Source organism: Pseudophryne corroboree, chromosome 4 (genome assembly GCF_028390025.1).
Source record: "Pseudophryne corroboree isolate aPseCor3 chromosome 4, aPseCor3.hap2, whole genome shotgun sequence".
Classification (NCBI taxonomy): domain Eukaryota; kingdom Metazoa; phylum Chordata; class Amphibia; order Anura; family Myobatrachidae; genus Pseudophryne; species Pseudophryne corroboree.
Genome location: NC_086447.1, coordinates 87154617 through 87365344, shown reverse-complemented (window position 1 = coordinate 87365344; position 210728 = coordinate 87154617). Strand labels below are relative to the sequence as shown.

Below are 210728 nucleotides of genomic sequence, written 5' to 3'. Positions count from 1 at the left end.
TATTTTTCTATCACTCTTTAACTTATTTATTTGATGTATGTATATATAAAAAAAAAATGAATGGCAGTTTTTTAAAGCCCCATATAATATAATTTATCATGTCTAATAAAATAAAGGACGTACAGTATGTAATATCGGAGGACAATCCAAGAACTATCGAGACAAGCTAGTCTAACATATCTTCTAGCACAAACCCGTCTCTCTAACACACATGTTCACAACTCAACACCAACAGGAGGTGTCCGGTATTTCATAACATAGTGTAGGGTTTGTTGTAACCCATAGCAACCATTTATATGATAGGTTAAAAATCAGTCTAAAACGATGTTGTGCTTCAGGCACTAAAACACACATTTACTAACAAAGATTTTTTACTGTATATTATTTTTTTAAATGTTAGCAAATATATTTTTCAGCCCCTGAAACACATCATTAATTTAGATTGATTTTAAATTGACCTAATGCCCCCCCCCACCCACCCCAATATGCAATGTTGATGGGCATGAACAACAAAAGGTCCAAAAACTATTGACTTTAGTCAAAGTTTTCTGTATGACAGTTATACATTTATTTTCATGGTCATAGATTGTATCTCTTGAAATGTCCTGAAATTCAATTAGGATTATGTGATCACCAAGAAAATATAAAATAAGTTTATTTTGTATGAACTATTTCTGTCCTAAAGTGTTTTAATTAATTAGTGAACATTTTGCCAGGCTCTTGCTGTAGGTTTTTTATTTTTTGTGGTATTTAATTATTTTGAAACCAAAAATGTGTTGCACTTAGGGGCTAATTCAGACCCGATCACTCGGTAGGAATTTTTTTGAGTCCTGCATTCACATAGTCGCCGCCCACAGGGGAGTGTATTTTATTTGTGCAAGTGTGCAAACGCATTTGTGTACCAGAGTTGCACAAAAGGACTTACAGAGTTGCAAACCCAGGACTTACTCGGCCGCTGCAAACACTTCAGCCTGTCCAGGACCGGAATTGCCGTCGGATACCAGCCCTGCAAACGTTTGGGAACGCCTGCGTTTTTCCAACCACTCCCTGAAAACAGTCAGTTGCCACCCACAAACGGCTTCTTTCTATCAATCACCTTGCGAACGCCCATGCGAATGTTTCCTTTGCACAAACCCATCGCTGAGCGTTGATCCGCTTTGTACCTGTGCGCCGCGCCTGCGCATTGCGGTGCATACGCATGCGCAGTTTAGACCTGATCGGCCGCTGTACGAAAACGCAGCCTAGCGATCAGGTCTGAATTACACCCTTAGAGTAAGAATCTGTTCACTCGCAGGCGTGTTATCATTAAAGCTATTTAAACTTGGTGCACTGTTATTACCTGTGTTGTAACCAATAGCAACTGATTGAAGCCCAGCTCTCATTAGTGTTTTTTAAGTGCAGTTAGTAACTGACAGCAAAGAGCGTATTAGTTGCTACGGTTTCCAATGTTTAGATGTTTTAGATATGTTCTGTTGCTCATCCGCTGTTACAATAGTGAATTTACGCTCTATGCAAAGACAGTACATACAGAGAGAACAGATTGTGACGGAATATAGGGGGTTATTCATGCCGCATTACTAAGTGATGCGACCGCAATTTCCCCATTGGCGGCGCCACTGGTCCCGTCGTGCGCGGCCCGGCCAATGCGATAGCATTGCATTGACTTCAAACACTTCTACCTGATTGACAGGTAGAGGTGTTCGCAGGGCAGGCAGGCGCAGCGACGGACCGTTGTGGGGGTGGCGCAGGGAAAACGGGCGGGTCAGCAGCGTTTATGGGACGGCTGCGTGTTATATAACACGCAACTGTTACGATTGAAAAAATGGCGGCAGGCCGCCTGCCTTCGCAGCCGGGCTGCAGAGGCTGGGGGTCGTCCACAGTTGCTGCTACCACTGGGTGGCTTGGTCAGCATGCTGGGTGGCCTTGCCCTGCAATGGGCGGCCCCCAGCATGCGAAATGAAGGATTGCAGATTCTGTAATAACCCCCATAGTACGTAACTTTGGGGGTAATTCAGACTGCATAGCGGCAGCGATCGCAGTCTGAATTACTATGCGCAGCGTGCACATGCGGTAGGCGCACTGCGCATGTGCAGCCAGTGAGATGACAGGCAGAGGCGGTCACGGGGCGGGAGGGGGCGTGCCAGCGGTGTTAGAACCCTGCTGGCAGGGCACGGTGCGGACAATGGAGGCGTGTCTGGACCATTGGGGGGGGCGGGCCGCGGCAGCTGCATGATGTAACACGCAGCCGCTGCGACCAGGGACGCAGCGGGTAGCCCCCTGCCAGTGTGCAGGTGCTGCGCTGGCAGGGAGCTACTTGTCAGGTACAAAAGCATTGCCGCCGTGCAACGCTTTTGTACCTATGTGGGGGAGAAGGGGGGCTGACATGTGGGCGTCCCCCCGCATGTTTAGCACATCTACAATCAACTCTGAATTACCCCCTTTATTCAGCAATTGCCAAATCTAGTAGGACACACCAAAACACACCATAGAATCCATGAATACATGTTATACATTTTTAAACAGAAGATTTGGACATGCCCAGTCTACAAAGACTGGCTTGGCGAAGTGGTAAATTAACCCTTACAGCTCCAGAACTTTTTTTCCGCAACGGCTGAGTGCCGCCAAACAATGTATTTTTAGTATCACAAACTGACCTCTGTTGTTCAATGGGCCCCGTAACCCTTTATATACTCTATGAACAGTCCACAATTCTGCAAGTCCTTAATGTATATAAAGTTTAAAAATTTAAATAGTCTTGAAGGGCATTGATGAGAATTAAAATATGTATATGTGCTGTATAAACGTATTGTATTTAACTATAAACCACATATTCAACTACTGTGATACACATATTTTTATCATTTACACTAATGTGTCCAATGTTTTGTATAATAAATGTGCAATATGCATTTAAAATATTTATTTCCGTGTCATTTTTGATAAATGCCATTAAAATTGCAAAGCCTATTTGTGTTATTTCACAGAATGTTTGAGTCTGCAAGCCATTATCATGTCAGCCTTGAAATGACAGCCACAGTCGTATTTGTCAGACAAATCTCTTATCACAGACGCAAATAGCAAGTTCTAGTAATCAACACAGAAACAAAATCATTTTTGTGCATCTCCAGTTGATTCTGACGGATCTTAACTGGATCTATCTTGCATTAAATTGGTGTTTTGGAGGCGGGATCTGGACAGTGACCATGGAAATGCAGGTTCATGGCAAGTGGTGTGTGACACGAGCCTCCCTCCCCTACACTACCTGTCCTAGTCCCCAATGTCTTCACCAGGACATTGGGGGTCATTCCGAGTGGTTCGCTAGCAGATTTCCGTTGCAGCGCAGCGATCAGGCAAAAATCGGCACTTCTGCGTATGCAGCGCAATGCGCACGCGCGTCATACTATTACAAAGAACGATGTAGTTTCACATCTAGCAAAGCTTTTCAGTCGCACTGCTGGCCGCAGAGTGATTGACAGGAAGAGGGCATTTCTGGGTGTCAATTGACCGTTTTCAGGGAGTGTGCGGAAAAACGCAGGCGTGCCAGATAAAACCGCAGGTGTGGCTGGCCGAATGCAGGGTGTGATCGTGACGTCAAAACAGGAACTGATTAGTCTGAAGTAATCGCAAGCTAGGAGTAGGTCTGGAGCTACTTTGAAACTGCACAAAATTTTTTTGTAGCCGCTCTGCGATCCTTTCGTTCGCACTTCTGCTAAGCTAAAATACACTCCCAGTGGGTGGCGGCTTAGCATTTGCACGGCTGCTAAAAGCAGCTAGCGAGCGAACAACTCGGAATGAGGGCCATAGACTAACCTTACCCATCCTCGATGGAACGTAGACTACACTACCTGCTAGGGTTGGACTGGCCCACAAGGAAACCCCTGGTGGGCCCCACTTCTAGGGATCAGGTTCCAGTCTCTGCACTGCATCTTACCAAGGAGCTCAACTGGGCGGTGGTCACTGCTGTTGTCTCCCCCCTGCATCTTAGCCAGCTCCCAGGGAGGAGACAAACCCATTTTGTAGCCAAGATAGCCAATGTAAAATTACTATTTTCAGACACAGCAGTTTCAAATCGGCCATCTTGGATTCAAAAAGAGGCAGCCTCCTCCCAGCTAAGATGCAGGGAGGAAACACTTTAGTAAAAAGAGGTTTAGGTATGCACGCCTATGTTTGCAGTGAAGAGCCTACTCTCTGTGGATCCTGGCTTTTCTGTGCTGATCCCAGCATTTTGTTCCAACACTCTACCAGTTAACTTGAAAGTCTGATCCTAAGTAACTGGTCAGGAAGAACCAGGAGTACTCACCAGCAGCAGCTTAAGGAAACATCCAGAATTTAGCAGTTACAAGTACCAGTACCTCCTTACTCTCTCTCTTTCTCTCTCCCCCATCTCATGTTTTCCTCCTCTCTCTAACCTCCTCCTCTCTCTTTCTCTCATCGCCTCCTATTCCTCCTCGCTCTCTCATCCCCTTTCTTCCTCTCTCTCATCTTCTATTCCGACTTTCTTATCCTCTGATTCCTCCTCTCCCTCCCTCTCTCATCTCCTTCTATACCTCCTATGGGAGGCGGTCAAGATCCCACCGGACAGGATCCCGGCGGTCGAAATACCGCCACAATCCTGACATATTCTCCCTCCGTGAGTGTCCACGACACCCATAGAGGGAGAATATAATAGTGTGCCGAGCGTAGCGAGGCACAGTGCCTGCAGCGTGGCGAGCGAAGCAAACCCGCAAGGGGCTGCGTTCCACTCGCCAACCCTGTTGGGATTGTGTGGTCAGGATTCCGGCGTCGGTACTTCGGCCGCCGGGATCCTGTCCAGCGGGATTTAGTACTGATCCCCCTCCTATCTCTCATGTTTTCCTATTCCTCCTCTCACATCTCCTATTCCTTATCTCTCTCTCTCTCTCTCTCTCTCTCTGTCTTTCTCATCTCCCCCTATTCCTCCTCTCTCTCATCTCCTTCTATTACTCGTCTCTCTCATCTCCTACTATTCCTCCTCTCTCTCATATCTCCTCTCTCCTCATGTTTCTCCTCTCTCTCTCTCTGTCTTTCTCATCTCCCCCTATTCCTCCTCTCTCTCATCTCCTTCTATTACTCGTCTCTCTCATCTCCTTCTATTACTCGTCTCTCTCATCTCCTTCTATTACTCGTCTCTCTCATCTCCCCCTATTCCTCCTCTCTCTCATCTCCTTCTATTACTCGTCTCTCTCATCTCCTACTATTCCTCCTCTCTCTCATATCTCCTCTCTCCTCATGTTTCTCCTCTCTCTCTCTCTCTCTCTCTCTGTCTTTCTCATCTCCCCCTATTCCTCCTCTCTCTCATCTCCTTCTATTCCTCCTCTCTCTCATCTCCTTCTATTACTCGTCTCTCTCATCTCCTTCTATTACTCGTCTCTCTCATCTCCTACTATTCCTTCTCTCTCTCATATCTCCTCTCTCCTCATGTTTCTCCTCTCTCTCTCTCTCTCTCTCATATTTCCTCCTATTCCTCCTCTCTCATCTCCTACTCCTCCTTTCTCTCTTCTCCTATCCCCTCTCTCTCTCTCTCTCTCTCTCTCTCTCTCATCTCCTCATATTCCTCCTCTCTCTCGTCTCCTCATATTCCTCCTCTCTCTCATCTCCTCCTATCCCCCCTCTCTCTCTCTCTCTCTCTCTCTCTCTCTCTCTCTCTCTCTCTCTCATCTCCTCCTATTTCTCCCCTCTCTCTCATCTCTCCCTATTCCTCCTCTCTAATCTCCCTGCCTATTTTGTCAATCCCAGGCCCCACTATTTCTGATGGCAGCCCTGGGCATGACCTTTGGCTTTCAGTTAGCCTCTACCTGTGGTCAATAACTTTCTGTCATTTCAAAGAATGTGCTAGATAAAAGACAGACGTTGAATGAATTATGTTATGAATACCTCAAAACACTCACTGTATTGATTTCTGAAGATCGGCTACATTCTAGAGTATTTCTTGTGTAACTAGTGCACAAGCCGGTATAAGCCACGGGGTAAATATTTCTATTGGTGTAAAGAATCAGGAAACACGCTCTGAATATTCTCACTGTATTCAGTGTTTATTACTTCTAAGCCGGAGCTGTACAAACAGTGTCGCACTGGACAAATATTGGTGTGACACCGAGAAAGAGACATCAGAGGGTGACAAAAAGTGAGTATTGTCTTCATCTTTAAACAGGTGTACAATATATTTGTTTTAATTACTCAGTAAACATTTTGCAAGTTACATAGATACCAATGTGACGACACATGATCAAGGGCCTATTATCACATCACTCATTCATATACTATTACACTGTGTAGTACCGCCAAATGTATATTAAATAGCTATAAACAATTTATATACTGATGTGTTAACAATAAATTAAAAGCTAGATTTCAACTCTGAGCACATTATTACTTCTCAATTTTAAATTGCTAATTAAAGAATCCCTGGAGGAGGGAAGTATCTCCAAATTGCAAAGAAAAAGCTAAGAGTCATCAGTGGTATTTTCATATTCCTGGATTATATATTTTCTGTTTCTAAAATGTGTAAATCCAGGCCTATACAATCAGCTATCTCATTCTGGGGCAGATGTATTAACCTGAAGAAGGCATAAAGAAGCGATAAACCAGTGATAAGTGCAAGGTGATAAACACACCAGCCAATCAGCTCCAATATGCAAATTGACAGGAGCTGACTGGCTGATGCGTTTATCACCTTGCACTTATCACTGGTTTATCACTTCCTTATGCCTTCTCCAGGTTAATACATCTGCCCCACTGTGTGATATACTAACACTTACTAAATAAATTATGTGCAAGCGTATGAGTAAAGATGATACTGGAAGGGAGGACATGTAGATATAATATCCTAGCAAACATTTTTATTCTATACAGCCATACTCAAATCATTACAAACTTGTGATGAAACCATGCCATGGCGTCAAGAGCTGGACATTTAAATGCACATTACACATAAAGGCCAAAATGTATTAAGCCTTAACAAGAGATAAAGTGGAGACGGATTAAGGAGGACATTTATTAAGCAGTGATAAGAGTGGAGAAGTGAGCCAGTGGAGAAGTTGCCCCATCAACCAATCAGCAGCTCTGTATAATTTTATAGTATGCAAATTGTAGATGTTACTTCAGTGCTGATTGGTTGCCATGGGCACTTCTCCACTGGCTCACTTATCCGCTCTTATCACTGCTTAGTAAATGTCCCCCAAAGAGAGATAAATGATCACTCTTTTCCACTTTTTCTCTTCTGAAGGCTTTATATCAGTGATTTTCAACCTTATTTTACTCGCGACACACCAAAATATATTTTAAAATTGCCAAGGCACACCATCGGTTCCACACAGAAAAAAACAAAAAACACACATTGGCCCTCATAGTAAAAAAAAAAATCCACACATACATTGGCCTACACAGAAAAAACAATCACATTGCGCCCCACATAAATCATATTGCTCCCTACATAAATCCTGTTGCTCCCCACATGACTTATTCACATTGTTCCCCCCATAAATCCTTATTCTCCTCAAATAAATCCTATTGCTCCCCACAGGAGAAATAACATAACAAATATTAGCCCATACCGGTCAGCTGTCCTCCTCCCTGTCTCTCAGTGGTGCGGGTTGTTCATAGTGGAGTGCTGCGCATACTGAGCAGTGGGCGGTTGGCAGTGGTGCAAGTAGAAAAAATGTCTTACGGGTACTGTGTGCGCGCGCCGAAGGCGCGCGCGCAAAAAAATGGGTGTGGCCAAATGCCACATGGGGCGTGGCCAATGAAAATGGGGGCGTGATACACATATGGGGGAGGGGCAGATACACGTATGACCCCAATAGTGTCAGATACACGTTGCACCACAGTGCTAGATATACATTGCCCCACAGTGCCAGATACATATAACCCCACAGTGCCAGATACACATTGCCCCACAGTGCCAGATACACAAATGTCCCCAGAGTGCCAGATACACAAATGTCCCCAGAGTGTCAGATACACATTGCCTCACAGTGCCAGATACACATTGCCCCACAGTGCCAGATGCACATTGCCCCACAGTGCCAGATACACAAATGTCCCCAGAGTGCCAGATACACATTGCCCCACAGTGCCAGATACACATTGCCCCACAGTGCCAGATACACAAATGTCCCCAGAGTGCCAGATACACATTGCCCCACAGTGCCAGATGCACATTGCCCCACAGTGCCAGATGCACATTGCCCCACAGTGCCAGATACACATTGCCCCACAGTGCCAGATACAGAAATGCCCCCAGAGTGCCATACATTGCCTCACAGTGTCAGATACACATTGCCCCACAGTGCTAGATACACAAATGCCCCCACTGTGTCAGATATACATTGCCCCCCGTGCCAGATACAGAAATGCCCCTACAGTGCCAGATATGCCCCCAGTGCCAGATATCCTCCAGTGCCAGGTATACATGCCCCCCTGTGCCAGATATCCCCCAGTGCCAGGTATATATGCCCCCCTGTGCTAGATATGCCCCCAGTGCCAGATATCCCCCAGTGCCAGGTATACATGCCCCCCCAGTGCCAGATATCCCCCAGTGCCAGGTATACATGCCCCCCCAGTGCCAGATATCCCCCAGTGCCAGGTATACATGCCCCCCCAGTGCCAGATATCCCCCAGTGCCAGGTATAACATGCCCCCCCAGTGCCAGATATCCCCCAGTGCCAGGTATAACATGCCCCCCCAGTGCCAGATATCCCCCAGTGCCAGGTATACATGCCCCCCTGTGCCAGATATCCCCCAGTGCCAGGTATATATGCCTCCCTGTGCCAGATATGCCCCCAGTGCCAGGTATACATGCCCCCCTGTGCCAGATATCCCCCAGTGCCAGGTATATATGCCCCCCTGTGCCAGATATGCCCCCAGTGCCAGGTATATATGCCCCCCTGTGCCAGATATGCCCCCAGTGCCAGGTATACATGCCCCCCTGTGCCAGATATCCCCCAGTGCCAGGTATATATGCCCCCCTGTGCCAGATATGCCCCCAGTGCCAGGTATATATGCCCCCCTGTGCCAGATATGCCCCCAGTGCCAGGTATACATGCCCCCCCAGTGCCAGGTATAACATGCCCCCCTCCCCTACTCACCGCTGCCGTCGCTGTCCTCCTGTCTGTCATGTGAGGGAAGGAGAGTGCAGCCTGCGCCTCTCGTTCCCCTCAGTCTTCGGCGGCTGTCTCAGTTTAATTCAGCGCCGATCCGTGAGCCAATCAGAGCTCGCGGGTGCGAGCTCTGATTGGCTCACGGATCGGCGCTGAAGTAAACTGAAACACCCACCGGAGACTGAGGGGAACGAGAGGCGCAGGCTGCACTCTCCTGCCCTCACATCAGAGGCGTGTGCGGCGGTGCGGCGTGGGGGAGGGAGGGAAGGAAGAGGAGCGGCGGCCCATCGGTGTGGGTACGGCGTACCCACGGCTAAATTCTTACGGGTACGCCGTACCCACCCGTACCCGCCCACTTGCACCACTGGCGGTTGGGCAGGTGTGGATGTGGGTGGGCAAAGAAAGCTGTTTATGCAGTCACGAACTGGAAGATGTGTATGCAGACAGCTGGGCTGGCTGGGTGGTGAGACGCGGCGGCCGTGACCTATGATATCACACCGCAGCGTCTTCAAGGCATACGTCACGGCAGGAGCACGACTGATCCTTTAAGAAGAGCCCGGGCCAACAGTTCACTCTGAAGGAGCAGGAAGCTGCTGGTTCCGCGGCACACCTTGCAACTGGTCGCGGCACAGTAGTGTGCCACGGCACATTGGTTGAAAAAGCCTGCTGTATACATTTGGGCCAAAGTGGGGTATCACACAGTTTCTAGATCTATCAAGCCTTGGAGAGTGATAAATTGCATGGTGATAAAGTACCAACTAATCAGCTCCTAGGACCAACTGCCATGTTACAGGCTGGCTTTGAAAAATGACAGTTAGGAGCTGATTGTTTGGCACTTTAGCACTGTGCAATTTATTACTCTCCAAGGCTTGATATATCTGGCCAAGTAACTGCTAACCAGCTTGTACTCTCATCACTATTACTACATGTGATATGCTGCATATGACCTTTCAGCCGCTGGCAGTTGGACAAGGGCAGATGTGGCACGACTGTGTCAACAATACACAAATTGCGCACACAATTGGACACAATTCATGTTCATTAGTGTACACTGTTCTGTGTCGACATACAGTTTTGTGCCTCTAATGTACTTTATTATATAGTTTGACTGCAAGTAGTTATAGTTCTATTTGACATATACAGTATATATATATATATATATATATATATATACAGGTTGAGTATCCCATATTCAAATATCTGAAATACGGAATATTCCGAAATACGGACTTTTTGAGTGAGAGTGAGATAGTGAAACTTTAGTTTTTTGATGGGTCAATGTACACAAACTGTTTGATATACCCAGTTATTAAAAATATTGTATTAAATGACCTTCGGCCTGTGTGTATAAGGAGTATATGAAACATAAATGAATTGTGTGAATGTAGACACACTTTGTTTAATGCACAAATTTATAAAAAAATATTGGCTAAAATTACCTTCAGGCTGTGTGTATAAGGTGTATATAAAACATAAATGCATTCTGTGCTTAGATATATCATTATGGCATGCAATTATTCCAAAATACGGAAAAATCCGATATCCAAAATACCTCTGGTCCCAAGCATTTTGGATAAGGGATACTCAACCTGTATATATATATATATATATATAAAAGTTTGCATATATTCTTGTAATAATCTTACACATAATATTAAAGTGTAGCACAGATGGCAGAATACATTGTTAAGATTTCTTTACTCCTGTGATGAGATGAGGGAGTACCATCATTTGTTTATTACTGCACCTCGTCCCACACACTTTGGAGAATGAAGACTGGCTACTTTTATAGCCCTCACACCAGTCCGCAAATCCCCAAGGACAATGTGTGTATCAGGACTTTAAGACTGTGTGTAGTTAACCTATGTTTCTACTGATGCACCATAAACTATCTATCCAACATGCACCTCATAGACATACAACATACTTCACAGTACCTCCCGCTACATCCCAAAGTCTGACAATCCCGACAGTTGGCATGCCAACAAAAAAGGGGCTATTCCCATTCGTGGGTGTCCACGACACCCATAGACTGGGAATAGAACCTGTGGCGAGAGTTGTCCCTGAGCCCGCAGCACGGTGAGCGCAGCGGGCCTGCAAAGTGCTTCGTTACGCTCGCCCAACCCCAACCGGGATCCCGCCCGACTGTAAAACATACCCAACCCTTCAGAAGTAATACTGTTACAGTTATGGGGTAATAGGTAGCAGCAGCGTAACAGAGCTTCGGAGCAACTGTGAGACGTCTGGAAAAAAACATAAAGCACCCAACACAACCACAGCATATAGTGTCCCATTCTAGCTGCAGCTCCAATTAGCCCTGTACTTCAGGGAATAACGAACAGTCTATTTGTTAAATACAGACACACTATCTGTCATCCATACATAGGGCCAAATTCAGACCTGATCGTAGATGCTGATCGTAGATGTGCTAAATTTAGCACATCTTTGATCAGTCACACAGACATGCGGGGGGGTGCCCTGCACAGAGCTAGCCCGTCCCGCATGTCAGTACCTGCCCCGTCGCACAAGTACAAAAGCATCGCACAGCGAAAATGCTTTTGTACTGGAAGAGAAGCTCCCAGCCAGCGAAGCTCCCAGCTAGGCACGGAGCTACTCGTCACTGCTCAGGTCGCAGCGGCCCACCCCCCCAAAGGTCCGGGCACACCTGCATTGCCCGGACCGTGCCCCCTAAACGGCGGCCAAACGCTACCAGACCGCTCCCTCCCATCCAGCGACCGCCTCTGCCTGTCAATCAGGGCTAAGACAGCCGTCGGCAGTCTGGCATGAGCTGACGCACTGCGGCGCCGGTACATGCGCAGTTCAGACCTGATCGCTGCTGTGCAAAAACGCACAGCACCGATCAGGTCTGAATTAGCCCCATAGACTCCTGCAAAAAATACCTGTCAAATTGTAACGCAGGTGCCCTAAGGTGAGCTCAGGGAGGACAGAAACCTCCTGGGGAGCAGAAGGCCTAAAGCTTGGCTCGAGGAACGACTTTCAAGAATTCACAGAAAGGGAGGTGCTCTGCTTTTCGTGAAACCCATTGAATTAAAATGGTTGCATTCCAAATGGATTATGCATATACTGTATAGAGTATAGGGAATGTTATCTACAGTATATATTATTACATACATTTTTTTATTATATTTTTATGATTGAGATTTTTATATGAAGTTTAATACTATATATTTTAATTAAATTGATCATACAGTATGTATTTATTTCACATCAGTGGCCGCTTTGTGTTCCAAGGTGAAATGCAAGAACAAACTTTGCTGTCCTATCTCTATTATTTTGATAGGAAATATGAGAGTGGAATGCAGGCAGAACTGAAACTCATGAAACTTCGATTCCAGATGCTGAGGACACCTAGAAGATTTTGTGTTCCAGTGTGGAATTCAGGGGAAACTGAAAGTGACTATACTTCAAGCCTGGGCGCGTGATAACAGTGCTGAGATTTAAAAATAAGCTGTTGGACTATACTGTTGATCATACAATGGGAATAGTGTAGACCAGGGTTGTCAAACTCATGGCCCGTGGGCCGTATGCGGCTTCTACCGCTTCCTTTTGCGGCCCTTGCCCAGAGGTCCTTATGCAGCCTGATGGCAGGGAATTGGGCCAGAATGCTGACCAGGTTAGCCACCACCCCAACAGCCCCAGCGGCGGCAGCAGCACCACATGCAAGAACGGGCTCGCTAGGAAGCTTTCAGCACTGGCCAGCAGCACACATAGCACGGATAGCAAGAGCAGAGAGCGGGGGAGCTATTCCATAACTTCCCTACCCGGCTTCTCACTTGCAGCTGGGTGCGGCTCGGCCTCTTGTACCATCCGACCCCGCTCCTGGCACCCACCGTTGTCCCTGGCAACTTCAGAGGCAGTACGTGACCCTGATTGCTGATAGCAGGGGGTAGGTGAATGGGGGAGGGTGGCAGGGGGTAGATGATTGGGTGAGGATGGCAGGGGCACTATACAGGGGGCATTACTTTTATCTGGCATTATAGTATGGGGGGGGAAAAATATCCAAAAATACAGAATAGTCCGTTATCTAAAATGCTTCTGGTCCCAAGCATTTTGGATAAGGGATACTCGACCTAAATAAATAAATAAATAACTCTTATCTCTTTATTGCGGCCCACACAAGACTTGGACTTTGATGGTTCGGCCCAGTTGTGATTTTGAGTTTGACATTCCTGGTGTAGACAATGACACACGCTAGCATCAATGTTCTCAACACATGGGTATACCATCCACAAAACAAAACCCGTCAGATTATGTTGTCAAAGATTCAGTTCTGATATATCCACCTCGATCCACATATGAAACAAAAAAATTCAAAACACAATAGTGTATTACAGTCTCAAAATATATCACGTTAGAAGAAGTAGGCGTGATTCTTCTTAAAGCCCAAGGTTCAAAATCGAAATGGCAGGAGTGCTCCCTTCTGAGTCTGGAATGCAACCCCACGTGACATCATAGACTACCCTATATATGTTCTGACCACACAGCATGCGATGGTTCTCTGATTTATCGGTAGCCAATGTTTAACATACACACAACTGGCACCACCAACCGCCACCACCACCGCTCTGACACCCATGACATTAGTGATAATTTGCACAAAGAACGTCTTGTCAAGTTAGTTCATTTTTTAATACCAAATGCCCAGAAGTAACTATGGGCCTACAAGGGTAAGTTAGACCCCAATGTTTTTGAAAAATAGTCCTTCAGGCAAGAGTGCCATTTAGGGACTATCAGTCATCTAGATTTGCTGCGTACAAAACAGTGAAAGCACCAGAGTGCTTCCAGACTGCACAAGGCAAACACTCGAGCGGGATCCCAGCAGTCTGGATTAAGGTGCCGGTATTGTGTCCCTTGTCGAGATTCACCGGCATTCCAAGCAATATCGGGATTCCGGCGTTGGTATTTTCGACTGCCGGGATCCCAACCAACGAGATCCTGACCGGAACCCGATTGTGAGGGGCCCACGAGAACCACCTGTCTCTTTTGACCCTGGAGGCGGTGACAAGTGTAGGCGGGGACTGGTGCCATGTTGATTGGCAGGACTGACAAATATGTGTGTTTTACAAGTGAGATGCTTGAGGACACCTAAAACTAATGGATTTAGTGTTATGAAGGGGAAGGGGGGGGGGGGGGGATGGGATTATATGTTACTTTTTTATGGTTTTACTGCCATAATGAGGGGATCTTAATTCAACGCAATGGGCACAATGTTCCATTCAGGAACACTGCACCCTCCAACATTGTAAATTTTCCAAAACTTGTGATGTCGGGCGCAACATATAAGGCTGATATTTGTGCTGCGGCATCTCACGTTGAGTTATATTCGTCACAGTGTAATAATGTACTGTTACTGGATAATGTCATTTATCGATGTGCGTTTGAAAGTTGTTACTGCCTAGATCTTTCACGTTATGTGTGATGTTGACTTGCTCTCAGGCCTGTGTGCATCAGGGACCACAGCTCTGTGTGATTTTTCCTAACAGAGGTAGAAGGGCAGAGTGATACAGTTCTGTGTGATTTGTCCTGTTAGGAGAAAAGAGGCGGAGTGATACATCTCTGTGTGATTTGTCCTGTCAGGTGAAGAGAGGCGGAGTGATACTGTACATACTCTCTTAGAAGGACTCTCAAGATCCACTTCTTCACCAATCCCAGCCAACTTTCCATCAGTGTCACCCCTGTCTGTGTGCCCCTCCCCTTTAGTTAGTAAGCTCTCATGAGCAGTGCCCTCCTCCATCATGTGCTTTTCCCATTTTTACTTAAACCATCTTCTACTCCATACTCCCTTTGACAGCACCAGATCCCTAGCAGTATTTATAGATTTGTCAAGGGGCCCAGCCCATGCACTCACTAATGGTTAGGCAATCCAATATAGCGGCTGGCCGCACCCCCTCTGGAGACCTGCCACGACCCTAAACATAGGCCCCTCCCACTGCATTCCCCGGTGGGCCCTTCATGCCCCAGTCCGACACTGTTCCAGTGGTACTGCCGTATAAATCCAGTGATACTGCCGTATAATTCCAGTGGTACTGGCGTATAATTCCAGCGGTACTGGCGTACAATAGACTGAAATAAAAAAACAACCACTAAAAATATGACACACTTCAAAACAACACCACAACAATAATCACAAGACAACTTACAAACCAAATACACCAATCAGCAATCACTTAAACTCACCTAACCAACTTTCCACAACTCCTACCACAAACACACTACCTCTCTCCTCTCCACTAGCTAAACCCACGAGGTCCGTCCGGTTTGGGGCGTATTTATACTATGCTGCACAGACACTCCTCCATCACAAACCCAACCAATCACGGACGAGTGACAAAAACGAAAGTCAGAAAAAAACGCGTCCGGGAAGGGAGTGAAATCTCGGCCGTGAAAAAAAATATGAAACCGTAAAAAAATTCAAATAATACGGCCGCAAAACAGAATTCGGCCGTATTAGGAACTTAACAAATACGAATAACTTCGACATAGGAAAATACGAATAACAAAAATATGACAGCATAGTAAATGAGACGTAAAAAAAAAAAAAAAGTTGCAAATTATCACTCCCGATGTCATTCGTGTTTAATCTTCAAACAAATTTAGAAAAATACGAATCTTAGTAAATATACCCCCTGGTCTGGACTGAAGGGCCTGCCAACGATTACTGACATGTCTACTGTCACTGCATATGATTCTGTCACCATTGAAAGAATGGTGGAGGATTATATGAGTGACAGCATCCAAGTAGGCATGTCAGACAGTCCGTACGTATACTGGCAGGAAAAATAGGCAATTTGGAATGGATGCCCTTGCACAAACTGGCTTTATTTTACCTAAGTTGCCCCCCCCCCCCCCCCCCCCCCCCCTCCAGTGTGTACTCCGAAAGAGTGTTTAGTGCAGCCGCTCACCTTGTCAGCAATCGGCGTAGGAGGTTACTTGCACAAAATGTGGAGAAGATGATGTTCATCAAAATTAATTATAATCAATTCCTACATGGAGACATTCACCAGCAATTGCCTCCTGAAAGTGCCCAGGGACCTGAGATGGTGGATTCCAGTGGGGACGAATTAATAATCTGTGAGGAGGAGCATGTACACACTGAAAGGGATGAGGAATCTGAGGATGAGGTGGACATCTTGCCTCTGTAGAGCCAGTTTGTGCAAGGAGAGATTGATTGCTTCTTTTTTGGTGGGGGCCGAAGCAAACCAGTCATTTCATCCACAGTCGTGTGGCAGACCCTGTCGCTGAAATTATGGGTTTGTTAAAGTGTGCATGTCCTGTTTATACAACATAAGGATGGGTGGGAGGGCCCAAGGACAATTCCATCTTGCACCTCTTTTTCTTCTTTGCATCATGTGCTGTTTGGGGTCTAGTTTTTTAAAGTGCCATCCTGCCTGACACTGCCGTACAACTGCAGGGGTACTGCCGTTTAAGTCCAGTGGTGGTGTCCTGTGCTGTATATTATTTACTCCAAATAAAAGTGTTATATACATTACTTATATTAATATCCAAATAATATTTACAGGGTTTGCCCCGTGTGATGTAGGGGTATGTTCGCCTGTGCTGCATATTATTATAATAGCTCCAAATAAAAGGGTTATTATTATACAAATTAATTTTACAGGCTTTGCTGTGTGTGTGTGTGTGTGTGTGTGTGTGTGTGTGTGTGTGTGTGTGTGTGTGTGTGTGTGTGTGTGTGTATGTGTATGTGGTTTAGGTGTACGCTCTCCTGTGCCACCAATATTGTGCGTGTATTACCTCTGGGCAAATTCCTGCACGTCCCATGTTTTTTGTGCCGCACACTTGTGTCGCTTAGCTTAGTCATACAGCTACCTCATTGCACCTCTTTTTCTTCTTTGCATCATGTGCTGTTTGGGGAATAGTTTTTTTAAGTGCCATCCTGTCTGCAACTGCAGTGCCACTCCTAGATGGGCCAGGTGCTTGTGCCGCACACTTGTGTCGCTTAGCTTAGTCATATACCACCAGAACCATCCCTTACATTCTTTACATTTGAGGTCCATACTATACGCCTCTTCCAACCAGTACATCTAAGAGTAGCTGTCATTTACCGCCCCCCTGGCACTGCTTCCAAATTCATCGACAACTTTGCTTCCTGGCTTCCTCGCTTCCTCTCTTCTGACTTTCCCTCCATTATCCTAGGCGATTTCAACATCCCTATTGACATCCCCACACAATCCCCTGCCTCTAAACTCCTTAGCCTCACCTCTTCACTTGGTCTCTCCCAGTGGATCTTCTCACCCTCCCATGTGAATGGGAGCTCACTGGATCTGGTCTTCACTCACCGCTGTGATATTTCTGATTTTTCCAACTCCCCATTTCCCCTCCCTGACCACCACCTGCTCTCCTTTAACCTATCTCTCTCGACTTCCCCATCTCTACCTCCTAAGGCTACCATCACTAAGCGTAACATTGAAGCTATTGACACCACATTTCTATCCTCCTTGTTTGACTCACTTCTCTCTCCAATTCTCTCTCTCTCATGCCCTGAACAAGCCACTTCCACATACAATGCATCCCTTACTTCTGCTCTTGACTCTGTTGCTCCACCAACCACTATTCACCCTCGCAAATTAACACCTCAACCCTGGCACACCAAATGCACCAGATATCTGCAAAAATGCTCACGTACTGCTGAGCGACACTGGAGAAAATCACGCTCTAAGGCAGACTTCCTCCATTTCAAACTTATGCTCTCGTCCTTCAGTGCTCCCCTTTCTCTTGCTAAACAGTCATACTTCAAGAACCTCATCTCCTCCCAGTCTTCCAAGCCCCGTCGCCTCTTTACCACTCTCAACTCACTCCTCTGCCCACCTCCACTTCGTCTCCCTTCCTCACTCTCTGCTCTTGACTTTGCCACTTACTTCACATCCAAAATTGACTCCATACCTCAGGACATCACATCACACCAGACCATCAGTAACCAGCCTTCTCTTATCCCTTACCAACCCTCCCCATCCCTCGCACCAACTCTGACATCTGGAGAGGAAGTCATGGCCCTCATTCGTTACTGTCGACTCACCACCTCCCCACTTGACCCTATCCAAACATTCTCTCCAACTACCGACCCATCTCTCTCCTCCCTTTTGCCTCCAAACTCCTTGCGCATATTGTCTACAACCGCCTTACTTCCTTTCTTTCCTCACACTCACTGCTTGACACATTCCAGTCTGGCTTCCGTCCTTTCCACTCCACTGAAACTGCCATTACAAAAGTATGCAATGACCTCCATGCTGCTAAATCTAAGGGACAGTACTCTCTACTTATTCTACTGGATCTCTTTACTGCTTTTGACACTGTGGACCATCCTCTCCTACTGCAAATCCTTCACTCCATTGGTCTGCGTGACACTGCCCTTTCTTGGCTGTCCTCCTACCTTTCTGACCGTTCATTCTCTGTCTCCTCTAATGACTCCACCGCCCCCTCACTTCCACTAACTGTAGGGGTACCCCAAGATTCTGTCCTTCGTCCTCCTCTCTTCTCTCTCTATACGTTCTCACTAGGTAAGCTCATTAGTTCTTTTGGTTTCCAATATCATCTCTATGCTGATGACACTCAAATCTATCTTTCCTCTCCAGACCTCTCCCCTGCTCTCCTCACTCGTATCTCCAACTGTCTCTCTGCTACCTCTTCGTGGATGTCCCAGCGCTTTCTTAAACTTAACATGGCTAACACCGAGCTGATCATCTTCCCTCCCTCCCGCATAACCTCACCTCCTACAATCTCATTATCTATTGATGGCACTATTATCTCCTCTAGACCCCAAGTGTGCTGTCTTGGAGTAATCCTTGACTCCTCCCTCTCCTTCAAACCACACATTCAGCACCTCTCACAAACCTGCCATTTTCATCTAAAAAATATTTCCAGGATCAGACCCTTTCTGACCCAGGGTACTACTAAGACTCTTATCCACTCACTGGTCATCTCCAGACTGGACTACTGCAATCTCCTCCTGACTGGCATTCCTGACAAATACCTCTCTCCACTCCAATCTATCCTCAATGCTGCTTCTTCCTCACCAAACGCACTACCTCCACCTCTCCTCTCTTACTAGACCTTCACTGGCTCCCCTTCCCTTTCAGAATCCATTTCAAGCTTCTCACACTTGCTTACAAAATCCTCACCCACTCTTCTCCCATCTACATCTCTGACCTTATCTCCCTTTACACTCCCACCCGTCCTTTTCGCTCTGTTAATGCACGCCGACTCTCCTGCCAACGGATTACTTCCTCCCACTCCTACCTCCAAGATTTTTCACGTGCTGCACCACTTCTCTGGAATTCCCTACCTCTCCACCTCAGACTCTCCACCTCTCTACAAAACTTCAAACGCGCTCTCAAGACCCACTTCTTCACCAAACCCAGCCAAATCTCATCCTAAACCTCTGTTCCACGCTCTCTATGTACCCCATCTGTCTCACCCCTGTCTGTCTACCCCTCCACATTAGAATGTAAGCTCTCACGAGCAGGGCTCCCTCATGTGCTTATCCTTTTCTTACTTTAATAATATTCAACTGCACCAAATCCAGCAGTCTTCTGCCACCTGATACTTATTCCAGTGTCATCTGCTGATGTAGCTATGTTTATTTACCCTGTACTTGTCCTATATTGTCATCAACTGTAAGTTGCTGTTTTCCTGCTTGATTATTTATTTATGTACTCTGTAATTGGGCGCTGCAGAACCCTTGTGGCGCCATATAAATAAAGGATAATAATAATAATAATAATAATAATATAGCTACCTCATTGCACCTCTTTTACTTCTTTGCATGATGTGCTGTTTGGGGACTATTTTTTTAATCTGCCATCCTTTCTGACTCTGCAGTGCCACTCCTAGATGGGCCAGGTGTTTGTGCCGCACACGTGTTTCGCTTAGCTTAGTCATACATCCACCTCGGTGCAACCTTTTGGCCTAAAAACAATATTGTGAGGTGTGAGGTGTTCAAAATAGACTAGAAATGAGTGGAAATGAATGTTATTGAGGTTAATAATACCATAGGATCAAAATTACCCCCACATTCTGTGATTTTAGCTGTTATTATGGGGGGGGTTTTCTTCAAAAATCATTTACATCCAAAACCAAAACACGAAAGGGTGGTTTTGGCAAAACCAATCCAGATCCAAAACACGAGTGTTAAGTTCGATTAACTTACAGGAAAAAGCAATACCTTAATACACAAGTGTTCGGGCCGCTGAGACTGCTAAGTGTGTGCGATAAACCTCTATAAATGCGTACACGTTGCGTAAGCACGTCAACACGCTGTGAGCACAGTGTAGCTACATGTGCGGCTGAATACACTTTAAACCCCTAACAGGAAATGGACTGCGACACCAATTGTATATGTTATGTTGTGGTCCAACGCAGCAACAAATATTTACTTAAAAGGCGGTACAACAGAAATACAATAACACAAGAGAAAAAGTTACAACCAATGGATACATACGTTTGTTCGCCTGCGCCACCCGGATCCGGTCCTCAGTCAATCTGGCAAGATGACCTTCAGAGAATTAGACTAGGACCGGCCAGGAGGCTTGGCTTTTATACATTTGTCCAAAACATAGTACAACGGAAACTGTAAGCTCTTCTTTCATACAACAAACGGCTGGTCATTTACAGTACATGAGGGGTCATAGGTCGGTTTGAATAGGTGGGCGATGCCTGGTCCAGGTGTACTTGCAGATGTCCTCCACTGGGTTCCCGCTGAATATCAGAAGTACAGTGAATACAGTGAGATATTGATATTGTATTCCTGCGCATATCGATGCGCAGGAGCATGCTACATTCTGCAAACTGCAATCGGAATATTGCCCTTGAAATACTGTACATCCTCATACCAAAAACCATGTCCTAACCTAATTCTGTCCACTCACATCCTGTAAAGTTGAATATCTCTATTGTTCCATTTCTGAAACAAATGTAAGTCGCTGGTGCGGTGCGTGTAGACTATGTGTAAATTATGCACTAAGTGGATTAAATATCAGTTATGTCTTTGTGGCTTTTCCATGCGAATGCGTAGGCTACCGTATTTACTCATACCATGCGCTAATACGCAGGGCTTCTTGAACCAATGTACGCAGCGTGCGGGTATGCGCACGCACGGCAGAACAAGCACACGCACGGTGGCCACTCTGTGTGGTGTTTGCACGTGATGCATGTGGGTATAATATTTTCGACTTCGACACGAGCATGGAACCAAACCCAAACCACAAAACACGAAAAGTGCCCACCGCACATCTCTACATATACATAAAGGATAATAATAATAATAATAATAATAATAATAATAATAATAATAATAACAATAAAGCTCTGTATGATTTGGCCTGATAGAATAAGTGGGGAAGTTTGATACAGCTCTGTGTGATTTGTCCTGTCAGGGGCAGAGGGGCGGAGTGATACAGCCCTGTATGATTTGTCCTGTCAGAGGAAGAGGGGAGGAGAGATACAGCTCTGTGAGATTTGTCCTGCCAGAGGAAGAGTGGTGGAGAGATACAGCTCTATGTGATTTGTCCTGACAGAAAAAAATGGGGGCGGAGTGATACAGCTCTGTGTGATTAGTCCTGATAGAGGAAGAGGGGTGGAATGATACAGCTTTGTGTGCTTTATCCTGACAGCGAAAGAGGGGCGGAGCAATACAGCTCTGTGTGATTAGTCCTGACAGAGGAAGAGAGGCGGAGTGATACAGGTCTGTGTGATTAGTCCTGACAGAGAAAGAGGGGCAAAGTGAAACAGCCCTGTGTGGTTTGTCCTGACATAGGAAGAGAGGCAGAGTGAAACAGGTCTATGTGATTTGTCCTGACAGAGAAAGAGGGGCAAAATGATACAGCTGTGTGTGATTTGTCCTGTAAGAAAAAAGAAAGGGCAGAGTGATACATCTCTGTGTGATTAGTACTGACAGAGGAAGTGGGGCAGAGTGTAAGAGAAAGAATGGTGGTGTGATATAGTTCTGTGTGATTTGTCCTGACAAAGAGGGGCAGAGTGAAGTATATAGCTGTGGTGATTCCTGTCTGTGTGAACAGATGGGGCCCCATGGAGAAGGGAAGGACTTTCTGGGGTGCCCCTGCACTCTAATTAATTGTAGAGATGGTATCACAATTATGTTGTGAGCGCTAAATACCACATAAATCAGGGGCAAAGAGCCCATATACAGTATGAGGAGCGGGGAGTTGCCTGATTCAGACCTGATAGCTGTGCTGCAAATTTGTAGAGGTCTGCGATCAGATAGTCACAGCCCAGGGAGAGTGAAAACCCGCCCCCTGCAAGTGTGCAAATGCATCTGTACTCCGTGCAAAAATTTCCCCCTACTTCAGACAGCTGCAAATCCGTTCGCTTCTCACTCACCATTGAATGGTTTTTCTAGAGATGACTGGGTTCGGATGTAACGCCAGAATTAACACCAGTTCAGTTTTATCCGGATTTTTCTTATTGGCTATCTAAAACACGTGACATCCGTGAGCCAATAAGATGCTGTTTTGAGAACTGAGTAAATCCGAGTAAAACCGAACCCGCTCATCTCTAGTTTTTTACAATCTTTGCAGTGTGTGCGTAGCCCAGGACTTACTCCTACAGTGCGATACAAACAGGCTGATCGGGGCCGGCGCTAACGTCACACACACTCCCTGAAAATGCTTGGGAACGCCTGCGTATATCCTGACACTCCCAGAAAACGGGCAGTTATAACCCTCAAACGCCCGCTTCCTGTCAATCAACCTGGCGTATGCCGTGCAATCTAAATTTTTAGACCAACCTGTCGCTGTTTGGGCTTGCGCTTGTGCATTGCAGTGCATGGGCGTGCGCAGTCATTCGATAATCGGTCGCTGTGCAAATTCGCACAACAGTGATCTCGTCTGAATCGGGCCCATGAACCCAAGTATGCAGAGAAGCAGAGCCGCACCTTATGAATAAAGAGGGGGAAAGTGCCTACATATAAAAGCCCCAAACAGCCAGTAAAAGGGGAAGGGGGTCATTGTAGAGGTAGCACTGCTAATAAAAATAGGAAGCTTATTATTTTTTTTCTGTTTTATTTCAGCGCTACAGAACACGATGGCGACATTATCACCAATTCCTCACCTATTGCTCTTTCTTCTTTTATTTGAAACTTTTATGGCGGAAAATGTGGACGCTGATTTCTATCCATCTGCGCATGAACAACACAACTTCAGTTACACAGTAAGTATTTTAAACACACAGGGTAAAATGTACCAGCCTGTGAGAAGCTGGAGGTGCCGGACTTCATGCCAAGCTGCCCGGATTTGTAGCGCAGCAATTATTTGCACAGCAAAGCCAGGTTAATTTTGTCGTGTTCATGGTTGCCGCTTTAAAAATCCAGGCACACTCGCACTAAGTCCTGCAGCTCCTGCTTGTCTCAGGCTGTTACATTTTACCCAGAGTATGGTGTTCGGTTTAGCACTATGGGGGTCATCCCGAGTTGATCGTAGCTGTGCTACGATCATTTACACTGACACGCGGGGGGACGCCCTGCACTTCAAGAGTAGCTCCCGACCAGCGCAGCTTTAGCGTGCTGGCCGGGAGCTACTCCTCGCTCCCCGTCCCGCAGCGGCTGCGTGTGACGTCACGCAGCCGCTGCGGCCCGCCCCCCATTCGGTCCGGTCATGCCTGCGTTGGCTGGACCGTGCCTACGAAACGGCTGCTAAACTCTGCCGTTTCGCCCCCTCCTGCCCAGCGACCGCCTCTGGAGGCGATCGCAGCCCTGCCACAGCACCGGCACATGCGCAGTAGAGACCTGTTCGCTCAGCTGCGATAAACAAGCGCGAGCGAACGGGTCAGAATGACCCCCAATGTAACTAAACACAAGTGTGTTCATACACTATAACACCCAGAATTGTTTTGTCATTTTGGCATTCATACAGTGGGGCAGATGTACTAAGCCTTGATAAAGTGGAGAGATATAAAGGGGTCTATTTACTAAGCCTCGGATGGAGATATAATGGACGGAGATAAAGTAGCAGCCAATCAGCTCATGCTGGGATTGAAAAATGACAGTTAGGAGCTGATTCATTGGCTGGTACTTTATCTCCATCCAAAGCTTAGTAAATAGACCCCAGTGTATTAACAAACCAGCTCCTAACTGTCATTTTTCAAACTAAAATGACGGTAGCTGATTGGCTGGTACTCTGTTGGAGATGTATGAAGAAGTGAAAAGAGTGGAGAAGTGTGCTATCATTTTTGAAAATAGGTCGACCCCACATGGTCAACATGAAAGAGGTCAACAGGGTCAACATATTAACAGGGTCATTAGGTCAACAGGTAAAAGGTATACACTGGAAAAGCTCAACGTGAAAAATGGTCAACACCACATTTTAAAGTTTTCTCCATCAATACACATGGAACTCCACTCACGTGGCTCGCTTTGTTCACCATGCCTCACTCCGCTACCACACGTTTAAAAGTTAAAAGTTGTGTCTCCCCCCAGGGCTGAAACTAGGCTCTCCAGCACCCGGGGCAAGGCAGTAATTGAGTAATTGCCTCAAACCCCCAGCCCCCCCCCCCCCCCCCCAGTAAAATAAATAAATAATAGTTGACATGACAGTGAGTGTACATTTATCTGGCAACACAAAACAGACTCCCCCCTCCTCCATCATTGCAGTGTGCAGTCAGGCTTACCATGTTGCCCTAGTGCTACCAGCAAGCCGTGCACCTTCTTTTGGATGCACGTGGACAGGGTTGGACTGACCCACAGGGGTACAGGGGAAACCACCGGTGGGCCCCACTGCCTGAGGGCCCACTCCTTCCTCTAGGGTTCAGGTTCCAGACTGTGCACTTGTATTATACATGGTAAATATGTTGCATTACACTGCACAAGACAATTGTGTATTTCAACCCTTTTGTAGGGTGGCCACACCCCTATGTATGGGCCCCTACCACTGAATTACCCCGGGGGCCCTTCATGTCCCAGTCCGACACTGCACGTGGATTACTGCTGGCGCCGGACTCCCGCCTCTATTCTCCCCAGTCTGCAGCCTCTAATGTGTGCGTGTGACGCCACATGCACGTGCGACATCACACGCAGGAAGTGCATCCGCAACCCGGAAGCGCCGGGAGTCACTAGTGCTACTGGCACCCGACAGCAGGTCACTGGCTGTCAGGGGGAGCCGGAAGCCAGTGGGAGCCAGCAGGGCCAGGAGCATCGCCAGTGCTGCAGCCAGCACCAGAACTGGCCTCCTTAGCGCCCCCTACAGCCCAGCACCCGGGGCACGTGACCCCCTTAAGTACATGAACATACAGTAGGGACTTTGGGGCAGATGTATTAAGCCTGGAGAAGTGATAAAGCAGTGATAAGTGGAAGATGATAGCGAACCAGCCAATCAGCTCCAACCTGCCAATTTACATATTGGAGCTGATTGGCTGGTGCGTTATCACCTTGCACTTATCACCGCTTTATCACTTCTCTAGGCCTAATACATCTGCCCCATTATAACCATAGCGCTGTTACACTTACAGAAATAACTGTAACAATATAGTGAATAAATGAATGACCTGTTCCATATGTTTCATATTTTTAAGATGGACGATCACATGTCTCTGATCCGACGCCCGCGTGCAGGTAAATGATATAATCATTCCAGTTATAATGAAAGTCTACATGTGTATATAATGCAATGTGCTGCCTGTGTGCCTAAGGCCGGGTACACCGCTGTCCCGATAGGATAAACACCCCTCATCCTGGACCATCCGGCATTGAGCGTACACACTGTGTGATGTAATGAACGATGGAACGATACTGTTTCGCGTTCCGTCCTTCAATAAACTGCCCCACCCTTTAATCTACATCTTCTGATTGGCCGTGCAGCAGGAATCCCGATTCCGATATCTTGTGTGCTCCAGAGGACGGAAAGAGATCCCCGGCCGTCAGACAGCACAGTCCGTGGTACAGCCCCACCCCTAATCCCGCGACCTGCCCCTCATCCTGATCTCTGGGAGAGCTCCGCTCCTCATCCTTATTGAGTGACTGCCATAAGCATCTGAAACGGATGGTGCAGCCACGCCCCTCTTGAAAAACCGAGAGCTGCTGCAGCTTTGGGCGGGTCTGCGTGGAGAACTGAACTCTTTCAGCACACTCTGTCACCAGCAGTATATGCACTGCTCCACCAGGACAGTCTCCAGGAGGAAAGGGCTGTTTGGGCTGCTAGGTCCGGGGATGCTGCTGTCGGGAGCTGCCAGAAGTATGTTCCTGTTTGGCCCCCATGCTGCTACACACAGAGACTACTTGCTCCTGGCTGAAGCCAAACCGAGAGAGAATAGACATAGTTGACATAGTAATTGAGGTTGAAAGAGGCAAATTGCCCATCTTGTTCAACCTGTATTAAGTTGTGATGATTCTACATACCCGCTGAATAATGTTTTATGACTAGTTAACTACTATAACTCATGTTACCCCCGGATTAACCATGTTGATATTTTAAATATTATAACCTTGGATATCATTTTCATTCAGAAATGTATCCATTCCTTTTTTAAATCCAATTACAGAGTCCGCCATTACCACCTTCCCTGGCAGGGAATTCCACATCCTGATTGCCCTAACAGTGAAGAACCCTTTCCTCTGTTGCGTTCGGAACTTTCTCTCCTCCAGTCGCACCGAGTGCCCACATGTCCTAAACTGTGTTCTTTTAATAAATAATTCCTCTGATAACTCTTTGTAATGCCCCTTTACATAGTTGAAGATATTAATGATATCTCCTCTTAGACGCCTCTTTTTTAGTGTATACATATTCAGCCTAGTAAGTCTTTCCTTATAGTCCAGTCCTTCTAGGCCTTTAATAAATTTAGTAGCTCGCCTTTGAACACTTTCGAGTTCACTGAAGTCTTTTTTATACAATGGTGCCCAAAACTGAACACAATATTCCAGGTGCGGACGTACCAATGCTTTATACAGCGGCAAGATTACATCCGAGTCCCTTGTCTCAAGTCCCCTTTTTATGCACGCTAGCACCTTACTTGCCTTCTTTACTGCGCTTTGACATTGTGTATGGTTATTAAGCCTATAATCAATGAGTACCCCCAAATCTTTTTCCAACTCTGTTTCCCCTAGGCATTACCCATTTAATATTTAGGCTGCAAGTTTTTTAGTCCCGAAATGCATAACCTTAAGTTTGTCTGTATTGAACCTCATTTTCCATTTAGACGCCCAGAGTTCAAGTTTAGATAGATCATTCTGCAAGGACTCCACATCCAATTCTGAATTAATTACCTTACACCAGTGGTTCCCAAACTGTGTGCCGTGGCACCCTGGGGTGCCGCGGGACACTTGCAGGGGTGCCTTGGGTTGGTAGTCCAGAACCAATTCAAAATATTTATTATCCATGTAATAGGAAAAACTAGTACTTGTGGCTGCTAGTCATAAAATATGTGTACAAACAGAAGCAAATCTTGTCCCTCACCACATAACTGAACCTAAGTATGACATATAAACATAATTTACTTAATTTCATATTTTTTATAAATTTCCCAATTAGAAACTTTTGGACTAGGGGTGCCGTGATAAAAATTCTGATACTCTAGGGCGCCGTGATTCAAAAAAGTTTGGGAACCACTGCCTTACACAGTTTAGTATCATCTGCAAAGATTGACACTGTGCTTTCCAGGCCTATTTCTAGGTCATTGATAAATATGTTGAACAGTAGTGGTCCGAGTACAGACCCTTGGGGTATTCCGCTGACTACTGTGATATATCTTTAGATATATCTTTAGATATATTGTGATATATCTTTAGATATATCATTTGATATATCTGAAGGCCCATACACATTAGATGAGAAAATGAAAGATCTAGCTCAGAAGCGCAGTGTACACTAAATGTCGTTAACGATGGGGCACCCTCCCTTGTCTGAACATGTACAGATGAGGGAGGTCTTCGTCTCATTAACGACAGCCATGCTGCAGATGCAGCATGATAGAATGTCGTTCCTCCCGCAACCCCCTGGCCGTAGCTGCCTGTCCTGGTCGCATCGGCAAGTGTGTATGCACTTGCCGATGCCGAGAGACCCCCACCCCGGTCCCCACCACTGCGAATATCGGCGTCAGCGGGGATCGGGTAATGTGTATGCGACTTTAAGTGCAAAATGTACACTTTGCACAAACTCGTTTGTCCAGGGCTGCCGGGAAGTTCAAAATAAATCGCTAATGAAAAATCATCATTAACAGGTCGTCTAGTCTATGGGCACCACACCTGACCCACACACAGCCTGCAGCCCCTCACCTGGCCACTCTAATGCCTGCCCTCTGCTCAGTTCTGCATCCCCCACCCCCACACTCTGTCCTGCCCGGATACTTACTGTGTTCCTGGTGGCACATTCCTCCTTCTCTCCTTGCTCCTGCTAGGCCAGACTTAATACGATAGGACCACAATGCTGTTAAATTGATTAAATTCTTGAATCTATAATACATTAAACCTTGTAATGTTTTCTAGAACTTATGAAATATTTTACCACTAATTTCATGGCTTATTAATAATGTTAGAATTGCAAATTACATTTCAGTGCATAATATAATTTGGGATACATGTCCTAATGTGCCGGTATATAGAAGTGGCGATGTTGCCCAAGGCAATTAATTTGATTCTAGTTATTATCTTCTAGAAGCTGCTAGATAAATGATCAGTAGACCATACTTGCCTACTCTCCCGGAAGCTGCGGGAGGCTCCCGTTTTTTGGGGTAGCCCCCCGCACCTCTGGAAAAGTAGGCAGGTCTCCCACATCCTTCTCGCACCCTAGTGATACGGGCAGGATGAAAAGATAAACTCCCGTATACGCAAGTCCGTGTGGTGGGGAAGGGGTTAAAATGATGCAAATGGCGTCATTTTAGCCCCGCCCCCTCATGTGGACCCGCAAATCGCGGCGTTTCCCGATGTGGGGCAGGGCTTAATGATGTCATAGCCCGGCCCTGCCCCCCAAAGTCTCCTGCAGCGTCTCCTCTCCCGGCTTCTCCCTGGGAGGAGACATTTAAAGTCGGCAAATATGAAGTAGACTCTGATTGGAAGCTACTGTATGGATGTTTCTCCACTTACAAAAAAAACCCCTGTACTTTAGTAAATACTGTATACCCCTTGCATCGCATCAAGTATCACAGCTGAGGGCTATAAAATCCCTATTTACAAGCTGCTCTTAAAGTGTAAACTGTTATAACCCAACAATTTGGTTGTTTCAAGCCAATACCTATATTCAAACGGAGAATACGAATTGGTTGTTTCATTCAGTTCTAAAACTACCTTCATTTGGTCTGCTCAGTGGACTTCATTCAGATCCTGAAGGATCTACAGAACATGCCGCAAAGTACCGATGTTCAGTACGCATGTGCAGTACAGGTCTGCGACAGCGGACGCAGGATGGCATCAGACTGTCAGTGATTGATAGTCTAATGCTGTTTGGGGAAAGGGAAGGGGACAGCGACAGCCCCCGTTTCTTAAAACAGAGGCATGTCGCCGGTGTTGCGGGGCAGGGAAGAGGCCAGGATCTCCATTAGAGGATGGGGGTTTCCTGGCCTCTGTGTATCATATTTGGCGACCCCATGGGCCATGCAGCCGGTCGATGATGTTGGAAATTATCCGATACTGCGTCCTAGGATGCATCTCCATATTAGTGCTATCCCTCCTGCTTCCATGTAACCGCAGCTATAGCTGCTCCAGCCACAACTGAATGAGGGTCAGTGATCACAGGAGTGGACAGAAATGACCCCATGACCTAAAGCTTAATCACTGAGGGTTCCTGTTGAGTTGGACACTACTTGCACATAATTGTGATTGTAAAATGCATCCCGAATAACGGCACAATAGTAAACGTGCCTTCAGTGGTACTAGTAGTAGATGCTAAAACTACAGTATAGAAATTATATACAATATAATACATTTCCAGTGTTATTATTAACTAATAAAATCGCATTTATCACGAAAAGAAAATTAGACCAAGATGTAAGTACAAAATAAAAATCCACATCAAATACACAAGTGTCACCTTAACCTTTAATAGATGCCTGTCAATAAATAATAAATACCGTACGTTGCAAATATTCATAATTGCTTCCGAATGGTTATAAATATCACTTTAATTATGCAACTAGACTGCGGCATCAACATTACCATTATATTAGTCAAAATGGGTGGGATTCAGATGCATTCAGCCAATCAGAAGACAGGCGCCGATTGTCATCGTCGTTAGTTCGCATTGTGCACCGGGCGATCGCACATCAGCAAGTGATCCTCCTCCAAGCTCGCACATCTGCCTTGCAGGAACCCTTACTGTACTTTGACCGTGCTTACACGCTCCCTTCAGCTTCTATTCCGTCCAGTGTCCAGAAGTTTATGTCCAACACAACATGAATAAATGTAAATATTGTAGGTAGAGCCAGGGATGGTCAATGGTTGCAATTCGTCCCCTCCGTGCACGAGTCATCCTTCTGCATTTCGGCCAGCAGAGCGCCAAGAGGTGGAGCTATTTGGTCAGGCTTGTGGACAGGACTGGCCCTGGTACCAGATGGCCAGTTCAGCCCAGGGTAGAGCTATACGTTTATTCTTGATAAATGTGCGGAGTCCTCTTACAACCCTCCCTTGCTCATCTCTTATCAGCCATGTAACTAGATAGAAGAGAGCTACAAAATGGTAGTGTCCAAAAGACTGTGGAGAACCAATCAGTGCACCAACAGCATGGGAGGAGTGAGTTGGAGAGCTCTTCCTACACCGACCCAGCTATCTCTTTCTACATGTTCAGCTGGTTCAGTTCTGCAGAGCTTCACAGCTCAATTTACTGAGAAAGAAAAAGTAAAAGAAAAATAGGTGGGGGGTTATATGAAAGCTTGGAGAGAGCTAAAGTGGAGATAGGCCATGTTTAAAAATGACTGGAGCTGATTGGTTGGTACTTTATCTTTCTCCAAACTTTGATACATATTTCTCTCAAAATAACATTTCAGATATACCCCCTTATGAATTTTCTCCCATCACTTTCTCCCGATCTCTTCTTCTCCCTCCTCCACTGTCTCTTTATCACCACCCCCTCATGCGTGCTGATCTGTGCAGCCGTGGCATTGGTGGGAGGAGTCAAGAGTTCATGCCAACTATTATTACATGACAATGTGATTACCTGTTTCTCTGTCGTCCTAAGTGGATGCTGGGACTCCGTAAGGACCATGGGGAATAGCGGCTCCGCAGGAGACTGGGCACAACTAAAGAAAGCTTTAGGACTACCTGCTGTGCACTGGCTCCTCCTTCTATGACCCTCCTCCAGACCTCAGTTGGAATCTTGTGCCCGGCCGAGCTGGATGCACACTAGGAGGCTCTCCTGAGCTCCTAGAAGAAAGTAATAGTTTAGGTTTTTTATTTTCAGTGAGATCTGCTGGCAACAGACTCATTGCTACGAGGGACTAAGGGGAGAAGAAGCGAACCTACCTGCTTGCAGCTAGCTTGGGCTTCTTAGGCTACTGGACACCATTAGCTCCAGAGGGATCGAACACAGGACCCGACTTCGATCGCCAGGTCCCGAAGCCGCGCCGCCGTCCCCCTTACAGAGCCAGAAGCAAGAAGTTGGTCCGGAAAATTGGCGGCAGAAGACTTCGGTCTTCAACAAGGTAGAGCACAGCACTGCAGCTGTGCGCCATTGCTCCTCATGCACACCTCACACTCCGGTCACTGATGGGTGCAGGGTGCTGGGGGGGCGCCCTGAGCAGCAATATAATATACCTTGGCTGGCAAATCTACACCATATATAGTCAGGAAGGCTATATAGATGTAAAAATACCCCTGCCAGAGATCCAGTAAAAGCGGGAGAAAGTCAGTTGAAATAGGGGCGGGGCTATCTCCCTCAGCACACTGGCGCCATTTTCTCTTCACAGTGCAGCTGGAAGACAGCTCCCCAGGCTCTCCCCTGTGGTTTCAGGCTCAAATGGTTAAAAGGAGAGGGGGGGCACTAAATTTAGGCGCAGTATTACATATATATAAGCAGCTATAGGGGAAAAATCACTCAGTTATAGTGTTAATCCCTGTGTTATATAGCGCTCTGGTGTGTGCTGGCATACTCTCCCTCTGTCTCCCCAAAGGGCTTTTGTGGGGTCCTGTCCTCAGTCAGAGCATTTCCTGTGTGTGTGCGGTGTGTCGGTACGGCTGTGTCGACATGTTTGATGAGGAGGCTTATGTGGAGGAGGAGCAGGTACCGATAAATGTGATGTCACCCCCTGCGGGGCCGACACCTGAATGGATGGTAATGTGGAAGGAATTACGTGACAGTGTCGACTCTTTACATAAGAGATTTGACGACATAACAGATGTGGGACAGCCGGCTTCTCAGCTCGTGCCTGCCCATGCGTCTCAAAAGCCATCAGGGGCTCTAAAACGCCCGCTACCTCAGATGGCAGACACAGACGTCGACACGAATACCGACTCCAGTGTCGACGAGGAGGAGACTACTGTACATTCCAATAGAGCCACCCGTTATATGATTGCGGCAATGAAAAATGTCTTGCACATTTCTGATGTTACCCCAGGTACCACAAAAAAGGGTATAATGTTTGGGGAGAAAAAACTACCATTGGTTTTTCCCCCATCTGATGAATTAAATGAAGTGTGTGAAGAAGCGTGGGCTTCCCCCGATAAGAAACTGGTAATTTCTAAAAAGTTACTAATGGCGTACCCTTTCCGGCCAGAGGACAGGTTACGCTGGGAGACACCCCCTAGGGTGGATAAAGCGCTCACACGACTATCAAAGAAGGTGGCACTGCCGTCTCCGGACACGGCCGCCGTCAAGGAACCTGCCGATAGAAAGCAGGAGGCTATCCTGAAGTCTGTTTATACACACTCAGGCATTATACTGCGACCAGCTATTGCTTCAGCATGGATGTGCAGTGCTGCAGCTGCGTGGTCAGATTCCCTGTCAGAAAATATTGATACCTTAGACAGGGACACTATATTGCTAACCATAGAGCATATAAAAGACGCGGTTCTGTATATGAGAGATGCACAGAGGGATATTTGCCGGCTGGCATCTAGAATAAATGCACTGTCCATTTCTGCCAGAAGGGGTTTATGGACCCGGAAGTGGACAGGGGATGCAGATTCTAAAAGGCACATGGAAGTTTTGCCTTACAAGGGTGAGAAGTTATTTGGGGATGGTCTCTCGGACCTAGGTTCCACAGCGACAGCTGGAAAATCAGCATTTTTACCCCATGTCCCCTCACAGCAAAAGAAAGCACCGTATTATCAGGTACAGTCCTTTCGGCCCCAGAAAGGCAAGCGGGTTAAAGGCGCGTCCTTTCTGCCCAGAGGCAGAGGTAGAGGGAAAAAGCTGCAAAATACAGCCAGTTCCCAGGAACAAAAGTCCTCCCCCGCTTCCGCTAAGTTCACAGCATGACGCTGGGGCTCCACTGGCGGAGCCATGTGCGGTGGGGGCCCGTCTCAAGTGCTTCAGCGATCAGTGGGCTTGCTCACAGGTGGATCCCTGGATTCTACAAGTAGTGTCTCAGGGATACAAGCTGGAATTCGAGACGTCTCCCCCTCGCCGTTTCCTAAAATCTGCCTTGCCAACGTCTCCCTTGGACTGGGAGGCTGTGATAGAGGCAATTCACAAGCTGTATTCGCAGCAGGTGATAGTCAATGTACCCCTCCTTCAACAAGGAAGGGGTTACTATTCCACAATGTTTGTGGTACCGAAACCGGACGGTTCGGTGAGACCCATTTTAAATTTAAAATCTTTGAACAGGTATATAAAACGGTTCAAGTTCAAGATGGAATCGCTCAGGGCGGTTATCTCAAGCCTGGAGGAAGGGGATTACATGGTATCACTGGACATCAAGGATGCTTACCTGCATGTCCCCATTTACTCTCCTCACCAGGAGTACCTCAGATTTGTGGTACAGGACTGTCATTACCAATTCCAGACGCTGCTGTTTGGTCTGTCCACGGCACCGAGGGTGTTTACCAAGGTAATGGCCGAGATGATGATACTCCTGCGAAAAAAGGGAGTTATAATTATCCCGTACTTGGACGATCTCCTGATAAAGGCGAGGTCCAAGGAACAGTTGTTGATCGGAGTAGCACTTGCTCGGCAGGTGCTACAACAGCACGGCTGGATCATGAATATTCCAAAGTCGCAGCTGGTTCCTGCAACACGTCTATTGTTCCTGGGGATGGTTCTGGACACAGAACAGAAAAGGGTGTTTCTCCCGGAGGAGAAGGCCAAGGAGTTGTCATCGCTAGTCAGAGACCTCCTAAGACCAAAACAGGTGTTGGTGCACCACTGCACGCGAGTCCTGGGAAAGATGGTAGCTTCTTACGAAGCAATTCCGTTCAGAAGGTTCCATGCACGGATCTTTCAGTGGGATCTGTTGGACAAGTGGTCCGGATCGCATCTTCAGATGCATCAGAGGATAACCCTGTCTGCAAGGACAAGGGTGTCTCTCCTGTGGTGGTTGCAGAGTGCTCATCTTCTGGAGGGCCGCAGATTCGGCATACAGGACTGGGTCCTGGTAACCATGGACGCCAGCCTTCGAGGCTGGGGAGCAGTCACACAGGGAAGAAATTTCCAGGGACTATAGTCAAGCCAGGAAATGTCCCTACACATAAATAGTCTGGAACTAAGAGCCATTTACAATGCCCTAAGTCAGGCAAGACCCCTGCTTCAAAGTCAGCCAGTACTGATTCAGTCAGACAACATCACGGCGGTCGCCCATGTAAACCGACAGGGCGGCACAAGAAGCAGGATGGCGATGGCAGAAGCCACGAGGATTCTCCGATGGGCGGAAAATCACGTGTTAGCACTGTCGGCAGTGTTTATTCCGGGAGTGGACAACTGGGAAGCAGACTTCCTCAGCAGACAGGACCTCCACCCGGGAGAGTGGGGACTTCATCCAGAAGTCTTCCGGTTGATTACAAACCGGGGGACCCTCAGGCGATAGCGGTGGATGCTGTAGTGACACCGTGGGTGTACCGGTCGGTTTATGTGTTTCCTCCTCTTCCTCTCATACCAAGGGTGCTGAGGATAATAATAAGAAGAGTAAGAACTATACTCATTGTTCCGGATTGGCCAAGAAGAGCTTGGTACCCAGAACTTCAAGAAATGATCTCAGAGGACCCATGGCCTCTACCGCTCAGACAAGACCTGCTGCAGCAGGGGCCTTGTCTGTTCCAAGACTTACCGCGGCTGCATTTGACGGCATGGCGGTTGAACACCGGATCCTGAAGGAAAAGGGCATTCCGGAGGAAGTCATTCCTACCCTGATCAAAGCCAGGAAGGACGTGACCGCAAAACATTATCACTGCATATGGCGAAAATATGTTGCTTGGTGTGAGGCCAGGAAGGCCCCAACGGAGGAATTTCAACTGGGTCGATTCCTGCACTTCCTACAGTCAGGGGTGACTATGGGCCTCAAATTGGGGTCCATTAAGGTCCAGATTTCGGCTCTGTCGATTTTCTTCCAAAAAGAACTGGCTTCCCTGCCGGAAGTTCAGACTTTTGTTAAAGGAGTGCTGCATATTCAGCCTCCTTTTGTGCCTCCAGTGGCACCTTGGGATCTCAACGTGGTGTTGGATTTCCTTAAATCACATTGGTTTGAGCCACTTAAAACCGTGGAGTTAAAATATCTCACGTGGAAAGTGGTCATACTATTGGTCCTGGCTTCGGCCAGGCGTGTGTCAGAGTTAGCGGCTTTGTCATGTAAAAGCCCTTATCTGATTTTCCATATGGATAGGGCGGAATTGAGGACTCGTCCCCGATTTCTGCCTAAGGTGGTTTCAGCGTTTCATTTGAACCAACCTATTGTGGTGCCTGCGGCTACTCGGAACTTGGAGGATTCCAAGTTGCTGGATGTAGTCAGGGCCCTGAAAATTTATGTTTCCAGAACGGCTGGAGTCAGGAAAACTGACTCGCTGTTTATCCTCTACGCACCAAACAAGATGGGTGCTCCTGCTTCAAAGCAGAATATTGCTCGCTGGATATGTAGCACAATTCAGCTTGCACATTCTGCTGCGGGACTGCCGCATCCTAGATCAGTAAAAGCCCATTCCACGAGGAATGTGGGCTCTTCTTGGGCGGCTGCCCGAGGGGTCTCGGCTTTACAACTTTGCCGAGCAGCTACTTGGTCGGGGTCAAACACATTTGCAAGATTTTACAAGTTTGACACCCTAGCTGAGGAGGACCTGGAGTTCGCTCATTCGGTGCTGCAGAGTCATCCGCACTCTCCCGCCCGTTTGGGAGCTTTGGTATAATCCCCATGGTCCTTACGGAGTCCCAGCATCCACTTAGGACGTCAGAGAAAATAAGATTTTACTCACCGGTAAATCTATTTCTCGTAGTCCGTAGTGGATGCTGGGCGCCCATCCCAAGTGCGGATTGTCTGCAATACTTGTACATAGTTATTGTTAACAAAAGGGTTATTGTTGAGAGCCATCTGTGCAGAGGCTCCGTTGCTGTCATACTGTTAACTGGGTATAATATCACGAGTTGTACGGTGTGATTGGTGTGGCTGGTATGAGTCTTACCCGGGATTCAAAATTCTTCCTTATTGTGTCAGCTCTTCCGGGCACAGTATCCTAACTGAGGTCTGGAGGAGGGTCATAGGGGGAGGAGCCAGTGCACACCAGGTAGTCCTAAAGCTTTCTTTAGTTGTGCCCAGTCTCCTGCGGAGCCGCTATTCCCCATGGTCCTTACGGAGTCCCAGCATCCACTACGGACTACGAGAAATAGATTTACCGGTGAGTAAAATCTTATTTTTTTTATCATCAATCAACTTTATATTATATATACAGGTTGAGTATCCCATATCCAAATATTCCGAAATACGGAATATTCTGAAATACGGACTTTTTTGAGTGAGAGTGAGATAGTGAAACCTTTGTTTTATGATGGCTCAATGTACACAAACTTTGTTTAATACACAAAGTTATTAAAAATATTGTATTAAATGACCTTCAGGCTATGTGTATAAGGTGTATATGAAACATAAATGAATTGTGTGAATGTACACACACTTTGTTTAATGCACAAAGTTATAAAATATATTGGCTAAAATGACCTTCAGGCTGTGTGTATAAGGTATATATGATAAATAAATGCATTCTGTGCTTAGATTTAGGTCCCATCTCCATGATATCTCATTATGCTATGCAATTATTCCAAAATACAGAAAAATCCCATATCCAAAATACCTCTGGTCCCAAGCATTTTGGATAAGGGAGACTCAACCTGTATAATATATATATCTATATATATCTATATATATATATATATATATATATATATATACTGTATATATATATATATATACTGTATATAGATATATATAGATATATATATATATATATATATATAAATATTATTGCCAATGTCACAATTTAGTCACGAGTTACGAGCGGTTATGCGCGTTCATATGCCAATAACCCGTGATCATAGCTGGCAGGCTGAAAGGGGTATACTGTAAGTCTCCAGGACTGATGTCAGCTACAGTTTCTGCCATAGAGCGGTCAGGCAGGTTTGTGAAGGTTGCTGACGCCTAAACTATGTGGCTATAGGCTGATTTTGCAGAGGTCTTGCAATTTTTGCATGCAAAACCAGGAACCAAAACAGTTTAATTCAATGACTGGAGGCATCAGTGAGAGTTTCCTTGTACAACAGGAATTCAGGGGTTTCCATTGCACATTTTCCAGGAATACTTGTTGCTATGGACACTTCATCTGTTTAACCTGCCATACCACCAATAATTTTTCTTGGATTTGATATTCCAAGAACTGTGACAGATTTCTCCATGGGTGTGTGCACAGCAATTTATTTTATTTATTGTACATGGTTTTAGCTTTTATTTTATATGTGCACTAAATAAATATTTACCAATTGTATCTGTGCTCTCGTCTCCCGTGCTACATTGCTTACAATAGTGTAGACTCTCATTGCTCACCTCCAGGTTCCCATGGTTACTAAGCAGGGATTAAAGTGGTCCTATTGAGGTGGTGGAACTCTTGGAGGAGGACCATGGAGGCACCAGGACCTGAGGAAGGAGTAGGTGGCTGCAGCTCATCAGCAACACTAGTGCCGTCTGTATCATCGATTGACGCAGATGATCGGGTGGGCTTTTCCGTTGGAATTACTGTGCAGGGCAATGGAGGAGGTGGAACTAGTTCCCCCTATCATTACAGGTGGGGGAACTCAGTTCCACCTCATTCCCCCCTTTAATCCCTGTTACTAAGATGCCTTTAGGGGTCTATTCATGAAGCAGTGAAAAGAGTGGAGAAGTGAGCATGTGGAGAAGTTGCCCATGGCAACCAATCAGCTGCTCCGTACAACTGTATAGTATTAGTATGCAAATTATAAATGTTACTTCGATGCTGATTGGTTGCCATGGGCAACTTCTCCACTGGCTCACATCTCCACCCTTTTTACTGCTTCATGAATAGACCCCTTAGAAACTACTGGCGCACCACTGTCACCTCTGAACTTGTGACCCAGGAAATGATACCACTAATATTAGAGGCTCATTCTGAAAAATTGAACAAATAACCCTTTATTCTGGTTTCTGCAGAGCACGTTGCCACCTGCTACCATTTGAACCACTGATAAAACCATGTAGAAAAAAGCCAGACCTATGGCTAAACTAGGCTACATGTATGTGTTTAGTTAAAAGAAAGAAGTCATTCAAAATTCTCCAACTGCGCTATCCAAGCGCTTGCACTCTAGTTTTTATTCCTGGAGCCTCTCTCCTGTTTGTCTGCATCTAGTCCCTCTCTGAGATGGCCATTCTTAAGGACCAAAGACCAATTAACTCATAGGTTTATCGTGATAGCTCCAGCAACTGCTCCAATATTCTTTGTTGGTAATTATAGTTGTTCTATGTGTATATAATTGTTCTATGTTGTACAATGTCTAAGATCTATTTTATGCAAAATAGGAAAAATGCATTTTTTGTGGTACCCTCACAGGATCTCAGCATAGAGCCTAACAAGACGGGTTCTCTATCAGAATGTTTTCAGAACTTGTTCAGCCAGTGACTTGTAGGCAACAGCCAATTTGTTGGTCCAAATGTTCTCAGGAAGCTTTTCATTATCTGTTCTTTTCAAACAGCAACAATTTTAGACCACTGGGACCAAATTTAGCCATTCACCTCAAGCTGGGTACACACTGGACGATATATTGGGCAATTTGTCATTTTGACAAAAAATTGCATCAACATACAGTATCGTCCACATCGTCAATTGTGTATACGCACAATTGCGTGCTCCTGTGCATCATTCATCACATCTTCTGATCTGCCTGGAGTGCAGATAGAGCTGAAGAACTCTTTAATGACCGCATACTCCTGGATGTGGCCATTGAAAGATATATTGTGGGGTTGTCTGTGTATCATTCAGTGTGTACGGCCGACCGGCATATCGTTCTGTTGGTCATGCCGTCAGCTATGATCCAGGTGTGTACCCTGCTTCAGCTGTGGATTCTCCAGGAACTGCAATGGGGGCAATAGTGTCACAGAGGGAGGGTTTGCAGTACATTTTTGCATTTATCTTTCTCCCCCCAAAAAACAGAAGTCTTCCGCTGAACAAATCTATAATGTTGGTGCTCATGAATTATTAACCATTCATTTAGAAATGACAGAATGGTGGCATCTTCTTGAGGGTGCTAACACCCCCAATAACTATCTCCACAGGTCACAGAACTCTTGAATATTTATAATCAGCTAAACAACTCAATTTTTGCAAGCCAGACGGCCTTTTCTCCCAGTTCCATTGTATTAATAAAATGGGAAAAATAAACTTTTGTTGATACTGTAGATCTAAGTCAGGCTGCTGCTGTTATAAGGTCTTGCATACCCTTAATGTAAAGGATAACAACAACATAGAATTATGCAGTGCAGGAAAAAAAATAATATGTATGATCCATTTCGGTATGGCAGTTGTGGGGAATTGATTTCCAAAACAACATCTAAAAAAATTCTTATAGTTAATTTCTTTTAAATATAAAGTTTTATTTTCAAAATAAAAGAAAAAATATCTATAATATTAATATATATAATAACATGCCCTCACTAAACTTGGGTTCTGTATAAATGCCCTGTTACCAGCCGTTTCTGGCCATTTAGCTGACATGACGGAGATGCCTGTGAATCATCTGTAGATGTGTACGTTGGGCTCCGGAGCAGGCGTAGCGCTTAGAATCGCAACATCCATCTGCAAAATGGACTCACGTGTAACTCCCTCCCATAAGAAGTCTTTCTCCTAGCCTCCAACCCTTCAGGTGTTCTCTGAAAACTCAGCTCTTCAGGAAAACTAGGCCCTCATTCCGAGTTGTTCGCTCGCAAGCTGCTTTTAGCAGCATTGCACACGCTAAGCCGCCGCCTACTGGGAGTGAATCTTAGCTTATCAAAATTGCGAACGAAAGATTCTCAAAATTGCGAATAGACACTTCTTAGCAGTTTCTGAGTAGCTCCACACTTACTCGGCATCTGCGATCAGTTCAGTTCTTGTCGTTCCTGGTTTGACGTCACAAACACATCCAGCGTTTGCCCAGACATTCCCCCGTTTCTCCAGCCACTCACGCGTTTTTCCCGGAAACGGTAGCGTTTTTTCGCACACTCCCATAAAACGGCCAGTTTCCGCCCAGAAACACCCACTTCCTGTCAATCACATTACAATCGCCAGAACGAAGAAAAAACGTGAGTAAAATACCTAACGGCATAGCAAATTTACTTGGCGCAGTCGCACTGCGGACATTGCGCATGCGCATTAGCGACTAATCGCTCCGTTGCGAGAAAAAAATAACGAGCGAACAACTCGGAATGACCCCCCTAATGACATTCCTGAGCCACTAACATACATTAACCTTCATAAATGCTTATACCCACTCACCTTCCCCCTTCACATAATTATTACTTATGTTCTCTTTCTACACTCACACAACTCACTGACCATGGGCCAGCGTTCCTGTGTAAGAGGATCATATAGCCAACTGAGAAGGTTGTGTCTATTTCCTAGTGGGCTAAAGGACATTTGACCCACGTGACACGCAAGAGAAGGGGAGGAGCAAGTTCGGCTAAGGGTCCAGAAATTGACCCTCGCGGACTCGCTTGCGTTATCACGGCAAGGTGACGCACAGGCCAATCAGCTCCAATATGCAAATTGACAGTTAGGAGCTGACTGGCTGGTGCGTTTATCACCTTGCATTTATCACTGGTTTATCACTTCCTTATGTATTTTCCGGGTTAATACAGCTGCCCCATTATTGTACCCTCACCCATAGAGGGAAAAAGCCTATGGCTCCGGTATTCCAGCTGCAGCATTTTACCGGCTGTCGCAATTCCGGCGGCGGCATTGTGACTGCCGGGAACCCGACAGGCGGTCTCGTGATCGCGTCCCGTTAAGTCTGCACAGCAGGATCAACGTTTGCACTGAACCGTAGGCCCGGAACATCCGGTGATGTCACAGTAACATTTGATGCTCTGACCAAGTGCCGCACTATCCTCCACTTCATGTAAGGCTAGCATCGGGGGAAGTAATTCACATTTACCTGTGCTGTTCTGGTTTCTTGCAGTTGCAGCCAGTGGTCTCCCATCATCCTATCAGGCCACTTTTGAAATAAGCTTTCCAGATCCCAGCTTTGAAGCGGAAATCAGAAGTTATCTGCTGGACATGAGCATTTACCAGCCGCTGACATATGACTCAATCGCGATATCTAGTGTTGACCTTTCACCAGGTAAGTCTATCGGTGGGTGGATGCTGGTGTCCCTCACTTCTGTTTATGATTTTATTGGGCGGGTTAATTCTTCAATCTAGATTATTATTGAAAGACACAAACACTTTGTGGTAGTGGTAGGCATCATGGCCATGATTAGAAGACATTGGGGTCTTTCTTCTACAGACAGGTGGGCAGAGGTGAAAGCCATACCAAGGCTAATGATGCATTTCAGTTTAGAGTCCAGTGCTGGGTAGAACGTAATTGGGTAATTAGTAGCTATGTAGGATCAGACTGCAGTAGAGGTAGGTGGGTATGTATGTTGGGGGTTTGTGTGCACAAGTGGGGGCACTGGACTTTATAATCATTTTATTGTATACAGAAACTAATAACACTTTGTCGCTTGCTCTTTTTAGCGTGCAGTATAAGCGGCTCCACCGCTACATGCAGTTGTGGGAAGGACTATGAGTGTATTGGAACGTCAGGACTGTGCGATGATACTAACTGCATATGCGTCACTACAATACCGCTGCAAGAATTCTGCATACGTAAGCCATGCACAGTGCTTCCATACACTTCTACTTTTGGTTGAAATCAATTATATAACAAATGTGCATTTCTATGTTTGCGTTACTTAATCACTGTCATTGCTGTTTACTGTCTGTGGTGTCCTTTATATTATTGTGGGTCAGTTGAATGCATACAAAAGGAGTGAGAAATATAATGTATTTAACGTGTAGAGTTGGTGACTTTTGGTATGACAGTGGATGCGTTATAGTCATGCTCGGAATATGGATTGACAATGCTTGGGGGGGTTATTCAGACTTGATCACTGTTGTGCGAATTTGCAAGCCGGCCAAACAGCGAAAAAATCCAGCAACTTTTTTGATTGCTAGCCGTACGCAAGTTGATTGACAGGAAGCCAGCATTTGGGGGTGGTAACTGCCCATTTTGTGGGAGTGTCAGGAAAAACGCAGGCATGGCCAAGTGTTTTCAGGGAGGGTGTGTGACGTCAGCTCCGCCCCCGATCAGACTGATTCTATATCACTGTAGGAGTAAGTCATGGGCTACGCACACACTGCACACACTGGAAAAAAACATTAGATGGTGAGTGAGTTGCGATTGGATTTGCAGCTGACCGGCGTTCGCAGAGATATTTGAAAGGCATACGCAGACTTGCATGGGGCGGGTCTTCAATCTGTCTGGGCGGCGGCTATCTGATTGTAGACCTCTGCAAATTTGCAGTGGAGCGATCAGGTCTGCATAACCGCCTGGGTCAGTTTAGGTTATATGTGTTGCCAATTATGTGCATCTTTTGCACCCAGTGCAGGTTTAGGCATTATAGGGAAGGTTAGGGTCACGTTGCGGAGAGGGAGGGTTAGGGTTAGGCAGAGCCGGCCTTAGGCATAGGCAAACTAGGCAAATGCCTAGGGCATTTGGTATGCTTAGGGGCACCAGCAGCTTCTGCTGATTAAAATGATATGCGGCATGCCTATATTCTGTGTGTGACTGCGGCTGTATCTGCATACGAAATGCTACATTGCAGTGTATTCCTGGAAATCACTGTAATGTAGCATTTCATATGCAGATACAGCCGCAGTTGCACACAGAATATAGTCATGCTGCATATCATTTTAATCAGCATAAGCTGCTTGTGCATCCTAGCCACATAGTAATGCAAATAAGATGCATTTTCATAAACAAAAGGCACCCGACATTAGCAGAGCTGCCAGCTGACACATGCCAGGCATCTCCTGCAGAACTAACGGCGGTGCTAGGGGGCACCAGCCAAAATCTTGCCCAGGGCATCATATTGGTTAGGACCAGCTCTGGGGTTAAGAGCTAAGTGGCGAGGGTTAGGGATAGGCTGCAGGGGAGGGTTAGGGTTAGGATGTGGGGGAGGAGGTTGGGAATAGGGTTAGGGTCTGGCTGTGGGGAGGGAGGGCTAGGGGGTAGGCTGTTACGGTTGAAATACTCACATAGCAGATGTCGGTATACTGACCCCTAGCATCCCAATCAGCGGGATCCCAATATCATCCTCTGTTAGTATATATTTGTTTGTACATACAATGACAATCCTCCAACTTGTCTTGAATACATTGCTTTGTCCTTGCTGAGATTTTCTTCACACTTGCCATGGTTGGAAATATTTCTTTGTTTTTATTCGGTGGTGTAAGCCACGCTGGAGCTGGAGCTTTAAGTGTTTAATATTTTTTATTCTAATATGACCAATGTCATCCATACAGTATTTATTTTGGTGTGTATCTGGTGTCTTATATGTTCGGACAGCTTTGCTCGGCCTTATAACGTTACGGTTCCTCACCATCAGCCTCATTTCTTGCGTTTCTAGCATACAGTAGTATGACTCCAGGCACAAGTGACTCGCTTGTTGGTCTGCTCCACCCTTAAGAACTATGATGTGTTACAGCATTGTTGAACTGTTTACTTCTGGAGAGCGTGCCGGCAAGTAGGGAAGATTATTAGATCAAGGGGCGTCTTTGTCATTATTCACGTCTCAGAAAATGTTATAAAAAAAATGTCCCAAATATTTAGGTCTTTGGAACCTACAATCAACTATGCATATACTATACTGCGCCCTATGTTCATGCATCCTTAAAAGCTCAACCAATAGGACTGTTGCACATATATGTAGCCCGTGGCTCAGTCTCATAACATACATACTGTAGAGCTTTCGAGCCATTAGGAATGCCCTACTGTACTTGTCTCTATGGAGGTTCTAGCATGCCCGCATGCTCACAAGTGTTAAGAAGCTGCTGCAGCCATGCTTACTCATTGGACTTGTTCTTCTACCTCCCCCTACTTCCATCTGTATTAATTGCAGCTCTGCTCCTCAGCTCTTCAGCTCCTCCCAGGCGTTCCTCCAATCTCTGCATCCTAACGCTCCTTCCATTGTGCTGGGTACTTTATAGACCACCTGTTGACACAGCCATACCCAAGCAGTATTTGTGCTGCAGAGAGGCATTTGTGATGACCACAAAGGACTCTTTAGCTGAGCAACATAAATGAGGCACAGCTATTAAAACATTGTCTAGATGGTCCATACTTGCCTACTTCCAGGGAAAATTTGGGAGTTTCTCAAATTTCAGTGAGTTCCCTCAGACTTCCGGAAAAGTAGCCCACCTTCCCGGATCTCACCTACTTCCCCAACTTAAGTGATCTGTACTGGGGTGTTATGATGTAAGTTTCAGCAAATTGTGTCAATATAGTCCAATTTCTGCTGCTTGGTGCCACGAATCAACACAGGTGGGCTGCGATGACACCAAGCATGTGGCCTGGCACCTACACCTGCCTCTGGACCTCCCAGAAACCTCCATAGAGCTATATAAACTGTTAGATACTGGTTGGAAGTTTTATGCTGAAATGAACGAATTGCTGAATTTGTGAAAAATAAACCAAGAAATGTTTAATGGACCAACTTAAAGCAAAATAATAGTTAAAATGTTTAAAAAAATTTGCTTTCTTTCTGTTTTCCCTACAGCAAAGCTTACCATTGCAATGTACCCGGAGACACTATTTCATGGAGATACATTAACTATTGTTTGTAACTTCACTGAAGTAACAACCATTTCCTGGTACCTCAATTCCAATGATATTACCAATAATCCAAGCTATAACACTTCCTACTCTCTACAAGGTACCAGGGTTAGCTACATGCTGAACAAAAAGAATGTCAGTGCCTCTGATGCAGGTGGGTACTATAGACATTTACTCTGAGTACAACACATTAGTATAGAGTCTTGTTAATCAGCCCGTGTAGAAAATACTATGGGGCTTACTTAATTAACAAAAGGGCTTACCACAGGAGGGAATGCGGTTATATTACCGGCAGTTAGGATACCGATGCTGGAATCCCGACTGCTTAAAATGTCGACACACGGTATCCCGCAACGTGGTGAGCGCAGCAGGCCAGCAAAGGGCTCTGTTGCGCTTGCCACCTTCTCGGCATTCGGCCGCCGGGATCCCGGCATCGGAATGCTGACCGCCGGAACCACTCTGCCGGTCATGCATACCCAACCCACAGGAAGATATCCTCAAGCTTTAATGCATAATTGCCGACTCTCCCGAAATTGGCAGGAGGATCCTGAAAATTGGGTGGCACTCCTGGCCGCCCGGAAGTCTCCCGGAATCAGCCGCCATCTGCCCTCCAGTCTCCAGACTTCCCATAGCTGCCAGAATTGCGTCATCATCCTAGCTACACCCCCAGCTATACAATGCTGGTAATCGTGGCATTGTATAGCGGGGGTGTTGCTACAATGAGGCAAACATGCCATCACGCCACCCCCCACATAGACTCCAAAGCTTTGCCATACCCTCAAACCGCTCCATGTGTCACACCACGAATTACAGTGCTGCGGTCAATATTTGATCGATAGTGCATCTTTGTGTGCACTGCGGTGGACCAATACTGCAGTCAATATTTGATCGATGGTGCATCTTTGTGCGCACTGCGGCGGATTAGAGCTGCAGCCGGTTGGCGTCTCAATAGACGGCCCATCGGCTACAGCATTTGCAGAATATCAAAGTAGTGGCTGTGACAAAATAGTGTTCATTCTAGCACCCCGCACCTTTCAAACCCCATGCAGTTCCTCTTTCCTTCTAGCACAGTCTGGTCTGCGTCTCAGTGCTGAGATACTGTACTCTCCAGGCAGTAAAGAGTAACTGCACAGGTTTTGAAAGGTGCAGGGTGCTAGAATGAACGCTAACAAAAGTCGCAGCTGCTGCTGCTCTTCGTTCACCACTGAATCAGAACCTATGTGAGACACAGAGTGATAAACCGGTTAGCACATTAGATATTGGAAGCAGCAAGTTTTAAAAAGCTCACTTTGTTTCTCTGCAATATCATTGGTCGCTAGGGAATGAATTGACCACATCCTCAAATACTGGTTCAGTTCTGAGTTCCTCAAAATAGGAATGCAAACCCTGAAATTGGCATGGAAATATTGTTACAATGTTATATCTATACCATAATAGAAAATGGCATGTCTGGTGAAATATTTATACACATTTTTAAGATGAACATAAATATATAGCATTATATCCTTTGCCTTACCATATAATATCATATAATCGTAATGGGTCGGAGAAAAATTGGTAGCTTAAAGGAGCCCCAGGCAAGATTTCAAAAGTGGCCTTATACAGGTGGGACAAAGTTATTTACATCAGTGGTAGGCAAGTGAATGCAACATGCAGAGGTAGGGTAAGTCACAAGAAAGGCATGTAGTAACACACAAGCTGGCACAGCACTGGTTGCCAGAGTAAGTACAAGTAAGAAAAGCCAACGTACCAGGGCTTTAATACGCACTGTGCTGGCCCGCCCCCTCTTTGTGCATGATATCACAGTGTCACACATAGTGGGCGGTGCCAACCAGCACCTAGGATCCAGTGACCAGCACTGCAAGTATGACGGTATGGCGTACCGGTAAGAAATTCCCATCCGGTATACCGTAGCGCCGGGCTGCCACCTTGCAGACACCGGGTGTGGAGAGAGGAGAGCGCAGCATGCGTCTCTCCTCTCCTGCCCTTCTGTTGGGGGCATATATGGCACTACTGTGGGCATTTGTGCATCTGGCACCATGGGGCATTTGTACATCTGGCACCGTGTGGCATTTGTGTATCTGGCACTGTAGGAGTATATCTGGCACAGTGGGGGCGTATCTGGCACTGTGGGGGCATATGTGTAACTGGCACTATTGGGGTCATATGTGTATCTGGCTCCCCCATATGTGTATCATGCCCCCATTTTCATTGGCCACGCCCCATGTGGAATTTGGCCATACCCATTTTTTTGCGCGCTATAAGACATTTTTTCTACTTGCACCATTGCCAGTGACCATCAAGCAGTATGGTTCAGAATAAAGACAGAGACTGACTCATCCCATACAAAAACAAAGGTGTTAGATTTTAGGAAAGGGAAGATGTGTAAGTGATTCTTTGGAGGAGTGGAGGAACTTGAAAGGAGTGCAGGAGAGGTGGGAAAAATTAAAAAGTGGTATACTAAAGGCAATAGAACTTTGGGTGTAATTAAGATTTGATCGCTGCTGTGCATTTTTGCACAGCGGGCAAACAGATCTTAACTGTGCATTCATATGCACAGCAATGCGCCGGCGCATTGCACAACAGCACCGGGCATTGGTGCCTAGCGACGTGATGGTGTGAAAAATCCAAACGCATGGGTGTTCGCAAGGTGATTGACAGGAAGAGGCAGTTTGTGGGGGGCAACTGATAGTTTTATAGGACCCGTGAACAAGCCCAGCGGTGAAACGTACGTCGGGACTGACGTCATCAAAGGACGTCGTGTGGCCACGCCCCCCCTCTTGGTCCGGGCGGCCGCAGCACCTCAGCGGGGACGGCGCGCGGCAGCAGTGAATGAGGGAAGCTGGAAGCCGGCCGGAGTAGTGGAGGAGACCGATACACGCCGGCATCCAAAGTAGCTTGGAGAGGCGCCTGGTAACATACTGTCTCTCACATTAACTACTCACCCACGGCGGCATGTGCCTCGCTTCCCCCTCCTCCTTCTCTCCACAGCGCACCTCAAACTCTGAGGACATTAGGGATTCTCTACATATATCCCTCTGCAGGATTAATGTATCAATGTATATATCTAACAATCTTACTAGCTTACATTATCCGCCTGCTGTCCCTATATAGAATTATTAAAGAGGTGCATTTTTATAAATGATTGATTTGTAGGTTGCATTTCCTTCTTCTGCAGAAAAGTACCAGTCTTTATTTTATCTATATCAGCAAATGAATGCTTTAGACCTTTATAGATTCAATTTCTAGCAGTGGCAGCACATAATGATGTTTGACAATGTAGCCCCTGCAGTATTGTGCTATTTAATGAAGGTTCATTTCACTGTCTGTTTGGATTTATTCTGCAGACCTTGTGCTTGAAGCAACATTGTTTCATTTTATTTCTATGTTGCACTTTCTTCTTCTGCAGAAAGCACTATTCTGTGATTGATTATAGAAACAAATGAATGTGTCAGAAATTTTCATAGATTTAACTTTTCGGCTATGCCAGCAGAGGACAACGATTCTTTGAATTAATTACTCAGCACAATAATGCTTGACTAATATAGCATTTGCAACATTGTGCTATTTTCCCTTGCAGAAAGCACTAATCTAAAATTGTTTATGCTATTAAATAAAGGTATCAGAATTCTATAGATTTAACTGAGGATAATGATCCCTTGAATGGATTAATTAGCATAACTATGCTTGATGATATAACTTCTGTAGCACTGTGTCATCTAATGAAGGTTAAATGAATTTCTGACCTTACCCTGCAGATTTTTGTTTGAAGACTTTTTGCAATACTGTTTCAAATTGGACTAATTAGCATAACCATGCTTGATGATATAACATCTGCAGCACTGTGCTATCTAATGAAGGTTAAATGAATCTCTGACCTTACTCTGCAGATTTTTGTTTGAAGACCTTTTGCAACATTGTTTCATTTTATTTATTTTTGGGTGAGAGTCCAGTGTTCCCATGTTTGTTGGTTTTTTTTTTTGTTTTTTTGTTATTCAACGATCCACCTTTTCAATTGCTTTCTAGGTAAATATGATCTTATTCATCTCCACAGACTTTGCTAATGCAATCTGATTACCTCCAATTGGAATTACCACTATATGCAGATTGATTAATGCCTATGAGATATAATAAATGTGTACTCTAGTTGATCTAAAAATATCAGCCCAATTACCGTTATCACTGTGTATATCCATACATTAAATCTAGGGGTGATCAGCCATAGATATGAAATTGGGATGGTTTTTGAATGAATTATTCTAACCAAGCTATACAGTATTGACTCCTCCCATACTTCAATTTGAGCTGTACCTCTCTTCCATCACTCTCTCATCTGGCTGACAGCAGTGTTGACAAGGGCCTTGCCCTTTTCAGCGTACAATTTGCCGTCACAACAGAAAGCAGAAGTGGTTCTTTCTTTCTTCTTCCTCTGTCTTATATTCAAAGGAAATGGCCATTTATTCCACAATAAGACAGGTGATGGCTCTCTTTTCCAACACTCTCTCATCTGGAAAAGCCTGGGGCCAATTGATTCAGTAACGAGTAGCAGGCAGAGTACAGACAGCAGAAGTGGGTTCTCTCTTCCTTCACATATCATCTTTTACTATTCAAGGTCGTACTATCCTGAAAGTAGCCCGATCTTCTATCTCGGAAGCTGATAGGATAGACCTGGTTAGTACTTTGAAGGGGGACCACTTAGGAATACCAGGCACTGTGGATATCACCAAGATGATCACCTAGTTTTCAATCTGAATAACACTGGTGGAGCAGTTCTTAGCTGCTCACTCTCACCACATTTCATATTTCACCCTTCTATTTCTTACTTTATAAATTAAGAAAAAGATTATAATTACATTGGACCGCACTGGTCGATATTTTAATGGAAACAGAATAAATGTTACGTTTTAGATTATTCACTATCACATTATCTCACTGTATACTGTACTAATCGATTAATATTAATTACAAATAAGAGTGCTCCCAAAAAGGATTTCTTTTGTCTTTCTTTTTTCATATATGTAGTTTTATAGGAGTGTCAGGAAAAACAGGCGGGATCAAGCGTTTTGAGGGAGGTTGTCTGATGCCAGCTCCTACCCTGAGCTCTGCTACAAAAGCGACCACACACTGGCACAGACCTTATACCCTCCCCCTGTAGGCGGCGACTATCTGATCTCAGGGCAGAAAAAAAACGCAGCCCAGCAATCAGATATGAATTACCCTCTTTGTATCAAAATGGTGAAGAAAAACACAAAAAAATGGAAGGTAGTGTGGTTTTCGAAAGAAGTAGCAAGTATTTTGAAAGCAAAAAAGATGGCCTTTAGGAAATACAGTATAAACAGATGCAGAATAGAAGCTGGAATAGAGCTAATGTAGTCCCACTGCACAAAAGTGGAAATAAGAAAGAGACAAGAAACTACCGACCAGTGTTCCTTACGTCAATTGTAGGAAAACGGATGGAAAAATTCTTAAATAAAAGAGTTGTGGAATATCTCAAATCCAGCAATTTACAGGATCCTAAAAAGCAAAGATTTGCTGGGGAGAGATCATGTCAAACAAATATTATTGACTTTTTTGATTGGGAAACCAAATTACTAGATCAAGAGACAGCCATAGATGTAGCCTATGTGCAGCCGTAGCCAAACGTTTTGAGAATGACACAAATATACATTTTCACAAAGTCTGCTGCCTTAGTTTTCTGATGGCAATTTGCACATACTCCAGAATGTCATGAAGAGTGATCAGATGAATTGCAATTATTTGCAAAGTCCTTCTTTGCCATGACAATGAACTTAATCCTAAAAACAAAATTTCCACTGTATTTCAGCCCTGTCACAAAAGGACCAGCTGGCATCATGTCAGTGATTCTCTCGTTAACACAGGTGAGAGTGTTGACGAGGATAAGGCTGGAGATCACTCTGTCATGCTGATTGAGTTAGAATAACAGATTGAAAGCTTTAAAGGGAGGGTGGTGCTTGAAATCATTGTTCTTCCACTGTTAACCATGATTACCTGCAACAGAACACATGTAGTCATCATTGCTTTGCACAAAAAGGTCTTCACAGTCAAGGATATTGCCGCTAGTAAGATTGCACCTAAATCAACCATTTATGGGCTCATGAAGAACTTCAAGGAAAGAGTTTCAATAGTTCTGAAGAAGGCTTCAGGGCACCCAAGAACGTCCAGCAAGCACCAGGACTGTCTCCTAAAGTTGATTCAGCTGCAGGATCGGGGCACCAGTGCAGAGCTTGCTCAGGAATGGCAGCAGGCAGGTGTGAATGCATCTGCATGTACAGTGAGGCAAAGAGTTTTGGAGGATGGCCTAGTGTCAAGAAGTGAAGCAAAGAAGCCATTTCTCTCCAGGAAAAACAGGCACAGACTGATATTCTGCAAAAGGTACAGGCATTGGACTGCTGAGGACTGGGGTAAAGTCATTTTCTCTGATGAATACCCTTTCAAAACGCTTGTCCGGAGAAGGAAAGGTGAGTGCTACCATCAGTCCTGTGTCATACCAACAGTAAAGCATCCTGAGAACATTCATGTGTGGGGTTGCTTCTCAGCCAAGGGAGTGGGCTCACTCACAATTTTGCCTAAGAACACAAGCATGAATAAAGAATGGTACCAAAACATCCTCCAACAGCAACTTCTCCCAACCATCCAAGAACAGTTTGGTGATGAGCAATGCCTTTTCCAGCATGATGGAGCACCTTGCCATAAGGCAATAGTTATAACTAAGTGGCTCGGGAAACAAAACATCTAAATTTTGGGTCCATTGGCAGGAAACTCCCCAGACCTTAATATCATTGAGAATTTGTCGTCAATTCTCAATAGGCAGGTGGACAAACAAAAACCCACAAATTATCACAAACGCCAATCATTGATAAGTCAAGAATGGGCGGCCATCAGTCAATATGTGTCCGAAAAGTTGATTGACAGCATGCCAGGGCAAATTGCAGAGGTCTTGAAAAAGAAGGGTGAGCACTGCAATATTTGCATAAACCTAATGTAATTGTCAATAAAAGCCTTGGACACTTATGAAATGCTTGTAATTTTACTTCAGTATACCATAGTAACATCTGACAAAAAGGTCTAAAAACACTAAAGCTGCAAACTTTGTGAAAACCAATACTCGTGTAATTTTTTAAAACTTTTAGCCATGGCTGTAGACCTTAGTAAGGCTTTTGCAGACTGCTAAATAATCATGCATGTTTGGGATTGGGTTCTAAAATGGTTAAATGGATAAAACCTGGTTGCAGGATAGGAAATTAGAGCGTTGTAGTAAATGGAGTGCATTCACAGGAGGGAAATGCTACCAGTGGAGTACCTCATGGATTTGTACTTGTACCAGTGCTTTTTAATATCTTTATTGGGGACATTGCAAATGGTATTGAAAGTAACAGATGCCTTTTTTGCAGATGACACAAAGTTATGCAGCAGGGTAGACACACCAGGAGGGGTAAAACAAATGATTGATATTCTAGGAAGACTAGAGGAATAGTCAAAAGCTTGGCAACAACAGTTTAATGTTAAAAAATTCAAAATCATGCACTTGGTTGATATTGATGTACCTTCAATTTTCTCCACAGCCACGGAGTGCAATAAAATATTTTAGAGCACTCTGTGGCTTCTGTGGCTGTGGAGAATATTGGAGATCTAAAAGCTAGATAACGGATCAGAGATCCTGGAAAAATATCTGTGCGACATTAGCAAATCCATGGTGGATTGAACAGGCACTTTTTGAATTAAAGGATTATGTCCTTTGTTTCAACACCCTGAAGTACTGTGGGGATTATAAAATAGATAGAAGTGAACAGAGTGAGTATGCAAAATTGAAGAAAAACAAATGAATTGTGTTTGGAACTACTGTTACAGACAGCTATTCTGTAATCAGTGCCAGACTTTAATATATGTTGTTGTTTTTGTTTTGTTTTGTTTTGTTTTTTAAGGCAAGGGTGGGCCTTAGTTTGTTGAAGCGGGCTGCAGGTGAGATCCAAGCGCCAATTAGGGTTTCTCTTTTTTACATAACGTAAGATATCTACATATGGACTACTACTCATGCCTTGCACTCTGTGAGGGGCAGACTGAGTAAGGGAACTACCAATGAGCTACAGCTTGACCACTCCACTCATATCACTGCAGTGAGCTTCAGACTGGTAGTGGATCTATCCATGGGCTACTGCCCAACCACTCCACTCATATCTCTACAGTGAGCTTCAGACTGGTAGAGGATCTGTCCATGGGCTACTGCCAAACCACTCCACTCATATCACTAAAGTGAGCTTCAGACTGGTAGATGATCTATCCACGGGCTACTGCCAAACCACTCCACTGATATCACTACAGTGAGCTTCAGACTGGTAGAGGATCTATCCATGGGCTACTGCCCAACCACTCCACTCATATCTCTACACTGAGCTTCAGACTGGTAGAGGATCTGTCCATGGGCTACTGCCAAACCACTCCACTCATATCACTAAAGTGAGATTCAGACTGGTAGATGATCTATCCACAGGCTACTGCCAAACCACTCCACTGATATCACTACAGTGAGCTTCAGACTGGTAGAGGATCTATCCATGGGCTAATGCCAAACCACTCCACTTATATCACTACAGTGAGCTTCAGACTGGTAGATGATCTATCCACTGGCTACTGCCAAACCACTCCACTTATATCACTACAGCGAGCTTCAGACTGGTAGATGATATATCCAAGGGCTATTGTCCAACCACTCCACTCATATCTTTACAGTGAGCTTCAGACTGGTAGAGGATCTATCCATGGGTTACTGCCCAACCACTCCACTCATATCACTGCAGTGAGCTTCAGACTGGTAGAGGATCTATCCATGGGTTACTGCCCAACCACTCCACTCATATCACTGCAGTGAGCTTCAGAATGGTAGAGGATCTATCCATGGGCTACTGCCAAACCACTCCACTCATATCACTATGGTGAGCTTCAGACTGGTAGATGATCTGTCCATAAGCTACTGCCAAACCACTACACTCATATCTCTACAGTGAGCTTCAAACTGGTAGATGATAAGCTACTGCCAAACCACTCCACCACAGTGAGGTTCAGGGTAAGAGTTATACCACTGTGTTACTGAACAAATGCTCCTCTCAGATTACTGCACTTTTTTGATGGCTTTTATATAGAAGATAAGTAGAACAGAGATACTCCAAAATATCTAAGCGGCAGTTAATGAATAGTGCTTTGTCTTGTCATTTGCCACTGACGTATAAGAACATAGTAACACTAGTTACACTGAAATGTATTTCACACCAGATTCCAAAATGCCACAATAGCCTTTACAATTGTCTTCTTTGCCGAATGGTCAATTATCTTCTCCATATTTTCATTGCTTCCTAACAGAGTTTACACCATTGTATCTTTTATTTTCTATAGGTACTTACACCTGCGCTGTCACTGTCAACGGAAATAATCAAGCACAAAGCACAACCATTAGTAAAATTACTGAGCTAGCGATTGATCTGTCAGGTAATAATGAGACTTTCTGCGATGGGGCTACATTTAATTTGACTTGCTGTACGAAAGGCATTCCACTTTTATCTGGGACATGGACTGTAAACGGGAAATCCGGTAAGTTAAATATACTTTATTTCTTCTTAATGGGCCCCATAACTCAAATGACAGTTGTTATTATTATTGGAGCACTATGGAAGGACTTGAAATGTAATCACAACAATCACAATATTTTATGATTGTAGAGCACATTTGCTGTGTATAACAGTGCAGTTATTTCTTTCACAAAGAGAATAATCTATAGGACTACCTGATTCATAGGTGGATGCAAGGTGCAAGTACCCAATGTTTTAAATCTGTGCATGCATCCGAGATACACTGCACATGTGTCCTGATGGGGATCCATGCATTTCCAGTAGACAATCCTGGGCAGTGACTAGGGGATGGCTTTCATCGGCGGGCGTTTCAGAAGACACAGTTCCACTGGCATCGGCAGCCATATACCATCGGACAATCTTAGCAACCATAAGGTTGTTTTAATGTCTGATAGTGCAGCTCATGTCTGCTCAGTGGTGCAAGTATTTGCTCACCTCAGCAGATTAGAGTGGAAGCTAGTGGACCTCTCAGTAGACAACCCATGGACTGAGGCATTGACATAATTTCACAGTAGTGTCTTTACTATCTCTAATCAGGCCCAATATCAGGGTACAACAAACATAGATATGAGATGCTGCTGGATTAGGCAGTCGAGCCGTGCTAAGAACATCAACTCAGTGGCACTGCCTGAGGAAACTACCGTGGTGGACAATTCTCGTATCCTTGTGTGCACAGCTAACGTAAAGTAAGTAAATAGGAAGCTTGTCCATTAGACAGCCAAAGTTCTGGTCATACAGAGTACCATTTAGCCACATATTTAAAGTGTTTTTGCAAAGTCACATTTATAGACACTGAAGTATTTTTTATGTATCTTTGGAAGCCTTTGGGAAGCTTCTGATATCTTCTTGGCTGCAGTCTTTAGGTGCTAGGGCGCCAGCCATTTCTACTTAGACGGTGATAAAGCTAAATATTTATCTTATTTAAAACCCTTTAAGAGGTCTAAGAACACTGTACGCTATTGACGTATGGAGTACCGTAAGGGTACGCACGTTGCGTAACAATCGCTTAGCCGTGGTCGAGACGCTCAAGCGTCACGTTCGCTCACGGCCAAGAGATCACAGGCAGGCACGCTATTGGCTGCCGACTAACGTAATGATTCGCTATAGCGTAGCGGACGCTCGGGATCACGAGGAGATCACCAGCGACGCAGACGCTTACAGTGTTAAACCTTTATATCTAAACCATAAACAATGTAATATGCAGTAAAACCTTAGTGTAGTGATTGAGTGTAAATGCAACACAGTGTAACCTTATTAACTTAAAAGCTGTTCGAGCATCACCGACGCTCTGAGAATACTTAACACTATAAGAAATACACAGATACCGGGCTTAGGGTCTAACGCCTTATTTGAATGTTATACTTGCAAAAAGAATAATACAGTACAAGTCATACACTACAATACAACACAGACTAACTAACCAGATAACTACACAGGAAATACAATACAATACGATTATGTTTAAGGGAATACGAGAGAGAAAGAGGAGAAGAGAGAGAGAGAGAGAGAGAGAGTGAGAGAGAGAGAGATGACTCACAATAACAATAAAGACAATATGATTGCGGAGAAAACTTACGCACAAACGGAACGATCGCATGCGCCTTTCTGAATATCCAGCTCCCGATTATCAGTGATGAGAATCGTTGAAGAGAGTGAGCTGGATCAGGTCGGCTTGTCTATTTATGCCCCACACACAATACAATACAATGGTCCCTACAATCTCATTGTTCATTGGACACAGGAATTCGTCTTCGCATTATAACAAAAGGTCATAGGTTGATTCATACAGGTGGGCTGTGACCATTTCCAACTGCTCAGGTGGGTGGGAAACTAGGTTTCCCGCCGCATGGATAAGTAAGTGCAAATAATAGTAAATGGACATAAACTTCTGTTATGCACACCAGTGCCAGCAGGAAAGTACTGGTGTCAGAACTGTTATGCACTCCAGTGTCTGCAGGAATGTACTGGTGTTTGAACTGTTATGCAAAACAGATGGACTCACAGACAAACTGGGGGATATGACATAACGTACACAGAAGGTGATAGGGTAACAAAATACACACAAAGTGAACAGAGAAGCCCAGAGGCTAAGGAACTGGGTATCTCCCTTGTATTAGAACTGCTAAGATGGAAAAAGCAAGATGTTGTGTTTTAATACGTAGAGTACCCGAAATGCTGTTGCTAAGGGCAACAGCAAAACCCTAAAGGGTTACCAACGGGTGTGGCAGTAAACTCCTTGGTCAGAGATGGAATGATAGACACAAGGAGAATCTCCACAATCCAAATTCTCACTTGCAGTGCACAGGTTTTAGCTTACTGCCACTAAACTGACCCCTGACACCTAGCACAGTGAGACAGGATTAGACAGGCAAGTCTTAGAATACAGCCGCAAACTTGCTAAGTTCACAGGGTAGTAACAGAACCCCAGCAAGCTAAACGACTGACTCCAGTCTTACTGCTAGGTCTGGATTGGCAGAGTGTAATACCAAATTCCCAGGCCTATTTGCAGTAAGCAACAAACAAATACAAAGCTACACAGTACTGGCTAACGTTCATGAACTGACTAACCAACAAAGATTCAGCAGCATCTGCTTACCCTGAAAAGAGGCCTTATAAAGCAGGTGCTGTCCACGCCCCACTCAGACCTCACAGACTGTGAGCACAAAAACCAGCACCGGATCCCCTGCCGTGCACAGAGCCTATAACCACTGCACAGCAAAAGACCCGAACCGGAGTATCAGCTGCGCTCAGGTTACACCACTAGCACTTGTCTCCCGGTTGCCATGACGACGTGGCAGCACAGGGCAGGAGACCCTAACAGTACCCCCCCTCTGACGAGGGGTCAAAGAACCCCTACCACCGGGTTTATCGGGGAACTGCGAGAAGAAAGAGCGTATCAGTCTGGGGGCATGAAGATCACAACTGCGCACCCACGACCGCTCCTCCGGGCCATACCCCTTCCAGTGCACCAAAAATGACAGCCGACCCCGAACCACCTTGGAGTCAAGAATCCTTTCAACAACAAACTCCCTCTGGCCACGTATCAGAAGAGGGGAAGGTCTTCCACTGGTAGAAGGATTACTAATCGCCCGTTTTAAAAGGGAACAATGAAATGTTTTATTGATACCCAAAGAACGGGGCAGATCTAACTGAAATGCCACCGGATTGATAACCCTGGTGATCTTATAAGGGCTGATGAACCGGGGCCCTAACTTATGAGATGGCTGTCTCAACTTCAAATTCTTGGTAGACAACCAGACGAAGTCTCCTAATTTGAAGCTGCAGGGTCTTTTCCGCTTATCAAAAACCCTTTTGGTCACTAATGACACAGACACAAGGGCTTTCTTCACTTTCCGCCAAATACCTCTAAGGACCGAAACCACAGAGGAACCACCAGGCGTGGAGTCCACGGGGTCAAAAGAATTGGCCTTAGGATGATGCCCATACACACAAAGGAAGGGAGAGATCCCTGTAGCAGAGTGAGCCGCGTTGTTATAGGCAAACTCCGCCATGGACAGATGAGCAACCCAGTCAGTCTGACACTTGGAGACATAACACCTGAGGAACTGCTCCAAGGACTGGTTCACCCTTTCAGTCTGCCCATTAGACTGCGGATGGTAGCCTGACGACAAGCTAACAGAAATCTGGAGATCGGAACAAAATGCCCTCCAGAATTTGGCCACAAACTGGGATCCGCGGTCAGAGACCACATCAAGTGGCAACCCGTGGAGACGCACAACATGCAGCATAAATAATTCAGACAGGCGTCTGGCTGATGGCAGCCCAACCAGTGGAACGAAGTGCACCATCTTCGAAAACCTGTCAACGACAACCCAGATGGCTGTCATCCCCGAGGATTTGGGCAAGTCCACCACAAAATCCATTGAAATGTGGGTCCATGGCTTAGATGGGATAGAGAGTGGATGTAATGGGCCAACAGGAACCCCTCTAGGAGTCTTATTTCGGGCACAGATGTCACATGCCCGAACCCACTGATCCACATCCTTAGCCACCGAGGGCCACCACACCGCCCTAGATAGCAACTCCCGAGTTCTGGCAATACCCGGGTGACCTGCCGACTTCTTGGCATGGAATTCCAGGAACACTCGCTGTCTTAACCTAGGAGGCACAAACAAAAGACCTACCGGAAGGTCTGGAGGAGCCTGCTCCTGTGCTCTAAGGACTAATGATAAGAGGTCCTGGGTAATGCCCACTTTAATACATGATGGGGAAACAATGGGCAACGGCTCCTCGGTGGTCTCCTGGATTGGAGCAAAACTCTGCGAGAGCGCATCAGCCTTGATGTTTTTTGATCCAGGGCGATATGTTATCAAAACATTAAAGCGAGCAAAAAACAAAGCCCATCGTGCCTGCCTGGCATTGAGACGCTTCGCTGACTCTAAATATGCCAGATTCTTATGGTCAGTGAGAATTGAGACCACAAACTTAGCCCCCTCAAGCCAGTGTCTCCACTCCTCGAGTGCATCCTTAATAGCCAACAATTCCCGGTTACCCACGTCATAATTCATCTCGGCAGGCGAAAATTTACGGGAAAAGTAAGCACAGGGATGAAGGCGATTATCAGACACTCCCATCTGAGAAAGCACTGCCCCAATACCCATCTCAGAGGCATCCACCTCCACCACAAAAGGACGCTCTGGATCTGGGTGTCGCAGCACCTTGGCCGAAACAAATGCCCTTTTGAGACGGGCAAAAGCCGCTTTAGCCTCACAAGACCAGTGAGCAACATCCGCCCCTTTCTTAGTGAGTGCCACCAAGGGCGCCACTATAGACGAAAATCCAGCGATAAATCGTCTATAAAAATTTGCAAAGCCCAGGAAACGCTGAAGCGCCTTCAAACTAGTGGGCTGCACCCAATCCAGGACTGCCTGTACCTTGGAACCCTCCATTTGGAAACCTTCTGGGGAGATAATATATCCTAGAAATGCGATTTGCTGAACTTCAAATTCGCACTTCTCCAGCTTTGCCCCAAGCCGGTGGTCTCTGAGTTTCTGGAGGACTAAGCGTACATGCTTCCGATGTTCCTCCAGGGAATGGGAGAAGATTAGGATGTCATCTAAGTATACAACTAAGAATCTATCCAAATATTCCCTGAGCACATCATTCATGAAATCCTGGAAGACTGCCGGGGCATTACAGAGCCCAAAAGGCATCACCAAATATTCATAATGCCCTGAGTGGGTATTAAAGGCAGTCTTCCATTCATCCCCCTCTCTTATTCGGATTAGATTGTACGCACCGCGTAGGTCAATCTTAGAAAAAATGGTGGCAGTACGAAGCTGGTCAAACAAGACCGAAATGAGAGGCAGTGGGTATGAGTTTTTAATCGTGATACGGTTCAATTCCCTGAAGTCGATGCAGGGTCGCAACGAACCGTCCTTTTTACCCACGAAGAAGAACCCCGACCCAACTGGAGACTGTGAAGGTCTGATAAATCCCTTAGCCAAGTTCTCCTGAATGTACTCTGCCATAGCCTGAGTCTCAGGACGTGACAGGGAGTACAACCTGCTCTTGGGAAGCTTAGCATTTGGCAACAAATCAATGGCACAGTCATAGGGGCGATGGGGAGGTAGTACCTCTGCAACTTTTTTGGAGAACACGTCCGCAAAATCTGCATAACACCCTGGCAATCCTGGCAAACTTAGCTGCGAGAGCCTGACTGGAAGGCTCAAGCAACTCCTGAAACAATCAGTACCCCAACTAAGAATCTCCCCAGAGACCCAGTCAAATTGAGGATTGTGGGCCCTTAACCAGGGTAACCCCAACACCAACGGGCAAAAGTACAGACAGTCACATAAAAGGACAATTTTTCAGAGTGTGTGGCTCCAATAAACAAAGAAATCTGGCTAGTGCAAGAGGTAATTTTACCTTGGAATAATGGTTCCCCGTTTAACCCACAAATCTCAATTTCCGATGCCAAGGGTACTAAGGGAACAGAGTGTTTCAGGGCGAATTGGCGGTCCATAAAAACCCCGTCGGCCCCACTGTCCACAAAGGCCTCAGTCTTGACAGTTTGACCGAGGATCTTCAAGGTCACCGGAATGATAAAAGTCTTCTTGGGAAATTCTGACTTCTGGCCTGACAGGATATTTCCCATCACCCTCAGGCCCTGAAGTTTTCCGGCTTTTCTGGGCATGATACTACCACATGACCTTTATTCCCACAGTACAAACACAACCCCTGCTGTCTCCTCCGCGTCTTCTCACGCGAGGAGAGGCGGGTAGCCCCAATCTGCATAGGCTCCTCAGAAAATTCCTCAGAGTCTGAGGTTCCCTTGGGAAGGAAGGAAATCTCAGTCTCCCTTTCAAGCCTACGCTCTCTCAGCCGTCTATCCACCCGGATGGATAACTGCATGAGCTGATCCAAGCTATCAGGCAAGGGATATTGTACCAGTTGGTCCTTTATCTGGTTAGAAAGACCTCTTCGGTACTGGTGTCTCAGGGCTGGGTCATTCCACTGGGTATCATGGGCCAACCTCCGAAACTCCGTACAGTAAACCTCAACTGGCCTGCGCCCTTGCTTAAGGATCGAAATCTGAGCCTCGGCTGAGGCCGTCTTGTCAGGGTCATCATACAACATGCCCAGTGCCGTAAAAAAAGCATCAACACTTTTAAGCGACGGACAGTCAGGCTGCAACCCATATGCCCAGACCTGTGGGTCTCCTTGTAGCAAGGAAATCACTATGCCCACCCGCTGAATCTCCGACCCAGAAGACTGAGGCCTAAGCCGGAAGTATAGCTTGCAGCTCTCCTTGAAACAAAAGAACTGCGAGCGATCTCCAGAAAAACGATCCGGGAGATTTACTTTCGGCTCCTTAACCCCTGCAGGTGCTGCTGCTGCGGGAGCTCCGCCAGCAGCCTGGGAGGTGTGCATTTTAATGGACAAATCATTAAATTGTCGAGTCAGGACCTGCACCTGATCGACCACCTGTTGCAACGTATTTTGAGGGGTATGCTCCATATTCCCACAAAATTTCAACAGGAGTATTAGGCTGCTGAATATGTTATGCACACCAGTGCCAGCAGGAAAGTACTGGTGTCAGAACTGTTATGCACTCCAGTGTCTGCAGGAATGTACTGGTGTTTGAACTGTTATGCAAAACAGATGGACTCACAGACAAACTGGGGGATATGACATAACGTACACAGAAGGTGATAGGGTAACAAAATACACACAAAGTGAACAGAGAAGCCCAGAGGCTAAGGAACTGGGTATCTCCCTTGTATTAGAACTGCTAAGATGGAAAAAGCAAGATGTTGTGTTTTAATACGTAGAGTACCCGAAATGCTGTTGCTAAGGGCAACAGCAAAACCCTATAGGGTTACCAACGGGTGTGGCAGTAAACTCCTTGGTCAGAGATGGAATGATAGACACAAGGAGAATCTCCACAATCCAAATTCTCACTTGCAGTGCACAGGTTTTAGCTTACTGCCACTAAACTGACCCCTGACACCTAGCACAGTGAGACAGGATTAGACAGGCAAGTCTTAGAATACAGCCGCAAACTTGCTAAGTTCACAGGGTAGTAACAGAACCCCAGCAAGCTAAACGACTGACTCCAGTCTTACTGCTAGGTCTGGATTGGCAGAGTGTAATACCAAATTCCCAGGCCTATTTGCAGTAAGCAACAAACAAATACAAAGCTACACAGTACTGGCTAACGTTCATGAACTGACTAACCAACAAAGATTCAGCAGCATCTGCTTACCCTGAAAAGAGGCCTTATAAAGCAGGTGCTGTCCACGCCCCACTCAGACCTCACAGACTGTGAGCACAAAAACCAGCACCGGATCCCCTGCCGTGCACAGAGCCTATAACCACTGCACAGCAAAAGACCCGAACCGGAGTATCAGCTGCGCTCAGGTTACACCACTAGCACTTGTCTCCCGGTTGCCATGACGACGTGGCAGCACAGGGCAGGAGACCCTAACAACTTCTTATGTCCATAACTATTAGCACGAGCGATTAATCCGCTTCAAACCAACACCGGAATATTGCTAATTAAATACCCTTCCGATGGATACTAAACACCACTGTATGATCCATGTCGGACCCTTCGTATCAAACAAAGAGGGATCTCTTTGTACAGGAACATGCTACATTAACTAAACTTTCAGAATCTATCAAAGGGACCATAATCTACAAAATACATTATATAGTTAAAATGTGTAACGATTGAGTCGCACGCTACGAACACATAAACTCTACCGTAAATGCGCATACCGTGCGCCTGCGGGTGCACGTAACAGCGGGTATGCGCACGCACTGGAGAGTGTACGCATGCGCAGAGCGGACATGTATGAGGTGCAAATATGGCAGTGTGCATAGTGATATTTTTCTGACTTTGACAGTCCACCCTTTGGCAGTCAACAATAACTGCCACCTTCTAAAACATTTCAAAAAGAGAAAAATATATGTCAAGTGTAAATACATTTCCATGGTTGGGTAAGGGAGGAGAAAGGAAGGTGAGAAAAGGGTATGACCTAGTAAGATAGCAGAAGCATGTGTGTATGAATCCATGTTTGGGGGGTCATGTATCATCGTGCCGTACGTGTTGTACATCAAGCTTCGAGGTATTGCGAAGTATACATTTGAATTCCTTCTTATCCCGTATTAAGGGTCTGTGGATGGGCTGTCAAACTCTACCGAGCTCTTTTCGGCTGTGGTTGTAACAAAATGGGGGAGCACATTTTAGTTGATGATACATGAATGGGGGAGGTATGTGATTGCTGATATCTGTGCCTGTATTCCCTATCGACTATGTGTGTCATTACCTGAGGGTTGTAGAAATGAAGATAAAAGAACACTTATGGTAAATGCGGTGGTATTCTATGTCAGGTTAATGAACATTTGTCGGTTGAAGTCTTGTTCGGTGTCTGTTGAATGCAGTCTTCTTTGTGCTTTTGCCCAAAAGGTGCGAGCAAAAGCTTTGTCAATGTCCATAGACTTACAAAAGTGTTGGGCTAGCGTAAATTTAAAATTTCTAGGGAAACTGGGGGTCTATGGCATAGTTCATCAAATATCTGTGTATAAGGTTGTCAAAACTTCTTCTTTAATCCATCAGTTGTCTGTATACAGGATCATCAAATTCCTCGTCCAAGTGGGTCTTTTTACCTTGGAGAAAAACGGAAAAACAGGTGAAAGAAACGGACCGTATAATCGCATTTTCATCACATCATTGTCTCTACCGTTGGGTCATAGATCAAATCCATTGGAATTACAATTTCCTCACTCCTTAGACTCATTACCCTAGTACTACGTTTGCACTTCATTAAAGCCTGACCGCATCTAAATATCAAACCAATCGATATGACAACACCTAAGATACATAGAAGAAACTTCCCAACATCCATTATGACTCCTTGAGCCCATTCTCCTAAACCAGAGAACCAATTTCGCGGGTTCAACCATGACACCCAACCAGTCAGCTCATTACCCACAGCAGCAAGAGTGAGATTGTGTCTCCTGCGAAATTCCCACTTTAATTGGAGAATATCGTCCATCTTTTGGTCTATGACCTCGACCGGGTCCTCGGTACTATTTGTAATATATGTGCAACATTTCACGCCGTACTGCGTTGCCAGTGTGACACAATATCCACCTGTCACTGCTGTGAGATAATTAAGAACCATTCTATGCTGAACCAGTTCTGTTTTATAAGCTTGAAGTTCTCTTCCAGTATACCTAAACGTGTCATCATACATTTCAGTGATATTGTCTAACAAATTTGCAAGCGCAGATATGTATCTATAGTTCATCACTCCTCGAGCGGTGCGAGTGAAATCTAGCGCAAGTAGAACCTGAATCCCGGTGGATTCATGGATCATGTCAGAGGCCAAATGCTCTGTCCTTTCTGTCAGTTGCCTTTTAACTACGTGCTCGTAATGAGTATGAGTATAAGGAGCTTGGGCACCACGGTGTATATCTTTCATTTTGGCATGTGATACAGTCATTACCTCAGGCAGTACTTTTCCAATATAACACAATCCTTCAGAGTTTGGGGCAAGCCACTTATACGCCTTCCTCCCGCATATGAAATATGCATCATCGGGGAGAACATATGGGACGGAGTAGGACATAACCATATTACACATCTTCCATGTGAAATCTCCTAACCCTAATTCTCCCATCTGTTTAGTACACGTATCAGTTTGTACGATATGTGCACAGTATCCTGGTGATACCTCTCCAACTCTCGTAATCCTACTTCCTAGGGTATACCTATATCGGAAAGATTTTCCTCTACTGGCTATGTGGCGTATAAGTTCTGTATCTGTAGGCATTTTTATCTGCTCTATATGAAAAGGTCATGGTTTGGTTACTCCATGACACTTCCCAATTTCCCGGCTTTCGGGGATTGGTAATGTTAAAACATATTAGGGACTTATCCACATGATATTGGTGGAGCTTCAAACTAGGAGGACTGGAGATATTAAACCTCCTGTCCACCGGTCTCCCACCCTTTAGCTCAAGTACCTCCCCTACCGTTAAAGGAAATGGTACTAGCCCTGATTTGCTATGACCTTGAGGTACTTGAGAGCATACCCAACAATCTGTCTTATTTAACACACTACCCACTAAGGAGTGATAGTCACTCAATGGATGCCGGTCCATGTGGATATTAAAACTGGATTGGCATTTCTTAATGCACCCATCCTCAACTACGTTGTCACAGAGCCTACAGATACAGTTTTCTTCAGCTAACAATCCTTCACAATTCCTTCTATTGTCAATGCTATCGGATCGTTTTCTGATACTCGCCTTTACTTGTTGGTTAAGTTGTTCTTGGAAAACTACGCCTCCATCTTTGTCATCAGAACCCATTCCAGAACCTCTCTCGACCTCCATGGTACTCTCGCCGGAACAGACTGCTCTGGTCAACATCATGGTCAACAGGAAAATCCGGATCACAGTCTCTTGGGGCAAGTCCATCTTATAGGAGGAAACGGAGAAGAATGAGAAGGGGGAAAGAAATAATTGAGGGAGATGGGATGGGAAGTTGGAGAAAAACAATAAAAGGGAACAGGGGATCGACAACTGCTTTCGATCTTGTGATTTTCAATGCTCGGGTGCCGCCTCAGTCCTCTTGGAACAGACACTCCGGTGATACAACTTCCTCTACCGTCTGTTCCTTATCACGGGACTTCTCTGGATCAGCAACCTTCTTACAGTGGGACGAATGAACCCAAGTCTCTCTCTCAGCAACCTTCAATGCTGTAGTGCTAGTCAATAAGACTTGGTATGGTCCTTCCCATCTGTCAATAAGGCAACCTGAGCGTAGAAAATTCCGTATCATTACATAATCCCCAGGTTCAATGTCATGACAATTACTATCTGGTAAATCAGGAATCACTAACTTCAAATTATCATTTTGATTCCTTAGCTGTTTACTCATGTTAATCAAGTATTTTACAGTCACTTCATTGTTACACTTCAAATCATCCTGAGGGTTAATCATAACATGCGGTTGTCGACCAAACAAGATTTCAAAGGGAGACAGATTAAGAGGGGACCTGGGAGTGGTTCTGATACTGTACAGTACAATGGGTAAAGCTTCTGGCCATGTCAATCCTGTCTCTGCCATAACTTTGCTCAATTTATTTTTAATAGTGCTGTTCACTCTTTCCACCTTCGCACTCGCCTGTGGACGGTATGGAGTGTGCAGCTTGCTATCAATTCCCATCAACTTACACATTCCTTGAAAGACATCACCTGTAAAATGGGTACCCCTATCGCTTTCAATTATTCTAGGGATACCATATCTACATACAAATTCCTGCACAATTTTCTTAGCAGTAAACATAGCGGTATTTGTGGCCGCAGGAAATGCTTCGACCTAATTTGAGAATACATCTATACAAACAAGTACATATTTCAAATTTCGACAAGGGGGTAATTGTATAAAGTCAATCTGTATTACCTGAAAAGGACCGCCTGTAGGTGGGATATGAGATGGTTCTGTTGGTATTGCCTTTCCGATATTCTTTCTCAAGCAGGTAAGGCATGACATTGCTCTCTTACCTGCATGAGATGAAAATCCTGGGGCGCACCAATATGCTCTTACCAACTTGCACATTCCCTCCTTGCCCAGATGAGTCAGCCCGTGAGCTGCTTCAGCTAAACATGGAAGATATGCTCTGGGGGCCACCGGTTTACCTTGTCCATCCGTCCAGAGTCCTGAGGACTCCTGGCCATATCCCTTTGCCTTCCAGACTGCCTTTTCCTGTGTGGAACACAAATTTTGCATTTCACACAGCTTCTGTGTGTTGATGGTATTAAATACCATCAGTTGTGTGGTGTCTGTTTGTCTGGGGGTACCAGCTGCTAACTTAGCAGCTTCGTCTGCTCGGCTGTTACCAAGTGATACTGGGTCCTGGCTATATGTGTGTGCTTTACACTTGATAACAGCCACTCTGTCGGGTTCCTGTATCGCTGTTAGAAGCCTTTTGATGTGAGCTGCATGCGCTACCGGTGTACCAGCTGCCGTCATGAAATTTCTGAGGCGCCATAGGGCTCCGAAATCATGGACTACCCCGAATGCGTATCTAGAATCGGTGTAGATATTGGCTGACTTGCCCTTAGCCAATTCACATGCTCTGGTTAGGGCGACCAGTTCAGCAACCTGGGCTGAGTGAGGTGGGCCTAGCGGTTCAGCTTCTATGGTGCCTTGGTCATCTACGACTGCGTATCCAGTACACAAGTCTCCCGAGTCTGACTGTCTGTGACAACTACCGTCCGTGTAGAAAGTAAGATCTACCTCTTCCAGTGGGTTGTCACTGAAGTCAGGCCTTGCGGTAAAATTTTGGGTCAAATATTCCATACAATCATGTGTGTCCTCCTTTGTATTAAATCCTCCTTCCCCACCACTCTCATCTTCCACCCTTTGTGCCTGTCCAGGCACACCTGGGAGATATGTTGCAGGATTTAATGCACTGCATCTCCTTATGGTGATGTTTACGGGGGCCATTAGTGCCAATTCCCATCTTGTAAACCGCGCTGATGAGACGTGCCTGGTTTGGGCAGAATTTAGCAAGGCTGACACTGCATGTGGTGTATGAATTGTGAGGTTGTGACCTAGCACTGCATCTTCGCTTTTCGTTACTAGCAATGCTATCGCAGCAACGCTTCGCAAGCATGTGGGGAGGGATCGCGCTACCGTGTCTAGCTGAGCGCTATAATATGCTACTGGCCTGCTGGCATCACCGTGCTTTTGGGTTAGGACGCCTGCCGCGCAACCAGCACTTTCTGTTCCGTACAGCTCAAAGGGTTTCCCATAGTCTGGCATACCTAATGCTGGTGCCTGCGTTAGGCACTGTTTAAGTCTCTCAAATGCCATTTCGGACTCGTCTGTATGCGAAATCCGATCAGGCTTGTTTGAGGAAACCATCTCCTGCAAAGGTAATGCTAGAATGGAAAATCCTGGGATCCAGTTACGGCAATACCCACACATTCCTAAAAATGTTCTGATCTGTTGCTGAGTTTGTGGCAGAGTCATGTCTCTAATTGCTTGAATTCTATCAGCGGTCAGGTGTCTCAGTCCTTGTGTTAGACAGTGTCCCAAATATTTTACTTTAGTTTGGCATAATTGTAACTTGTCTTTGGAAACCTTGTGTCCTGTGTCTGAAAGATGAAACAGGAGCTGTTTCGTATCCTTCAGGGATGCTTCCAATGAATCTGAACACAGCAGTAAATCATCCACATACTGTATCAATATTGATCCACACTCTGGTTGGAAAGACTGTAAACAATCATGCAAAGCCTGGGAAAATATACTTGGACTATCTATGAAACCTTGTGGTAATCGAGTCCATGTGTATTGGACTCCTCTGTATGTAAATGCGAACAAATATTGGCTGTCAGGGTGCAGAGGTACCGAAAAGAAAGCGGAGCAGAGGTCAATAACAGTGAAAAATTTCGCAGTGGGAGGGATTTGCATAAGGATGACAGCTGGATTTGGCACTACGGGGAACTGACTCTCAACTATTTTGTTAATCCCCCTTAGATCCTGCACTAGCCGGTAACCCCTCCCCCCACTCTTTTTAACAGGGAAGATGGGACTGTTGGCAGTGCTGGATGTTCTTACCAGAATGCCCTGTTGTAGCAAGCGCTCTATTACGGGATACACTCCTAACTCCACCTCTGGCTTCAGAGGGTACTGTGGGATTTTTGGGGCTATCCTACCATCTTTTACTTGTACAACTACCGGAGCTATGTATGCCATTAATCCAGTGTCCTGTCCATCTTTAGTCCAAAGTGACTCTGGTATCTGAGATGTCATTTCTTCTACTTGGGATGGAGTCCTATTTGTCATAATGGTATGTGACATTAATTTTGATGGGGAGTCTAACATGTCTCGCACTTCCTGAGCGTGATTCTCAGGTATGTCCAAGAATACACCTTCAGGAGTACAATAAATGACGCACCCCATTTTACACAATAAGTCTCTTCCCAGGAGATTAGTCGGTGCCGATGCAGCCAGCAAAAAGGAATGCTTGGTATGTAAAGGCCCTATTGTAATCTCTGCTGGTTTGCTAACAGGGTAATGCTGGACTACTCCTGTTACTCCCATGGCTGGAATTGTCTTACCAGTGGTTCTCATGCCCACTGTCGAATTTATCACTGATTTGGCCACCCCTGTATCTACAAGAAAGTTTAATGATTTACCAGCTACCTTAATTGCAATTTCGGGTTCACTTCCAAGACTTGCAATCAATTTTACTGGCTGCAGATTACAGGTGTGGCCACACCCCTATTGGGTATGGTGACCCCCCTGAATCCCGCTGGCAGCAACTATTTGTGAAGGGGTTAACTGGGAACTGTCAGAAGCTTGCCAGCCTCCTTTTGGGGGATATCTTTTTGTTTCCCCTGTATGTGGCTCATAACTCCGTCTCTGTGGACCCTGATCCCAATGTCGTGTGTCGTGTCGTTGTCTAGGGGGTTGGTATGAGTTTTGTGAATTTTTCACTCTACAGTCTCGTGCCATGTGTCCCTGTCTATGACAAGAATAACAAGTTACCACATTTGACTTACCCACAGGGTTTGGTGATTTATACAAAGGCTGCCTTGTGGTCAGGGCCTGTATACTTACGGCCATTAATTTATCACCTTGAAGTTCCCTGTGTCTGGTGATATTCCGGTCGTGATCAATAGCAGCCTCTCTCAAAGTAGCCACCGACAGACCTCGCCAACATTGACAATGCTAAATTCCTTGTCGTATAAACAACCCTTTATGAAGCTAAGAACACTGTACGCTGTTTGCTCAAGAAGTACCGTAATGGTACGCTATCTGCGTAGCGATCGCTCAGCCGTAGGCGAGACGCTCAAGCGTCACGTTCGCTCACGGCCCAGTGATCACAGGACACGTTATTGGTTATGTCTAGGGGAATGATTCGCTGTAGCGTAGCATACGCTCGAGACCACGAGGAGGTCACCAGCGATGCAGACGCTTACAACACTATACCTTTATGTTAAAACCTTATACCAATGAAATACACTGAATACCTTAATGTGAGTACAGGGTGTAAGTGCAACCTTGTGTAACCTGACTATCTACAAAGCTGCATGAGCGTCACCGACGCTCAAATGAACACTTATCACTATAGAAAATACACAGATGCTGGTTTAGGTTCCAAGGCCTATTAACTGTATTATATCTAATATACTTGTAAAAGGGGATAACAGTACAAATGATACACTACAATATAACAAAGACTTCCTAACCAGATAACTACACAAGAAATACAATACAATACAATTACTATTTATGGGAAAATGGAAGGGGAAGAGAAGAAGAGAGAGATAGAGAGAAATGGCTCATGATAACATTAAATAAGAGACAACATGGTTGCAGATAAAACTACACATGTGAGAGACAATCGCTGCGCAGTTAGTCAATGCTGAATACAGCATGGGATGGAAGCTAGACTCCATTTTGAGAAACCTCCACTTGATTCCAAAGACCACACCACATGGCTGAAAGGGGGAGGGGAAGACATCCAGCAGCAGCCATTTTAGATTTGCAGGTCCAAACACATGGCACTCTATACTAAACCACAATCACATAGCAGAAAACACAAGACTCCATTTTCTTCCAAAATGTCCAAGCCTCAAAACAATGCATATGTTCTGATTTTACAATTCCAAACCATCTAAAACACCTTTCACAATGTAATCCAACTTCCTAGAACCATCTCATAATTTCACATCCCAAACAACTTCAGTATCTCAATAACCAGAGCATATTCATCACAAGACCAGATCACAATGTAATTAACACAAACGTAACTGCATGGTGGTATTTATGATTAACAGGATATATATTATAACTAACCAGCACAATCTATTTTAAATCTCCATTGGCAAACAAATACCACAAATATTATGCTACAGATTGTATACTGTTCCAATTTATCACAGACTTCACAGAGTATCCACAAACACCCAACAATCACACAACCAAGTTACAATATCCTATTTAAACCAGAAAGCAATCCGTCTGTTTCCTTATCTAGCCATGTGAAGTTCAATACTTAGCCTTTAGTTTGGAAGATGTCCTGGGGATTCAGCCGCCATGCTGCTTGGTGCCAGGTAGCTGTGTGTGTGTCTGTGAGTGTAGCTACATTACATCTGTTCTCTGAGGCCACACCTGACCACTACCTTCCTGTTTGACCAGTACCTGGGGGAGGGGTCTTTCTTTCTCCTTTGTATTGAGTCACCATTCTCTTTGTATACAAATCCAGCCCCATTTGTAAACACAGGTGTTGACCCTCCTCATTGAGTCTCAAAAGCTCAGTGTAATTAAAGACTATTGTACTCCGTCTGCGGGAAAGATACTGATTTGGAGTACAATTGATCTTCAATTACTATTCCTGTGTTTACCTTATGCATGTGTAGAGATGAGGCCCTCTTAACATGCAAACTATTGTTTGGGGGATCTCTGAGGTCAAAGAGACATTTGAGACCTACTGATGCCTGTCTCCAACTGTTCAGATGCATGACTAAGTAAGGACAAATAATAATGAATAAATGGACATAACTTCTTATGTCCATAACTATTCGCACGAGCAACTAATCTGCTCCAAACCAACACCGGAATATTGCTATTTAAATACTCTTCCGATAGGTACCAAACACCACTGTCTGACTCCTGTTAGACCCTTCGCACAATACAAAGAGGGATTCCTCCGTTCAGGGACATTCTATATTAACCAAACTTTCAGAATCTATCAAAGGGACCATAATCTATAAACTACATTAATTGTGAAAATATGTAACGAATGAGTCGCACGCTACGACTACGTAAACTCTACCGTAAATACGCATACCGCGCCTGTGAGTGCACGCTATTGCGGGTATGCGCCTCCACGGGAGAGCGCACGCACGCGCAGCGCGGACCAGTGTGCGGTGCAAATATGGCAACGTGCATAGAGACATTTTTCTGACTTCGACAGTCCACCCTTTGGCAGTCAATAATAACTGCCACAAAACATTTAAGGAGAAAAATGTAAGTCAGGGGTTAATTGATTTCCATGGTGGGGTAAGGAAGAAGAGAGGAGTAGGTGTGAAAAGGGTATGACCTAGTGAGATAGCAGAAGCATGTGTGTATGAATCCATGTTTGGGGGGTCATGTATCATCGTGCCGTACGTGTGGTAAATCAAGCTTCGAGGTATTGCGAAGTATACATTTGAATTCCTTCTTATCCTGTGGTACAGGTCTGTGGATGGGCTGTCAAACTCTACCGAGCTCATTTCGGCTGTGGTTGTAACAAAATGGGGATGCACATTTTAGTTGATGATACATGAATGGGGGAGGTATGTGGTTGCTGATATCTGTGCCTGTATTCCCTATCGTCTATGTGTGTCGTTACCTGAGGGTTGTAGAGATGAAGATAAAGAACACTTACGAAAAATGCAATGATATTCTATGTCAGGGAAATGTACATCTGTCGTCGAAGTTGTTTTCGGTATCTGTTGAGAGTCGTCTTCTTTGCGCTGTATTGCTCCTTAGGCATGAGCAAATAGCTTTGTCTGAGCCATCAGATTTACAAAAATGTTGGGCTAGCGTGAGTTTAAAGATACTAGGGAAACTGGGGATCCATGGCAAAGTTCATCAAGTGTCCATATTTAAAGTTGTCAAATCTTCTTCTTTGGTGCTTGTCTGTTGTCTGTATACATCTCGTCTCGTCAGCTTCCTCGTCCAAGGGGGTCTTTGTGTCTTGGAGAAAAAGCAGAAAAACAGGTGAAAGAAACGGACCGTATAATCGCATTTTCATCACATTCTGGTTTCTATCATTGGGTCATAAATCAAATCCAGGTTAATTACAGTTTCCTCACTCCTCAAGCTCATCACTTTTGTACTTTGTTTGCACCTCATTAAAGCCTGCCCGCATCTAAATATCAATCCAATCGATATAACGACACCTAAGATACATAGTAGAAACTTTCCAACATCCATTATGACTCCTTGAGCCCACTCTCCTAAACCGGAGAACCAATTTCGCGGGTTCAACCATGACACCCAACCAGTCAGCTCATTACCTACAGCAGCAAGGGTGAGATTGTGTTTTCGACGAAATTCCCACTTCAATTGGAGAATATCGTCCATCTTTTGGTCTATGACCTCTACCGGATCCTCGGTGCTATTTGTGATATACGTGCAACACTTTATGCCGTACTGTGTTGCCAATGTAACACAATATCCGCCTGTTACTGCTGTAAGATAATTAAGAACCATCCTATGCTGAACTAGTTCTGTTTTATAAGCTTGAAGTTCTCTTCCAGTGTATCTAAACGTGTCATCATACATTTCAGTGATATTATCTAACAAATTGGCGAGTGCGGAAATGTATCTATAATTCATCACTCCCCGAGCGGTACGAGTGAAATCTAACGCTACCAGAACCTGAATCCCGGTGGATTCATGGATAAGATCAGAGGCCGGATGCTCTAACCTTTCTGACAGTTGTCTTTTAACTCGGTGCTCGTAATGAGTGTGAGTATAAGGAGCTTGGGCACCACGGTGTATGTCCTTCATTTTGTCATGTGTAACAGTCATCACTTCAGGCAATACTTTTCCAATATAACACAATCCTTCAGAGTTTGGGGCAAGCCATTTGTACGCCTTTCTCCCGCATATGAAATATGCATCATCGGGGAGAACATAAGGGACGGAGAAGGACATGACCATGTTACAAACCTTCCAGGTGAAATCTCCTGACCCTAATTCTTCCAACTGCTTAATGCACGTATCGGTTTGTACGATATGTGCACAGTATCCTGGTGATACCTCTCCAACTCTAGTAATCCTATTCCCTAAGGTATATCGATACCGGAAAGATTTTCCTCTACTGGCTATGTGGCGTACGAGCTCTGTATCTGTAGGCATTCTATCTGCTCTGTGTGAAAAGGTCATGGTAAGGTTGCTCCATGACACTTCCCAATTTCCCGGTTTTCTGGGATTGGAGATGTTAAAACATAAGAGGGACCTATCCACATGGTATTGGTGGAGCTTCAAACTAGGAGGGCTGGAGATGTTAAACCTCCGGTCCACCGGTCTCCCACCACTTAGCTCAAGTACCTCCCCTAACGTTAAAGGAAATGGTACTAGCCCTGATTTGCTGTGTCCCTGAGGTACTTGAGAGCATACCCAACAATCGGTCTTATTTAACACATTACCCACTAAGGAGTGATAGTCACTCAATGGATGCCGGTCCATATGGATATTAAAACTGGATTGGCATTACTTTGTTACAGAGCCTACAGATACAACTTTCTTTTTGAACTAACATTCCTTCACAGTTGTTTACAAATAACATGGTTGTTAGATCGTGCCCGGTACTCGCCTTTGCTTGGTGATTGGGTTGCTATTGGAAATTTACACCTCCGTCTCAGTCATCAGGACCTTTCTGGATCCTTTCTCGACCTCACTGGTACTCTCACCGAAACAGACTGCTCTGGTCAACATCATGGTTAACGGGAAAATCCATATCACAGTCTCTTGGGGCAAGTCCATCTTACAGGAGGAGAAAAGAAGAAATTTGTAAAGGGGGTATAAGAAAACAGTTTGAGGGGGAGAGAACTTGTTACGATAATAAGTTCTCTCGTCTTGTTGTTCTTCTTGTTCTGCTGTCCTCTCAAAGGTGCTGTCTCTCAGTCTTCCAAACGAACATTCTGGTGATGCAATATTCCTTCCTAACCGGCGATCTTTCTGTAAGGAGAAAAAATCTGGCATTACCATTGGTCCAACTGAGGGATGACATACCATCTTTAAACCTTGGAAACATGAGTGGGAAGAGAGAGACAACAAAAAAACAAAAGAGATAGAGAACAATTCATGTGCATATATACATTACATAACTCGACAATAACCACCAATGAGAAAAGAGAAACAAAACATTTTTAAACATTGTCAACATTAAGAAAACATTGTTAGCATTAGAAAAACATTGTCAGACTTATTAGGCTGTCATATCTATGTGTCTAATGGTCTCCTTGAGCAGTCCCTCCCCACCAGCACCTGCATTACTCCACTGTCTGTATCTGGCCAGAAATACATTGTGGCGGAGGTCATGCTGGGGTTTGGTAGACTTCTGCAAGGACCAAGCGAATATGCAATGTTTGAATTCTTACCAATAATCGTCAGAGATGGGGATAGAGAGAGAAAGAAAAAACATTTTTCACAAATACATTTACAACGTTTAACCTGGTCATTCCTGTGTCTTCAGTGAATGACCTCCCAATTTATTAACCGTTACCTCAGGCTTGCCTCCATTCCTAATAATCACCTTTCCTGCCTATGTGATCCTTGATTATAATGGTGTGTCATAACTTTTGAAGTTCCTCCATGTGCCAATGGCCTGGGGTTTTGGTTGATTTGATGCCTCCTCAAACGCTTGGATGCTCATCACCATCAACCGCTTTCCCTGTACCTACCTGATTCCTTGGATACCATGATTATGTCGTTGTCTAGGGAGTTGATATACCTTCTGTGAATCTTTGATCATACAGTTAGATCTTTCCTAGGATCTGGGTAATCAGACATGATTGATCTCAATTCTGTTCGGGACCAGGGATGGCGCATTGCACTGTCCTTGACGGGAATGGTTCCCTGATCGTCAGTCTTCCCATTGGGGACTGTGATCACCCTGACAGGACTAAACTCAATTACATCACCTTGTTTTGGTCTTATAATATGGGGTACATTTGTTTGTGCGTGATATAAAACATTGTACGTACCTGTGGACACGACCTCACCTGACCCTCCGTTAGGGGGTTTGATTATTGCCTTTACCAATTTGGTCGCGTCCACCTGGATGTCTTGTAGGATGGCTTCTTTAAGAGGTGCCGACATCGTTCTGGGCTCACTTTCTTGTTGGTAATCCTGAGGGAAGTTTAACATGGGGTGCGACTTGCACAGGTTAACATTTGTAATTTTTACACTTTCATTTTCATAAACATTATTACATTTAACACTTTCATTCTTAATACAGTTACTAAGTGCATTTTTATCGTACAACATTGTGCCATTTCTCTGCAACCATAATCCTCTTCAATGCCATGTCTCTCCTCTCAAGATGAAAGTTAGATATGTAAGTTACATTTCTTTGCATTTCACTTTCCTGTTGCCATAACTGCAAACAATCATCATGTTTAACTCGTTGTTTCCAGGATTTTATGAGACTGATCCTTTGCCTTAAATTATGCAACACCTCTAAGTCAAAACTACCTATCCCGGGAAATGGTGCCTTATCCCCCGCAGTCATTCGTGTCCATTCATCACAAAAGGTCTCAGTGTGGGGACCATATTTCCCCCACATTACTAACCGAGCAGACCCTCGGGGTCTGCAAGCCTCTGGAGTCTGAATCCTGACCTCCGACCGTCTCTGTGTTGTGCACTTGGCTGCCATTGTGGACCTTTTTAACACAGAAAAACTTCCTAAAATGCACCAAACACAGAACTTCGTTGGAAATCCTTAAAGCTCTTCCACTGAACTTCTTCTGCTCCGGGTATCTCCGGTCCGCCTTCTAGCAGACACGTGTAGCCGTTGCAGGCCCTATCTCTAGAGATTTTCCTGAGAAAATTCCCTTCCTTTTTCTTTACACAAATCACGCTTGCATGTGCTCCCTACAACACGTATGAGGGCATGATTTACGCATGGATATACGACCTCATATCACGTTGCGTTATTGGTCACACATACAACCGTGCGGTCCAATCGTACCACTTATAGACACTTGTTGCCCATAAATGGTAGGATCATTGGAGTCTCCCTACTGTGCTCCAAAACAGCCAGAGCGTAATACAACGAAAACTTTATCACACTCTGTTGCACGTTTTCACTCAGATCGTGCTCATCACGTTCCACATAGATCACACAAATCACAAAGTCCACAAAGCGGAATTCAATACCGTTTTATCACATAGATCACAAAGTCCACAAAGCGGGATTCAATACACTCATACCGTTTTCAACCCACTATCATTCTTATAGTTTTCTGATCAGAAAAATCATTTCCCGTAGTCTGATAGCTCTCCCCAGAGGCGTTACAGTAAAGTAAGGTATTTAAACTAAATTTTGGAAACTGAACAAATGTGTGCTATTGTCTTGTGGCTTCTGTATCGCCTTACTATAAGCGATATTTCACTATATAAACGCTTACCAAACACCACACAGTATCTTCTATGCTGTGTGCTTGTTTTTTTTCTCAGCACGTTATCAATGCAAATGGCAAACAGGAAGGTGAGATGTGAAACTTACACAGATGAAAATGCAATTCTAAATTTAATCTAATAACATACATTGATGTAAGCACACGCATATAGATATTACATATAAGTACCAATCACTATTACTTATGATTGACTATGATATAGATTAAATAAATGCATTAAAAAAAAACTCATTAAATGATGATTTCTTTTTGACAGTGGATGGCTGATTGTTTCCTGAGTCAACTGAAAACCAGCCGCTCAGAAAAAAAAAAAAAAATTTTTTTTTTTGACCTTCCCAAAATGGCCGCTGCTCCTCCCCCTTCCACCTCCATGAGGGTCACACAAAATGGTGGACAGACCATGCGGTCTCTTGTCACAAAGAAAGTCATCATTCAAAACTCCTAAAGTTATTCTAGGCCTGAGTGTGTAGTTGGCACCAAATTGAAATAAAAACCAGATTTTCAAAGACAATAGTGTACTGTTCTTACCTCCAGTTACCGGGTTCCTTCAGCACTCTTTATCTAAGCGAAGCAGACGCTTATCCCGTCAGCACTGTGAGACAACCTCCCACCCTTTGCTGGAGGGATAATGTCTGCTGATCTACCTAGTGCAGATATGAGAAGTATAGGACGAGCCCGCAATTGACAATGCTAAATTCCTTGTCGTATAAACAACCCTTTATGAAGCTAAGAACACTGTACGCTGTTTGCTCAAGAAGTACCGTAATGGTACGCTATCTGCGTAGCGATCGCTCAGCCGTAGGCGAGACGCTCAAGCGTCACGTTCGCTCACGGCCCAGTGATCACAGGACACGTTATTGGTTATGTCTAGGGGAATGATTCGCTGTAGCGTAGCATACGCTCGAGACCACGAGGAGGTCACCAGCGATGCAGACGCTTACAACACTATACCTTTATGTTAAAACCTTATACCAATGAAATACACTGAATACCTTAATGTGAGTACAGGGTGTAAGTGCAACCTTGTGTAACCTGACTATCTACAAAGCTGCATGAGCGTCACCGACGCTCAAATGAACACTTATCACTATAGAAAATACACAGATGCTGGTTTAGGTTCCAAGGCCTATTAACTGTATTATATCTAATATACTTGTAAAAGGGGATAACAGTACAAATGATACACTACAATATAACAAAGACTTCCTAACCAGATAACTACACAAGAAATACAATACAATACAATTACTATTTATGGGAAAATGGAAGGGGAAGAGAAGAAGAGAGAGATAGAGAGAAATGGCTCATGATAACATTAAATAAGAGACAACATGGTTGCAGATAAAACTACACATGTGAGAGACAATCGCTGCGCAGTTAGTCAATGCTGAATACAGCATGGGATGGAAGCTAGACTCCATTTTGAGAAACCTCCACTTGATTCCAAAGACCACACCACATGGCTGAAAGGGGGAGGGGAAGACATCCAGCAGCAGCCATTTTAGATTTGCAGGTCCAAACACATGGCACTCTATACTAAACCACAATCACATAGCAGAAAACACAAGACTCCATTTTCTTCCAAAATGTCCAAGCCTCAAAACAATGCATATGTTCTGATTTTACAATTCCAAACCATCTAAAACACCTTTCACAATGTAATCCAACTTCCTAGAACCATCTCATAATTTCACATCCCAAACAACTTCAGTATCTCAATAACCAGAGCATATTCATCACAAGACCAGATCACAATGTAATTAACACAAACGTAACTGCATGGTGGTATTTATGATTAACAGGATATATATTATAACTAACCAGCACAATCTATTTTAAATCTCCATTGGCAAACAAATACCACAAATATTATGCTACAGATTGTATACTGTTCCAATTTATCACAGACTTCACAGAGTATCCACAAACACCCAACAATCACACAACCAAGTTACAATATCCTATTTAAACCAGAAAGCAATCCGTCTGTTTCCTTATCTAGCCATGTGAAGTTCAATACTTAGCCTTTAGTTTGGAAGATGTCCTGGGGATTCAGCCGCCATGCTGCTTGGTGCCAGGTAGCTGTGTGTGTGTCTGTGAGTGTAGCTACATTACATCTGTTCTCTGAGGCCACACCTGACCACTACCTTCCTGTTTGACCAGTACCTGGGGGAGGGGTCTTTCTTTCTCCTTTGTATTGAGTCACCATTCTCTTTGTATACAAATCCAGCCCCATTTGTAAACACAGGTGTTGACCCTCCTCATTGAGTCTCAAAAGCTCAGTGTAATTAAAGACTATTGTACTCCGTCTGCGGGAAAGATACTGATTTGGAGTACAATTGATCTTCAATTACTATTCCTGTGTTTACCTTATGCATGTGTAGAGATGAGGCCCTCTTAACATGCAAACTATTGTTTGGGGGATCTCTGAGGTCAAAGAGACATTTGAGACCTACTGATGCCTGTCTCCAACTGTTCAGATGCATGACTAAGTAAGGACAAATAATAATGAATAAATGGACATAACTTCTTATGTCCATAACTATTCGCACGAGCAACTAATCTGCTCCAAACCAACACCGGAATATTGCTATTTAAATACTCTTCCGATAGGTACCAAACACCACTGTCTGACTCCTGTTAGACCCTTCGCACAATACAAAGAGGGATTCCTCCGTTCAGGGACATTCTATATTAACCAAACTTTCAGAATCTATCAAAGGGACCATAATCTATAAACTACATTAATTGTGAAAATATGTAACGAATGAGTCGCACGCTACGACTACGTAAACTCTACCGTAAATACGCATACCGCGCCTGTGAGTGCACGCTATTGCGGGTATGCGCCTCCACGGGAGAGCGCACGCACGCGCAGCGCGGACCAGTGTGCGGTGCAAATATGGCAACGTGCATAGAGACATTTTTCTGACTTCGACAACATGGTTGCGTGGTCTGTACCCTGGTCTTTAATGCCTCTTTTAAACCATCCATTAGTACAGATACTGCTACTTCCCGATGGTTTATGTTTGTTTTAATGTCCTCTATGCCTGTGTATTTTGCCATCTCTAATAATGCACTGTGAAAATACTCTGCAGCTGTTTCTGACTCCTTTTGTTTAATGGAGAATATCTTGTTCCATTTAACTACAGCTGGAAAATACTCCTTTAACTGTAAACTTATTCTTTTTACATTATCTTTGTTGTACACATCTGTAAGAGGTACATCCTGATCCAATCCACAGTCAGCTAAAAATTGAGCTGCGTCGACATTGGAGGGTAAACAAGCCCTCAGCAATATCTGCCAATCTTTGTTATTGGGCTCTAAAGTGTTACCTAGGTCTCTGATGTATTTTTGGCTAGCAACTAAATCTTTCCTAGGGTCAGGGAATTCAGACACTATGGTTCTTAATTCCATTCGGGAAAACGGGCTGTACATGGCAATGTTCCTTATAGGAGTGGCTCCTGAAGTGTCCGTTTTCCCATTTGGCACTGCTATTACCCTAACAGGATTAAGTCTAGCAACATCATTCTGTGTAGATTCTACAGCCTGTGGTGAAATAGTTTCAGCATAGTGTATGGTGCCGTACTTACCCGTTGATACGACCTCACCTGTCCCTCCGCTAGGGGCTTTTGTTACTAATCTCGGGGGTGGAGCCCTGCCTACTGTTGTTTCTGATATGGTGGCTGCTAGAGAGAGCGCTGATATTGTTGCCGATTCGTCCTCTTGATCACACTCCTGGGGAAAGTTCAAAACAGGGTACAACTTGCACGGGTTAATACTTGCATTGGTTAACTTATTAACATTTACACAGTTGCTAAGTGTTTGTTTGTTACACCCTAGTGCGTCATTCTCCGCAACCAATTTCTCTCCTGATATGTATGGTGGCGGTGGGGCCGTGGCTATCAGTTTCCTGATAGGGTTAGATCCCGCCGCCTGAGCCAATCCTCTCTGTATTTCACCCTCCTGTTGCCATAACTGCAAATAATCATAATGTTTGATTCGTCTCTTTGCTGATTTAATGAGACATATCCTCCTCCTTAAATTTTGTAACACTTCTGGGCTAAAGCTGCCTACTCTTGGGAATTTCTCCCCGTCATGTACAGTCATTCTCTCCCATTCATCACATAAAACTTCTGTGTGTGAACCGTATTTTTCACACATTACGTACCTTGCCGACCCGACTGGTCGGTTCACTGAATCAACCCGAACCGAGGTTGATCGCCCCCTACCTGAACAATTGGCCCCCATAGTTCGAAGGTGTTGCTTTCTTCAGCCAACCCTTACACAAACCAAAATGTTCAAAATAGGCTGACGGTGGCGGTTTACCGAGTACCCCACTCACTCGCCCACGCCGACCAATACGACCTACACACTGCTCTAGTGCTGGCGTACTCGACCCAGGGCCCCTGCGACCTGAACCTCTATTTACTGGAACATGCGAGGGTTATCCGCAGAACACTTACTCTTTCCAGTAACTATTGGTTGTTGGATAGTTCCTTAGTGACCAGCGAACTTCCCTTAAAATAAAAAATTTTACACAAATCACGTCAGAATGTACAAATAGTGTTTATGACCAGTTTTGTACACAAATGGTACTGGTCAGATACTAACTAATGCACACAATTACGTGCGGTACAATCGTTCAGTACATAAGCAACTAATCTTATGTACGGAGCGACCAACGGAATCGAAAATTTCGGCTGCGAATTCCTTCAGCCAGAGCTTTATGGCCTATATGGGTTCCGCACCAACCCTTCCTGGTGTTGTGCTACTTGTCTCTATAGCGGACTTCTTAGTCTGCTGTAACTGGACCTCCTGGTCTTGTTATAAGACCTCCTGGTCTGCTGCTACAGTGGGACCTCCTGGTCTGCTACACTCTAATGCTCAAATTTTATGTTTAACCAAGGGATGCCTCCCTAGCCACCATGTACGTCACTTACATGCATGTACCTCACGAGAACTCGACTTCTTTGTGGTTCAACCTCAAAAATTGTATAAACTTATATATGTAAAACACTCACTCACCACATCTACACTTTTGTTTCTATTTCTATTTCTGCGCAGAAATTTTTCTTTAGACCAGATGTGTTGTAAATTTGGAGAAGGATCTGTTAGTCTAAATTTCGGACACTAAAAATAGACTTGCGCTATTTATCGCGTTGCCACCTCTTCGCCTACTAAAATAACACTTATCGTTTGATCTGAGTTACGTGGGCGTACCCAGACGCTCCGTTGCGTAATTTACGCTGTGTGCGTCGGCCTTTGCGTACGCGAGTCTCACCCTTTGTTAGAGACACGTGTACACAAAGCAAATATCCACCGTAACACAACTAACACGTTTATCAATGTAGATGATCCTCGATCATCTACCGAGCACCACACCAATCTCTCCTTGTACCTTTAGGTAGAGCTGCGTGTGAGCTTTGCAATTTATCCCTTAATATATTACTTTTACACTTTAACTATTAAATAGCGACAAATCTCTCTTAGCACGTTTATCAATTATACAATGGCAAACAGGAGAGTGATATATGAAAATACACGAGAAAAAAAAAGAAATGCAGATATGCGTGTGTGCGTACGCAAGACAGAAATAAACAGTTTTAAAAGACACTAGCGTGTTGTTCTTACCTCCGGTTCCGGATTCCCTCAGCACCCCTTACTAAGCGAAGCAGACGCTTATCCAGACAGCACTACGAGGAATATGATCTCCCACCCTTTGCTGATGGATAATGTCTGCTGGAATTACCTAGCAGAGATATGTGAAGGACTGGACGAGCCGCCAATTGATAAAGCTAAATATTTATCTTATTTAAAACCCTTTAAGAGGTCTAAGAACACTGTACGCTATTGACGTATGGAGTACCGTAAGGGTACGCACGTTGCGTAACAATCGCTTAGCCGTGGTCGAGACGCTCAAGCGTCACGTTCGCTCACGGCCAAGAGATCACAGGCAGGCACTCTATTGGCTGCCGACTAACGTAATGATTCGCTATAGCGTAGCGGACGCTCGGGACCACGAGGAGATCACCAGCGACGCAGACGCTTACAGTGTTAAACTTTTATATCTAAACCATAAACAATGTAATATGCAGTAAAACCTTAGTGTAGTGATTGAGTGTAAATGCAACATAGTGTAACCTTATTAACTTAAAAGCTGTTCGAGCGTCACCGACGCTCTGAGAATACTTAACACTATAAGAAATACACAGATACCGGGCTTAGGGTCTAACGCCTTATTTGAATGTTATACTTGCAAAAAGAATAATACAGTACAAGTCATACACTACAATATAACACAGACTAACTAACCAGATAACTACACAGGAAATACAATACAATACGATTATGTTTAAGGGAATACGAGAGAGAAAGAGGAGAAGAGAGAGAGAGAGAGATGGCTCACAATAACAATAAAGACAATATGATTGCGGAGAAAACTTACGCACAAAGGGAACGATCGCATGCGCCTTTCTGAATATCCAGCTCCCGATTATCAGTGATGAGAATCGTTGAAGAGAGTGAGCTGGATCAGGTCGGCTTGTCTATTTATGCCCCACACACAATACAATACAATGGTCCCTACAATCTCATTGTTCATTGGACACAGGAATTCGTCTTCGCATTATAACAAAAGGTCATAGGTTGATTCATACAGGTGGGCTGTGACCATTTCCAACTGCTCAGGTGGGTGGGAAACTAGGTTTCCCGCCGCATGGATAAGTAAGTGCAAATAATAGTAAATGGACATAAACTTCTTATGTCCATAACTATTCGCACGAGCGATTAATCCGCTTCAAACCAACACCGGAATATTGCTAATTAAATACCCTTCCAATGGATACTAAACACCACTGTATGACCCATGTCGGACCCTTCGTATCAAACAAAGAGGGATCTCTTTGTCCAGGAACATGCTACATTAACTAAACTTTCAGAATCTATCAAAGGGACCATAATCTACAAAATACATTATATAGTTAAAATGTGTAACGATTGAGTCGCACGCTACGAACACATAAACTCTACCGTAAATGCGCATACCGTGCGCCTGCGGGTGCACGTAACAGCGGGTATGCGCACGCACGGGAGAGTGTACGCATGCGCAGAGCGGACATGTATGAGGTGCAAATATGGCAGTGTGCATAGTGATATTTTTCTGACTTTGACAACGGATATACAGTACTTACAACATTGTACAACTGCGCCCATTTCGGCATAATGTGCGACTCCGAATCAGACCCTGTGTGTCACAGATATGACATCACAAAAGAGTGTCCTGCGACTTGCTAAGTATGCTGTGTGCAACGCCTGTTAGCCTGTGTCACAGGGAACGAAGGGTAATCTGGTACTGGAGCCAATAAAAAATTAGTGAATTTTGGTATAAACATTTTTTGTGGGTGAGGCAGCATCAAAACTACTCCATCAATTAAGAAGTCATTGGGTATTGAATGCAGAAAATCAATAAGACAGATAGTTGTAATATCGAAACCATCCCTAGGTCTTACTGAACAATGCATTGCACTACAAAAAAATTGCACTTACAATATCACACAAGTGAGTTTGCACCAATGTAACAGTATTCCCACACCCAATAGATCCTAAATATAACTGTAGGTCACAAAGCCATGCAGCAGTTACTTTATGTCCACCAATGGTGTGGGGCTCCACTCATGATAGGTTCTCTCTTATTTTAATTAGAGATGAGCGGAGAACCGGACCCACCTGAATTTCCCATTCCGAGCTGGAATCTGAGTCCGGCTCTGGACTTCCCGCCTTACTCAGCTCCCAGAGTGAGGCTAAACGTCATCTTCCTGCTGTCGGATCCTCGCGGGTTTTGGATTCTATGAAGGTCCCCGGTGATCGGTGCTATCTTCACTCCGGCTGTGGAGAGTGTACTGGACGGACGTGTCCGTCTCAGTACTGTGTTGTCTGGCGTGACATGGGGCGGGTGCTGTCTGCTGTATCAGTCCAGGGGTGACCTGTCTGCTGTATCAGTCCAGGGGTGCTAAGTCTGCTGTATCAGTCCAGCGGTGCTCTGTCTGCTGTATCAGTCCAGGGGTGCTAAGTCTGCTGTATCAGTCCAGGGGTGCTCTGCTTGCTGTATCTGAAAAAGGGATGCTCTGTCTGCTGTATATTAAAGAGTGGCGCTCTGCTGTATTAGTCCAGGCGGGGTGCTCTGTCTGCTGTATTTGAAAGGGGGCTCTGCTATATTAGTCCAGACAGAGTGCTCTGTCTGCTGTATTTGAAAGGGGGCTCTGCTGTAACAGTCCAGGCGGGGTGCTCTGTCTGCTGTATTTGAAATGGGTGCTCTGCTGTATTAGTCCATGCAGGCTGGCGTGCTCCGTCTGCTGTATCTGAAAGGGGTGCTCTGTCTACTGTAACTGAAAAAAAGGGTGCACTGTCTGCTGTATCTGAAAGGGGTGATCTGTCCATCCATCCAGGGGCTCTGTATCATTGTAAAAAAAAAGCTAAAAACAAAAAGCCTAAAATTATAGTTATAAAAAAAATATATATATATTTTTTGTTTGTGCTATACCCCAGTGTACTATACAATTTTTATTTTCATACTGTGACACTGCCGGTCAGACTGCAGTATACTATTTCCTACTCATACACTGTTGGTGAAGGTCAACCGCAGTGTTCGACTACCATTTCTGACGCATACATGTATTGTGCTACGCTGTTGGTGAAGCTAAACTGCAGTGTGTAATAATATATATTTCTGACTCATTTGTACGACACTGTAACTGCAGTGTGTGATATAAAAACTAATATATATATATATATATATATATATATATATATATATTGATGTAATTTAAAATTTTGTGCTGTAACATCCCAGTATTCATCCAGGGACTGCAGCTGCTCCGTCCATTTAGGGGTGTTCTGTTAGTCCACCCAAAATAAAAGATCTTTATTTTTTAATATTTTGCGCTGTATTCTCCCAGTATACATCCAGGCATGCTCCATCCATTTCAGGGTGCTGTGTCTGTAGCTCATATTCTTATGTTATAACTTATTGTCCTATTTTCATAATTCTTCTTATCACAATATTATGATTAATTCAAATTAATAATATTATTATTATTAATAATAATAATAATAAGAAGAAGAATGATAATAATTATAACTTAACTAAATTTAAATTTTATTAATATAACTAAATTCTCCACACTTGAATAGAAAACCTTCTGCATTTCAAAGATTTCCTTCAGCAACAGAAGAACTTGATCCAAAATAAATTAAAATCATGATTACAGCATCTAAAATATTGTCTTTTTTTATTCTTTTTTGCCTAATTATCTTTTGTGAACTGAAATCTTTAGCCTTGCCCAATGTATCATTTTTTTTAAATACATTCTTTTTTTTTACATATTTTGTGCTGTGTCATCCCAGTATACATCCATGGACTGCAGCTGCTCCGTCCATCTAGGGGTGTTCTGTCAGTCCACCCAAAATAAAAGACATCTTTTTTATTTTTTAAATATTTTGTGCTGTATCCTACCAGTATACATCCAGTCATGCTCCATCCATTTCAGGGTGCTGTGTCCGTAGCTCATATTCTAATGTTATAACTTATTGTCCTATTTTCATAATTCTTCTTAGCACAACATTGTGATTCATTCATATTAATATTATTAATAATTATAAATTAACTAAATTTAAAGTTAATTAATATAACTAAACTCTCCACATTTGAATAGCGAACCTTCTGCATGTCGAATATATCTTTAAGGAACAGAAGAATTTAGGGGATAATTCAGACCTGATCGCTGCTGTGCATTTTTCGCACAGCGTGCGATCAGATCCAAACTGCGCATGTGTATGCACTGCAATGCGCAAGCGTGATAGACAATTGCAAGGGGGATCGCCGGTCAGCGACGGCTTTGTGTGAAGGATCCATTCGCATGGGCATTCGCAAGGAGATTGACAGGAAGAAAGTGTTTGTGGGTGTCAACTGAACGTTTTCAGGGAGTGTATGGAAAAACGCAGGCGTGTCTAAGCGTTTGAAGGGAGGGTGTCTGACGTCAAATCCGGCCCTGAACAAGCTGTTGTGATCGCAGCGGCTGAGTAAGTCCAGGGCTGCGCAGAGACTGCACAAAATCAGTTTGTGCAGCTCTGCTACACATGCGTTCGTACACTTGCACAGCGAGAATACAGTCTCCCTGTAGGTGGTGACTATCTGATCGCAGGGCTGCAAAAATTGCTGCCTAGTGATCAGGTCTGAATTACCCCCTTAATCCTAATTTGAAAATAATTTTTAACGGATGATTAACGAATCTTCTCCATGTTGAAGATATTTTTGAGGAACAGAAGAACTTGATCCCAATTTAAAAATATTTTTAAAAGAAGGTTACAGCACTTAAAAATATATTGTTAACTGCAACGTGTTTGCTGTCCACCACTGTCGCTTAGCTTAGTCATCTAGCTACCTCATTGCAACCTTTTGGCCTAAACTGGATAAAAACAATATTGTGAGGTGTTCAGAATAGACTGGGAATTAATGTTATTGAGGTAAATAAAACTGTAGGAACATAAAACACCCCAATATTCTGTTATTTTAGCTGTTTTTATGATTTAAAAAAAATGCAGATCCAAAACCTGCAAGGGCGGTTTTGGCAAAACCAATACAGATCCAAAACACAAAACCCGAAAAATGGGCGTCGCACAGACACCTTATTTTAATAAAGTGTAAAGGAATGATTGTAAAATAAATTGCATCATTGTACTCTCAATGTGAATTACAGGAACATCAATAAGCAACGCAACCTGCACAACCTACATTATAACCCCCAGTGTGGCCGAATGCACGCCTGCTCCGTCTAGCTCAATGTACACTTGCAAATTGCAGAGACGGGAAGGAGCGACAGCTTTAAAGACAATAACTGTGACATACTGGCCAAGAGGTAAGCCTTGTTAGCGAGTGATACAACAATCGGTGTACATCAGTATTAAACAAAATAAAAACTTGAAATCATAGGAACTGATAAACATAAACATGACACACATACATAAACCCGGCCAATGTTAAAATTACCTCAAATTTAGGCTCTTAAAAAACCATCAACCCATATAAATTTCCTAACTCACAGAATGACCTCTAATTCATTCATGACCTATCAATGATGCATCACTGGTATATTGATCAATTAATAGCATGCGTGTAATTAACTAAGGGGCCCCCTGATGACTAGAACTTATCCATCAGTAACTTTGCAGCGCAAAAGCAATTGAGCTATAATTGTCCACAGCATATGGCATCCAATATTCAGTCACAGTTGTGTCCATATAGGCAAATAGAAAGCTAGGCACATGTGCATCCAGATATTAAGTTAGTATGTTAATATAGCCTGCAATGTCCATAACCTAGATTTTATAGGCTTTGGGTTAGTAAGTCACTTTGGTCCACTCAAAATTAACATGGGCATACAACCATATTATTATACTGCCCTCTAACTGGGGCTCTCATAATCTGTCCTGGACACTGGTTACTGAGCGGGCTTGATTGCTAAGGGTTTTCACCGACCAGCTGGTTGTTTACTGTGTCGGGGTCTCCGCAGCCTCGTTTCTCCGCTTGTACAATCAGTGGCTTCCTCAGGAGAAATATTTAGTTGAGAGGTCTAAAGCACACGGACCTGGCATTACGTCTATCTCGGACACTTACATGCAAACGGATCTGAGGTGTGGCGGGACTTAAGGGAGGAGTCGGCTGCGGAGACCCTGACACAGTAAACAACCAGCTGGTCGGTGAGAACCCTTAGCAATCAAGCCCGCTCAGTAACCAGTGTCCAGGACAGATTATGAGAGCCCCAGTTAGAGGGCAGTATAATAATATGGTTGTATGCCCATGTTAATTTTGAGTGGACCTAAGTGATTTACTAACCCAAAGACTATATAATCTAGGTTATGGACATTGCAGGCTATATTAACAAACTAAACTAAATATCTGGATGCACATGTGCCTAGCTTTCTATCTGCCTATATGGACACAACTGTGACTGAATATTGGATGCCATATGCTGTGGACAATTATAGCTCAATTGCTTTTGTGCTGCAAAGTTACTGATGGATAAGTTCTAATCATCAGGGGCCCCTTAGTTAATTACACGCATGCTATTAATTGATCAATATACCAGTGATGCATCATTGATAGGTCATGAATTAATTAGAGGTCATTCTGTGAGTTATGAAATTTATATGGGTTGATGGTTTTTTAAGAGCCTAAACTCGAGGTCATTTTAACATTGGCCGAGTCTGTGTGTGTGTGTCATGTTTATGTTGTTTGTCAATATATTGTGTGATTAAACAATATGAAATGATTCCGGCTATGCAGCGCTTTATTTAATATTTTTCTTGCAGTTTTTTACTTTTTTGGAGATTCAGTGATCTCCTTGATAGAGCTGCAGCATATCCGGAACACTAGTGTTTTTATACAGGAGATCCCTTGCTAAGTCAGCGCAGAGTGATTCTTTTTTATTCATAGGAACTGATACTGCCAGGAGATGCATCATTCTAATGGGCCCTACACATTTACCGATTACACTGAGAGATATGAACGATCTTGTTCATTAATGAACGAGATATATCATTCATCTCTTCTGCCCTGCGCTCGGTCATCGTTGGTGCCGGGTGGCTTATACATGCAGGCTAATATGGACAATATTGTCCCTATAAGCATGCAGGGCTATGGGGCCGGGTGGGGGGGGGAGTGAAGTAAATAAAATAGCAAGCTGCGCTAGTGATTTAGAGATGAGCGCCTGAAATTTTTCGGGTTTTGTGTTTTGGTTTTGGGTTCGGTTCCGCGGCCGTGTTTTGGGTTCGACCGCGTTTTGGCAAAACCTCACCGAATTTTTTTTGTCGGATTCGGGTGTGTTTTGGATTCGGGTGTTTTTTTCAAAAAACACTAAAAAACAGCTTAAATCATAGAATTTGGGGGTCATTTTGATCCCAAAGTATTATTAACCTCAAAAACCATAATTTACACTCATTTTCAGTCTATTCTGAATACCTCACACCTCACAATATTATTTTTAGTCCTAAAATTTGCACCGAGGTCGCTGTGTGAGTAAGATAAGCGACCCTAGTGGCCGACACAAACACCGGGCCCATCTAGGAGTGGCACTGCAGTGTCACGCAGGATGTCCCTTCCAAAAAACCCTCCCCAAACAGCACATGACGCAAAGAAAAAAAGAGGCGCAATGAGGTAGCTGTGTGAGTAAGATTAGCGACCCTAGTGGCCGACACAAACACCGGGCCCATCTAGGAGTGGCACTGCAGTGTCACGCAGGATGGCCCTTCCAAAAAACCCTCCCCAAACAGCACATGACGCAAAGAAAAAAAGAGGCGCAATGAGGTAGCTGTGTGAGTAAGATTAGCGACCCTAGTGGCCGACACAAACACCGGGCCCATCTAGGAGTGGCACTGCAGTGTCACGCAGGATGGCCCTTCCAAAAAACCCTCCCCAAACAGCACATGACGCAAAGAAAAAAAGAGGCGCAATGAGGTAGCTGTGTGAGTAAGATTAGCGACCCTAGTGGCCGACACAAACACCGGGCCCATCTAGGAGTGGCACTGCAGTGTCACGCAGGATGTCCCTTCCAAAAAACCCTCCCCAAACAGCACATGACGCAAAGAAAAAAAGAGGCGCAATGAGGTAGCTGTGTGAGTAAGATTAGCGACCCTAGTGGCCGACACAAACACCGGGCCCATCTAGGAGTGGCACTGCAGTGTCACGCAGGATGTCCCTTCCAAAAAACCCTCCCCAAACAGCACATGACGCAAAGAAAAAAAGAGGCGCAATGAGGTAGCTGTGTGAGTAAGATTAGCGACCCTAGTGGCCGACACAAACACCGGGCCCATCTAGGAGTGGCACTGCAGTGTCACGCAGGATGTCCCTTCCAAAAAACCCTCCCCAAACAGCACATGACGCAAAGAAAAAAAGAGGCGCAATGAGGTAGCTGACTGTGTGAGTAAGATTAGCGACCCTAGTGGCCGACACAAACACCGGGCCCATCTAGGAGTGGCACTGCAGTGTCACGCAGGATGTCCCTTCCAAAAAACCCTCCCCAAACAGCACATGACGCAAAGAAAAAGAAAAGAAAAAAGAGGTGCAAGATGGAATTGTCCTTGGGCCCTCCCACCCACCCTTATGTTGTATAAACAAAACAGGACATGCACACTTTAACCAACCCATCATTTCAGTGACAGGGTCTGCCACACGACTGTGACTGATATGACGGGTTGGTTTGGACCCCCCCCAAAAAAGAAGCAATTAATCTCTCCTTGCACAAACTGGCTCTACAGAGGCAAGATGTCCACCTCATCTTCACCCTCCGATATATCACCGTGTACATCCCCCTCCTCACAGATTATCAATTCGTCCCCACTGGAATCCACCATCTCAGCTCCCTGTGTACTTTGTGGAGGCAATTGCTGCTGGTCAATGTCTCCGCGGAGGAATTGATTATAATTCATTTTAATGAACATCATCTCCACATTTTCTGGATGTAACCTCGTACGCCGATTGCTGACAAGGTGAGCGGCGGCACTAAACACTCTTTCGGAGTACACACTTGTGGGAGGGCAACTTAGGTAGAATAAAGCCAGTTTGTGCAAGGGCCTCCAAATTGCCTCTTTTTCCTGCCAGTATAAGTACGGACTGTGTGACGTGCCTACTTGGATGCGGTCACTCATATAATCCTCCACCATTCTATCAATGTTGAGAGAATCATATGCAGTGACAGTAGACGACATGTCCGTAATCGTTGTCAGGTCCTTCAGTCCGGACCAGATGTCAGCATCAGCAGTCGCTCCAGACTGCCCTGCATCACCGCCAGCGGGTGGGCTCGGAATTCTGAGCCTTTTCCTCGCACCCCCAGTTGCGGGAGAATGTGAAGGAGGAGATGTTGACAGGTCCCGTTCCGCTTGACTTGACAATTTTGTCACCAGCAGGTCTTTCAACCCCAGCAGACCTGTGTCTGCCGGAAAGAGAGATCCAAGGTAGGCTTTAAATCTAGGATCGAGCACGGTGGCCAAAATGTAGTGCTCTGATTTCAACAGATTGACCACCCGTGAATCCTTGTTAAGCGAATTAAGGGCTGCATCCACAAGTCCCACATGCCTAGCGGAATCGCTCCCTTTTAGCTCCTTCTTCAATGCCTCCAGCTTCTTCTGCAAAAGCCTGATGAGGGGAATGACCTGACTCAGGCTGGCAGTGTCTGAACTGACTTCACGTGTGGCAAGTTCAAAGGGCATCAGAACCTTGCACAACGTTGAAATCATTCTCCACTGCACTTGAGACAGGTGCATTCCATCTCCTATATCGTGCTCAATTGTATAGGCTTGAATGGCCTTTTGCTGCTCCTCCAACCTCTGAAGCATATAGAGGGTTGAATTCCACCTCGTTACCACTTCTTGCTTCAGATGATGGCAGGGCAGGTTCAGTAGTTTTTGGTGGTGCTCCAGTCTTCTGTACGTGGTGCCTGTACGCCGAAAGTGTCCCGCAATTTTTCTGGCCACCGACAGCATCTCTTGCACGCCCCTGTCGTTTTTAAAAAAATTCTGCACCACCAAATTCAAGGTATGTGCAAAACATGGGACGTGCTGGAATTTGCCCATATTTAATGCACACACAATATTGCTGGCGTTGTCCGATGCCACAAATCCACAGGAGAGTCCAATTGGGGTAAGCCATTCCGCGATGATCTTCCTCAGTTGCCGTAAGAGGTTTTCAGCTGTGTGCGTATTCTGGAAAGCGGTGATACAAAGCGTAGCCTGCCTAGGAAAGAGTTGGCGTTTGCGAGATGCTGCTACTGGTGCCGCCGCTGCTGTTCTTGCGGCGGGAGTCCATACATCTACCCAGTGGGCTGTCACAGTCATATAGTCCTGACCCTGCCCTGCTCCACTTGTCCACATGTCCGTGGTTAAGTGGACATTGGGTACAACTGCTTTTTTTAGGACACTGGTGAGTCTTTTTCTGACGTCCGTGTACATTCTCGGTATCGCCTGCCTAGAGAAGTGGAACCTAGATGGTATTTGGTAACGGGGGCACACTGCCTCAATAAATTGTCTAGTTCCCTGTGAACTAACGGCGGATACCGGACGCACGTCTAACACCAACATAGTTGTCAAGGACTCAGTTATCCGCTTTGCAGTAGGATGACTGCTGTGATATTTCATCTTCCTCGCAAAGGACTGTTGAACAGTCAATTGCTTACTGGAAGTAGTACAAGTGGGCTTACGACTTCCCCTCTGGGATGACCATCGACTCCCAGCGGCAACAACAGCAGCGCCAGCAGCAGTAGGCGTTACACGCAAGGATGCATCGGAGGAATCCCAGGCAGGAGAGGACTCGTCAGAATTGCCAGTGACATGGCCTGCAGGACTATTGGCATTCCTGGGGAAGGAGGAAATTGACACTGAGGGAGTTGGTGGGGTGGTTTGCGTGAGCTTGGTTACAAGAGGAAGGGATTTACTGGTCAGTGGACTGCTTCCGCTGTCACCCAAAGTTTTTGAACTTGTCACTGACTTATTATGAATGCGCTGCAGGTGACGTATAAGGGAGGATGTTCCGAGGTGGTTAACGTCCTTACCCCTACTTATTACAGCTTGACAAAGGGAACACACGGCTTGACACCTGTTGTCCGCATTTCTGGTGAAATACCTCCACACCGAAGAGCTGATTTTTTTGGTATTTTCACCTGGCATGTCAACGGCCATATTCCTCCCACGGACAACAGGTGTCTCCCCGGGTGCCTGACTTAAACAAACCACCTCACCATCAGAATCCTCCTGGTCAATTTCCTCCCCAGCGCCAGCAACACCCATATCCTCCTCATCCTGGTGTACTTCAACACTGACATCTTCAATCTGACTATCAGGAACTGGACTGCGGGTGCTCCTTCCAGCACTTGCAGGGGGCGTGCAAATGGTGGAAGGCGCATGCTCTTCACGTCCAGTGTTGGGAAGGTCAGGCATCGCAACCGACACAATTGGACTCTCCTTGTGGATTTGGGATTTCAAAGAACGCACAGTTCTTTGCGGTGCTTTTGCCAGCTTGAGTCTTTTCAGTTTTCTAGCGAGAGGCTGAGTGCTTCCATCCTCATGTGAAGCTGAACCACTAGCCATGAACATAGGCCAGGGCCTCAGCCGTTCCTTGCCACTCCGTGTGGTAAATGGCATATTGGCAAGTTTACGCTTCTCCTCCGACAATTTTATTTTAGGTTTTGGAGTCCTTTTTTTACTGATATTTGGTGTTTTGGTTTTGACATGCTCTGTACTATGCCATTGGGCATCGGCCTTGGCAGACGACGTTGCTGGCATTTCATCGTCTCGGCCATGACTAGTGGCAGCAGCTTCAGCACGAGGTGGAAGTGGATCTTGATCTTTCCCTAATTTTGGAACCTCAACATTTTTGTTCTCCATATTTTAATAGGCACAACTAAAAGGCACCTCAGGTAAACAATGGAGATGGATGGATTGGATACTAGTATACAATTATGGACGGGCTGCCGAGTGCCGACACAGAGGTAGCCACAGCCGTGAACTACCGCACTGTACTGTGTCTGCTGCTAATATATAGACTGGTTGATAAAGAGATAGTATACTCGTAACTAGTATGTATGTATAAAGAAAGAAAAAAAAACCACGGTTAGGTGGTATATACAATTATGGACGGGCTGCCGAGTGCCGACACAGAGGTAGCCACAGCCGTGAACTACCGCACTGTACTGTGTCTGCTGCTAATATATAGACTGGTTGATAAAGAGATAGTATACTCGTAACTAGTATGTATGTATAAAGAAAGAAAAAAAAACCACGGTTAGGTGGTATATACAATTATGGACGGGCTGCCGAGTGCCGACACAGAGGTAGCCACAGCCGTGAACTACCGCACTGTACTGTGTCTGCTGCTAATATAGACTGGTTGATAAAGAGATAGTATACTCGTAACTAGTATGTATGTATAAAGAAAGAAAAAAAAACCACGGTTAGGTGGTATATACAATAATGGACGGGCTGCCGAGTGCCGACACAGAGGTAGCCACAGCCGTGAACTACCGCACTGTACTGTGTCTGCTGCTAATATATAGACTGGTTGATAAAGAGATAGTATACTCGTAACTAGTATGTATGTATAAAGAAAGAAAAAAAAACCACGGTTAGGTGGTATATACAATTATGGACGGGCTGCCGAGTGCCGACACAGAGGTAGCCACAGCCGTGAACTACCGCACTGTACTGTGTCTGCTGCTAATATATAGACTGGTTGATAAAGAGATAGTATACTCGTAACTAGTATGTATGTATAAAGAAAGAAAAAAAAACCACGGTTAGGTGGTATATACAATTATGGACGGGCTGCCGAGTGCCGACACAGAGGTAGCCACAGCCGTGAACTACCGCACTGTACTGTGTCTGCTGCTAATATATAGACTGGTTGATAAAGAGATAGTATACTCGTAACTAGTATGTATGTATAAAGAAAGAAAAAAAAACCACGGTTAGGTGGTATATACAATTATGGACGGGCTGCCGAGTGCCGACACAGAGGTAGCCACAGCCGTGAACTACCGCACTGTACTGTGTCTGCTGCTAATATATAGACTGGTTGATAAAGAGATAGTATACTCGTAACTAGTATGTATGTATAAAGAAAGAAAAAAAAACCACGGTTAGGTGGTATATACAATTATGGACGGGCTGCCGAGTGCCGACACAGAGGTAGCCACAGCCGTGAACTACCGCACTGTACTGTGTCTGCTGCTAATATATAGACTGGTTGATAAAGAGATAGTATACTCGTAACTAGTATGTATGTATAAAGAAAGAAAAAAAAAACCACGGTTAGGTGGTATATACAATTATGGACGGGCTGCCGAGTGCCGACACAGAGGTAGCCACAGCCGTGAACTACCGCACTGTACTGTGTCTGCTGCTAATATATAGACTGGTTGATAAAGAGATAGTATACTCGTAACTAGTATGTATGTATAAAGAAAGAAAAAAAAACCACGGTTAGGTGGTATATACAATTATGGACGGGCTGCCGAGTGCCGACACAGAGGTAGCCACAGCCGTGAACTACCGCACTGTACTGTGTCTGCTGCTAATATATAGACTGGTTGATAAAGAGATAGTATACTCGTAACTAGTATGTATGTATAAAGAAAGAAAAAAAAACCACGGTTAGGTGGTATATACAATTATGGACGGGCTGCCGAGTGCCGACACAGAGGTAGCCACAGCCGTGAACTACCGCACTGTACTGTGTCTGCTGCTAATATAGACTGGTTGATAAAGAGATAGTATACTCGTAACTAGTATGTATGTATAAAGAAAGAAAAAAAAACCACGGTTAGGTGGTATATACAATTATGGACGGGCTGCCGAGTGCCGACACAGAGGTAGCCACAGCCGTGAACTACCGCACTGTACTGTGTCTGCTGCTAATATATAGACTGGTTGATAAAGAGATAGTATACTCGTAACTAGTATGTATGTATAAAGAAAGAAAAAAAAACCACGGTTAGGTGGTATATACAATTATGGACGGGCTGCCGAGTGCCGACACAGAGGTAGCCACAGCCGTGAACTACCGCACTGTACTGTGTCTGCTGCTAATATAGACTGGTTGATAAAGAGATAGTATACTACTAATATTATATACTGGTGGTCAGGTCACTGGTCACTAGTCACACTGGCAGTGGCACTCCTGCAGCAAAAGTGTGCACTGTTTAATTTTAATATAATATTATGTACTCCTGGCTCCTGCTATAACCTATAACTGGCACTGCAGTAGTGCTCCCCAGTCTCCCCCACAATTATAAGCTGTGTGAGCTGAGCAGTCAGACAGATATATAATATATATATAGATGATGCAGCACACTGGCCTGAGCCTGAGCAGTGCACACAGATATGGTATGTGACTGACTGAGTCACTGTGTGTATCGCTTTTTTCAGGCAGAGAACGGATATATTAAATAAACTGCACTGTGTGTCTGGTGGTCACTCACTATATAATATATTATGTACTCCTGGCTCCTGCTATAACCTATAACTGGCACTGCAGTAGTGCTCCCCAGTCTCCCCCACAATTATAAGCTGTGTGAGCTGAGCAGTCAGACAGATATATATAATATTATATATAGATAATAGATGATGCAGCACACTGGCCTGAGCCTGAGCAGTGCACACAGATATGGTATGTGACTGAGTCACTGTGTGCTGTGTATCGCTTTTTTCAGGCAGAGAACGGATTATAAATAAAAGTGGTGGTCACTGGTCACTATCAGCAAAACTCTGCACTGTACACTACTGAGTACTCCTAATGCTCCCCAAAATTAGTAAATCAAGTGTCTCTCTAATCTATTCTAATTCTAAACGGAGAGGACGCCAGCCACGTCCTCTCCCTATCAATCTCAATGCACGTGTGAAAATGGCGGCGACGCGCGGCTCCTTATATAGAATCCGAGTCTCGCGATAGAATCCGAGTCTCGCGATAGAATCCGAGCCTCGCGAGAATCCGACAGCGTCATGATGACGTTCGGGCGCGCTCGGGTTAACCGAGCAAGGCGGGAAGATCCGAGTCGCTCGGACCCGTGAAAAAAAACATGAAGTTCTGGCAGGTTCGGATTCAGAGAAACCGAACCCGCTCATCTCTAAGTGATATGTGATATGTAAAAAAGTGATACTGTTTGTACCAAAAAGCTGCTCAGTTTGATAAAATGATGTATGAAAAAAAGAAATTTCTTCTGCACTACTTCATGGCAGCCATTACTCTGGGGATTGCATCCTCTCCACCTAGTTCTAGACAGGAAGTTTTTTCACACTTCAGGGACCGCCCACTTAGGGTATATAGAGCTACTCCTCCTCAGTCTTTTGAGTGTCTCCTAGTCAGGACAGTGTAGTTGTTTGTTATTTTGTTTCAAGGGCTTACCTCATTATCTATACCCAGTAAATGCGCCTCTGTGTAGCCGCGATCTGGATGGGGTGGCACCCTGGGGAGAGGCTGGTGCACGGCAGTTTTTAAGGCCAGTCAAGTAAGTGCCTGTCTGTATGTTTCACAAAGCCGGATCGCTGCTGGCTTTCCTCTCTCCATTTGCAGCCACATGTGTTTTTATGCTCCCTGGCCCTGCAGAGCAGCCGGCAGAGGTGCTTGTGATGAGTGATGGCTGGTGGCTGTCCCAGGAAGATGGTCCAAACATATGCCCGCCCTAAGCTAGGGGTCAGAGGCAGAGTGGCGTCGTGCACCGAGAAATAATGGAGCTGCTGGTCCCTCCAATTTATGCTACAAGCCTATGACAATATGAAGGAGAGCCTTCTCCCCAAAAGCCTGTATGTGCCCAAAAAGGAGAGGTAAGTCCTCATAGAGGGCACTTTATTAATATAGTGTTAGTTAGAATATACTCTGGTTACAGTCCTATGCTGCATTGTGTCTCCTGCGTTGGAACAAAGAAGAAAACTTATAAGAAACCCCATTTATTTGTGATGTCAGGATGCAAGAAGCTGTACCTGTATTGAAGTGGTTAAAGGTCACTCTCCTGATAGGGCATTCAGCACACCTCATATTCTGTGTGTTGTCTAATTGCCAATTAAGGAATTGTGGGCTACACCCTGGACTTATTAAATTTATCTGCACCAGTATGTGTTCGGCCCATCAAGTAAAATATGCCAAACTGGATATCCTTAATCTGTCTGATCTTGGAAGCTAAGCAGTGTATATTATAAAAAGTCTGAACCTACATTGCTAGTGTGGACTTTGATTATGATGGCAGAATGTTGGGTGATGCCAAGAGAATTTATCATGTGTATCTGTTTATGATGAGCAGTTCCTAAACTGATGAATAATTCCTAGAGCTGATACTGCAGCAGCAGAGGCTGTTTCATAAGCTACCACTGGGAGAGCCGATCCCGGCAACTGGTCCTCGCAGTCCCCCACAGAGAGCAGGACTGTATTGTAGCATTGAAATAAATCAATCAATAGCATAAAATATATGTATGTATATTAGTGTGTGGATATATGTAATATGCATATACTGTATACAGCAAGTTTTCTTTCTAAAACTGATGTTACTAAAGCTTCATTGTCACAGTTTCAATACACTGCACATCCCCAATCTCTTCAGTTCCTGGCAGTTAAGTAGCTTTGGGCATGGTTAGTATTTGGATGAGAGACCATCTGGGAATTACAAGGTGCTGTAGGTTTAGTGCATTGTGGCTTGGACTATGATGAACAGTCTTGGAAGAGAAATTTTCAGGACTTTATATATACAGATATATAATAGCTGTGTTTTCTCATAGAATATGTTGGAATTACAGCGCTGTGGTGCATTTATGGGCAGATCTACATGGAAGGGAAAGTCTGCTTTCTTAGCTTATAAAGTTCCCTGCTGTTTGGTAGCAGGCTGAAAGTGACCTCAGAATAGAAGTAGGTCTCCTATGCCATCTTCTATGCAGCAATTGTTCTAGAAGCCAGATGTTTTGTGCCAGCATGGTACTACTGTGGTAGATATTCTACAGGAATGCTGAGGCAGTCCTATTGCCAAACCTTTAGAATAAGCAGTCGATAACTACTATGGGTCTCCTGCATCTATGCCAATAGGGGGCAGTCTTCTGAAATTTGTCAGGCATTGGCAGGAATCTGTGCAGAACAGATGAGTTCAGGATGTAGTATCTCAAAGGTATCGGATGGAATTGCTGGGGTTCTAAGAAGGAATAATTTTGTGAAAAATGAGGTTACAGTTGTGAATTTGAAAGTCATGGTGCTATGACAGTATACATTATATACATATAAATTAGCTCAAAGGCTGTGGAGATTTTGTCAAGTCATCCAAGATAAATTAGAGTTTTTACTCTCGTATATTTCTTTTAGAAAAGTAAACAGGGGGTTCAGAACTAATCTGGATCTCAATACAGCTTGGTGAAGATAAGGTTTCCTGTGGAAACACTGAAATCTATTTTGACTGTTTTAAGACGTTTTTACTGAAGATGTCAAATCTAAATTAAAGTACCAATTCGCTTTACTATTGTTTGTTATAAACGTGGTAAAAGTCACTTTGTGTGCAATAAAAATTATATATACTTGGGATAATTTATGATGGGGTGGATATTACCCATCAAGTAATTTATCAAGAGGAGCATTCTATAGTATCAATACATATGAAAGATGCCTGTTCTCATGTGCTGGTATGCAGGGAATATATTAAAAATATCTCAGATTCTGCATCCAAGGCAAAACATCTTCGGTTCACATGTCTTCCCTTCAAAGTTGACAACATCCCGAAGAACATTTACAAAGCTCTTTTGTGTCACTTAATGCTTAGAAGAACAAAAGGAATAGAAGTTTGACAGTATTTGAACAACTTACTATGTTGCTGAAAAGTCCAAAATAATCAATGAATTATGCTATGTACAGAACTCTACAGATCCCTCAGTATTACAGAAGGATAATAAACTGGGAGAGAATTCAGTTAAATCCAGTTCGACAAATACAGTTCTTGGATGTACAAGTGGATACTACAGTAAGTAGTCCCTCTGTAACGAGATGTGGAAAGATTCAAGAACTGGCCGTATTGGTACAAGCATGTGACATTACATACTGGACTACGTTTGCTGGGAATAATATCCTCAAACAGAGACCTATCCTTTGAGCACGATGGAGAATGAGAAAGTTATAATAGAACTTGCTGAAGTACAGCCAAGAAGGAACTTTCCTGAATTACCAGTTAAAGCTATGTCAGGCTACAAGAGACTTTGTCTTGACAAACAGGTCCGGATCTAATTCTAGAACTTCCTTGGCAGAACACCACTGCTTGGTATTTACAATCGATGCAAGTGCAACAGGTTTGGTAGTGCGTCTATTGCAATAAGGTTGTCAAGGTTTCTGGACTTGTCAGGAGAAGAGGAGTACCTCAAACCAGCGAGACATAAGGGCAATTTGGAACACATAAAGCTGTCTAAAATTATTCTCAGACAACGAGGCGGCACCAAGAGTCGAATGCTTTAGAAGTGACGAGAATTTTTAAACTGGGCAGAGTGTCATCTCTGTTCTCTGTGGGCTCTGTATGTACCAGGGAAAGACAACTTCGTTGCAGACTTTCTCAGCAGACACAAGGTGTTGCCAGGAGAATAGGAAGTGGACGCAAAGATATTTCAAGAGATTGTAATAAGGTTTGGATGGTCACAGGTGGATCTAATGGACACATCCCCCCCCCAAAAAAAAACAAAAAAAAAAAAACCCTCTTCTTTTCTAGGTACCACCTGCTGTGAACAAGCGGGTTAGACATGTTTCTCCCTAACATGGAATTTCACACTGGAATATATGTTCCCTCCTTTATTCCTACTATTGCTTGTGTCATTAAAAAAAAAAAAAAAAAAAAAAGCAAGTAATTCTTCCTTACCGGCCAAGGAGAGTGGTTACCAACAATGGTGAGTATGGCAGCAGAGAGTCTATGGATGTTACCACTCTCACCAGGTCTATTATGCCTGGGTCCAATATTCTATCTAAACTTGAACATTTTCATTTGATGATATGGAAATTTAATGAATTATTAAGAAAAAGAATTGTCTGAACAAGTTGTTCAGTTTCAAGCAAGAAAGAAGTTGTCCTCTAATTTATTATAGGATCTGGAATACCTTTTATCTCATGGGCCGAATCTGAATTTGATGTCATGAGAGTTGAAACACTCCAAATATTACAGTTTCTATATGATGGGTTGAGAAGGGTCTGACTGTATCAACCATTAAGATACAGATAGCAGCCATAAGCATGTTGCTGGATAGGAAACGGTCTGAAGACAATTTTGTCAAAGGTTTCTGTCAAGCTATGAAAAGGTCCTAGCCCTATGGGATCTGAATCTGATACTGAACTTTAGTCCGAAGGGTCAGTGAATTACAAGTGTTATGGACCTTTCTGCCCATATCTTAATATTTGCAGATAAGGATGTTCAAAGAACAAATACAGCTTCTTTACCAAAGATGGTGCAGCGTTTCATTAAACCTAAAGTGAGAAGAGAACTCGTGACAAGCACTTTTTGTCTATTTGGATAGGAGTTAAAAACTTTTGGTAAACAAAGTATTTGTTTTACATGTAGGCAGTGTCGGACTGGGCCATGTAGGGCCCACCGGGGGAATGCAGTGGTAGGGGCCCATGTTTAGAGTTGTGTGGCCAGTATCTAGAAGGGGTGTGCCCAGCTACCACATTGGTTTGCATAACCATTTTGCAAGCGTTGGTCCCCTAGATAAATATATACAGTAAATACTGTGCAAGATAATGTACTAGATTAGTAACAGCACAGTCTGGAACCTGATCCCTAGAGGAGGGGGTGGGCCCCCAGGTAGTAGGGCCCACCGGTGGTTTCCCCTGTACCCCTGAGGGCCTGTCCAACCCTGCATGTAGGCATAATGAAAGGTGGAGCACCCATGAAGCAACCTTTTGCCAGGTGGATCAAGGAGTTAATTATTTTTGTGCATGAAGAAATTAGTCATAAAATCTGAAGGCACACTCAACCAGTGTTGCAATTTCCTGGGTTAAGGATGTACAGTAGCCAACTGGCCATCTGTTCACACTTTCTCTAGTCACTATGCTCTGGATTTGGCTGGCGCCCACTTTGACAGTGATGTCCTTTGAAGGGGCATTACGATGAATGAATAAAATTGGGTAATTAAGCATGAATTTCTACTTGCTGGACTATTTGTTACCCTCCCTATATTATGCTTTGGTATATCCCAGAGTAATGGCTGCCATGAAGTAGTGCAGAAGAAAACAGCAAATTATATTTACCGATAATTTCATTTCTTCAAGATACTTCATGGCAGCCTATAATATCCCTCCCTTTTATTTTTTAGTGTGTTTTTTCACAGGAACCGAATGTGAGGAGACACTCAAAAGACTGAGGAGGAAGAGGAGGAGTAGCTCTATATACCCTAAGTGGGCGGTCCCTGAAGTGTGAAAAAACTTCCTGTCTAGAACTAGGTGGAGAGGATGCAATCCCCAGAGTAATGGCTGCCATGAAGTATCTTGAAGAAATGAAATTATCGGTAAATATAATTTGCTGTTATTATTGAGAGCTGAAAAGAAAAAAAACATTTAAAGCACAAAAACAACATTTATATAAAAGAGATAATGTTTTAAGCTCTTTCCTGAATTTGTTTAAAATAGAACGGGTGTCTTTTTCAAGCAGGTGACACGATTTTCCAATGCCTCTAGCCCTAACTCTTACCCTAACCAGTGGTGTCCACGGTGTTCCGATTCCTCTGTATAGGAGTGTCCTGGCTCTGTGGCACCTGGTCACTGTAAGCATAAGTGCCGATTTATGTTTTTGCTGGTGGGTGCTCGGCGGGAGGCGGCAGCGGGAAAGAACGGACGGCCGCGGCAGTGACTAATGCCCATTATACATAATGCAACACACCGTAATGCCCATTACACATTGTGCAACACACCGTAATGCCCATTACACATTATGCCACACACCGTAATGCCCATTACACATTATGCAACACACCGTAATGCCCATTACACATTATGCCACACACGGTAATGCCCATTACACATTATGCAACACACCGTAATGCCCATTACACATTTTGCCACACACCGTAATGCCCATTACACATTTTGCCACACACCATAAAGCCCATTACACAATATGCCAAACACCGTAATGCCCATTACGCAATATGCCACACACCGTAATGTCTATTATACATTATGCCACACATCGTAACACTTATTATGCGTTATGCCACACATTAACGCCAATTACATATTATACCACACACAGTTATGACCCTGACACCATTTTATGCCCCACACACAATAATGCCACTTACAAATTATGCCACACAGTAAAGCTTCAAATTACTTTTAAATTACCTGCCTGTTGTCAGGGATCTCATGCTGGTTGCCAAGGGTTTCATGCACATTGTCAGGGGTTTCATGCTCTGGGTTCCATCCTCGCAGGGATCTCCTGTGCATTGGCAGGGGTTTTATGTGCATTGCCAGGGGTCTCCTGCACGTTGCCAGGCGTTTCATGCGTGTTGCCTGGCATTTCATTTGCTTTGCCAGGCGTTTCCTGTTCGTCGCCAGGGGTCACCTGTGTGTTTCCAGGGGTTTCCTGCATGTTGCCAGGGGTCTCCTCTGTGTTGCCAGGGGTTTCCTGCGTGTTGCCCCAATAAAGTTAGGAAGGGTGGGTGAAGGCATCAGTAAGGTTACTGCTAGCCCCTGCAGTAGATTGAGATGCGCTGGGGGCTGCGTAGGCGCTTCCGTACCATAGCAGTGTAAAAAAAACACCCTCTTGAAATGCCTGCTGCTGAGGAGACAGGCGCTAGAGGTCAAATGGGACCTTTAGCGTCTGTCTCCTCCTCGGCGGTGGCCATTTTTGGTTATTTTTTTACACTGCTATGGTACGGAATCGCTTCCGCAGCACCCAGCGCGTCTCAATCTACTGCGGGAACTGCAGCGGCTAGCTTTACTGGGGCAGCAACTCTGTGGGTGCTCCTTGTTTTTTTTGTGGGTGCTCGGGCCCAGGAGCACCCACGGAATCGGCGCCTATGACTGTAAGACGGGCGCAGCAGCTGGGATCAGCCATGGCTGAATTGCGGCTGGATTCCTTAGTGCGGCAACGGCTGCCTGTGATGTCAGACGCCGATGACAGGAGCGAACTCAGTTCATGTAAAGCTGCTGTGTAGGAGACCACAAATAGGTTGAATTCGATGGACAATTGTCTTTTTTCAACCTTAGTTACTATGTTACTATGCTTATGGCGGACCCGTACTGGCCTCAACGCGTTTCGTAGCTAAGTGCTACTTTATACCAGTTCCCACTTCCCACCAGTACTTAAGGACTTCCTGTCTCTGGACTTTATGTTTTTAGTGTGGATCTAAATAAAGTTAAATTTGAATATGATCCTTAAATAAGGATTGGGAACACCAAGCATCTATCCTTGATAAAGTAGCACTTAGCTACGAAACGCGTTTTAGCCAGTACGGGTCCGCCACAAGCAGCTTTGCACTAACTGAGTCAGCTCCCGTCAGCGGTGTCTGACATTACCGGCGGCTGTTGCCACACTGAGGAATCCAGCCGCGATTCAGCCACGGCCGATCTCAGCTGCCGCGGATGTCTTGCAGTGACCAGGTGCCACACAGACGGGACCCTCCTATACAGTGGAATCGGAACACCAAGGACACCACTGGTTAGGGTAAGAGTTAGGTCCAGAGGTAATCATGTTACCTGTTAGAAAAAGACACCCGTCCTATTTTAAACAAATTCAGGACAGGGGGGTAAATAAACTTTTTTTTACCCCCCCCCCCCCCCCCCCCCCCCCCGTCACACACACACCAGCCCCGCACCGCCCGTATCGGCCAGTATGTAGGGCCCTTAACTGTGCTATATGTTCCAATATAGGTGACATAGAAAGAAATGAGGACACCAGTGACTTTGAGATAGTTTTGGAATACAGTAGATCCTAGTGATTTTTCTGGGTGGCAGCTTGAAACGTGATTAATTAGGAAGAGGTGCCAAGTGGGGAGGACCAAGCACCTGGAGTGGAAAGAGATAAAAGGACTATTCATGAAGCAGTGAAAAGAGTGGAGAAGTGAGCCATTGGAGAAGTGCATTCTATAAAATTATACTTGGGGGGGCGTAGCAAATCCACCCCTGCCTCTGTCTACGGAAAGGTAGAGGGGGTGATTCAGACCTGATCGTAGATGTGCTAACTAGTCCGTCCCGCATGTCTTGAAGAGTAGCTCCCAGCCAGCGCAGCTCCTGCGCACTGGCAGGATCTACTCGTCGCTGTAGGGGTCGCAGCGGCTGCGTGTGACATCATGCAGCCACCGTGACCCACACCCACAATGGTCCGGGCACACCTGCATTGCCCGGACCGCACCCCCCCCCCCGCCCAGTGACCGCCTCTGCCTGTCAGTCAGGCAGAGGCGATCGCAGGGCTAACACAGCCGTCGGCGGTCTGGCATGTGCCAGTGCAATGCAGCGCCGGCGCATGCGCAGTTCAGACCTGATCGTTGCTGTGCGAAAACGCACAGCAGCAATCAGGTTTGAATTAGCCCCATAGTTAGCTGATATTATACTACAACACGTCTGTACTGAATGCATATAGGAAACATTTCATAGTATTTTATTGCACTGAAATATAATAAATTGGAAGCAGTGTTGTCATAGCTTTTAGCCGCCATTTTTGGTGTTTGTACTAAATAGACCTCTAAATACTGTAAGCCCCTAAGCCCTACTCAGTATGAGAAAACAAAATTTGCCCTGTGCGGGATAGCAGGATTGCAGCTGCGGTAACCACGCTTGACCTCCTGTACAGGAAAGGTGTTTTTTTATTTAGAAATATTACACTGAACACATAGGGGGGAATTCAATTGTTTGAAAAGTCAGTTGGGTGTCTGTTTTTTTCCTATCTAATAGACAGGGAAAAACAGACACCCAACCGACTTTTCAAACAATTGAATATCCCCCAAATTGAATTTCAGTCCTATTCTCAGCATGTCCAGCTGACTATTTCTGGTTTTCATTTTACAGCAACCTTTACAGCATCACCAAACCGGGCAGTTTCAGCAGGCAAAGTCCTAAGTATCCGCTGCCAAACTTCTTTCACAGCAAACAGCATAGACTTGCAAATACTAATAGATACCACTAGTACGGTTCTAAACAGTACATCCAATACAAACAGCAACACTTTCACAATTAGTAAAACGTCTGCCGCATGGTCCGGTGAGTACAAATAGATATGTTTATATATGGTTCTGTCTAGATCAGAAAGTAATCACTTGTTTAGTTTGATTTCTATTTTCATTTGAATTTGGTGAGGTTTCCCTGTAATAGCAGCAATCTTCCTGACTACCTGTAGATCCTAGCAATCTCCCCGATTGGACCTTACCCGCAATATGTAGCTGTTATATACTTGGAACACCCATACACACTTCCTCATACACTACAACACCCAGTCACCTCCCACCTACACTACACTACACCACATCAACCAGAAATCTCCCCTTATACACTACACCACCCAAACTCCCCCTTGTTACTAAAACACCCATAAACCCCCTCATACACTACAACACAGTCATCCCCCATGCACTACACCACGCAGAAACCCCCTCATACATTACAACACCCAGTCACCCCCTCCTCATGCACTACACCACCTAGACTCCTCCCCATACACTACACCACCCAGACACCTCCCCTCATACACTACAACACCCAGACACCTCCCCACATAACCTACAACATCCAGTCACCCCCCCCCATACACTACAACACCCAGTCACCCCCCCCATGCACTACAACACCCAGTCACAAACCCCCAATGCACTACAACACCCAGTCACCCCTCTCATGCACTACACCACCCAGACAGCCTCTCATACATTACAACACACAGTCACCCCCCCATGCACTACACCACCTAGACTCCTCCCCACACACTACACTACCCAGACACCCTCTCATATACTACAACACCCAGTCCCGTCCCCCCCATACACTACACCACCCAGAAATCCCCTCATATACTGCTACACCCAGTCACTCCCACCTCATGCACTACACCGCCCAGACACCCCCTCATATACTACAACACCCAGACACTTCCCCATACACTACACCACCCAGACACCCCCTCATATACTACAACACCCAGACACCTCCCCCATACACTACACCACCCAGACACCCCCTCATATACTACAACACACAGTCACCCCCCCCCCCACACCTCATGCACTACACCGCCCAGACACCCCCTCAAATAATACAACACCCAGACACCTCCCCCATACACTACACCACCCAGACATCTCCCCATACCCTACACCACCCAGACACCTCCCCATACCCTACACCACCATGCAGAGCTCCCCTCCACCATACCCTGTATACATTGGCATAACCATAATGGGTGCAGGATGTGCCATGCACATGAGTAAATGGTGGTGCAGTGCCTTACATCCTGCACCCAGAACAGACATACTGGGGTAAATTTACTAAGGTGGCAGTTTTTAGAACTGGTGTTGTTGCCCATAGAATCTGATTGGTTGCTATCTATTATCTTCTAGAAGCAGCTAGATAAATGTTAAGTAGAATCTGATTGGTTGCTATGAGCAACATCACCAGTTCTAAAAAAAACTCCCACCTCAGTAAATTGACCCCACTGCATGTGTGTGTGTGCGTGGGGCCTAATTCAGACCTGATTGGTGCTGTGCGTTTTCACACAACAACCAATCAGGTCTGAACTGCGCATGTGCAGGCGCCACAGTGTGCCGGCGCATGCCAGACAGCTGACAGCTGTCTCAGCCCTGCGATCACCTGATTGACAGGCAGAGGGCGCTCGCTCGGCGGGTTTGGCCGCTGTTTAGGGGGTGCCCAGACCATTGGGGGGGCGGGCTGCGACGGCTGCGTGATGTCACACGCAGCCGCTGTGACCCTCACAGCAACAAGTAGCTCCTGCCAGCGTGCAGGAACTACGCTTTCAGGTAGCTACTTCTAAAGTACAAAAGCAGTGTCGCTGTGTGATGCTTTTGTACTTGTGCGTGGGGGGGGGAGGGGTTGAACCTAGTCCCCCCGCATGTCTCTGTGACTGATCGTAGATGTGCTAAATTCAGCACATCTACGATCAGGTCTGAATTAGGCCCTTGGATACGTACGCATACCTCCCAACATGACCCTCTCCAGGAGGGACAGAATGCTCTGCTCCTGGACTTCCCTCTTACTGTATGATTGCCATCACCTGTGCTGAAACACCTTTCTTATCCATTACCTGTTCAACACAGGTGTTGGCAATCATAAATTAAGATAAAAGTCCAGAAGCAGAGCATGGTGTCCCTCCTGGAGAGGGTCATGTTGGGAGGTATGCGTACGTATAGTTACACATATAACACGCATGATGAAATAAGCTTATATGTGACAGTGACTGTGTCCCATGTGTAATTTTCACACCTACATGTGTCATTTTTTTCCAAAGGCATCTTCATATGTATCATCCGTAAGAGCAGTCTGACCAGCTCTGCCAATATAACTGTGGAGATTGTACCATTGCCGAGCAGTGCATCAATACAAGTCTACCCCCTGCAGTCATATGTAGGCACTTCTGGAATAAACCAGCAGCTGAATTGCTGTGTACGTGACGCTAACTATACCATATATTTCACAAATGGCATTACCAACACACCCGGTAAGAGATAATTATATATTCCTCACCCCTCTCCCCATACTTTATGTTATTTCATGGTCACTCCTTAACTCTCTCCGATAGTGAAAGTGCTTTCTGCTTTAGTCCTGCATGTTTTAAACTCCCTAGTGGCTCCTGTCGCTCAGGGACACCCACTCATAGGGCCTGAAGGATGCATTATCGATTGCAGATGTTTTGTTACTGGGCGTGTGCCAAAGCCTCACTGCGCACGCACGGCGATGGATTAATGACAGTGAGCGCACAGTGAATTTGGGGCCGCCTAATTCAGCAAGGATCGCTAAATTGCAAAAACGCATATCGGTTATTGGCAGGGTGCGCATGCGCGAAGACCAAAGTGCGATCACTCTGCAGTTGCAGGCCTAGTGAGCTGCCACCACAAAGTGATTGACAGGAAGTGACTGTTTGTGGAAGGCAACATGGTGTTTGTGGGGAGTGGTTGGGAAAATGCAGGCGTGTCATGGCCGCTTTCGGGGCGTGCATCTGACGTCAGCTGCAATTGCGGCGATGTGAAATATGGTGCCCGGAGCAACTGCAATTGCATTCTTTTGAGTAGGGATGGGTCAGCTCCAACTGTGGACGGTACTTGGTTTCTGCGTATGGATCGCAATTCTGCTAATGCATACAGAGTTGCGATCGCATTGGTGGGCGTCTTTTACTGTTTCTGGTGGTCATTCCGAGTTGTTCGCTCGCTAGCAGTTTTTAGCAGCCATGCAAACGCTATGCCGCCTCCCACTGGGAGTGTAATTTAGCTTAGCAGAAAGTGCGAACGAAAGGATCGCAGAGCGGCGGCAACGTTTTTTTGTGCAGTTTTAGAGTAGCTACAGACCTACTCCTAGCTTGCAATCACTTAGGACTGTTCAGTTCCTGTTTTGACGTCACGAACACGCCCTGCTTTCGCCCAGCCACACCTGCGTTTTTCCGAACACTCCCTGAAAACGGTCAGTTGACACCCAGAAACGCCCACTTCCAGTCGATCACTCTGCGGCCAGCAGTGTGACTGAAAAGTTTCGGTAGACCCTGTGTGAAACTTCTCTGGCCGTTGTAAAATTACGACGCGCGTGCGCATTGCGCCGCATGCGCAGGAGTGCAGTTTTTTTGCCTGATCGCTACACAGCAAACGAATACAGCAAGCGATCAACTCGGAATGACCCCCTCTGTGCGGCTTTTCACATGCGATTTTCAGTAGTAGCAGTTTTGAGAAAATTGCAGTTTCAGTCTCAATAGCGATCCTTATGGAGGGCCTAATTCACTATGGATTGCAGGGTGTGGTTCATAGGGTCGACCCCAATTAGGTCGACAGTGTCTAGGTTAACCACTATTGGTCGACAGTAACTAATTCGACACCCAAAATAGGTCGACACAAGCATTAGGTCGACATGGGAAAAGGTTGACATGGCAAAAGGTTGACATGAGGGTTTTTTTGTGGGGGGTTTTTGTGTTGTTTTCTTCGTAGAGTGACTGGGAAACCCAATTAGTGCACCGTGTTCCCTCGCTCCGCTACCGCTGCGCTCAGCACAGGTTACCGTTCCCCACTGTAGTCCATGTGGATCGTAAAGTGTGAAAAAGTTTTAAAAAAGTAATTTTTTTTTTAAAAACTCAGGTCGACATTTTGTCATGTCGACCTAGTGACCACGTCGACCTAGAAACCCTGTCGACCTAATGCATGTCGACCAACAGTGGTTGACCTAGTGACTGTTGACCGAAGTGTGGTCGACCTAGAGACCGGATACCGGATTGCAAATGCAAAGCTGTTCGCAGCAGCTCTGCAATTGCAGTCTTTAGCAAAGCAAATGCATTTGTTATGCCATCGAATCCCAGGTCGCGATGGTCATCACCGACGGGAGGCTGAGTAAGCTTAATCTTTCTCAGCCTTGCCGTTGCAGTGCGACTTCTGAGGCCAAGTATGACTGCGTCTCGCAATGCTGTCCTTGTCCTCGCTACTCCCGGAAAACGGGAGCGTCACGCGCCCATTTTCCCCAACGCTGGCCGCACCTGTCCCTTCATGCGAACGCCTCTGCTTGTCAATCAAAGTCGTTCGAAATATCTGCATTGCGATTGCAGGATCCATTCTGCACGTGCGTAGGACTCAAACATCAGGGAAATGCAGTAAGGATTGCATCAGCATTCCTTACTGAATTAGCCCATTAGTCATAAAGTGAGTGACCGGTAGTCAGCAGTTGTGGTAAGTAACAGGGGGTAGCTAGAAATAAGCAGAAGTCAGCACCGTTTTCTGGGTGTGCCGTTGTCAGCCGCTGCCAATGCAGCTGGAGTTGCCCAAGTGTATTAGGTGAGACGCTCAGTCTGAGACAGCGTAGGGTAGCTAATAGGTCTGGTAAGGCGAAGGATGTGCCAAATTTGTCCGCTTTTGTAGGTACTGTATGTAAGTGCTTGATGTGTGATGCCGGCAGTGGGTGTTTCTGTGCACAAGACAGCGGCTGGCTCATTAGCATATATATTTCGGGAGTACACTGCATCCTCTGAATCAGACCCTTAGTGACCAGTGTAGAGAGCACTATGGCATATGTGAACTGGGGGCACTAAGTATGTTTTACACATTTGTGATGCCTGGCATCAGCCCCCAGGTAGCAGGACCATAGGGGTGGTCTTCAGTTTGCCAACTGTCGGGATCCCGGCGCACAGTTTACCGGCGCCAGAATCCCGACAGCCGGCATACTGACACTTTTTCTCCCTCTTGGGGGTCCACGACCCCCCTGGAGGGAGAATAGATAGCATGGCGCGTCACCGTGCCCGCAGCGTGGCGGGCGCAGCGAGCCCGCAAAGGGCTCACTTGCGCTCACCCAGCTGTCTGTATGCCGGCGGTTGGGATTCCGGCGCCGGTATGCTGGCCGCCAGGAGCCCGGCCGCCGGCATTCCCTACTACACCCGGGCCATAGACTTCAACAACACATAAGAATGCCCCACCACTCATATGTGCAAAACATCAAAGCAACAGGTTAGTAATTATACAGCCAAAAGTCACCACCCATAAAGAAGAGGGGGGTGGGGTCCTGGCTCAAGGTAAAGGGTGTGCGGATGATAGGTCGGTAGTCAAAATGTCGACACGATATGGTCAAAAAGGTTGACAGGTTCAAATGGTTGACATGGCAGTGATCGACACAACATGTGGTCAACACAAGTTTTTTCAAATTTTGATTTTTTTTTTTACTTTTTCATACGTGGACTACGACTGGGAACGGTAACTCGCCTGAAACATGGCAAGCGAAGTGTTAAACTAATTGGGGTTTTATATGTTGAAACCTACAATCTCACACCTAAAAAATATAAAAAAAACTCATGCCTTTTCATGTATCGACTTTTTCACATCAACCTTGTGCATGTCGACCTTTTATGGTCGACCTAGTCGACACTGAAGAGCTTTTGAGCTATAACCAAGGTAAAGACCAAAAAAAATAAAAAAAATATGGAGGTGCCGATAGATAACCAGGTCTTGCTAATAGGAGAAAAACTAAAATCTCCTGAGGTGCCGCACAGTGGTGCAATGAGCAGTTACAGCCCCTGCCCATCTCTCCAGAGGGGGCACAAGTCCGTGAGTTATCGGTCTGAATATATCTCTTATAACTAATTTTACAGAGAACCAACTCCCCACTTACCAGCACATCCCGTAACCATAGTGCCCATTATTTCAAGCAGAAGATTCCTGTTCAAACCATTCCTAACACACTCCGAAGGGCAAGATGCAATGCACCAAGAACCATTCTTGTAGGAGCCAAAGTCGTGAAGAAGGCCACATCCATAAAAAGTTGCAGTTGGGCATTGCTATGAGGGCGATCCGGCCAAAACAAGATCCCATTAAACTGTGACGAATACCAGCGGCAGTGATCCCTCATAAGTTCTGTGGACATCCTGCAAAGGACTCTTCCCATGCGGGCAAAATAATTAAAAAGCCAACAAAGACTGTCGCTGCAACTTACACGCAGCCAAAGCCTAAACTATGGCTGACAGGAGCTTAACTACAGACGTGTCCACATACACCTATCTTCAAATTTAAAATGATCACATTTGGCGCACCACGAAAAATGCAACAAAACCTGATCGTGAGTCTGTTTCGTTCAATAATTTGCACACTGCTAATGTGACAAAATAACAAACACCTACCCTATTTACTACCAGTGTACTTGCGTTCTATAGCTGGGCGAAAAAGATGGTAACATGAGGAAATAGGTAAGAGAACATCCATGTCCCTATATACATGAATGAAATGACACCAAGCTGATATCAATAGTCAACGACTGTAATGCCAGACCGGAACAGAGATGAGGCTTTTTGGTTCTATGTTGCATTGCCAGGGAGGCATCAGCTGTGTGTCATATCAATCATATGTACTAGAACATGGACTTTACCTGGGACTATACACCATAGTTACCTACTTTCTGGCAGCCCTCTCCGGGAGAGAGCTGCCAGGTTGGCTCAGTGGAGGGGCTGTCCGGGACGATGATGAGAGGAGGGGGCGGGGAGGAGGCGGAATGGGGCATGGTGGAGGCAGATCGGAGGCGGTACGAGGGCGGGGGTTACAGCGATAACACGTTTAAGCCACGCCCCCGCTCTGTAATGCCGCTATAACTGGCATTTTCCAGCAGGGGGCGTGACTACGATGACGCGATTCTTGTTGAATCGCGTCATCGAGTGCCTGGACCGCCCACTTTACTCTCAAAGTGGGCGGACGGGCAGGAGGGCAGTGAAAAGTCGGGAGACTTGTCTGCTCTTCCGTGGGGCCGGGAGGGTCACCCGATTTTCGGGAGCCTCCCGGCCATTCCGGGGGAGTAGGCAAGTATGCTATACACCCTGAGATAGGCCGTAGTAAAGCAGGTGAAACGCGTTGGTAATGTCAAAAGGGGAGGAAAAGAAGACTCTTGTGTGGGTGCACTCTTGTAATAGATCAGAGAAGATGGATAGGTAAGTAGAGATGAGCGCCTGAAATTTTTCGGGTTTTGTGTTTTGGTTTTGGGTTCGGTTCCGCGGCCGTGTTTTGGGTTCGAACGCGTTTTGGCAAAACCTCACCGAATTATTTTTGTCGGATTCGGGTGTGTTTTGGATTCGGGTGTTTTTTTCCAAAAACACTAAAAAACAGCTTAAATCATAGAATTTGGGGGTCATTTTGATCCCAAAGTATTATTAACCTCAAAAACCATAATTTACACTCATTTTCAGTCTATTCTGAATACCTCACACCTCACAATATTATTTTTAGTCCTAAAATTTGCACCGAGGTCGCTGTGTGAGTAAGATAAGCGACCCTAGTGGCCGACACAAACACCGGGCCCATCTAGGAGTGGCACTGCAGTGTCACGCAGGATGTCCCTTCCAAAAAACCCTCCCCAAACAGCACATGACGCAAAGAAAAAAAGAGGCGCAATGAGGTAGCTGTGTGAGTAAGATTAGCGACCCTAGTGGCCGACACAAACACCGGGCCCATCTAGGAGTGGCACTGCAGTGTCACGCAGGATGTCCCTTCCAAAAAACCCTCCCCAATCAGCACATGATGCAAAGAAAAAGAAAAGAAAAAAGAGGTGCAAGATGGAATTATCCTTGGGCCCTCCCACCCACCCTTATGTTGTATAAACAAAACAGGACATGCACACTTTAACCAACCCATCATTTCAGTGACAGGGTCTGCCACACGACTGTGACTGATATGACGGGTTGGTTTGGACCCCCCCCAAAAAAGAAGCAATTAATCTCTCCTTGCACAAACTGGCTCTACAGAGGCAAGATGTCCACCTCATCTTCACCCTCCGATATATCACCGTGTACATCCCCCTCCTCACAGATTATCAATTCGTCCCCACTGGAATCCACCATCTCAGCTCCCTGTGTACTTTGTGGAGGCAATTGCTGCTGGTCAATGTCTCCGCGGAGGAATTGATTATAATTCATTTTAATGAACATCATCTTCTCCACATTTTCTGGATGTAACCTCGTACGCCGATTGCTGACAAGGTGAGCGGCGGCACTAAACACTCTTTCGGAGTACACACTTGTGGGAGGGCAACTTAGGTAGAATAAAGCCAGTTTGTGCAAGGGCCTCCAAATTGCCTCTTTTTCCTGCCAGTATAAGTACGGACTGTGTGACGTGCCTACTTGGATGCGGTCACTCATATAATCCTCCACCATTCTATCAATGTTGAGAGAATCATATGCAGTGACAGTAGACGACATGTCCGTAATCGTTGTCAGGTCCTTCAGTCCGGACCAGATGTCAGCATCAGCAGTCGCTCCAGACTGCCCTGCATCACCGCCAGCGGGTGGGCTCGGAATTCTGAGCCTTTTCCTCGCACCCCCAGTTGCGGGAGAATGTGAAGGAGGAGATGTTGACAGGTCGCGTTCCGCTTGACTTGACAATTTTGTCACCAGCAGGTCTTTCAACCCCAGCAGACCTGTGTCTGCCGGAAAGAGAGATCCAAGGTAGGCTTTAAATCTAGGATCGAGCACGGTGGCCAAAATGTAGTGCTCTGATTTCAACAGATTGACCACCCGTGAATCCTTGTTAAGCGAATTAAGGGCTGCATCCACAAGTCCCACATGCCTAGCGGAATCGCTCCGTGTTAGCTCCTTCTTCAATGCCTCCAGCTTCTTCTGCAAAAGCCTGATGAGGGGAATGACCTGACTCAGGCTGGCAGTGTCTGAACTGACTTCACGTGTGGCAAGTTCAAAGGGCATCAGAACCTTGCACAACGTTGAAATCATTCTCCACTGCACTTGAGACAGGTGCATTCCATCTCCTATATCGTGCTCAATTGTATAGGCTTGAATGGCCTTTTGCTGCTCCTCCAACCTCTGAAGCATATAGAGGGTTGAATTCCACCTCGTTACCACTTCTTGCTTCAGATGATGGCAGGGCAGGTTCAGTAGTTTTTGGTGGTGCTCCAGTCTTCTGTACGTGGTGCCTGTACGCCGAAAGTGTCCCGCAATTTTTCTGGCCACCGACAGCATCTCTTGCACGCCCCTGTCGTTTTTAAAAAAATTCTGCACCACCAAATTCAAGGTATGTGCAAAACATGGGACGTGCTGGAATTTGCCCATATTTAATGCACACACAATATTGCTGGCGTTGTCCGATGCCACAAATCCACAGGAGAGTCCAATTGGGGTAAGCCATTCCGCGATGATCTTCCTCAGTTGCCGTAAGAGGTTTTCAGCTGTGTGCGTATTCTGGAAAGCGGTGATACAAAGCGTAGCCTGCCTAGGAAAGAGTTGGCGTTTGCGAGATGCTGCTACTGGTGCCGCCGCTGCTGTTCTTGCGGCGGGAGTCCATACATCTACCCAGTGGGCTGTCACAGTCATATAGTCCTGACCCTGCCCTGCTCCACTTGTCCACATGTCCGTGGTTAAGTGGACATTGGGTACAACTGCATTTTTTAGGGCACTGGTGAGTCTTTTTCTGACGTCCGTGTACATTCTCGGTATCGCCTGCCTAGAGAAGTGGAACCTAGATGGTATTTGGTAACGGGGGCACACTGCCTCAATAAATTGTCTAGTTCCCTGTGAACTAACGGCGGATACCGGACGCACGTCTAACACCAACATAGTTGTCAAGGACTCAGTTATCCGCTTTGCAGTAGGATGACTGCTGTGATATTTCATCTTCCTCGCAAAGGACTGTTGAACAGTCAATTGCTTACTGGAAGTAGTACAAGTGGGCTTACGACTTCCCCTCTGGGATGACCATCGACTCCCAGCGGCAACAACAGCAGCGCCAGCAGCAGTAGGCGTTACACGCAAGGATGCATCGGAGGAATCCCAGGCAGGAGAGGACTCGTCAGACTTGCCAGTGACATGGCCTGCAGGACTATTGGCATTCCTGGGGAAGGAGGAAATTGACACTGAGGGAGTTGGTGGGGTGGTTTGCGTGAGCTTGGTTACAAGAGGAAGGGATTTACTGGTCAGTGGACTGCTTCCGCTGTCACCCAAAGTTTTTGAACTTGTCACTGACTTATTATGAATGCGCTGCAGGTGACGTATAAGGGAGGATGTTCCGAGGTGGTTAACGTCCTTACCCCTACTTATTACAGCTTGACAAAGGGAACACACGGCTTGACACCTGTTGTCCGCATTTCTGGTGAAATACCTCCACACCGAAGAGCTGATTTTTTTGGTATTTTCACCTGGCATGTCAACGGCCATATTCCTCCCACGGACAACAGGTGTCTCCCCGGGTGCCTGACTTAAACAAACCACCTCACCATCAGAATCCTCCTGGTCAATTTCCTCCCCAGCGCCAGCAACACCCATATCCTCCTCATCCTGGTGTACTTCAACACTGACATCTTCAATCTGACTATCAGGAACTGGACTGCGGGTGCTCCTTCCAGCACTTGCAGGGGGCGTGCAAATGGTGGAAGGCGCATGCTCTTCACGTCCAGTGTTGGGAAGGTCAGGCATCGCAACCGACACAATTGGACTCTCCTTGTGGATTTGGGATTTCAAAGAATGCACAGTTCTTTGCGGTGCTTTTGCCAGCTTGAGTCTTTTCAGTTTTCTAGCGAGAGGCTGAGTGCTTCCATCCTCATGTGAAGCTGAACCACTAGCCATGAACATAGGCCAGGGCCTCAGCCGTTCCTTGCCACTCCGTGTGGTAAATGGCATATTGGCAAGTTTACGCTTCTCCTCCGACAATTTTATTTTAGGTTTTGGAGTCCTTTTTTTTCTGATATTTGGTGTTTTGGATTTGACATGCTCTGTACTATGACATTGGGCATCGGCCTTGGCAGACGACGTTGCTGGCATTTCATCGTCTCGGCCATGACTAGTGGCAGCAGCTTCAGCACGAGGTGGAAGTGGATCTTGATCTTTCCCTAATTTTGGAACCTCAACATTTTTGTTCTCCATATTTTATAGGCAGAACTAAAAGGCACCTCAGGTAAACAATGGAGATGGATGGATTGGATACTAGTATACAATTATGGACGGACTGCCACGGTTAGGTGGTATAAAAAAACCACGGTTAGGTGGTATATAATACAATTATGGATGGACGGACTGCCTGCCGAGTGCCGACACAGAGGTAGCCACAGCCGTGAACTACCGCACTGTACACTGGTTGATAAAGAGATAGTAGTATACTCGTAACAACTAGTATGACGACGGTATAAAGAATGAAAAAAAAACCACGGTTAGGTGGTATATATTATAATACAATTATGGTTGGACGGACTGCCTGCCGAGTGCCGACACAGAGGTAGCCACAGCCGTGAACTACCGCACTGTACACTGGTTGATAAAGAGATAGTAGTATACTCGTAACAACTAGTATGACGACGGTATAAAGAATGAAAAAAAAACCACGGTTAGGTGGTATATATTATAATACAATTATGGTTGGACGGACTGCCTGCCGAGTGCCGACACAGAGGTAGCCACAGCCGTGAACTACCGCACTGTACACTGGTTGATAAAGAGATAGTAGTATACTCGTAACAACTAGTATGACGACGGTATAAAGAATGAAAAAAAAACCACGGTTAGGTGGTATATAATACAATTATGGATGGACGGACTGCCTGCCGAGTGCCGACACAGAGGTAGCCACAGCCGTGAACTACCGCACTGTACACTGGTTGATAAAGAGATAGTAGTATACTCGTAACAACTAGTATGACGACGGTATAAAGAATGAAAAAAAAACCACGGTTAGGTGGTATATATTATAATACAATTATGGATGGACGGACTGCCTGCCGAGTGCCGACACAGAGGTAGCCACAGCCGTGAACTACCGCACTGTACTGTGTCTGCTGCTAATATAGACTGGTTGATAAAGAGATAGTATACAATACTACTAATATACTGGTGGTCAGGCACTGGTCACCACTAGTCACACTGGCAGTGGCACTCCTGCAGCAAAAGTGTGCACTGTTTAATTTTAATATAATATTATTTATCATGTACTCCTGGCTCCTGCTATAACAACCTGCAGTGCTCCCCAGTCTCCCCCACAATTATAAGCTTTATATACAATACATTGATGTGCAGCACACTGGGCTGATCAGTGCACACAGACTGAGTCACTGTGTGACTGTGTATCGTTTTTTTCAGGCAGAGAACGGATATATTAAATAAAACAAACAACTGCACTGTCTCTGGTGGTCACTGGTCACTGTGGTCGTCAGTCACTAAACTCTGTCTGCACTCTCTTCTAATCTACAGTATCACAGCAATCTCTCTCTCTCTCTCTCTCTTCTAAATCTAATCTAAATGGAGAGGACGCCAGCCACGTCCTCTCCCTATCAATCTCAATGCACGTGTGAAAATGGCGGCGACGCGCGGCTCCTTATATAGAATCCGAGTCTCGCGAGAATCCGACAGCGTCATGATGACGTTCGGGCGCGCTCGGGTTAACCGAGCAAGGCGGGAAGATCCGAGTCGCTCGGACCCGTGAAAAAAAAAGTGAAGTTCGTGCGGGTTCGGATTCAAAGAAACCGAACCCGCTCATCTCTATAGGTAAGTAGATAAAAATATGGTTTTATTAGGTATATTAAAAATGGATAAGTGTATCCAACGAAACAAACAATACTGAAGACAAATAATAAACAGTATAAGGTTCAAAAAATTCAAGAGATTCCAAAAATTGTGGTCCAATACACGTGACAGTTCTGTCAATTTATTCGTGATTTTTTTTTATCATATTTTTATCCACTTAATCTATTATCTTGTGTCCAAAAAAATCACGAATAAATTTACAGACCTGTCACCAGAAGGTGGAGGCAGTTTGTGATCTAGGCCACAATTCATGACAATATAACCATGAAATTCACTTTATCACCAGAAATGTAATCATAGAGCACAAAATAATAAATATAGTCTTACTGTGTATATTTTATTACAGCTACAAATTCTGCAAAACTTGTAGATCAGACTTGTTATATGTATAACCTGTACATCAGCGGTGGAGCTACAGGAAACACAACTATAAACTGCGTGGTCGTCAACTTGCTGGGTGACAGAGCCACTAGTGCGAATATGATCATAAGTCCTGTCGGTAAGAAAAAGTTTCTTATATCCATTCATACAGTAATCTAAGCATAAATATCATACATAATATAAGTATAATTTGCATTCCATTGCTCAATGCTCTATACCATACTGATGTAGAATATTATGAATAGGGTAATGTTGAGCACTCAGGCGTATTTACATCAAATAGGCGAGTGCTGGCTGGACCGTGACACTTCCATATAACAAACACAGCTAAATTATGAGGCAGAAGCATAAAATGAAAAAAAAAAAATGTCTCTGTATTTTCAGAATATTAAATGTGATGTCATGATGTGTCAGGAGAGGAAGCCGTAAGTCGGGGGCAGTGGCATAAAGGGGGGGCAGTGCACGAGGGAACTCGTTTCCTCAGTGACTAAACTACTGTCGCGTCCTTCAGTTGATACAGTATACAGTAGGTGGCATGGTGTGTAATAGGTATCCAGATGGTACATAGGCAGTAAATAGATAATAGGTAGATACCCGCTGGTCGATAGGTTCAAAAGATCAACAGAGTCAAAAAGTCGATAGTTAAATGGTCAACATGAACTTAGATCAACAGAGTCAACAGGTCAACATGGAAACCAGAGCAGGACACTCTCCCCTAACATAAACATCCCTTTTTGCAACCCATACCTCCTTCCTATAGGAAGGAGTGGACATCTATGAACAAACGACATCTGAAGATGGCAAAGGTTCCCACTGTCAAATTCCAAAAATGTAGTATTTTTGGAGCATGGTCAATTTTGGTCCTCATGCAGTAGTATGAGGGCTGAAAGGTAAGCAGCAGGTATCCGTGATATTTCCTGTATTACCTTTATGATGATTGGCCCCAGTATTTAATTTCTAGAAAATTTTAATTTTTACCTACTTTTGTAGTAATGAAGGGATAATAAATAGACCCCAATATGTTAAGGCACCCATTAATCCCATGAATTGAGGCATTTTCCCTGATTCCCCATTGCCAGGAATATTCACCAGGTTTATAGATCACAATTCCTTGATCCTGACCCAAAATGGTCAGGATTGGCAAATCAGTGATTTTAACATGAAGAATTTTACAAATTCCTGATAGATCAACGATCATCGATGGCCACTGATCGACGGCTCTGATTGGTGGTTCTGGTTGGGTCAGGGAAATTGCAGCTAAATGTATGAGGGCCTTTACTTGTACCTTTAAAGTATTACAGTACTATTTTCTTTTAACTGGATTGTGTTCAAAATGTTATCTTTGCTGCGATGTGAAAGCTTGTCAGCTTCACAGAATTCATAAGCAATATGTAAATGTAAGATTATTTCAAGTATGGTTGACTGTAGGTAAGTTAACACTAACTAAATGCTATCCCTAACTGCAGCCTACCCCTAACTTTAACGTCAGCCTATGCCTAACCCTAACTGCTACCTACCCCTAACCCTAATCCTAACTGCAGCCTACACCTAACCGAAGCCTATGCCTAAACCTAACTGCTGCCTACCCCTAACTCTATCTGCAGCCTACCCCTAACCCTAACAGCAGCCTACCCCTAACTGCAGCCTACCCCTAACAGCAGCCTGACCCTAATCCTAACTGCAGCCTACCCCTAACCCAATCTGCAACCTAACCCTAAGAGCAGCCTACCCCTAACTCTAATCCTAACTGCAGCCTAACCCTAACTGCTGCCTACCCTAACCCTAATCGTAACTGCAGCCTATGCCAAACTCTAACTGCTGCCTACCCCTAACCCTAAAAGCAGCCTACCCCTAACCTTAACTACAGCCTACCCCTAACTGTAGCCTACCCCTGACCCTAACAGCAGCCTACCCCTAACCCTAACAGCAGCCTACCCCTAACCCTAACTGCAGCCTATGCCTAACCGTAACTGCAGCCTAGCCCTAACCCTAAAAGCAGCCTACCCCTAACCTTAACTACAGCCTACCCCTAACTGTAACCTACCCCTAACCCTAACAGCAGCCTACCCCTAACCCTAACAGCAGCCTACCCCTAACCCTAACTGCAGCCTATGCCTAACCGTGACTGCAGCCTACCCCTAACGCTAACTGCAGCCTATCCCTGACCCTAACAGCAGCCTACTCCTAACCCTAATCCTAACTGCTGCCTACCCCTAACCCTAACTGCTGCCTACCCCAACCCTAACAGCAGCCTAACCCTAACCCTAACGGATGCCTACCCCTAACCCTAACAGCAGCCTACCTCTAACCTTAACTACAGCCTACCCCTAACTGCAGCCTACCCCTAACCCTATTTGCAGCCTACCCCTAACCCTAACAGCAGCCTACCTCTAACCCTAATTACAGCCTATGCCTAACTGCAGCCTACCCCTAACCCTAACAGCAGCCTATGCCTAACTTTACCTGCTGCCTACCCCATACCCTATCTGCAGCCTACCCAGTGTCGGACTGGGGCATGAAGGGCCCACCGGGGGAACACAGTGGTAGGGGCCCATATTTAGGGGTGTGACCAGTCTCCAGAGGGGGTGTGGCCAGCTGGCATGTTTGTTATCCTAACCATTAGAGAATGCATGGTCTGGGCCCTTTGATAAATACTGTAAATACTGTTAGTGCATGCATGATAATGTAGCGGATTAATAACAGCAATGCACTATAGAGAATACACTATAGTTCAAGAACATAGGGGGACATGTACTAAGCAGTGATAAAAGTGGAGAAGTGAGCCAGTGGAGAAGTTGCCCATGGCCACCAATCAGCACTGACGTAACATTTATAATTTGCATACTTTAAACGTATACAGAGCAGCTGATTGGTTGGTATGGGCAGCTTCTCCACTGGCTCACTTCTCCACTTTTATCACTGCTTAGTACATGTCCCCTACAGTCTGGAACCTGATCCCTAGAGGAGGAGGTGGGCCCTCAGGCAGTAGGGCTTACCGAGGGTTTCCCCTATACCCCTGTGGGCCAGTCCAACCCTGAGCCTACCCCTAATCCTAACTGCAGTCTACCCCTAACTGCAGCCTATGTCTAACCCTAACTGCAGCTTACCCCTAACCCTAACTGCAGCCTATGCCTAACCCTAACTGCAGCTTACCCCTAACCCTAACTGCAGCCTATGCCTATCCCTAACTGCTGCCTACCACTAACCATATCTGCAGCCTTCCCCTAACCCTAACTGCAGCCTACACCTAATCATAACATCTTTAAAAAATATAGGGGCGTGGCTTTGTGGGGACGGGGCATGTCCATAGAATAGTACCAATTCACATTACATAGCACAGTAGTGTCCTATTACAACAAACAGTAGTACTCGTTATACACATTATACCAGGTAGAGCCCCTTATTCAACACAGTAAAAACAAACACAGGAAAAAAACTGATTTATGCCCTTTACATTATTTGTCATGCCCATTCCGCATTATTCCACACACTGTAATGCCCATTCCACATTATGCCACACATTACACCATACACTGTAATGCCCATTACACATTATGTCGTGTACAGTTATGCCGCTGACACCATTTTATGCTCCACACACAATAATGTCCCTTACAAAGTATGCCCACAGTAAGGCCTCTAATTATTTTTCTCTGACGTCCTAAGTGGATACTGGGGACTCCGTCAGGACCATGGGGAATAGCGGCTCCGCAGGAGACAGGGCACAAAAGTAAAAGCTTTAGGATCAGGTGGTGTGCACTGGCTCCTCCCCCTATGACCCTCCTCCAAGCCTCAGTTAGGTTTTTGTGCCCGGCCGAGAAGGGTGCAATCTAGGTGGCTCTCCTAAAGAGCTGCTTAGAGTAAAAGTTTTTATTTTTTATTTTCAGTGAGTCCTGCTGGCAACAGGCTCACTGCAACGAGGGACTTAGGGGAGAAGAAGTGAACTCACCTGCGTGCAGGATGGATTGGCTTCTTAGGCTACTGGACACTAGCTCCAGAGGGACGATCACAGGTACAGCCTGGATGGGTCACCGGAGCCGCGCCGCCGACCCCCTTGCAGATGCTGAAGAGAGAAGAGGTCCAGAAATCGGCGGCTGAAGACTTCCCAGTCTTCATGAGGTAGCGCACAGCACTGCAGCTGTGCGCCATTGCTCTCAGCACACTTCACACCAACGGTCACTGAGGGTGCAGGGCGCTGGGGGGGGGCGCCCTGGGCAGCAATGAAAGTACCTATGCTGGCTAAAAATACATCACATATAGCCCCTGGGGCTATATGGATGTATTTAACCCCTGCCAGGTTGTCAGAAAAACGGGAGAAGAAGCCCGCCGAAAAGGGGGCGGGGCCTATTCTCCTCAGCACACAGCGCCATTTTCCTACACAGCTCCGCTGCTAGGAAGGCTCCCAGGCTCTCCCCTGCACTGCACTACAGAAACAGGGTTAAAACAGAGAGGGGGGGCACTTATTTGGTGATATTATTATATATTAAGATGCTATAAGGGAAAACACTTATATAAGGTTGTCCCTGTATAATTATAGCGTTTTGGTGTGTGCTGGCAAACTCTCCCTCTGTCTCCCCAAAGGGCTAGTGGGGTCCTGTCCTCTATCAGAGCATTCCCTGTGTGTGTGCTGTGTGTCGGTACGTGTGTGTCGACATGTATGAGGACGATGTTGGTGAGGAGGCGGAGCAATTGCCTGTAATGGTGATGTCACTCTCTAGGGAGTCGACACCGGAATGGATGGCTTATTTAGGGAATTACGTGATAATGTCAACGCGCTGCAAGGTCGGTTGACGACATGAGACGGCCGGCAAACCAATTAGTACCTGTCCAGGCGTCTCAAACACCGTCAGGGGCTTTAAAACGCCCATTTACCTCAGTCGGTCGACACAGACACAGACACGGACACTGACTCCAGTGTCGACGGTGAAGAAACAAACGTATTTTCCATTAGGGCCACACGTTACATGTTAAGGGCAATGAAGGAGGTGTTACATATTTCTGATACTACAAGTACCACAAAAGAGGGTATTATGTGGGGTGTGAAAAAACTACCTGTAGTTTTTCCTGAATCAGATAAATTAAATGAAGTGTGTGATGATGCGTGGGTTTCCCCCGATAGAAAATTATTGGCGTTATACCCTTTCCCGCCAGAAGTTAGGGCGCGTTGGGAAACACCCCTTAGGGTGGATAAGGCGCTCACACGCTTATCAAAACAAGTGGCGTTACCGTCTCCAGATACGGCCGCCCTCAAGGAGCCAGCTGATAGGTGGCTGGAAAATATCCTAAAAAGTATATACACACATACTGGTGTTATACTGCGACCAGCGATCGCCTCAGCCTGGATGTGCAGCGCTGGGGTGGCTTGGTCGGATTCCCTGACTGAAAATATTGATACCCTTGACAGGGACAGTATTTTATTGACTATAGAGCATTTAAAGGATGCATTTCTATATATGCGAGATGCACAGAGGGATATTTGCACCCTGGCATCAAGAGTAAGTGCGATGTCCATATCTGCCAGAAGATGTTTATGGACACGACAGTGGTCAGGTGATGCAGATTCCAAACGGCACATGGAAGTATTGCCGTATAAAGGGGAGGAGTTATTTGGGGTCGGTCCATCGGACCTGGTGGCCACGGCAACAGCTGGAAAATCCACCTTGTTTACCCCAAGTCACATCTCAGCAGAAAAAGACACCGTCTTTTCAGCCTCAGTCCTTTCGTCCCCATAAGGGCAAGCAGGCAAAAGGCCAGTCATATCTGCCCAGGGATAGAGGAAAGGGAAGAAGACTGCAGCAGGCAGCCCATTCCCAGGAACAGAAGCCCTCCACCGCTTTTGCCAAGTCCTCAGCATGACGCTGGGGCCGTACAAGCGGACTCAGGTGCGGTGGGGGGTCGTCTCAAGAGTTTCAGCGCGCAGTGGGCTCACTCGCAAGTGGACCCCTGGATCCTACAAGTAGTATCCCAGGGGTACAGATTGGAAATTCGAGACGTCTCCCCCTCGCAGGTTCCTGAAGTCTGCTTTACCAACGTCTCCCTCCGACAGGGAGGCAGTATTGGAAACAATTCACAAGCTGTATTCCCAGCAGGTGATAATCAAAGTACCCCTCCTACAACAAGGAAAGGGGTATTATTCCACACTATATTGTGGTACTGAAGCCAGACGGCTCGGTGAGACCTATTCTAAATCTGAAATATTTGAACACTTACATACAAAGGTTCAATTCAAGATGGAGTCACTCAGAGCAGTGATAGCGAACCAGGAAGAAGGGGACTATATGGTGTCCCTGGACATCAAGGATGCTTACCTCCATGTCCCAATTTGCCCTTCTCACCAAGGGTACCTCAGGTTCGTGGTACAGAACTGTCACTATCAGTTTCAGACGCTGCCGTTTGGATTGTCCACGGCACCCCGAGTCTTTACCAAGGTAATGGCCGAAATGATGATTCTTCTTCAAAGAAAAGGCGTCTTAATTATCCCTTACTTGGACGATCTCCTGATAAGGGCAAGGTCCAGAGAACAGTTGGAGGTCGGAGTAGCACTATCTCAAGTAGTTCTACGACAGCACGGGTGGATTCTAAATATTCCAAAATCGCAGCTGTCTCCGACGACACGTCTGCTGTTCCTAGGGATGATTCTGGACACAGTCCAGAAAAAGGGTGTTTCTCCCGGAGGAGAAAGCCAGGGAGTTATCCGAGCTAGTCAGGAACCTCCTAAAACCAGGAAAAGTGTCAGTGCATCATTGCACAAGGGTCCTGGGAAAAATGGTGGCTTCTTACGAAGCGATTCCATTCGGCAGATTTCACGCAAGAACTTTTCAGTGGGATCTGCTGGAAAAATGGTCCGGATCGCATCTTCAGATGCATCAGCGGATAACCCTGTCTCCAAGGACAAGGGTGTCTTTTCTGTGGTGGCTGCAGAGTGCTCATCTACTAAAGGGCCGCAGATTCGGCATTCAGGACTGGGTCCTGGTGACCACGGATGCCAGCCTGAAAGGCTGGGGAGCAGTCACACAAGGAAAAAATTTCCAGGGAGTGTGATCAAGTCTGGAGACTTCTCTCCACATAAATATACTGGAGCTAAGGGCAATTTACAATGCTCTAAGCTTAGCAAGACCTCTGCTTCAAGGTCAGCCGGTATTGATCCAGTGGGACAACATCACGGCAGTCGCCCACGTAAACAGACAGGGCGGCACAAGAAGCAGGAGGGCAATGGCAGAAACTGCAAGGATTCTTCGCTGGGCGGAAAATCATGTGATAGCACTGTCAGCAGTGTTCATTCCGGGAGTGGACAACTGGGAAGCAGACTTCCTCAGCAGGCACGACCTCCACCCGGGAGAGTGGGGACTTCATCGGGAAGTCTTCCACATGATTGTGAACCGTTGGGAAAGACCAAAGGTGGACATGATGGCGTCCCGCCTGAACAAAAAACTGGACAGGTATTGCGCCAGGTCAAGAGACCCTCAGGCAATAGCTGTGGACGTTCTGGTAACACCGTGGGTGTACCAGTCGGTGTAGGTGTTCCCTCCTCTGCTTCTCATACCTAAGGTACTGAGAATTATAAGACGTAGAGGAGTAAGAACTATACTCGTGGCTCCGGATTGGCCAAGAAGGACTTGGTAACCGGAACTTCAAGAGATGCTCACAGAGGACTCATGGCCTCTGCCGCTAAGAAGGGACTTGCTTCAGCAAGTACCATGGCTGTTCCAAGACTTACCGCGGCTGCGTTTGACGGCATGGCGGTTGAACGCCGGATCCTAAGGGAAAAAGGCATTCCGGTAGAGGTCATTCCTACCCTGGTCAAAGCCAGGAAGGAGGTGACCGCACAACATTATCACCACATGTGGCGAAAATATGTTGCGTGGTGTGAGGCCAGGAAGGCCCCACGAAGAAATTTCAACTCGGTCGATTCCTGCATTTCCTGCAAACAGGAGTGTCTATGGGCCTCAAATTGGGGTCCATTAAGGTTCAAATTTCGACCCTGTCGATTTTCTTCCAGAAAGAATTGGCTTCAGTTCCTGAAGTCCAGAAGTTTGTCAAGGGAGTACTGCATATACAACCCCCTTTTGTGCCTCCAGTGGCACTGTGGGATCTCAACGTAGTTCTGGGATTCCTCAAATCACATTGGTTTAAACCGCTCAAATCTGTGGATTTGAAATATCTCACATGGAAAGTGACCATGATGTTGGCCCTGGCCTCGGCCAGGCGAGTGTCAGAATTGGCGGCTTTGTCTCACAAAAGCCCATATCTGATTGTCCATTCGGACAGGGCAGAGCTGCGGACTCGTCCCCAGTTTCTCCCTAAGGTGGTGTCAGCGTTTCACCTGAACCAGCTTATTGTGGTACCTGCGGCTACTAGGGACTTGGAGGACTCCAAGTTGCTAGATGTTGTCAGGGCCCTGAAAATATAGGTTTCCAGGACGGCTGGAGTCAGGAAAACTGACTTGCTGTTATCCTGTATGCACCCAACAAACTGGGTGCTCTTGCTTCTAAGCAGACGATTGCTAGTTGGATGTGTAGTACAATTCAGCTTGCACATTCTGTGGCTGGCCTGCCACAGCCAAAATATGTAAATGCCCATTCCACAAGGAAGGTGGGCTCATCTTGGGCGGCTGCCCGAGGGGTCTCGGCTTTACAACTTTGCCGAGCTGCTACTTGGTCAGGGGCACACCCTGGCTGAGGAGGACCTGGAGTTCTCTCACTCGGTGCTGCAGAGTCATCCGCACTCTCCCGCCCGTTTGGGAGCTTTGGTATAATCCCCATGGTCCTGACGGAGTCCCCAGCATCCACTTAGGACGTCAGAGAAAATAAGAATTTACTTACCGATAATTCTATTTCTCGTAGTCCGTAGTGGATGCTGGGCGCCCATCCCAAGTGCGGATTGTCTGCAATACTTGTACATAGTTATTGTTACAAAAATCGGGTTATTATTGTTGTGAGCCATCTTTTCAGAGGCTCCGCTGTTATCATGCTGTTAACTGGGTTCAGATCACAGGTTGTACAGTGTGATTGGTGTGGCTGGTATGAGTCTTACCCGGGATTCAAAATCCTTCCTTATTGTGTACGCTCGTCCGGGCACAGTATCCTAACTGAGGCTTGGAGGAGGGTCATAGGGGGAGGAGCCAGTGCACACCACCTGATCCTAAAGCTTTTACTTTTGTGCCCTGTCTCCTGCGGAGCCGCTATTCCCCATGTTCCTGACGGAGTCCCCAGCATCCACTACGGACTACGAGAAATAGAATTATCGGTAAGTAAATTCTTATTTTAAATTACCTGCTCATTACCAGGGGTCTCATGCTCGTTGCCAGTGGTTTCATGCCATGGGTTCCATGTTCGTTGCCAGCGGTTTCATGCTTGTTGCCAGGGGTATCGTGCTTGTTGCCAATGGTTTCATGCCCTGTGTTCCGTTCTCGTTGCCAGCCCTAGTGACAGCCCAGCACTAACCACAGCCTGCCCCTAATCACGGCCTAACACTAACTTCAACCTACCCTTAATCACAACCTAACACTAACCACAGCCTAACACTAACTCTAACCCCAGCCTACCCTAACACTAACCACAGCCTAACACTAAATCTAACTGCATCCTAACCCTAACCACAGCCTAACACTAACTCTAACCACAGCTTAACCCTAACCACAGCCTAACACTAACCACATCCTATCTCTAACTGCAGCCTAACCCTAACCACAGCCTAACACTAACCACATCCTATCTCTAACTGCAGCCTAACCCTAACCACAGCCTAACCCTAACCACATCCTTTCTCTAACTGCAGTCTAACCCTAACCACAGCCTAACACTAACCACATCCTATCTCTAACTGCAGCCTAACCCTAACCACAGCCTAACACTAACCACATCCTATCTCTAACTGCAGCCTAACCCTAACCACAGCCTAACCCTAACCACATCCTATCTCTAACTGCAGCCTAACCCTAACCACAGCCTAACCCTAACCACATCCTTTCTCTAACTGCAGTCTAACCCTAACCACAGCCTAACACTAACCACATCCTATTTTTAACTGCAGCCTAACTCTAACCACAGCCTAACACTAACCACAACCTAACACTAACTCTAACTGCAGCCTACCCCTAACCCTAACCACAGCCTAACTCTATCTCATACTTACCTACTCTCCCGGAAGCTGCGGGAGGCTCCCGTTTTTTGGGGTAGCCCCCCGCACCCCCGGAAGAGTGGGCAGGTCTCCCGCATCCTGCTCGCACCCTAGTGATGCGAGCAGGATGGAGAGATAATCTCCCGCATTCGCGGGTCCGTAGGGTGGAGAAGGGGTTAATCAAACCAAAAAAACGGGGAGTACACTTAACTAGCGCTATCCGTATTTCTTTCTTTGTTCTTTTCACTTCAGTCCAATGATACTCCTTATCCCAGGACGTGATAATACGTAAACATGTGAAGAAAATTTCATATAGTGTAATACCGTTTAATATACATATACAATTTACAACAAAATAGTCCAATTGGATCAGTTATTTGACACAATCCTTTAGGGAGCGAAATGGAATGAGTAATTACCGGAATCGGTGGGAACTATAATTAAACAGTCCCAAACAGCACTTTTGTCCCAATATGGGTGCTCCGGATCAGTCCATATGAGTACAGATGGTGAATGCTGGATCCAGGTCACTTTACTGCACACACTCTCGCCCCTTCAGGAACACCAACACGTTTCCACCCCTGGCTAGGGGTCTTTTTCAAGGTAAGTCAGAATACTGATCACTCCAAACAATCCCTTATTTAAATGCCTATCCACCAATCGCTTCACAGATAACACACATGAACCCAATGTTCTGATTACATTTTTCGGAATTGGTCCACTTGTGTTGCCGTCTCCAATACGGAGTTCTACTTCCGCATTCACGGGTTTCCATGGTAACCGGCCTCCCGAGTTCCATACGTCGCGTCATTTCCTCTGACGCGATTTGAGGTCCTGGCTCTCATTACAAAGAACAAAGAAAGAAATACGGATAGCGCTAGTTAAGTGTAATCCCCGTTTTTTTGGTTTGATGCACTTGTGGTGAGGGTCAAAGGAAACCTCCTGGGAGAGTAACATTTTACAGCTGCTGTCTTTGCGCACGAAGTAGTTCTATATTATCTGCATATTGGAGAAGGGGTTAAAATGACGCAAATCGCATCATTTTAACCCCGCCCCCTTCCCGCGGACCCGCGAATCGCGTCATTTCCCGATGTGGGGGCGGGGCTTAGTGATGTCACAGTCCAGCCCCTCCCCCCGAAGATACCTGCAGCGTCTCCTCTCTGGGCTTCTCCCGGAGAGGAGAAATAAAATGTAGGTAAGTATGCTCTATCTTTAAAATCATCTGTTTACATTCTGTCTAACATTCGCAATGTCGACATTCTACCATGTAGACATTCTGATGCTGATTCTGGTGGGAGTACTGCATCAACATAATCAATGCATAAATTTCGGGCATTGGAGAGTGTGTTTATTTTTTTTTTACATAAGCACACTCTAAATAAAGGTCACGTTACAAATATATATTATAATAGAAGCATGCCTCCTCAGGATCCCGGCGTTATATCTGCGCCTGTTAGGGTCTCCTGCCCTGTGCTGCCACGTCGTCATGGCAACCGGGAGACAAGTGCTAGTGGAGTAACCTGAGCGCAGCTGATACTCCGGTTCGGGTCTTTTGCTGTGCAGTGGTTATAGGCTCTGTGCATGGCAGGGGATCCGGTGCTGGTTTTTGTGCTCACAGTCTGTGAGGTCTGAGTGGGGCGTGGACAGCACCTGCTTTATAAGGCCTCTTCTCAGGGTAAGCAGATGCTGCTGAATCTTTGTTGGTTAGTCAGTTTCTGAAAGTTAGCCAGTACTGTGTAGCTTTGTATTTGTTTGTTGCTTACTGCAAATAGGCCTGGGGATTTGGTATTACACTCTGCCAATCCAGACCTAGCAGTAAGACCGGAGTCAGTCGTTTAGCTTGCTGGGGTTCTGTTACTACTCTGTGAACTTAGCAAGTTTGCGGCTGTATTCTAAGACTTGCCTGTCTAATCCTGTCTCACTGTGCTAGGTGTCAGGGGTCAGTTTAGTGGCAGTAAGCTGAACCTGTGCACTGCAAGTGAGAATTAGGATTGTGGAGACTCTCCTTGTGTCTATCATTCCATCTCTGACCAAGGAGTTTACTGCCACACCCGTTGGTAACCCTTTAGGGTTTTGCTGTTGCCCTTAGCAACAGCATTTCGGGTTCTCTACGTATTAAAACACAACATCTTGCTTTTCCCATCTGAGCAGTTCTAATACAAGGGAGATACCCAGTTCCTTAGCCTCTGGGCTTCTCTGTTCACTTTGTGTGTATTTTGTTACCCTATCACCTTCTGTGTACGTTATGTCATATTCCCCAGTCTGTCTGTGAGTCCATTTGTTTTGCATAACAGTTCAAACACCAGTACATTCCTGCAGGCACTGGAGTGCATAACAGTTCTGACACCAGTACTTTCCTGCAGGCACTGGTGTGCATAACATATTCAGCAGCCTAATACTCCTGTTGAAATTTTGTGGGAATATGGAGCATACCCCTCAAAATACGTTGCAACAGGTGGTCGATCAGGTGCAGGTCCTGACTCGACAATTTAATGATTTGTCCATTAAAATGCACACCTCCCAGGCTGCTGGCGGAGCTCCCGCAGCAGCAGCACCTGCAGGGGTTAAGGAGCCGAAAGTAAATCTCCCGGATCGTTTTTCTGGAGATCGCTCGCAGTTCTTTTGTTTCAAGGAGAGCTGCAAGCTATACTTACGGCTTAGGCCTCAGTCTTCTGGGTCGGAGATTCAGCGGGTGGGCATAGTGATTTCCTTGCTACAAGGAGACCCACAGGTCTGGGCATATGGGTTGCAGCCTGACTGTCCGTCGCTTAAAAGTGTTGATGTTTTTTTTACGGCACTGGGCATGTTGTATGATGACCCTGACAAGACGGCCTCAGCCGAGGCTCAGATTTCGATCCTTAAGCACAGTTGAGGTTTACTGTACGGAGTTTCGGAGGTTGGCCCATGATACCCAGTGGAATGACCCAGCCCTGAGACACCAGTACCGAAGAGGTCTTTCTAACCAGATAAAGGACCAACTGGTACAATATCCCTTGCCTGATAGCTTGGATCAGCTCATGCAGTTATCCATCCGGGTGGATAGACGGCTGAGAGAGCGTAGGCTTGAAAGGGAGACTGAGATTTCCTTCCTTCCCAAGGGAACCTCAGACTCTGAGGAATTTTCCGAGGAGCCTATGCAGATTGGGGCTACCCGCCTCTCCTCGCGTGAGAAGACGCGGAGGAGACAGCAGGGGTTGTGTTTGTACTGTGGGAATAAAGGTCATGTGGTAGTATCATGCCCAGAAAAGCCGGAAAACTTCAGGGCCTGAGGGTGATGGGAAATATCCTGTCAGGCCAGAAGTCAGAATTTCCCAAGAAGACTTTTATCATTCCGGTGACCTTGAAGATCCTCGGTCAAACTGTCAAGACTGAGGCCTTTGTGGACAGTGGGGCCGACGGAGTTTTTATGGACCGCCAATTCGCCCTGAAACACTCTGTTCCCTTAGTACCCTTGGCATCGGAAATTGAGATTTGTGGGTTAAACGGGGAACCATTATCCCAAGGTAAAATTACCTCTTGCACTAGCCAGATTTCTTTGTTTATTGGAGCCACACACTCTGAAAAATTGTCCTTTTATGTGACTGTCTGTACTTTTGCCCCATTGGTGTTGGGGTTACCCTGGTTAAGGGCCCACAATCCTCAATTTGACTGGGTCTCTGGGGAGATTCTTAGTTGGGGTACTGATTGTTTCAGGAGTTGCTTGAGCCTTCCAGTCAGGCTCTCGCAGCTAAGTTTGCCAGGATTGCCAGGGTGTTATGAAGATTTTGCGGACGTGTTCTCCAAAAAAGTTGCAGAGGTACTACCTCCCCATCGCCCCTATGACTGTGCCATTGATTTGTTGCCAAATGCTAAGCTTCCCAAGAGCAGGTTGTACTCCCTGTCACGTCCTGAGACTCAGGCTATGTCAGAGTACATTCAGGAGAACTTGGCTAAGGGATTTATCAGACCTTCACAGTCTCCAGTTGGGTCGGGGTTCTTCTTCGTGGGTAAAAAGGACGGTTCGTTGCGACCCTGCATCGACTTCAGGGAATTGAACCGTATCACGATTAAAAACTCATACCCACTGCCTCTCATTTCGGTCTTGTTTGACCAGCTTCGTACTGCCACCATTTTTTCTAAGATTGACCTACGCGGTGCGTACAATCTAATCCGAATAAGGGAGGGGGATGAATGGAAGACTGCCTTTAATACCCACTCAGGGCATTATGAATATTTGGTGATGCCTTTTGGGCTCTGTAATGCCCCGGCAGTCTTCCAGGATTTCATGAATGATGTGCTCAGGGAATATTTGGATAGATTCTTAGTTGTATACTTAGATGACATCCTAATCTTCTCCCATTCCCTGGAGGAACATCGGAAGCATGTACGCTTAGTCCTCCAGAAACTCAGAGACCACCGACTTGGGGCGAAGCTGGAGAAGTGCGAATTTGAAGTTCAGCAAATTGCATTTCTAGGATATATTATCTCCCCAGAAGGTTTCCAAATGGAGGGTTCCAAGGTACAGGCAGTCCTGGATTGGGTGCAGCCCACTAGTTTGAAGGCGCTTCAGCGTTTCCTGGGCTTTGCGAATTTTTATAGACGATTTATCGCTGGATTTTCGTCTATAGTGGCGCCCTTGGTGGCACTCACTAAGAAAGGGGCGGATGTTGCTCACTGGTCTTGTGAGGCTAAAGCGGCTTTTGCCCGTCTCAAAAGGGCATTTGTTTCGGCCAAGGTGCTGCGACACCCAGATCCAGAGCGTCCTTTTGTGGTGGAGGTGGATGCCTCTGAGATGGGTATTGGGGCAGTGCTTTCTCAGATGGGAGTGTCTGATAATCGCCTTCATCCCTGTGCTTACTTTTCCCGTAAATTTTCGCCTGCCGAGATGAATTATGACGTGGGTAACCGGGAATTGTTGGCTATTAAGGATGCACTCGAGGAGTGGAGACACTGGCTTGAGGGGGCTAAGTTTGTGGTCTCAATTCTCACTGACCATAAGAATCTGGCATATTTAGAGTCAGCGAAGCGTCTCAATGCCAGGCAGGCACGATGGGCTTTGTTTTTTGCTCGCTTTAATTTTTTGATAACATATCACCCTGGGTCAAAAAACATCAAGGCTGATGCGCTCTCGCGGAGTTTTGCTCCAATCCAAGAGACCACCGAGGAGCCGTTGCCCATTGTTTCCCCATCATGTATTAAAGTGGGCATTACCCAGGACCTCTTATCATTAGTCCTTAGAGCACAGGAGCAGGCTCCTCCAGACCTTCCGGTAGGTCTTTTGTTTGTGCCTCCTAGGTTAAGACAGCGAGTGTTCCTGGAATTCCATGCCAAGAAGTCTGCAGGTCACCCGGGTATTGCCAGAACTCGGGAGTTGCTATCTAGGGCGGTGTGGTGGCCCTCGGTGGCTAAGGATGTGGATCAGTGGGTTCGGGCATGTGACATCTGTGCCCGAAATAAGACTCCTAGAGGCGTTCCTGTTGGCCCATTACATCCACTCTCTATCCCATCTAAGCCATGGACCCACATTTCAATGGATTTTGTGGTGGACTTGCCCAAATCCTCGGGGATGACAGCCATCTGGGTTGTCGTTGACAGGTTTTTGAAGATGGCGCACTTCGTTCCACTGGTTGGGCTGCCATTGGCCAGACGCCTGTCTGAATTATTTATGCTGCATGTTGTGCGTCTCCACGGGTTGCAACTTGATGTGGTCTCTGACCGCGGATCCCAGTTTGTGGCCAAATTCTGGAGGGCATTTTGTTCCGATCTCCAGATTTCTGTCAGCTTGTCGTCGGGCTACCATCCGCAGTCTAATGGGCAGACTGAAAGGGTGAACCAGTCCTTGGAGCAGTTCCTCAGGTGTTATGTCTCCAAGTGTCAGACTGACTGGGTTGCTCATCTGTCCATGGCGGAGTTTGCCTATAACAACGCGGCTCACTCTGCTACAGGGATCTCTCCCTTCCTTTGTGTGTATGGGCATCATCCTAAGGCCAATTCTTTTGACCCCCTGGACTCCACGCTTGGTGGTTCCTCTGTGGTTTCGGTCCTTAGAGGTATTTGGCGGAAAGTGAAGAAAGCCCTTGTGTCTGTGTCATTAGTGACCAAAAGGGTTTTTGATAAGCGGAAAAGACCCTGCAGCTTCAAATTAGGAGACTTTGTCTGGTTGTCTACCAAGAATTTGAAGTTGAGACAGCCATCTCATAAGTTAGGCCCCCGGTTCATCGGCCCTTATAAGATCACCAGGGTTATCAATCCGGTGGCATTTCAGTTAGATCTGCCCCGTTCTTTGGGTATCAATAAAACATTTCATTGTTCCCTTTTAAAACGGGCGATTAGTAATCCTTCTTCCAGTGGAAGACCTTCCCCTCTTCTGATACGTGGCCAGAGGGAGTTTGTTCTTGAAAGGATTCTTGACTCAAAGGTGGTTCGGGGTTGGCTGTCATTTTTGGTGCACTGGAAGGGGTATGGCCCGGAGGAGCGGTCGTGGGTGCGCAGTTGTGATCTTCATGCCCCCAGACTGATACGCTCTTTCTTCTCGCAGTTCCCCGATAAACCCGGTGGTAGGGGTTCTTTGACCCCTCGTCAGAGGGGGGGTACTGTTAGGGTCTCCTGCCCTGTGCTGCCACGTCGTCATGGCAACCGGGAGACAAGTGCTAGTGGAGTAACCTGAGCGCAGCTGATACTCCGGTTCGGGTCTTTTGCTGTGCAGTGGTTATAGGCTCTGTGCATGGCAGGGGATCCGGTGCTGGTTTTTGTGCTCACAGTCTGTGAGGTCTGAGTGGGGCGTGGACAGCACCTGCTTTATAAGGCCTCTTCTCGGGGAAAGCAGATGCTGCTGAATCTTTGTTGGTTAGTCAGTTTCTGAAAGTTAGCCAGTACTGTGTAGCTTTGTATTTGTTTGTTGCTTACTGCAAATAGGCCTGGGGATTTGGTATTACACTCTGCCAATCCAGACCTAGCAGTAAGACCGGAGTCAGTCGTTTAGCTTGCTGGGGTTCTGTTACTACTCTGTGAACTTAGCAAGTTTGCGGCTGTATTCTAAGACTTGCCTGTCTAATCCTGTCTCACTGTGCTAGGTGTCAGGGGTCAGTTTAGTGGCAGTAAGCTGAACCTGTGCACTGCAAGTGAGAATTAGGATTGTGGAGACTCTCCTTGTGTCTATCATTCCATCTCTGACCAAGGAGTTTACTGCCACACCCGTTGGTAACCCTTTAGGGTTTTGCTGTTGCCCTTAGCAACAGCATTTCGGGTTCTCTACGTATTAAAACACAACATCTTGCTTTTCCCATCTGAGCAGTTCTAATACAAGGGAGATACCCAGTTCCTTAGCCTCTGGGCTTCTCTGTTCACTTTGTGTGTATTTTGTTACCCTATCACCTTCTGTGTACGTTATGTCATATTCTCCAGTCTGTCTGTGAGTCCATTTGTTTTGCATAACAGTTCAAACACCAGTACATTCCTGCAGGCACTGGAGTGCATAACAGTTCTGACACCAGTACTTTCCTGCAGGCACTGGTGTGCATAACAGCGCCAAGCCGTAGATCACTATAGAAGTACAGCAACTCTGCCATACAGTGATGCTGCCATGGCTACACAGTATGTTATACCTATGGTGCTGGTGCTGCCCATGTCGGGCCACTTCTACGAAATTTTACAGGGCCACTTTTAGTTCCCAATCCGCCCCCGTGTCTCAGACACAACTGCAGCAAAAGACACAAAGCCACAATTGCGTATAAGCAGGCCCTATGAGGAGGAATCCAGCCCCCCTCAACAGACCCCACTCCCTTATCAGACCACACCCCCATTAGGGCTGCTTCCATATATATCCCAAGCTTGTTTTCCAGCCCATACCGCCCTTGCCTGGTACCCTGATCGTGCTGCACCTACTAACTGGAGCATTAATACATAAAACCAAGCATACAGGGGCTGATGTATTTAGCCTGGAGAAGGGATAAAGCAGTGATAAGTGGAAGATAACGCACCAGCCAATCAACTTCTAATGGTAAATTTACATATTGGAGCTGATTGGCTGGTGCGTTATCACCTTGCACTTATCACTGCTTTATCACTTCTCCAGGCTTAATACATCTGCCCCTCAGACTGAATATGATAAACCAATATTGATTAACAAGTGAGGTATGACCAGTCACAATACTGCATGCAATCGTGTGCTCATTTTCTGTAAAGAGATCAGTGACTCTTGGAGACTCCTAGCAGTAATAAGTGGTACTGCAAGGTATTGGAAAAAGTGCAGCTAGGCAAAGAGTTTAGCAAGCCATGACTAGGTCCTCACCATAAATCTTCAATATAGAATCCGGTCTAAAGATCGACACTGTCTAGGTCGACAATGTTTAGGTCGACCACTATAGGTCGACAGTCACTAGGTAGACAGCGTTTGAAGGTCGACATGTGCTAGGTCAACAGGTCAAAAGGTCGACATGAGTTTTTTTTTTAAAAATTTACTTTTTCATACTTAACGATCCACGTGGACTACGATTGGAACGGTAATCTGGCACCTTGCCCGCGAGCCATGCGAGAGGACACGGTGCACTAATTCGGCTTCCCGGTCACTGTACGCAGAAAACGACACCAAAACCCCCCAAAAAAACTCATGTTGACCTTTTGACCTGTCGACCTAGCACATGTCGACCTAGAAACCCTGTCGACCTTCAAACCCTGTCGACCTAGTGACTGTCGACCTATAGTGGTTGACCTAAACATTGTCGACCTAGACCATGTCGATTTGATCATCCACACCCCTTCAATATATGTACGTCATCTGCATATGGGAAACATATGTACTGCATTTTATCTCATCTACTGTTTCTACGATAATTAATAACAGATGTAACATGATTTTTTTTATTTTCTTATTGCAGAAGATAGCACAAAATCTTGCCCTGCAACAGTCATCCTTCCTGTAACGCCAAATAGCAAAACATTTTTGTTGTCCTGCAGTCTTATTAACCCATTGCAATTGGGCAATATAATTTATACCTGCAACAATGGGATTTGGGATAATGGAACCAATGAGTGCTACTCTTCACAGATTTTCACACAGGTGCAAAATGTCCAGGTAAAAAGTACACTTACTATGCAATACCTAGCTCAAAGATAACAATTTCTGCCAGCCTCTTTATTTACTTTGTGCGCTGATCATATAAGTACATGACATACAGTGCAGTATTTCTTTGAAGGGGGGGGAGTGGGCAGGGGGCGGCAGAGGGGTTATGCCTTATGGGGGTAACTCAGAGTTGATCGCAGCAGCAAATTTGTTAGCAGTTGGGCAAAACCATGGGGTTCATTCCGAGATGATCGTAGCTGTAAATTTAGCACAGCTACGATCATTAACACTGACATGCGGGGGGGGGGGGGGGGGGGGGGACGACCAGCCCAGGGCTAGTCCGCCCCGCATGTCAGTGGCGATGCCTTTGCACTTCAAGGGGGGGGGGGGTCAGCCCAGGGCTAGTCCGCCCCGCATGTCAGCGGCGATGCCTTTGCACTTCAAGAGTAGCTCCTGACCAGCGCAGCTTTAACATGCTGGCCGGGAGCTACTCGTCGCTCCCCGGCTCGCAGCGGCTGCGTATGACGTCACGCAGCCGCTGTGGCCCACACCCCCGTACGGTCCGGCCACGCCTGCATTGGACGGACCGCGCCAACACAAAATGGCAGCCAAACGCCGCCGTTCCGCCCCCTCCCGCCCAGCGACCGCCTCTGCCTGTCAATCAGGCAGAGGCGATCGCAGCCCAGCTACGGCTTTCGGCTGTCTGGCATGAGCAGTGGGTACCCGTTCGCTAGGCTGCGAAAAAAAACAGCGAGCAAACGGGTCAGAATGACCCCTCATGTGCATTGCAGGTGTGGCAGATATAACATGTGCAGAGAGAGTTAGATTTGGGTGGGTTATTTTGTTTCTGTGCAGGGTAAATACTGGCTGCTTTATTTTTACACTGCAATTTAGATTTCAGTTTGAACACACCCCACCCAAATCTATCTCTCTCTGCACGTTATATCTGCCCCACCTGCAGTGCACGTGGGGCCTAATTCAGACCTGAACGTTCGCTAGCTATTTTTTGCACTGCTGCGATCAGATAGTCGCCGCCTATAGGGGAGTGTATTTTCACTTTGTAAGTGTTAAATCGCATGTGCAGCCGAGCGGTACAAAAAAGTTTTGTGCAGTTTCTGAGTTGCCCAGAACTTACTCAGCCGCTGCGCTCACTTCCGCCTGTCCGGGCCCGGAATTGACGTCAGACACCCGCCCTTCAAACGCTTGGGAATGCCTGCGTTTTTCCAAACACTCCCAGAAAACGTTCAGTTGCCACCCACAAATGCCCTCTTCCTGTCAGTCACCTTGCTGTGCGAATGGATTCTTCGTAAAATCCATCGCACAGCAACGATCTGCTTTGCACTCGTACGACACGCATGCACATTGCGGTGCATATGCATGCACAGTTCTGACCTTATCGCAGCGAAAAAATCTAGCATGCGATCAGGTTTCAATGACCCCCATGGTTTTGCCCTACTGCTAACAAATTTGCTGCTGCGATCAACTCTGAATCAGGCCCTATGGAGGTCATTCCGAGTTGTTCGTTCGCAAGGCGATTTTAGCAGAGTTGCTCACGCTAAGCCGCCGCCTACTGGGAGTGAATCTTAGCTTCTTAAAATTGCGACTGATGTATTCGCAATATTGCGATTACACACCTCGTAGCAGTTTCTGAGTAGCTTCAGACTTACTCGGCATCTGCGATCAGTTCAGTGCTTGTCGTTCCTGGTTTGACGTCACAAACACACCCAGCGTTCGCCCAGACACTCCTCCGTTTCTCCGGCCACTCCTGCGTTTTTTCCGGAAACGGTAGCGTTTTTTCCCACACGCCCTTAAAACGGCCTGTTTCCGCCCAGTAACACCCATTTCCTGTCAATCACATTACGATTGCCAGACCGATGAAAAAGCCGTGAGTAAAATTACTAAGTGCATAGCAAATTTACTTGGCGCAGTCGCAGTGCGAACATTGCGCATGCGCATTAAGCGGAAAATCGCTGCGCTGCGAAGATTTTTACCGAGCGAACAACTCGGAATGAGGGCCTATGTTTCTTGATTAAAGTCTGACTCACATTCAGGTTCCTGATATCTTACTGCAGCATTGACCACTCTGCTGTGACTAGACAGGAATTGTCCCCTTCTAAGTGTCAAGCAGGCTTTTACTCTCCCTCGGTTGATCTACTTTTATTTGTAAAATATTGCTGCATTATTTTATTCCCCAGACAGTTTGCATTGCACACGGGGTAGGTATTATGCAGAGGCAGATTTAGATTTCATGGGCCCTAAGCAAGATACCGATTCGGGCCCCCCTCCCCTTTCTCAAACAATCCTCAGTGTGTGCCCCCCCTTCCCCCCCACCCATGCACACACTAATATAGGATCAGATAGGCCCCCGCTCATTGTGCCGCCCCTACGTCAATGTATGCTTCCCAATCTGCCCCTTGCCCGGGTATAGCAGGTGGATAGTAATTGTACTAGTGTACGTAAATCAGACTGTAGGCTCTGCGCTATCTAGTCACTGACAACCTGCAGGGAAAATTCAGCCAGCCCAGGACTCGGACATATTCAGCAGAATTCAGAAATGCCCTCCCGTCTCCATGATTTGTCGGTGTGCTCCCTGGGACCCGCTGAGCCCTTGTGGCTGCATTGGTTGCCTAGTGGTGAATCCGCTGCTGCACGGTGGTAAGTTCGCTAACTTAATTGTCAGACCTCGTATAATGGAGTCACACTAAAGGCACCGATATATAGGGCCTAATTCAGACCTGATCGCAAAAGCAAAATGTTTCTCTAACACCCAATTCTAACTCTCTCTGCACATGTTATATCTGCCCCCTCTGCACATGTTATATCTGCCCCCTCTGCACATGTTATATCTGCCCCCTCTGCACATGCTTTTGCCCATTAAAGAAAAATGTTGCTTTTGTGATCAGGTCTGAATTAGGCCCATAGTCAATACAGCCAGTGACTGAAGCGTGCAGTAATTGATATACTGTAATAAAGGATGGGGGACCTGGTAATAGGGGATGGGGGACATGCTACAATCAGTGGGGCGGGGGGCATTGATTTATAATGCAGGTACCCATACCTTCTAATACTTATTATTACACCCAATGAACTTAGTACTGTTGACTGCATTATGGCCCTCATTCCGAGTTGATCGGTCGCAAGGCGAATTTAGCAGAGTTACACACGCTAAGCCGCCGCCTACTGGGAGTGAATCTTAGCTTCTTAAAATTGCGACCGATGTATTCGCAATATTGCGATTACTAACTACTTAGCAGTTTCAGAGTAGCTTCAGACTTACTCTGCCTGTGCGATCAGTTCAGTGCTTGTCGTTCCTGGTTGACGTCACAAACACACCCAGCGTTCGCCCAGGCACTCCCACCGTTTCTCCGGCCACTCCTGCGTTTTTTCCGGAAACGGTAGCGTTTTCAGCCACACGCCCCTGAAACGCCGTGTTTCCGCCCAGTAACACCCATTTCCTGTCAATCACATTACGATCGCCGGAGCGAAGAAAAAGCCGTGAGTAAAAATACTTTCTTCATAGTAAAGTTACTTGGCGCAGTCGCAGTGCGAACTTTGCGCATGCGTACTAAGCGGATTTTCACTGCGATGCGATGAAAAAGAACGAGCGAACAACTCGGAATGAGGGCCTATGTACAGTGCATCTGGAAAGTATTCACAGCGCTTCACTTTTTCCACATTTTGTTATGTTACAGCCTTATTGCAAAATGGAATAAATTAATTTTTTCCCCTCAAAATTCTACACACAATATCCCATAATGACAACGTGAAAAAAGTTTTTTTGAGATTTTTGCAAATTTATTAAAAATAAAAAACGAAGAAATAACATGAGAACATAAATTTATTCCATTTTGGAATATGGCTGTAACATAACAAAATGTGGAAAAAGTGAAGCGCTGTGAATACTTTCCGGTTGCACTGTACAGGATGACTGTTTCTTCTCTTACTGATTGTGGCAGCCTAGCAGGTCCCCCATCCCTTATAATGCTCATTATTACACCCCTCAATCAGTGAGACTGTAGCACGCATCTCGTATACATGGTAGTACTTAAAATAGAGTATTATAGCACATTGGGGGGTCATTCCAAGTTGATCGCACGCCGCAACTTTTTGCAGCCCGTGCAATCAACTAGACGTCGCCTATGGGGGAGTGTATTTTTGAATAGGAAGGCTGCTATCGCTTGTGCAGCCGAGCTATGCAAAAACAGTTTGTGCCGTTTAGGAGTAGGTCCTCCTGACTTACTCACCCACTGCGATCACTTCAGCCTGTCAGGTCCCGTAACTGACGTCAGACACCCGCCCTCCAAACGCCTGGACATGCCTGTTTTTTCCACTCCACTCCCAGAAAACGGTCAGTTGCCACCCCGGAACGCCTTCCTCCTGTCAATCTCGTTGCGATCTTGGCAGCGATCATTTTCCTCGTTGATTCAGTCGCTGCCCGGCGTTCCCCGTCGCGCCTGCGCATTGCGCCCACTGCGCATGCGCATTCCGGACCCGTTTGCACGGCTGCGAAAAAAAGCAGCGTGCGAACAGGTCGGAATGACCACCATTGATATATCACCAGTCAGTGTGTGCCTCCCCCCAGCCATGATGGTAGCAGGCGGGTGTTGTATTTAATTTCTCTGACGTCCTAGTGGATGCTGGGAACTCCGTAAGGACCATGGGGAATAGCGGCTCCGCAGGAGACTGGGCACAAAAGTAAAAGCTTTAGGACTACCTGGTGTGCACTGGCTCCTCCCCCTATGACCCTCCTCCAAGCCTCAGTTAGATTTTTGTGCTCGAACGAGAAGAGTGCACACTAGGGGCTCTCCTGAGCTGCTTAGTGAAAAGTTTAGTTTTAGGTTTTTTATTTTCAGTGAGACCTGCTGGCAACAGGCTCACTGCATCGAGGGACTAAGGGGAGAAGAAGCGAACTCACCTGCGTGCAGAGTGGATTGGGCTTCTTAGGCTACTGGACACCATTAGCTCCAGAGGGATCGAACACAGGCCCAGCCATGGAGTCCGGTCCCAGAGCCGCGCCGCCGCCCCCCTTACAGAGCAAGAAGAGGTCCGGAAAATCGGCGGCAGAAGACATCCTGTCTTCACCAAGGTAGCGCACAGCACTGCAGCTGTGCGCCATTGCTCCTCAGCACACTTCACACTTCGGTCACTGAGGGTGCAGGGCGCTAGGGGGGGGCGCCCTGAGCAGCAATAAAAACACCTTGGCTGGCGAAAATACATCACATATAGCCCCCAGGGCTATATGGATGAATTTTAACCCCTGCCAGATTACACTGAAAAACGGGAGAAAAGGCCGCCGAGAAAGGGGCGGAGCCTCTCCTCAGCACACTGGCGCCATTTTCCCTCACAGCTCCGTTGGAGGGAAGCTCCCTGGCTCTCCCCTGCAGTCACTACACTACAGAAAGGGTTAAAAAAGAGAGGGGGGAACTAAATTAGGCGCAGTATAAACAATACAGCAGCTATAAGGGGAAAAACACTTATATAAGGTTATCCCTGTATATATATAGCGCTCTGGTGTGTGCTGGCAAACTCTCCCTCTGTCTCCCCAAAGGGCTAGTGGGGTCCTGTCCTCTATCAGAGCATTCCCTGTGTGTGTGCTGTGTGTCGGTACGTTTGTGTCGACATGTATGAGGAGGAAAATGATGTGGAGGCGGAGCAAATTGCCTGTAATAGGGATGTCACCCCCTAGGGGGTCGACACCTGAGTGGATGAACTGCTGGAAGGAATTACATGACAGTGTCAGCTCTTTACAAAAGACAGTGATTGACATGAGACAGCCGGCTACTCAGCTTGTGCCTGTCCAGACGTCTCATAGGCCGTCAGGGGCTCTAAAACGCCCGTTACCTCAGATGGCAAATACAGACGCCGGCACGGATACTGACTCCAGTGTCGACGGTGAAGAGACAAATATGACTTCCAGTAGGGCCACACGTTACATGATTGAGGCAATGGAAAATGTTTTACACATTTCTGATAATACGAGTACCACCAATAGGGGTATTATGTTCAGTGAGGAAAAACTACCTGTAGTTTTCCTGAATCTGAGAAATTAAATGAGGTGTGTGATGAAGCGTGGTTTCCCCCGATAAAAAAACTGATAATTTCTAAAAAGTTTTGGCATATATCCTTTCCCGCCAGAGGTTAGGGTGCGTTGGGAAACACCCCCTAGGGGGGAGAAAGCGCTCACACGCTTGTCAAAACAAGGGCTCTACCCTCTCCTGAGATGGCCACCCTTAAGGATCCTGCTGATAGAAAGCAGGAGGGTATCCTAAAATGTATTTACACACATACTGGTGTTATACTGCGACCAGCAATCGCCTCAGCCTGGATGTGCAGTGCTGGGTTGGCGTGGTCGGATTCCCTGACTGAAAATATTGATACCCTAGATAGGGACAGTATATTATTGCCTGTAGAGCATTTAAAAGATGCATTTCTATATATGGGTGATGCACAGCGGGATATTTGCCGACTGGCATCAAGAGTAAGTGCGCTGTCCATTTCTGCCAGAAGAGGGTTATGGACACGACAGTGGTCAGGTGATGTGGATTCCAAATGGCATATGGAAGTATTGCCTTATAAAGGGGAGGAGTTATTTGGGGTCGGTCTTTCAGACCTGGTGGCCACGGCAACAGCTGGGAAATCCACGTTTTTACCCCAGGTCGCCTCTCAATATAAGAAGACGCCGTATTATCAGGCGCAGTCCTTTCGTTCCCATAAGGGCACGTGGGCATAAGGTTCCTCATTTCTGCCCCGTGACAGAGAGGGAAACGGCTGCAGAAATCAGCCAGTTCCCAGGAACAGAAGCCCTCTCCCGCCTCTGCCAAGCCCTCAGCATGACGCTGGGGCTTTACAAGCAGACAGGGAGGCAGTGTTGGAAGCCATTCACAAGCTGTATTCCCAGCAGGTGATAATTAAGGTACCCCTCCTGCAACAGGGAAAGGGGTATTACTCCACACTGTTGTGGTACCGAAGCCGGACGGTTCGGTGAGACCGATTTTAAATCTAAAATCTTTGAACACTTACATACAGAGGTTCAAATTCAAGAGAAGGGGACTACATGGTGTCTCTGGACATCAAGGATGCTTACCTTCATGTCCAAATTTACCCTTCTCACCAAGGGTACCTCAGGTTTGTGGTACAGAACTGTCACTATCAGTTTCAGACGCTGCCGTTTGGATGGTCCACGGCACCCCTGGTCTTTACCAAGGTAATGGCCGAAATGATGATACTCCTTCGAAGGAAGGGAGTTTTAGTTATCCCTTACTTGGACGATCTCCTGATAAGGGTAAGATCCTGGAAACAGTTGGAGGTCGGTGTAGCACTATCTCAGGTAGTGTTGCGACAGCACGATTGGATTCTCAATATTCCAAGACCGCAGCTGGTTCCGACGACTCGTCTTCTGTTCCTAGGGATGATTCTGGACACAGTTCAGAAAAAGGTGTTTCTCCCGGAGGAGAGAGCCAGGGAGTTATCCGAGCTAGTCAGGAACCTCCTAAAACCGAGCCAAGTCTCAGTGCATCAATGCACAAGGGTTCTGGGAAAAATGGTAGCTTCCTACGAAGCAAAGCCATTCGGCAGATTCCACGCAAGAACTTTCCAGTGGGACCTGCTGGACAAATGGTCCTGGTCGCATCTTAAGATGCATCAGCGGATAACCCGGTCACCAAGGACAAGGGTGTCCCTCCTGTGGTGGTTGCAGAGTGCTCATCTTCTAGAGGGCCGCAGAGTCGGCATTCAGGACTGGGTCCTGGTGATCACGGATGCCAGCCTGCGAGGCTGGGGAGCAGTCACACAGGGAAAAAATTTCCAGGGCTTATGGTCAAGCCTGGAGACATCATTTCACATAAATATCCTGGAGCTAAGAGCCATTTACAATGCTCTCAGCTTAGCAAGACCTCTGCTTCAAGGTCAGCCGGTGTTGATCCAGTCGGACAACATCACGGCAGTCACCCATGTAAACAGACAGGGTGGCACAAGAAGCAGTCAATGGCAGAAACTGCAAGGATTCTTCGCTGGGCGGAAAATCATGAGATAGCACTGTCAGCAGTATTCATTCCGGGAGTGGACAACTGGGAAGCAGACTTCCTCAGCAGGCACGGCCTCCACCCGGGAGAGTGGGGACTTCACCCAGAAGTCTTCCACATGATTGTAAACCATTGGGAAAAACCAAAGGTGGACATGATGGCGTCCCGCCTAAACAAAAAATTGGACAGGTATTGCGCCAGGTCAAGGGACCCTCAGGCAATAGCTGTGGACGCTCTGGTAACACCGTGGGTGTACCAGTCAGTGTAAGGTGTTCCCTCCTCTTCCTCTCATACCAAAAGTACTGAGAATTATAAGACGGAGGGGAGTAAGAACTATACTCGTGGTTCCGGATTGGCCAAGAAGGATTTGGTACCCGGAACTTCAAGAGATGCTCACGGAGGACCCGTGGCCTCTACCTCTAAGAAGGGACCTGCTCCAGCAAGGACCCTGTCTATTCCGAGACTTACCGCGGCTGCGTTAACGGCAGGGCGGTTGAACGCCGGATCCTGAAGGAAAAAGGCATTCCGGATGAAGTCATCTCTACCCTGATCAAGCCAGGAAGGATGTAACCGCAAAGCATTATCACCGCATTTGGCGAAAATATGTTACGGGGTGCGAGGCCAGTAAGGCCCCGATGGAGGAATTTTCAACTAGGTCGATTCCTGCATTTCCTGTAAACAGGAGTGTCTATGTGCCTCAAATTGGGGTCCATTAAGGTTCAAATTTCGGCCTTGTCAATTTTCTTCCAGAAAGAACTAACTTCAGTTCCTGAAGTTCAGACATTTTGTAAAAGGGGTACTGCATATACAGCCTCCTTTTGTGCCTCCAGTGGCACCTTGGGATCTCAATGTAGTTTTGGGGTTCCTAAAGTCACATTGGTTTGAACCACTTGAGTCTGTGGAGTTAAAATATCTCACATGGAAAGTGGTCATGTTGTTGGCCCTGGCCTCGGCCAGGCGCGTGTCAGAATTGGGGGCTTTATCCTGTAAAAGCCCATATCTGATCTTCCAGACAGGGCGGAATTGAGGACTCATCCTCAATTTCTCCCTAAGGTGTTTTCAGCGTTTCACGTGAACCAGCCTATTGTGGTACCTGCGGCTACTAGGGACTTGGAGGACTCCAAGTTGCTGGACGTAGTCAGGGCCCTGAAAATATATGTTTCCAGGACGGCTGGAGTCAGAAAATCTGACTCGCTGTTTATCCTGTATGCACCCAACAAGCTGGGTGCTCCTGCTTCTAAGCAGACTATTGCTCGTTGGATTTGTAGTAAAATTCAGCTTGCACATTCTGTGGCAGGCCTGCCACAGCCAAAATCTGTAAAAGCCCATTCCACAAGGAAGGTGGGCTCATCTTGGGCGGCTGCCCGAGGGGTCTCGGCTTTACAACTTTGCCGAGCAGCTACTTGGTCAGGGGCAAACACGTTTGCTAAATTCTACAAATTTGATACCCTGGCTGAGGAGGACCTGGAGTTCTCTCATTCGGTGCTGCAGAGTCATCCGCACTCTCCCGCCCGTTTTGGGAGCTTTGGTATAATCCCCATGGTCCTTACGGAGTTCCCAGCATCCACTAGGACTTCAGAGAAAATAAGAATTTACTTACCGATAATTCTATTTCTCGTAGTCCGTAGTGGATGCTGGGCGCCCATCCCAAGTGCGGATTGTCTGCAATACTTGTACATAATTATTGTTACAAAAATCGGGTTATTATTGTTGTGAGCCATCTTTCCAGAGGCTCCTCTGTTATCATGCTGTTAACTGGGTTCAGATCACAGGTTGTACGGTGTGATTGGTGTGGCTGGTATGAGTCTTACCCGGGATTCAAAATCCTTCCTTATTGTGTACGCTCGTCCGGGCACAGTATCCTAACTGAGGCTTGGAGGAGGGTCATAGGGGGAGGAGCCAGTGCACACCAGGTAGTCCTAAAGCTTTTACTTTTGTGCCCAGTCTCCTGCGGAGCCGCTATTCCCCATGGTCCTTACGGAGTTCCCAGCATCCACTACGGACTACGAGAAATAGAATTATCGGTAAGTAAATTCTTATTATAACACTGTCCACCCCCACCCCCCCATCACCTAATTGTAATGTAAAGTAGGTGGATATTATATAAGATTTTTAAAAATACTGTAATAAAGTACACTCCAAGACCTCATGTTGTTATATCTGTGCACATCTAAGCATGTCATGACAATGCAAAAATGCAGCTGACCTGCCCCCCATTTTCCCCACAATGGTCTGTCACCCCCCCCCCTCCCCCCCTATTGCGAACCGATCACATTTGGTGGCCGCACTGGTTCTGAGAACAGGGATATTGAGTTGCGATGTGACCTGAATAACCCCCACATCAGCAATAAGTCACTAGTAGTGGAAAGGTTTAAGGCAGTAAAGTGTGTAATGATTGGCTTTCTTTCACTGTCACTCACTGTCCGCTCATGTATTAGCCTGATGATAAGGAGACAATATTAATCAAAAAGGGGACTGACAAGTACAAGCAAAATTTGGCAGAAGACAAGAAGGGCAATAAAAAGATTAACCATTCTCTTTTTCTTTTTCAATATAGGACGTGATAACTGGTCCAGAGGCACAACAGAACATAGCGAGTGTACTTACAAACATCACTTCTGTTGCAACGGAGCTGGCAGCCAACATTTCCAGTTCTCCACAAAATATAAAGTACATGGTGCAGATAATATCTACTATTTCAACGGCAAACGTAACAGTGAGTCCACCAGTGATGGAGGTGAGTTGCTACTCTTATGAATGGGATGTAGTTATGTGACCGCTGGACCCAATACCTCGGCCTGCATCCCGAGTCCTGAAAATCCCGACAGGTTAGCATGCCGACTAAAAGGGATTATTCCCACTAGTGGGTGTCCATCGAGCCCGCAGCGTGGCGAGCACAGCAAGCCCACAAGGGGCTTCGTTGCGCTCATCCACCCCACCCGGCATTTTGCAGTCGGGATCCCCGCGTTGGGATGCCGAGTGCCTGGGTCCTGGCCGCCGGTAACACAGGGGCAGATTTATTAAGCTCGGGGAAGTGATAAAGTGGAAGGTGATAATGCACCAGCCAGTCAGCTCCCAACTGTCATTTTTCAAACCCAGCCTATAACATGGAAGTTAGGAGCTGATTGGCTGGTGCGTTATCACCTTCCACTTTATCACTTCACCAGGCTTAATAAATCTGCCCCACAGCCCCTTAAGTACCACTAACTGGTCTTGTTTTGTGGATTCCAGTCTGTGGAACAGGGGAGATAATTACAGACCCAGTTAAATAGATTAACTCACCTGTGCATGCTTAAAGACATGTCATATCTCCCAACATAGTCTGCTCCTGGGCTTCCCTCTTAGTGTATGATTGCCATTACCTGTGCTTAAACACCTTTCTTATCCATTAACCCAGGGGTTAAAGTGTGTGTGGGGGGGGGGGGGAACGAGATGGAAATGAGTTCCACTACCTGTAATAGTAGGGGAAACTAGTTCCACCATCTCCATGCACAGTAATTCCAACAGAAAAACCTGCCCCATCATCTACATCTATTGTTGCTGATGAACTGCCGTCACCTCCTTCTTACTCAGGTCCTGGTGGCTCCATGGTCCTCCTCAATTTACAGCCCACCCCTCCTGGTACTCACACACGCAGGTCAAAGTGGCTTCATTTTCTAGCGCAGCGTATGTTATGTCATGTTGTCACCGCTGCTGAAGTAAAGAGGAGGAGGCTCTGTGCATCTTGAAGACAATATAAGAGGGGTCTGGAGGGACAAGAGAGTGGGGAAGCTGTGTATAAGGGGCACTACTGTGGGCAATATGTATATAAGCAGCACTACTGTGGTCATTATGTGTAAGGGCTCTACTATTGTGGGAACTGTGTATAAGGGGCACTACTGTGGGCATTGTATATAAGGAGCACTACTGTGTGGCATAACATGTATAGAGGGTACCATGGTGTAGTGCAATGTGAATACAGAGCACTACTAAGACATACAGTGCATCCGGAAAGTATTCACAGCACTACACTTTTTCCACATTTTGTTATGTTACAGCTTTATTCCAAACTGGAATAAATTCATTTTCCCCCTCAAAATTCTACAACCAATACCCCATACTGACATTGTGTAAAATGTTTTTTTTTGAGATTTTTGCAAATTTATTAAAAATAAAACACTAAGAAATCACATGTACGTAAGTATTCACAGCCTTTGCTCAATACTTTGTTGATGCACCTTTGGCAGCAATTACAGCCTCAAGTCTTTTTGAATGAGATGCCACAAGCTTGGCACACCTATCTTTGGGCAGTTTTGCCCATTCCTCTTTGCAGCACCTCTCAAGCTCCATCAGGTTGGATAGGAAGCGTCGGTGTGCACAGCCATTTTCAGATCTCTCCTGAGATGTTCAATCAGATTCAAGTCTGGGCTCTGGTTGGGCCACTCAAGGCCATTCACAGGGTTGTCCTGAAGCCACTCCTTTGATATCTTGGCTGTGTGCTTAGGGTCATTGTCCTGCTGAAAGATGATCCGTCGCCCCATTCTGAGGTCAAGAGTGCTCTGGAGCAGGTATTTATCCAGGATGTCTCTGTACATTGCTGCATTCATCTTTCCCTCTATCCTGACTAGTCTCCCAGTTCCTGCCACTGAAAAACATCCCCACAGCATGATGCTGCCACCACCATGCTTCACTGTAGGGATGGTATTGCCCTGGTGATGAGTGGTGCCTGGTTTCTTCCAAACATGAGGCCTTGCATTCACGCCAAAGAGTTCAATCTTTTTCTCATCAGACCAGATAATTTTGTCCTCCTCTCTCCACAGAGGAAAGCTGTACCTCTGACAGAGTGACCATCTGGTTCTTGGTCACCTCTCTGTCTAGGGCCCTTCTCCGCCAATCGCTCAGTTTAGACAGCCAGCTCTAGGAAGAGTCCTGGTGGTTCCAAACTCCTTTCATTTACGGATGATGGAGGCCACTGTGCTCATTGAGACCTTCAAAGCGGAAAATATTTTTCTGTACCCTGCCCCAGATTTGTGCCTCGAGACAATCCTATCTCAGAGGTCTACAGACAGTTTTTGACTTCATGCTTGGTTTGTGCTCAGACATGCACTGTCAAGTGTGGGACCTTATATAGACAGGTGTGTGTGCCTTTCCAAATCATGTTCAATCAACTGAATTTACCTTAGATGGACTCCAATTAAGCTGTAGGAACATCAGGATTATCAGTGGAAACAGGATGCACCTGAGCTCAATTTTTAGCTTCATGGCAAAGGCTGTGAATACTTATGTACATGTGATTTCTTTATTTTTAATTTTCAATAAATTTGAAAAAAATCTCAAAAATCTTTTCATGTTGTCATTGTGGGGCATTGTGTGTAGAATTTTAAGGGGAAAAATGAATTTATTCCATTTTGGAAAAAGGCTGTAACTTAACAAAATGTGGAAAAAGTGAAGCGCTGTCAATACTTTCCGGATGCACTGTAACCGGAATAAGGGGCATTACTATGTGGTGTAATGTGAATAAGATTGTGCTCCTGTGTGGTGTAATTTGAATTGGGGGTACTATGATGTGACCACACTACTTCTTTGTGAGATCAATGTCCCTTTATAAAGAATGGAATTTAGGGTACCAATTTACAGTTTGCAGGGGGGTTGCAGAAAACACTAGCACTGTCCCTGGCTCCGCTTAATGTGTGTGTGGTGTGTGTGGTGTGTGTGTGTGGGGGGGGGGGGGGGGGGGATTCTCGCGAGATTCGGATTCTATATAAGGAGCCGCCGTCGCCGCCATTTTTCACTCGTGCATTGGAAATGATAGTGAGAGGACGTAGCTGGCGTCCTCTCACTTTGTTTCAGAACTTTCAGGGGGCTGCAAATATCTTTATTCTGGGGACCAGCATTATTATATAGGAGGAGTACAGCGCAGAGTTTTGCTGACCACCAGTATTCTGGACTTTTTTCTTAAGTTATGATTGCCGTCACCTGTGCTGAACAGGTTAATGGAAAAGAAAGGTGTTTCAGCACAGGTGCCTGCAATCATAAATTAAGAGGGAAGTCCAGGAGCAGAGCATTCTGTCCCTCTCGGAGAGGGTCATGTTGGGAGGTATGTATCCGTGCTGCATTGTAGTATATAGTAGGAGTACAGTGCATAATTTTGCTGACCACCAGTATATAATATATAGGAGTACGGTACAGAAGGCCACTGCTCTACCTACCTCTGTGTCATCAAGTATACTATCCATCCATACCTGTGGTGCATTTCAGTTTTGCACAGTTTGCTGACCACCAGTATATAATATATAGCAGTACGGTACAGTAGGCCACTGCTCTACCTACCTCTGTGTCGTCAAGTATACTATCCATCCATACCTGTGGTGCATTTCAGTTTTGCACAGTTTGCTGACCACCAGTATATAATATATAGCAGTACGGTACAGTAGGCCACTGCTCTACCTACCTCTGTGTCGTCAAGTATACTATCCATCCATACCTGTGGTGCATTTCAGTTGTGCGCAGTATATATAGTAGTAGGCCATTGCTATTGATACTGGCATAAAATTCCACACATTAAAAAAATGGAGAACAAAAATGTGGAGGGTAAAATAGGGAAAAATTAAGATCCACTTCCACCTCGTGCTGAAGCTGCTGCCACTAGTCATGGCCGAGATGATGAAATGCCATCAACGTCGTCTGCCAAGGCCGATGCCCAATGTCATAGTAGAGAGCATGTAAAATCCAATACACAAAAGTTCAGTAAAATGACCCAAAAATCAAAATTAAAAGCGTCTGAGGAGAAGTGTACACTTGCCAATATGCCATTTACGACACGGAGTGGCAAGGAACGGCTGAGGCCCTGGCCTATGTTCATGGCTAGTGGTTCAGCTTCACATGAGGATGGAAGCACTCATCCTCTCGCTAGAAAAATGAAAAGATTAAGCTGGCAAAAGCACAGCAAAGAACTGTGCGTTCTTCTAAATCACAAATCCCCAAGGAGAGTCCAATTGTGTCGGCTGCGATGCCTGACCTTCCCAACACTGGATGGGAAGAGGTGGCGCCTTCCACCATTTGCACGCCCCCTGCAAGTGCTGGAAGGAGCACCTGCAGTCCAGTTCCTGATAGTCAAATTGAAGATGTCACTGTTGAAGTACACCAGGATGAGGATATGGGTGTTGCTGGCGCTGAGGAGGAAATTGACAAGGAGGATTCTGATGGTGAGGTGGTTTGTTTAAGTCAGGTACCCGGGGAGACACCTGTTGTCCGTGGGACGAATATGGCCATTGACATGCCTGGTCAAATTACAAAAAAAAAATCACCTCTTCGGTGTGGAATTATTTTAACACAAATGCGGACAACAGGTGTCAAGCCGTGTGTTGCCTTTGTCAAGCTGTAATAAGTAGGGGTAAGAATGTTAACCACCTCGGAACATCCTCCCTTATATGTCACCTGCAGCGCATTCATCATAAGTCAGTGACAAGTTCAAAAACTTTGGGTGACAGCGGAAGCAGTCCACTGACCACTAAATCCCTTCCTCTTGTAACCAAGCTCCTGCAAACCACACCACCAACTCCCTCAGTGTCAATTTCCTCCTTACACAGGAAAGCCAATAGTCCTGCAGGCCATGTCACTGTCAAGTCTGACGAGTCCTCTCCTGCCTGGGATTCCTCCGATGCATCCTTGAGTGTAACGCCTACTGCTGCTGGCGCTGCTGTTGTTGCTGCTGGGAGTCGATCGTCATCCCAGAGGGGAAGTCGAAAGACCACTTGTACTACTTCCAGTAAGCAATTGACTGTCCAACAGTCCTTTGCGAGGAAGATGAAATATCACAGCAGTCATCCTGCTGCAAAGCGGATAACTCAGGCCTTTTGCAGCCTGGGTGGTGAGAAACGTGTTTCTGTTATCCACCGTTAATTCACAGGCAACTACAGACTTGATTGAGGTACTGTGTCCCCGGTACCAAATACCATCTAGGTTCCATTTCTCTAGGCAGGCGATACCGAAAATGTACACAGACCTCAGAAAAAGAGTCACCAGTGTCCTAAAAAATGCAGTTGTACCCAATGTCCACTTAACCACGGACATGTGGACAAGTGGAGCAGGGCAGACTCAGGACTATATGACTGTGACAGCCCACTGGGTAGATGTATTGCCTCCCGCAGCAAGAACAGCAGCGGCGGCACCAGTAGCAGCATCTCGCAAACGCCAACTCGTTCCTAGGCAGGCTACGCTTTGTATCACCGCTTTCCAGAAGAGGCACACAGCTGACAACCTCTTACGGAAACTGAGGAACATTATCGCAGAATGGCTTACCCCAAATGGACTCTCCTGGGGATTTGTGACATCGGACAACGCCAGCAATATTGTGCGTGCATTACATCTGGGCAAATTCCAGCACGTCCCATGTTTTGCACATACATTGAATTTGGTGGTGCAGAATTATTTAAAAAACGACAGGGGCGTGCAAGAGATGCTGTCGGTGGCCCGAAGAATTGCGGGCCACTTTCGGCATTCAGCCACCGCGTGCCGAAGACTAGAGCAGTGATCGCGCTGGTCCCCAAAAAAAGTGGGTCCCACGGACCCCTCGCTTTTAAAAATTGGGGTCCTACCTGTTCTTTTCTGGGTCCCATTGGAAAGAAGGTTCATATTAATGTTATTAATTATTCAAATTTAAAAACAGACTTGACTTGGACACTACAAAAGTGCTGCAAGAGGGAGGGAGGGGGTGACAGTGCTGCTGAGCGGTGTAGCAAACAGGACACTGGCGCAGAGATGTAACTAGACATTTTCGGTGACCTTTGGCAAGTAATTGGTGGTCCTCCTCGCATAATTAAAATCAAGGACAGTGCGCGCCGGAGGCGCGCACCAAAAATTTAGGTGCGTGGCTTCATGGGGAAAGAGCATGGCAACATAAATGTACCAATTCACATTACACCACACAGGTAGAGCACGTTACACGCATTGCGCCAGTTAGAACACCATATACACATTGCACCAGCTAGAGCACGTTATACAGATTGCGCCAGTTAGAACACCCTATACACACTGCACCAGGTAGAGCACGTTGTACACATTGGGGGTAATTCCAAGTTGATCGCAGCAGGACATTTTTTAGCAATTGGGCAAAACCATGTGCACTGCAGGGGGGGCAGATATAACATTTGCAGAGAGAGTTAGATTTGGGTGGGTTATTTTGTTTCTGTGCAGGGTAAATACTGGCTGCTTTATTTTTACACTGCAAATTAGATTGCAGATTGAACACACCCCACCCAAATCTAACTCTCTCTGCATATGTTATATCTGCCTCCCCTGCAGTGCACATGGTTTTGCCCAATTGCTAACAAAGGCCCTCATTCCGAGTCGTTCGCTCGCTCTTTTTCATCGCATCGCAGTGAAAATCCGCTTAGTACGCATGCGCAATGTTCGCACTGCGACTGCGCCAAGTTTCTTTGCTATGAAGATAGTATTTTTACTCACGGCTTTTTCATCGCTCCGGCGATCGTAATGTGATTGACAGGAAATGGGTGTTACTGGGCGGAAACACAGCGTTTTATGGGCGTGTGGATGAAAACGCTACCGTTTCCGGAAAAAACGCAGGAGTGGCCGGAGAAACGGGGGAGTGTCTGGACGAACGCTGGGTGTGTTTGTGACGTCAAACCAGGAACGACAAGCACTGAACTGATCGCACAGGCAGAGTAAGGTTGAAGTTACTCAGAAACTGCAAAGTAGTTTGTAATCGCAATATTGCGAATACATCGGTCGCAATTTTAAGAAGCTAAGATACACTCCCAGTAGGCGGCGGCTTAGCGTGTGCAACTCTGCTAAAATCGCCTTGCGAGCGATCAACTCGGAATGAGGGCCAAAGTTCCTGCTGCGATCAACTCAGAATTACCCCCATTGCACCAGCACGTAATACAGATTGCGCCAGTTAGAACACCCTATACACACTGCATCAGGTAGAGCACGTTATACACACTGCACCAGGTAGAGCATGTTCCAGACATTGCACGTTATACACGTTTTATATGGTAGCAGGGAGTAAGGACAGAGCGGCACCAGGGAGTAGGGACAGAGAGAGGCACCAGGGAGTAGGGACAGAGGTAGCAGGGAGTAGGGACAGAGGGAGTAAGGACAGAGAGTGGCACCAGGTAGTAAGGACAGAGAGTGGCACCAGGGAGTAGGGACAGAGAGAGTCACCACGGAGTAGGGACAGAGGTAGCAGGGAGTAGGGACAGAGAGAGGCACCAGGGAGTAGGGACAAAGAGTGGCACCAGGGAGTAGGGACAGACTTAGCAAGGACAGAGTGTGGCACCAGGGAGTAGGGACAAAGAGTGGCACCAGGGAGTAGGGACAGACTTAGCAGGGACAGAGTGTGGCACCAGGGAGTAGGGACAGAGTGGTAGGAGAGAGTGCAGACTGGAACTCCCATTGGGGTGCACCACCATACCAACACCCTCCAGGTACCAGGCCCCCACTGCATACCTGTAAAAATAACACTCCGGGCTCCTCCATGGACACTGCCGGCAGCAGCAGCGGAGTCACGCCGGGGGTATCCCTCACCTTCCCTGGCCAACTCATATCTCTTCATCCCGGAGCTCTCCCTCCTCGGCCCCGCAGGACTCAGGCCGCGCCGCAGCACACAGGACAGTCCGGGGATCGACATGAGGCCTACACCGGAGTCAGAGGATGCGGCCAGGGGGGAGCTGAAAACACGGAGGGGGCGGCCGCCTGGGTGGTGAGAAGAGGGGAAATTAGCGCGGGGAGTGGCAGCAGCGGACTCAGCCGGGCGGGTGTCCAGTGGGCTGCCAGGGAGCAGCGGTTAAATCACGGCCACACTGCTTGCGGAGGGGGGCACCTGCAGCCGTTATACGTGTGGAGGAAGGGGGGGGAGCATGCGGAGCAGAGGATGAGGGGAGGGCGGAGATTATCAGACTCTTCATGGTCTCCGCCTCTTCCAAGTTCCTCCCTCTGTTGCTGTGGAGACCTGCCTGACTGACCGCACAGGACAGCGCTGCGTGTGAGAGCGCGTCCTGAGGGACCCAGTGCTTTTTTATATTTGTGTCCCCATCATCAATTTTGGGGTAAAATACGCGCTATAGCGCGTTTTTGCGATCACTGCTGGAGCACCAGCAAACAGTCCTGAACCTGCCCTGCCATCATCTGAAGCAAGAGGTGGTAACGAGGTGGAATTCAACCCTCTATATGCTTCAGAGGATAGAGGAGCAGCAAAAGGCCATTCAAGCCTATACATCTGCCTACGATATAGGCAAAGGAGGGGGAATGCACCTGACTCAAGCGCAGTGGAGAATGATTTCAACGTTGTGCAAGGTTCTGCAACCCTTTGAACTTGCCACACGTGAAGTCAGTTCAGACACTGCCAGCCTGAGTCAGGTCATTCCCCTCATCAGGCTTTTGTATGATATGCCACTAGTGATAGAGTGGCGGTGTATGAGTGGATCGAGTGGTACCTGCGCTTCCTGATCTTCTTCCTTGGCCTTCTGTACACTTTCTCTTCAGGCTGCCTCGGGGACTAGGCAGAGAGATCAGGACCCCCAAACATCCCAACAAACATGTCACCACGCGTTAGAACAGTGACTGGTATTTTATTATAAGGAACAATGTTGTCACTGCTGTTTTTGAAAGAAAATGGTTTAACATACACAATGGCACCAAATCAGGTAAAACACATGACAATCCTAACTGCTACAGTAATATCTTTCCGGTAACGCCAGTTAGTTACATCACACTTCACGGTTAAGCACACCTTTGCAAATGTAGTACTCCCCTTTTGCATGTAGTACAATATTAATTAAATGAACCTTGGCAATATTTCTGGCGTCCTCCAGGTGGCAGTTGCATTTTTAGTTAGCAAAGTAATATGTCTCTCTTTGTTAGGAAAGTCAAATGGAAGTAGTACAATTCCTGGTTTGGTGAGTTTGTGTCCCCTCACTACAGTCCGTAATGCAACCTGCAGGGTGTGACAATAACTATATCACTGTCCAAGTCTGTCACTTTGTGTGATAAGGGATGGGTTGTTGGTTTCTTGCTCTCAATAGCAGCTGGATGTCAGTTGTAGTAGAGTGACTATGCTTCCCACTGGCAGTCTGTTGTATCACACTTGGCTGAATGCCTTTCTTCCAATGTGGGGGTTACCCAGCTGCCCCTTAGTAAAAGTTCAACAGAGAGTCTCTAGCTCCTGCTCTATCTGGCCTCTCTCTCCTTCTGGCTCACACTGACTGACTGGGCACATAGGAGGTTGGCTGTCAGGTATCAGGCTGGGGATTTCCTGAGGGTCTGTCTGTTGCTGGCTCTCTCCTCCCTCTGATTTTACAGGAGCTTACCCTGGGGTGTTAGTGCCTGGCTGGTCACACTGTGATGTCTGCACCACTCTCTGTCCCTGTGTTGCAGCTCCTGGTGGCTGAGGGGATCTCTCCAGTCACTGGAGCTTCCTGCTGTCCTTTTCCACAGCTGCACCCCACTCCTCTAGTCAGCACTCTCAGGTACAAGCCAGCTCCCAGGCAGCTCTACTCAGCTTGGCTCTGTCTCCTCACTCAGCATTCTCCTCTCTCCCCACAGGCTCCTCCCCTTCCTCAGTTCACAGGTCAGCCTGTTGCTGGGGCTCTGGATCTTTCCACTCTCCAGGTGCTGTGGCTGTCATCCTTCTGGGTCCTAGTGTTTCCCTAATAGCTGCTGGCATCATCCAGTAGGGGAAGTGTTAACCCCTGCAGTACAAGAGCAAGTAAGTCCATTTACAAACGTGATACCCACTATTATTCATAGTGTTTTACCAGCGTATCACATACTCCCCCGCTAGAACTTTGCGTGTCCTCACGCAATTAACAGATACTCAAAGTCCCGGACAAGTCTCTTTTAACATTTCAATATAAAAATTAAACATTTGAACAAGAGGTAAGTACATACAGTAGATATAGACTTCACTCTACATCACAGGCTATTGTCTACATTGAACATGTGGGATACCTTTATTACGCTTTCTAGACCTCCAGACAGCCTGCTGCAACATGTCGTTAAACTCTTCACCACTTATGGTACTATACTCGCTAGCAGGGCCATACCTCTCTGGATACAGATACGACATGGGCTTTTCGCCCACACAAGGGGTTTCCACAGGGACATTAGATTTGTACTGTGATGTAACCAAATCTGTGCTTTGGGGCTTAAGGGGCCCCAATCTCTCTGTCATGACCATTTTAATCACTTCTTCAGTGTCTCCTTTCTCGTCAGTGGTACTTGAGTCCGTCTGACTTGAGTCGGCCGTAGCAGAATCAGTGTCTTCCACTTTCGGTGTGATCTCACGCACTGGCTCTAGAGTTGGCTTGGGACTGACTGCCTCCTGCAAGCTCAATTGCACTACTTCACTCTGTCCCTACACCTCTGCTTCGTCTACTTTCCTCAATGATTCACTCTGCACTCGGATGCCAGGTTCTTGCCGTCTGGGTTTCTCTGGTCTCCTCTGGTCAGATGGTAGGCAACCACACATCCGGCAAGGATTTTGACGTTTAGCCCCTTCTTCTGCACTCTGACCTTCTCCCGGATTCGCTCCGCCTCTCTGTTCAGGCTGTGGAGGAACAGCGTTCCTTCTCTCAGTGACACTTTCGACTACTCTCATCCTCTCTCCACCTTCGCAGTATTGGTCATTTCCCTGACAGTTGCGTGGAGGACCTCCATAACGCGGATAGCACCAATGTTTATTGCGATCTGTCGCATATTTGTTGCCTTTTACTGGAACACCACAAGGACCAGTCACGTTAATGGCTTTGATGCCTTTCTTCCCATTCGCCAATTCAAACTCGACCATGTCATTACTTCCCAGACTCCGGAAGCACTCTTTCTGGTTGGTCTTCTGAATGCCGGTATAGTGCACATATACTCTTTGTTTAGTGTCCACTCGCTTTATAAAACCATAGCCATGTGATACACTGAACCACATGACTTTGCCTGCAATTCTTCGTGCGCTGGCTTGCTGAACATCACCATCAGATAATATGCCGCACACGCTAACCTGGTTCTGTACTACTGTATTTGTACCAGTATCCCTTGGTTGTCTTTTCCTGGGTGGTCGTACTCTCTCCGTTCTTCTTGAAGGCTGTCGACAGTTCCATTCAATGTGCCCACTTCATCTGCATCGTCGACATATCGGTCGTCCCAGTGAGTCAAATAGGTTGGTGGGGCGTCGGCCTGGCTCTCTTAGATGGTCCCATCGCGACCTGTTTCTTCCTCCTCGATCTTGTTGCCAATCTCTGCACTCAGCTCTTAGTTGATTCTGCTCAAGGTTATTCCACACCTGTTCCATGTGGGCTAGGATTTGCATCGCCTCTGTTATCTTGTCATTTAGAGACCTGATCCTGATGTCGTCTGTGACCGGGTTGCTTCCTCGCAGTTCCATGTCCGATCCTGTTCGTGGACGCCAAATTATGATATGCCACTAGTGATAGAGTGGCGGTGTATGAGTGGATCGAGTTGTACCTGCGTTTCCTGATCTTCTTCCTTGGCCTTCTGTACACTTTCTCTTCAGGCTTCCTCGGGGACTAGGCAGAGAGATCAGGACCCCCAAACATCCCAACAAACATGTCACCACGCGTTAGAACAGTGACTGGTATTTTATTATAAGGAACAATGTTGTCACTGCTGTTTTTGAAAGAAAATGGTTTAACATACACAATGGCACCAAATCAGGTAAAACACATGACAATCCTAACTGCTACAGTAATATCTTTCCGGTAACGCCAGTTAGTTACATCACACTTCACGGTTAAGCACACCTTTGCAAATGTAGTACTCCCCTTTTGCATGTAGTACAATATTAATTAAATGAACCTTGGCAATATTTCTGGCGTCCTCCAGGTGGCAGTTGCATTTTTAGTTAGCAAAGTAATATGTCTCTCTTTGTTAGGAAAGTCAAATGGAAGTAGTACAATTCCTGGTTTGGTGAGTTTGTGTCCCCTCACTACAGTCCGTAATGCAACCTGCAGGGTGTGACAATAACTATATCACTGTCCAAGTCTGTCACTTTGTGTGATAAGGGATGGGTTGTTGGTTTCTTGCTCTCAATAGCAGTTGGATGTCAGTTGTAGTAGAGTGACTATGCTTCCCACTGACAGTCTGTTGTATCACACTTGGCTGAATGCCTTTCTTCCAATGTGGGGGTTACCCAGCTGCCCCTTAGTAAAAGTTCAACAGAGAGTCTCTAGCTCCTGCTCTATCTGGCCTCTCTCTCCTTCTGGCTCACACTGACTGACTGGGCACATAGGAGGTTGGCTGTCAGGTATCAGGCTGGGGATTTCCTGAGGGTCTGTCTGTTGCTGGCTCTCTCCTCCCTCTGATTTTACAGGAGCTTACCCTGGGGTGTTAGTGCCTGGCTGGTCACACTGTGATGTCTGCACCACTCTCTGTCCCTGTGTTGCAGCTCCTGGTGGCTGAGGGGATCTCTCCAGTCACTGGAGCTTCCTGCTGTCCTTCCACAGCTGCACCCCACTCCTCTAGTCAGCACTCTCAGGTACAAGCCAGCTCCCAGGCAGCTCTACTCAGCTTGGCTCTGTCTCCTCACTCAGCATTCTCCTCTCTCCCCACAGGCTCCTCCCCTTCCTCAGTTCACAGGTCAGCCTGTTGCTGGGGCTCTGGATCTTTCCACTCTCCAGGTGCTGTGGCTGTCATCCTTCTGGGTCCTAGTGTTTCCCTAATAGCTGCTGGCATCACCCAGTAGGGGAAGTGTTAACCCCTGCAGTACTAGAGCAAGTAAGTCCATTTACAAACGTGATACCCACTATTATTCATAGTGTTTTACCAGCGTATCACATTTGCAGAAGAAGCTGGAAACATTGAAGGAGGAGCTAAAACAGAGCGATTCTGCTAGGCATGTGGGACTTGTGGATGGAGCCCTTAATCCGCTTAACCAGGATTCACGGTTGGTCAATCTGTTGAAATCAGAGCACTACATTTTGGCCACCGTGCTCGATCCTAGATTTAAAACCTACGTTGGATCTCTCTTTCCGGCAGACACAAGTCTGCAGAGGTTCAAAGACCTGCTGGTGAGAAAATTGTCAAGTCAAGCGAAACGTGACCCGTCAACAGCTCCTCCTTCACATTCTCCCGCAACTGGGGCTGCAAGGAAAAGGCTAAGAATTCCGAGCCCACCCGCTGGCGGTGATGCAGAGCAGTCTGGAGCGAGTGCTGACATCTGGTCCGGACTGAAGGACCTGCCAACGATTACTGACATGTCGTCTACTGTCACTGCATATGATTCTCTCACCATTGAAAGAATGGTGGAGGATTATATGAGTGACCGCATCCAAGTAGGCACGTCAGACAGTTCGTACGTATACTGGTAGGAAAGAGAGGCAATTTGGAGGGCCTTGCAGAAACTGGCTTTATTTTACCTAAGTTGCCCACCCTCCAGTGTGTACTCCAAAAGAGTGTTTAGTGCAGCCGCTCACCTTGTCAGCAATCGGCGTACGAGGTTACTTCCAGAAAATGTGGAGAAGATGATGTTCATCAAAATGAATTATAATCAATTCCCCCGTGGAGACATTCACCAGCAATTGCCTCCAGAAAGTACACAGGGACCTGAGATAATGGATTCCAGTGGGGACGAATTAATAATCTGTGAGGAGGGGGATGTACACAGTGAAAGGGGTGAGGAATCGGACGATGAGGAGGAGGTGGACATCTTGCCTCTGTAGAGCCAGTTTGTGCAAGGAGAGATTGATTGCTTCTTTTTTGGTGGGGGCCCAAACCAACCAGTCATTTCAGTCACAGTTGTGTGGCAGACCCTGTCGCTGAAATGATGGGTTTGTTAAAGTGTGCATGTCCTGTTTATACAACATAAGGGTGGGTGGGAGTCCTGTTTATACAACATAAGGGTGGGTGGGAGGGCCCAAGGACAATTCCATCTTGCACCTCCTTTTTTTCTTTCATTTTTCTTTGCATCATGTGCTGTTTGGGGACTATTTTTTTGAAATGCCATCCTGCCTGACACTGCAGTGCAACTCCTAGATGGGCCAGTTTGTGTCGGCCACTTGGGTCGCTTAGCTTAGTCACACAGCTACCTCATTGCGCCTCTTTTTTCTTTGCATCATGTGCTGTTTGGGGACTATTTTTTTGAAGTGCCATCATGTCTGACACTGCAGTGCCACTCCTAGATGGGCCAGGTGTTTGTGTCGGCCACTTGGGTCGCTTAGCTTAGTCATCCAGCTACCTCGGTGCAAATTTTAGGACTAAAAATAATATTGTGAGGTGTGAGGTGTTCAGAATAGACTGAAAATGAGTGGAAATTATGGTTATTGAGGTTAATAATACTATGGGATCAAAATGACCCCCAAATTCTATGATTTAAGCTGTTTTTGAGGGGTTTTTGTAAAAAAACACCCAAATCCAAAACACACCCGAATCCGACAAAAAATTTTCAGGGAGGTTTTGCCAAAACGCGTCCGAATCCAAAACATGGCCGCGGAACCGAATCCAAAACCACAACACAAAACCCGAAAAATGTCCGGTGCACATCACTAGTTTTAAGCAGAATAAAGTCTCTGATAACATAAATGTAGAATAACTTGGTAATTGGATGCGAATGGATTGTAAACAGACCTCCGGTATTACTTGGAAAGAACAGTCTCTGTATATAACTCAAGTTCTTATAACTACACAAGACCCAGGCAGGAGACAGTCCCAATGCAGCAAGCTTGCACAAGATGGTATGTATTAACAAGGTGCACAGGTTAGGCAATAAAACAAACACCTGAGGAAAGTCTCTTACTGCTGATGAGCTGTGGCAGGCTGTGACTGGAGTCTGAAGCAAACAGGAGAATTGCAGAGTGATGAATGAAAATGAACCGATGAGAGGAACCACAGGAGAAAGGAACACGGGGAACCAGGAGAACTTGACACACCAAATGTGACTCATTGTCCAAGGCCATGAGAATGAGCCAGGAACTGGAGTTTATACCCCTTGCTCTGTGATGATTGGATGAATCTCTGTGAGAACACACCCTGCTGGATTGGGTGCCCAGATCAGCTGAGAGTTAACTGGAACTGTTGATTAACCAGGAGAATGATTCTGTAGACAGTTAATGCAATGCACTGCTGGTTGCTGGCTGGGATCAGTAGTGCACCGGGAGTTAACACTGTTTAACTAGAAACACTGTGTAGTCCAGGCTGGTGGCTGAAACCAGTGGTTACCAAAGATAGAACTGGTTAGGTGGGTGGAGCACACAGTGAGCTGTAGGCTGCAGGAGACTGAAGACTGGAACTGGGACTGCTGGGACCTGTAGTTCCACAGGTCCAATTCACAGGGGATACTCTGTAGACAGAGGACTGAAGCCAGGAGACGCCTGTTCACTGGAAGTGATGCGATGGAGAATGCAGATTCCTGACATGTCCTACTTATTCAACTTAAGGGACAGCTCAACTAAAGTGTACCTAAGGACCCACCTGGTCCAGTGATGTCCCTAGAGGTAAAAAACTAAGACAGACTCTAACCACTTTCTTAAAAGGAGCTGTCCCTCAGGAAAAAATTCACTAAACCAACCAGATATTAACTGAGCGTTCTGAACCCGGCCAACTGCCAGGTTCCCTAAGAACCAGCACCGCCACCATAGATCAAACCTGAAACCCTAAACAAACTGCAGGAAAATAAACTATCAGCAAAAAACTCATTGGAAACGCAGACCTCGCATCAAATCCTCCAGAAAGATGGCCCCGCCGGCCTCCGACAGATGCAATCCATCAGCCCTGTACCACCAGCCTTCCCGATAGGAGATCGCCGCGTGGTGAATGACAAAGCCTCCTTGATGCAGGACAGCCCTGCCCACCACCGCGTTAACCCTCTGTCAGACCAGGTCAATCGCACCAGAATATAACACAAAACGGCCAGTCTCACATCAACTGTAGCAAATACCGGCGGATTGCGCACCTTAAATCCAGAGAGGATCTGGAGTCAGGTCATTCCCGCCTAAATGCACAATAATGAAAAGAGGGTAACCAAAAGAAGCTGCAGCTCGAACCAGCACCTCTCTGAAATTCTCCCAATTGAGACCCCTACGACCAATCCATCTAACCAATGTCAACTCAGGGTACCTAACGTAATCTGCAACGAACGGGGACCTGGTGAGCCAAAAAATTTATAAGTGCCCAACTACCAATATACACTGCGGATCTAACCGCACGCCTGGAACAGAAATTGGTAGAAATACATTATTAAAATTTAGTATTGAAGCAAATAAGACCTGAAAAAACAATGTAACCTAACCTGACAGGGCTGGGGGTGGGGGGGGGGGGTGGTGTACTGGAAGGATTTGGGTCGCCCAGCTTGACTTGAAGCAATAAGCACAAAACTTCCATCAGCCGGTCAAAACCGTAATTAAAACTGCCGGTAACACAAAAAATTCCTCAATGCCCCTGATAAGCAGCAAGCGGCTAAATCCTCAAGGGGGCACACCAAGTAGTGATGTGCACCAGAAATTTTTCGGGTTTTGTGTTTTGGTTTTGGAGTCGGTTCCACGGCCGTGTTTTGGATTCGGACGCGTTTTGGCAAAACCTCCCTGAAAATTTTTTGTCGGATTCGGGTGTGTTTTGGATTCGGGTGTTTTTTTACAAAAAACCCTCAAAAACAGCTTCAATCATAGAATTTGGGAGTCATTTTGATCGCATAGTATTATTAACATCAATAACCATAATTTCCACTAATTTCCAGTCTATTCTGAACACCTCACAATATTATTTTTAATCCTAAAATTTGCACCGAGGTCGCTGGATGACTAAGCTAAGCAACCCAAGTGGCCGACACAAACACCTGGCCCATCTAGGAGTGGCACTGCAGTGTCAGACAGGATGGCAGATTTAAAAAATAGTCCCCAAACAGCACATGATGCAAAGAAAAAAAGAGGTGCACCAAGGTCGCTGGATGGCTAAGCTAAGCGACCCAAGTGGCCGACACAAACACCTGGCCCATCTAGGAGTGGCACTGCAGTTTTCTAGCGAGAGGATGAGTGCTTCCATCCTCATGTGAATCTGAACCACTAGCCATGAACATAGGCCAGGGCCTCAGCCGTTCCTTGCCACTCCGTGTCGTAAATGGCATATTGGCAAGTTTACGCTTCTCATCAGACGCTTTTAATTTAGATTTTTGGGTCATTTTACTGAACTTTTGTAGTATACTTGACGACACAGAGGTAGGTAAAGCAGTGGACTACTGTACCGTACTGCTATATATATTATATACTGGTGGTCACAGCAACATTCTGCACTGTCCCCTCCTGCTATATACTGCACACAACTAAAATGCAGCACAGGTATGGATGCATAGTATGCTTGACGACAGAGAGGTAGGTAGAGCAGGGGTCTACTGTACCGTGCTGCTATATATATTATATACTGGTGGTCAGTGGTCACAGCAACATTCTGCACTGTCCCCTCCTACTATATACTGCGCACAACTAAAATGCAGCACAGGTATGGATGCATAGTATACTTGACAACACAGAGGTAGGTAGAGAAGTGGACTACTGTACCTTACTGCTATATATATTATATACTGGTGGTCAGTGGTCACAGCAACATTCTGCACTGTCCCCTCCTACTATATACTGCGCACAACTAAAATGCAGCACAGGTATGGGTGCATAGTATACTTGACGACACAGATGTAGGTAGAGCAGTGGACTACTGTACCGTACTGCTATATATATTATATACCGGTGGTCAGTTGTCAAAGCAACATTCTGCACTGTCCCCTCCTACTATATACTGCGCACAAATAAAATGCAGCACAGGTATGGATGCATAGTATACTTGATGACACAGAGGTAGGTAGAGCAGTGGACTACTGTACCGTACTGCTATATATATTATATACTGGTGGTCAGTGGTCACAGCAACATTCTGCACTGTCCCCTCCTACTATATACTGCGCACAACTAAAATGCAGCACAGGTATGGATGCATAGTATACTTGATGACACAGAGGTAGGTAGAGCAGTGGACTACTGTACCATACTGCTATATATATTATATACTGGTGGTCAGTGGTCACAGCAACATTCTGCACTGTCCCCTCCTACTATATACTGCGCACAACTAAAATGCAGCACAGGTATGGATGCATAGTATACTTGACGACACAGAGGTAGGTAGAGCAGTGGACTACTGTACCGTACTGCTATATATATTATATACTGGTGGTCAGTGGTCACAGCAACATTCTGCACTGTCCCCTCCTACTATATACTGCGCACAACTAAAATGCAGCACAGGTACGGATGCATAGTATACTTGACGACACAGAGGTAGGTAGAGCAGTGGACTACTGTACCGTACTGCTATATATATTATATACTGGTGGTCACAGCAACATTCTGCACTGTCCCCTCCTACTATATACTGTAGAGCAGTGGACTACTGTACCGTACTGCTATATATATTATATACTGGTGGTCAGTGGTCACAGCAACATTCTGCACTGTCCCCTCCTACTATATACTGCACACAACTAAAATGCAGCACAGGTATGGATGGATAGTATACTTGACGACACAGAGGTAGGTAGAGCAGTGGACTACTGTACCGTACTGCCAACATTCTGCACTGTCCTCCTACTATATACTACAATGCAGCACAGATATGGAGCATTTTTCAGGCAGAGAACGTAGATATTTTCAGCACTGAGCACAGATATTTGCAAGCACACTGAGCACAGATATTTGCAGCACACTGAGCACAGATATTTGCAGCACACTGAACACAGAAACTGAGAGAACGCTGCACGTCCTCTCGCTATCATCTCCAATGCACGAGTGAAAATGGCGGCGATGCGCGGCTCCTTATATAGAATACGAATCTCGCGAGAATCCGACAGCGGGATGATGACGTTCGGGCGTGCTCGGGTTAACCGAGCAAGGCGGGAAGATCCGAGTCTGCCTCGGAACCGTGTAAAATGGGTGAAGTTCGGGGGGGATTCGGATCCCGAGGAACCGAACCTGCTCATCACTAGCACCAAGAGCTGAAAGTCTGATGTAACGTTTAAACGCGCCAGACCTCCACCTACCCAGTGCCCGTATGTCATCCATGGACCAACCCGCCGCAGCGGCAGCTGTAGCAGCACCGATACGGAACGAATGAGTGCCATAGTCCTCCGGAGAAAGACCCAAGTACAGAATGCATCATTTCAAAAGCCAACTAAACTGGAAACGAGTGACTGGCGACCCATTCATGTGAATCAACCAGCCACCGGACAAACAAGGACGCAGCTCCCAATAGGCCATCGTCGAAACCACCGGACAAATGCGGCGATCAGAGCAACGACCCAGCAGGCCCCTCCGTCCCCTGCCCACCATGACGGTCTTGGACCGCTGCACTCCGCCGTAGATATGAACGACAACATGGGAGGCCAGCATCAGCGAAACCGCGGTCCTACAAGCAGCCACCAGCTCGCCGACCCTGAACGCCCCATGATAAGCCATGAGAAAGGCCATGGTAAACAATACACACTCGTATCTAGACGAGCATACTTGTTGTAAACCTGTCAATAATTTCCGTAAACAAAAGAACATCAATAGGACGTCTCGTGTCAGGAACAGTAGGGGAAACTCTAGCCCAACCTTTCAGCACACGTGACAAGAAAAAGGACTTAGTAAAGTCCCTTTCCCCACGCATACGAAAAAAGCAAGACAAACCTGCAAGCATCTTGACAATGTAGGCCCGCGACTTACCCGACACATAGCAAAACCACACAAAGGCAAGGAGTAAATGAGACCTACTCTTACCTCTATACTGCCGCTCTAGCAAAAACCCACTCCAGCAATCCCATGCGGCCATGTAAGCAGTGAGTGTAGCTGGCGCCAAAGCTCGATGAGCTAAACCCTCCAAGTCGGCTGGATAACCTGCCAGACATAAGAGGGACACTCCTAACCAGCTGCATCAGCGCAAGGCGCTACCCAACGTAAACGTGGCCAGACAAGATGAGAAAGTGCATCAGCTATCTCTTTATCAATCCCTGGTACGTGTTCCGCCCTTATAGAAATATTGTATTCTAGACAACGCAATACAATCTGTGATAGCAATCTAAGAACGGGGAGGGAGGTGGCCTTCTGACGATTTAAGGCAAAAACCATGGCCAAATTGTCACACCAGAAAACGACATTGCGGTTCCGCAGCAATCCACACCATAATTCCAAAGTAACCATAATGGGAAAAAGCTCCAGCAGAAGCAAATTCCCAGTCAACCCTTCTTCAAACCAGGCAAAAGGCCATGGGGCCGCGCACCAGTTTCCTGCAAAATAGGCACCAACACTGGATGCCCCAGCAGCATCCGCGAACAACTGCAAAACCACCGATGAGGTTGCCACCTTCCTCAAACGCCGTTAAATTGGGATAGGAATTCATCCCAAATTAACAAATCCCTGCGAATTTCTGCGGACAAACGTAAATAATGATGAGAACGCTGCAGACCCACAGTCGCTCTCTCCAGTTTCCTACAGAAAACCTTACCCATCAGTATAACACGACAGGCAAAATTAAACAACCCTAACAGACACTGCGCTTGCTTCAGTGTCATCTTACCGGCTGCTAGCGCCAGCAAGATGCCATCCCGCAACCTAGCGACCTTGGCCATCGGCAGTCTACATATCCCTACAGTTACAGAGCCCTCTGTCTTATTATGCGCGATGGGGACGCCAAATTCTGTGTAGGGCCAGGGCATGCAAGAGGGTGCAACGTTGAGAAACTGCAGGGCCTACAAGCAAAAAATCATCTTGATAATGCGTACTCCCCTGCTCCCCAAAAAACTGTTCCAGGCACCAGTGCAAGAATGAGCTGAACCGCTCGAAATACCTGCATGAAACCGCACAGCCCATAGGTAGACATCTATCTATGTAATAGCCGTCCATCAATTTGAAACCCATAAAACGAAAAGCTTCCAGATGCAAAGGAAGCAATCTAAATGCAGATTCCACATCCATCTTGCACATAAGGGCCCCGACACCAAACGAGTGAACCACAGCCAGTGCGGACTTAAAGGATTGATATACCACACGACAATGACTTTCACTGATAGCGTTGTTAAAAGAGTTCCTACGGGAAAAGACATATATTGAATCAACCTAAACTTGCCTACCACTTTCTTGGGTACCAAACCTACAGGTGACAGCAGCACCAAATTGGGAAGAGGAGGCTCCAAAAAAGGACCAATCATCTTTCCCAAGTTAACCGCCACCATTATTTTCTCCTTAAGTGCTATCGGGAATTCACTGTCAAAACCCCTCCTCAAATTTGCGGCATCAGTCCTAAGCGGATAATTATCCAGCCAAGGTAACAATGCCTCAAGTTTGATCGGTGAAGGAGTCTTAACTAACCACGGGTGCCGCAAGACCGCAGCACGCCTGGGCCGCGACATAGCAGAGCCTGATCAAAGATATCGAAGGTAAAGGTAAGTTAAGAAAAGGAAGGAGAAGTTAGTAAAATGAAATAGAAATATAAGGAATAGAGAAGAAATAAATGAATATACAACAATTGATTAGCAAGTAGTGTACACAAAATGTGGGCACCTTACCTCACAAAAGCTTCTTGGCAAAGAGGCTGAAGTTAATACAACATCCCCTAACATGTTCCCTATGGCTCCTCCTACCCTAACTTCACCAATCGACAGCCATCTGCAGACATGATGCAGTTCCTCCTAAACTAAAAAGTAAACCCCCCAGTTGCCAGTCTATTAAAAATGCTGTATTTCAGCCATAGCCAGGAGGTTTATGCCGCTTCGGTGACATGTAAGTGCCCTCAGCGTTCTTTCTCCTCCAGAAGCATGAACTGCAGCCATAATACATAAATGCTTTCAGGATATTAGGAGAGATGTATGAAACCTTCAGAAAGATAACCAATCAGCCATTTGTCTGTCATTTCATAGTTAGAGAAATTACAATTAGAAGCTGGTTGGTTGGTTGCTGTGTGCAACTTCTCCACTTTATCTCTGTGGAAGTTTTGATACATCTCCCCAAGTGAGAGTCAACACCAAAATAAGGTCTTGAGACAATTAATATACACCTGTAGTTATACCTCCCAACTGTCCTGATACACCAAACCCCGGAAGGGGTGGTGCTTGAATAGTAGTGGGTGGAGCTCCATCTGAAAAGGCTTTGCATATTATAGGGCCTATGTACTAAGCCTTGGAGATAAAGTACCAGCCAATCAGCTCATAACTGTCATTTTGCAAACACAGCCTGTAACATGGCAGTTAGGAGATGATTGGCTGATACTATGGCCCAAATGTATTAAGCCTTAACAAGGGATAAAGTGGAGACGGATAAAGAGTGATAAATGACCAGCCAATCTTCTTCTTTACTGCCATGTCAAAGGATGTGTTTAAAAAAATGGCAGTTAGGAAGCTGATTGGCCGGTCATTTATCACTGTTTATCCTTCTCCTCTTTATCTTTTAATACATTTGGGCCTTTATCCCGTCCACTTTATTTCTCTCCAAGGCTTAGTACACAGACTACACTTCACATCAAGATCTGCGTGAAATTAGGCAGTGACTTATGTGGATCAGGGTAAGATCAGGTTGGGTCTGCATGACATCAGGGCCGTAACTAGGTGTGGGCCGATGGTGCCTTGCCCACAGCGCAAATGCACTGAAGGCACACCATCTGTCAGCACTCATCCCCCCCCCCCCCCGTACGACTGTTTTTGCCAGTCAGCTACTACTGGAAGTGCCGCCGCTTGTGTCCCGCCTCTGTAAGGGAGGGGGAGAGCTGTCGTGGCCCCCATCTGGCAACACACACCTTTCCCCTGTTCCGCCGCCGCTGTACCTGAGTCTCGCCGCCGCCATCCCTAAGTCCCGGTGTGTTTGGAGGGGCCTGAAAGGTCTTCAGCAGCTGCTCTGAGAGTAGTCATCCCCCCAGGAGTCCCGCTGGCTGTCTCCTGCTGCGGAGCGTCGCCGCTTCCCTCACTCCATCCCTGATCTGTCCTCTGATGCCGCTGTAAGGGGATTTGGAGCATCGACGCAGCAGTCAGGCGCCGGACATGAGGAGAATCTGTGCGGATGCTGGATCGTGAGTAACACACACAGACACACATACACCCCCACCTGCTGATGTAATTGCACACAGTGTGCTCCTAATGTGTAAAAAAAGTTGGCCTCTGCTGATGTAAAGTGCAAAATTAAGGGGGACTGTTACTGTAATGTGTAAAAAAAGGGGGACTCTACAGCCATAATGTGTAAAAAAGGGGCACTCTGCCTGCCTAATGTGTAAAAAAAAAAAGGGGACTCTGCCTGCCTAGTGTGTAAAAATGGAGAATCTGCTGCCGTAATGTGTAAAAGGGGACTGACTATACCTACCGTACTGTATAAAAGGGAGCTCTGTGGCCACACCCCTTCCTCATGAAGCCATGCCCCTACATTTTTGGCACGCTCATTGATCCTGTTTTGTATATGGGAGAGGAGGGGGTGCGCTGATGCTGTTTTTTGCACACAGCGCTAAAATGTCTAGTTACGGCACTGCATGAGATATACTGTAACCAGAGGCGTCAGAATGGGTGGGCCAAGGGGGCAGCTCACCCTTTCTCCCCCCCCCCCCCCCAAACATGAGAGGGGTCAGCCAAAGTACACAGGAGGAGCGATGTGCGGTCAGTTTAAAGACCACACATCACAACCTCCGTGCAGCGCAGGGAACTAGGAAACGGCGCTTCCCCACCCCTAACTCCCAGCAGAGCAGTGCCAAGCTGCCTCGAATCGCAGGTGTTATGGGGGCGTGGCCTAATGCAGAAGAGTGCTCGCCTCCATGAGAGACCTGTGGTTGTGCTGCTGTGTACTCAGGACAGGTACAATAGTGTCTCTCTCACTCTATCTCTCTCCCTGTTCCACTCTCTCTCTCTCCCTAACACTCTCTCTCCTCTCTACTTAACTCTCTCGCTCCTCTCTAACACTCTAGCTACTCTCTCTTTCTCTCCCAAACATTCTCTCTCCTCTTGCTCCTCTTTCTCCTTGACACTGTTTCTCTCTCTACCTGACACTGTCCCTTTCTCTCCCTCACTCTCCCTGACACTTAGGGCCTAATTCAGACCTGATCGCAGCAGCAAATTTGTTAGCAGTTGGGCAAAACCATGTGCACTGCAGGTGGGGCAGATATAACATGTGCAGAGAGAGTTAAATTTGGGTGGGGTGTGTTCAAACTGAAATCTAAATTGCAGTGTAAGAATAAAGCAGCCAGTATTTACCCTGCACAGAAACAAAATAACCCACCCAAATCTAACTCTCTCTGCACATGTTATATCTGCCACACCTGCAGTGCACATGGTTTTGCCCAACTGCTAACAAATTTGCTGCTACGATCAGGTCTGAATTAGGCCCTTAGGGGGTCATTCCGAGTTGATTGCTCGCTAGCAACTTTTTGCAGCACAGCGATCATCTTAACCACAGCAAAATTGCGCATGCGTATGTACCGCAATGCGCAGGCGCGTCGTACAAGTACAAAGCGGTTCGTTGCTGAGCGATGGTTTTAACAAAGAATCTAATCGCACAGCCGAACGCACGGTGATTGACAGGAAGAGGGCATTTATGGGGGTCAACTGATCGTTTTCGGGGAGTGGTTGGAAAAACGCAGGCGTGCCCAGGCATTTGCAGGGCAGGTGTCTGACGTCAAATCCGGACCAGACACGCTGAAATGATCGCAAGGGCTGAGTAAGTCTAGAGCTACTTAGAAACTGCACAAAAAATTTTCGGCCCGCTCGGCAGCACACACATTCACACACTTGCAAAGCGAAAATACACTCCCCCATAGGCGGCGACTATTTGATTGCAAGCCAGAAAAAGTTGCTAGCGAGCGATCAACTCGGAATGACCGCCTTAGTCTCTCTCTCTCTCTCTCTTTCTTTCCCTGACAGTCTCCCTCTCTATTCCCACCTCCTCCTCACCATGGTGCCACCTCCATTTTGTCCCCGTAGTACTGCCTCCTCCTCCCCGCTGGTTCCGCCCCCCAGGGGCGCCAAATGAGGATCTATCTTGTCCCCCCCAGCCCATAAATGTTCTGACGCCCCTGACTGTAACCTAGCACATGAAACTGTATAATTTATTATATATACAGTATTCACCTTATAGAAGTGTCAGTGTTATACATATACAGAATTTAACCCCCCCCCCCTCCCCCCATCATAGTTAAGCAAGTGTATTAGATTATTAAATTTTTTTGTTTTTTCTTTCTAGAACTATATCAAAACAGTAGATATCGTGATAAACAACACCAACACTTTGGCAAAAATGCCTAATGACAGTTCCTCAGTCCTCCAGTCTGTGGAGAAGTTTGCCCAAAATTTACAGTTCAACGACTCTGTGAACATCACGAATGACCCCACCAGCACTATCCAGCTCATCGGAAAAATATTACACCCAGGCATCCCCAGTTATGGAAATTTTATGTTTCCCAATGTGACTGGTAATGTGTCCGTCATATACAGGTCCATTCCAGGAAACTCTGGTAGGGTAGTCAGCTTAGCTTACACGTCAATGAAAGACATTTTGCCACAGGACAAGCCAATAAATGGACTTGTTATGTCAACAGTTTTGGGTAACATTCCTAGCAAAGACATTGATGAAGATAATTTTAGCATAACAATGTTATTTATTAAGAATCATGCATCGGACAAGACACCGGAATGCGCCTGGTTCGACTTCGACCTGCAGGTCTGGAACAACAGCGGCTGTTCTACCGTAGAAGGAACCGATAATGTTAATTGCACATGTAACCACTTAACTTCCTTCTCAGTCCTCCTGGCCGATGTGCAAGAGTCATATCTGGATATAATTACATATGCCGGAGTCGGGATATCTCTTGGATGCTTGTTTATCACCCTGGTCATTGAAGTCCTAGTATGGCGATCAGTTATCAAAAACAAGACCTCCTATTTACGCCATGTTTGCCTGGTAAATATTGCCGTAACACTTCTAGTTGCCGATATTTGGTTTATCATTGGTGCCGCACTGGAGAAATACCCATCATCTCCCGCCTGCCAAACAGCTGCTTTCTTCAGCTTTTATTTCTACTTGTCTTTGTTTTTCTGGATGCTGACCAACGGGCTTGTCCTTTTCTACCGTCTCATCTACATCTTGCATGACATGAGCAGGAGAGTGATGATGATGATAGCGTTTACCTTAGGATATGGGTGTCCCCTCTTGATCGCCGTTGTGACAGTGGCTTCAACAGAACCCGGGAGATTTACAAGCCAAAAATTCTGCTGGCTCAGCTACTACGGTTCCAAATCATTCCTGGCGTTTGTTGTGCCGGCTTTAACTATCGTGTTCATTAACCTCATCATCTTGGCTGTAGTTATCTGTAAATTGCTAAGGCCTGTCGTTGGAGAAAGACCGGGACAAGAAGACAGGCAAGTTGTAGTAGTGATCGCTAAAACCATTGCAGTCCTCACGCCGCTTCTGGGGACTACCTGGCTATTCGGTCTCATCTTGGTTTCCGACCCAACAAATAAGGTTATAAATGGAATATTTGCAGCTCTCAACTCTTTCCAGGTAAATATAATCGTATTTTTGGTGACATTGCTTTATATTTAAGAAGTATTATGGTAATATGTGTTTAATATATGGTGTAGGGTTAAATATTCGGCCTCCCTGCTGCCTGCCTCCATTCTACTGCTCATCTTCCTCTCCAAACGTATTACATCTGCCTCCCCTTTCCTACACACCATACACTGGCTCCCATTCCCCTTCAGAACCCAATTCAAGCTTCTCACACTCGCAAAGCCCTCACCCATTCCTGTCCCATTTTTTTTAACACTGTTTTTTATTGAGGCAATGAATGACAAGCGTACAAAGTGATCAAGACTTGCAATGTAAGTCATTAAGCTACACATAGCATACAGAGGATCTTACGGCAACGGCATCATCGTACAATGAAGTTACAAAGCAAAGTGTGTTCAAACTTTTCACAAAGTGGGTTCTCAGTAGAGGCATGAGTTGATACAATTCCTGTTCCATTTACATATCTGACCTTATCTCCCTTCACACTCCCGCCCATCCTCTTCACTCTTCAAATGCATGCTGACTCTCCTGCCTACTGATTACTTCCTCTCATTCCCGCCTCCAGGATTTTGGCCGTGGTGCTCCCTACCTCTGGAATTCTCTCCCTCTCCCTATAAGACTCCCCACCTCTGTACAAAGACCCACTTCTTTACCAAACACGGCAATCTCTCAGTTTAACCCTCTGTTGCTCACGGTCTACCCCATTTGTGTCGTCCCTGTCTTCCCCTCCCCTTCAGAATGTAAGCTCTTGCAAGCAGAGCCCTCTTTCCTCTGCCACCTTGCAGCTTATTTGACCACTGATGTAACAATGTTTATATACCATGTACTTGTTTTTGCTTTGTCTTGTTTTGTAATTCACTGTTTTCTTGTGTTGCTCATATGTTTAGTTACTTTGTTAGGTGCTGTGGAAGTCTTGTGGTGCCATATAAAAAAAACATATAATTATCATCATTATTATTATTATTATTATTATAATAATGATGATAATTATATTAATAGTGATAACAACATAATAACCTTTCATTGCCAAGGAAGTAACTGCACACTATGGGCCTGAGTCAGAGGCAATTTCAATGTTCATGGAGCTGAGCAATTTTTTTCTACTGTGCGTGCACAAAAACCCCTTAAAATGCATATGGCGCACGCATAGCCTAACCCACCCCCAGTGCCTAACCCTCCCGCAGCCTAGCTCTAACCCTTCCTGTAGTGCCTAATCCTAACCCTCCCCTCCAGTAGCCTTAAGGGCCCCATACACTACTGCGACATGTCCATCTGACATGTCGCTGGCGATCGCTGGCGATTACCCCGGCAGCCTCCCGGGCAGCAGGATCGCCCAAGATACATCATAGGCTGTCCTTTTGCATACAATGTATCTCAGGCGATCCTGGCCGATCCCAGCCACGCCTGCGGGGTCGGACCAGATTGAATTGCACATTCAATCTGCAGGATCCGATCCGATGCTCACGGGGGCCGCACATCGGATCGGATCGGATACACAGCCAAAATACCCGATTTTACCCAATATATCAGGCCGAATGCCCGAATTGAGCTGAAATCGGGCATAATCGTTCTAGAGTATGGGGACCTTAACGCTAACCCCCCCCCCCCTAATGCCTAACCCTAATCCTCGCCTCTGGTAGCCTTACTCTAAACCTCCCCTTTGTGCCTAACCCTAATCCTTCCCTCCGGAAGCCTTACTCTAACCCCCCACCAGTGCCTAACCCTCACCCTCCTCTCCGGTAGCCATACTCTAACCCTCCCCTTTGTGCCTAACCCTAATTCTCCCCTCCCACAGCCTAACCTTAACCCTCTGCTAACCCTAACCCTCTCCTACCGTAGCCTAACTCTAACCCTCCCCCTAGTGCCTAACCCTCACTCTCCTCTCCGGTAGCCATACTCTAACCCTCCCCTTTGTGCCTAACCCTAATTCTACCCTCCCACTGCCTAACCTTAACCCTCTGCTAACCCTAACCCTCTCCTTCCGTAGCCTAACTCTAACCCTCCCCCTAGTGCCTAACCCTAACCCTCCTTTCCTGTAGCTTAACCCTAACCATCTACTGCAGCCGTCTTACCCTAGGCCTCCCCTCCTGCAGTCTAACCTCAACACTCCACCTATTGCCTAGCCCTCTCCTTCCGTAGCCTAACTCTAATCCTCCCCCTAGTGCCTAACTCTAACACTCGCCTCCCGCAGCCTAATCCAATACTTCTGCTGTTGCATCCTGACATTAAGCCTCCCTCCTGCAGTCTAATCTTAACACGCCCCCTAGTGCCTAACCCTAGCCCTCCCCTCTCAGAACCTAACCCTCCCCCTAATGCCTAACCCTACTCCCCCCCTCCCATAGCCTATCCCTAACCATCCTTCTAGTGCCTATCCCTAACCCTAACCCTCCGCTGCAGTAGCCTAACCCTAATCATCCAGTCATGTCGACATTGTGAACATATCAAAGGTAATAATTATAGAAAGAAGATTCCTTTGTGGGGCACTCTTTTATTAGATAGAAGAAATGAGACAGTAATTTTATTTATCACTTAGATGTATATGTGTTGATGTGATGCATTAGCCCTTTGAATACTTATGGGTATATATTTTAAAAAGTGATCTCTCTTAATGTTATTCTTCGGAATATCTCTTTACACCCCAGTTTTTTTTTAAGGTGAACTTTAATAAAAGTTATGGTTTAAGGAAATTATCATATTATATCTAGTATCTAACAGAATAGTGCCCCACACAGGAATCTTCTCTCTATAAGTGACCTTTGCCAATTATTAGGAGTGCACTGTATTTGATTCCTGGGAGCACCTCCAGCTAAATAATAGGAGACTTTTCTTGTAATCCCATCTTTTCTGTCTTTTCTGTTATGACATTGTAGCCCTCATTCCGAGTTGATCCCTCGCTAGCTGCTTTTAGCAGCAGTGCACACGCTAGGCCGCCGCCTTCTGGGAGTATATCTTAGCTTAGCAGAATTGCGAACGAAAGGTTAGCAGAACTGCGCGTAAAAATTTTCATGCAGTTTCTGAGCAGCTCGAAACTTATGACTACCTTGCGATCACCTCAGTCAGTTTAGTTCCTGCTTTGACATCACAAACACGCCCTGCGTTCGGCCAGCCACTCCCCCGTTTCATCAGCCACTCCTGCGTTTTTATCTGGCACGCCTGCGTTTTTCAGCACACTCCCTGAAAACGCTCAGTTTCCGCCCAGAAACACCCACTTCCTGTCAATCACTCACCGATCAACACAGCGACTGAAAAGCATCGCTCGACCTTATGTAAAACTGCATAGTTTTGTGTGAAAGTACTTCGCGCGTGCGTACTGCGGCCAGTACGCATGCGCAGAAGTGCTGTTTTTTTTAACTAATCGTCGCGCTGCGAACGAAAGCAGCTAGCGATCGACTCGGAATGAGGGCCAGTGTTCTAAATGCTCCATCTGTACGTTCCATTGCACACAATACTCTTTTTGCACAATTTTTATATTAAATAAACCTCTCCAGTGAAAACGGGGTATAATCTCCGACCAGACAACACGTACCTCGGGCCAATGGCAACGCAAAGCGACCAAGTCTGCCTTGATGCTCAGTATGAAATCTGTGCCCTTCACACGACCCATATCATTGCCGCCAAGGTGGAGGATAAGCCAATCGGGGCAGCCCCACCGGCGCTTATGACAAAAAAGGAGACTAAGTAAATCTCTCCAACGCAAGCCACGGACACATAACCAACGAACCAACCAACCTGTTAACTATGAAATTTGATGACCTACTAGCTATGGGGTGCCTCTCCGCCCAAAAAATATAAGAGTGGCCAACTAGCCAAATATAGTAACATACATAGTATCTGAGGTTGAAAAAAGACAATTGTCCATCGAGTTCAACCTATTTGTGGTCTCCTATGCATGATGATCTGACTAAAATTTGATGCTGCTGTCAGCCGTTGCATTTTATCCCTATTTATAGTAACTATAATGCATGACTATGCACCATACCCCTGGATATCCTTATCCATTAGGAATTTATCTAACCCATTCTTAAAGGTGTTGACAGATTCCGCCATTACAACTCCCTCGGGCAGGGAATTCCAAACACGTATTGTCCTTACCGTGAAAAAGCCTTTACGCCGTATTGTGCGGAATCTCCTCTCCTCTAACCTGAGCGAGTGTCCACGAGTCCTCTGTGTTGATCTAACCAAAAACAGATCCCGCGCAAGCTCTGTGTATTGTCCCCTTATATATTTGTAGATGTTGATCATATCCCCTCTTAGTCTCCGCTTTTCCAATGTAAACATGCCTAGTCTTTCAAGCCTTTCCTTGTATTCCATCGTCTCCATGCCCTTAATTAGTTTGGTCGCCCTCCTCTACCTTTTCTAGCTCCAGGATATCCTTTTTGTAGTACGGTGCCCAGAATTGTACACAATTCAATTCAAGGTGTGGCCTCACTAGTGATTTATATAACGGGAGTATAATACTCTCGTCCCTAGCATCAATACCCCGTTTTATGCATGCTAATATCTTATTAGCCTTCTTTGCTGCAGTCCTACTTTGGGTACTACTGCTTAGCTTGCTATCTATGAGGACACCTAAGTCCTTTTCCAGTACAGAATCCCCTAATTTTACCCCATTTAGTAGGTAGTGTTAGGGTCTCCTGCCCTGTGCTGCCACGTCGTCATGGCAACCGGGAGACAAGTGCTAGCGGAGTGGCCTGAGCGCAGCTGATACTCCGGTTCGGGTCTTTTGCTGTGCAGTGGTTACAGGCTTTGTGCACGGCAGGGGATCCGGTGCTGGTTTTTGTGCTCACAGTCTGTGAGGTCTGAGTGGGGCGTGGACAGCACCTGCTATATAAGGCCTCTTCTCAGGTTAAGCAGATGCTGCTGAATCTTTGTTGGTTAGTCAGTTCCTGAAAGTTAGCCAGTACTGTGTAGCTTTGTATTTGTTGTTGCTTACTGCAAATAGGCCTTGGGGTTTGGTACTACACTCTGCCAATCCAGACCTAGCAGTAAGACTGGAGTCAGTCGTTTAACTTGCTGGGGTTCTTTTGCTACTCTGTGAACTTAGCAAGTTTGCGGCTGTATTCTCAGACTTGCCTGCCTAAATCCTTTCTCACTGTGCAAAGGTGTTCAGGTGTCAGTTTAGTGGCAGTAAGCTGAACCTGTGCACTGCAAGTGAGGATTAGGATTGTGGAGACTCTCCTTGTGTCTATCATTCCATCTCTGACCAAGGAGTTTACTGCCACCCCCCCGTTGGTAACCCTTTAGGGTTTTGCTGTTGCCCTTAGCAACAGCATTTCGGGTTCTCTACGTATTAAAACACAACATCTTGCTTTTTCCATCTGAGCATTCCTAATACTAGGGAGACACCCAGTTTCTAAGCCTCTGGGCTTATCTGTTCACTTTGTGTTTATTTTGTTACCCTATCACCTTCTGTGTACGTAATGTCATATTCCCCAGTCTGTCTGTGAGTTCATTTGTTTTGCATCCCTATCCGTTCAGACACCAGTACATTCCTGCAGGCACTGGTGTGCATAACAGTTCAGACACCAGTACATTCCTGCAGGCACTGGTGTGCATAACAGTTCAGACACCAGTACATTCCTGCAGGCACTGGTGTGCATAACATATTCAGCAGCCCAATACTCCTGTTGAAATTTTGTGGGAATATGGAGCATACCCCTCAAAATACGTTGCAACAGGTGGTCGATCAGGTGCAGGTCCTGACTCGACAATTTAATGATTTATCCATTAAAATGCACACCTCCCAGGCCGCTGGCGGAGCTCCCGCAGCAGCAGCACCTTCAGGGGTTAAGGAGCCGAAAGTAAATCTCCCGGATTGTTTTTCTGGAGATCGCTCACAGTTCTTTTGTTTCAAGGAGAGCTGCAAGCTATACTTCCGGCTTAGGCCTCAGTCTTCTGGGTCGGAGATTCAGCGGGTGGGCATAGTGATTTCCTTGCTACAAGGAGACCCACAGGTCTGGGCATATGGGTTGCAGCCTGACTGTCCGTCGCTTAAAAGTGTTGATGCTTTTTTTACGGCACTGGGCATGTTGTATGATGACTCTGACAAGACGGCCTCAGCCGAGGCTCAGATTTCGAACCATAAGCAAGGGCGAAGGCCAGTTGAGGTTTACTGTACGGAGTTTCGGAGGTTGGCCCATGATACCCAGTGGAATGACCCAGCCCTGAGACACCAGTACCGAAGAGGTCTTTCTAACCAGATAAAAGACCAACTGGTACAATATCCCTTGCCTGATAGCTTGGATCAGCTCATGCAGTTATCCATCCGGGTGGATAGACGGCTGAGAGAGCGTAGGCTTGAAAGGGAGACAGAGGTTTCCTTCTTTCCCAAGGGAACCTCAGACTCTGAGGAATTTTCCGAGGAGCCTATGCAGATTGGGGCTAACCGCCTCTCCTCGCGCGAGAAGACGCGGAGGAGACAGCAGGGGTTGTGTTTGTACTGTGGGAATAAAGGTCATGTGGTAGTATCATGCCCAGAAAAGCCGGAAAACTTCAGGGCCTGAGGGTGATGGGAAATATCCTGTCAGGCCAGAAGTCAGAATTTCCCAAGAAGACTTTTATCATTCCGGTGACCTTGAAGATCCTCGGTCAAACTGTCAAGACTGAGGCCTTTGTGGACAGTGGGGCCGACGGGGTTTTTATGGACCGCCAATTTGCCCTGAAACACTCCGTTCCCTTAGTACCCTTGGCATTGGAAATTGAGATTTGTGGGTTAAACGGGGAACCATTATCCCAAGGTAAAATTACCTCTTGCACTAGCCAGATTTCTTTGTTTATTGGAGCCACACACTCTGAAAAATTGTCCTTTTATGTGACTGTCTGTACTTTTGCCCCATTGGTGTTGGGGTTTACCCTGGTTAAGGGCCCACAATCCTCAATTTGACTGGGTCTCTGGGGAGATTCTTAGTTGGGGTACTGATTGTTTCAGGAGTTGCTTGAGCCTTCCAGTCAGGCTCTCGCAGCTAAGTTTGCCAGTATTGCCAGGGTGTTATGCAGATTTTGCGGACGTGTTCTCCAAAAAAGTTGCAGAGGTACTACCTCCCCATCGCCCCTATGACTGTGCCATTGATTTGTTGCCGAATGCTAAGCTTCCCAAGAGCAGGTTGTACTCCCTGTCACGTCCTGAGACTCAGGCTATGGCAGAGTACATTCAGGAGAACTTGGCTAAGGGATTTATCAGACCTTCACAGTCTCCAGTTGGGTCGGGGTTCTTCTTCGTGGGTAAAAAGGACGGTTCGTTGCGACCCTGCATCGACTTCAGGGAATTGAACCGTATCACGATTAAAAACTCATACCCACTGCCTCTCATTTCGGTCTTGTTTGACCAGCTTCGTACTGCCACCATTTTTTCTAAGATTGACCTACGCGGGGCGTACAATCTAATCCGAATAAGAGAGGGGGATGAATGGAAGACTGCCTTTAATACCCACTCAGGGCATTATGAATATTTGGTGACGCCTTTTGGGCTCTGTAATGCCCCGGCAGTCTTCCAGGATTTCATGAACGATGTACTCAGGGAATATTTGGATAGATTCTTAGTTGTTTACTTAGATGACATCCTAATCTTGTCCCATTCCCTGGAGGAACATCGGAAGCATGTACACTTAGTCCTCCAGAAACTCAGAGACCACCGGCTTGGGGCGAAGCTGGAGAAGTGCGAATTTGAAGTTCAGCAAATCGCATTTCTAGGATATATTATCTCCCCAGAAGGTTTCCAAATGGAGGGTTCCAAGGTACAGGCAGTCCTGGATTGGGTGCAGCCCACTAGTTTGAAGGCGCTTCAGCGTTTCCTGGGCTTTGCAAATTTTTATAGACGATTTATCGCTGGATTTTCGTCTATAGTGGCGCCCTTGGTGGCACTCACTAAGAAAGGGGCGGATGTTGCTCACTGGTCTTGTGAGGCTAAAGCGGCTTTTGCCCGTCTCAAAAGGGCATTTGTCTCGGCCAAGGTGCTGCGACACCCAGATCCAGAGCGTCCTTTTGTGGTGGAGGTGGATGCCTCTGAGATGGGTATTGGGGCAGTGCTCTCTCAGATGGGAGTGTCTGATAATCGCCTTCATACTTGTGCTTACTTTTCCCGTAAATTTTCGCCTGCCGAGATGAATTATGACGTGGGTAACCGGGAATTGTTGGCTATTAAGGATGCACTCGAGGAGTGGAGACACTGGCTTGAGGGGGCTAAGTTTGTGGTCTCAATTCTCACCGACCATAAGAATCTGGCATATTTAGAGTCAGCGAAGCGTCTCAATGCCAGGCAGGCTTTGTTTTTGCTCGCTTTAATTTTTTGATAACATATCGCCCTGGGTCAAAAAACATCAAGGCTGATGCGCTCTCGCTGAGTTTTGCTCCAATCCAGGAGACCACCGAGGAGCCGTTGCCCATTGTGTCCCCATCATGTATTAAAGTGGGCATTACCCAGGACCTCTTGTCATTAGTCCTTAGAGCACAGGGGCAGGCTCCTCCAGACCTTCCGGTAGGTCTTTTGTTTGTGCCTCCTAGGTTAAGACAGCGAGTGTTCCTGGAATTCCATGCCAAGAAGTCGGCAGGTCACCCGGGTATTGCCAGAACTCGGGAGTTGCTATCTAGGGAGGTGTGGTGGCCCTCGGTGGCTAAGGATGTGGATCAGTGGGTTCGGGCATGTGACATCTGTGCCCGAAATAAGACTCCTAGAGGGGTTCCTGTTGGCCCATTACATCCACTCTCTATTCCATCTAAGCCATGGACCCACATTTCAATGGATTTTGTGGTGGACTTGCCCAAATCCTCGGGGATGACAGCCATCTGGGTTGTCTTGACAGGTTTTCGAAGATGGCGCACTTCGTTCCACTGGTTGGGCTGCCATCGGCCAGACGCCTGTGTGAATTATTTATGCTGCATGTTGTGCGTCTCCACGGGTTGCCACTTGATGTGGTCTCTGACCGCGGATCCCAGTTTGTGGCCAAATTCTGGAGGGCATTTTGTTCCGATCTCCAGATTTCTGTCAGCTTGTCGTCAGGCTACCATCCGCAGTCTAATGGGCAGACTGAAAGGGTGAACCAGTCCTTGGAGCAGTTCCTCAGGTGTTATGTCTCCAAGTGTCAGACTGACTGGGTTGCTCATCTGTCCATGGCGGAGTTTGCCTATAACAACGCGGCTCACTCTGCTACAGGGATCTCTCCCTTCCTTTGTGTGTATGGGCATCATCCTAAGGCCAATTCTTTTGACCCCCTGGACTCCACGCCTGGTGGTTCCTCTGTGGTTTCGGTCCTTAGAGGTATTTGGAGGAAAGTGAAGAAAGCCCTTGTGTCTGTGTCATTAGTGACCAAAAGGGTTTTTGATAAGCGGAAAAGACCCTGCAGCTTCAAATTAGGAGACTTCGTCTGGTTGTCTACCAAGAATTTGAAGTTGAGACAGCCATCTCATAAGTTAGGCCCCCGGTTCATCGGCCCTTATAAGATCACCAGGGTTATCAATCCGGTGGCATTTCAGTTAGATCTGCCCCGTTCTTTGGGTATCAATAAAACATTTCATTGTTCCCTTTTAAAACGGGCGATTAGTAATCCTTCTTCCAGTGGAAGACCTTCTCCTCTTCTGATACGTGGCCAGAGGGAGTTTGTTGTTGAAAGGATTCTTGACTCCAAGATGGTTCGGGGTCGGCTGTCATTTTTGGTGCACTGGAAGGGGTATGGCCCGGAGGAGCGGTCGTGGGTGCGCAGTTGTGATCTTCATGCCCCCAGACTGATACGCTCTTTCTTCTCGCAGTTCCCCGATAAACCCGGTGGTAGGGGTTCTGTGACCCCTCGTCAGAGGGGGGGTACTGTTAGGGTCTCCTGCCCTGTGCTGCCACTTCGTCATGGCAACCGGCAGACAAGTGCTAGCGGAGTGGCCTGAGCGCAGCTGATACTCCGGTTCGGGTCTTTTGCTGTGCAGTGGTTACAGGCTTTGTGCACGGCAGGGGATCCGGTGCTGGTTTTTGTGCTCACAGTCTGTGAGGTCTGAGTGGGGCGTGGACAGCACCTGCTATATAAGGCCTCTTCTCAGGTTAAGCAGATGCTGCTGAATCTTTGTTGGTTAGTCAGTTCCTGAAAGTTAGCCAGTACTGTGTAGCTTTGTATTTGTTGTTGCTTACTGCAAATAGGCCTTGGGGTTTGGTACTACACTCTGCCAATCCAGACCTAGCAGTAAGACTGGAGTCAGTCGTTTAACTTGCTGGGGTTCTTTTGCTACTCTGTGAACTTAGCAAGTTTGCGGCTGTATTCTCAGACTTGCCTGCCTAAATCCTTTCTCACTGTGCAAAGGTGTTCAGGTGTCAGTTTAGTGGCAGTAAGCTGAACCTGTGCACTGCAAGTGAGGATTAGGATTGTGGAGACTCTCCTTGTGTCTATCATTCCATCTCTGACCAAGGAGTTTACTGCCACACCCGTTGGTAACCCTTTAGGGTTTTGCTGTTGCCCTTAGCAACAGCATTTCGGGTTCTCTACGTATTAAAACACAACATCTTGCTTTTTCCATCTGAGCATTCCTAATACTAGGGAGACACCCAGTTTCTTAGCCTCTGGGCTTATCTGTTCACTTTGTGTTTATTTTGTTACCCTATCACCTTCTGTGTACGTAATGTCATATTCCCCAGTCTGTCTGTGAGTTCATTTGTTTTGCATCCCTATCCGTTCAGACACCAGTACATTCCTGCAGGCACTGGTGTGCATAACAGTTCAGACACCAGTACATTCCTGCAGGCACTGATGTGCATAACAGTTCAGACACCAGTACATTCCTGCAGGCACTGGTGTGCATAACAGGTAGGTGTAATTTTTGTTCTTGTTACCACAGTGCATTACCTTACACTTGTCTGTGTTGAAGCGCATTCTCCATTTGGCTGCCCATGCTTCTAATTTAACTAAGTCGTTCTGAAGAGACTCGGCATCCTCCTCTGTATTTATAGCCTTACACAATTTGGTATCATCTGCAAAAATTGACACCATGCTCTCTAGACCTTCTGTTAGGTCGTTAATGAAAATATTGAACAATAGCGGTCCTAATACTGAGCCTTGCGGCACACCACTTAGCACTTCAGTCCAAGTTGAAAAAGATCCATTAACCACAACGCGCTGCTCCCTATTATCTAACCAGTTTTTGACCCAAGTGCATATTGTGCTTCCTAGCCCTGATTCTTGTAGCTTGTAGATAAGTCTCATGTGTGGTACAGTATCGAACGTTTTGGCAAAGTCTAAAAAGATTACATCCACGTCTTTACCCTGATCTAGGTTTGCGCTTACTGTTTCATAAAAGCCAAGTAAGTTGGTTTGACAGGATCTGTCCTTCATAAACCCATGTTGGTTCCTTTTAATGACCTTATTGACTTCAAGAAACTTATGAATATGCTACGGAGTATCCATGAGAGCTGCAAAAGAGAAACCCTAAACTTCAGAAAAATGCATTATGAACAACAGTGTAGGAAAACAGAAAACATGTGAACAAACCGTAACCCAAGTGGAGGAGAAAACTCAAAAAACCTACCGTGGACCTTGTGTAAGCCAATTGTAATTAGGTCCCCTTGGAGGAAAATTTTAAAATTCACTTCACACCCCCAATTCCTGAACGCTAGCCATTCTAAAACTGATGCGTAAACGTATATAGGACTTGTAGGAGGCCGACCTCCAGCGACCCAGAGCCTAAATAGTCTCCGCTGAAGATCCGCAGCTGCTGCATGTGTAGCCGCCCCAATCCTAGAGGAATGGGTACTGTACTCCATACCCTGCAAACCCAAGGCCACCAAGCAACACCGCAAAACCGCTGCAAACTGAAACTTGGTAAGGGGACAGGCAACAGCATGCAACAGAAATTGGCCGCCCCCTTGAGAGCGCACCTTAACATATTCAGTCGCAAACAGGAACTGGCAAATATCCCTATCTTCGTGCGCTCTAAGCGACACCCAACGACCACGGCCAGCCTGGTCCATTTTAGAACGCGCTATCTTGCAAAGGACCAACTCTTCACGCAGTAAAACATCCCTGAAGAGCAGGCCGGAATCAACCGATGATTTACTACTCGCTACTAGCTTGCTAACTCTGAACGCACCGAAAAAAGCAAACGAAAAGGCAAAACCTCAAAACTGGACACAGCCACATTAGGAAGCACAGCTAACAATTTCTGCAAAAGCTTTAAGTCAATAGGCCTGCGAGAATCCGCTGGCGTGATCCTTTCCCTCGCCCAACCTTTAAGCACCTTAGAAAGCACAAAAAACCTGGTGGGGTTAGCCTGCTGCAGCAGCTTTGCATGAAACAAAATGCCCGCAAGTGTAGACGCCATCGCAGTATTTGACCTTCCCTCTCTATAATGTATCCACACGAATGCCAACAAGCACTGCTCCGAAGACTTACACACGTGATTGTACCTACTCAGATACGACATGCAATCATGCCAAGCCATCTCATATGCCGTAAATGTGGAAGTGGCTGAAGATTTATTTGCCAATTCTGCTAAACCGACTCGATAATCTGCCAGATATAAAGCAAACACGGTAAATCCTGTGCAGCAGCCCACGGCACCAATAAGTGGAATGTGTCAAATTCAAAGCGAGACAAAGCGTCCGCTATCCTTTTGTCGATGCCGGGGACATGAAGCTCAGTAAAATTGATGTTGTGACGCAGGCACTTGAGGACCAAATGCCGCAGGAGACAGAGAGCATGGGGGGATGAAGAACGCTGGTTATTGATAGCGTGTACCACACCCATGTTGTCGCAACGAAACACGATGTTCTGATCTGACAACCTGACAGCCCATAACTCCACAGCAACAATTATTGGAAAAAGTTCCAACAAGAGGAGGTTCCTAGTGAAACCACGGGAGACCCAAGAGGCCGGCCAAGGCTCAGCACACCATTCATTGCAGAAAAAGGCACCAAACCCACTGTAGCTGGCGGCGGTAAACAGCTGGATGCAGCTATTAAAACAATGCTGCGACGGCCACAAAACTTCAAGGTTAAAAAAAAAAAATAAGAATGAGGACCAGACCCGGAGATCATCTCTGATCTCCCGGGAAAGGTAAATGGTATGCTGAGGCCTGACCAACCCGACCGTGGCCCTCTCATGTTTGGGGCAAAAAACTCTCCCTAATAAAGATTTAACCTGTTTAAGCCTAACCCTGCGCTTGCCTAAGCAATCTTCGATGAGACCGAGAAGCTTCTGGACCTTGTCAGCAGGGAGTGCCAGATACACATTATATGCCACCACAGTGCCAGTTACACATTATATGCCCCCACAGTGCAAGATACACATATGCCTCAACAGTTTCAGATACACATTATATGCCCCCACAGTGCCCGATACACATAATATGCCCCCACAGTGCCAGATACACATAATACCCCACAGTGCCAGATACACATTATATGCCCCCACAGTGCCAGATACACATAACATGCCCCCACAATGCCAGATACACATATTGTAATATGCCCCCACACTGTCAGATACACATGTGCCCCCACAGTGCCAGATACACATGTGCCCCCACATTGCCAGATACACATAATATGCCCCCACATTGTCAGATACATATAATATGCCCTCACATTGTCAGATACACATGTACCCCCACAGTGCCAGATACACATAATATGCCCCCAGCGTGCCATATACATGTGCCCCCAGAATGCCAGATACACGTGCCCCCCACAGTGCCAGATACACGTGACCACCACAGTGCCAGATACATGAGCCCCCACAGTGCCAGTTACATGTGCCCCCAGAGTGCCAGTTACACATGCCCCTAGAGTGCCAGTTACACGTGCCCCCAGAGTGCCAGATACACGTGCCCCCAGAGTGCCAGATACACGTGCCCCCAGAGTGCCAGATACACGTGCCCCCAGAGTGCCAGATACACGTGCCCTCAGAGTGCCAGATACACGTGCCCCCCACAGTGCCAGATACACGTGGTCCCAGATTGCCAGATACACGTGCCCCAGAGTGCCAGATACACGTGCCCCCAGAGTGCCAGATACACATACCTCCACAGTGCCAGATACACATGTCCCCGTGTCAGTGAGTGTGTCGTCACGTGTGTTCTGCGTGCCGTGTGCAGGAGGGAAGGGACAGCAGCACTGAGTCTGTAGCAGAGTCCATCTCGCGGCCCGCCTCCTGAGTCCTATTAGTGGCTGTGCCGACAAGGGAGAGTGCTGTGGGCGGACTAAAGCTAAACTACTCTGCACGCGCTGTGCGGCGCCGGCATCTGACGTCAGACACTGGCGCTGCATAGCATGCATAGAGTAGTCTATCTTTGTCCCGCCCACAGCACTCCCCCTCCCACGTCGTCACAGACATACACAGCCACTGCTAGTGCTAGGAGGCTGGCCAAGACAGACGCTGCTGTGCTGCTGCAGGACCTGGCTCCAGGCTCCAATATGGCGGCGTGAGCATCCGGCACCCATTAAGGGTGGCGCCCTACGCGGCCGCTCTATTGTAACGTGCCTGGAGCCGGCCCTGCACATGACCCAATTCTATATACTCCTATGCTGTCGACACCCACAACTTCTCTGATAGGCAAACTAGATAAAACCTGTAACCAATAATAAAAGACCTGCTACAAAAACTACCTAGCAACTACTCTGTCTTCTTAACAAAATCACAAAAAAATCAGGGCTCTTATATGGTTTTGTGCCTAGTCAGCCCTCAGCTAATCTTCTAGAAGTATGATATTATGTTGCTTAGTGATGTTGCTTTCTTTATCCTGATTCTGAGAAAAACAGCAATTTGTAGCACTACAAAGTGATGACCCCATAAATACAGACACTTTCATAGGAAACAAGGGGCACTTTTACTCTGTGAAACTGCAAAAACTACCCCTGCAAAATTGCAGTAATGCAGAAAATAAATTATTACAGGTTGAGTATCCCATATCCAAATATTCCGAAATACGGAATATTCCGAAATACGGAATTTTTTGAGTGAGAGTGAGATAGTGAAACCTTTGTTTTCTGATGGCTCAATGTACACAAACTTTGTTTAATACACTAAGGTATTAAAAATATTGTATTAAATGACCTTCAAGCTGTGTGTATAAGGTGTATATGAAACATAAATGATTTGTGTGAATGTACACACACTTTGTTTAATGCACAAAGTTATTAAAAATATTGGCTAGAATGACCTTCAGGCTGTGTGTATAAGGTGTATATGAAACATAAATGCATTCTGTGCTTAGACTTGGGTCCTATCACCATGATATCTCATTATGTTATGCAATTATTCCAAAATACGGAAAAATCCGATATCCAAAATACTTCTGGTCCCAAGCATTTTGGATAAGGGATACTCAACCTGTATAATCGATTACTGTAAGTACGGTAGGCAACAGCAATTTTTGTAAATCTCTCAGGATCATTATGTAAGAGGTGCGGCGGTGCGTGTGGTGGTACCTGCTGCCGTGCAGGTGTAGTTTCGGTACTCACCAGGCGCCGCTCTCTCTCACCTTCAGGTACCGGAACCTTCAACGGACCTGGCAATCTTCAGTCGGATCCGGACACGGCGATTCCCTCTCGGAGCTGACCGACGACCGAGCTGAGGAGAAAATAGGTTACCTTAAGGGGGGTATCAACCCTTCTTCCACCGGAAAAGGGGATACCCCAGGGGTGACGGCGACCTTCACCGGTTGGGTGAAAGGTCATCACTGGCACAAAGCCTCAGCCACCCAGATTTCACACACTCGCACTCTCGCGCGTAGTGTGATGAAGGGGATTCTCACGTCCGTGAGCAATCCCTATTCCGGCGCTCGGGGACAGACAAGGGACAAATGCACACAGATGCTACTCACCGTCAGTTCCACACTGCGAATGTCTTCTTCTCTTACAGGTCCCTGTAAGGAGGCAAACAAACAGCCGTGCAGGGCCTAACTCTAGCCTAGTGTCACACCCCTATACTAACTACAACGGCAGAGCCTTCAAACTAGCTCTGTGGGTGTGGTGCAACAAAACTAAACACACTTAACAAGCTCACACTTTACCCCGCACGGTAACAGCATACATCACGATACACAGTGCAAGCAACGACCACGGTGCTGTCCCTTTAGTTACCCGACTCAGAACACCCGGTAGTGGGGGCCGCACAGCTCACCCACCTCCCGTACTCTCTTCTCAGGGGCTCAGGTCAAGCGGACCTGCCTACCTAACACCTCAGGGTGGCCTGGGCCTAGTGCCCAGTGCCACCTTTATTCACCTCGGGGCACTTATTCACTGGGCCTAGCGCCCCCTGATTGCACACAGGCCGGAGGCCTGACTTCACCCACGGGCCTAGCGCCCGCCTAACTTGTTGCCCGTTGGGTGACCTGGGCCTAGTGCCCAGGGTCACCTTATATGTACCTAGCGGCCACCAAACTGAACTAGGGCCTAATGCCCTCTAATACCCCCGCAGGCCTAATGCCTGGATTGCCCATGGGACTAGTGCCCACCTAACTTGCGCAGTTTTAGGTGGCTTGGGCCTAACGCCCAAACCACCAAATCTAACGGTGACCCCCAAATTCCTAGCTGCGCCACAGGCCTAGTGCCTGACCTGTGCCCCCGGGCCTAATGCCCGTCCCTGATGGTCTAGGGAGGAAAGGGAGAGGGGGCTGGGAGTAGCCTCACTGAGGCCTCACCTGATCCGGGGGTCTCCGGCGCCCTCTTCTGCCGCTGACCCGTCCTGGCTAGCGGCGTCGCCTCCGCTCCTCCGCGTCCAGCCGGCCTCTTCAGCGGCCACCGGAGCTCTTCTTCAAACGGCCATCGTCTTCTCCTCCGCGCCGGACTCTCTTCTCCACTCCGGCGCGCCGACTCCTTTCTCCAGGTCCTGGCCGCCTTCTTCGCGCTCTTCCGCGCGCTTCTTCTCCTCGGCTCCCGCCCGGCGTCTGACGTCAGACGCTGGGGACGGGGCCTATGACGCGGCGAGCGCCGATTGGCTCGCCGCGCCCCTCTCTGATTGTCCGCCGCTCCGGGAGCCGCGATTGGCTCCCGGACGGCGCCAACATTTGAACTCCTCCGCAGCCTCCAGTCCGGTGCAGGGAAAAGGGTAATCCCTGCACCGGACACCCGCCGCTCCTGCCCACGGACAAGCGCTGGGGACAGACAAACTGCCCCAGCACTGCCATACACACACTCCCGCAGGGGACACAGATCCCCTGCGTGCTGCTGCTGGGATGTGTCCCGGGGTACAGGACACATCTCCACAATTACATAAATAGTGTCATTTAATAATTTAATTTAATACAGTAGTTATTATACTGTAGTATAAATAGTATAGTATAAACATGTAGTATAAACAGTAAAACTGTATTAGTTCTTAGCTGTTTGTTAGGAAGAAGGACTAAACATTAATCATGTATATTTTACTTTTCAATCTAGGGTTTGTTCATTTTGATTTCCACCGTATTATTGGACCAGAAGGTAAGGTTACATTTATATGACTTGTGCTATCACTCTTATATGCATTTTATTTGATTTGTATGGGCAAACACAGTATTTCTAGAGGGGTTTTTCCAAATTATGATTTTAGAGTGCATACAGTATGTCCGGTGAATGATTAGCACTTAAGCTAAAGTTTGGTTCATGCAAAATGTATATAATACTTCAGACATATACAGGATAAACCATTATATGAGGCAGTAGGATTGGCTAACCTGAACTGAAAAGATTAAATATCCCACATTGAATATATACATAAGAGAATGAGTATGAGACAAACTAAGTTTTCTAAGAACACATTCTCCCACCTCATGTTAAGATGCCTGTTTGTTCTTGCTGGCAGCTGCTCTCTGGTCGAGCAGATTCACACACAGCAGCAGACTTGGTAGGAGAAGCTGCTACTACTGGGCATGTGCAGCAGATTCATTCCATCTCTTATACTGCATGTTCCGGCCCCAGCTCTAGTTATAACGTATTATGCAGTATATCACTGCTATTGTGGTCATGATTTGATCTGCTGGCCAGGAGATGGGGGTTTCCAGGTGACCTGCGTTTGCTTATGCAAAGGATTATAACCTTATATAATTAAAATCTACATTTTTGTGGGGAGGGAGAGTTCATGTTCACAACTCCCTTGTGATAAGAGTTTTATGGCTTTTTAATACTGGCTGCCCTCATTGTATAAGGCAAAAGCAATTTTTTAAGGATGCCATGAGATGGCTGGGTTGTTTATATGTTCTTCTACTCACCCAATTATGCTTTAACTCCTCCTTTTGCTGTTAAGGCTTCTGGGCCAGCAGGTGTGGGACAGAAGAGGGAGAATGTGGCATTTTCCCCACAGGGCTACTCTTATGTCTCCAGATGATGACAGGATGTCGACATATTAGCACTAACTACAGCCAGATCCTATCCGCAGCCTAACCCTAGCATGGTTTGCCAACACCCTGGCTGTTGACATTCACACTGCTGACATTGATAATGTTGACATGTCAGTATCAACATTGTGAATGTTGACAAACTGACTGCATACTCCCAGGAAAGTCTCCCTATGATGAGGGGGGAGGGAGAAGAAATAAAAAAAGAAGGAAGAAAAAAACAGAAGGAAAAAAAAGAAGACGAAGGAAGAAGAAGAAGACGAAAGAAGAAGAGGAAGAAGAAGACGATTGTAATATTATATGGGCTGAACTCTGATCCTATACTAGCCCCCTGGGCCGAACACTGCCAGCCATTAAGCATAGATTCCATTTAAGAAAACAAAAATATCCTTTAAATGTGGGTCAAAAGATATCCTAATTGTCCCATTCTATCTTTTTAGGTTAGGACAGCAGTGAGAAGCAGTATCTCATCGTACTATTTGAATACACGCAGGACAAATGTGCAGGTAAGTGTTTTATTTTACAAATAATATTTGTCTAAATGTAGAACAACCTAAGGAGGAAAAAAACAAGTTTTATGGTAAGAACTTACCTTTGTTAAAACTCTTTCTGCGAGGTACACTGGGCTCCACAAGGAAAGACATAGGGGTGTAGAGTAGGATCTTGATCCGAGGCACCAACAGGCTCCAAAGCTTTGACTGTTCCCAGAATGCATAGCGCCACCTCCACTATAACCCCGCCTCCCTGCACAGGAGCTTAGTTTTTAGTTAACCAGCCCAATGCAGTAGCAGGAAAAGAGATGACAACGGTTAGTAGCCACATACACCACACTCTCGCGACAGGAGAAGTGTTAGCGGCTAATGCCATACCAACCCAAAGAAGCTAAGTGCGTCAGGGTGGGCGCCTTGTGGAGCCCAGTGTACCTCGCAGAAAGAGTTTTAACAAAGGTAAGTTCTTACCATAAAACTCGTTTTCTGCTGCGGGGTACACTGGGCTCCACAAGGAAAGACATAGGGGATGTCCTAAAGCAGTTCCTTATGGGAGGGGACGCACTGTAGCGGGCACAAGAACCCGGCGTCCAAAGGAAGCATCCTGGGAAGTGGCAGTATCGAAGGCATAGAACCTTATGAACGTGTTCACAGAGGACCACGTAGCCGCCTTGCACAATTGTTCAAGGGTCGCACCACGGCGGGCCGCCCAAGAAGGTCCAACAGACCGAGTAGAATGGGCCGTAATGTGAGCAGGAGCTGACAGACGAGCCCTCACATAAGCATGTGCAATCACCATTCTAATCCATCTGGCCAAAGTTTGCTTGTGAGCAGGCCAGCCCCGTTTGTGAAACCCAAACAGCACAAAGAGAGAATCAGATTTCCTAATAGAAGCAGTTCTCTTCACATAGATCCGGAGAGCCCGTACCACATCCAAAGACCGCTCTTTGGGAGACAGATCAGGAGAAACCAGTGCCGGAACCACAATCTCCCGGTTAAGGTGGAACGAAGAAACCACCTTAGGTAAATAACCGGGACAAATCCTAAGAACCGCCCGGTCACAGTGAAATATCAGGTATGGGGAACTACAAGACAAGGCACCCAAATCCGACACTCTTCTAGCTGAAGCAATAGCCAGCAGAAACACCACCTTAAGGGAAAGCCACTTAAGATCAGCTGAACCAAGAGGTTCAAACGGAGACTCTTGTAACGCCTCCAAAATCACCGACAAGTCCCAAGAAGCCACAGGCGGGACATAGGGAGGTTGGATACGCAACACGCCCTGAGTAAAGGTATGCACATCAGGTAAGGTCGCAATCTTTCTCTGAAACCACACCGACAAGGCAGATATTTGAACCTTGAGGGAGGCCAGACGCAGGCCTAAATCCATGCCCTGCTGAAGAAAAGCCAACAGCTTGGCTATACTAAACTTGGAAGCGTCATAATGGTTAGATGCGCACCAAATAAAGTAAGAATGCCAGACCCTATAGTAAATCCGAGCAGAAGCTGGTTTCCGGGCCCGCAACATAGTTTGAATGACCGCCTCAGAAAACCCTTTAGCCCTCAAGACGGAAGCTTCAAGAGCCACGCCGTCAAAGACAGCCGGGCTAGGTCCTGGTAGACACAGGGGCCCTGAACAAAGAGGGCTGGGCATTGTGGAAGTAGAATTGGACGCTCTGACGATAGGCCCTGCAGGTCTGAGAACCAGTGCCGTCTGGGCCACGCTGGAGCTATGAGAAGCAGAATTCCTCTTTCTTGCTTGAACTTTCAAATTACCCCGGGCAGGAGTGACACCGGAAGGAACACGTACGGCAGCCGAAACCTCCACGGCACCGCCAGCGCATCCACGAATGCTGCTTGAGGAACCCTTGTCCTTGCTCCGAAGACCGGAACCTTGTGATTGTGTCGAGACGCCATCAGATCTACGTCAGGACGGCCCCACTTTTCCACTAGGAGTTGAAACACTTCTGGATGGAGGCCCCACTCTCCGGCATGTACGTCCTGACGACTGAGAAAGTCCGCTTCCCAATTCAGGACTCCCGGAATGAATACTGCCGATATGGCCAGTAGATGGCGTTCCGCCCAATATAGAATCCGTAAGACTTCCTTCATTGCCAAACGGCTTCGAGTGCCGCCTTGATGATTTATGTAAGCCACTGTGGTGGCGTTGTCTGACTGTACTTGAACAGGACGGTTCTGTATTAAATGCTGGGCCAGGTTCAACGCATTGAAGACCGCCCGCAATTCCAGAATGTTGATCGAGAGGAGAGATTCCGCCTTGGTCCACCGACCCTGAAGGGAGTGTTGCTCCAGCACCGCGCCCCAACCTCTTAGACTGGCATCTGTCGTCAACAGGACCCGGTCGGATATCCCGAAGGGACGGCCCCTGCACAATCGTTGGTCCTGGAGCCACCAGTGCAGCGACAGAATGACCTCCGGAGTCAATGAGATCATGTGAGACCTGATCCGGTGAGGCAGGCCATCCCACTTGGCTAGAATCAGCCTCTGGAGGGGGCGAGAATGGCATTGAGCATACTCCACCATGAGGCCCAGCACCTGCATCGCTGAATGTATCGACACTTGCGGACGAGAAAGGAAGCAACGAATCCTGTCCTGAAGCTTCAGGACTTTCTCCTGAGACAAAAACAACCGCTGGTTGTGAGTGTCCAATAGCGCTCCCAGGTGCACCATGCTCTGAGCAGGGACCAGGGAGGATTTCTTCCAGTTGATGAGCCACCCTTGGGCTTGTAGAATCCGGACAGTCATATCCAGATGACGTAGGAGAAGTTCTGGGGAATTTACCAGGATTAACAAGTCATCCAGATACGGCAGTTTCCTGACCCCTTGACAGCGGAGTACCACTGTCATCACCACCATGACTTTGGTGAAGACTCGCGGAGCCGTAGTTAAACCAAAAGGTAAAGCCCGAAACTGGTAATGGAGGTTGCCAATCGCACACCTCAGGTGTTGCTGATGTGACACTGCTATAGGAATATGCAGGTAAGCATCTTGTATGTCCAGGGAGACCATGTAGTCCCCAGGTTCCAAGGCCAGAACAATAGAGCGAAGGGTTTCCATACGGAACTTGGAAATTTTCACAAACCTGTTCAATGCCTTGAGGTTGAGAATGGGCCGGAATGACCCATTCGGTTTCGGGACCAGAAACAGCTGAGAATAGTACCCCCGGCCCCTCTGTGCAAGATTGCACCTATACTACGACTCCTGTATCCAGGAGGGTCTGTACCACCGAATGTAGAGTGTTTGCCTTTGTCTGGTCCAACGGGACGTCTGTCTGGCAAAATCAATGAGGGGGTCGGTTTTTGAAGGCTATGGCGTAACCTCGAGTGACGACTTCCCGTACCCAGTCATCTGAAGTTGTCTTCAACCATTCCTGGGTATACCCTAGAAGCCGGCCCCCCACCCTGGGATCCCCCAAGGGGAGGCCCGCCCCGTCATGCGGCAGGCTTATCGGTCTTGGAAGCTGGCTGACGGGTAGCCCAGGCTCTTTTGGGCTTTGGCTTAATAGGTTTGGAAGTGCGGACCTGCTTGTTGTACGCCTGACCTTTTGCTTTACCTGAAGGACGAAATGGGCGAAAGGAAGTACCTTTAGCCTTTGACACAGAAGGAGCGGTACTTGGCAGACAGGCAGTTTTGGCAGTAGCCATGTCAGCCACTATCTTATTTAAGTCCTCCCCAAACAGAATATCTCCCTTGAAAGGGAGTACCTCCAGGGTTTTTCTAGAGTCCAAATCCACAGACCAGGATCTCAGCAACAATATCCGGCGAGCCAGGACTGAAGTAGTAGAGGCCTTGGCTGCTAGGATACCGGCATCAGAAGCCGCCTCTTTAATATAGTGAGAAGCAGTGACAATATATGACAAGCATTGTCTAGCATGGTCAGAAGAGATTTCAGCTTCTAACTCCAAGGCCCATGCTTCAATAGCCTCTGCAGCCCATGTCGCTGCAATAGTGGGCCTTTGTGCAGCACCTGTGAGGGTGTAAATCGCTTTCAGACAACCCTCCACACGTTTATCCGTAGGCTCTTTTAGAGACGTGACGGTAGTGACAGGTAGAGCTGAGGAAACCACCATCCTAGTCACATGTGAGTCTACTGGGGGAGGCGTTTCCAAATTTTTAGACAGCTCTGGCGCGAGGGGATAGCGAGCCAGCATCTTCTTTTGAGGCACAAACTTCTTACCCGGGTTTCCCCAGGGTTCCTGACGCATATCCACTAGGTGGTCAGAGTGAGGTAAAACTTGTTTAACCACCTTCTGACGCTTGAACCTATCTGGTTTCTTAGGAGGGGCGGATGGCTCGGGATCATCCGTAATCTGTAAAATTAACTTAATAGCCTCCAAAAGATCAGGAACATCCACATGTGAACTACCCTCCCCATCAGCAGTATCTGAGTCAGAATCTGTGGGGTCAGTGTAAGCGCCATCTTCATCAGACGAGGTCAGTGACAGCAGTGGATTGTGAGGAGATAAGAGCTCGCTTAGAGGACCCTTTGGCCTTAGGCGAGTGAGGGTCAGACTTTTTAGTAGTCAAGGAGTGGTTGAACTTCTTCAATTGAGCAGACAAATTATCCGCCCACGGCGGGTTAGCTGCGGCGACCACATACGGTTGCACCGGCATAGGGGGTCCCATAGGGGGTGTTAGTTTAGTAACTAGCGTATGTAGAAGCGTGGAGAAAGTAGCCCACGGTGGGTCATTCTGTACCCCTGTTGCCACAGTCCCACTGGGGGGCAAGGAGCCCACAGAACCAGAGCCCACAGCTGCTATATTCTCCTCATAGGGATCTGTGGCATCAGCAACACCGGCAGCGTGTTCAGCCCCAGAACCGTTACCTTCAGAAGCAGACATGATATAACTTGCAGCATCAGGTAACACAGTACAATTGTCAGCAGCACAATACCTCTTACCCAATCCCCTGCGCAGTGTAGTCAGCACAAGCAGAGATACAGGAGAGATATAGTGACTAAAATCACAGAGAAAAATACGTATTAAGGAGGTATATCTTGTGAAAATCCTATATAATTATAAAACCTGACGCACCAAGCCCCCTCAGGTTATAGAATATAGGGATAGCAAGTTGAGTGAGAGACACGAAATGGAAACCACTCAGCAAGCTAATGCACACACATATAGTCACAGTTAAACAATGCAGAGGTTATTATTAACAATAATACTGCACTGGACCAGCTTATATATAGCTATGTAGTAAATAGATATAACACTGCACAGTAAGAACTGGATGTATATCACAGGGTACTTGTACCAGAGAACCCTGACTAAATGCACTCTTTCTTAACTAACAATGTCTAAGTGACATGTAGAATACTTTAGTGTCATGTAAAGTCACAGCGCTGACAACCAGGCAGCTTTACACAGGAGGATTTACCCAAGCAGTCCCAGGAACAGTGTAGCTGAGAGAAATGGCGCCCAAACACTGACTGGTAGTGAGGGACAGATATGCAGCTCCAGGGCGGGAACAATTGCTGGAAATGGCGCCCTGGGGCTGGGGGAGGGGCTCCAGGTCTAAGCCTTATCCCCTCTGCTGGCAAAACCACCAGGTACTGCGGGCTACACATAAAAAGGTTTTAAGGGAAAACCTGACCTGCACCCATGCCCTGGTGATCTAGTGGGATCGCCTGTACTGCCACAGTGTGCACCACCAGCGTGCGCGGCCCGCCTCCCACCGGCCGTGCCGGATCGCGATAAAGCACGGGTCCCGCGAGCGAGACCCACTCACCACCTCCTGAAGCGCGGCCACGCGATCCCGGAGATCCCCCGTCGTGTGTGCCTGACCAGAAGAAAACCGGAGCCTCCTGCTGTAGTTACCCGGCAACCAGGGCTCGGGAGTGTACAGTGCCGCTGGGGAGAGATGGAGCTGCAGTAGTGAATGTCACTAGACATGTACACACTGCTACAGCCCTTGAAGTCTTCACTTTTCTTCAAAAAAAGCTCTTCTTAGGGCTGCCCAGAGCAGCCCCTCTGTTATGTGCCTGCTATCTGCGGCACCAACTACAAAACTGAGCTCCTGTGCAGGGAGGCGGGGTTATAGAGGAGGCGGTGCTATGCATTCTGGGAACAGTCAAAGCTTTTGAGCTGGTTGGTGCCTCGGATCAAGATTCTATTCTACACCCCTATGTCTTTCCTTGTGGAGCCCAGTGTACCCCACAGCAGAAACAAGATAAGCCATATCTTATCTGACTGTCCTGTCTGCTCTCTTTACTCACCATTTGGCAGCACCTGGAACATGAGAAACTACAAATAATTGTGTGTTTGGCACCACATATAATGACACTACAAATGTTCCCCATTATGTCTTTCCTGTTCCAAGTGTAACGTGCTGTCCAGGGAAGATGCAAATCCTGCCCAGTTTGTTAGAAAGATGTGCTGGGCTAAGCAATGCCTCTGATGATATCACAGCCCGCCCTTGAGAAACGCATCAATATTGGGGTTTTGAGTGGAACAGAACACTCTGGCCACAGTCAGCACACACATAAACATTATTTAATTTGCAGACCTTCTTTATAGTGGTCTCCCTGCTTTTGTTAAAGAAATTATGTGTAGCTGTTACTTGATCCCACCTAGTAATTCTAGTAGGCCCTAATCTCTTTCCATTGCTGATCTTAGCAGTGATAGCAGACGACAAAGCCAACATTACTGCTCACTCCATCTGATTTAGCTCTTCTTCAACCTCTCACTTTCCAGGAGACATGCTCATGGCAATAGTAGGTGGGGGGACTAGAAATGTATGTGCATGGTAAAAGTTGCAGTGAATATTATGGTTGTTGGGTGGAATATGGTGTGGTTAGACAGACCAGGGATGTAGGAGTGCACTTATTACCACTTTTTAATCCTACAATGTTGGAGTGCGAAATGCGTGTCTCCATCATTTTATCCTCATAAAGTATTTTTAATGCTGATATTGCTGTTTGCTCAAACTGGGAAATTAAGAGATCAAAATAGTTTGCAAAACTGACGATCTGGCCTGAGTCATTATCAGCGGATCGGAACACCCAGGTGGGACTAGATTAGAATCTTGATGTAAACGTCTTGCTGCATTGTTAAACATGGGATGTCTATAGTGTTACCTTATCACAATCCATTTATTTTTATATTCACAGACAACATCGACAAATTCTTCTACCCCCTCAAAGCCGGTTAAGACAAAAAATATTTTTGCCAAAAAAGGTTTGTAGCTAATAATGTTTTTCTTTGCTCCACTCTGTTCATCCGAAGAAGGCGTCCATAGTAACATATATTTATTATCTGTGTGAATACATAATGAATTCATCTTGTTTTTAAAAATTGATGCCAATAATTGTTATAAAAGTAAATATTTGTCCTCTGCACTCCCAGAGTTTTACAGAATTAATATTACAAAATTACTACATTAAAATACAGTTTGTATATAAAAAGCAATAAACGTTAGGTCCATGTAGAGATTTACCAAGAAATGATTGTGGGCCTGTTTCCGATACGTACGTAATGTCAATGTTGGTGGAGTTCAGCGATCATTTGCTACTGTGCGTGCACGAAAATCCCTTATACGACGGTGTGCACGCACAGAGGCGCAATTGCTATTGATATGCGTTGTTTCAAAAGATGTATTAGAAATGTGGTGGGCGTTCCGTGGCCGTGACTGGGAGGTGGCTATTTAGGCCAGGGCAGCCATCAGGGGGAGGACTGTGAGGACTGGTGTTCCGGGCCCTTACAAAGAGGGGGGCCATCCCTGACTCTTACCAACAATACCTGTAGAGCTGCAGGAGTCTGTGAATCAACCCCAGGCTGATGTACCAGGAGGACTTCTTAAAACAAGTCTTCCCTGCGCATCAGCTCCCTGTGAACCGTTCCTAATCCTATAGGTCTAAAACACTCCACGGGTATGGGTCGTTGGGTCGATACAACTTAGGTCGACAGCCATTAGGTCGACCACTATTGGTCGACATGCATTAGGTCGACATGTACTAGGTCAAATGGTTGACATGAGTTTTTATACTTTTTTGGGTGTTGTTTTCTTTGTAAAGTGACGGGGAACCCCAATTAGTGCACTGTGTCGCCTCGCCATGCTTCGGGCAAGGTGCCTCGCTCCACCACCGTTGCACTCAGCACAGGTTACTATTCCCAATCGTAGCCCAAGTGGATCATAAAGTATGAAAATGTCCAAAAATGTAATTCTAAAAAAACAACTCATGTCGAACCTTTGACTTGTCGACCTAGTACAGGCATGTCCAAACTGCGGCCCTCCAGCTGTTGGGAAACTACATATCCCAGCATGCCCTGGCACAGTTTTGCTGTCAGAGAATGCTAAAGCTGTGTCAGGGCATGCTGGGATGTGTAGTTTACTAGTTTCACAACAGCTGGAGGGCCGCAGTTTGGACATGCCTCACTTAGTACATGTTGACCTAATGACCATGTCGACCTAGTGACCCTGTCGACCTAATGCATGTCGACCAATAGTGGTCGACCTAATGACTGTTGACCTAAGTGGTGTCGACCTAATTACCGTATCCCCACTCCATCTATATGTAACGTCACAATGTATGACATCACATAGGGGTGGAGCAGTGCAGCAGAATCTTTTTTGGGAGGGAGGGACCCTGTTTATTTTGTCAGTCCCGGGCCCCATAATCTCTGATGGCAGCCCTGATTCAGGCGCATCAAAATAGTCCGCCGTATGGGTGTTATGTAGGTGTAGCGGCCAGTGGCGTATCTATAATGGGTGCAAGCTGTGCAGCGCACACAGGACCCTGGGTTCACACCACGCACCTTGCACCATTTCATGAATACGTACTCCTCTGGAGACTCTATGGTAAAAGGCGCTAAAGCGGTTGCGGCAGCCTGCGGCTCTGAATCAGTTTCTTGATCTTTAACAATCGTCTTTTCTTCCTATTATAGGTGGGTACAATTTTTTCGCTGCACAAAGTTCATCCAATGAGACGTCTGCGGACTCTTACTCTGTACTCGCATAATAAGAAACTGTTATTGGACGCTGCGCTTATTACATGAAGAAACAGATCATATGATATTTTAATGTGAATTATTAGAGGAGCTAGGGTCAGATTGACTTTTGTCACCCGATAAGGAGTCCTAAAGGAAAAGTACATATTGTATGACAAACTGTATCATATTATATGACATACTGTATGTCTATGCAAAAATATATTGCGATTCACTTCTAGCACTAGAAACGTGTGTTGTGCGCTTTGTGTTTTCTATTAACACTTCAAGGTTATAGTTTTCTTAAAATGTAGTTTGGGGCTTGCTGAAAACGTATATGTAGTTGCCCTTCCATCCAAGGCAATATCTAAGATTAATACAGTGATAGCAATACATCAAGTTGTCATTCCACAGAAATCTGCGTGCAGTACCCACTGTTGGGCATGACAGTGTGAAAACAAGCAAATGTGGCACCCCGGAAAGGCAAAGTGGTGTGTTTGTCCCTTTAAGGCTAACTCAGTGTTTGCAGCGGAGGTGAAGTGCTGGTACAGCAGCGGTTAAGGACGGACCTTGGTCCGATCACATGTTCCAGATGGTGAGTGTGGAATGGACAATACAGTCGTGGAGCAGAGGAGCCTTTTGGGAAGCAGAAGGAGGAGTCTGATGGAAGTAATTGGAGGTGCTGGACATGCTTAGTGCGGAGCTGAGTAACGAACGCCAACCGCATGGCCACGCTGTGTGGTGAGAGCAGCGCAACAGAGCACAAGCAGCAGGGTGCTACCGGGAAGCAGAGAGCTGGGTGAGTGAGTGTGAGACGTTGCTTCCGGGAACCAGACACCGCCATGCCTATTGATATGCGCAGATGTCGCGGCCATCTTGTGCAGTAAGGAACCGCTGAGATAGGTCCAGCTAGTGAGTGCCTCTACCACAGAAGTTCTGAGTGAGTACACAGAGACTGTTATTGTTACGAGCAACAGGCAAACAAAGTACCAAGCCCAAGTGTCCATTTGTCACATGCTGTACATTGTAAATGGAACAAGCAGTGTAATACACCCATACAACGCAACATCTTACCAACCAGCCCGTTTGAGTACAGGTAAGGCAAACATCCCCTGTCTAAGAACTGTTGAGAGATATATGTAGTGATTGTGGAAGAGAAAGAGACTGAGTCATTTATGCAAGTGAAATTGAGTTACTTTGTCTGGAGTTTATTTGCACAAGGAATCCTAATTAATAACTAAGCTGTATTTGTTGAAGGACACTACAATACCTTCACTAGCATCATCCTCTTTGAAGTGAAGTGACATTCTTACTAACCCAGGAATTCTTGTGTTCACATGTGCCATTCCCCCATTGCAAAACTATGGCACCTGAGGATTTAAAGAGAGCTCCAACATTATTTGCAGTGAAGATTACAACATCCTTGATAGGGAAAGTTAGGAATTTAGAAACTGTCATTGTGAATTTTATTTTTCATCACTCTTCTCATCACCACATTATTATTGTGTCATATTGGAATAAAAATATATATCTGTGATTAGCTTGATTGTCCTTTTGAATTAATAATTGTTTTCTGCATGCCATTAGCTAAAGTCAACTGTGATTTACCAATCTTCTTTAATGACTGTGATTTACCAATCTTCTTTGATGCCATGTCATTCTTGTGATTATCTTATTTTTGCCAAAGAAGTAATCATCCTCTTTTTTAAATTGTATTTATTAAACAGAAGAAATGTAACACGCATATAATAATACAATATGGAACATTAAAGGCAGACAGTCGAAACACCTGTCCGTACATTACAGTGATATGTTTAATTGTAGAATACTATGGAGCAAAATAATAAATTCCCCCATGGACATGAAGTATAGTATAACAATACGTAACAGTTACGCAAAAGCGTGGCAATGAGTGAAGGTGGCATGATAGATATCTAATAGCGAGAGTCCCATTTAAAGAAACTCAGAATGGCGGCGACCCATCAGTAAAAGTTGCTACATTATACCAAGTTGTTAATCTAACCACTTTACGGATATTCTCTTTGGTATCAACAGGCAATGTGAGTAAAAAAGGAAGCCATATCGCAAAAAACATAGCAGCATGGGATTCAACATCTAAAGAACATTCAGTCCAATCCATTTGGAATAGAAATAATAACCGGGGCAGCATAAGAGAAATAGGGATAGGGTCTTTTTGTATCCATTGGGATAATATTGATTTCTTCGCTGCAGCTGTGATACGAGCCAGGAGCAGTCGTGTACCCTTGGTTAGTGCAGGGGTTTGGGGTTCTGTATAGTTCCAAAAGGCCCATGCCATTGTTAATGTAAATGGAATACCTAAGTTGGTCTTAATGTACATCTGTATCAGATCCCAGAATGATTGTATAACTGGGCAAGACCATAAACAATGTATAATGGTGGTCATTCCGAGTTGTTCGCTTGTTAATTTTTTTTTTGCAACGGAGCGATTAGTCAATAATGCGCATGTGCATTGTCCGCAGTGCGACTGCGCCAAGTAAATTTGCTATGCAGTTAGGTAATTTACTCACGGCATTACAAGGTTTTTTCTTCGTTCTGATGATCGGAGTGTGATTGACAGGAAGTGGGTGTTTCTGGGCGGAAACTGGCCGTTTTATGGGTGTGTGTGAAAAAACGCTACCGTTTCTGGGAAAAACGCAGGAGTGGCTGGAGAAACGGGGGAGTGTCTGGGCGAACGCTGGGTGTGTTTGTGACGTCAAACCAGGAAAGACACTGACTGAACTGATCGCAGATGCCGAGTAAGTGTGGAGCTACTCAGAAACGGCTTAGAAGTGTCATTTCGCAATTCTGCTAATCTTTCGTTCGCAATTTTGATAAGCTAAGATTCACTCGCAGTAGGCGGCGGCTTAGCATGTGCAAAGCTGCTAAAAGCAGCTTGCGAGTGAACAACTCGGAATGAGGGCTAATAGCAGCATCAGGGGACCCACATTTGAAACAGAAAGTTGTCTGCAGCCCCTGTAAGGAACCGCAGGTGAGGAGTATAATAGGCTCTATGTAATATTTTCAAATGCATCTCCACATACGAGGAAGATACCAACTGTTTATTAAGCAAATTAGACCACTTAATAATAGTGTGTATACAGTGGCGTAACTAGAAATTTTTCTCCCCCAAGCCAAAAAATTCTGACACATTATGACACACACCGCAATGTCCGTGATACATTATGCCACACACTGCAATGACCCTGAGACATTATACCACATATCAGAATGCCCGTGATATAGTATACCATACACCGGAATGCCTGTGACACATACTGTAATGCCCGTTATACCCTATGCCACACACTGCAATGCCCGTTATACATTATGCCACACTGCAATGCCCCTGAGACATTATACCACATACCACAATGCCCGTGATATAGTATACCACACACCGTAATGCCTGTGACACATTATGCCACAGCCGTAATGCCCATTACACATTAAGTCGTACAGTAAGGCTTCTAATTACTTTTAAATTACCTGCTCGTTGCCAGGGGTTTCATGCTCTTGGTTCCATGCACGGTGGCAGAGGTTTTCATGCTCAGGGTCAGGGGCGGAACTCCCGGAGACAGCGGAGTCCGTTGCCGCCGGGCTCCTGGCCCTGAAGGGGGCACGGCACCTGCTCTGTTGTCCCCTGTCCCATCCACACATTATCAATTTCTGTAGTGCAGCAGGAGCTGCTAGAGGAGCCGAAGAACGAACGAGCGCAGCGCCTATCAGCATCAGCGGCGCTCGCTTCTCCTCTCTATGCTCTGCTGCTGTGCTCTGGGTCACGGATGTCACGTGACATCCGACCGCAAACTAGAGCCGTGGCACGCCAGGACACAGCAACGGCAGCCGCCAGGAGAGAGAGGGCGCAGTGCAAGGAAGCGGGGCTGGCTGTCACAGTGTGGACACTACTGTATGTGCAAGCCTTATTTGGAGAGGGAGCATGTGAGGGGGAGACACAGTGCTACCAAATATTTTTTATATATATAATATTATTTATATATATATAATATATGCAATCATCTGAAAATGCAGCACAACAAATAAGACATAGTCACAGTGGCATAATTAGCAGCGCTGTGACAGTGTCTTATTTTGAGTGCTGCATTCTTAGATGTTTGCTAGTATTTTGCTATAAGCAAACGCCCAACTACTTTATCCCATTACAGCGAGAGTCTGGCATGAGAGTTTATATATATAATATGCAGTGCTCGAAGTGGGCCGGTATACAACGGTATGGCATACCGGCACTTCTTCAAGCATTGACCACTAAAGTCCCCCGCCGTCGCATTGAGCTCTCTCCCGCTCCTCATTGGCTGCCGGTCCCCGGCAGATTTGAAATAGTAGCGCCGCGGTCATAAGACCAGCAAAGCTGCCGACCACAGCCTCCTCATACTTGCACCATCACCGCCCTCTGCCTCCTGCTCTACACCGCCACTCTCAGCCGTCCTGCAGCTGCCCTCAGTCCTTCTCTGCACCTCCTCCTCACCATGATGACCACAACCTCATCCATCACACCGCACACCACAGAATCCTCAGCACCGCCACTACTAAATAGGTAATCTTACCCTGCTGCCTTTCTCTCTCCCTAGTCCCTACTGTATGCCCTTACTGTCCCTCTGTCTGTCACTCTCCCTGTCCCTATGTTCCTGCTGTCACTTTCCCTGTCCCTGCTGTCACTTTCCCTGTCCCTCTGTCACTCTCCCTGTCCCTATGTCTCTGCTGTCACTCTCCCTGAATTTTGTCTCATTCCATGTAGCATAATGTGAATTTCGGCTCGTACTGTGTGCTATAATGTGAATTTCTGCTCATACCGTGTGCTAGAATGTGAATTTCGGCTCATACTGTGTGGTATAATGTGAAAGGGGCACCAGTACTGTGTTTAAGGGGTGTATGGTGTGGTAAGCTACACTGAAGGACACGCCCTCCTTTGAGTGGTCATGCCCCCTATTCCGGAGCATTTCTATGTAGTGTGTGGCTGCACAGATGCAATGGTTTTGAACTGACAATTCTAGCTTCATATAGGCCCTCATTCCGAGTTGATCATTCGCTAGCTTCTTTTAGCAGCAGTACAAACGCTAAGCCGCCGCCCTCTGGGAATGTATCTTAGCTTAGCAGAAGTGCGAACGAAAGGATCGCATATCTGCTACAAAAAAAGATTGTGCAGTTTCAAAGTAGCTCGAGACTTACTCCTAGCTAGCGATCACTTCAGAATGTTTAGTTCCTGTTTTTACGTCACAAACACACCCTGCGTTCGGCCAGCCACTCCCCTGTTTCCCCAGGCACGCCTGCGTTTGTATCCCGGAAAACGGTCAGTTACCTTCCAGAAACACCCCATTCCTGTCAATCACTCACCGATCAGCAGTGCGACTGAAAAGCGTTGCTAGACCTTTTGTGAAAGTACGTCACGCGTGCGCACTGCGCGCCATACGCATGCGCAGACGTGCCAATTTTTTGCCTGATTGCTGCGCTGCGAACAACGGCAGCTAGCGATCAACTCAGAATGACACCCATAGTTAGAATCCGCAGCCTTG

At 46.3% G+C, this 210728-nt stretch overlaps 1 protein-coding gene across 1 annotated transcript; it reads left to right on the top strand.

The window, feature by feature from the left end:
* The first annotated feature begins 23184 nt into the window (after window positions 1-23184).
* On the top strand, window positions 23185-206719 carry LOC134908955 (adhesion G protein-coupled receptor F5-like). The gene is made up of 17 exons (XM_063915239.1): window positions 23185-23318; window positions 25674-25713; window positions 41657-41818; window positions 42214-42345; window positions 45297-45506; window positions 54761-54955; window positions 88443-88601; window positions 107234-107425; window positions 109680-109889; window positions 120751-120903; window positions 139760-139956; window positions 150523-150702; window positions 176135-177451; window positions 194808-194849; window positions 196183-196248; window positions 203364-203430; window positions 205138-206719. Exons 1-17 carry the CDS (start codon window positions 23193-23195, stop codon window positions 205209-205211), a joined length of 3522 nt encoding a protein of 1173 aa, XP_063771309.1. The 5' UTR covers window positions 23185-23192; the 3' UTR covers window positions 205212-206719.
* Window positions 206720-210728: the final 4009 nt, after the last annotated feature.

What these genes read in the sequence shown, in the direction of transcription:
- LOC134908955 (XM_063915239.1), top strand. Translation starts at nt 23,193, where the DNA reads ATGGCGACATTATCACCAATTCCTCACCTATTGCTCTTTCTTCTTTTA. An exon ending in AACGTCTGCCGCATGGTCCG is followed by an intron (nt 107,426 to 109,679) that starts GTGAGTACAAAT and finishes TTTTTTCCAAAG; the next exon opens with GCATCTTCATATGTATCATC. An exon ending in TGGCATTACCAACACACCCG is followed by an intron (nt 109,890 to 120,750) that starts GTAAGAGATAAT and finishes ATTTTATTACAG; the next exon opens with CTACAAATTCTGCAAAACTT.